The 288,358-nt window shown below is 38.0% G+C and overlaps 1 protein-coding gene across 1 annotated transcript; it reads left to right on the top strand.

Moving 5' to 3' along the window:
- Positions 1-139,771: 139,771 nt before the first annotated feature.
- LOC149176428 (DNA polymerase epsilon catalytic subunit A-like) lies at positions 139,772-264,868 on the top strand. Its single transcript, XM_089419910.1, is given in 49 exon segments — positions 139,772-140,377; positions 142,899-142,964; positions 143,101-143,160; positions 143,544-143,639; positions 151,247-151,407; positions 152,014-152,108; positions 152,516-152,733; positions 153,768-153,854; positions 153,940-154,074; positions 156,405-156,527; positions 156,994-157,077; positions 157,277-157,441; positions 158,095-158,271; positions 163,671-163,784; positions 164,296-164,400; positions 167,482-167,600; positions 167,815-167,956; positions 168,053-168,147; positions 168,233-168,338; positions 168,533-168,612; positions 168,744-168,920; positions 186,488-186,572; positions 186,691-186,771; positions 186,867-187,010; positions 187,814-187,909; positions 188,105-188,305; positions 199,043-199,097; positions 199,193-199,288; positions 199,341-199,839; positions 207,828-207,975; positions 208,077-208,274; positions 208,508-208,582; positions 214,158-214,348; positions 222,201-222,393; positions 222,494-222,558; positions 232,424-232,556; positions 232,701-232,802; positions 232,901-232,984; positions 233,232-233,306; positions 234,794-234,853; positions 234,965-235,227; positions 235,377-235,425; positions 235,596-235,756; positions 235,917-235,983; positions 236,317-236,448; positions 261,807-261,977; positions 262,099-262,320; positions 263,573-263,679; positions 264,387-264,868. Coding segments are annotated over 49 exon segments (6,783 nt in total). The 5' UTR covers positions 139,772-140,113; the 3' UTR covers positions 264,748-264,868.
- The last annotated feature ends 23,490 nt before the right edge of the window (positions 264,869-288,358 follow it).

Here is a 288,358-nt window from a genome sequence, read left to right as displayed (position 1 = left end):
TATATATATAATTTAACCATTTTTTGTTAAATTTTTCCTATAAAAATTGTGATTTTGACATGTCATTTCTAGCAAAAAATTATCAAAATGTGTAAGTTTTTAGTTATATTTATGTTGAAAATGGTTATTTTTATGTCAATTGTTAAAAATTATTGTTTTTGAGAGACAATTATTTCATGTGCATTGAAAAATTAATTAACGATGTATAAATATGTAAAATATCGACTTTCTTCTTCAAATATGCAAAACAATAAAAACCTCACTACAAAAAAAAGTAAAATAAAAACAAGAAAATATAAAAAAGAAGACCACTTCAAAAATTGTGAAATTAAGAAAATAATTATTTACATTTCATACATTAGAAAATTTAAAGTCAAAAAATAGGTCTTTTAAAAAAAGGGTCTGATGCAGAATCACCACTTTTTTAAATCAGCATGCAAATCACTAACATTCTAAAACGTAATGTACATAAAAAAAAAAAAAAGTGCCAAAAACTATGCTAAAAAAAATATATGTGTATTCTGCATCGCCCCTTTTCAAAATCGGGTCACTTTTTTGCTATCTCTACGAAACGGGTAATTGTATCAGTTCTTGTTTCAAAGTTTACATTGTTCCTTGGGGAGTTGACTTCCACAGCCTAACCCAAGACCCTAACCTAAGCTAATGTGTGTTTTTATAAAACAAAGAGAACTGATTTATTTTATTAAGTTGCTTTTAAAGGAACTTTATTAGTGTCTTCGGAAGAGTGTTGACGTATGAAGTTCGTGAGACCTAACTCAAACCATGTAGAAAGAATGCTCTTCAATTAAATTTTGATGAAAAAGAGTTTCTATAGGACAAAGTGCTAACGTCTTTTCCAAAACAAACAACCCTAATGCAGCTTCTAATATATCTCAACACATGCAAGCATTCACAACTCATCATTAAAATCATCGAAACAAACCAAAATAACAAAACAAAACAAAAAACTTTTCTTTTCAAGTAATGCAATTAAGCTACTCTTTTAAAAGAAAATTGCATGTAAATGGCTAAAAAGATCAGAGTTTAGACAAAATGGACCTCAAAACCAGCAAACAAGCAAAAGCCAAAATAATGAAATCCACAAGCAGGGTGGAAAACAGGGTTTTCAGGGCACTAATGTGGGTTTCTAGGTTGTACAGTGTGTTAACAGTTAGGGTAACACTCTGTACAAAAAAGGAACCTGCGTTAGCGCGCACCGGAAGGCACTAGTAGGGTGCGTTACTCTGGTTTTTCTCACAAAAAGAAATGTTAAGGCCACAACAGAGACTCAGAATAATAATTATAGCATATAGACACACAAATGATAGGAATTCAAAGGTGACAAGACCAAAAGGAGGCAGAGGTTCAAGATCTAGGAGGTAGAATCAAAACGATCCCCAACGGAGTCGCCAATTCTGCTATAGGGATTTCTACTTGGTTAAACAAATAAGAAAAACCTCTCAGGTTTCCTGGACCTAAGGCAGATGAATCAAGGGATATACTCTTTGCAGTAGATCCCTTGATTCATCTGCCTTAGGTTCCGAGAAACCTGAGAGGGTTCTCTTATTTGTTTAACCGAGCATAAATCCCTATAGTAGGGGATGCTCCCACTTGTTCTCAAATTTGAGAGTGCCTTAAAATGGATGAACATGGATTGAAATTTGATTTTACTAATTAATATTTGCTCAGGTTATTCACAAAGGTATCCATTGCAACCTGGTTTGGTGGGAAGCTCTACCAAAAATTGTTTTGAAGGTTTTTCAGAAGGTAATAAAATCCTTTTTAAAGAAGCTCCTATGGATTTTTCTTTATATTTATTTTCTAGTGCTTACGATAAGCAATCAAGGCATTCAAACCTTGAGAAATTTGTCAACTAAATCCCAGTCAAGTCCATTATTAAGGTTTGGGTTAGGGAGGTCAGGGAGAGATATAAATAAATAACCATAACTTGAAGAAAAAAAGTTTTTCTTTATTTCATTTAAATAAGAAATCGACTATGTTGACATTATCTCTTGAGGCCCTTGGATTTATATAACACTTTAGTAGTTATGTCTATGTGCACTACAAACTCTTTAATTGAGCATGATGTGTAATTCCAGTGTCCATCTAGGTGGAGTTTCTAGGCCTACAAATGTTGTTTAAGATGTTTGAGGGCCATATTTCAGTATAGTACATGTAATTTTATATCCATGAGCCAACTTGCATTTTTAACCCTAGGCCCCCAAAGAAGAGATTATCTCAAGTTTATTCTATCAAAATGCTTGAAAGAAATTGTTTGTATCTAGATTAACATTAAAGTGTGAAAAGTAATTTGTGAGGTATATTAACCTTTGAAACAACTACTTTGGATTCCAAAGTCCTACCAATGGTTAAATTTGATTCACATCCCACTTAAGAAAACCTTTGTCCTCAACCTCAATCCTGGCATGATCTACACCTCCATTTTTGAATTCTTTGATGGATTTAGATGTTGAGGAAGTTTTGAAGTTCTTGAAGGTCCATGTGCTTAAAGATTGGGTACACACCACTTTTGGTATGTTTAATGGATGAAGGAATGAAATATTTGATAAAATAATAGAGAAGCTCAACAAGATGATTACCAAGATGAAGGGAAAGTACCTGCTTATGGACTATTTGTTGAATTTTTCCAGAAAGTTGCAAAACATGAAGCAAAAGGAAATGATGGTACATAAATACATTGAAGAAGTGTATAGGTTGTTCATAAGATTTGAACATAGTGGTGGGGCTGATTAGATTATTGTTAGGTATATCAATGGAATTTGATGGTTGCTAAAATAAACTCACTCATATATCATTTGAGCAACAAAAGAATAGAAATGTTTAATTTTATTAGGGTTTGATGGTTTGTTGTCGTTCACCTTTATTACCAATAGTTTTTTTCTTAACTTTATCTTCTAAAAACTTAGTTTTCATGTGATGGCCCTAAGGGGTTGCTGGAAAACTTAGTTTTCATGTGATGGTTGTAAGGGGCTGCTCCCACTTGTTCTTAGACTTGAGAGTGCCTTAAAATGGATGAACATGGGTTGAAAGTTGATTTTACTAACTCAACATTTGCTCAAGTTATGCACAAAGGTAGCCATTGCAACCTGGTTTGGTGGGAAGCTCTACCAAAAATTGTTTTGAAGGTTTTTCAGAAGGGAATGAAATCCTTTCTAAAGAAGTTCCTATGGAATTTTTTTTATATTTATATTCTAGTGCTTATGATAAACACACAAGGCATTCAAACCTTGAGAAAATTGTCAACTAAATCCCAGTCAAGTCCATTATTAAGGTTTGGTTAGGGAGGCCAGGGATAGATATAGATAAATACCCATAACTTGAAAAAAAAAAAGTTATATTTATTTCATTTAAAGAAGAAACTGACTATGTTGACATTATCTCTTGAGGCCCTTGGATTTATATAACAACTTAGTAGTTATGTCTATGTGCACTATATACTCTTTAATTGAGCATGATGTGTAACTCATGTGTCCATCTAGGTGGATATTTTAGGCTTACAAATGTTGTTCTAGATGTTTAAGGGCCATATTTCAATATAGTACATGTAATTTTACATCCATGAGCCAACTTGATTTTTTAATCCCAGGCCCCCAAAGAAGAGATTATCTCAAGTTTATTCCATCAAAATGCTTGAAAGAAATTGTTTGTATCTATATTAACATTAAAGTGTGAAAAGTAACTTGTGAGGTATATTAACCTTTGAAACAACTACTTTGATTCCAAAGTCCTACCAATGGTTAAATTTGATTCACATCCCACTTAATAAAACCTTTGTCCTCAACCTCAACCTCAATCCTGGCATGATCTACACCTTTATTTTTTAATTCTTAGATGGATTTAGATGTTGAGGAATTTTTTATGTTCCTGAAGGTCCATATGTTTATAGATTGGGTACACATTACTTTTGGTATGTCTAATGGATGAAGGAATGCAATATTTGATAAAATAATAGAGAATCTCAACAAGATGATTATCAAGATGAAGGGTAAGTAATTGTTTGTGGACTATTTGTGATGCCAAATACCCTTGTTGCCACAGAAAGAAATTATCCCTTGTGATGCAATATTTGATAAAATGATAGAGAAGCTCAACAAAATGATTACCAAGATGAAGGGTAAGTACCTGTCTGTGGACTATTTGTGATACAAAATACCCTTGTTGCCACATAAATTAGCCCTTATGATGCAATATTTGATAAAATAATAGAGAAGCTCAGCAAAATGATTACCAAGATGAAGGGTAAGTACCTTCATGTGGACTATTTGTGATGCCAAATACCCTTGCTTCCCAAACAGATGCCAAATAACCTTGTTGCCCAAATAGATGTCAAATACCCTTGTTTCCCAAACAAATGCTAAATACCCTTGCTGCCACAGAAATTAGCCCTTGTGATGCAAACTAGGAGTGCCAAGGCATCTCATCAAACAATGATAGAAGCAAACAGAGAGTATAAAATAATGTGTTGGTACAATAGAAATACTAGAAATTGTAAGGCTCTGAAAGTCTTAGTATTGAGTATTGAGTTGTAGAGAGAGTGGGAGGGGGGGGGATGACAAACCCTGTTGGGACTCACATCCATGGATAAGTTAGTGGGTGAGGCAAGCTCACCATCGGAGCCCTTAAGCACTATGAAAGGGTCAATGAATTGGCAGACGATGTTCTCTGGGGAGTGACCAGGACTAAGGGGCACATTTGTATGATCAAGGGGAGAGTAGGAATAAGAATGAGGAAACAAGGGATCCCAACTCTCCTAACATCAAAGGTTGATGGGAGAAATCTCCTGATAGAAACTTGGCTACTCCACTGAACTTGTTGGGTAGTATCTGGGAGGGGGACTCGAATCTAGAGCCACTTAGCTCTGGTCCATCTGCTGGTATGGTTCTTCTATATTTTACAATTTACAAAAAACATTATTTTATATTTTACTCTTCAATTTGGTATTTGGCGTTGACATTTAAGAATGAATGTATAGGGGATCAAGGAGAAATTGTACGATTTAACGTAAAGCAATATTATGACCAAGAGAAATGCAGATGGATGTTAAGGAAAACAGTGTGAAGGAAGCAAACCAAAATAGTAGAGAGCATTGTGCAAGAATGGAAGCAAAATGGTGTTAATTTGTTAAACAAAAAGAGTCAAACAAGAGAACATTTTGAGCAGAAGAAAATGAGTCAAACATATTAACAACATATAGATGCAATAGGCAATGGAATAGGATGGAAGTTGGCATAAGATCAAGCAACTTGGCCCCTACAAGATATAAAGGAGAAATATATTTTGCTTAAGATCAAACAACTTTGCCCCTACAAGATATAAATAAGAAATATAATTTGCCTATTTTGAAACTTTTGATACAAGAATATGACAATAGGTGCAACTATTTACAGATGAATTCTGACCTTTAAAAAAATGAATATATACAAGTTTTGCATTTTAGTACTTGCCTATCATAATGACAAGTTATTTGAATTTCTAATGTTTTAACATAAGCAAAAAAATGTCCAAAATTCCACCCTGTCAAGCTCAAGTTTCAACTTTATGGAAAAATACATAACATCTAATTTTAACAAGTCAAGCAGATCGCAGGCATGACCCAATAATCATTAGAATATAATCATCTACTCACAACTTTCCTTCCACAATCTTTGAAGCCCAATTAGAACTATTTATCAAATTTGTGAATTTAACATATATGCATGTTATGACCTCTACTCTTATTACTAGCAATCCATCTTAAGTCCAGATCTATCAAGCACCAAAAGGGATCAAATCTCTTGAGGTGTAAAAAAATTATTATTTAAGATGGAACTGGGCCAAGATGAAGAGAAGGGTAACAATATTTCTATGTAAATATAATATTTACAATATTTTATTTTTCTATAATCTGAATCTATCATTTTCTCTGTATAACAGTTTTATATTAATTGTACATATCAAAACTCTCTTTCATTCATATATATTATTAATTTACACTATTTGTTTATATTATTTTTGAAGCTGACATGTAAGTGTTACCCACCTGCTTGACAACATCTCTATCATAATGGGTTGTATACATTAGCCTTGTCATTTATCCAATTCAAGTTTATAATCATCACACAATATGCAAAATTTGTTCAAAAGAAAGCTAAATGAGAGTATAAGGTAATGTGTCAGTACAATAGAATTACTAAAAACCTAAGTTTCAGGAAACGCCTAGATGGCCATCTCCTAGTATCAGAAAGGCCTAGAAACGCTACCAGCCATACCAAATAATGTTTCCAAGGTAAGATAAAGAAGAACGTCAATTTTACTTAAATTTCTAACATCACCATTAATTGTTTCATGATATTTCAGAATGATTCCAACCTCATTGGACTTCACATGAAGAAAGAAGAATGTCATATCTCATTCAAAATTCAGAAGAATTAGTAATTTTCATGATTTTAGAGTTCGTAGTATTGCAACATTTCCACTAGATTCAATCATGAATGATGATATGGGATTGGCATTAGTTAAGACCACCAAGCTATGATTTTTTGCTTCATGTAATCACCTACAATAATTAACATAGACATGGATTTCCTTCTAAAATGTCATTTATGTGTATCACACATATTTTCTTATGAGATAATGTGTGTGTGTCTCATTTTTAATTTATTGCAAGATAATGTGACACACACACACACACACACTTTGTTTCCAAAACATACCCATTTCTTATGAGATAATGCGTTATTTAATGTGTGTGTGTCTCATTCTTATTTTCTTGCAAGAAATGTGATACACATACACACACAGTGTCTTCCCCACGTACCCATTTCATTTTCGGGGGGAGGGGGTGTCATGTGCCACATTTCCATGTGTACCCATTTCTAAAACTTGTACATGTTTTCCATGTTTCATGCAACTTAGCTTGAAATTGTAAGGATCTGAAAGTATCAACATTGAGCATTAGAGAGAGACAGACAGACAGAATGTCAATGCCTGCTAGAGCTTGCAGCCAAGGATGAGTAAGGGTGCCAAGAATAAATCTCACCATCAGAGTCCTCAAACACTTCGAGAGGACCAATGCATTTGAAGATGATTTCCTTTAGGGAGTGGATTATAATAAAAAAACTTAGTTCTATGATACCAGGGAGGGTGGTCACAAGAACGAGAGAATTCATTGCTCCTAACATCAGAGACTGAAGGGAGAAATCACTTGGTAGAAACCACGCTTACTCCATTGGACCTACTAGGTGGTATTTGGGAGGGGGGAGCCCAACTCTTGAAGAACATGGCACTAGTCTATCTATTGGTATGTTTCTTCTGTATTCACCATTTACAAAAAGCATTCTTCTATATTTTAACCTTTTCAATTTTTGTATTTGGTATAAACATTTGATTCTGGAACAGATCAGGGAGCAATTGTCTTATGAAAGCAATATTGTGAGCATGATAAAATGCCAATGGATGCAACTAGGCAGAGTGGGAAGCAAAACAATGCCAAAGAGGTAAAACAATACATGACATTGAGCAAGATTGGAAGAAAAATGGAGTTAACTGTTTGAAAAAAAACATCAAGCAGGGAAGCATCTTGAGCATAAGAAAATGAGTCAGAGTAACAACATAAAGATACAATAAGGTTGAGGAGTAACAACATAAAGATGCAATAAGAAAATGAGTGAGAGTAACAACATAAATATGCAATAAGGTCAAGCAACTTTACCCCTACAAAAGATTGAGGAGAAATATAATTTTCTCATTGTGCAATTTTGGATGCAAGAATATGATAGTAGGTGCAACTATTTACGTATAATTTCTAACCTTTAAAAAAATGAATTTATGCAAATTTTTGCATTTTTGTATTTGCCTATCATTATGACAAGGAATTTCTAATCTTTTAACATAAGAAAATAAGTCCAAACTTCCACACTGTCAAACTCAAATTCCAACATTATCAAACAATGCATAACATAAAATGTCAACAAGACAAGTAGATAATAGGTGCACCTATTTACATATAATTTTTTACCTTTAAAAAAATGAATTTATGCAACATTTTGCATTTTTGTAGCTGCCTACATTATAGCAAGGAATTTCTAATCTTTTAACATAAGCTATTAAGTCCAGACTTCCACCCTGTCAAACTCAAATTCCAAAATTACAGAAAAATACATAACATAAAATGTCCACAAGACAAGCAGATAGTAGGCAAGGCCTGACGATTAGTCATAACAAGTCAAACTAGCACGAAGTGCACATTGTTTTGAAGATGGAGCTGCATCGCCTGTCTGAAAAGGGTTAGGGTTTTGCAATCGATCAGCGACACGACTGCACCCTACCTGCGCCATACCTACCTTAGTTGTCGCCATGTGGTTCTACCGGCTATCTACACCGCGGCAATTCTCGTAACCCGTCCAAGCTATCCGTAATAGTGTTGTAACCTCGTCCTCTGCCCTGCTTGCTGCATACCTGCCAATTTCCGACATCCCATTGCGGTGACGGTTACGATAGTCCTAGAGGCAGCTGGCGGAGAACTTCTTGGAACAGGCATGGAGCTAGACCTAGTAGATTATTCGGAGGACCCGTTGGAGGACGTTAACATCTGGAAAACTCCTCGCTCTGCCACGGATGACCTCCTTCCCTTCTGCTGCGATCTAACGGCTACCATCGCTGGTCTACCCTCGATCTCGGGACCCTCCTGCTCCACCGTGACCTTCTCCGAGCCTCCTCCAGTATGGCCAGTACCACCCTCACTGCCGCAGTCACCTTCCACTGTTAACTTTGCGTCTGCCTACTTCCACCCTAATCGTGTGGCTGCAAACTCAGAAACCCCCCTTCCCTCCCAACCTGACGGCTCTCCAAGCTACCCCCTGAGACACCTAAATCGGGCTCAGGGAAACCCACAAGCCGAAGTATCTGCGGCTCCTACATCTGGTAGTTACTCCGCTGTACCCCCGCTTTCGGAACCTACCCCTATGGCTGACCACTTCAGCTCTGATAACCCTCCTACAAACCCTAATCAGCCAGGGGATCGATCAGATGCCCCTGAAGAAGCTGCTAGGCCTATCAAGAAGCGAAAGTGCTTCAAAGCCAAAGACGAAGACGTAATTCTCAGGCTTGGGGAGGATATACAGTGGGGCGACACCATGGATACGGCGGACCGTGTGCTGGTGGGAAGAATTTGCGGCCGAAGCTACACAGCGGCTAGACTCAAGCTGTGGACCTCTGAGGTATGGGGGCAGCACCTAGCCGACCTTCCCTTTGTTCAAACTTTTGTTAGGGGTTGGTTCGCTCTGCGCTTTGCCAGAGCCGAGCACACAAATTGGGTCTTGTCTTCCTTCTGGCATTTTGAACACGCTCCAGTCCTTCTCCGCCGATGGAACCCTCTATTTGATCCGGAAAAAGAGCAGATAGGAGTAGGGCCTATTTGGGTTCGGCTCCCTGGATTACCCCTCCAATTTTGGTCGGAGGATATTTTTCGGCATCGGCAACACACTTGGAACCTATCTAGAGCATGATAGATCTTATCTAGCTACCGGCATGATGGCGTATGCCAGGATTCTGGTTCATCTGGACACTAGGGGGGGCCTCCAGGAGCATATCACTCTACAATGGAGAACCTTCTCCCGGCAGCAAATTACATTACGAAGGAGTCTCGTTCCGCTGCAGGCGATGCCACAAGGTGGGACACCTGTTCAAGGACTGCCCTTTGAATAGGAAGGCGAGTGAGGGAGCAAAGGGGAAGGTAATTCTGCAGAAAAGCTCACAAGCACAGGGTAGCCCCCCCTTGGCTGAAGAAGCAGCAAACTTGGCACAATCAGATGCAGAACAGGCACCTTCAAAGGAGACCAGGAAGAAGCGGGGAAAAGCACCCTTTGGTCCACCCTCTCCTCCTCTGACCAGAGCAAGGGTGGCTGTTGAGGCTGCATTCTCCACGGGTATGTTGAATTCAACTTCCTCCTCTGCTTATTCTACTGCTTCATCATCATTGCATTGATACAAATTCTGTTTGGCCCCCTTTTCCACACCTATAACCCTCCCTTATCTCTGGAGTGCCCTATTAAACCCTCCTCCCCCATCATCTCCTGTACCCCACCATCTTTTCCCGGGGACCCTCAATCCATCCCCCACATGTGTGCTCCCACCCCTCCACCAAGCCCTCCATCCAACAGATACCCCCTCCGCTCTCAGATTCGATCACAGGCTCCTGATACCCTGGGTATTGGCCTGATTACCTCTCCCCCTCCTCTCAAGCAGCCTCAAGGCAGACCCTCCTCCTTATCAAAAGCTAAGCAACAAGTCGGGGAAGAGATTGCTACTGGCAGACAACAATCCATCGACTGGGTACTTAGAGCAGTGAATACCCTTGAGCATCCCCCTCCATGAAAATGCTATCCTTCAACTGTAGAGGGTTGGCTAGCCCTGACAAAAAATTAGCCATGAGAAGACTATTTTTATCTGAACCCTTTGATATCATTTTCCTACAAGAAACCCTAGGATAGGGTAGTGTCATTACCCACCTTCTTGAATCATGGCTACCTGGATGGACTTTTCACGCTCTAGATGCATCAGGGCGATCTGGGGGACTGGCTCTGGGAGTTAACAATCGTTCCATCAGAATCTGCAATATTTGGGGAAGCTCAGGTCACTTAGGAGCAGACATATACTCCTATGAACTCGATACTGAGATTAGGATTATCAACATCTATGGCCCCTGTCACAATAGGGAAGAATTCTGGAACAGGTTGTTAAAATCTCACATCCTTCAAAAGGACAAGCTCATTTTGGGGGGGGACTTAAATTTCTCCATTGGTTTTGCGGAATCATGGGGGCACAATGCACAAAGAGATAACCTCTCGGATTTCTTTGAGAACAGACTAGAGGAACATAATCTTATTGATATCCCCTCCTCCAAAATCCTACCTACTTGGAGAAACAACAGATCAGGAGAGGACAGTCTCTCCAGAAGACTAGATCGATTCCTCATCAAGGAGCACCTGTTAAACATGGGCCAAGGATTTAGACAATGGGTTGGCTCAGGGGGATTATCGGATCATAGGCCGATCTATCTGGAAATAAGAGGGGGTATGCACAAACCAAAAGCTCCCTTCAAATTCAACTCTGCATGGCTAAGAGACGCAGAATATATCCGACTAGTCACCGAATTCTGGAAGGCTCACCCCCCTGTGGCAGAAAGGACAATCTCAGAAGGTTTTGCAAAAAACCTGAGAGAACTCTCTGCATGGCTATGAGACGTAGAATATATCCGACTAGTCACCAAATTCTAGAAGGCTCACCCCCCTGCGACAGAAAGGACAATCTCAAAAGGTTTTGCAAAAAACCTGAGAGAACTAAAGAATCTCTCTAAAATATGGGCACACAAAAAGAGAACCCTGGAAGACCTTATCCTTAAGACGACTGAAGAGGCAATAGAGGCTTATGAGAATGAACATGGTGGGATATTCTCTTCCCCCGAACACAAAGATCATATAACCTCCCTTCTGGCTAAGAGGAGTCAGATTCTCAAAGGATAGGGAGGAAAGCTGGCGACTGAGAAGTAGAGCCATTTGGCTTAAGGAAGGGGATGATAATACCAAGTTCTACCACAAATTCGCGAATGGGCACAAAGCGATAAATACTATTTGGCAGCTAGCAGATGAACAAGGAGAAACAGTGAATACCTTCCCCCGATTAGCAGCTTTGGCCACAGCTCACTTCAGGAACATATACAAGGCCCCTCCAAATGCTACCCTTGCTGAAATCATGAGAACATCTCAGTTATTTCCAAGGTTTGTTGACCAGGAGGATGCTTTGGAATTGGCAAAGGAAGTCACCCTGGGAGAACTGGAAGCCACCCTAAAATGGTTTAAGCGAGACAAAAGCCCAAGCCCGGATGGTTGGAATGTGGAATTCTACCTGGCTTTCTTTGAAATTCTGGGAGGGGACCTCCTACAAGTTATTGAAGAATGCAGAACCTGTGGAAGAATGTATGAGGCCTTCAACTCAACCTTCATCGCTCTCATACCCAAATCTGACAACCCTATCTCTTTCAATGACTTCCGGCCCATTTCCTTGTGTAACTGTATCTACAAGATCATAGCCAATCGCCTCCGGCCGATCCTGTCTAACCACATCTCAGCTGAACAATTTGCCTTCCTTCAGAATAGACAGATCCATGAAGCGGTCGGAACCACTCAAGAAATCCTACATTCTATACAGACCCAGAAGCTCAAAGGTATGGTCCTGAAAGTAGATCTTTCGAAAGCCTTTGACAGAGTAAATTGGCTATACATTAGAATGATATTAACACACTTAGGATTTCCATATGAATTCATAAGATGGATTATGTGTTGCATTACTAATGTATCATTCAGTGTTCTTATAAATGGGGCGACCTCTCCTTTCTTTCACTCTGAAAGAGGCCTCAGGCAGGGATGCCCACTATCCCCATTACTTTTCTTACTCATCATGGAAGGTCTCAGCCGTATCTTAAAGGAGGAACACCGACGGGGTAGGCTAAGTGGGATCCGGATCACAGAAGGATGCACATTGACGCACTTGCTCTTTGTAGACGATGTGCTGCTCTTCCTTAATGGGAGTATTGGTGACTTGACTTCTCTTCTTAACTCTTTATCTATCTTCCTAGCAACCACAGGCATGATGGTGAACGATGCAAAGTCCACTATAACAGCTATAGGGTGCTCTCCATATGAGATGCAGTATGCCCTGCGAAGATTTCCCTATACCCTATAGCATCTGGAGGAGGGCCTCAAATACTTGGGTTATAGATTAAAGCCCCTTGGATATAAGAACGGTGATTGGATCTGGCTTATCACAACAATGGAAAAGCGGCTTAACATTTGGTACCACAAATATTTATCGAGAGTGGGAAGGCTGATACTCATCAAATCAGTTCTGGAAGCAACCCCAGTATATTGGATGTCGTTAGCTTGGATACCTAGGGGAATCCTTGCCAGAATCAAAAACCTATGTTTCATATTCTTGTGGAAAGGGAAGCAGCCGGGAATGATTTTTGCTTGGACCAATTGGGAATCCCTAGCTCTCAATCAAAAGCCTTGGCACTTTCTCTACATCCCTGGCGGCCAAACTAGGGTGGCAGCTAATCACAACACATAGTTTGTGGACAAAGGTGGCTATCTCTAATTACATAGCTCCTCTAAACCGCATGGATTGGCTACGACAACCTCAATGGATTCATGCTGGAAAATAAAACATATGGAAAGCAGTTCTATAAGCAATGCCCCTTATCAGGGATGGTCTCACATGGAGAGTACAGTCGGGAGCGGTCATCAGAATAGGGATTGATCCCTGGATTGGATGTGGAAACGCACACAGGCTCCCTGAGGAGCTTAGAACACACCTCACTGTCAGAGGGATCACACATCTTAGCCATATAGCGGACAATGATTGCTCTACATTTTCGCAACAAGCCTGGAAATTTGGGAGGGTATTGCAGATCCCTCAACCATGGCAACAACATTGGAAAGAATACACGGAGGCCCTTACTGAATCTCACATCAGGATACAGGAAGGGGAGGATGAGTTAGTCTGGGCACAAGCTAAGCATGGGAAATATTCACCAAAAGCAGGTTATATAGCCCTAATGGACCCAAAGAAACCTCCATTGTGCGAACCTTGGTGGAGCAGCATATGGAAATTAAAAGCACCACCCAGAACGAGACTCCTCATGTGGACCATACTGAGACACAAGATCCCCACAGGAGAAAATCTTAGCAAAAGATCCTTTCATGGACCCTTCTGGTGCGGCCTATGCAAAGCAGACAATGAAACTATGGACCATCTTTTCCTTATGTGCCCATATGGATTTCTATTCACTCTCATATACCCTCGCTTCCACAATGGCAGGGCATGTCAGTTCGGGAAGCCTGGGAAGCTTGGTGGACTACCGTCCCCTCGGTGAAAGCCAGGAATCTTCCCATTCTTACTTGTTGGGCCATTTGGATTGCCCGTAATAGATATATCTTTCAGAACTCCCTCCCCTACTGGCCGACCATCACTGCCCGAATACTAGCTGACTACCATCTCATTCCGGAGGAGGAATCTAGCTCCACTCCCAGGCATATCATTCCAGAAAGCATAAACCATGCACATCCCTGGGCATATTTTGACGGCTCAACGCAAGACACAGGATGTGGGGGAGGTGCTATACTACATCTTTCAGCATCACATTATTACAAAATACAAATGGGATTGGGCAGAGGGACTAACAATTTTGTTGAGCTTATCACAGCAAAATACACCATACAATTTGCACTGGAAAAACAATGCAGAAACTTACAACTTTTTGGAGATTCAAAAACTGTATGCAATTGGATAAATAAAAATTCAAATTGTTATGAATATTCTCTGATACAGGGAGCGGAACCCAGTTGTTGATTTTCTATCCAAGGAAGCAGTGCACAGGCCTATAGGAAGGTGGAGCATACTGGAGCAGAAGGATGGAACTTTCCATCAGTACTATCATCAACCTTTTATAGACATATCAGTTTAACTAGCTCAGAAGGAGCTTGAAATATTTTTTTTTATATATAATATTATATATATGCACAATGAAAACAGACTTATATATGACAATATATTTCTTGATACTCTCTGCGTAGAGTAAGTACTTATTTATATTGCAATCTCAGTAACGGAGCAGTGTCTCCCTGCGTGGAGTACACCTCTAATTTTGATTACTCAAACTAGATGGGCTTTTAGCCTCACGTACGGTATATGCATTTGCATCTACAAAATGTAATTTTCTTTCTTAATGAAAATTATGACTTTTTCCAAGGGAAAAAAAAGTAGGCAAGGCCTAACAAAGTCATTAGCAATATAATCAGTTATTCACAACTTCCTTCCACAATCTTCTAAGGCTCGTTGGAGATACTTATGGATTTTTGAATTTAATACATAAAAGCATGTTAGGGCCTCTATTCTTATTACCAACATATATCCATATTAAGTCCAGATCTGTCAATCACCGAGAGAGTTCAAATCTCGAAGTGTAAATTTTTTTATCCTTTAAAATGGATATAAGTTTAAGATGAAGAGAAGGGTAACAATACTTAAATGTATATATAATACTTATAGTAATTTTGTATAATATGGATCTCTCCTTTTCTTTCTTTATATAGAAGTTTTTATATTAAATGTGCATATCAATCTATCTTATATATAAGACATACTACTATTATTTTAATTCCTACTATTTGTTACTACTTTTTTTAAGTCAACATGTAAACATTTCCCAGATACATGACACCATCTCTAACATATTTTGTTGTAAAGCAATGTAAACATTACCCAAGTACATGATTTGTAAAGCACTTTTCTACTCTCAGTGCAATAAACTCTTTTAGTTATTTATCTAGTTCCAGTTTATAATCATTACATGATATGCAAAGTTTGTTCAAAAGAAAACATTCCCCAACTTGATAATTGAACACATGTGAATACCAAACCTTTCTGCATTTATATTGTTCGTTACTTCAGTTTCTTTGCTTTCTAAATCATTTTTGTTGCTAAAGATCATGATTTTAAAAAGGTGCATGTGCTTTAGTCCTTTATTATATATCTTAGTATTGCATATCATTCAATTTCCATTGCATATCAATGTTTTTATTATCCCTTTCTACAATATTCCAAGTCTTTTGTATAATTTCATGCACATTTGACCAAGATTCAAACCTCTAAGTTCATGAAAAATCCCAAACTTAAGTTAAAATTTCATTAAAACTTAAAACTACTACCATGTTGTTTCTCTCTTATAAGGCATTAACCGCACCAAAATATTTGGTGATCCAAAAGTTGGTTATGGAGTGAAAAGTCCCTCCATTCCCTTTCCCCCTCTACCTTCTGGGTCTAAAACAATTGAGATAAGTTCCACCATGTTGCATCAATCAGAAGGAATGTCAAGGCCATGTAATAACATCCTCTCCCTCCAACACAAACATCCCTAGTGGTATTAGTGGTGTTCCTTGTAAACCCTCTTTGTCTTGTGGTTGTTATCTATGTGATGTATTACAATCTACTACTAAATTGACATATCCCCGTGGTAAGATTTTATTCCACATTAATACTAGCTCTATTCTTACCATATGTGTGTTTGAATAATCCCACATGGATAACTAGTGTAAGACAAAGGAGGCTTATGATGCATCACCCAGAACAAAAGCCTTGCTAATGTAGAAGTTGGCTTGGGTGCAAGTCCCCATGTTGATGTCATAGCACCCTCCCTCACTCTAGTACTAACAATGCTATTGATAATGATGCCATGCCTTGTGGCTCTTGTATATGTGATCTATTACAAAATTACAAGCTTTCACTAAAGTGGCATTCCCTTTGGTGGGATTTTGTTCCACATTACTATTACTCTACCCCTTCCATATGCATGGATATGGGGTTTGTTTGTTGTGTATAAACCCCTACATGAATAACCTTGGTGAGACAAAACATGGTTTGGGAGCCTTGTGCACCAAAAACTTTTTCAATATGGAAGCTAGATTTAAGGTGCAAGTCTTTAGGTTTAATGTAATTGAAAGCATCTTTGCGCCTACTAACTTTTATTTATTTACTTTGCATATTTGTGCTACTACATTTTCCAGTCACTCATGGCCCCCACCATTTCCTAATTTGTTACATTATCATTTTCCTTGCCTGTTGTTCATCACTTAGCAGCATAATCCAATTTGTTGCCTTCTCTTAATCACTTGTTGCTTCAAGTTCTCCTTAAAATCAACCAAATTAAAACGGCCCCAAAAAATAATTCTAACCCACGACCAATATAGCTAGTTCAAGTCAAAAAAGTAGAACCATCAACTTTAGAATAACATAACTAATATGGGTGAAACAGAGAATAACCACCTTCGTTTGTACTCACATGCACCATCAAAGCTTTAGTGCGTGTCCATGAGCTTTTGCGAACAATTTAAAAGGCCGATAAACTTAACATTCATTGAAATGCAGCAGACGATGCTACAAACAAAATAAAACAAAATTTCAATTATGCCTCTTTTAAAAAATAGCAGAAGACATTTCCAACTTCTGTAGAATCTCTCAAAACAAAACACCATTTTTGCAGCCTCTGGAAAAATATTTCACATGAGACTTATAAAAATCTCCAAGCAACAAGAAGAAATATTAATTGGGCACATGGAAATGGGATGAAAATTTCTATCAAGTTGCAATTGGGAAGCATCAAAAGAAACTTGACAAGATATTATCCATGATATGCATATAAATATAATTTTTATACAACAATATTTCTATTTTGGCACCTGTGGATGTACTCAACCATACAAGGGAAATAAAGAGAAAATGACCACCTAGCTGGTTGTAAATTCTTCAGTGACCAAAAGGTGAATACAAGATCCTTCCTTTGAGCACATGAGAAAACCATCCAGAGAGATAACAAAGATTGAAAGAACTCCACTTGGATGAATTCTTCAATGCCTAAAAAATAAGCGTTCAAATCAATAAGGATTTCTTACCCTCCTTGCAAAATAGTATGTACAAAAACCCATTACAGTTGGTGAGATCTTAGTGCCCTTTCTTTGAGTGCAAAGGCATCTCATCAAACAATTATAGAAGCAAAAAGAGAGTATAATCATTGACCAACCTTCATAAATAGACGTGCAGGTAAGGATCCACCAAATGGGTTCTACAACAAAGTCAAAATTTTAGCTTTTCTCATTGCGAAGATCTTGAAAAAGCAGGACAATCTGGTAGTCTGGATCGAGAGGAGATGTATCTGATTGAATTTGTTATCTCCAACCAACCAATCAATAATTTGACCCTAAATTTATCTTTCTCGCCATAAATTCGATAGCATGGGCATATTAAGTCACTTTTGGCTATATATGGAAATGAATTTGCTTGAATCGTTGATCTTGTTGCAAGAAACTCGGTTATCTGGGAAAACTCCAACTAGAAAGGGTTCATTGACTGTCATTAGCTAGGTAAACTCCAAATGGAAAGGGATTGCATCAAATTCACTAGCTAGGTAAACTCCAAATGGAAAGGGTTAGGGTTCATCGACTGAAACTACTATTGGTGACATGTAGGTTGTGTTGTTCCCACCCTTTTCCACCCTTTCCCATTGATGGTGATGTGAAAGTTGCATGGTTCCCACCCTTTCTCGCAGCTGGTAACGTGCAGTTTGTTGTTCTTTTCCTCTCGCTTGGCCAAACAATTACATAAACAAGACCTTAAATTATATATATTACTATATCATATATTAAAACCCTTTAGGCCCCCATTATAACCCCAATATATTATTTTGTAATTTTTCCATTTTTAATGCCCCAATATGAACGCACGTGATATAATATTGGTTTACCAATGAAGCCCCAATGTGAAATATGAATAATTGGGGTCAAGAAAGTGGTAGCTTGCAGATCAGGGGTTGTAGCTCCTTCTAGTAGTGGTTGTGTTGAGATGTCGAAAATCGTTGCCACAACATTAGGGATAACCACCCGGTCCAGACCTTAAGCAACTCCTTTTCCATTTGGGATAGTGGCTCCAACTAGTTCAATTAGGTCCAATTACCTTCTCCCAACCACTATCAACTTTAAGTATACCTCTAATTGCTAATAGCTAGGGCCATCGGATCAATTCTTTGAGCTGATCAGGCAAGAAGAATGATCCATAAGTTTTTTTTGTGGAACAACCTAACCAATCTAAAGTTTTGCCTCAAAAGAGGACTTCTAGAAATGTGGAATTAATCTAAATGCAAACTAATTCTAAAATGTAAGAAAAACGAACTAAATCCTAATCATATCTCAATTAGGAAGATATAGATCTAACCCAACCAAGAGAAAGATATTTAAATGATTTGGGATTTAAATATGTTTGGCCTGTAATGAATATCAAGCTAACGAAATAGTTCAATTAACTCACATTATGAATACCAAAACATATTCTATTCAGAGACCTCTTAATTGAAATTATTAACCGTTAACATTTAGGAAGTAGTTCACAAAATGATATTGATTATTAAATCAATAATTTGAATAATTAAACAAGAATATGAGGAAATAATTCTAAGCATATCATTATTTGTTGAATCGATAATAAAAGACAGATTTTTGAGTAAATAGTTACTCAGAAATCAGAATTCAACACATAAGAGCAGAGATAAATAATATCATATGATTGAGACAAATTACTCATACCAACAATAGTGAACAATTATGAATAAAATGACACATTCCTACCATTATAAAATGAAACTATTATTTTAAAAAATAGTATTAAAAATACCAATTTATTAAATGCATTTCTCTAGCTCTGGTCTCCAACAGCCTCTTACAATGCCTGAAATTCTGCTTTTAAAACTAGAGTTGCAATAGTACGAACTTTGCCCATCAAAACATAATTCAGAGTGCAAAAGAAAAATTCTCAATAATCTTTTAGATCTGGTTTTATCCTCTAACCTACAACTCTAAATCCTTTATACAACATTGCCTTCAAGAATTCGTGAATTGCAAAGAAGAGTACAAATACCATGTAATAAGCAATCTAAAAAGATAAATTCGCTATTTATTTATGAACAAAACAGAGGCACAAAGATAGAAATATTAGATGCACGTTGTTCAGTTCATAAAAGAATTAGTATTAGTTTAGTATTTCTCACAAAGATGATTTCAGGAGTACAAGAATGCAACTTCTCAAAATTCTTTATGAAAATTCCTAAAACAATGTTCCAGTCGTTCTATTGAGAAAAATGTGAAAGTACAATAGTGCAATCTTTCGTAAGCCTTTCTTCATAAAATTCTGGACCCTTATTTCATACAACGAGTAAGCTTAAATAGCAGAAAACAACTGAATCTATTGTGGAGAGCGTTGAGGGCAATTAAACAGATCCCTTCAACAACGCTTAAAGGAAAACAGTTTTTTGGTAGCAATGTTTTGAATGTGATTTGTTGTCTTCATCAGCTTTGTTTGTTCCATCGGATTCTCTGGATGTTTGTCTGTCTGTTTGAACTGAACTGTCGCTTATCAGCACAGTTGTCCTCCTATGTCATGAACCTGAACATGGAAAATTGGAATCAATAAGTTGAAAATAAATGTGACTGATAAGCAAGTTTTATGTGACTAATAAGCGAGTTTTATCTTAAACATATCATGTTTTGCAAGAAATCATGATAACAATGTAGAGCATAATAAATACGAACACAACCATCATGGAGAGGAATGCGAAGTGAGGTATGTGACAAGACAAGTGGACTTTATGGTTTTATCGCAAATCGCAATCGCTTTTAGACCAAGGGTAGAAATCAGAAGAATCGTAGTCGCTTTTTAGGTTGGGAGTTGAATTATTGTCATATTTCAAGCAAGGAGAATCCCTATTGAAATAGACGAAAATCCGAATAAGACCAAATCGCAATCAGAATGGGCAGAGGAGGAATGGCTTCAGTTTCGTGGTTTTTGCGATAGCCGCGGATGCAAGGATTTATGAAATGGAATTTATAATCCTCGTCAAGTCTCGGGTTGATCGCATTTTACAATAATGGAGCGGTACAACACCAACAGTCTTGAAAGATTTGCGATCTGCAGGATGACGTCACTATGACGTGGCATCTGACATGGAGAATGACGACAAGGATGACGTGGTAGATGGCTTGGGCCTGATCACATATCGCAATCGCATTTGGCAGGAGTCTTTGGAACAGGCGGCATGGCTAATAGAACTGTGATAGCCGCGGATGCAAGATTTTTTATGAATTGACATGTAATTATTATCGGGTCCGGGGCTTATCACAAATCACAATCAGCGATGCGGAATGATTGAGACTGTGATTATTGCAACTCCGTGGACGTGGGGATTTATGAGTTGGAGTGAATAATATCGTTGGGTCTGGGTATCGCAATCGCAATCAGCATGAGGTAGGACTTAAGCCTTTGAAACTCTTTGCAATAGTCACAGACGCGAGGTCTTTTAGAAATGCAGTTAATAATCCCATTGGGTCAGATCTAATCACAATCGCAATAGGCAGGAGGCAGGACTCTTTGGTAATTGCGATAGCTCTGGATGCGGGGGATTTATGGAATGGATTTTATAATCTCGTCGGGTCTGGGCTTAATCGCATATCGCAATCGGCATAAGGCATGAGTATGGACTTAAGATTTTTTGAACCTTTTGTGATAGCAGCAGACGCGGGGAATTTATGAATTGCAATGGATAATCTCGTCGGGTCCGAGTATCGCATATCGCAAAAGAGATAGGTAGCGGAACTTGGGAAATGGTTCTTGTGATTGCACGAACGCGGGATTTTAATGAAGTGAAGTTGATATTCTCGTCGGGTCCGATATCATATCGCAATCGCAAATGGAATTAGCAGAGGGATCTTGCCTTAGAACTTTTTTTATTTGCGATGCGGGGAAGTCTTAGCGTTTAGAAACTTTGTGATGCGGGATTTGGATGAGGCGGAGTTTATGAAGAATTTAAGCTTTGGGAATTAAAACTCTGATTATTTTGTTTTTTAATTAAATAACCCACAATGTTTAATACTTAAGGTTTTTTGAAGCCTAAGTATAGTTTTGGTCTTGGGGGCTATTAAAATTTGTTTTTTTGGATAATCAAGGTTTAATACTTGGGTTTTAATTAAAAAACCTAAGTATTAAACTTTGGTTATAGTTATTTATTAACAATTTTTATGTTGATTTTATAAAATTAAAAGGTCCCTATTTTAATATAATAAATTTCATAGGAAATTTATAATACATTAAAATGGGGGTTGTTGAATAGTACAACAATTGGCGATTCACTGGAAGAACCAATTATCTCTGATAAATGAAATTTTCCAAAAATTCAGTAAAAATAATTTAAGAAGTGAAAACTATTTTTCGAAACATTTAGATAAATAAAATTACTCTGACTATAAAACTCATTAAATTGCAATTTCTTTTAAAAACCTTTTGTGAATGAAAAACTCCTATTTACTTGTATCAGTCATTAATCAGTTGTGAAAATAAAGTAGGGGGCCTTTTACGACTTAGCTTATAATGTACTCGTTCATCACAGGTAGAGCCACTGCTACCAGCAACCGTTCATAGCCCCGACAGGGTTACCTTTTAACCAACAACAATCCAGTATCCCATCCATTTAATAGTGCAATAATTAGAGGTAAATTTTATTTTCCTTTTCTTTTCTTTTTTTGAAGCTAAAAAAAGATTGTCCTAGTTTGGTGGCTAGATAATGACAATTCCATTCACCAGTAACAATCAAACTGAACAAGTTGGCTCGTGATGAGACCCCTTGTCTTACAATTAAAAATCATAAGCCATTACCCTGATTTGGTGTTTAGTGTGGTAATGTCAGTTTAATTGGTTCCCTATGAACATGGTAAGCAGGCTCGTGATGAGACCTCTTATCTTTTTAGATTTTTTATATTTTAGAATTACACTCTAAAAATTTCCTTTTTAATGGATGGGGAGGATCGTTGACTCCTTAAGAGTTTTGGATGACAAATCCAAGTTGAAAGTGTTTTAGTCGTAAGACGGTCTTTACTTTTTAAGGATAACCCTTTTTTACTAAAACTAGAGTAAAATGATATAATTTTTTAGGGTTTTTAAAGATTTTACAACTTAATGAAAAAAAAAAAATCAAAGTTAATAATTTTTATCTAATTTTCAATTTTCATAACCAGTTCCTGAAAAATTCCTACTTTCAAATTGAAAAATCATAAAATGGTTTTCAAGAGATGTTGATGAAAGGCCAAGAGTATGTCATTTAACATTATTATCTAAAAAAGTAAATGTGATATGATAACTGAATTCTCAAGATATAACCATTCACAAGTATGATGATAAAATCACTCAAAACCAAATCTAAAAAGAAAACTTTACAAAATAATTTATGCAAATTTCTTAACAAAAGAGGAAAAAGATTCGTTCTCCACATTTCACTAGTTTCAATCCCACTTCTTCACCCCTGTGAGCATCACCCGATGCAATGAGTGCTAAGTGAACTATTCAAAAATCATGAGAAATTAGTCACTTTACGACTACCTCTCATGGAAATGGTCATACTTTGAATGACTTACTTAACGCAGTTGAATCCCAAAAATGATATCTAATATAATGCACTGCGAAAATCCCCCATACTTAAATTCAAAAAGAGTCAAGGGATCTCTACCTGAATGGTTCATGAGGCACAATACTTGCTAAGGTTTTGCAAATGGGGTAGCAAGCTAAGTGGGCTTGATTGTGGGGAAAAACTCCACAGTTAAGCGCGCTTGAGCCAGAGGAGTTCTGGGATGGGTGACCTCCTGGGAAGTCCTGGTTACCGGGTGCAAGCCCCGGAAGTGATGATTGATGCTATGTGATTCGTTCTCCACATTTCACTAGTTTCAATCCCACTTCTTCACCCCTGTGAGCATCACCCGATGCAATGAGTGCTAAGTGAACTATTCAAAAATCATGAGAAATTAGTCACTTTACGACTACCTCTCATGAAAATGGTCATACTTTGAATGACTTACTTAACGCAGTTGAATCCCAAAAATGATATCTAATATAATGCACTGCGAAAATCCCCCATACTTAAATTCAAAAAGAGTCAAAGGATCTCTACCTGAATGGTTCATGAGGCACAATACTTGCTAAGGTTTTGCAAATGGGGTAGCAAGCTAAGTGGGCTTGATTGTGGGGAAAAACTCCACAGTTAAGCGCGCTTGAGCCAGAGGAGTTCTGGGATGGGTGACCTCCTGGGAAGTCCTGGTTACCGGGTGCAAGCCCCGGAAGTGATGATTGATGCTATGTGATTCGTTCTCCACATTTCACTAGTTTCAATCCCACTTCTTCACCCCTGTGAGCATCACCCGATGCAATGAGTGCTAAGTGAACTATTCAAAAATCATGAGAAATTAGTCACTTTACGACTACCTCTCATGGAAATGGTCATACTTTGAATGACTTACTTAACGCAGTTGAATCCCAAAAATGATATCTAATATAATGCACTGCGAAAATCCCCCATACTTAAATTCAAAAAGAGTCAAGGGATCTCTACCTGAATGGTTCATGAGGCACAATACTTGCTAAGGTTTTGCAAATGGGGTAGCAAGCTAAGTGGGCTTGATTGTGGGGAAAAACTCCACAGTTAAGCGCGCTTGAGCCAGAGGAGTTCTGGGATGGGTGACCTCCTGGGAAGTCCTGGTTACCGGGTGCAAGCCCCGGAAGTGATGATTGATGCTATGTGATTCGTTCTCCACATTTCACTAGTTTCAATCCCACTTCTTCACCCATGTGAGCATCACCCGATGCAATGAGTGCTAAGTGAACTATTCAAAAATCATGAGAAATTAGTCACTTTACGACTACCTCTCATGGAAATGGTCATACTTTGAATGACTTACTTAACGCAGTTGAATCCCAAAAATGATATCTAAAACATTCCTTCTTATGTCAAAATCTAGATAAATCGAATTTGCAAAGTTAAAAACATTTAGTAATAATTCAGTTTGAATGAGGAAATTTGCTATTTATTTATTTTTTTAAAAGCGGAACTTTGAAAGAAAAAAAACGTTTTAACCATTTTCTAATCAGAGTAATTCTTTTGAAAAAAGATTAAGGTTTAGAACTTTCCCATTTTGGTTGATTCGATGACAATTGTTACTGCTTCTTTGAGCTCACAACTTGATCTGGTGAATGTGTGAAAATTCTTGTGAAGAGATAAAAAATAGAGTGACATATCAGCAGAAAATAAGAAAACAAAACTAAATCTAAAAAGTAAAGAAATGAATGAAAGTGAGTATATGAGACTTACCATTGATGAAATTCATTTAATCTTATTGGAAAGATATGACTTTCTCCAATGCAAGGCAATTAACTCAAAATCATTATTTATTAAATCTTATCTAAACTAATCTACTCCTAATTCTAACTTAATGAAGGAAACATGACTATGTATAATCATACTTCCAATGTAACCATTCTCTCGTTTTATTACCTACTTGTATGTACAAGTCAAACATTAGTAAAAATATGATAAGAATAACCAAAATAAAACAAAATTTATTATTTACATCTAATTTGAAATTATGTACAAAAATAAATTTATTTAAAACTAACCTGTTATTGAACCATCTCTTTTGGAAAGCATTCTCTAAGCAAATATCTATGGGATCATCAAAGAATGGATGAATATTTGTTAGAGAATGACAACTTTCCAAAAGAGATGATGGCAAAGCATGTTGTGAAGGAAGAACACTCTCAAGATTTAAATTTGACTAATGATAAAATGATTGGAATGAATTTCTGAATGTCGAATTAAACTAGAAACGAAATAATTTTTTATATTCAGGATTATGAAAAACCAAATCATCATTTTCACTTAATAAATCTTGATGATATTCAATATTGAGATATTTAACATGCTTGCAAAAAGAAAATAAAATAAAATAAAATGATGGAAAAACAATTAAATTGTTATGAAAGCTAAAATTACAAAATAATTTTACAAGGCAATTCTGGAACCTATCGTGGATTTCAGTCAATGAATTGTCACTAAAAGGACATTCCATGAAAAAAATTAAAATGTGAATTTATAAAAGAGAATCAGAATGAAACACATTAGAAACTCACAAAATTAACTCATCAAAATTCTCAAAACTAAGTTTGAATTCACGAGACAAAATTAAAGCATGTAAATCTTCACGAAATAAATTAATTTTCAAAATTGGCGCAGTTTGTACAAGATGTGATTCTTTGTCATTATCATCATGATAATCGTCATAAATTACCTTCTTCTTATGAAAATAAAATGACTGATATGAAATAACAAAATCAGAAAATACAAAAGAAGAATATTTTGCAATTAAAGGATTATCATTCAAATGATTGCTAGATGTAGAATTTTTAGAACAAGAACTAGGAAAATTATCAACTGAAATATTAGCGTGATCATCATTAACTACACTCTGATTTGAAAAGACATCAGGATAAAAAAAAATAATGCATTCTAGAATATAATGACAGATGAAATGAATCGTTTATAGAACTTGCGGTATTATAATTTAAGTTTAAGGAAAAAAAATTCAATTGAATTTACATATTCTGGATATTCTAAATTTGCCTTCAAAGAAGATAAACTGATGTGTTCATTTTTCAAGTCTTGTAGATTGGATTTTATTGGACCTACTCACTGATGACATGCATTATTAAAATTTGTTTCAATTGCATCTTCAAAAAGAAAATGAGTATTGAAATTTTTTAAAGAAGAACGTTGTGATTCAATTACAGTTTCAGGTTCGGGTTCCATAAAACCGTTTAGTGATTCAAGACTAGTTAATTAATTAGATGTGTCTTGTTCTTCATTACTTGATTCATTATTTTCAGTATGGGAAGAAACAAGACAAGTGAAACGTTCAATTAAATCTTTAGTTGAAAGAAAATCATCTAAATGAAATCTATAACAAAATAACCAAAATCTATTATAAAAATCATCTAAATATTCATTGTCATACATGTAAAGATTATCCAATTCTAAACACAAACTATTGTAACTGTAATTTTGATGTGCTTTGAGAAATGCCTCACAAAAATGTTTTCATGAATGAATCGAATTCTCGGGAAGCACCAAGAACCATTTGTGGATACTTCCTCTGAATGTGAGAGTGAAAAGCCTCCATATCTCATTATCAACGATTATTTTAAAAAATTTACATCTATTGACAAAACCAGCAATATGATTTAATGCAGAAATATTACTCTCACCATCGAACTTTAACTGTGACAAGGATTGTATCTACTTATTGGGTATGCCTCATGTAGGCTTAGGTGAACTGAATGCATGACCACGTGTAGGAATGCATATGGGAGCCATCATTAGTAAAAAAATGATATAACAAAATTTAAACAAATAACTAATTCAAGGACCTCCTTCTAGCACCAAAAATGTTGAGGTCTCGGAAATCGTTGCCACAACATTGGGGATAACCACCCGGTCCGGACCTTAAAACAACTCCTTTTCCGTTTGAGATAGTGGCTCTAACTGGTTCAATTAGCTCTAGTTACCTTCTCCAAACTACTATCAGCTTTAAATATATCTCTAATTGCTAATAGATAGGGCCATTAGATCAATTCTTTGAGTGGATCACGCAAGAAGAATGATCCTTAAGTTGTTTTTCTGGAACAACCAAACCAATCTAAAGTTTTACCTCAAAAGAGGACTTCTAGAAATGTAGAATTAATCTAAATGCAAACTAATTCTAAAATGCAAGAAAAAGGAACTAAATCCTAATCCTATCTCAATTATACAAATATAGATCTAACCCAACCAAGAGTAAGATATTTAAATGATTTGAGATTTAAATATGTTTGGTTTATAATGAATATCAAGCTAACGAAATAGTTCAATTAACTCACATTATGAATACCAAAACATATTCTATTCAGAGACCTCTTAATTGAAATAATTAACCGATAACATTTATGATATTGATTGTTAAATCAATAATTCGAATAATTAAACAAGAATATGAGGAAATCATTCTCATCATATCATTATTTGTTTAATCAATATTAAAAGGCAGATTTCTGAGTAAATAGTTACTCGGATATCAAAATTCAACATATAAGAGCAGAGATAAATAATAAATATGATTGAGACAAATTATTCATACAAACAATAGTGCACAAATATGAATAAAATGACACATTCCTGCCATTATAAAATGAAACTAGTATTTAAAATAATATTATTAAAAATACCAATTTATTAAATGCATTTCTCTGGCTCTCATCTCCATTAGTCTTTTACAATGCTTAAACTTCTGCTTTTAAAAATAGAGTTGTAATAGTACAAACTCTACCCATCAAAACATAATTCACAGTGCAAAAAAAAAATCCTCAACAATCCTTCAGATCTGAGTTTTCTCCTCTAACCTACAACTCTAAATCCTTTATACAATAATGCCTTCAAGAATTTGTGAATTGCAGAGAAGAGTAGAAATACCATGTAATAAGAAATTTGAAAAGATAAATTCACTATTTATTTATGAACAAAACAGAGGCACAAAGATAGAAATACCAGATGCACGTTGTTCGACACATAAAATAAATAGCAGCAGTTTAGTATTTCTCACAAAGATGATTCCAGGAGTACAGTAATGCAACTTCTCAAAATTCTTTATGAAAATTCCTAAAACAATGTTCGAGTTGTTCTATTGAGAAAAGTGTGAAAGTACAATAGTGAAAGCTTTCGTAAGCCTTTCTTCATAAAGTTTTGGACCCTTATTTCATACAACAAGTAAGCTTAAATAGCAGAAAACAACTAAATCTATTGTGCAGAATGTTGACGGCATTTAAACAGATCCTTTCAACAACGCTTAAAGGATGTTTGTCTGTCTGTTTGAACTGAACTATCACTTATCATCACAATTGTCCTTCTATGTCATGAACCTAAACATGGAAAACAGGAATTGATAAGTTGAAAATAAATGTGACTGATAAGCGAGTTTTATTTTAAACAAATCATGTTTTGTAGGAAATCAGGATAACAACATAGAGCGTAATAAATTCGAACACAACCATCATGGAGAGGAATGTGAAGTGAGGTCTATGACAAGACAAGTGGACTTTACGGTTTTATCGTAAATCACAATCGCTTTTAAACCGGGGTAGAACTCAGAATAATCGCAGTCGCTTTTTAGGTCGAGAGTTGAATTATCGTCATATTTCAAGCAAGGAGAATCCCTATTAAAATAGACGAAAATCCGAATAAGACCAAATCACAATTGGAATGGGCAGAGGAGGAATGGCTTAAGTTCTGTGGCTTTTGCGATAGCCGCGGATGCGGGGATTTATGAAATAGAATTTATAATCCTCGTCAGGTTCGGGGTTGATCGCATTTCGCAATAATGGAGCGGTACAACACCAACAATCTTGACAGATTTGCGATTTGCGATCTGCGGGGTGATGTCATGGTGACATCACTTTGACGTGGCATCTGACATGGAGAATGATGTCACGGATGATGACAGGGATGACGTGGCAGATGGCTTGGGCCTAATCACATATCACAATCACATTTGACAGGAGTCTTTCGAACAAGCGACATGGCTAATAGAACTACGATAGCCGCGAACGCGAGATTTTTTATGAATTGACATGTAATTCTTATCGGGTCCGGGGCTTATCGCAAATCGCAATCGGCGGTGTGGAAGGATTGAGACTGTGATTCATGTCATTGCATAGACGCGGGGATTTATGAGTTGGAGTGAATAATCTCATCAGGTTCAGGTATCGCAATTGCAATCAGCATGAGGCGGGACTAAAGCCTTTGAAACTCTTTGCGATAATCACAGACGCAGGGTCTTTTAGAAATGCAGTTAATAATATCGTCGGGCCAGGTCTAATCGCAATCGCAATAGGTAAGAGGCAGGACCCTTTGGTAACTGCGATAGCTCTAGACGTAGGGGATTTATGGAATGGATTTTATAATCCTGTCGGGTCTGGGCTTAATTGCATATCGCAATCGGGATAATGTAGGAGTATGGACTTAAGATTTTTGGAACCTTTTGCGATAGTCGCAGACGCGGGGAATTTATGAGTTGCAGTGTATAATCACATCGGGTCCAAGTATCGCATATCACAGAAGAGATAGGCAGTGCGACTCGGGCAATGGTTCTTGCGATTATGTGGACGCGGGATTTTAATGAAGTGAAGTTGATTTTCTCGTCGGGTTTGATATCATATCACAATCGCAAATGGAATTAACGAAGGGGTCTTACCTTAGAACTTTGTTTATTTTTGATGCGGGGAATTATTAGCCTTTAGAAAATTTGAGATGCAGGTTTTGGATGAGTCGGAGTTTATGAAGAATTTAAGCTTTGGGAATTAAAACTCCGATTATTTTATTTTTTAATTAAATAACCCACAATGTTTAATACTTCAAGTTTTTTGAAGCCTAAGTGTAGTTTTGGTTTTGGGGGCTATTAAATATATATATATATATATATATATATATATATATATATAGATAATCAAGGTTTAATACTTGGGTTTTAATTAAAAAGCCTAAATATTAAACTTTGGTTATAGTTCTTTATTAACAATTTTTATGTTGATTTTATAAAATTAAAGGGTCCCTATTTTAATATTATAAATTTCATAGGAAATTTATAATACATTAAAATGGGGGTTGTTGAACAGTACAACAATTGGCGATTCATTGGAAGAACCAATTATCTCTAATAAATGAAATTTTCCAAAAATTCAGTAAAAATAATAAAAAAGTGAAAACTACTTTTTGAAACATTTAGATAAATAAAATTACTCTGACTATAAAACTCATTAAATTGCAATTTCTTTTAAAAACCTTTTGTGAATGAAAAACTCCTATTTACTTGTATCAGTCATTAATCAGTTGTAAAAATAAAGTAGGGGGCCTTTTACGACTTAGCTTATAATGTACTCGTTCGTCACAGTTAGAGCCAATGTTACCAGCAAGTGTTCATAGCCCCGACAGGGTTACTTTTTAACCAACAACAATCCAGTATCCCATCCATTTAATAGTGCAATAATTAGAGGTAAATTTTATTTTTCTTTTCTTTTCCTTTTTTGATGCTAAAAAGCCATTGTCCTAGTTTGGTGGCCAGATAATGACAATGTCATTCATCGGTAACGATGGAACTAAACAAGTTGGCTCGTGATGAGATCCCTTGTCTTACAATTAAAAATCGTAAGCCATTACCCTGATTTGGTGTTCAGTGTGGTAATGTCAATTTAATTGGTTCCCTATGAACATGGTAAGCAGGCTCGTGATGAGACCTCTTATCTTTTTAGATTTTTTAGTTTTTAGAATTACACTCGAAAAAAATCCTTTTTAATGGATGGGTAGGATCGTTGACTCCTTAAGAGTTTTGGATGACAAATCCGAGTTGAAAGTGTTTTAGTCGTAAGACAGTCTTTACTTTTTAAGGATATCCTTTTTGACTGAAACTAGAGTAAAAGGATATAGTTTTTTAGGCTTTTTAAAGATTTTACAACTTAATGGAAAAAATTTCAGAGTTAATAATTTTTATATAATTTTCAATTTTCAATTTTCATAACCACTTCCTGAAAAATTCCTACTTTCAATTTGAAAAATCATAAAATGGTTTTCAAGAGATGTTAATGAAAGGCCAAGAGTATGTCATTTAACATTATTATCTAAAAAAGTAAATGTGATATGATAACTAAATTCTCAAGATATAACCATTCACAAGTATGATGATAAAATCGCTCAAAACCAAATCTAAAAGGAAAACTTTACAAAATTATTCATGCAAATTTTTTAACAAAAGAGGAAAAAGAAAATGAAGAAAACATTCCTTCTTTTGTCAAAATCTAGATAAATCGAATTTTCAAAGTTAAAAGCATTTAGTAATAATTCAGTTTGAATGAGGAAATTTACTATTTATTTATCTTTTTTAAAACTAGAACTTTGAAAAAAAAAAGTGTTTTAACCATTTTCTAATCAGAATAATGCTTTTGAAAAAAGGTTAAGGTTTAGAACTTCCCCATTTTGGTTGATTCGATGAAAATTGTTAGTGCTTCTTTGAGCTCACAATTTGATCTGTTGAAGGTGTGAAAATGCTTGTGAAGAGCTGCAAAAGAGAGTTACATATTAGCATAAAATAAGAAAACAAAACTAAATCTAAAAAGTAAAGAAATGAATGAAAGTGGGTATATGAAACTTACCATTGAATAATTTCATTTAATCTTACTGAAAAGAGATGACTTTCTCAAATCCAAGGCAATTAACTCAAAATCATTATTTATTACATCTTATCTAAATTAATATATTCCTAATTCTAACTTGATGAAGGAAACATGACTATGTATAATCATACTTCCAATGTAACCATTCTCTCACTTTATTACCTACCTGTATGTACAAGTCAAACGTTAGTAAAAATATGATAAGAATAACCAAAATAAAACAAAATTTATTATTTACATCTAATTTGAAATTATGTACAAAAATAAATTTATTTAAAACTAACCTGTTATTAAACCATCTCTTTTGGAAAGCATTCTCTAAGCAAATATCTATGGGATCATCAAAGAATGGATGAATATTTGTTAGAGAATGAAAACTTTCCAAAGGAGATGATGGCAAAGCATGTTGTGAAGGAAGAACACTCTCAAGATTTAAATTTCACTGATGATAAAATGATTGGAATGAATTTTTGAATGTCGAATTAAATTGGAAACGAAATAATTTTTTATATTCAGGATTATGAGAAACCAATTCATCATTTTCACTTAATAAATCTCGATGATATTCAATATTGAGAGATTTAACATGCTTGCAAAAAGAAAATAAAATAAAATAAAAGGATGGAAAAACAATTAAATTGTTATGAAAGCTAAAATTACAAAATAATTTTACAAGGCAATTCTGGAACCTATCGTGGATTTCAGTCAATGAATTGCCACTAAAAGGACATTCCCTGAAAAATTTAAAAATGTGAATTTCTAAAAGAGAATCAGAATGAAATACATTAGAAACTCGCAAAATTAACTCATCAAAATTCTCAAAACTAAGTTTGTGTTCAGGAGACAAAATTAAAGCATGTGAATCTTCACGAAATAAATTAATTTTCAAAATTGGCGCAGTTTGTACAAGATGTGATTCTTTGTCATTATCATCATGATAATCATCATAAATTACCTTCTTCTTATGAAAATCAAATGACTGATCTGAAATAATAGAATCAGAAAATACAAAAGAAGAAGATTTTGCAATTAAAGGATTATCATCCAAATGATTGCTAAATGTAGAATTTTCAGAACAAGAACTAAGAAAATTATCAACTGAAATATTAGTGTGATCATCATTACCTATACTCTGATTTGAAAAGACATCGGGATAAAGAAAATAATGGATTCTAGAATATAATGACGGCTGAAATGAAACATTTATAGAACTTGCCATATTGTAATCTAGGTTTAAGGAAATTCTTTCAATTGCATTTACATATTCTGAATTTTCTAAAGTTGCCTTCAAAGAAGATAAACTGATGTGTTCATTTTTCAAGTCTTGTAGATTAGATTTTATTGGACCTACTGATTGATCACATGCATTATTAAAATTTGTTTCAATTGCATCTTCAAAAAGAAAATGAGAATTGAAATTTTCTAAAGAAGAACATTGTGATTCAATTACAGTTTCAGGTTCGAGTTCCATAAAACCGTTTAGTGATTCAAGACTAGTTAATGAATTAGATGTGTCTTGTTCTTCATTAATTGATTCATTATTTTCAGTATGGGAAGAAACAAGAGAAGTGAAACGTTCAATTAAATCTTCAGTTGAAGGAAAATCATCTAAATGAAATCTATAACAAAATGACCAAAATCTATTATAAAAATCATCTAAAGATTCATTATCATACATGTAAAGATTATTTAATTCTAAACACAAACTATTGTAACTGTAATTTTGATGTGCTTTGAGAAATACCTGGCAAAAATGTTTCCATGAATGAATCGACTTCTCGGGAAGCACCAAGAACCATTTGTGGATCCGTCCTCTGAATGTGAGAGTGAAAAGCCTGCAGATCTCATTATCAATGATTATATTAAAAGATTTACATCTATTAACAAAACCAGCAATATGATTTAATGCATAAATATTACTCTCACCATCGAACTTTAACTGTGACAAGGACTCGATCTGCTTCTTGGGCATGCCTCGTGTAGGCTTAGGTGAACTGAATGCATGACCAAGTGTAGGAATGCATATGGGAGCCATGATTAGTTAAAAATGATATAACAAAATTTAAACAAATAACTAATTCAAGGCCCTCCTTCTAGCACCAAAAATGTTGAGGTCTCGAAAATCGTTGCCACAACATTGGGGATAACCACCTGGTTCGGACCTTAAAACAACTCCTTTTCCGTTTGGGATAGTGGCTCCAACTAGTTCAATTAGGTCCAGTTACCTTCTCCCAACCGCTATCAGATTTAAATATATCTCTAATTGTTAATAGCTAGGGCCATCAGATCAATTCTTTGAGTTGATCAGGCAAGAAGAATGATCCTTAAGTTGTTTTTGTGGAACAACCAAATCAATCTAAAGTTTTTCCTCAAAAGAGGACTTCTAGAAATGTAGAATTAATCTAAATGCAAGAAAAATGAACTAAATCCTAATCTTATCTCAATTAGGAAAATATAGATCTAACCCAACTGAGAGCAAGATATTTAAATGATTTGGGATTTAAATATGTTTGGCTTATAATGAATATCAAGCTAACGAATTAGTTAAGTTAACTGACATTATGAATACCAAAACATATTATATTCAGAGACCTCTTAATTGAAATAATTAACCGATAACATTTAGGAAGTAGTTCGCAAAATGATATTGATTGTTAAATCATTAATTAGAATAATTAAACAAGAATATGAGGAAATCATTCTCATCTTATCATTATTTGTTAAATCGACATTAAAAGACAGATTTCTGAGTAAATAGTTGCTTGTTATTAGAATTCAACAGATAAGAGCAGAGATAAATAATAACATATGATTGAGACAAATTAGTCATACCGACAATAATGCACAAATATGAATAAAATGACACATTCCTACCATTATAAAATGAAACTAGTATTTAAAACAATAGTATTAAAAATACCAATTTATTAAATGCATTTCTCTGGCTCTAGTCTCCAACAGTCTTTTACAATGCTTGAACTTCTGCTTTTAAAACTAGAGTTGTAATAGTACGAACTCTGCCCATCAAAACATAATTCAGAGTGCAAAAGAAAAATCCTCAATAATCCTTCAGATCTGAGTTTTCTCCTCTAACCTACAACTCTAAATCCTTTATACAATAGTGCCTTCAAGAATTCGTGAATTGCAAAGAAGAGTAGAAATACCATGTAATAAGCAATTTGAAAAGATAAATTCACTATTTATTTATGAACAAAACAGAGGCACAAAGATAGAAATACCAGATGCACGTTGTTCAGCTCATAAAAGAAATAGCAGCAGTTTAGTCTTTCTCACAAAGATGATTCCAGGAGTATAGTAGTGCAACTTCTAAAATTTCTTTCTGAAAATTTCTAAAACAATGTTCCAATCATTCTATCGAGAAAAGTGTGAAAGTACAATAGTGTGAGCTTTCGTAAGCCTTTCTTCATAAAATTTTGGACCCTTATTTCATACAACGAGTAAGCTTAAATAGAAGAAAACAATTGAATCTATTGTGTAGAGCGTTGAGGGCATTTAAACAGATCCCTTCAACAACGCTTAAAGGAAAACGGTTTTTTGATAGCAATGTTCTGAATGTGATTTTTTGTCTTCATCAACTTTGTTTGTTCCATCGGATTCTCTGGATGTTTGTCTATTTGTTTTAACTGAACTGTCATTTATCAGCACAGTTGTCCTCCTATGTCATGAACCTGAACATGGAAAACAGGAATCGATAAGTTGAAAATAAATGTGACTGATAAACAAGTTTTATTTGAAACAAATCACGTTTTGCAAGAAATCAGGATAAAAACATAGAGCGTAATAAATCCGAACACAACCATCATGGAGAGGAATGCGAAGTGAGGTCTGTGACAAGACAAGTGGACTTTACGGTTTTATCGCAAATCGCAATCACTTTTAGACTGGGGGTAGAACTCAGAATAATCGCAGTCGCTTTTTAGGTCAGGAGTTGAATTATCGTCATATTTCAAGCAAGGAGAATACCTATTGAAATAGACAAAAATCCGAATAAGACCAAATCGCAATCGGAATGGGCAGAGGAGGAATGGCTTAAGTTCTGTGGATTTTGTGATAGCCACGAACGTGGGGATTTATGAAATTGGATTTATAATCCTCATCGAGTCTGGGGTTGATCACATTTCACAATAACGGAACGATACAACACCAACAGTCTTGAAAGATTTGTGATTTGCGATCTGTGGGATGACGTAAGGGATGAAGTCACTATGACATGGCATATGATGTGGAGAATGACGTCGCGGATGATAATAGGGATGACGTGGTAGATGGCTTGGGCTTGATTGCATATCACACTCACATTTGTCAGGAATCTTTGGAACAGTCAGCATGGCTAATAGAACTGCAATAGTTGCATACACGAGATTTTTTTATGAATTGACATGTAATTCTTATCGGGTCTCGGGCTTATCGCAAATCGCAATCGGCGATGTAGAAGGATTGAGACTGTGATTCTTGCGATTGCGCGGACGCGGGGATTTATGAGTTGGAGTGAATAATCTCGTCGGGTCTGGGTATCGCAATCGCAATCAGCATGAGGCAGGACTTAAGCCTTTGAAACTCTTTGTGATAGTCACGGACGCGGGGTCTTTTAGAAATATAGTTAATAATCTCGTCGGGTCCATTCTAATCGCAATAGGCAGGAGGCAGGACTCTTTGGTAATTACGATAGCTCTAGACGTGGGGGATTTATGGAATGGATTTTATAATCTCGTTGGGTTCGAGCTTAATCGCATATCGCAAATGGGATAAGGCAGGAGTATGGACTTAAGCTTTTTGGAACCTTTTGCAATAGCCATAGATGCAGGGAATTATTGCAATGGATAATCTCGTCAGGTCCGGGTATCACATATCGCAAAAGAGATAGGTAGCGGGACTTGGGCAATGGTTCTTGCAATTGTGCGGACGCGGGATTTTAATGAAGTGAAGTTGATTTTCCCGTCGGGTCCGATATCATATCGCAATCACAAATGGAATTAGCGGAGGGGTCTTGCCTTAGAACTTTGTTTATTTGCGATGCGGGGAAGTCTTAGCCTTTAGAAACTTTGCGATGCGGGATTTGGATGAGTCAGAGTTTATGAAGAATTTAAGCTTTGGGAATTAAAACTCTGATTATTATTTTTTTAATTAAATAATCCATAATGTTTAATACTTAAGGTTTTTTGAAGTATAACTATAGTTTTGGTCTTGGGGGCTATTAAAATTTGTTTTTTTTGGATAATCAAGGTTTAATACATGGGTTTTAATTAAAAAGCCTAAGTATTAAAATTTGGTTATAGTTATTTATTAACAGTTTTTATGTTGATTTTATAAAATTAAAGGGTCCTCATTTTAATATAATAAATTTCATAGGAAATTTATAATACATTAAAATGGGGGTTGTTGAACAGTACAACAAGAAGCTGTTATCTGACTGATTTGAAGGACCAATGAACCCTGCAGTGATATGTTGTGATAACACAAGTGGTATTCGTTTGTCTAAGGACCCAGTGTTTCATACGAGAGTTAGTGCAAAATGGTCCGGTACAACTACAGTATATCTCCATTGATAAGCAAGTAGTTGACATATTGACAAAATCACTTCCAAACAAGAAGCTTGTATACTTAAGGGACAAGTTGGGTTTGGTGGATTTGTCCTCTCGGATTGAGAGGGAGGTATAAACACAAGCATTCTTGTTTTCATTTGGGAAGAAAGAATGGAGGGTTGGGTAACCATCTAGCATTCAATACTCTTTGAGAATATGGTAGGGCATTCAAGACATGAGTAGTCGTTGACCGGTATTCTTTGAGGATTAGCTACCCAAGATAAGAATAGTCCAACGAGAGGTCATACTCTGGGAACACCTAGGTGGGGTATGTACCTTGGAGAGACAATGATGTTGGTGTCTACACATCATTGGTCTCCCAGCATTGTGCTCTGATCTTGTGGAGAGAAAGGGTTGTTAGTCAAGGCCTTGCTATATAACAATGTTGGTCATTATGATGCTAGACAGATGGGTTACTAATCTGACTCTTCTTATGAGATCTCTTTAGATTGAGAATGACCATGTACCTTTGATGAATACCTCCCTAGTTAAGAGGAAGTGTTGAAAAATGTGTAACTAGGTTTGGTCTTCATTAGTATGAAATGTATTCTTGTATATATAAAATGAAAAAGAAATTATTAGTATTATTGGAGCATGGGTTTCATGCTCAAGTTCTTTTATTTTATAGGTCAAGCACACATTGAGTGCTTCTAGGGTTTGTCCTAGGTATAAGAGTCATTGTCATATATGGAAGACCCTATGGGCACATTGTAAATTGTAAAAGAAAAATTATTTTGTCTTGAAAATGTCAAAATATCTCCAAGATCAAGTCGGCCTACATAAGCTGTCAAGTCGGCCTAAGTGAAGAGACATGTCCACCCTTGAAGGAAGCCTATATATAAGAGGAAATCATCCTCCATTTGGATCATTCATTCACTCATCTCTCATATAAAGAAGCGATCAACAAAAGTACGAAGAAGAAGTTGAAGTGTTCTTGGGTCTCTCTACTTTCTTCTGGGAAAGCAAAGTTAGGGTTTCTGCACTTGGGAAGTCTAGAGTTTGATTTTGGAAGCACTGAAAGAGAAATAAGGCAAGTGAAGGTCTCTTAGAGTTTCCTACTAGCCCTAAAACTCAAATCAAGGAAAGTGAGGTCAAGGGAAGAGTAGCAAGAGGGAGATCGAAGTCTCCTAGTGAAGCAACAACAATTGCAGCAGTTGATGGGGAAAAATTTTGGATTTACTGGGGAGGTCGAAGATATTGTAGCAGGAGGTCAAGGAAGACTTGATCTTGGAGGGTACTTGTCTGAGTCTAGGTCATGGTATTCGTCAATTGAAATATATAAAGGATAAGAAGATATTTTATGGGTTTTCCCCTCAAGAGGAGGGGTTTTGGCCTCGATTAGGAGCCTACATAATGTGTCATTATTCTTACTGCTTTGGTAGTTGTTTGATGTATTGCATATTGGACTAATAAAGATCAAAGCTAATAAGTAAAAAGCTAACACAAGAAGTTATCAAGTTAAGAGAATTAACATATACGTTGCCCAGATTGTCCCTGTTAATCAATCTTGGTCTCCCATAATTGTATGGTTTTTAGTTGCCTTTCAGTGACATTTCTTAGATTTGATGACATGTTATTTACTTTTCAAACATTGTTGTTGTCCATAATATTGTTAAATACGTTGGTTTTGAGCATAGTTTAGCAAAAAGTTTCCAAAATTTTATAGATTGTGTTTTACAATGTAATGATTCATTGTTTGATCAATTTCCCCTCAAGGCCATCTACAAGTTCATTATTGGGTCTTGGCTTAAGGAAATAGGAGTCACTAAGTGGCATTGTCCAAGCACCTAAATCTTGAAAAATGATTTCTTTTAGTCACACTATATTTCCTTTGTGTGTAAATTCTTTCAATATTCCAAAACACCGTAGAATTTTGTCTCTATGTATTGAGAATTTAATAACAAAATATTTTTGTATAACAATCGAAATGAGCTAATGTTGAATATTTTTTATAATTGATATGATTGCATTGTAATATATGATGAAATAGACTATACATAAATATACCCACTAGTGAGATGATATCACCAAGATTGTATGAGACTTGGTTAAACTTGGACACCTCTTGGGATGGCTTATTTTCCCACATGTGGCTCTCACCCTCAACCCCTCCCCATAAGGTTTGAAACTAAGACGTGACAGGGATCAAACCCCATAAAATCTAACTAGTGGACACCTCATGGATAGAAATCTTGTTATGTTAATAGCATGCTATATAAAGGGATCTTAATGAACATTAAAGATGTATAATATATAATAACCAAAATTAATAAAATGTGATGTTCAAAGTATATTGGTTTTTCTATTCATAAAATTTGTGCGTAGATGTATTTTTTACTACCTTTGTATTCTCAACATTTGGTATCAAAGTCATGATGTTAAAGATATCTTTATACATTGTATTGAAATCATTCAAAAATTCATGGGATAAGGAGTATTCATATTTCTCTTTTTATGTGATAAAATTTTATTTTAAATCTAGTAGGAATTATGTTGACTTTGACCTTTTATGTTGATCATTTTGGCCATTTGATAACCCAAATCATTGCATAATTAAAACAACGATGACGACGACAAAATGTGATGTTCCTTCTATTGGTTTTTCTATTAATAAAAATTGTGCAAAGATGTATTTTTTACCACCTTTGTATTCTCAACATTTGGTATCAAAGTCATGATGTTAAAGATATCTTTAGGCATTGTATTGAAATCATTCAAAAAGTCATGGGATAAGGGGTATTGATATTTCTCTTTTTATGTGAAAATAATTTCTTTTAAATCTATGTTGAGAGTCAAAGTTTTACATAAATTTTGATAATTTTACTTGTGAAACTTTGAGCTTTAAAAATTTTGGCCATTTGATAAAATCGTTACATAATTAAAAAAACAACAACAACAACAAAACCTTCACTCATGATTTTTTTTTACCACTATAACACCAAGAGTATATCTAATATTCAAAGATGTCCCTCCATATGATTTGAAACCAAGTGGAGGGGACAACATCCCAATGTGCCAACCAATGCCCAAGATGTCCCCCCATAGGATTTGATACCAAGTGGAGGAGATAACATCCATTCATGCCAACCACTAGATCGTCTCACAAGGAAAAGAAAAACTATCTCACCAAAACCAAAAAGAGAAAAGAAAAAGGAACAAAAACAAAACTATCCTTACCGAAAATGGCCCCTATTTCTATTGGAGAAACCTATTGAATATTGAGAAAATCCAAACTGAGAGCTGGCTAGCTGTGAGAGCTAAAGCTTTATGTAATTCTGAGGTATTTCCACCTTGTGTGATAATACAGATAGTGGGGTTTTTAGCTGAGGCTTTCCCCTGAGTATTTTTTGTGTTTCATGTGTATTGATTCTTCTTCAGCTCGATCTTTAAGCTTCCACAAGTTTGATAGTAGAAGTAGATTATAGTATTTTGCGTTGGTATATTGCATTATCGAGTTAATCAACAGTCATATTTTCTACATAGATCTCATAGGTAGATTTGTAGAGAATTTGCAGGAAATTCTACTCTAGAAATTTATCTATAGATCAGCTAGCTCTGATACCAAGTAGAATTTCCTGCAAATTCACTACAAATCTAACTTTGAGATCTATGTAGAAAATATTACTGTAGATTAACCCGATAATGCAATATACCAAAGCAAAATACTATAATCTACTTCTACTATCAAATTTGAAGAAGCTTAAAGATCGAGCTGAATCAGAGCTGAACACATATAACCATAAGAAGAAGAATCAATACACATAAAACACAGAAAATACTCAAGGGAAAGCCTCAGCTAAAAACCCCACTATCTGTATTATCATACAAGGTGGAAATATCTCAAAAGTACACAAAGCTTTAGCTCTCAAAGCTAGCCAGCTCTCAGTACAATCCTCTTGGATGCTCACAGGTAATCAAAGCTTCTCACAAGCCTTTTCCTCGGCCCTCCAAGCCCCTATTTCCTTGCGTAGTTACCTCTGGGATGATCACCTTCACCCAATGTAACACTGCTCTAACACACTGTCAGAACTGCGCAATCCTCAAGGAACCTTTTCTTGACTGCATGGATGACTTTCCTTTATAGGAAAACACATGCAATTGATAGTAACCTGTCCGTGACATTTAGCTCAACTGGGTCTTTCTCATAATAGACATGCATGAGTTTCTGATGAGGGAATCTTCAGTTATCTGGAGTACACTGGTTGAGTGCATGCATGCATCAACTGACTGATAACTCACAATTAGTTCCTCAAATAGTTTGGAACTAATTTAACTGGACTTAACTTAGTAAACTGAGCTAACTAATTACAACTCAAATATAACTCAATCTTATCTCCTTAATTAAGGCTTATCTCCTTAATTTAAGGGATAATTGTTGCATGACTTTAGAAATACTTCTAACTTGAACTTCTCCAACTAATTAATCCATAATGAATTAATTAATTATTTCCAAGCAGCTGGTGAGACTAAATTCGATTTTAATTCAAGGAAAAATTAAAATTGGAATATTTTGGATTCTATTTTTATTATTTCTTGTTGTTATTTTCAACACTCCCTCTCAATAAGAAAGGAATTCAACTCGATCTCGATCCTGAACCTTTGGAATGCTTTGCATGCAACACTTCTCTCTAGTGTTTTTGCTCCAGCAATCTCTAGAAACAAAAAAAACATCCAACCTGAATCAGTATGATGCATCTGTCATCAAAGTCTCTAACTGCTATTGCCTCTGTCAACTGAAAACTTTGCGCTTATGTTGAATCCGCCTTTCTGCATTGTTGTCAATCCTTCTCTGCGCTCTTCAATATCTGACTGCTCTAGCCTCTGTCACTTTGATCTCTGACTGCATCAATCCCACTGATTTCTCCTACTACTATGTACTTTGGGCTCCCGTATCAAGGTACGATCCATGAGATAAAACCTCTCAATGGACCCTACCCAATTTCAGTCTTCTTGGGACTATCACTTCACATCAACCCACCTCACACCTGGAGGTATGGCTGCATGTGATCCCTCTACCCACTTGGCTCGAAATTTCCCCCTACTGGAGGTCTCTGCATGAGTGGATGCCTCCACTCGGTCTCCTCTCAGCATCTCCAATTGTGGCTCCTCCACAATTGTCTGAGACTTCTTCTGGTGTTGTATGTTGAGAGGTAATTTACTCTCCCTCTCAACTACCAAGTCTCTAACATTTGCCTTGCTCCTCAAGGCTTTGCATGCATCTTGAATCTCAAGAGCATATAGGTTCTTGAATCGTGAACCGATCTGTTTCACCTGTCTCTTGGTGATGTGTCTAAGGAACACCTTTCCCTTACTAAAAACAACATCGTAGCCTTTGTCCTCCAACATCGCGAGCGATACCAAATTCTTCTTCAATCCAGGCACATACTTCACATCCGTTAAGGTGATAAGAGCTCCATGCTCCCTCTAAAAAGTAATTGTGCCCACTCCTGAAACACTAAACCTTTCGTCATCACCCATATCTATGCGCACCTTGAGGTCTTTCTCCTCCAAGGCACTGAATAAACTTTTATCGCCGATCATTTGAAATGAGGTTCCACTGTCAAGATACCAAACACAACCCATCATCGATGACACCATGCATGCGATGAGGGTAAAGTCCATCTTGAACTGAGAAGTTAATGCCTCACCTTCAGATCCTTCCGAGGATCCCTTCTTGTACTTCTTCGATGGGAAATTAGTCGCATAATGACCCATTTCGTGAAAATTAAAGCATCTCACTTTAGACTTGTCAACCTTCTTCCCTCCATGAGAAGAATTCGATTTGGAATGAGAATCCTTCTCCTTCCCTTTCCTTGCCTTACTTGTTAAGGCCAAATTTTCTTAATCATCCTTGGATGAAGAACCATCTTGTGTGCTCCTCCTGATCTCCTCCTGCATGAGATCCGACCATAGTCGTTCCCAATCCGGCAGTTTCTCCCTTCCATTCACAGAGTCCTGGTAGCTATTCCAGCTCTTTGGAAAGCCAAGGAGAGCGAGGCTCGCCATATCATCATTAGTAGTAGTTCTTCCCACAATGCTAAGCTCATCTTTGCAAGTGGTGAGCTTGTTCAGATATGTGGAAATAGTATCGCAGTTCTCCATCTTGATTCTTTGAAGCTTATCCTTGAGCGCCAATTTCCTCTGGTCGCTACTGTTCTGGTAGAGTTCCTTCAATGCCTTCCACATTGAATATGGAGTATCCTTCCCATGGAGACTCGAGACAATATGGTCTCGAACTCCCTCAAGGATGATCTATCTCGCCCTCGCCACACACTTCTTCCACTCAGCCAACTCTTGTGCATTAGGTGAAGCTGGCTTTTGGATTTATTGATCAATGAAATCCTTCAAGTCGTTGTCTTCTAATACAGCCTCCATGCGATCTTTCCATGCTATGTAATTCGAGCTGTCATCCAAGGCATACTCGAGTCTCAAGCCATAGAACACCATTGACCAACCTAAAGTATGAGATGAATTCGGTTTGCACCTACAACCCCGAACTTCAAACTTTGAATTCTCTTCTCAGTATATTGTTCACAACTATGATAACCTTTGCTCCGATACCATGTAGAAATTTCTCTATAGATCAGCTAGCTCTGATACCATTTAGAATTTCCTACAAATTCTCTACAAATCTACCTCTGAGATCTATGTAGAAAATCTGGCTGTAGATTAACCCGATAATGCAATATACCAAAGCAAAATACTATAATCTACTTCTACTATCAAACTTGCAAAAGCTTAAAGATCGAGCTGAATCAGAACTGAACACATATAACCATAAGAAGAAGAATCAATGCACATGAAACACAGAAAATACTAAGGGGGAAGCCTCAGCTAAAAACCCCACTATCTGTATTATCATACACGGTGGAAATATCTCAGAATTACACAAAGATTTAGCTCTCACAGCTAGCCAGCTCTCAGTACAATCCTCTTGGATGCTCACAAGCAATCAAAGATTCTCACAAGCCTTCTCCTCAGCCCTCCAAGCCCCTATTTCCTTGCGCACATACCTCTGGGATGATCACCTTCACCCAGTGTAACATTGATCTAACACACTGTCAGAACTGCGCAATCCTCAAGGAACCTTTTCTTGACTGCATGGATGACTTTCCTTTATAGGAAAACACATGCAACTGATAGTAACCTGTCCTTGACATTTAGCTCAACTGGGTCTTTCTCATAATAGACATGCATGATTTTATGATGAGGGAATCTTCAGTTATCTGGAGTACACTGGTTGAGTGCATGCATGCATCAACTGACTGATAACTCACAATTAGTTCCTCAAACAGTTTGGAACTAATTTAACTAGACTTAACTCAGTAAACTGATCTAACTAATTACAACTCAAATATAACTCAATCTTATCTCCTTAATTAAGGCTTATCTCCTTAATTTAAGGGATAATTGTTGCATGACTTTAGAAAGACTTCTAACTTGAATTTCTCCAAATAATTAATCCATAATGAATTAATTAATTATTTCCAAGCAGCTGGTGAGACTAAATTCAATTTTAATTCAACGACAAATTAAAATTGGAGTATTCTGGATTCTATTTTTATCATTTCTTGTTGTTATTTTCAACATTGTAAGCATTGACTCTCGTGTGTAAAGTTTCAATGCAAGGTATTAAAGGCCTTAAGCACCATGCATTGTCTTACTACTTTAACATTTTATTTATTGGATGAGAATAAAGTGATTTCCATTGATATAGGATGAAAAGTAAAAATAAATAAACCAATAATTCCCTTGTTACATGGTGCATAATATTTTCCATTTTGATATCAATTTTCCCATAATAACATGAAAAAATGAATTAGCACAAATGTAAAGGATATATCTAAAAAAAAATTAAGTAAAGAAATAGTTGAAGCATAATAGCTCGACTCTATTGTCTGAATATGTGGTAGAAGAATGGAGATCCCATGGATTTTGTGTTGAAGAATGAAGCCCATCCTAGGTAGTTGTTGGTTGGGTTTGAGAGACCATAACAGCGTCTTACAGAGTTAACAGTGGCCAATAAGAGTCGTCGTCTACATTCTAATTGATATTTAATTAAAGTTCTCCCTTGTTAAGTCACAACTTACAGTCAAGTAGAAGATTGAGAAGAAGCAGCCAAATCACATTTAAAAGTCTTCAATTGGGGCAAACTGCATCAGAATGTGAATTCGTGGAGAGAATAGGGTTAATCGTATACACTATAAAATATCGCAGGCAGGCGGCATGTCTAATGTGAATCAATCTGATTAAGTCATATGACAGTGTTGATAGGGAATTCCTTAGGCTGATTTTACACAAAATTGGCTTTGCTCATAGGCATATAAATTGGATTATGGCATGCATAACCTCTGTGAATTTGTCTATCCTCATCAATGGCCTTATGACAGAGTTCTTCAAGGTCACAAGGGGTCTGTGTTAGGGTTTTGCATTATCATTGTTACTGTTTATTTTGGTTATTGACAGATTGAGTAGAGGGATCGACGTTGCAAGGGCGTAGGGATTGATTGTTGGTTGTAGGGTTTCTCGATATTCTAGAATTTCACACCTCATGTTCATAGATAATCTACTCTTCATTGGGGAAGCTAATATAGCTAAATGGAGGTCATTTCACCAAGTACTTTCAAATTTTGGGGCAACGTCAAGGCTGATCGTGAACAAAGAGAAATCTAAATTGATCACTAACCAGTTGGATGCAGAGGTATCGCCAAAGATTCCCAGTCTATTTGAGGTGAAAGTGAGCTCAATGGCCAAAGGTTTTAGGTATTTGGGTTTTCTTTTGAAGCCAGATAAATATGAATGTCGGTACTGGGAATGACTCATAAAAAATATTGATAAGTTGACCTTGTGCGAAAATAAGTGGCTCACGCTGGGGGGGCTGGTTATGATTAATGTTGTTTTACAGGGCATATCCATCTACTGGATGCACCTTTCCAAATTACCTAAATCAGTTATTAAAATGATAGATGTTATTGTACAGTGATGTGTGGTTTGACGGTAAGTCACTTGGGCTATGCCCGGGCAGACCGAAGTTCAAATCTCATTGAGTACATTTAGCAGCCTGCTGTGGTGGCGGCTAGAGGGGCGGATTCCCCTTTCCCGTTGAGTCTGCTCTTGCCAAAATCATAGGAACTTAGTATAACTGATTTGCAGGTGATTGGTTATGCTCTTGGTGTTATAGTGGCAGCGTTCAGGTTTGATCCTGGGTCTCTCCTAGATTAGGCTACACAGTTACCGATTCACCATGTGGTATAAAAAAAAAAAAAAATGATAGATGTTATTATTGCCAATTTCCTTTGGGAAGGAGCTGGAAAGTCTAAAAATTCACTTGGTGCATCTTGAATTAATTTCCAAATGTGAGGTAGTTGGAGGTTGGGGCATTAGAAATACATAATGTTTTAATCTATCTCTTCTTGTTAAAAACCTTTGGAGAGCGTTCAAAGGTGATGGTTTATGGTAACAGGTTGTAAGAGAAAAATATATTAACAACCTAAATATCGAGGCTTGGGTCAACTTAGCAGCTCCATAAAAGAGAGAGGCCTCACACATCTAGAGAAGCATGATGAAGGCTAAGCATTGACTTTGTGGCAACTTGTGGTGGGAGGTTGGCAAGGGAGACAAGATTGCCATAGGGCTTGATGCAATCAAAGGTATGGAGGGTGTTCATATGCTCTTGGCGCCCATTATACATTTTCTTAATCTTTCGGGCCACCATTTTCTAAACCAGATAAGTTGTTTACGACATTCAATGCTTGCTCCTCAAATTTGGTTGAATGATGAAAATCTTGGGATTCTGGTGGCCTTTGAGACTGAATGAGAGGGGTATAGATATCAGCTTTCTCACACAGGCATTATGCTATCAGAGAAAGAGGACATTTTGGCTTGGGGAGGATGTACATCAGAAGGGCACATTTTAGTTAAATAAATATACACATATATCACATAAGGGCATTGGACTCCTCTCTATGTTTCATGACTGGCACAATTGTGGTGATGGGAGGCTCCCCTGAAACTAAAATGTTTCATATGGTTGGTGATACACAACCAGATACTCACATGGGAGAACCTCATTAAAAGGGGTTTTCAGGGGCCAGTTAGATGCCCCATGTGCGGAAGGGAAAATGAAGAAATTGTTCACCTCTTCCTCACTTGTCCAATTGTTGTATCAATCTGGCGAGAGGTTTAATGTTGCCCAAAATACACATAGATGTGGACAGATCCTATATTGGTGCATGTCTCTCAAAGTGGTTTGATGGACAAAAAGAGTTCAAGGTGCTCCCTTTATATATATATATATATATATATAATGGGGAATATGTCAGAGTAGGAACACTATCATCTTTGATCAATTTGTCCCTGAAGTGAGGTCCATTAGTCTAAATATAGTGCCATACTTCCTGGAGATTGGTCATTGGAGACCAAAGCCACATAGGAGGACATGTATTTTCAAGGAAATTAGGATGTCATCACCGATGAGCTACTTTGATGGAGCATCATCAGAAGGGATATGCAGGTGTGGGGCTCAAATTGTATTGAATTCTATCTAATCCTATTAGTTTTGATAGTTTGGGTGAGATGGTTGTAACAACAGAGAAGAATTGGTATCTCTCTAGGGTGGGTTGCCACGCACTAGTTTGTTGGTTATCGAGGAGCTTGTGGTTGTAGGCGACTCCAAATTGGTCATTAAGTGGGCTCAGGGTCATACTACTTTCGGTCTGCCTTCCCTACATCACTGGAAGCAACTAATTGGAGACTTGTCCACGTCCATTAAGCGCATCAACTTCTCCCACATACAAAGAGAGAAAATTAGTGGCAGATCACCTTTCTAAAAGTGGTCGATCTGCTATGTCGGGCGAATATTTCTACAAATCGTTCTTCACTCATTCTCTTTGTAACTAAAGAGCTTCAAGTTCTAAAGGTCTACGCCATTTTTCTTTTCTATGTGTGGCATCAGCGACTATATCAAGCTTTTCGTCAAATTTTTGGTAGGAGGTTGTTCATGGTTCTTTTTTGTTTTTTTAGCATAGGTCTATTCTTGTATACGTAAAAATATATGAGATGCTTTTGGCAACTAGTCTCGTCATATAGGAATTTGAGTAGTGAAGCCCACAAGTTATTTTTAGGATTCCCAGCAAGGCAGTCTCTGTGATGCCCCTTCTCTTGTATTACTGATTTTTCTCTCCCCAGCAGACTATTGTTACACACAAGAATCAAGGAACATGAAATTGTTGAAAATGTAACTACTTTTGTTTTCTTAATGAAAGTTTGTTGGTTTTTTCTCGTGAAAAAAATAAATTGTATTTGAATTTGCCACGTGGATGGCAGTGATCACGGCATAAAATTGTTGCACACGTTGAAAATTTATCCTTGTACTGAAATCATGAAGACAATAAGGTTGTGATCACATTGTCGATCGTTGTGATCATGTTGCCAATCTGTGTGAATTTGAATGATTAGATCTAGAATAAATGTTGTAGACAATTATAGCAGCAAGTAAAACCACATTTCGATCATTTTACTTTTAGTTATTTAAAATATTTTTTAGTATTTTTATCTGTTGCAATTATTCATTAAAAAAAACTTAATTATTCATTTAAAAAATAGAGCAATGAAAACTTATAATATGATAAAAAATATAAATCTTTTAACTATTATTTTTTCTTCTAACAAAGAAGACTCACCATATCACTAAGAAATAATGTCTTATAGGATAAGAACAATTTTATAAATACTTATTCATTTCTAACACATAGCCATTCTGAACCAAAAAAAATAAAAAAAAAATGATAGCTAAAGTAGTGTGAGACCAAAAGTATCTTTATCTTAGTTATAGATTCCACAAATATCTTGGAATTAGATGGATGGATAGTAGAGAGGTTAATTGTTTGACCTTGCTATTGTTTGTGGGATTCTCGGATATTCTCAAAATTTGCAATTGAGATGGTGGCTTGGGGCTTCATGATCCTGAAACCCTCAGCAGAGTTTCGGGAGCTAAACTTTGGTGGAGGTGGATCAAGGAATCAGCAACTCCCTAGGCTAAGCTTTGGAAACAAAAATATGCCAAGAATTGGCAGGAGAAAGATCACATTCGAATGTCAGGGCATATTAAGGGCTCCCACATTTGGAAACTTGCTTGGGAAAATAAAGGCATTGTTCAGCAACATAGCTTCTGGGAGATTCGAGCTGGGAACCTAGCACGATTTTGGGAGGATAACTGGCAACAGGAACCCAACTTGTACAAGGAGGAATTAGCAGCTCTCAAAAATGACACAGACAACAAAGGTCTACTTATGGTAAATGACTTCTGGGACCAGGTAAGGAACAATGGAAAATGGAGGATTTGGAAGGATCTAGGCCACAGTGAGGAGAGCCCTCTGAAGGCCCAGGCAGACTCTCTTGCTCAGGATCTAGAGCATAGGAGGATTCTGGTATCCTCCTTGCCTGATCAACTAAGATGGGGAAAGAACATCGAAGGAAACTTTAACCTCAAAGAAGCTAAACAGGTAGTAACAGGATTTAACTACCTAAACCCTGATCAAGTTTGGAAGAATCTTTGGCAAAGCCCCCACTAGATGAAAATAAAGTTATTTATTTGGCTAGTTCATCAAAGGAAAATTTTAACTTGGGAGAACCTCCTGAAAAAAGGCTTCACTAGACCTTCCAAATGTTACCTTTGTGGCTCACAAGAGGAGACGATGGATCACCTTCTCAACCTCTGCCTTTCACCTCTACCGTGTGGGAATGGGTGGCCTCAATCTTTAGGCACACTGATAGGGATAGGCTCAGCATCTCCAACACTTTGAAGAATTGGAGGAAAAACTTCTCAGGGAATGAAATCATTAATAAAGCCTGGACTCTGGTTCCAGGATTTGTCATCTGGAATGTTTGGAAAGAACGCAATAATCAGATCTTCAAGAACAAAGCAAGCAAGCCCCAACATATAATTGACCAAATTTTAAGGCAGCTCAAAGACACAGTCAGCAGCTTGTTAAGGAAACTTTCTAAGGACCCTCCCCTACCCCAAGATGAATGTATTCTACTGCATTTGGATCTCCAGTCTATAGGCCCATGGGGCATAATCAAAGGTGTGCACCAAACAAATGCAGATATAAATATTTGGAAGCCTCCTCCACATGGCTTCTTAAAGGTCAACATAGATGGAGCATCTAAGGGCAATCCAGGGTTAGTTGGTTTTGGGGGTGTTATAAGAGATGAACAGGGTCAAATAAAGGAGATCTTTCATGGCCACTTGGGGAAGGCCACTAATAACATGGCGGAACTCATGGCCTTAGAGCAATGCTTGGAAATCTTGGTGGATTCAAATTCACACAATGTCATCATTGAAGCAGATTCGAAATTGATTATTAGAGCGACCAAGAAAATTTGCAATGGTACATCATCGGATAAAGTGTCGAAACACTGGAGGCTATCGCAGGTCTTTCATCATATCTACACTCACCTGCAAACCCTAAGAACTGTAAGCTTTGTCCATGTGAAAAGAAAAGCTAACATGTTAGCTGATCGTTTGGTGAACAAAGGAGTGATTAATAAGGAAAGGGACACTCGACACGTTTGGGAGTTGTTACCACCAGGCAAACTGTTAGAGGATTGTCTCTGTCAGGCTGCCAAAGATAGGGATCGATGGATTGACAGGATGGATCGAGGAGGCTCAGGAGACAGGTGGGAGGATAGGGAAGCCTAAACTATTTGCCTGTTGTGTGGCAGCAGTCTGCAATTTGTATTGGCGTGAGGACCGATTCTGGAAATTTTGCAGGTTTGATCGGCCATCGATCACTGTAAGGATCGATGGTGATCCTTTGATTAACGAAATTTTGTTATATATGAGTGTTTGTGTGTTAAACGGAGTATGGCAGAGAAAATGGGGTTTAAGCGTAAATCCATTGTTAAGAAGAAGATCAATGGCATAGGCAAAAAGGAACGAGAACCATCCAATGGGATAGATCAATGGCCTTCGCATGGCGGAAGCGCACGAAAGTTAATTCGCGAGGGAAGTGGTTTCTTGAACCATAAGTGGTATTTCGGGCGGGGTCTAAGTGGTAACCGGTTTTTCAAGGAAGGCCTCCGATTCCACTCATCAAGCAACACGTAGCAGCAAGGAGGAGAGAGGAAACCGCTTTTTCGAGCGGTTAATCCTCGTGCTACTTGTCCGCCCGAAATCATTGTGGACCATTGGATCCACAAAGTGTAGATCAACGGTGGAGGTTACGTCGTGCAAGTTGTCTAATCGGCAATCGGAGGAAGGAGAAGGAGTTGGATTGCGTTTCATTGATTTGCGATTAGGCGATAAGCCAATAGCTGTTGGATCGTTGAATGAGATGGACGGCAGAGATCAAGCCGATCGGAGATCGGTGTTTGAAGAGTGCAGTGGGAAGGCGTTGGACCAGAAGTTTGGACCCGCCGATATTTATGGTTGCGGATGTAAAATGTTTGAAGTCCGACCTTCAGTGTTGCGGGTCAGGTTTCTGTGTTTTTCTTGTGTAATCCTTATTTTCCGATAGAGTGAATGGTTCAGAGTTTTAAGGGCTTAAAGCCATTAACGCTTGCGATAGGTTTTGTGGGCCATAACCCACAGGCCTTGGGATCGAGTTTTGGTAAACGAAAGGTTTTTTGGTTTACCTTGTAACATATGTAATGTACTAGTTCGGTTAATAAAAGGCTCCATTCTTACTTGACCAAAAAAAAAGTTCAACAGACAGACCAAAGAAGGTTGTACAATCATTATAGAATACATATGAAGGCAACACATGGAAGAGGAGGTATCCTTTTAAATTTTTCTCCCACATTGAAAATTGATCTACTATTTCTACATTTATATCTCAATGTGAGTCTACAATTTTGGAGATATTTGTTTTGTGAGGTATTATGTTAAAAATATGTAATTTTTTTAATCAAAACATAGTTAGTATAATATTTATATAAAATCTTGTGTAAGAATAAATGGTGAAAAATATAGAAATGTGTAAAATAAGTTTACTATTTGACAAAATGTCTTAACTTTTACATATGTTTTATTTAATTTTGTCATGTATTGAAAATACTAATTTAAATTCTTTTATAGGTACTCCTTTTACAATAATATCTAAAAAACACATAATTTGAAAATATATCAAACATATTATTGATTTGTACTACCTTGAGTGGTTGGACCTTCATAAAGAGGAGGGTTTAGCTCCTTAATCTCCATTTGCTCCTTATTTTGTTAGACAATTTCTTCTTCAACTTGCTAAAGTGTTGAGAGTGTGTTGTAACGGCTACAACCACCCTTAAAAATTTTGCCTTAGCTTCATTTTGGAGCCTCCCTACCAACCTTTCACAGCAGCATGTCTTTCCTTGTCAAGTACACAAGCTTCAGTGATTTTCTTGCAGAATGACAGCCTGTCTGTGAGAGCTTGTTGTGTCCCCCTCAAAGGTTGTTTCTCCGGACTTGGTCCAGTTGGAGGCTAAGCATATCCCTCAAGAAATTGCACAATTCTGGAGGCGAAACAACCTTTCCTCCAAAAATTGCGCAATTTTGTCTAGCAGCCTGCTGGGCTCCAGAATTGTGCAAATCTGCTTGTCACTGTTCACTGAGAAAATTGTGAAATTCCTCCCAACAAGGCTGCTCGGCGCAAAAATTGCGCAATTCCGGGTAGCAGTCAGCTACTCTACCCAGAAATTGCGCAATCCCTATGGGCAGCAAGCCCAGCTCCCTCCCAGAAATGAGAATTTTTTCCCCTCAGCTGATCAGACAGTTGCATGTGCAGTTAGGTTGATCGGTTCCCTCCAGGATTGAGCAAAAATGATTTGCATGCATGGGTTGCTTCTCCCAAGGCAACATGCATAGAAATCCCTTGATTCAGGGGTTTATTTTTAGCAGCTAGAGGTTACATGCAAGGATAATTTCAGAAACCTCCCGCGAAGTCTCGCTTTTCTTTGATGTGTGGCAAGCACGTCACAACATCGATTTTATCAAAACTCATCAACCGGACGGTGCAGAGCTCATTCCTCACATCGAACTTGCAGCTCTGACATCCCACATTGTATCTAAGAGTCGTCGGTGCATTCATCTCAGTTGTTTTGGGGTAAGCCCGCCTTTCATGTCTTTTGTTCTGTTTCTGTCTCTTTTTGTGTTTCACTTTGTGTGAGGGATATCTGCTTGATTTTAGTGAGCGCTTGTTGTCATTTTGATGTATGTTAGCTTGTAGAAGCATCGTTTCAGTTTCCGCTCACATCTCACTGCTGTCGCATGCATGACACTGTTTTGCACGAATGGTCGTCGTCATGACAACTCGCTTCACACACATGCATGCTTTCCTGTTTCCTGAATCCTGCACTTGTTGTTTGCATGTATGATCATTCACTCTTGTTTGCACTCATATCACCATGCATTTAGACTTCTCATGTTTTCAATTGCTTGTTGATTGGTCTACGCTGCCTTGGCCCGAACCGTGCCCTACTTGGATAGCACTGCACATTTCCGGAAGTGAAGGCTCTGCCTTCCATCCAAAAATTGCACAAGTTGGCCCACCACTGACCTCCAGGCTTGCATTGTGCAATTCTTAGAGGCAGTGTACCACTGGCCCCAGAAACTCTGCAATGCAGTTTGCTAGTTGCATGTCACTGCTGACTGAAATTGTGCATTGCACAATTTCAGTCCTCAGCAGACCAGGCTGGACTATGCATTTCGCAGTTCCAGCAGTCAAATAGCCTCCTAACAACCTGGACTGTGCCTTGCGCAGTTTTGGCAGTCAGTCTCCTGACTTCCCGGCAGAAATTGCGCAACCTACACGATCAATCACACAGGTATGTTGCAAGTTAGTCCTCAAGTTTGTTTTGGTTTTCGACTAACAGATTGCTTTCCATGAGTGTTGTTATGTCTCCAGGCATCATAGGTGTTCGTCTGTCTCTCAGCAGCACAAGTACAATGGACTTCAGGAGAGCCGAGTCAAATACATTGTTAAGAGCGCAATTGGGGATGCAGTTAGCCAAGTTTTTATGAACTTGCTTATCCACGAAGACATCAAGTTGTTCATGGAAAAGGATATCAAGATCAATGGAAACGACATCACAGCGAGCAGCAGCAACAGAAGTGTTACACAGTAATTTGTCACTCTCCTGTCGCTCCCCGTTCCTGATCCCGGAGAACCCTAGTAGTGACTACTGTGTTATACTTTCACCATGAAAGCTATGCTCTTTCATCCCTTGAAGTTTGAAGAAAGTAGTTCCCACTCCCTTTAGAACATCTTAAAACCTAGTTTTTAAGATCAGCGCTCTTTCCCAGTGTGTCTCACCTGCGCCGATGGCAGAGTTTTACACAATTACCCTCGCCGATTGGCGCTATTGTTAGACCAATACCCGCGTCGATCTACTTCTGGACTGTTTTTATAAAAGGTAACAGAGTTTCACGTCTAGAAACTTCTAGTGGCGATGTGTTGGATGTTCGCTTGGTTGGTTAAAGGCCGAGAACTCCATATAAGGTTCTTTCCCCCTTAAAAGTGGACCTTCCCAAGGAGATAAGACCTTCTTCCCCCTTGAGTGGATCTCATTGTTATCCTCCTCTCCCTATATAAACCACTTCCTCTTACCCTTTTTGGTTACAATACAACACATAGTGAAAGTGGTGGAGAGATAGAACCAATTGTTATGAAATCTTTAGCTTTCGATAGAAGAAGATTAGTGTTAGACGAAAAAAGACTAGTCTTTGGTAGCTAAAGCATGAGAAGCGAGAGTTAGAGCTTGGAAGCCATTTCATGTCAAGCGAGAGGAGGGAAAGAGTGTTGAAAAGGCATGTAGCGGGACTTGGATACCGCAAAGGAGATCTCCAACGTCAAGGATTCAGTTGTATTTCTCTTTGAAGTTTATTTTAATACAACTAATGGTTTATTTCCTATATCGGGTGTAATATTACATTTGATAGGTTATAACTCCTTGACCTTTTAAGTAGATTGGATTCGATTTTATGCTATCACGTTTGTTGTTGTTTCTTGCATGTTTGTTTCGGATACTTGAATGAAAGGAACGAAAGGAAGCTAGAGCAAGGGAGTGAGATCACCATCAAGTGGATTAGCGTTATAAGAGGTATGCCCTCTTATTTGATTCTAATCTAAGGAAATTTACATTAGATTGTCTTGTTTGTGGCTAGACCCACTCTCTTGGGCTAGAGGGATCGTCTCTGTCTGCAGAGAGGATATTCCTACACCATAAATTGGCGACTCCACTAGGGAAATACATCTCCTTTTCATCACTCTGTTTTTTCTACTTGTGTGCCTAGTTTGTTTATTTATGGTCTTCTGGATCTATATTGACCTGTTTGAAGGCATACAGACACTAGCCCACCCTCTAATGTGTTAAGTCTGGCCCTGTGTGAAGTTATTTTTTTATTTTTTCTTTGAATCCCTCGATCAGCACTAGTTTCATCCAAACAGTTGCGTCGATCCCTGATCAACACTAGTTTCAACCAAACAGTCGCGCTGATCAACGCCAGTTTTAGCTTGACAATCACGCTGGACCCCTTTTCAGCGCTAGTTTCTGTTACACAGCATTTTGTCACTGTCCCTGTACTCCCCGTCCATGATCTTGGAGGACCTCTACAGTGAACCCTACATGCTTTCCCATCATGAAGAAACTCCCAGTATATCCCTCTTCATGAGCAAAATAATTCCCCTTTACATCATTTCCCAAGAATCTTCCTTTTACCCCAGTTTACAAGACCAGCGCTACTGACCAGTTTCCTCCTCGTGCCGATTTGCAGAGATTAAAACTAGCACTAGCACCGTACGGAGCGACTAAGCCCTTTTCCAGTCGCGTTGATCCTCTTTTGGCAAGTTTTTTAAATATGGAGTCGAAGCTTCCAGGTCTAGAAGCTTCGTAACGAAAGTCTGGTAGATGGTTGGGCTGGATGGAGCCGAAGAAGTCAATTTGGGCTCCTTTCCCCTATTAGGATGGAACAAACTCAAGAGATAAGACCTTCTCCCATGATGAGAGGAACCATCTCCCATCCATCCAAGCTATATAAACTTCTCTTTTCCCAAACTAAACTAGTTTTTCGAGTGAGTTTGAATGATCAGCAAGATATCTATAGCTTGTAGCTTTCTAGTTTATGTTTGAGGGAGAATAATGTGTTTGGTTTGGTTTGAAACTAAAGGGAAGAGACCTTAAAACTTCCATTGTTGGGGCTATCCATGAGATGCTAGCAAAAGTGTGGGAACCCGGATACATCGGAGGAGACCAGCAACGTCAAGGCATTGGTTGTAATCTCTTTCTGATTTATATGAATACAACTATTGATTGATTTCCTACATGAAATGTTATTTTACATCTTTATGGCTTAGTGTTCCTTGACTTGTTAAGTAGGTTGATACAATATTGTATGCTATCATGTTTGTTGTTGTTGTTTGTTTGCTTGTTTCAAGTATTCGAATGAAGGAAATGAAAGATAGTTGGAGTGAGGAAGCAAGATCACCACCAAGAGGAATAGCGTTCTAAGAGATAGGCCCTCTTAATGGATTCTAGCTTAAGGAGATTTTCCATAGATTGTTTGTTTATGGCTAGACCCGCTCTCTCAAGCTAGAGGAATTGTTTGTGTCCGCACTGAGCATTTACCTGCACCACAAATTGGCGACTTCACTGGGGACCAAATCCTTCTATTTGATTGATTGTCATTTTATGGTTTTGTGTGAACTTTTCTAGTATCACCATTTCCCTTTAGTGTTCTCTGCTTTGCCTGTTCACTGCTCTGAGCCTGAAATTTACAGTGGCAAGTCTGGTTCTAGCCTTTGGAAATTTTTATTTTTTTCCTTGAATCCTCAGTCAGCGCATTTATTTTTCTGGCAGTCGCGCCGACCCCTTTCTGGCGCTTGTCGTCAGTGAGGTATTCACACCGATTCCTGTAGGTGAAGATCAGGGTTTCCCCTAGATCATAGCCAGTGTGTCTTGCCCTTCTGATTTATGTCTCTCAACTAGTTTTGACTATGTTCTCCCTCACTGGAAATCTCTTTTAGCTTGGCTTATATGCTTGTTTGATTTGCATTTTCTTCACTTGGTTTCTTGAGTTCTTTGATGGTTTATAACCGTGGGGTATCTAGGTCGTCATCCATTCACCTGTTTCTGTGCTCAGCAACTCAAGTCGATAGTCAAGGGTGCTCCTTGCATTTCGTTAGTTAGTCCTTTTGTCACTTTGATTTCCATTTAACAAGTTTGGAAAGTTTCGTTTGTTGTTTGAGCGTCTCTTTTCTAGCATAGATCACATTTCTCATCTTGTTTTTGGTTGAGTCTCTACATCATTAGTTTGAAAGGAATTCTCTTTTGTGATTTTCATTTGATTGTGATTAATTGTATTGGAAATGTTTCATTGAAGTGTGAAGTGTTTGTAAAAGATTAATTCTGTCACTTCATTGAAAAATACATAATTCTAGTTTGATGAATCAATATGTTACATTAGTTAGCATCATTGGACACTAGAGTTCCATCGTTATTTTCATTGGAAAAGAAATGAATTCTCTTTACTAGTGAAAGGACTACTTGAAGTGCGTTTGATAGGAAAGATAGGAATTGGAAAGAGTTTTTTCATCATTTTGTTTTCAAAAAGTGAAATAGTGAAAAGGTCATTTTGCTTTCGATTGCTTGTTTTGTTGCATTTGAGTGTGTTTTCTACTCTCATTAGTGTAAACAATTCATCGAATTGAAAGGGTCTTGTCTCATTTAGCTGCATATAGGTGTTTTTCGAGTCACATCGATAAGGCCTGAAAACCGAGACATAATTTCAAGATAAACTCTAAAATGTATTCAATTAACCTAAGGCACATTTGAAACCTACCGATCACATTTAGAAGGTCTACGTTGGAGACATGTTCTTGCATCTTTAAACCTAGCAGTTGTCGTTTGCTTCGGATCTAGACAGCGCTAGTATGGACTTGTGCTCCCCGTACCGTCATGTATATAAAAAGAGACCCCACTAGGTTGCAATCCTTTATCCATAGGAAGCTGATTTTATCACCTTGTAAATGTGATACACCGAACAAGGCATTCGAGGAGATTGCATGCCCATACTTCTCGGTTCGCTGGGAGGTATTCTGCAGTTCACGTTTCCCTGGTAATTCTTTTTGCCTAGATCATCGTGAGTACTCATTTTGATCTTTTTGACTCCTTAAATATAAAATATCACCTGAGCGGTTGTCCTTTCGAGCTTGTTTCAAACCGAAAGTGATAGAGTCACCTTTGCTTCTTTCTCGACTCTTAAAACATGAAAGAGCACCAGTTTGTTTTTGCGTCTTAAAAATTTGTTTCCCACGATCTTATAACATTCCTATTAGTATTTTTCTAGACCACATCATGAGTATACCTTTAAATACATTTTAAAGCCTTGGAATCAATCTCTCTTCTGGTTATTTGAGACAAAATCATCGTGGTTGAACCAACTGGTTCGCCTAGTTCCTCTTCCTCTCCTCGATCTAAAAGATTGTCTGAGGACCCTTTTCCTGAATTGCCGCAGTCACTTGAGGACCAAGATGTTGAACTTGGAATTATTCTGAGTATTCTACCTTTGTCATCTCTTCCTCCCCCTTCAGATACTGGGTCACTTTCTGACATTAGCCCGGAATCTCCAGATAATCCTATCCAGACTCCCAAGAGTCCACCGACTTCTGAAGGTCAGCTTGGACTGGTTGTTTATCCTTCGAATACTTTATTCGATCCTGTTGTGATATCACCTCAGTGTTCGTATAGTCCGTACAATCAGTCGTATATTCCTTTGGAATTATCCCCTTGAACATCTTCGGTCGTCCGTCGTTGCCTATGTTCACCCATGGAATCATAAAGCGAGATCCCAATCTCCTCTCCGGGTCACTCGAAGGTTTCCACTCCATGAACAATCGAGGAGTAGGAATATTCTTTCCCTCCTAAAGGTTTCCCTTACACGGGAAGCATTCCAACTTGTGTTCATCTTGAGTTACCGCGTAGTTACGTGAATTTAGCTCAGTTGGTTTCAGGCACGCCTACTGCCTTATCACTATATCACAACCCTATTGGGGCACTGGTGTTATGTCTACCCCATGTTCGTTCATTCAAAACTCAACCTCCCAGCAGATGGTGCATTCTGCAGTTACTTCAGTCCCGGTGCAACCCACCATTCCAAATCCTCTTGTTTTGTCAGTCCAAGTAACCCGTCTAGTTCAATTGACGATCTTGAGTCATGTCTCTGTCAATTCTTTAATCCCTCCAGTGAGTAGACAAGTTGTGCCACCGCCTCGGGGGAAAAGTTTGAATTTTTCTATGGTGTTTGGTACAACCAATGTGAGTGGCTCACAAGCTCGCATGGTTGGAATGATCCAGCCCTCTTCAAGCTCGCATGGTTGGAATGATCCAGCCCTCTTCGGGTGCCATTTTAAACCCTGTTGGTCCTGCTGGATCGAGTAATGTCCAGTACCAACAACCGAACCCTATTTCTTTGTCTAGGTCAAGTAACATCCAGTACCAGCAGCCTAATATGGCTCAGGTTCAGTACCAACCTCCTTATGTTTCATATGGTTCCCAAGTGATGGTTAATCCACCCTACATCCCTCAGCCTGGACCTTATGTCTAGCCTGGTCCGTCCACCATCTCTGGTGGGTATGGCCAAATACAGTTCGAGAACTTTCAAGGTGTCATTCTAGGAACTGTTCAAATGCCTTTGCAGCAGCAAGGACAACTTCTACAGCAGCAAGGGAAACCTTCGTTGCATCAAGGGCCATCCATGCAGCAGCAAGGCCAGATGATGCCGCAGCAAGGACAACTGCAACAACCACAGGGGAAACCATTGCAGCAAACTATGCAGTCGCGAGTGCAGTATGCTCCGCAACCCTCCCAGCCTATGCCTTCGCAAGGTCATCCCTTGCAGCAGTAAGGTCAACCTGGGCAGTAGCAACCCTTATACTCATATCAACAAGGTCAACCTTTGCAAGGGAAAGTTCAAGGTCAAGTCCTGTAGCACCAAGCACAAAATCCTTATGTCCAAGGGCAATAGATTCAGCCTCCTTTTGTCCAAGGACAGCAAGTCCAAAATCCTTATGTCCAAGGACCGCAAGTCCAAAATCCTTATGTCCAAGGACCGCAAGTGAAGAATCCTTACGTCCAAGGGCAGCAGGTCCAAAACCCTTTCATCCAGGGGCAGCAGGTCCAAAACCCTTATGCTCAGGGACATCAGGTGCAAAATTCATATGTCCAAGGCCAGTAGGCTCAACATCCTTTTAACTCGTATGTTGCTTATCAGCAGCCAATGGCTGGACAGTTTCAAGGCTTTCCAGGTCATAATCCTCCCTACGGGCAAGGTAACTTACAACGAGGGAAAAATCAAATGACATATGGACAAAATCCTCCACTATGGGGACAAAATCCTTACCAGCAAGGATGGGCCCCGCCAGTTGGGCCCCCTTATCGACCTCAAATGCCTTTCAATACCCAATTGTCATTCTTGGCTACATTGGAATTTTCAGATGTGTCTAGACTCATGAATGACCTGATTCTTCATTCGCCATACTAGCCTCCAGTTCCATCCAAGATCCCGAGCGATTGTCTGAAGTTTGAAGGAAAAGTGAAAGAGGATCCACAAGCCCACGTGACGACCTATCACCTTTGGTGCTCCTCGAATTCATACGTTGATGATTTCATTCGTCTTCGACTTTTCCAATGAACTCTTATAGGTTCTACAACCAAATGGTATATCGAGCTACCTCGAAATACCTATCATGACTTTAACACTCTCGCCATGGCCTTTCTCACACATTTCCAGCTGCCGGTTCACTATGAAACTAGCACCCATCTAGTAAAGTCGCTCAAGCAAGACACTGTGACCCAGATCTCCGATCACATCCATGAATGGAGACGTAGCCACCGTCTAATTAAGTTTGAGATTGATGATGATTTTTCTACCGAGTGGTTCACCAAATCATTCGTCAACAAAATTGTTGAGGACATTGCTATGGGTGGATGCGTCACTGAGGAACAAGCCATCGCGCGTGCCGACTATCTAGACCTCGTTTGTTCACAATCTGGCACGTGATATGATGTGCTACCCGATGCGCCCAGACCATCATCTGATCTGACGACATCTAAGTCTCCAGCTACCCCTCCTGTTGATGGAGTAATTGGTTCAATGACTCAAACCCCTGCAAAATCTTCTTCCAAACAGAAGTCAGTCTCCAACACTGCTCCCAATGATTCCTCTCGCAATTCATCCAGCCCTGGTAAAACCTTGGAGGTTCACGCTATCCAGTCTACTGTAGCGGATAAATCCTCTAAAGGTAAGAAGAAAGGCAAAGGCAAGGGTAAAGCTGATGCCCCGAAATAGGGTCCTCCTAAGTCATTTGCTGGTGATGCTTCTCAACGAAAGCCTAAATATCCATGCATCATCTGTGAGGAGGATCATTGTACTAAGGATTATCCCAGACAGTCTGAAGTTAGTCGTTTGCTCAAAGGGACCCCAGTTGTTCTGAAAGAGCCCTTTCCGTCCCAACAGACCCAAATGGTAGACCAGCCTCAGGCATCGGCTTCCACAGGTTCACAAGTGTTCATGATGAGTACACTGATTAACGTGGCTACCAGGTCAAAATATTATCAAACTCCTACCCCGACATCAGGGAAAGAGAAAGAAGGTACCCCTTCTTCTTCTGCCCCTTCCAGTTTCGGTCCTCTCCATATAGAGCGACCTAATCCTGATTTCGCCATTCGAACACCTTCTCGAGGTGTGATATGAAAGTCCTCGTACAATCCCAATGCTCGAGTTGCTCAAAATTATAACATTATTGAAGATTTGGCTCAAGCGCCATCAGTTATGTGTACTCTCGAGGTCCTTCAAAGTTGTCCTTCTCAGCGGAAATTGTTACAGTCAACTATTGGGGGTACTGATCCAACTGACTCTAATCTCATTTGTTTTGACCTGGAAAACCACATTCCGAATTTACCTCATTAGATTTCCTTTCTCATTCATGAGATCATAAATGAGAAAACCATTCATAGGACTGTCATCGATGAAGGTGCTTCTAGCTGCATCATGTTTGTCGCTTGTTGGAAGGCAATTGGTTCTCCTACTCTGAACCAGTCCCCTAACACTTTGGAAGCTTTTGACGGACGCTATTCACAACCATTCAATGTACTTCCCAACCTTGACATTACTTTGGAGGGCAAGACAGTATATTTCGAAGTAGAGATCGTTGACGCCAATCTTAACTACAATATTCTACTCGGACATAGTTGGACACATGCCCTGCATGTTGTAGCCTCCTCCATTTTCCGTGTGATTTGTTTTACCCATCAAGGGAAGATAGTCATAGTCGACCAGATGTCCTTCTTTGCCTCTTCCTCCTCGGATATCAATGTTATGTATGTCAAGCACATCGATGCTTCTTGTGACAGTGCGGGGGAAGGTCTCTTTAAAGATCCTGCCTTGATGCGTATTTTTCCATTCCCACCTCCTCATGTTGCCTTTGTCAACATGATTTCGATCAAGTCTGATCCTTGGGTCATTCCTTCACCGAATCTTGTGGATACGCGAGGCGAAGTTATGTCGTTAGGTCCCGCCGAAATTAATTACGTGGAAATTGTTTCGGCTTCGCCTTCGGTATCCTCTGATCATCCTATTTCAAGAACATCTCTCGATGCGTATTCTCAATCCCTGTGGCTTGGTTCTTCAGAATCTCCTGATCCCTTAGCCGAGACTTTTATTTCTGACGAGAGTATCATGGAAGTAATGTCTCTGGAGGAAGTACCTTGGAATGACACTCATCATCGTTCCTTGTTCTTGCTTGGCCTGGCGGTCATGTCTACTTGTCTCGAGGAGTTCTCTTCTCAATTCCCGTCCCTACCACTTCAGACACTGATCATGACTCATGAAGTTTGGTCGAAAGGGAACATGGGTAACATTACCCAAATGATGCCAATTGATATTTATGTCAAGCCTGGTGTCATTGAAAATGTCCATATCGGGGTAACTTGTTCTCCAAAAGAGATCAAGCTCTATACTCGTCTATTCCAAGAGTTCCGGGATGTTTTTGCATGGTCATATGAAGAAATGCTCAGCATTGACCCAAGTATAGTTGTGCACGAGATTCCAACTTATCCTCATGCGAATCCCATTCACCAACGGCTTCATCCAGTGCACCCTAGAAAAGCGGCCACCATCAAGGGTGAAGTTGAAAAACTTCTTAAAGATGGATTTATTTATCCAATCCCTCTCACAGATTAGGTGTTGAATATCATACCGGTGACTATTTTCATTTGCGTAGATTACCGTGATCTCAATCGTGCCTGTCCTAAAGATAATTACCCCACTCCCTTCATTGACCAGATCATTGATCAATGTGTTGGGAGTGAATTCTTTTCTTTTATTTACAGTTTTTCTGGTTTCAACTAGATAAACATTGCGTCAGCTGATCAAGATAAGAAAACCTTTATCTGTCAGTGGGGGACCTTCACGTATAAAAAGCTCCCTTTTGGCCTTAAGAATGTTGGGGATACATTTCAGAGAGTCATGTCTTATGCATTCCATGACATTTGAAACATCGTTCAACTTTACTTGGATGATCTCCCAGCTCATTCTCATAACCACCATGATCACCCTCATCATCTCCGGTAAATTTTTCTTCGCTGTAGACACTACAACATTCGGCTGAATCCGCATAAATGTGTCTTTTGCATCAAATCTGGATGACTCCTCGGCTTTATTGTTTCAAAATAAGGCATTTGCCTTGATCCTCTCAAATTTGAGGCCATAGTTAATTTACCCCCTCCATCTTCATTGCATCAACTGCAAAGTCTGCAAGGAAAAGAAAATTTCCTCTATTGTTTCGTACCGAACTATGCTGAGCTAGCTTCAGGGTTCACCTGGTTGCTCAAACAAGGAACCCCATTTGTTTGGGATGCGGCTACCCAAAAGTCTTTCGATGACCTAAAGGTTGTCCTCATCAATGCTCCTTTGCTGCACCCCCCGAACTATCATTACGATTATTTCCTTTATCTAGCTGCAGCCTCTTGTACCATCGCTATGGTGCTGGTATAGGATGATGCTGAAGGAAATGAACATGTTATATATTACCTCAGTCGCAACCTCCTCGACACCGAATCGCGTTATGCTCATGTCAAGAAGTTGGATTTGGCTGTCGTACAAGCTGTTCAACGCTTTTGGCATTACATTCTACTCCACACTACCATTGTGATTTCGGAATGCAACCCCATGACCTACATCCTAACTCGTCAGTTGCTGGGGGGCAAGTATTCGAAGTGGATTGTCATCCTCCAAGAATTCGATTTGGTGTTCACTACTGCCAAATCTAAGAAATCACTAGTCTTCGTTGAGTTGATTTGCTCCCTTCCCTCTGCTTCTCTTCCTACTGGTGCCGACGAGCAGCTCCCAGACGAGACTCTTTTCTTAATTAGCACTCTCGACCCCTGGTACGGTGATATCATCGTGTATCTCCAGACATCCAATTTCCGGTCTGCGTTGACCAAAGATGATCATCGACGCATTCAACATCAATCTCAACCTTACCATATCATTGGAGATACTTTATACCACATCGGTGTTGATTCAATTCTTCGTCGTTGTCTCACTCTCGAGGAGGCTGAAAGAGTCTTGAATGACTGCCATTCTGGGGCATGTGACGGTCACCTGTCTGGATATGCTACTGCTCAAAAAATCCTTCACGCTGGTCATTTTTGGCCCTCCATCTTCAAGGAATGCATCCTTGTTGTTCACAAGTGCCGTGAATTCCAAATTTATCAGCGTAAGATGTTCGCCCCACCTGCTCACCTACACCCTGTTATTATGGTTGGTCCTTTTGCCAAATGGGGAATCGACTATATGACCTGTAACCCTCGTTCGGCCGGGGGCATGGGTATAGTATCGTTGTTGTGGATTATTTCACCAGATGGGCTGAAGTGATGCCTACATACTCTGCAGACGGTAAAACGGTGACGCAATTTCTATTCAATCATGTTATTTCCAAGTTTGGAGTGCCTCAGGCCATTGTCACCGACCATGGCTCCCATTTTCGAGATTACATGATGGTTGAGCTAACTTCTACGTTGGGCTTGCGCCACGATGGCTCAACCCTGTATTACCCTCAAGCCAACGGCCAAGTTGAAGTTGTGAACAAAGTCTTGGTTACAATGCTTCAACGCACCATTGGGATGCACAAGTCAAATTCGCATCTCATGCTCTTTTAAGCTCTGTGGGCTTACCGAAACTCAACCAAGGACGCAACTGGATTCACACCATTCCAGCTAGTCTACAGTCTAGAAGCAACTTTACCGATTGAGTGTGAAATTCCATCCCTCAAGCTGGTTGTCGAACTTCTCCCCGAGACCTCACCTTAGGAAGAGCGCCTCTTGTACATAGAACGACTGGATGAGACTCACCGTCTCGCGGATTTGATCATCAAAGCACTGAAAAAGCAGGTCAAGTCCCATTTTGATCAATCTGTCTCTTCTTGATATTTTTCTGAGGGCGATTTGGTTCTTCTATATGATTAGGCTAATGATAAGCTGGGGGCAGGCAAGTTCGAACCTATGTGGCACGGGCCCTACATTGTTAAACATGTGTTACAGAAACGGGCCTATGAGCTTATTGACTATGAGGGAAATCCCTTAGACAGGCCTCATAATGGGTTTTAACTCAAAAAGTACTATGCTTAGATCATCTTGCATGGCTACTTTTGTCCAATAGTGTGTTATTCATTTTTGTACAATGTGGTTTGGTGTGTTGTTTTGCAAGCAGCTTTCTTGCTTATTATGTTTCTACCTGCTTTGTAGAGATTAGTGTCTCCTCACATCGGTTTCGCTGATGGTGCTTATCGTAGTACCCGGAATCTATCATCTGTGGCATGGGCCATTTATGACCCCCATGGTGAGTTGATTGATCTTCAAGGTATTTGTCTAGGTCGAACAACTAATAACATTGTTGAGTATAGCACAGTTATTGAATTGTTGTCAGAAGCTATCGCTCTTGGCATTCGAGAATTGGTTGTCAACCTTGATTCACAGCTTGTTGTTCTTCAAGTCAATGGGCAATATTTCGTCAGAAACCCTCAGATATTGAGAATGTATCTGCGTATACGTCTAATGGAGAGAAATTTTGATTACATCATCACCCATCCTGGCATAATCTGGGATACTGTGGGTCAATCCCTCAAGGTTCTGCGCGATATCCTCCTCATTATCGCTTCCTTCCTGATAAGGAGCGACATCGAACTGCCGAGCAACGCACCTAGAAATCAAGGACATCTCGGCAAGACGCTCTAGTCCAACATCTACATTTGTAAGATCGAAATGTCATGAACACATATATCTAAAAATAATAATAATGTTTGTTTTTACCTCCATCATCATAATCCTCCCCCTCTGGGAGCGGCATATCCGGATCACTGCAGAAGTCGGTACCGTTGTAGGGCCAATCCTCTACTACGATCAGCTGTCGTCATAGCCACGAGAAGAAGGCGGGCTTATAAGACATCTGTTGGCCCCCGGTAATCCTGGGCATCAATGCACTCTAACGGACCATCCGTGGGTCTCGTGGCAATGTCGGTTCCACCTCAGCCAACTGGTAATGAAACAGCGGAACCCGCTCCAGGAAGAAGGTCACTAAAACAGACCTATAGCAGAACTGCTTCAGGTTTCCCACCTTGGCTTTTAATAGTTGGAACTTCATGTTTACCTTCATGGCTTCCGCCCAATTGAAGATAGTTGGCACCGTACAGTCAATATCATACTGAAACTTCGACTTGTTGGTCTCATGCTGCGCTTGAGCCCTAGCCACTCTATTTATGGTCAACAGTAACACTCTCAGCACAAGATCCCGAACAGTCATGATCTCGATCTTGCCACTTTTTGATTTGAGTGCTTCTGGGTAGTGTTCTGCAAGTAGCATGGTCATGCTTGCCCCAATAGGCCTTGAACCATATAGATTGACTGGATCCCCTCATTAGGACAGTCCTATGACGAAATAAATGTCTGAAGTTTCCAACTCTAGTTCTTGGTCACGAATCATGAAAACTTCCCGATTCACATCCCAGAGACTGATCAGATACCGTAACAATTTGAGTTGAGCCTGTAGACCTAGTGTGAGGAAGAATTTGAGGAGCCCATAGTTCCTCAGAGCGTTCAAGCAATTTGGGTCTGCCATTGCTTGAATGTCAATTTCCTCATGCTCACGTTCCTTCCAATCCACCATTTTTCACGATTTTTTCCCTACAAAAACCATATAATCAAGTCAATAAACATCTTTGGCCAGAAAAATTTGGATTAAATCGAACGAATTAGGAAAAAACTTGAAAATAAATTGTTCACGGCGCCAGTGCGACTGTTTTAAAAACAGTAGCGCCGATGGCGCGCTCAATAGTCTTAATAACCCCTGATCAACGCAATTTCATACCCGGAAATCGCGCCGACCGAGGGCGAATTTTTTTGTCAAAATCTCCTCAAAAAATCCAAAAAACGGTTAAAAACAGGTAAAATAAGCATGAAAATGGAGCTTAATGTCTTGGCTCTTACCTGCAACTGACGGATCGACGAATAGCCTACCGGATCTCTCACAATCTGCTCCTGAAAAACTAGGGCACAAGTGGGTAAAAAGCTCTTCACACAGAGGTAAAATGGTAAAAGGTACAAAATAATTACTTTTTCCTCTTTTTATTCATTTTTTGTGAAATATTAGGCTTTTTTAAAAGTATTTTTGACCTATTTTGCCTCAGAAACTGGATAATGCATTTACCTTTTATGCAGCGACAGGTGACGGATTATTGACGATGGTATTGGAGTCACGTTTCAGCTCTTTTCTCGACTCATAAAACTCAAATGAAAAGATCGTCAAGTATTTTTCCCTTTTTGACTCGTAAAAGATAATAAAAATGGGGGGGGGTCTGCTTCAATCTCTTTTCTGACTCTTTAAACACGAAAAGATTGCTAAGCTCTTGTCATTTTGAACTCGTTAAAGGTTGCGAAACGTCGTTCACCTAGTATACGTTTACCCCTTTTTCGGGTTGGGATGAAATATTTATGAAAATGGTACTCCTTGACTGAAATGGTCAAGCAGTTCTCTCCAGTATCGTTTTCTACCTTTTCGGGATCGAGAGACACAAATGTACAGAAAGGGACCATGTGGAGTTTTATTTTCTGTGTCTTTTTCAAACTCTCTAAACATGAAAAAGATACCGAGTTTCCCCTTTGTCAGACTCGTTACAACATTCAATGACATTGGATTCGTCACCTTGACGGACATGAGCTTCTCCTTCCTAGGGATCATTAAACTTACTAGGTAAAATTCGTCCGAAGGATGAAGTTACAGCGCAAGCACATGCTATCCCCTTCAAGCTTGCGATAAAAAATAATTGGGGTACCTGCCAAAAATGGTGGGGGGAAATTGGAAATTCTATCAGTCGTGTCGCCAACTCACTCTTGAACATGAAACTTTCTACTTTGTGTCGGGTTGGGATATCCTCCTTTTGATCATTGACCTTCCTGGGTTGGGCCGTTTATTTTTACCTTCCATTTGATCTCTGCCACGTCATCATGACCACCGATCCTATGGATCCAAAAGCTGCCAAACTCTAAAGTCATATCGCCAATATGTTCAAGAGTTAGTCCTTCTGTAGTTACACTTACTCCTGATCCTCTATATCATCTGAAATAATTTGCATCCCTTTGTCTCATGTCGATGATGTGGGATACATCATGGCCCTCCTTCAACACAGTCGCTTCCTGTCAACTTCAACTCATTATCTAGGAAGCTGGGAGAGAGACTCCCTTCCAATACCTTAGAGCTGGCATGCCCTAATGGCAAGTTCTTCAGACTCGATGACAAGCTCACATCATTGGCTTTCGATCGGGTGATTTCATGGGTGTTCGACATCAGTTCTTTTATTCACATTCCGTGGACTATGCTGCTAGTACCTTGAGTGCCATTATCATTATTGGTGGTCTCTTTCACGCTTGGTAACGTTTCACATCATTGACCAGTAATCAAGCGATTTTCTAGCATGTTCGACTTCAACACATTCATTCACATGTTATGATTTGTACTTTGATCGGGTCGTTTGGAACGCAAGACCTTGGGCTCAGATTACACTAGTCTAGGTTGCGGGGTGATGTGACATGATCATGTTGATATACATATCTCTCTCAAATGGATGGCTGCATCCATACCATGATTCATGTATCATTTGTGATAGTTTTAAGTGATGTATATGTATCTATGCTTGATTGTAGGTTTTCTGACGATGAACTCTAGTTCCCCGCATCCACTTGTAAATCATTTCACCCCACTCTATTTCGGCCTTCGTGCTTTAGGGAGCATCTGTTACACAACATTTTGTCACTGTCCTTGTACTCCCCATCCATGATCCTGGAGGACCTCTATAGTGAACCCTACAGGCTTTCCCATCATGAAGAAACTCCCAGTATATCCCTCTTCATGAGCAGAATAATTCCTCTTTGCATCATTTCCCAAGAATCTTCCTTTTACCCCAGTTTACAAGTCTAGCGCTATTGACCAATTTCCTCCTCGCGTCGATTTGCAGATATTAAAGCTAGCACTAGCGTCGTACAGAGCGGATGAGCCCTTTTCTAATCGCGTCGATCCTCTTTTGGAAAGTTTTTTAAATATGGAGTCGAAGCTTCTAGCTCTACAAGCTTCGTAACGGAAGTCTGGTAGATGGTTGGGCTGCTTGGAGCCAAAGAATTCAATTTGGGCTCCTTTCCCCTATTAGGATGGAACAAACTCAAGAGATAATACCTTCTCCCATGATGAGAGGAATCATCTCCCATCCATTCAAACTATATAAACCTCTCTTTTCCCAAGTTAAACTAGTTTTTGGAGTGAGTTTGAATGATCAACAAGATATCTATAGCTTGAAGCTTCCTAGTGTATGTTTGAGGGAGAATAGTGTGTTTGGTTTGGTTTGAAACTAAAGGGAAGAGGCCTTAAAACTTCCATTGTTGGGGCTATCCATGAGATGCTAGCAGAAGTGTGGGAACCCGGATACGTCGGAGGAGACCAGCAACGCCAAAGCATTGGTTGTAATCTCTTTCTGATTTATATGAATACACCTATTGATTGATTTCCTACATTAAGTGTTATTTTACATCTTTATGGCTTAATGTTCCTTGACCTGTTAAGTAGTATGAATACAATATTGTATGTTATCACGTTTGTTGTTGTTGTTCTTTGTTTGCTTGTTTCAGGTATTCGAAGGAAGGAAATGAAAGATAGCTGGAGTGAGGAAGCAGGATCACCACCAAGCGGAATAGTGTTCTAAGAGGTAGGCCCTCTTAATTGATTCTAGATTAAGGAGATTTCCATAGATTTTTTGTGGCTAGACCCCCTCTCTCAGGCTAGAGGATTTGTTTGTGTCCGCACTGAGAATTTACCTACACCACAGTTTCAGCCAAAAAGTCGTGTCGGTTTCTGAGTTAAGATAAATCAGAGTTTCTCCAATTCCAGTGCCTGTGTGTCTTGACCCTCGGACTCTCTTCTTCTGTCGAGAAGTGACTAGGATGCTTTGTTTGATGGGTTTGATTGATTGATTGGCTTGAAGTTTCATTGCTTGATTTTTTGAGTTTTTTGGATGGTTTCTATGACCCTAAGGCATCTAGGTCAATTACCGTTCATTTGTTCGTTTACTCATTATGTCAAGTTTCTGATTTGTTGCTTTGTTTAATCCATCTTTCAGTCGCAACATCTTCATTGCTTCATTTTCAATTGAATGAGTGTTACAGGAAAATTTGGGCACATCAACCCCGACTTCCAGATCCATATTATTAGGGTCCATCAACCCCTAATTCAGTTGTTTTCATTCCCTAATGAAGCTAACCTACATCATGCTTGCCTCCCAATAGTTTCATGACACCATTCATCCAAAAAATGCCCCTAAGGAGATCAGCGTAGGTGGCCTTCTATCTGGCTGTAATGCATTGCAGGAACTGCACTGTCTAGGTGCTATGCATCGCACCTAGCCTTTGTTCTACCCGCATTGAGAGAGATCCATCAAATTTTTGAAATGAATCCATTGGATTCCTCATCCAATGGATGCTTCTGGAAGTTTCTAGAAGGATAGAGCTCGCTTTTGGATGAGGAAGGAGATGAATGAACATTAATCCATTATCCCTTCTTCCATGGAACCACTTCCCAATTATGGCAAAGCATTCATGAGGGCCATTAATGGCTTAACCTCCTCCATTCAGCTATAAAAGGACCAAGCATTCAAAGGCTGGTCTAGGTTGGAACTTCTTGAGCTAAGGAAATGTTGTTTAAATGAGATTAGTAGAGAGAGTAATGTTATCATGTCAAATTATTGTTTCATGAGGAGAGAAGGGTTTGAAGCTGGAAGGATGACATTGAATCGGACATTCATCTACATGGGTTGTAATATTTCCTTCTATTAATAAAGAGTTCTATGCTTTTTCCCATTCATGTGTTATATGATGTATATTACACTTTCGATTCTATAACATGTTTAGTTAACAGATCGATATGTATGCTTTGATGGTTTTCTGTCTCGGCTTGTGTGTAGGTATCTTTCAAGCGAGTTAAGTACGGAAGGGAGTGGCGAAAGTGGTCAAAGGGAAGAGGGATCGAGCGAGAGATATAGGTTGGTTCCTTTGCTCCTCTTTCTTTTATCTGTTAGCTGTAGCAAAAGCAATGGAATTACTTTAACTATTGTTCTAGACTTGCTACTAGGTCTAGGGGTTAGTCGTTTGAAGAAGCACTAAATTTTCCCATAACAAAATGGCGACTCCACTGGGCATACATCACTGTTACAGGAAAATTTGGGCACATCAACCCCGACTTCCAGATCCGTATTATTAGGGTCCATCAACCCCTAATTCAGTTGTTTTCATTCCCTAATGAAGTTAACCTACATCATGCTTGCCTCCCAAGAGTTTCATGACACCATTCATCCAAAAAATGCCCCTAAGGAGATCAGCGCAGGTGGCCTTCTATCTGGCTGCAATGCATTGCAGGAACTGCATTGTCTGGGTGCTATGCATTGCACCTAGCCTTTGTTCTACCTGCGCTGAGCGAGATCCATCGAATTTTTGAAATGAATCCATTGGATTCCTCATCCAATGGATGCTTCTGGAGGTTTCTACAAGGATAGAGCTCGCTTTTGGATGAGGAAGGAGATGAATGAACCTTAATCCATTATCCCTTCCTCCATGGAACCACTTCCCAATTATGGCAAAGCATTCATGAGGGCCATTAATGGCTTAACCTCCTCCATTCAGATATAAAAGGACCAAGCATTCAAAGGTTGGTCTAGGTTGGAACTTCTTGAGCTAAGGAAATTTTGTTTGAATGAGATTAGTAGAGAGAGTAATGTTATCATGTCAAATTGTTGTTTCATGAGGAGAGAAGGGTTTGAAGCTGGAAGGATGACACTGAATTGGACATGCATCTACATGGGTTGTAATCTTTCCTTCTATTAATAAAGAGTTCTATGCTTTTTCCCATTCATGTGTTATATGATGTATATTGTACTTTCGATTCTATAATATGTTTAGTTAACAGATCGATATGTATGCTTTGATGGTTTTCTGTCTCGGCTTGTGTGCAGGTACCTTTCAAGCGAGTTAAGTACGGAAGGGAGTGGTGAAAGCGGTCAAAGGGAAGAGGGATCGAGTGAGAGATATAGGTTGGTTCTTTTGCTCCTCTTTCTTTTATCTATTAGCTATAGGAAAATCAATGGAATTACTTTAACTGTTGTTCTAGACTTGCTACTAGGTCTAGGGGTTAGTCGTTTGAAGAAACACTAAATTTGCCCATAAAAAAATGGCGACTCCGTTGGGGAGCGATCCTATCCCTTATAGTAGCTTATCAATCTCTTAAAACACTTTGACAAACTTTACCCTTTGCTATTCATCGAATTCAAGTTCAATTCACTGAAAATTGAGTCAGTTTTGAGTATAAAATTGTCATTCTGTAATCAGCGCACCTTTGTAACTGATACAGTGCACTGCATTGCACCCTCTGCATTGAGACAGTGAGATGCATCGCACTGTCCCTCACTCTGGCCTGCGTTGATCCCTTTAGGATCAGTTTTCCCATCTAGGAGCTGAAACCTTTAGTCAATTTTCAGTTGTTTGAATTGCCTGTTGGATATAGATGAGGTCTTGTCTCTGAAAATAGTCTTTGTTTCCTTGTTTCGACCCGATTTAGACTGGATTTTTGAATGTTTTTTTATGTATTTGTTTTATCATTTACATTCCATAGTCGAAAAGTAGTTTCAATCGATTGTTTTGCAAAAACGAAGTGTCGTAAAGTCTTCCTTCATAAATAATCGATTGGTCTATTTGTGCATCTGATTCATATTTTCATTTAAAGTGTCGAAAATCTTTGTTTCCTTAAAGTTGAAAGTGTCGTTTAGTCTTCCTTTCCATTTAAGAGAAATTGTCATAAATTTTGAATCGTTTGTGCATTAGTTTTTCTTAATGCATAATTCACATTAAGAAGAACTGAAAAGAAAAGAAATACATGTAATTGCATTTTAGAGTTTGAGTTTGTGTGCTTAAAAGGAATGGTTTAGGGAATTGCATTAGTTTGTGCTCTTTGTTGTTTGATCCAAAAAGTACTTGTTTGCTCTATCCCTTATAGCTAGGATTTTCATTGTTGAAAATAAATCAAAAGAGTGCTTCTCATTCTAGTTGCATTCTTAGGATTTTCGGAAAACATCTCGTGGTGAAACCCAAAGGCAAATTTTAAGTAATATCAACCTAAAATTTACATCAATTAACCTAATAACGCATTGGAATTTAATGCAAACATCTAGATGTGTCTAGGCTAGAGACGTGTTCCGGCGTCTTAAAACCTAGTGGTTGTCGTTTTCATTGAGGTTGGGTGATTCCTCCTCTCTGATTCGGTAAGTACTAGCACAGACTTGTCCTCCCTATACCGTCGAGTATATAATGGGAGACCCCAATAGGTTGAAATCCTTTATCCCTAGGAAGCCGAGTCTGCCACCTTACCAATCACAATGCACCGAACACTGCATTCGGGAAGACTGACTGTCGTACGGTAAATCCCTGGTAATTTTTCTTTCATTTACCACCAAGGTGTATATTATAGTTTTGTGATTAGTTTGGTAAACCCTCTTGCTTAGTATCTCCAAAGCAGTCACTTTTGCTCCTTTTCGACTCCTTAAAAGAAAAGGTTCATCTGAGCGCTTGTCCTTTCAAGCTCATTAAACATTGAAAGTGACTAGAGTCATCTTTTGTTTTTTCTTGAATCTTTAAAAATAAAAAAGCAAAGTTATGTTCTAGTGTCGTAAAATTTAATTGACCGCAAATAACATCCTTTTTCCTTAGTTGAGTTTAGGTTGATAAGAACAATCAACAATTTTGGAGGAAGATCAACCTCCACTTCGTCGTTCGAGGAGAGTTACGAGAAAACTGCCCTTGCCACCGGAAGCGACACCAATCCGGTCAAGGCGAACTCGTCAAACTGAGTCTGGTACTTCAAGAGTTTCTGGTACTTCATCTGAATTACCAGAGCCACCTATCACGGCTAGTACTGAGCCTCAAGTTACTCCAACTATTTCTGGTACATCTGTTACACAAGAAGAAGTTACTCAACTACCTGAGGCCACTATAACGGAAACAAGACTGAAGTTGATCCACAACTTGAAGTTAATCAACCAGAAATTACTTCAAAACTTGAACCTGTTCAATTGGAATTTGATCCAGAACCCATAGCAGTTGAAACCAAAGACATTTCTGAACCTGAAGTTGTTCATGAACCTTCCCTTGAAACTGAAGTTCTTTTACCAGAACATCTGGACTTTGACCTTGAACATTCCGAAGTTGTTACTGAAATACCTCAATCATCTGTAGTTCCTGAAACTCCATCTTTAACACCAGAAGTCTTTTTTGGACCTGACGGTGAAATCCTTCCACCTGGATTAATTGTTGTAGAGGAAGAAGCTGAAGAAGATTCTACCCCCGGGACTCCACATCATTTTGGACTTGGTTTATATCTTTATTCTGAGTCTCTTCCTCGTTTTGTTGCTGCCTCTGAAATCCCACTTGATTCATTAGGTCAACTTTTGGGTCAGTTAACCATGGCAGAACAACCGCAAACATCCCAGACTGCTTCATCTGATGCAGCTATGGCAGAATCCTTTGCTGCTACTTCTTCAATGTTTACTACCACACTTAAGTCACATTTATATGGACAGCCGTCCGTCCTGGCTGGTTACCAGTCTATGTCTGGAATCCACTCAGGGGTTTCTTCTTTGCCATGGTCATCACCCATGTCGTCATCAGGAATTTTACCTAGTTCTTATCAAGGACAACAGTTTGATCCTGCTTACCAGTATCAAACTAGGCAATACAGTGAACAAAGGCCCATATATCCTCTTAACACTGGATTGCCACCATATGGTCAGCAATATGCCTATTCACAGCATCCTCCCTATCAAGGAGGAAAACCCTATGGTTATGTCCCGCCGTATCCAGGTCAACCTGAAATGAGAGTCTGTCAGTGGCAGCCAACTATGCCACCACAACCAAGGCTTGTGTATCCAACACAACCTATGCGAATTGAGCTGATTATATCAACCCAACCTGTTGTAACTATGGAACCACAGATGCAAGCTCAACCTGTTGTATCTCAACTTGTGCAAGTTAGTTCTGCTGCCTCGCAACCTCAAGTTTCAAGTCAGCAAACCCAAACTTCTCAGGTGGATGCAACAACCGCTTGTTTCTGGGGTACAATTACCTTAGGTTAGTGTGCCATTATCTGGAGTGACTCAAGTTGCTACAGGTTTAGTTTATTCTCAGCCTGGTCAAACTGGCGTTGGGGGGCAATATCAAACTTCACAACCGATACCCCAACAACCTTGGCAGCCGCAGTATCCACAACCTCCTTTTCAGAATGTCCAACCTCAGTATGGGCCTGCTTTCCAAGCTCAGCCTAGGCAAGGACAATATCAAGCGTATCAGGGTCCTGTGTATCAAGCCCAACCCGGTTACGGACAAATGCAAGGTCAACCTGGTTTTAATCCATATACCGGATATGTCCCACCGCCTTATCAAGGATATCCGCCTTATGCGGGTATGCAAAGGCCTATGGCACAGGCAATTCCATCTTATCCCGGATATGCTCAACCTAATCTGAATCGGCAGTTGCCATTTGTGGCAACCCTAGAATTACCGGATTTAAACCAACTCACCAATGATCCAATTTTGTATTCACCATTGTGGCCAGTAATTCCTCATAAGTTGCCTTCCGATATTCCAAAGTTTAGTGGAAATCCTGGAGAAGACCCGTCAAATCACGTTATGACTTATCATTTATGGTGTTCTTCGAACTCCTTGAATGATGATTCGGTAAGACTCTATCTTTTCCAAAGAACGCTCATTGGTTCGACTGCTAAGTGGTATATTGAATTTCCGAGAGCTTCTTTTAATAATTTCACCCATTTAGCCACTACCTTTTTGACCCACTTCCAGTTACCCATCAGATATGAAACTGGAACGGAACTTTTGACCAACTTTAAACAAACGACTTCTACTCACATATCAGATCATATTCATGAGTGGCGTCGTCGTCGTCACATGGTTAAAACCTATGTTCCTGATCAGCTTTTAGTTGAGTGGTTCATTAAGTCCTTATTGCCATCTATCACTGAGGATGTGGCTAAAGGTGGAGTTGTTACAGAAGAGCAAGTGATTGCTCGTGCCCAATATTTGGATTTAATTTACACACAATCCGGCATGCTCTATGACAAAATTCCACATGCACCGCGCCTAAATCAATCCATTCCACCTCCATCATCGAATAGGGACTCTCATGCCGGAGACGGTGTGATCGGTTCCTTGAGCACGCAAACGGCGAGTAGACCATCTGGTCAATCACTTGCCACGAATCAAACTGTAAATGCACCTGAGGTTCTTGCTTCCGAGATTAATGCTATGTCATCTGACAAAGGTAAGAATCAAAAGCAACCAGGAAGCAAGAAAAAAGGGAAAAATAAAAAGAAAAATGAAAACCCTCCTCAAGAGAAATCATTTGATTCCTCTACTTCGGGAAAGAAACCTCATTATCCATGTCTGATATGTGATAACGAGAATTTTACAAGGGATTTTCCTCACCGCTCGGAAGTTTCTAAACTATTAAAAGCTTCTACCGCATCTGCAGTGTTGACAGATCCGTTTTCGAACCCGGATACCAATATGGTTGCAACTGAAAATGCTTCCACATCCCAGGTATTAATGTTATCCATCGCAAAACCTAAAGATGAAGTTTTGGTTCAGACACGTAGTAAATATTATGGTAATCTGCCATCGTCGTCAAATAATCAGGCCACTGATCAACCTGGTTCTTCGACTTTGACCGCATCGGAAAATATTCCACTACCCATTGCACCAGAATTAACAATAAAGCCACCTAAGGGAGTTGTGCATAAATCAACGTTTAACCCTCGAGCTCGAGCTGCTCAAAATTATAACATAGTAGAAGATCTTGCTTAGTCTCCTTCTGCTATGTCGACGCTTGAGGTATTACAAAATTGCCCCTCCTAGAAACAGGCTTTACTGTCGGCAATAGGTGGAATAGATCCAGCGGATTCTAATCTTGTGGTTTTTAATCACTCAGGATATACACCACAGTTACCAGCTCAATTAGCCTTTCTAATTCAGGTTAAAGCTCTCAACAAAAATATTCATTGAACCATCGTAGATGAGGGAGCTTCTACCTGTATTATGTCAATGAGCTGCTAGAAAACACTGGGGTCACCTACGTTGTCAAGATCACCAACCACATTGAAGGCTTTTGATGGAAGAACTTATACTTCATGTGGGATTTTGAATAGCTTACAAGTAGAGCTGGGGGCAAAACAGTAACTGTTGAGATTAAGGTGGTTGACAGGCCCCTTGATTACAACATTTTACTTGGATGACCAAGGGTTTATGCTATGGTTGTTGTTGTTTCCACGTACTTTCGTACGATTACATTTCCTCATAAAGGTGGAACAACAGTTATCGACCAAACCTAATTTTTTGCTTCTAGTTCTCAAGTTATGGGAAGCATTTCGTTTATTAACGGACCCCCGCTTTCACTTCAATCTGTTGGTGTAAGTATTTTTAAAGATCCCTCCTTAATGGGTACTTTCACACTTCCTCCACCATCTGAAACATTGGAAGTTGCGAGAGTCGAGACATGTAATATGTTATCCTCTACTTCATATGATTTAAAGAGGGTCACCAATAGTGTTGAAGATGAGAGTTTTACTGAGGTTATGCCGCTACGTCCCATCGAACTCTTATAACAATCAATTTTTCTTGCTTGTGCGACATTTCCAGATCCATAATTGCCAATTGTATGGGTAGATCGTTCACTTGAATACGGTACTTCTTCCAATCCTTTTGCTTATATATATTCTACAGATGAGGAAATCATCCAATCCATGATGATAGGTGAAGAACCTTGGGAAGATTATCATCATCTTTCCCTTCCTTTAGATTCGAGGGAGGATTATTCAGATGAGCTAGTACACCCTTTGATTGTAGATTTCTTTTCCAATTATGTTAGAATAGATTCGGTAGATTCTGAGCGTAATTTGTCTAACATAGAAGAAACCATTTCTATAGACATTTCGACCAAGCCTAACGTTGTAGAAAACATTCATGTCGGCAAATCTTGTTCTCCTTTGGAACTCAATATTTACCGTGCTCTGTTTCGTGAATTTAGAGATGTATTTGCATGGTCTTACGAGGAAATTCCAGGCATTGATTCAAGCATTGTTGAACATCAAATCAAAATGTACCCTGATGTCAAACCAGTACGACAGCGGCTTCGACCTATACATCCAAAGAAAGCTACTGCCATTAAGACAGAGGTTGAAAAAATTTTGAGTGTTGGATTCATTTACCCTGTACCTCTTACTGATTGGGTATCAAACATTGTTCCCGTGATGAAAAAACAAGGGACAATCCAAGTGTGTGTTGATTACCAGGATGTAAATAAAGCATGTCCAAAAGACAATTATCCTACACCCTTCATCGACCAGATTATTGATGAATGTGCCGGATGTGAAATCTTTTCATTCATGGATGGATTTTCCGGCTACAATCAAATCAATATCCGCCCAGAGGATCAGTCAAAAACTGCATTTATTTGTCCCTGGGGCACATTCGCGTATAGAAAGTTACCTTTTGGTTTGAAGAATGCAGGGGCTACATTTCAGAGGGCAATGAATTATGCCTTCCATGACATTAAGAACATTGTACAACCATATCTTGATGATTTGCCTGCTCATTCACGAAAGCGGACTGATCACCCGCAGCATCTTAGAGCAATATTCTTACGGTGCCGACACTACAAAATAAGACTCAATCCACACAAGTGTGTGTTTTGTGTTGGCTCTGGTCAATTGCTTGGATTTGTGGTCTCAAAAGACGGAATTCGACTCGATCCAACTAAGGTTCAGGCAATACTTGACTTGCCTCCACCTTCGAATTTATTAGAGTTACAGAAACTTCAAGGGAAGGCAAACTTTCTGAGGAGGTTCATTCCAAACTATGCTGAAATGGCTAAAGGTTTTACACGTCTGTTGAAGAAAGAGGTACCCTTCCATTGGGATCAGGTTGCGCAAGCTTCCTTTAGTGATCTTAAAGATTCCTTGATTAGAGCATCATTAATGTACACCCCAAACTATCAACAAGACTATTACCTGTATCTCGCCGCTGTAGATACAACCATCGGAATGGTTTTAGTCCAAGAAGTAGATGGAATAGAACATCCTATATATTATTTGAGTCATAATCTCAATGATACAGAAAGAAAATATTCATATGTCGAAAAGTTAGTTTTGGCGGTTGTTCAAGCTGTGCAGAGGTTTCGTCACTATATTCTCCTACGTAAAACTACAATTATCTCCGATTGCAACCCTATGACATACATTTTGTCACGTCAATTGCTGGGGGGCAAGTATTCAAAGTGGATAGTTATATTGCAGGAATTTGATTTGGAATTCGTTAAGTCTAAGTCAAAGAAATCTCTTGTATTTGTCGAATTACTTTGTGACCTTCCCTCATCCTCCAACGATTTAACATCAGAAACATCAATCGTGGATGAGTCTCTGTTTCTCATTTCGTCAAGTGATTCATGGTATGGAGATATACTGATCTATCTCCAGACCCAAGCTTTCCGACCCGATACCTCTCGCTCTAAATAGTGACATATTAAATACCAAGCCAAAAATTATCTGATCATTGGTGACACGCTTTATCGACGTGGTATTGATACGATTTTACGTAGGTGCCTCAATCATGAGGAGGCCGAGAAAGCTTTGAATGATTGTCATTCAGGTGCTTGTGGTGGACATCTGTCCAGATATGCAACAGCACAGAGAATTCTTCGTGTTGGATACTTTTGGCCAACAATATTCAAAGATTGCATACTTGCTGTCAAAAGTTGTCATGCATGTTAAATATTCGATCGGAAAACTAGATTACCACCTGCACCTTTGCATCCAGTAGTTGTTGTTGGACCATTCGCAAAATGGGGCATAGATTTCATGACATGTAACCCCACCTCGACCGGGGGGCATGGGTATATTATAGTCACCGTTGACTATTTTACCAAATGGGCCGAGGCGATGCCTACATTAAACAACAGCGGCGAAACGGCTACATTATTTTTCTTCAACCACGTGGTTGCTAGGTTTGGTGTACCACAGGCCATAGTTACAGATCATGGGTCGCATTTTCGCAATCACATGATGGTTGAGTTAGCTGCCAAATTAGGATTGTCACATGATAGTTCTACTCCATATTATCTGCAAGCTAATGGACAAGTTGAGGCTATCAACAAGGTCCTTAAGCGCATGTTACAACGAATGATTGGAGTTCACAAAAGAAATTGGCATTTAATCCTATACTCAACCTTGTGGGCATATCGAACCTCGGTGAGAAATGCTACCGGATTCACACCCTTTCAGTTGGTGTATGGTTTGGAAGTAGTCTTGCCGATTCAATGTGAAATTTCGTCACTCAAACTCGCAATTGACCTGCTACCTGACACTTCTGAGGAAGAAGCACGTTTCTTGGAATTAATCCATCTGGATGAAACCCGTCGTGATGTCGCATTGGCTAACGAAGCACACAAGAAATGGGTAAAGGCGCAATATGATCAAAATGTCAAGCCTCGAGTCTTCTCAGAAGGTGACCTGGTCTTGCTTTACGATCAGGAGTTGGATAAAATTGGTGCAGGAAAATTTGAACCACTTTGGATGGGCCCTTATATTGTTAAGTGCATTTTGACGAAAGGTGCCTATGAGTTAGTAGATTATGACGGAATTCCATTGTCTAAGCCCAGAAATGGGTTGTATTTAAAACGTTACTATGCTTAATTGAGTATGGTAAAACTCATGTAAATATGCTTGGATTGCATGTGTGAGTGTGTTTCTTTTAGGGTTTTTATTTGGTTAAGTAATCCACTTTGCATTTATTGCAGATGTTGAACTTTTCAGAACCATTTGTTGGTTACGCCGATGGTGCTAGTCGTAGTACGCAGAACCTATCTTCTGCAGCATGGGCCATTTTCGCTCTAAGCAGCGAGTTAATGAGTTTTAGAGGGATTTGTATTGGTCGGTCAACAAACAATATCGTTGAGTATAGCGCATTGATTGAACTTCTCTCTGATGCCATTTCACTTGGAATTCGTTGAATTATCATTAGGCTGGACTCACAGCTCATTGTGCTACAAGTTACTAGCATTATATTGTCTGAAACCCAGCAATTCATCGTATGTTCCTTAGAGTTCATATTTTGGAAAGGTATTTCGAATTTATTCAATATCAGCATATTTCCAGAAGTCTAAACACATTAACCGACTCTTTATCAAATTATGTGTTAAATAGACATTTGCAACATATGTAAAGTAAATATTTTCAATTAGCATCATCAGTTGAATAGAATTTCATCACTCAACCATAATAAAACCCTAAAAGATAATTGTAAAAGAAATTTACAAACATTTTGTGTCCAAGAACAAAGTTGGTCATCTGACCCAAAAGTTAAATGTATGCAAAAATGATCTTAGTAAGCTAGTGGCGCTCATGATAGCAAGTCACTTCCTGTGCTATCATGTGCAAAAGTCTCATCCAACGACCCGACACACCGATGGTGTGGCGTTGCAATTGCATAGGTAGCTCCTCGATCTAGATATCTGGAATACCCAAGGTTAAACCCTCTATGTGATTTTGCAATTCAGCCAGAGTCTCGACCAAGTCCAAGTCTCGGAGAATCGCTCTCCCTACAGATCTCTGTGCTGGTCCGGCTACATCTCGTGGGTCTCCCACAGGTCGAACAGGTCCGATATCTGTGTACATAAAAAATTGATTTTGTTTAGTCTTGGAGTTAATCAAAAACACAAAAAATGCAAAAACTTTAAAAATTAAAAACACTTGGTCAAACAATTTACCAATAGCACCCCACATTGCTCCAGCTGGTAGTGGTAAATCTGGATCACCACAGAAATCCATTCCTGAATATGGATATTCTGCGAAAGTCATCTCTTGTTGATTGAACCATTCAAAGAATGTAGAGGTAAAAACAATCGTAGAGTAGGCACCATGCCTAGCCATTAGATCTGTCCACCTCCGCAACTGTGGGTCTCTTGGTCCAGATACACCCAGTGAAATGAGTTGTGGCTGCAAGAGAGGTATTCTCTCCAAGGCAAAAGAGATCACGATTGATCCATAGCCGAAATTTTTGATCTTTCCTTTTTTCACCTTGGTCAGTTGCTCTTTCACAGATGAAAGGACAGCCCCGCACCAGTTGAATACTTTTGGCTCTAAACATTCTAAGGCATACTGCATGTATGACTTGGTGGCCAAATGAACCGTGGAACTACCAGCCAATTTGGCAATGGTAAAAAGGATCGTCCTTAGCAGTAAATCACTAACATCCTTGATAAGTATCTTTCTGTCTCTGCTAGGCTGGGCACCTTGCCTACAGAACTGTCGCACATAATCTTTCACTTGTCTACCTCCATGGGCAAGACCTGTTAGTGAAATGGGGGCACCTCACCTCGACAGTCCAGTTAAGAAGTATATATCATCGACGGTAAAAGGGATTTCTTTGTCCCGAATGTGAAAAGTGTGATCGGTTGGATCCCATGATTGAATAAGAAACCGTAGAAGATCCATCTGTTGTCGCATGTTGGATAGCTTAAAATACTTGAGTAATCCACAATTTCTTAGGGCCTTGATTGTTCCCTGATTACTCAAGGCTATTCTATCTTGTTCTTCATGCTCTCGTTCTCTCCATATGAGTACCATTTCAAATTCCTGAATTGGAAAAAGAAACCCTAGGGACCTCAAAACCCTAAAATGTTCTTGACTAAAACAGGAGATAAATGAAATGAAAGAGAACCAAGTTAGTTCCTACCTGGTCCAAACAGAACAAGGAATGATCCCTTCAATCCTCCGCAATCAACTGGTGAACTTCGAGAAAGACTACTCCAGAGTTCAAAAGGTAAAAACGAGATGGTGGAAATGAATGGTAAGAACCAGTTTTTATTTCTTGCACATTAATCGAGTAAACAATTGGTTTTTTATTTATTTAATCCATGAACATGTATTGTTTAATCTTTTGATGGAACCTTGAGCAGGATTAAAAGCTGGAAAGCAGTTATAATGTGTTTACGTGTAAATTGAACATCTTTGACCACAAAGCAAACTTTTATCACTTTTTCGAGCTTTGTTAAAAATAAAAAAGGAACCCCCTTAGAGTCCTCTTTAAGCTCTTTTCAGACTCTCTAAACATGAAAATATTGTCAATCACTTATCATTTCTAGCTCGTTAATGGATTAGAATCGATATCTACTTAGTATAGTTTTACCCCTTCTTTGGGCTGAGATAGATTAACTACGAAAAAGGTACTCGTTGGTCAAACATGATCAATAGGTTCTCTCTTGTATTGTTTTATGCTTTTTTGAGCTTGAGAGATAAATGTACGAAAAAGAACTTTTGGAGTTTCCTTTTCGTCCTTTTTCAAACTCTCTAAACATGAAAAGGACCGAGTTATCTTTGTCGTTAAACTCGTTAAAAACATTAAATAGTGACAAACTTGTCCATCTAGACAAGACCGAGTTTCACCTTCGCTAGACTCATTAAAACATCAAATAGCGATGGATTCACCCGAAGGGTGGAATTATACAACAAGCATATGTTATCCTCCTCAAGCTTGATTAAAAATAAAGAGGTATTGGTCAGAAATGACTGGGGAAAATGGGAAAAAGCTGGGAACACTTTATGATAGCAGGTCGCTCTTGAACATGACACTTTCACCTCATCACCATGACTATGTGGGTTGGGTCATTTAGCTTGATGGTTATCACACCGTTGGTCTATCATACCATCCATCACTTTGTTTTGGGTCAATGCTATCAATTCACTTCAATGTCGCCGATATTTTCAAGAGAAGTCATTCACTTCAAAACTTCATCCTTTTAGTACAATAAACCTTCATTTTCATGCCCGCCATTCCTGAACCTTGTGTCATCAATCGATGTTTCATCTCCAAAAATCATTTACCTCGTTTCGTGTCGTTGATGTGGGATACATCAAGGCCCTCCTGCAACGAGTCGCTTCTTGTCGACATCAGCACATCATCCAAGAAGTTGACTTAGAAACACCCCTTCAGTACCTTGAGGCTTGCATACATCAATGGCAGGTTTCTCGCTTCCGGCGATAGGTTGACATCAATGGCCTTTGACCAAAAGACTTCGTTTGGTGTTCAACTTCAAATCATTTATTCACACCATGTGAAATCTACTGCAGTACCTTGAGGGTCATTATCATTATCGGTGATTCCTCTCGCATTTGTTAACGGATTACATCATTAGCTGGTAATTAGACGATGTCTCTCCATGTTCAACTTCAAATCATCTATTCACATGGTTAGACTTGTACTTGAGTGAAAGATTGGACGAGATTGAAGACCCCGGATCTAGTTTCATCCATCCGAGCTGCAATATATTTTCAGGAGTACTATATCAAATGTATAATGGCCTTATATTCATGGTCATCCATTCATGGGTCTACATCTGTAGACAACTATATTTGTACATGTAATGAAAGTTTATAAAGTTGAGCATGGGTATGCCTTCCCTCAGCTAATTATGAGAAAAAATCAAAGTATCATGATATTTGTATTGTAACTGATGCAGGTCACCTTCCGTTTCAAAACCTTCTCTCCAAGTGGTAAAGCATCTCACTCGACATGTTTATTTTCGACTTCATGCTTTAGGGGGCAATTGTTACAGGAAAATTTGGGCACATCAACCTCGACTTCCAAATTCGTATTATTAAGGTCCATCAACCCCTAATTCAGCTGTTTTCATTCCCTAATGAAGCTAACCTACATCATGCTTGCCTCCCAAGAGTTTCATGACACCATTCATCCAAAAAATGCCCCTAAGGAGATCAGCGCAAGTGACCTTCTATCTGGCTGTAATGCATTGCAGGAATTGCACTGTCTGGGTGTTATGCATCGCACCTAACCTTTTTTCTACCTGCGCTAAGCGAGATCCATCGAATTTTTGAAATGAATCCATTGGATTCCTCATCCAATGGATGCTTCTGGAGGTTTCTAGAAGGATAGAGCTCGCTTTTGGATGAGGAAGGAGATGAATGAACCTTAATCCATTATCCCTTCCTCCATGGAACCACTTCCCAATTATGGCAAAGCATTCATGAGGGCCATTAATGGCTTAACCTCCTCCATTCAGCTATAAAAGGACCAAGCATTCAAAGGTTGGTCTAGGTTGGAACTTCTTGAGCTAAGGAAATGTTGTTTGAATGAGATTAGTAGAGAGAGTAATGTTATCATGTCAAATTGTTGTTTCATGAGGAGAGAAGGGTTTGAAGCTGGAAGGATGACACTGAATCGGACATGCATCTACATGGGTTGTAATCTTTCCTTCTATTAATAAAGAGTTCTATGCTTTTTCCCATTCATGTGTTATATGATGTATATTGTACTTTCGATTCTATAATATGTTTAGTTAATAGATCGATATGTATGCTTTGATGGTTTTTTGTCTCGGCTTGTGTGCAGGTACCTTTCAAGCAAGTTAAGTACGGAAGGAGTGGCAAAAGCGGTCAAAGGGAAGAGGGATCGAGCGAGAGATACAGGTTGGTTCCTTTGCTCCTCTTTCTTTTATCTGTTAGCTATAGGAAAAGCAATGGAATTACTTTAACTGTTGTTCTAGACTTGCTACTAAGTCTAGGGGTTAGTCGTTTGAAGAAACACTAAATTTTCCCATAACAATGAGTGAAAGAGTCTCGTTTGTTCTCTTATTTCAAGTCTCTCTTTTCTCATTCCAAGCATAGATTACATTGCTTGGTTTGTCGATTGAAGCATTTATGTGTTTGGTTTGTTTGATTCAACGAAGAAGTTGCTTTTAGTTTCATTTATCAAGCTTTGGATTTGATTGATACTTGTTTGTTCGAAATTGTGAAAATTTTCATTAAAGTGATTTATGTGAAAAATTCATTTTGCATTTTATGAAAAGAAGAATATCATTCTAGTTTACTTAAGCGAAAATATTGCATTAGTAGCGTTATTGAGAAGCTAGAATTGCATCATTATAGGCATGAGAAACGAAATAAACTTTTTTTTGTTAAAGGAAGATTAGTAAAAGATTTCATTCTTTGGTTGTTGCATTGATTGTGTGTTCTCTATCCCTCAATTAATGTAAACTTTCATCGAAGACAAAGATTTCTTTTCTCATATAGCTGCATATAGAAGTTTTCAGATGACAGCTGCAGGGCCTTGAAACTGAAACCTAATTCAAGATAAAACGTTAAAATTTATTGAATTAACCTAAGGAAGCATTGAAGCTTAATGCTCACATTTGGTGTTCTAGGCTAGAGACGTGTTCCAGCGTCTTTAAACCTAGTCATTGTCGTTTGCAACGATCTTGCATTAGATAGCACTAGCACGGACTTGTGCTCCCCGCACCGTCATGTATATAAAGGGAGACCCCTATAGGATGCAATCCTTTATCCATAGGAAGTCAAGTCTACCGCCTTGTAAACATGATACATCGAACACAACATTCGGGGAGATTGCCTACTCGTACTTTTCGGTTTGCCGGGAGGTATTCTGTAGTTCACGGTTACCTGGTAATCCTTTATGCCTAGAGTACCCTGAGTAGTCATTTTTTATCTTTACTAACTCTTTAAATTTGAAAAGATAATCGAGCACTTGTCCTTTCAAGCTCGTTAACTCTAAAAGCGACTAGAGTCACCTTTCGTCCTTTTCTTGACTCTTAAAACATCAAAAGGCAAAGTTTTGTTTCAGTGTCTTAAAATTAACTGCCTGCGAAATATTCCTAGATAAAGTTATCTTCCTTAGTGATTCTTTAGGGTTGATTCCAATGGCAACATTTACGGAGTTTACCAGTCAAGGAGTCCCCTCCAATGGGAGTCCTGGTCCTTTTCCTTCTTTTGGAAATGCTGGCGCTCCTTATATGGAAACGTTGTCCCTTCTTGGGTTAACTATTGGTTTACTTGTCTGGTTATTTTCGACCTCGGTGGTCCTGAGTGTCCCAACTTCTGTCTAGCCATCTCCTTCACCTGAACAACACCATGTTGATTCTAAGGTTGACCTCTCACCTTCTTCACCTATTTCTTCACCCTCCTCTTCTACTTCGCCTGGTGAAAGTTTGAAATCCAATAACATGGAGGCTAAGAAGAAGAAGAAGAAGACAAAGAAGAAGAAGTCAGATAAGCGAGAGGAAAACCATGCAGCTATTGCTCTAAATGCACTTCCTGTCGACAAGCCTTCTGATCCTTTGCGGAAGGTAAAATTCCCTTGTAGGCTATGTAAGGGTGACCATCTCCTTCGAGATTGTCCTGGTATTCCCAAAGTCTTAGAAGTATGGTCTCAAAATTTGTATCGACCATCCCCATCGACCTATGGGGATCATGTCAATGCTACACCCTCGGCTAGCGATGATAAGAAGAAGGGAAAAAATAAATTCCCCTGTAGGTTATGTGAAGGAGAACATATTCTTCACCTTTGTCCTCTTATGGATAAAGCTTCCAAAGTTTTGGAAAACCTTACAGCGCCTCGACCCCAACTTCCTCTTGGTTATCAGAGGCTTTCTTCTAACCCTCTCTTAGTTTGTAAAGAGATTGACTTTGATTCATCTCTTCCCCATCCACCTCTTCCTAAGCATGACTCTCTTAGTCTGTTCTCGACCAACAATTGGACGAAAAGAATGTCAAGTTGGCTCTGCCTTCAATTGTTCACTCTATTCCCGAAGAGAGTAGTGATCATATTGCTCATGTTCTTCTCGTCTCCTCATATTCTCATGAATCGAAGAGTGGCCCTCTCATCCCAATTGTTCAGGAGAGTCCTTCTCCTATTCCTGTAAAGCATGGGGGAAATCCTATGATACCCCCACCAAGTAGTTTTGTTGTTTCTTTTGATTGGAGTCAATTGATTGCATTCTGCCTCCCATCTTATGTGCCTTTCCAGATTACAGTACAAGCCTATAATATGGTAGTACATGGAACTCTATTATATGAAGGCTCGTATGTTAACATCATGTCTTCTACTACTTGGCAAGCTTTGGGATCCCCACATCTTGTGCCTGTCACCCAAAATATGTTGGCTTTCAACAGAGGAGCCAGTCAACCTTTAGGGATCCTTCCTAAGTTCCCTATTACTTTGGGAGGAAAGACCGTCTATATAGACATAATGGTAGTCCAAGGTCCCTTAGGCTTCGATCTTCTCCTTAGACGCGACTATGTTTATGTCATGGGAGCTCTTGTTTCTTCTCTCTTTCGTGTGGTTTTTTTTCCACACGAAGGGAGAATAGTGACCATTGATCAATTATCGTTCGTCGGTCACCAGATGGATCCAAACCTACCGTCATCGCCTATTGGTTCTCGTTTGCAAGCAGTACCCTCCCCGCCATAGGTCAATTATGTGGCTACCTGTTCCATCTCCACATCTGCTGATGATCATGCAAATGGCATGGTAAATTATGTATTGGGGGAATTGGAACCTGATTTGTCATTTGTACCAGTTGACATGTGTTCCTCCCGGAGCGTAGTTCTCCTGTCCAGTGAGGACCTCTTGGGGGCCATGTTCTCGTATGGTCCATGATAAGCTGTTACGAGGATAGTTCTTTTTCTGTGTCAACCTCATTAAAAAATGAAACAGCCTGCGAAGATAGTTTGTTCCTGTATCAACCTCATTAAAAAATGAAACAAATTTTGAGGATAATTTGTTCCTGTATCAACCTCATTAAAAAATGAAACATATGTCATGAGGATAGTTCCCGGTCTTCTGTCAACATCGTTAAAAAATGAAACGAAGTGTCGCATCATGGTTCTTGGTGTTGTGTCAAGCTCCTTAAAAATGAAACAAGGAGTCTTGAGGATAATTCTTTTACTATGTCAACCTCGTTAAAAAATGAAACAACTCCCTTTTCCAAATCGAGTATTTGATTAAGATCTCGTCAAATTCCAGTCGATTCTTTCCTAGATCTCGAAAGTGAAACTTCATTCCATCCACCTTTTCGCAACCCGATGTCTACTTCGGTGAATGAGATGAAGTTTGGGGGGCATCTGCCTCGGCTCTCATCATGTTGGGGGCATGCCATTTTTTTCATCCAAGCATAGTTTTTCATTTCAAGCTTGTGTAAACATGAAACTGAATCCAAGCATAGTTTTTTGTTTCAAGCTTGTGTAAACATGAAACCGAATTGAAGCATAGCTCCTCATGGTCCAGGCTTGTATAAAAATGAACCCATCTCCATTTTAACCCTCGTGATTACTGTTTTTATCAGTCTCTCTCGTCAGATAAGCCTTGGTTTTTCTCCATTCGATCGTCGCCATCTCTTTGGTCGATCATTCGCTTTCACTTGGTTGTTTTACCCCTTCTTGAGGAATTGCAGCGATGAGTGGTTTTACTAGCCAGCCTCTTGACCTCTTAGTTTTTGAGAAGTTCCACCATAACTGGAACCAGTTGCTACCCTTTATACCATTCATTCCTCCAGGACAAGTCACCTTTAAGCTCTTTTCTGACTCGTAAAAAATGAAAATATTGCCAAGTATTTTTCCATTTTAGACTCATTAAAGCAAATAAAAGCAGGGAGTCATCTTTGAGCTCTTTTCTGACTCTCAAAATATGAAAATATTGTCGAGATCTTGTCGTTTTGAACTCGTTAAAGGTTGCAAAATGTTGTTTACCCAGTATACATTTACCCCTTTTTTAGATTGGGATAAAACTATTTACGAAAAATGTGTATCTTAGTCAAATATGACTAGGAGGTTCTTTTGAGTATTGTTTTCTACCTTTTCAGGTTCAAGAGACAACTTTATGAAAAGGGACCCTTGGAGTTTTATTTTTCGTGTCTTTTTCAAACTCTCTAAACATGAAAAAAGATTTTGAGTTTCACCTTTTTCGGACTCGTTAAAAGATTAAACGACATAAGACTTGAAAGTATGACGAAATCGAGCTTATCCTTCCTAGGGCTCGTTAAAATTTACTAGGTAGGATCCATCCGAAGGATGGGCTTATATTACAAGCATATGTTATCCCCTTCAAGCTTGTGTTTCAAAAATAACTGGGGCACTCGCCAGAAATGGTGGGGGAAAATTAGAAGTATTCATCAGTTATATTCTTCACTTGAGGCAGCATGTCACTCTTGAACATTTACACTCATTTGTTGTTCGTGTCGTGTTTTGGGACATCCTCACTCTATCACTTTCCTTCATGGGTTTTGGTTATCCATTTTAACCCGTCATCTGATCTCTTCCATGTCACCATCACCTTTGATCCTATCATGTAAAATGTTGCCAAACTTCGGAGTCGTGTCATCCACATGCTCAAGAGAAGTCTTCTGGCCTGTACATTATCTGATCATCTGTCACATTCTTGGATTACTCTCATTCATTATGTTTCCCGTTTCGTGCTGATGATGAAGGATCCATTATGACCTTCCTTTAACGGATCGCTTCCTGTCGACTTCAGCTCATTATCCAAGAATTTGAACAAGAAACTCCTTTCCAGTACCTTAGAGCTTGCATGCCTCAATGGAAAATTCTTCGCACTCGACGACAGGATCTCATCAATGGCCCTTGATCGAGTGATTTCCAAGGTGTTCGAATTTAGTTCCTTATTCACACTTCGTGAATTGTACTGATAGTACCTTGAGAGCCATTGACATTATGGGTGGTTTCTCTCGCTCTTATGAAGGTTCACATCATTGGCTAGTAATCAGGTGATTTTCTAGCATGTTCGACTTCAACATGTCTATTCACATGTTAGAATTTGTGCTTTGATCAAGTCGTGTTGGAGCGCAAGACCCTGGGCTTAGATCACAAAAGTCCGGGTTGCGAGGAGTGACGAGTCATTCATGATTATATACATGATTCTTTAGACGGATGGCTGCGACCATGTCGTGGGTATCATTTTGATCTTGCTCAGTCGAATGGTTGCAACCATATTGTGGGTCTATTCATTTTGATCCTCTCTATGCGGATGGCTACACCCATGTCATGGATCTATTTCATATGATCCCTTCAGTCGGACGGCTACGTCCATGCCGAGGATCCATGCACATGATCCTTTTCTTGATAGATAATTGCGCCTATACCATGGATTCATGTATTGTTATATGCCTCTCATGTTTATCAGACATGACTACCAGATTTCAGATATGGACATGTATGTTTGAGTTGCAGGTCTTCCGATGTTGGTATTCCAAGTCCTCGCTCCGTCTTAAATCATTTCAGCCATCGCTCTCAACTCTGACTTCATGCTTTAGGGGGCATATGTTACAGAGTAATTTGTCACTCTCCTGTCACTCCCCGTTCCTGATCCCGAAGAACCCTAGTAGTGACTATTATGTTATACTTTCACCATGAAACCTATGCTCTTGCATCCCTTGAAGTTTGAAGAAAGGAGGTCCCACTCCCTTCAAACATTTCCAGAGAATCCTTCTTAAAACCCAATTTTTTAGATCAAAACTCTTTCCCAGTGTCTCACTTGCACCAATGGCATAGTTTTACACTGTGACTCGCGCCAATTGGCACTACTATTAGCCCAATACTCGCGCCGGTCTACTTCTGGAATGTTTTTATTAAAGGGAATCGAGTTTCACGTCTAGAAACTTTTAGTGGCGATGTGTTGGATGTTCATTTGTTTGGATAAGGGCCAAGAACTCCATATAAGGTTCTTTTCCCCTTAAAAGTGGACCTTCCCAAGGAGATAAGACCTTATTCCCCCTTGAGTGGATATAATTCTTATCCTCCTCTCCATATATAAACCACTTCCTCTTACCCTTTTTGGTTACAATACAACACATAGTGAAAGTGGTGGAGAGATAGAACCAGCTGCAAAATTCTGAAATATTTAGCTTTTGATAGAATAAGATTAGCCTTAGATGACAAAAGACTAGTCTTTGGTGGCTAAAGCATCAGGAGAGAGAGTTAGATCTTGGAAGCCATTTCATCTCAAGCTAGAGGAGGAAAAGAGTGTTGAAAAGGCGTGTAGCGGGACTTGGATATCGCAAAGGAGATCTCCAATGTCAACGCTTCGGTTGTATTTCTCTTTCAAGTTTATTTTAATACAACTAATGGTTTATTTCCTATATTGGGTGTAATATTACATTTGATAGCTTAGTTCTCCTAGACCTTTTAAGTAGATTGGATTCGATTTTATGCTATCATGTTTGTTGTTGTTTCTTGTATGTTTGTTTCAGGTACTTGAACGAAAGGAACGAAAAGAAGCTGGAGCAAGGGAGCAACCATCAAGTGGATTAGCATTATAAGAGGTAGGCCCTCTTATTCAATTCTAACCTAAGGAAATTTACATTAGATTGTCTTGTTTGTGGCTAGACCCACTCTCTTTGGCTAGAGGGATCGTCTCTGTCCGCAGAGAGGATATTCCTACACCATAATAAGGCGGAACACCTGCACCTGAAGAATGCAAGAGGAAGGTTGTTGACAGCATAGAGGCATAGCAAAGTTGCAAGTTCAAAGCAGATCCACCCATGAAGAAAGTAGCTTTGGAGATTGAGGCTATGAGGTGACAACGCGACATGAAGATTGCGCGGAGGCAGAGAACGAAACAGAGAAGGAGTTGCATGTGATGAAGCAGCAACTCAAGGAAGAACATGAGCTGCATAGACGAGAGAACGAGTTGTAGCAGGAACAGGTACAACAGGGGGCGCAACATGCACGGATGGATGAAACTACGCCCGTACAAGTTATGGATCCATCCCAACAGCTGGCACGGAGCACAGAAGGTGAGAAATGTTGTTGATTGCATGCAAGGGAATTAAGCAGCATGCATGTCATTGTGCGGACGAATGCGATCCCACCCATTTGGAACACTCACCAAGGCGAAGACAAGAAGCAATTCCAATTGGAGCTAACGGATGCCATCACGGACGACCAAGCTTGGCATCAGTTCGCCACCATCGACCATCACAAGGATGTCAAAGAGTTTGTCTCACCATAATGGTCCAAGTGTTAGTGATGTCTTGCATGGCTTTCTCAATCCATTTTGTCTCACATGGGTACATGTGCATATTGTATGTAACGTCTTGTCAAGTGCAAGTTTAAGTGTCGATAGTTGGATGTAACAGTCATAGAGTAGATGAAGAGTCATGAGGGTAGATGAACTGTCACAAAGGGTAATGTCAAGGGTCACCCAACCCTCTGCTATAAATAGAACTCCATAACTAATTGTAAAGGCTTTTGGTCAACCAAGCTTCGATAGGAGTATCTTAGAGAAAGCTTGGACAGTATTGTAACGTGCTTTCACTTCTCCATTGTGCAGAGCTAGTATATCTCTTTGGAGGAGCAGGTGGTTGTAGCTATAATGTTCTACTATTGGAACTAGTGGTTGGACATGGATGTATTGTATGACTGGAACTTACACTTCTTAATATAACAGAGCCAACACGTTTCATGCATATGTTGTATTGTATTCTAGCTATCTTGTTTACTATAAATGATATATGTATTTGTTTGCTTACGCATGCATGTATGGACTATTATTTATAAGTATGTATGAATATTTTTGAAATGTGTTGTTGGTTTAACCATCACTTTGGATTGCTTGCTAACTTGCTTTCCATATTGTGATGCATCTTCACTCGTGTGTTCCCTTTCAAGCCGCGTACTATTATAGGTTTCCAAGGGGTGCACTCATCCCACTCTCCGTGTGTTAGAACCTCTCATGCACCTTCCTTGACTTATTGCAGTTATCACACCCTTGCTACCAATAGGGACATCTTACTTGCCTCTGTGCAAAATTGCGGTCAAGGCATTACCGTACGACCCATTGCTAGGACTCCTACACCAAACGGTCTGAGGTCTAATTGGGACTTCTTACCGGGGAGATCCCCTGACATGTTGGTGGGTCCAACACCGTTAACATTTATGGCACTAGAAGGAGGGCCAGATGAAAAGATGTGTCCTCTCATCTTATTTTGAACCTTTTCATATCTATCATAGAGTCTTGCACTCTCCACCATCCACGATGTTTTTCGCATGCTGAATCTATTACCATCACAAGGGAGTCTTTTTATCTCTTGTCTACATACACGTATGATGGTGAAGGTGAAGTGGCCTGGCCTGAGTTCTTACATGACTTCCTTACCTTGCTTCACGAGGATGATGGATGTAATGACAAATAGGCTTGTTTGTTGCTTGCATACACACTTCGCGAATCTCCACATCTGTGGTTGTGCAGCCTATCAGCTGACAGCATGCACTCACTTGAGAACTTCTATGATCTCATTGAAGACACTTTCTATCATTTTGATCCATAACATCTTGAACACAAACTGTTAGAATAATAGAAAGCTCCGCATGAATCACCTATGGATTTTTGGTAGCACTTCCGTGATTTGCAGTTTGTTGAACCGTCACGACCTCCTGACATCGCTCCTTCCAATTTTCACGTAGACTTGGTTGTGAGTCCCATACCTCGTCACATATATTTTGTACCTCAACATTCATCTTCGTATTCTGATCATCCTCCAGATGACATTGTCTTGTGTTCTTTCATTTCAGACTCTACACTTGGTTTGAACGAGGAACGATCTATTGACGGAGTTGGTGTTGCACAACCAACATGCGCTGGTATTCATGAATAGCATGAAGGGGAGCTTGAACATCCATCGGCAGCAAGGGATCATCCAAGCATGTCCTTACCTTCTCCGATTTTTCCTAACATTCCTGATTTTTCATGTGCATCTCCATCCACGGATGCACCCATTGTTGATCATTCGCAGGACACACAAAATATCAATCCATCATCTGACAACGGATAAGTCCAATCATTCATTGAAAATCCACTTGATCTTTCATCTGCTTTTCCTAGAAATACAGAGGGTGAACATCCTTCTTTGCATCTACCCCTCTGTGTGATTCATCAAATCACGAGGATGCTAACCAACATCCTGAGTTTTCTGATCTTGGCTGTCGTGATCTCTTTACCTCATCATCTGATCATGATGTTGATTCACTCGTTGTTAATCCGTCTAAGCCACTAGTCTACGATGATCTATTTGTCGACGAAGTCGAAACCCCCCAAACTGTCGAGGCACTTTAGCCCGAGCTAATGGTTATGTCAGGCCCTCGCTGTCCTGAGGTTGGTCTCACTTCTGATCAGGAAATTGTTCAAACACCTGAGGCTCCTTATCACTCATATTTATGCACTGAAGAACAATCCAACACTCAATTTCACTTCCTCCACTCGAACTACACGATCCCATCTCTCATGCATTGGAGGAATCTTATATTGCAAGCACACATGCACGACGCAATTTGTCTTTGTTTCTTTCGTTTTCTTGCATGTCACGGTCAAGGGAATGCGTACACTCAACACCTGCATGTTGTGTATCACAGCAACATGGCAAGCCCACAGAGTGCATGCATGCGCTTTCACTCATTTTTGTTTTGTGGACGCTTGTAAGCTCGGAGTGTCTCTGTTTTCATTATTGTATCTTTCACATCTGCTGGTTCGCACAGTTGTGTTGTTCGCAAACCTTGCCTTCACCGACATGGGTCAACCAATGCGCCGATGGCTGCATTGGAAGTATCACTTCACATGAGATGACCCATGCACTATTAGCTTAGGAGTAGGAGTAGTATTTGCTTTCAGTTTGTTTGTTTGAATGCTTGTTTGCTTTCTTTCTTTGCATGTTTGTTTGTTTTCTTGCTTGTTTTCTTACTCACTTTGCTTTCATTTATGCTTCTGCTTTGCTTTGTTGTTTGTTTTATTTTTTTGTTCATAGGTTAGTTTCGCATGAAACCGTGCGTGACTCTTGGAACAAGCTGGGTAAAGTACAAGAGGACTTGTACAGCTATCGACATTTGGTTATCTGTTTTCTGCTCTCTTATGTAAGAACTTGTTGTCTTCAATCCATGATACATCAATGGAAAATATGTACTGTTCGAAGTGAACCTTGGTGAAAACACAACGCTTGCGCGCTAACTAGTGTCGCCTACTCTAGTCAGTTGTTTTTAGGTTAACCCTTGGCAGCTCAGTCAAGTAGAGTAAGGTGAGGGGAAAAACCTTAACAAGCATGTCAAAGGTGTATAATAAACTACTTCTCTGAAGGAACAACCTCTTCTGCTCTCAATAAGTCGGGATCCCTCTTCCGCCTCTGAAATGAATAAGTGTTATGCACAATTATGAAAATGAAAAAAAAATGAAAGATGAAAAATGAATAAGGCGAAAGAAGAGAAAGGCTTCCTGTGCAAAGAGGTGACACAAGTAACTCCACCGGGGTACTGACCAGGCTCGCTAGCAGCGGAGCAATGCTTGTGTTCCTTTGTGACTCTGTCGGGGTACTGTCCATGCCTGCTGACAGTGGAGCAATACCAGAGATGAAACTAAGACTCGGACGACTATACTGCTTGTGCACCAATATACCCCTCAACCCAATTAAAACAACTGTGTTGACTTGGTTTGGAATGTGTGTCAATTGACCAAGAGCTTGGCAGATGCTACATCTTACAATCAAGCAAGTGTGGAAACCAAGAAGAACTGAAAACTAAACAATACTTCCGAAGGTGTTAGACTTGATTTTCACGAACAACGTCCATTCGGAGAGATGGAGTTCTACTAGTGTGTCACCAAGTGTTGTAGTGGATACAACCACCCTCCAAAATTTTGTGTTAGCTTCGTTTTGGAGCCTCCCTACCAACCTTTCACAGCAGCATGTCTTGCCTTGTCAAGTACACAAGCTTCTGGGATTTTCTTGCAAAATGACAGCCTATCCGTGAGAGCTTGTTGCATCCCCCTCACAGGTTGTTTCTCCGGACTTGGTCCAGTTGCAGGCTGAGCAACTCCCTCAAGAAATTGCACAATTTTGGAGGCGAACTAGCCTTCCCTCCAGAAATTGTGCAAATATACCTGTCGCTATTCACTGAGAAAATTGTGCAATTCCTCCTAGCAGGGCTGCTCAGCCCATAAATTGTGCAATTCTAGGCAGCAGTCATCTACTCTACCCAGATATTGTGCAATCCCTCTGGGCAACCAGCCCAGCTCCCTCCCATAAATGCGCATTTTTTCACCTCAGCTGAGCAGACTGTTGCATGTGTAGTTGGGTTGACCGGTTCCCTCCAGGACCAAGAAAAACTGATTTGCGTGCATGGGCTACTTCTCCCAAGGCAGCATGCATATGCATCCCTTGATTCAGGGGCCTATTTTTAGCAGCTGGAGATTACATGCAAGGATCATTTTAGAAACCTCCCACCAAGTGTTGTTTTTCCTAGATGTGTGGCATGCATGTCACAACATCGATTTTATCAAAACTCATCAACCGGACATTGTAGAACTCATTCCTCACATCAACCTTGCCACTCTGACATCCCACATTACATCTAGGAGTCATCGTCACATTCAGCTCAGTTGTTTTGGGGTAAGCCCGCTTTTCATGTCTTGCGTTGCATTTCTGTTGCTTTTTGTGTTTCGCTTTGTGTGAGGGTTGTCTGCTTGATTTCAGTGAGCACTTGTTGTCGTTTTGATGCATGTTAGCTTGTAGAAGCACTGTTTCAGTTTTCACTCGCATATCATTGTTGACACTGTTTTGCATGAATGGTCGTCGTCGCAGCGTCTCGCTTCACACACATGCATGCTTTCCTGTTACTTGAATCCTGCACTTGATGTTTGCATGTATGATCATTCACTCTTGTTTGCACTCATCTCACCATGCATTCAGACATCTCATGTTTTCAGTCGCCTGTCAGATGGTCTGGGATGCCTTGGCCCAAACCATGCCCTGCCCGGATAGCACTGTGCATTCCAGAAATGAAGGCTCTGCCTTCCCTCCAGAAATTGCGCAAGTCTGGCCCAGCACTGACCTCCAGGCTTGCATTGCGCAATTCTTGGAGGCCGTGTCCCGCTGGCCCCAGAAACTGCGCAATGCAGTTTACTGGTTGCATGTCACTACTGATTGAAATTGCACATTGCGCAGTTTCAGTCCTTAGCAGGCCATGCTGGACTATGCATTGCACAGTTCCAGCAGTTAGTCAGCTTCCTAACAGCCCGGACTGTGCCTTACACAGTTTTGGAAGTCAGTCTCCCGAACTCCCAGCAGAAATTTCGCAACTTTCACGATCAATCATGCAGGTATGTTGAAAGTCATTCCTCAAGTTTGTTTTGGGTTTCAAATGACAAATTTCTTGCCATGAGTGTTTCTATGTCTCTAGGCATCACATGTGTTTGTATGTCTCTCAACAACACAAGTACAATGGCCTTCAGGAGAGCAGAGTCAAAGACATTTTTAAGAGCGCAACTGGGGATGCAGTCAGCCAAGTGCCTATGTACTGGCTTATCCATAAAGACATCAAGTTGTTCATGGACAAGGATATCAAGATCAATGGCAATGACATCACAACGAGTAGCACCATCAACAGTAGTAGAAGGCAACACACCTGCACGCGACGAATGCAAGAGGAAGGTTGTTGACAGCATAGAGGCAGAGCAAAGCTGCAAGTTCAAAGTAGATCCACTCATGATGAAAGCAGCTTTGGAGATTGAGGCTATGAGGTGACGGCGCGACATGAAGATCGCGAAGAGGTAGAGAACAGAACAAAGAAGGAGTTGCATGTGTTGAAGTAGAAACTCAAGGAAGAACAAGATCTGCATAGACGAGAGAATGAGTTGTAACAGGAACAGGTATAGCAGGGGGCGCAACATGCACAGACGGATGAAACTGCGCCCGTACAAGTTATGGATCCATCCCAACAGCTGGCACGGAGCAAACAAGGTGAGTAGTGTTGTTGATCGCATGCAAGGGAATTCAGCAGCATGCATGTCATTGTGCACATGCATGTGATCCCACCCATTTGGCACACTCACCAAGGCGAAGACAAGAAGCAAGTCCAACTGGAGCTAAACATGTATTTTGACAAGTTGATGTGCACGGCCACTAGCACATGCTTGGAGATCAGCGCAAACACTATGCATCAACATGTTGCCGGTCCGGTCGCACCCAGGACGACCATGTGCATGTTATCAGATGAGTTGGACGGAGGATCCATATCAGTGTACTCGGATGCAACGAAGGCAAGAGTTCACTTCAGCAAGATGTCACCATTGAGCGAACGGACACCATCACGGACGACCAAGCTTGGCATCAGTTCGCCACCATCGACCATAACAAGGATGTCAAAGAGTTGGTCTCACCATAACAGTCTGAGTGTTAGTGATGTCTTGCATGGCTTTCTCAAGCCATTGTGTCTTGACTGGGTACATGTGTAGATTGTATGTAACGTCTTGTCAAGTGTAAGTTCAAGTGTCGATAGTTGGATGTAACAATCATAGAGTAGATGAAGTGTCATGAGGGTAGATGAACTGTCACAAAGGGGAATGTCAAGGGTCACCCCACCCTTTGCTATAAATAGAACCTCATAACTCATTGTAAAGGATTTTGGTCAGCCAAGCTTCGATAGGATTATCTTAGAGAAAGCTTGGACGGTATTGTAACACGCCTTGGCTTCTCCACTGTGCAGAGCTAGTATATCTCTTTAGAGGAGCAGGCGGTTGTGGCTGTAACGTTCTGCTATCAAAACTAGTGGTTGGACATGGATGTATTGTATGACTAGAACTTACACTTCTTAATATAACAGAACCAACATGTTTCATGCATATGTTGTATTATATTCCAACTATCTTGTTTACTCTAAATGAAATATGTATTTGTTTGCTTACGCATGCATGTATGGACTATTCGGTATAAGTATGTATGAATCTTTCTTAAATGTGTTGTTGGTTTAACCATCCCTTTGGATTGCTTGCTAACTTGCTTTCCAGCTTGTGATGCATCTTCGCTCGTGTGTTCCCTTCCAAGCCATGTACTATTATAGGTTTCCAAGGGGCGCACTCATCCCACTCTCTGTGTGTTAGAACCTCTCATGCACCTTCCCTGACTTACTGCAACTGTCACACCCTTGCTACCAACAGGGACATCTTACTTGCCTCTGTGCGAAATCGCGGTCAAGGCATTACCGTACGACCCACTGCTGGGACTCCTACACCAAACGGTTTGAGGTCTAATTGGGACTTCTTACCGAGGAGATCCCTTGACATGTTGGCGGGTCCAGCACCGTCAATAGAGTGCCTTGAAACCAATTTACTAGAGATTAAATACAATCTATCCATACATTATACTAAAGAAAGAGCATGGAGAATATTGCATTCTACCTCAAAGGAGTCAGTTTGTTGGTATTGCATATGCAAGAGGCTCATCACATTTGCATTTTAAGCGACATTGTCTTGTTATAGGTTTGTCAACTTACTAGCAGTGGTCGACAAAGCTCTACTATCTATAACATTTGTCTCTTCATACCTTCAAAGGCCCTGACAGACTTCCTTGACATCCGCTCTACCCATCTCTACCCTATTGATGGCCCTCAGTATTACAACAACATTGTTACGACTCCCAAGGATCTCGACTTTAATTGTCAACCCATGGTTCATAAAAACTTAGGAGGGGTCGACACTATGTTTGCAACATGCAATGTGTTATTTTTTTGTTGTTATTATGCAAATGAAAGCAACTAAAGATAAACTGAGCTACACAAATATCGTCATGTTATCTATGCTACTAGAAATACTCAATAATTGTAGGAAAGAAAGAACAACAAGTAAATATATTATATTTGCAGGAAAAGGAGGTAAACCAATTCAATCATGCTGAAACAAAAACATAACTACTCTATTGTACCTTTGAAACAAACTTGCAGCTGAAAGAAGCATTGAAACATCAAACCCTAGTTTACAAAAAAAACAAAAAAAAAAAAGTAAAAAAGAAGAAGTGGTTTTGCTATAACAACTAGGTCAAAGATTCTAAGAGATATTTGGGCTTCCAATATCCATCCTCAGGGTCTTGGGGATGTTGTAACGCGTCAAGGAAGGCTAGCCATGCTTTGGATGCAAACCTATATGAGCTTTTGATGCAAATTGTGAGTTGTTATAGGAGTCCCTATTTTGTTACAAGAGACAATCCATTGAGCATAAAAATGTACTTTAGATGTGATTTGAAGGAAGGATAAGTCAGGGGGAAGGCTAAAGGATGGTTAAGAGGTCCTCTCCAAGTCCTTATGCCTATGATAAACAACTTTATTCAGCAAAAGAGCAATTCTACAGATTCTGGTAGCTTATGTAATAACAAAATATAGAAATGCATGAACACCAAGTAAAGAACATAAATATAAATGAGCTAACGCATGTAGAAGAATGATATCTACAAGAAATAATTATCGCTAAATTTACTAACACAAGATGCAAAAAAAAAAAAAACATGTAAGAAAACTAATTCATTAACCTTGCAGAAGACAATGTTCATAAATTAAATTACAAAAATAACTAACTGAACTGATGCATTAAAAATAAAAGTACAAAGAGGGGTCTTGAGCACCTGAGGTGGGCCGTAACCCAATGAGGCTCTGATCCCTGAAGAGAGAACAATCTAGGACCCAAAAATGCTTTTCATTTATCAAAAAATGTGCTCATATGTAAAAGACTACGAGAATGGAATTTTAGGAAAAAACCTTCACTTAACTACTGTTGATTTATACCTCTAAAATTCTACTCCTAATGGGCTACTTGAGCCCTTTATTTATACGAAGTGGATGAGGGGCATCCTCCTTTGAGAGAGGATTCTTTTCCTTCTAAATTACCTATAAAATAGGATCTTTCTCCCTAAGCAACCTTGCACCTAAAGGGAAGAGTAATAATTGCTTTAAGCCAGCCGAGTTTGATCATCCTACAGGAGGGGACAAGTCCCATAATTCACTCTTGATTGGATTCCCTTGTGATTTGAACAAAATATCCTTAATATCTTGCACAATACACACATTAGGCACACAAAGTATGGTAAACATCTCTAGCCTTCCTAATAACTTATTAAAGCTAAGAAATATGTTTTTAAGTGTAGAAGAAGAGGTTTGATGTGCCTAGGGAAGGTGAGATGGGCCTTATGTTGTACTTAATTGGGAGGCCCATCATACCCCATACTGAAACTGTTGCTCATCCTCTAAGAAACCTACTCATCTTCTTTTCCCTACTTCTCCTCATTTACTTCCTTGATGACCTACCTAATGTCCCATGCAGTGGTAGATGCAGTTTCCCCTTCGAGATGAAAGCCTGCATTTTCCTCAATTTCTTTCCATTCCCTTGTTTCTTCCTACTGAATTTGATATTCTTGTAAGCCTAATAGCAATGGAGGATTGAATTTGAGTCCAATCCATTGGAATACGAGTCTGTGGATGATTATTTTGTATAAGGGATTTTTGGCCAATGCAACCCTCAACCTATCAAGTGAATGGTATTCCCTAACCCTCATATTATAGGGAAATGTTTGTCATCTCCTCTGGTGGGCATGTAAACTCTCTTCACCCAATAGTCTAAATGTACCATCAAAGTGAAGGATGGCCTCTTTATGCCTTTACTTGTAAATTTTTGCAACCTTGGGATCTTCTGTTATAAGTTCATGATTGGAAGCAAGGAGATGTGGGGATGAGTGTTCTGGCTTGATCCATAGTGGTTCTTCTGTTTCTTTGGCTAATCACCTCTTTATTTCTATGGACCTAATCTCTTCATGCCCTAGCCATAAGGCTAAAGCCAATAGTTGTACACCACCCAAATAATAATTAGGGTCATATATGTTCATTCCATGCAACACCAAATTGTGCATGTAGAATTTTGCAATCTTAGCCTTGCCTTCTATGCTGCTTTGGGGGCAAAATTCAATAAATTATCTAACATCTTGCAAAGGGAAAGAACCCTTTTGTGCCAACATCTTAATATGAAATTGGCACCATTGTTCCTTTAGAAATATGGAGTAAGTTTTGGATGATTGGCTACACCTTAATGCTTCCATGAAAATGTGTGCCATGATGATGCCTAGGTTGGTTCCAAGAGTTGCAGCCTGAGCTTCTTTCTCTTACAATAGTCTTTGGGTTTGTGTTAACTAGGCCTTTTATTTCTTGTTCTCCTTCTTTAGATGATCTCTTCTGTTGGCCTCATCAAATCTAAGGATTTCCATCTCCTGCCTCATCTTTTTCACTTCTTCCTTCATCATTCCAACATCAACAACACCTTTAAACTCTACAATATGCTTTCATCTATGAGTTCTAGCTTCTTCCTTTTCAACTTCAAGGAACAATAGAGGTGTTGAGTGAATAGGGAGTACTTTTCCTATCTCAATCCAAGAATAGAAGAAAGAGGATCATGTTAGAGCTTCATGTGGCCCTTCTATTTGTCCTTGTAACCCTGTAGGTTGCTCTTGTAGCCTTGTTACGTGTTCATGTGGCATTGTTGTGTGTTCGTGTAACACAACAATTTTTTCATGTGGCACTGTAATATGAGTGCATGGCCCATCTGGTTGCAATTGTAACTCCTTCCCCTTAGTTGGTTGTACCATTGATGTCATTGGCGTCTTCCCTTCTTCCTCTTGAGGTCCTTTTTCTTAGGATTAGGGGATTCTTCTATGGTGATTGGAGTGGGCGATGGGGGCTTAGGATTGTTACTAAACCTTATTCTAGTGCTCATCCTTATTTTGAAATAAATAGGAGGTTATTTTGGTTTTCTTGCCTTGGGTTTATTGGGGTGATGAGGGTTTCCAAAGTAACAATTATTTATTTCTCTTCTTCTTCCAAACATTATTCCTGTCCCTTATGTATCATGTGGTCTATTGTTTCCTCCTCCTTTTTTTTCTTAGCTGCTCTTCTTGGTGTCTCAATGTCCTTATGAGGCTCTTGATATTCTTCCTATGGTGTTGGTACTTCAACATGGACCTCTAATTCTGCTCAATGAAGCTTAGACGACTCTATTGCAACTATTTATGTCTCTATTCTTTTCTCTAATAACTCAGTTTTTACCTTTGCCTCTACCTCTATCTTTTCTTGTGTTTCTACCTCTGTCTTTTCCTATGATTCTACCTCTTCTAACTGTTTTTGGGGTTTTGTTTGGGGTTTCGTTTGGGATTTTAGAAATGATTATCTATCCATATCAATGAAGTATGCCCAGGAGATGGGATTCTGCAAGTGCTCTAAGGAATCTATGGCTATCAACCTAATCAGGTCATGGTGAGCCAAATAATTATGATTTCCCCCTTTCACCCTTGTGCTCATTTCCTTCATGGATTTAAGGAGACAATGTGGGATGTTAAGTTGTTCATGGACATGTAAGTCAACCCATAATCTAAGTTGGTATAGGAGCCTAAACTGGTAGGCATAGATAATGCTCAATCTCCCCTCACAAGAAATGTACTTAAGGATGTGATATGCCACCTCATCCCATGGATGTGGTAGGATTTCTCTGATTACCCTGTTCTAGCCTTCCTATGGATGTTCATCTAGGAGGGAAAATTCGCTCTTAGAATAGACTGCATCACACATTTCTTCTTTACTCAATTTGATTCCCTTGGGAAGAGTAGTGACTCTGCTAATGATATATTCATCCAGATATATGATCATACCTTTGACTACAGTAACCATTTCATCTCCCTTAGGATGTTGGAGGTTTAAGGAAAAGTCCAGAGAAATGCCATCATCATAACCTCTCAACCTTTTAAAGAACCCTAACCAATTGCAATTTTCCAAGATGTCTCTAACTTCAGGGTTTTGATGAATCTTGGAGGTGTATGTTGATTCTTTCCTATTAAAACTTCCTCCTATGGTTTGACATAATTATTCACATAATGGAGAAAGAAAAATTGGTATAATGGAGCATTGGTCCTCTGTTGCTACAAGAGTCAAGGTTTCCTATGGCAGTAGGGAATCTTGTAACAGAGGAGAGATGCACAATTTTATTCTTAAATGGTAGGAAAGGAGAAGACTATTAACTAATTATTTCATGAAACTTCATCGCCATGTATCACCTTGTGTTATAGAAAACAATTAGACCACCCAACTACTTCACTGTTTGAATTCAGACAATGCAATATATAAATTTTTCGTGGATAACTCAGATAATCTGAATTGATTCTACAATATGTGAGTGGGGAGAAATTTTGACTTATGTTTCTTCTGAATATCCCTTTGAATTTTAAGTCATTCGAGGCTTTGGAGGCCATTCTCAGCAAAAAAATGTCTTCCTATAATAATTTGTATGTCTCTTGTAGCAAACTATCTGTTTCCTGTAGAAATACTTGTAGGTTCCTGTAGCAAAAAATTTCGGAAGCTTGGAAGTGGTGTTGATCTCTTGTAGTGATGGTGGGTCCTTGTTGGGATTTTAAATGGTATTGCATGCAAGATAATCTCAAAGTGCTTTGAATTGAGTGGCCTTTGTTGAGACTGATGCAAGGGTATGGGCTTAGCGTGCAACACTGAGCTGGCCCGCACCTACCCCTTCATACCACACGTCCTCTATCATGACTAAACGATAATGGCTCACTTTCTCAAGTCTTTTTCATCTTTTGTCTTGTTCTTCTCCCACTTGTGTGGGTGACTTCACAAAAAAAGTGAAGTCTTCTACTATATATGGCTGAAACCTCCTGCTAACTAAGTTTGGTTATAAAGTCCTCTTCCTAATACACTTTCAAAGTTTCCTCAAGCTCATAATAATTTCGAAGGGTGAGGTTTGAGAGATTCATACATGGGCCTTACCTTTAATGTTGTTGACTTTGAGGTTATTTTTTATGGCCTTGTTGGAGATTTATCTATTGCTTTATGTTGCCTTTGATGATCATGTTGGAGATATTGGTGCTTATGTTGTCGTTGTGGGTGACTTTGATGCTACTGCTAGAGACTTTGATGCTTTTGTTGCTACTATTGGTGGATAAGAGACCTTGTAGCAACCTACAAGAGATCCCGTAGCTACTCAGGGCGGTTTTTCTTACCTTGGAGCACTCTTTCTGACAATCTTGTTTATCTCCATTGAAGATAAATGAGGGGGAAATTGGCCATTAACTAAGAAGTTAGTTATACCAACAAACCATGGAGATAAGAGTGAGATGGAAAAAAGGTGCTCATTTGGGAGTTGGCCATCCACCATCTCTTGATCCTCTGCAAATAAAGTTAGCCTTGAAAGAAAATCTGCAATAATATTTTCTTTCCCTAGTTTGTTAACAATAATTATACAAATTGTTGTAGCAACAGTAACCATCTACAACACCCTCCTCCCACATTTACCCAAGTAACTAACCAACTGGGGTAAACAAGTTACTATGATATGATTCGACCTCTTAAGTCACATTAAGGAAGTGGAACCAACGGAACCACACCATACAGACCTTCAACATCAGCAATAGGACCCCTAGGAACCATCCCAACCTTTCTGCTAAGTAGCCCCTGGGTCCCACTGAGTTTTTAGACCACTTAACCTTTGGACGCTCCCATGTTATGGGCATGCCAACGTCAAGAGAGGTATGGATTCTCCCACAATCCTGCATGCATGCGTCCAGGGACTATTTCCAGCAAACATGTGCCAGAGTTGGGGAATTTATGGCACTTTTCAAGCCTAGAATTCCGGCCACTGCCCAGAACTTGTTGAACTTCTGGAATCCATTAAACACATGATGACAACACTAATAAACCAAAAACTAACTCCATAAGTAGGCATGACCATCCCCAACTGGGACTGAAATTCTGTCAAACACTTGGCATCAATGCAATCTAGAGGTCTAAATGACATATCTAAGCATAGGGGTCTCATACTTATCTAAGATTCACTATGAGGCATTGTTTCCTTATCACTTTAGTTGCAGTTTCATCCATTAGGCCATATATACATTGTTCATTCATATACAAGTAAAAACATGATGGGATCCATACATAACCATTGTCATAATACATATTCATAATCAGAATAATAACAACAAAATTACCAAGGAAACAACAACCATATAATCCACATATAAACCAATATAATACTCATGAGATAATAAGGAGAAATAACCTCATAGTAATGATGCAAAAGCAAACCCGATATTGGACTACCATGTTCCACCTGACCGTAGACATGGCTGAGCCAAATCTCTCTTCAGCCAGTCACCCCCGTGCCATATTCCAAGCATGAATGTGGGATCTCATAAAACACATCAATCAAAACCATCCAGGGCTTCCAAAGGCCAAACCACCTCAACCCATCAAATAGTGATTCCACCTCACAGTCGAACATCACAAAGCCATCACCAGATTGGTCTCTACCTAAGCTATCCAGGGTTCCATAGCATTTGTTCCAACCTGGCTTCCAGGACTAGTAACTCAACCCATGGCTGTTGTTGGGCTCCAGAGCGTTTGTCCAACCAAGGCTCTAGGACAAGTAACTCAACCCACAGCTTATACAGGGCTCTAGAGTGTTTGTCCAAACAAGGCTCCAGGATTAGTAACTCAACCCACCAAGGGCTCCATAGCGTTTGTCCAACCAAGGCTTCAGGATAATAACTCAACCCAAGCTATTACAGGGCTCCAGAGCATTTGTCCAACCAAGGCTCTAGGACTAATAACTCAACCCAAGTCGTTACAAGGCTTCCAGAGCGTTTGTCCAACGAAGGCTCCAAGAACTAATAACTCAACCCAATCTAAAGGAAACGTGAGAACCAACCAAAACAAAACAAAGAAATAAACCCACAATCACCATGGCTATCCAAGAAATGGACAGGCTAGGTGAATCCACTGTCAATCTAGGCAATCCTCCATGCCAGTAACAAATCATGACCAATAAACCACATGCATATGCCATGCATGCCAAAACTAGTGAGGAAAACATACATGCAACTCGGTACCTGCAAGAAAAAACCACTGTAGTTGATGATCCCGATGTCCTCTTGCGCTTTCCTACTCTTCCTTTGCCTTCTTGCTCCAAAACTCCAAGTATGCCACACTCTCCAAGAGTGCTCCAAGAAACTATAAGTGTCCAAGAATGAGAGAGAGTAGAGAGAGAGCTCCAAAATTGCATTGACCAATCCTACCCACTGATCCTCATAAGCCTTTTTATTAATGAGGCCTCTACTTTCTTCATTTTCCATTATTTTCCTTCATTTTCGTCCTCACATGCAACTTGTGACCTTCCACCTCCCTTTTCTCCTAATTTCCTTTATTTTCATAAATAAAATGCCAATTAATGCCTCATGCCTTTCCAAATCCTTTGCCATTGCCTTTGCCAATTTCCTTAGCCATAATAATTGAAATGAACACCCACTAGGATGTTTTTACCACCATTCAACTTGGAATATGTGTCCCATCACCATGGTCTTATATATTTTTACATGGATTTTTAACCAGGGATGTTACACCATCTAATAATTCGAGCATTTACAGAAGGTTTATTCACCAAATACTCAATTGTTGCATGGTTAGTATGTATAAAAACCTGATAGCTAGTAATGTAGTGTCTAAATTTATTCAAAGAATGTATGATAACAAAAAGTTATTTTTCAATGACTATGTAATTAAGCTCAACTATGGACAAGTTCTTGCCAATGAAATAAATGGCATAAGACAATTTACCTTCAAGTTGCCCTAACTATTTTGTCTGATGTATATGTGTGGATATGGAAGGGTAAGGTCCAATTTGGAACTCTAAGGACTAGTGCAGTCATTAATTTCTCTTTGATTTCTTCAAATGCCTTTTGATGTAGGTTTGTCCAACAAAATTCTAATTTTTTTGCTAGCAAAGAAAACAAAGGTGAAGTAATCTTGCTGATATCCTTGATGAAACTTCTATAGTACCTAGCAAGTCTTAAAAAAATCCTAACATATTTCTGCTTTTTGAGGAATAGGAACCTTTCTAATGATGGACGTTTTATTAGGGTCTACCTGAATTCCTTTTGTAGAGAGAAAATGCCCTAAAATTATTCCCTCATTCATCAAAAATAGGCACTTTTTCAGGGCTTAAGGAGAGATTCATCACTCGACACCCCTACAAAACTTTGCATAGGTTGGAAAGGGATTATTGGAAATCATTCCCATAGTGTGTAAAATGATTCGTATAGATTTCCATTATGTCATGTACAAGATCAGAGAAAATGCTCAATACATCGCTTTGGAAGGTAGCAGGGGCATTACACAAACCAAATGGAAGAACCCCATAGACAAAGGTTCCCCATGGACATATGAAAATGGTTTTTATTTTAGTGTTCAAGATTAATATGAATCTAATTATACTCGCTGAATCCATCCAATAATGAAAATAACATTTTCCCTACAAGAACATCCAAAACTTGGGCAATAAAGGGCAAGGGAAAATGGTCCTTCTTGGTGGCTTTGTCGAGTTCCCTGACCATTTTCCATTATTCTTTTGGACAATAACTAAGGGAGATACCCATTCATGATCTGAGATTGGATAGATGAATCATGAATCTAACAATTTATGCAATTCTTCTTTTATAATATCATTTAGTGTAGGGTTCATTCGCCTTTGGGCCCGATGAAGAGGTTTGTGGTCTTCTTTGATGTATATATGATGGGTACATGTTTGGTCAATTTAGTGTGTTCTAAATTGCTGATTAAAATGTCAATCCGGGATTCGTAAACTGACGAAGTGAAGTGTACTATATGTACAAGATAACCATTTTCTTAGTCTTTTGTCGTGTTTGAGTTTTTTTTAGTTTGTTTTTGGATTTATCTTTTATGGATTCCCTAGTGTGTGATGGCGAAAATGAAAGTTAAGTATGGATGGTAATGGTGATTTCTACAGTGATTTTCCAAACTTAAAAGTGTTCAAAAAGAAAGCTCTAAAATAACTGTAATGAAATCAATTCTTAAGAGGAAGTAAATGTATCAAACAGCGAACTAATGACAATGGCCTAGTATCCTTACTGCTATATGAAAAAGAAAGTAAAAACTGAACTTAAAGCAACTCAAAGACTGAAAGCAAAGCAACTAATTCACACTACTTCAACTCTTCTGATCCTTTACCCTTCAGCTCAATCTACCTTATGGGAAGCAATCATGAACAAGTTAAGCAATATGATATCTAAATTGCAGGAAATTAAATTGCATAAAGGAAACTAATCACACTACTTCAACTCTTCTGATCCTTTACCCTTCAGCTCAATCTACCTTATGGGAAGCAATCATGAACAAGTTAAGCAATATGATATCTAAATTGCAAGAAAGCAAACTAAATCACACTACAATAAGTAATATTTTGATTCCTTACTAATAGAGTCACCTGGCTATAGAAAGAACCATAAACAAATGAGTAGTATGATGTCTAAGTAGCAGAAAAATAAATAAGCAAAACACAATTTGAAAAATGACAGTGCTGGAATTAAACTTCAGAAAATGAAAATTAGCAGGAAGGACAAGATGATCTCATATGTCAGTAGTTGTCAAAAAGATGAAAATTTGCCCGGGTTTCCTAAGAAAACCTGTAGAAAAGCAATGATCAGCTGACAGCTATAAGAAAACATAAATGAAAATGTAAACAACAGTGAATTAAAAACATCAAAACAACATGTTATATACAAGCTAATAATTATGAAAGCAGAAACATAATAAAATCAAATGATAACTATACAAAGCTTTAGTGCGCAGGGGCCCTCTGCCACCTCAGCCAGTCAACGAACAGTCACAAAAACGAGCTCAGGAAAGTAGTCTTCTCATGTATTAAAGCAACAGCAAAACACGTAAAACAGAGTGCAGTGGGGTGATAATAACAACAGTTCAAAAATTACATCTCAAAAGCTTCTACACAGCGTTTATCAACGCGTTATTTATAATGAAAAAGTGTTGTAACTAACTCCTAAATCCTATGTTGTTAACTACGTTGCCAGAGACACGTAGATCTCCTCAGCCCGAGATCTAGCGTAATGGTCATCATGTCCATTAAATCCTCGGAGTGGTAGCTGCTGGATTCAGGTTACGGGGTTGATCTCCAGGTGTGCCAATATCTCCGTGAGCTGAGGACTGTGCCACGTAAACCTTCACGTGATCAAAACAAAGACGTGCCACCGCTAAATTCCTTGGTTGGCTTTGCCTTTGACCCTTGTTGATCGTGACCTTTTATGGATGATTTGGCTGATCTGAAGGGACACGTTCCATGTACACGTCACCTGTAGCTTGCCCATGTGGCTCGTTTCTTCATAGGACACCTGTAGCATAGCCTTTAACAAAATGGCTGCGGAAACCTGTGCTGGCTGCGGAAACTGACAAGTTTCCGCAGCTGCCTGAACAAAAATCTAAACCAAACAATAGTCATAAGCATAGTTAGAAAACCATGTCAGAAGCTCTTTTTAGACTATAATGCAATGATTTAACAGCTTGGTGGATGAAGTAAGTGGAAAAAGAAGGCTGAGAGGGTGTATAGGAAGGTGCAGGTTTGAGGCTCAACAGTACATACAAAAGGATGGACTCCATTCATTCCCTTGTAATCCCGTGTAAAGGCATCAATATTTTGCCTCAAAATAGTGAGCAGTTTATCCTATTAATCAATTGAAAGAAAGGGACTGATATTTAGAGTTTTGGAACAGTTGATCTCTATAGTTTTTTGATGATTTTGGTCTGAACCATAAGTTATCATATTTTCCCCTGAATTATGTTATGAACAAACAAGCTTTCTTGTAGATTAATCTTTTAAGCCATAAATATTCATGGCAGTGGGGTATTTATTTTGCATAATTTTGTAATCAGATTACCTTGACATAACTATTTGCTACCAACAATGGTTTCTAATGTATAGATAGGGTAGGGTGATGATAGATAAAGGTCTTCTTCTTCTTCCTCTTCTACACAAACAAGAAAATCATGCTCAATGAGAGGCTGAGCAAGGGGATATAATACAAGTTGTTTTTTAGATTGTCCATTTGTGATTGTCATATTTCCAGCCCTACAACTGATGCAAGAATCACGAGTGGCCAACTAAGGTCTTCCTAAGATAAGAGGGTGTTCATTAAATTTGTTTTTGGACCGAAGAACAAGGAGACCTATGGATATTCCCAAGAATAAATGGAAACCATGACATCTTCAATGATGCCTTCTAGTGCTATTGTGGATCTATCAACAAGTTGTAACACTGTGGTGGTTTTCCTTAGGGATCCTTGGAGATTGAACTTAAGCGTAGTCTCATTGGTCATGACATTTATTGCAGCTTCCAAGTCAATGGGAGTGTTGGGGACTAAAATATCATTGATGTGAACATCTACTATCAAGATTCTAGATCTAAATACTTTGGGATGATGACCTTCCCAAGCATAAGATCAGCTAGCTTCCTTATGACATCGATAATAGGGTCATATCTTTTCCTCCTTCCTAGCCTTCTAAGACATTCCTCTTTGATAAATTTGTTGTATATAAGAGAATATTTAATGGCCTGCAGGAGGAGAATCTTGACACACAAAATTTTCAACCCCCCCAGAAGTTCAACTTCTTCTGGGATGTGTGCTTCATGAGTGGTCAACCTTTCAGGATAGGGAGGTTTTTTGGATTGAAGTGTAGGATCTTCCTTCTCTCCTTATAGTTTTTTTGTTGGAGAAGGTGGGTGAGAATTTGGAAGAACCTTCCCAAACTTGAGGCTAATTTCTTAAATTTATACAACATAGGTTGGATATAAAGTTTCTCCATTGTAGATTGGTTGAGCCTGCTTGTTGTTAGGATTCAAGTTCAGTTGAGTAGGCATATGAGGATGTTTTGGAGGATTGCTTTGGGGTACTTGAGGCTAAGGAGGAGGCATCAAGGCAGGTGGTTGGGTTGCTTGAGGCCTCCATCCTGGAGATGGATTACCCCTTTGAGGAGGTTGGTGTTGATATGGTTGAAAATGAGGAATGACATTTTAGGGAGGACAAGGCCATGGAGTGGACATAGAACAAGGTGAAGTGCTAGGTGGATATGAAGGTTGAAAATGTGCATTATAATTTGTATTGAAAGAGGAGGGGTAGTTCATACCTTGTTGATATGGTCTAGGGCCTTGTGGCCTCTTTTGGTTTACAAAGCAGAGTTTCTCCATGCTCCTTGGTACACAACTTTCAAACTTGGCAAAAATTAAATTTGTTAGTTGAGTGTTTCTCTTCACACATGAAACATATCTTTATGACATCTAAGGGACATTCATTCATGAGATGCCTTTTAGTGAATTTACGACAAAATATAGCTAATGCCCTCTCTGTTTCTACTTTTTTTTTAATGATCTGTAGTGTATCCATCTGCATAGCAAAGGTATGTGAGATCTCAATTTTTAAATCCTATAGCATACCTCTTATCTCATTCTTATTAATTGAAGTGGAGGAGGAGGGACTTACCAAACCCTTGTTTGTTCTACTTCTTTTTTCTAACAACTGTAGGGTGATTTTTTAATATTGTTTTGATGTCTTAATAGTTGAGATGATAAATATCTCTGTTGGCCAACATATTGAGCATCTCCACTAGTTGTTCTTTGACTCCCTGGAGTCAAACTAATTTCAAGGAATATGTGTAAAGGGTGAAATTGTGTGCTCTCCTGTAACTTAGCTGTAATATTTCCTTGAATTCTTGTAGGGACTCATCTACTCCTTGATTTATTTGGAATATTTCATCCCGTGTGTCTCTTTCTCTGTAATAATCCTTATATTTGGTTTTGAAGGCTTGTTGCAATTTTCCCCATGAAGTGATGTTTCCCCCTTCTCAGATCATAAACCAATGAAGGGTTGCGTACTTGAGGCTAGAGGAAAAAGTTTTAGCTTCTACTCATTTGTGGTGTAATCATATGTCCTGCAAACTACAACAAACTCAAACATAAAACTGTCAGGGTGTTCAGTAGCCAATCCATGGAAGTGTGCGAGAATTGATGGCCTGATATTTTTCATTTTGGCCTCTCCATTTGTTTCCCTAATAGGAAAAACTTTGGGCTACTTGTTTCTAGCCACGGTATTAGTGGGTGATGAGGGTATTTCTTCTTTTATAAACTCCTCAGTAATCCTCGTTTTCTCACCTGAAATGGCCTTTATATCCTCTGTGGATAAAGTAGGAGGCTCGCAGTCAACAAAAAGAGGTTTCCTTCTTGTGGAAGTGGGGTTTTCTGACAAAAAAAATCTCATATTATCCCTGGTTCTATGAGGCATATAGAAAGAAATATATTTTTTTCTATTTTTGTGATTTTTTAAAATGAGAATGCTAATTCATTGATGTTTTATAGTTTTGAAACAAATAATGCCTAATGCGATTCTTTTTGTATTTTTACAGAAAATAAAAGAAGAAGATCAACTAGGGAAGAAAACAATTCATACTTTGACACCTCCCTAGCAAGAGTGCCAAAAATTCATGGCCCTCAATATTACAGCAAGAATGCCACAACTCCTAAGGGTCTCAACTTTAATTATCAACTCGAGGTTCTTACAAACTTAAGAGGGGTCAAAACTATGTGTGCAACATGTAACATGTTCTTATTTTGTTGATCTTATGGAAGTGAAAGCAAGTGAAGAGAAACTGAGTTACACAGAGACCATTCTATTGTCTATGCTATAGGAAATACTCAATAATTGCAGAAAAGAAAGAACAACAAGCAAATCTATTATATTTGGAGGAAAAGGAGGAAAACCAATTCAATAATGCTAAAAAAAAACATATCTACTCTATTGTGCATTGGAAACAAGGCTTGCATCATGGCCCTTAATATTACAGCAAAAATGCCGCAACTTCCAAGGGTCCCGACTTTAATTATCAACCGAGGTTCTTACAAACTTAAGAGGTGTCGAAACTATGTGTACAACGTGTAACATGTTCTTCTTTTGTTGATCTTATGAAAGTGAAATCAACTTAAGAGAAATTAAGTTACACAAAGACCATTCTACTGTCTATGCTACAAGAAATACTCAAATAATCGCAGGGAAAAAAAAAAAACAAAAAACAAGAAAAAACAAAAAACAAAAAACAAAAACAAATCTATTACTTGGAGGAAAAGGAGGCAAACCAATTCAATAATGCTAAAAAAAACATATCTACTCCAATGTGCATTGGAAACAAGGCTTGCATTTGAATGAAAGCATTGAAACATCAAACCTTAATTTATAAAAAAGGCAATTTTGCTACAACAACTGGTTCAAAGATTATATAAGGTCTCTGGGCTTCAAAATTCCATCCTTAGGGTCTTGGGGACATTGTAACGTGTCAAGGAAGGCTAACAGTGCTTTGGATGCAAATCTAGATGAGCTTTTGATGCAAATTGTGGGTTGCTACAAGAGTCCTTGTTTTGCTATAGGAGACAATCCAGTGAGAATAAAAATATACTTTAGATGCAGTTAGAAGGAAGGGTAAGCCGAGGGTGTTGATAAATCAGAAGGCTTATCAATTGTCGATGATTTCTCATTATATGATAATTACTTGTGTGTTTGTTTGCATTATTATTAGTGTGTCTTTCTTCTTTCATCAAGCCATTACCACAATACAAGAACGTGAAGATAACAACAAACAACAGAGCACAAGGACGTAGGCTCCAAGCCAGTGAAAAATCCCTCCAAGGGGAAAACCCAAAAAAGATCTCTTCTTATAAAATCATATCAAAGTGAGATATCCAAGACCCAAGGCCAAAAACCAATTTCTCCACAAGCACTAAGTCAACCCTCTATTTTGTCCATAAGAGAATCTTCAGAAACTCAGAAAGTATGTCTTCATTTTGGTACAGGAATATAGTTCCATCACTACTTTATTAGGCTTCAGAAATTCACATCATCTTCCACAAGAACTTTCCATCTTTATAAAATCATTCCACAAGAGAAAATCACATCTATAGATCTCTTACCACAGAAGAACAACAAAATCTTGTCCAAATGGAGGAGCATGGTGGCCAATATATAGTGGTTTATGTGTCCGAAAAGTTGTGTCCTTTGGGCAGGTCAACTTGATTATCTGGAGGGTTGACTTGGTCTTGGGGACAATTTGTCTATTTTCACAAAATAAAATATATCTTTTCGTTTACAAATAGTCCAAATGGGACTTTGACTCATGCTAATTTTTCTTTTGACTTGACAAATCTTAGAAGCATGGAGAACATGCTTGACCTAAATGACCAATTAACTTGAGTATGAAACCCATGCTTATAAAATATATTTGTTTTCTTCGTTTGATCTTTTACATGAAATATACAATAACATAATTACAATAGCAATTATGAAGATTGAACCTAGTTACATTTTATAACACTCCCTCTTAACTAGGGAGGTATACATAATTATGTAACAAGTACAATGATACTCTCAAACTAAAATATTCTCATAAGAAGACTCAGATAAGCCATCTTTAGTCATTTACATCATAATCGACATTGTCAACACAGCAAGGCCTTGAATAACAAGCTATAACTCTCCACAAAATTAAAGCACAATGTTGGGAGGCTTTATGTCATACACCACACTACCTCTCAAGGCACATACTCGATCTGAATGTTCACCAGGTAAGTCATTTTAGGACTATTATTATCTTGGATTCCCAATCCTCAAAGGATATCGGTCCTCTTCGACCACTCTTATCTTGGATCCCCTGTCCAATCCTCAAAGGGTGTCTATCCATGCGACTGCTTCTATCTTCAATTCCTAGTCCTTAATAAGTATCGGTCTCAAATGCTTATTCGATCCTCCATTCTCCCTGCCAGAACCTTCACTAGACGTATGGTTGTTAATCCTGGCCTAGTGCATGGCACATTGTAGAAGAGAATATAGTGTCCATCATCATTCCCTCTCTAGGGAGGAGATCCTTACTCCCTCTCGACCAGGGAGCTAATCCTTGCTCCCTCTCAACTATGGAGACAAAACCACAAGTCCAAGCTTGTCTCATACTTCACAAATACATCAATTACTTCTTCTTCTGTGGAGATCTTCAATAGTAGTTGCAGGGCTCCTCCTTTCCTTTGCATCGTCATATCATACTTGAGTTTCAATTTTCTTGGATGTGAAACATTCTATCATACTTCTTGACAGGGTTTCTTTGCCTCCTAACAACTTTTTATCATATCAAATTGCAAGTTTCCTGAATCTCAGCAATCTTCATGCAACATTGTCATTAATTTATTCATCAATCATCTTCAAGGAGCTAAAAACGTTCTCACAACCGCTAGCACATGCAAATTTCATAATAGAGTTATGCATCATATTTATCAAAAAGTCACATCAACTTTCCAAATGTCAATTATGCTTTGAAGCTCTTCCAAGTCATCAAGAGTGTTTCTCACTCAATCCATGTGCTTTTAAATCAAATTAGGTAGTTGTTGGTATAACATCATCAAGCAATCTCTCCTTCTAGCCTCTTCACATGCTTTTGCAATATGTCCAACCAGGGAGCCAAGTCATATATTTGTGGATCATCAATATCATATTTGCCAAATTATAATATCCCTTACTCAAAGCGTCATGTCAAATCTTGCTACTTTCTCCCTATGAAGTCAACATTTATTTACATGTTCTATTTTCATTTTGTAATAAGTTATCGCTTCATGTTTTAAATCATCAATGTGTTTCTAGAATGAACTCATCGGCTGGAAGCTACAATATCATATCCATTAGGGTCCTTACAACTCCCTCTTTCCATCATGCTCATCATTATCAAGGAGTCATCACCAAACATGAGTCTTGATTTCCTTTGTTCTTCCATCCTTCTCATCTCGCTTCCATAATTTTGACAACCTTCATTATGTGCCTGCAATTCTCACCAACAAGTACAAAAAAGACAAAAGCATGATATAAATCCTATCAATTTAGGGTTTCATGATTTCTCAAAGGTGTACATCTAGGGTTCTAATTACAAACCCTGTATATTATTTGACATAACCCTTAGTAGGGTTTTTACTTTTAAGCGGAAACATCCAGTCGTAGGGTTTTGTCTTCAAGCCCTAAATTCAATTATTGCTAGCATTTTAATGCATGCACTAGATTATTCTTTTAAAAATATGGTTCAAAGATCATTTATCCCTACAGACGCTAGATGTCATTTTCCAAGCTCTAGGGTTTCCTTAGATGGAACAATTAGATAGGGTTAGGGTTTTCACTTATAGGGTTAGTTCAATCTAGGGTTCAAAAACCCAAAAAAAAAGGAGTTGTCAAGACTTCACAATTTTGCAAGTCCTACAAACCCTAGATTCTCAAGATCTTAAACAACATGCAAATGATCAATTGGAAAACCCTAGAGACCCTTTATATCTATATCTATACAAACTCTTTCAAATGATCATTATCATAATCTTGACACGTAACATGAAATGTACATAAAAATTGTACATACCTCTGCCACTTTACCTTATGTCTTATTTGCAAAGGTCTAGTTTTCTTCAAGTCCAATAATCCTTTAGCAAATGTATATCATAGGTGCTTCAGTTCATCATTCTCCAAGCTAGGGTATGATCAGGCAGAGATATTTTTGTAGAGTCCTTTATTTCACAATTTTCCTTAAAGATGACACAAATCTTTGTGCTTGCAACTGTGATCTAATCCTAAAGAGATATTCCTTTCAGGTCAGCCTCATTGATAATTGCTTCTTATAGTTGATATACATACTTTACCAACCATCATAAAAATCGTTGTGAGGGTTACTGCTACATAAATAAGTAAATAAATAAAATCTCTGCCATAGTCATTCCTCCAAGTCATAGTTAGTCATTGTAGATCATAGAACACAACGACGATACCACATAATATACGATGCCACGACTTATAGACTGTGAGTCACAATCCTCTGTCATGCGAGCTTCAATTAAATATACCAAGATTCCCTGTTAGGCTAAAGATAAAGCCATTTTCTAAGTCGATGTCAAGCAGAGTTGTATTTTGATTAGGCCCATGTCTTAATGTTATATAGATCATGAATTTACTGTCCATATTATATTATCATGTTATCACTTGCCAACCTATGTATCTGTTCTATGTCATTGTCTCTCAAAACATATCGAGTTACAGGTGCAAGATCGAGCCTTAATAAATGTGACCTACAACAAAGCAGTGTTATTGTAGTGTGTTACTGTGACGTGATGTTAATGCCACAAAACGATGTCATTGTAAATCCAAAAAGCAATGCTACAAAGTATGATGTGCCACAGAGAACCAATGTCGATGCCATAGAGAACCTAGGTCGATGTCATAGAGTATAAGATGCTTCGTTAGATTTATTACGCTGCCAGAGTGTCGTTGTAATTTATAGCAATCATAAGAGCAATGGCGACCAATATAGATAAGAGCCACTTTAAAATGTGATCCATTGATCGCCAATGAATATAATGTATGTGATAGCAAAATGCGAGATACGAAGAACATAGCAGACCACAGATAAATACAGGAATAATATATACGAACCATAGACATATAGAAATGTGAGCCACAAAGTGCGAATTACAAAAAATATAAATAAGAGCAATGGTGATTATCAAATGCGAGCCAAAGATCATGAAACAAGGCATAGTTTAGAATACAACCGATAGAGAACATCGAGCCTCAGATATGCGGGTCACTGTAATGTAATAAAAGCGAGCCATATAAAAAGAATAGAACCAAGGCACCATAATGAGCTATATCACATACATGTCACAGAAGTATGCTACAGGATAGAGGGAGATTTCATATCGCAAGATTACACCTTTTTCTTGCATCAATATAGATAACAATCTATTAATTGAGGTAAGATATGATATGCCCAAAATTCAATAAAAACCACAAAGAGAGAAATCCAATTGCCAACATAATACTATTGTTTTAAATAAATTGATTTTTTTAATACTATTGTTTTTAATACTAGTTTCATTTTAAAATGACAGGAATGTGTCATTTTATTCATATTTGTGCACTATTGTCGGTATGAGTAATTTGTCTCAATCATATGTTATTATTTATCACTGCTCTTATGTGTTGAATTCTGATTTCTCAGTAACTATTTACTCAGAAACCTGTCTTTTAATATCGATTTAACAAATAATGATATGCTGAGAATTATTTCCTCATATTCTTGTTTAATTATTCGAATTATTGAATTAACAATCAATACCAGTTTGTGAACTACTTCCTAAACGTTATCGGTTAATTATTTCAATTAAGAGGTCTCTGAATATAATATGTTTTAGTGTTCATAATGTCACTTAATTGAACTATTTCGTTAGCTTGATATTCATTATAAGCCAAACATATTTAAATCCCAAATCATTTAAATATCTTGCTCTCGGTTGGGTTAGATCTATACCTGCCTAATTGAGACATGATTAGGATTTAGTTCATTTTTCTTGCATTTTAGAATTAGTTTGCATTTAGATTAATTCTACATTTCTATAAGTCCTCTTTTGAGGCAAAACTTTAGATTGGTTTGGTTGTTTCACAAAAACAACTTAAGGATAATTCTTCTTGCCTGATCAACTCAAAGAATTGATCTGATGGCTCTAGTTATTAGCAATTAGAGATATATTTAACGCTGATAGCGGTTGGGAGAAGGTAACTAGACCTAATTGAACAAGTTGGAGCCACTATCCCAAATGGAAAAGGAGTTGTTTTAAGGCCGGACCGGGTGGTTATCCCTAATGTTGTGGCAACGATTTTCGAGACCTCAACACTTCCTTAACCAAACTGCTTCTCGGCTAACTTCACATACTGCAACATATTCTGCTTCAGCACTACTCAAGGCAACGATGTTTTGTTTTCTGCTCATCCATGAGACCATAAATGATCCTAGACTAAAACATCCTCCTGTAATGCTTCTTCCATCTTGTTCACTGCCTCCCGAGTCAGAATCTGTATAACCAATCAATGGAACATTATTCCTTCTATCATATTTTAGACAGTAGTTGATAGTTCCCTGCATATATCTTAGGATATGTTTTGCTGCTATCCAGTGATCATGCTTCAGCTCCACTTGGAATTGACTAAGTATATTTACTGCAAAACATATGTCCGAATGAGTATTCACCAAGTACATTAATGAGCCAATCAATTGTCTATATCTGGAAGGATCCACAAGGCTTGATTCAAAACTCCTTAGTCTTTTCAAGTTTGTGATCATTGGAGTGGTCATCTCTTTACAATCCATCATGTTGAACTTCTTCATAATCTCAATCACATACTTTCCTTGACCTAAATAGACTTCATTAGGTTCCTGCTAGACTTCTAGTCCCAGATAGTAATGCATCAACCCCAGATCCTTCATGTCAAATTCTGCCGCCAATTGCTTCTTACATTCTTCAATTCGACCTTCTACACCTGTTAAGAGAAGATCATCTACATATAGAAGAATGATTACAGGTTCATTGTTTACAACCTTAATATAGAGGTTTGAGTCAGCATAACTTTTTGTGAAGCCTAGTCTTTGTAGATATGCATCCATTCTTGCATACCATGCCCTTGGTGCTTGCTTGAGCCCATATAATGCTTTCTTTAATCTACAAACATATGCCTTTCTATGTTTGATTTCGAATCCCAAGGGTTGTTCTATGTAGAATTCTTCATCTATTATGCCATTCATAAACGCAGTCTTGACATCGATTTGGTGGATGTTCCATCCCATCGATGCTACCAGAGAGACTAATGATCGAATTGTTGTGTACCTTGCTATTGGAGAAAAATTTTCTTCATAGTCGATGCCTTTAAGTTGAGATAACCCTCTTGCCACAGATCTTTCTTTATACTTTTCTATGCTTCCATCCGCTGCATGCTTGATCTTATAGATCCACTTGGAAGTAACTACAGATTTGTCTTCAGACCTTGGTACGATCTCCCATACTCCATTCTTCATTATAGATTGATATTCTTCATTCATGGCATCTTTCCATTCTTGATGTTCTATAGCCTCTTCGAAAGTGGATGGTTATGTTTCTATTAATTTTGTCATGTATGCAACAAATTTAGAGTGTCTCTTGGGTCTTTTACTTTCTCTAAATGATCCTTGAGTTGCTCCATGACCTTCTACATCAATTAGTGTAGACTTCAACCAATTAGGTATTTTCCTTATTTCTTGAGTGACCACAAGTTGAATAGGTTCACTAGGTCCTTCTTCATCATGGTGGGATCCTTCTTCCTTGTCAACTTCTTCCTCAAACATAGGAAGTTCTTCATCATCAGAATCTATAGAAAGTTCTTTTGATTTCTTGAATGCTATGCTTTCATCAAATATGACATCATGACTAACTTCAATGTGATGTCCATCCTTCATATAGATTCTACAGGCTTTCGACGAGTTACTATACCCAACAAATATACCTTTCACACTGGAAGGATCCAACTTCTTTCTTTTGTCTTTTGGTATGTGAATGTACATAGGACATCCAAATATTTGGAGATGATCGACGAATGGATTCTTTCCAGTGAACACCTCTTCTAGAGTTTTGTTGTTTAGAGATATGTGAGGATATCGATTTTGTATGTAGATTGTTGTCTCAGTTGCCTCACCCCATAGAAACTTCTGTAGATCTTGATCATGTATCATTGCTTTTACACTTTCTTCAATGGACCAGTTCTTTCTTTCTGCAACTCCATTTTGTTCGGGATTGTATGGAACTATCATCTCCCTCTTAATCCCAGATTCCTTACAGAATGTTATGACCTTCTTTGATGTATATTCTCCTCCATTATCAGATCTTAGTATTTTGATCCTTCTTTCTGTAAAGTTCTCTACTTCAGCTTTGAATTCTAGTGAATACTTCATCCTTAGTTTTCATTAAGTAAATCCAGGTATTTCTTGAGTGATCATCTATGAATGTGACATAATAGAGATGTCCTCCAAGTGATTTTGGAGCCATAGGGCCACATACATAAGAGTGAATGAGATCCAAGATTTCTTTTGACCGTGAAGCACTACTTCCAAATGGTTTCTTGGTATTTTTTCCTAATGCACATCCTTTGCAGACACCTTCATGATCCTCCTTTAGACTTGGTATTCCATCTACTATAGAATTTAGGGTTGGAAGAATTTTGAAATGTAGATGACCAAACCTTCTATGCCAAAGTTCACATGGACTAATCTCAGTGTGAATTAGGGCATGATTTACAAGAGATATTAATTTGTAGAGCCTTCCTTCTCGGGTACCAATTACTTTAGATTTTTCTATGCTTGAGTCTTTTGCCCAAACAACTACTTTTCCATCAATGAATGCTAGTCTATCTCCTTTATCTTCTAAGCTTGAAATAGAAAGTAGATTTTTGTGCAAACCTGGAACAAATAATATATTGTTGAGGTGAATGTTGCTTCCATATTCTAGCTTTATGGATGATGATCCAATGCCTTTCACATGATAACTCTTGTTATCTCCAAGTTCCACAGAGTATGTGGATTTTCCTTTTGATAAGGTCTTCAATTGGTGAGAGTGACCAGTCATGTGCCTTGATGCACCGTTATCAATTACCCAGATGTCTTTTCCTTGAAATGTTCCAGAGAGAGCAGAAAAGAGTCCTTCGTCTTTTTCTATGATTGATTCCTTCTTTGAAGAGAATATGAGACTCCATACCTCTTTGATGCTTTTCTTGAGATGTCTTGCAATCCTTTTGATGACCTTCTTCATTGTAGAGTAGATCTTCATGATGCCCTTAGATAACCAAAGCTCTGATACCATGTTGAGAATTCAGTAGGACAATGTATATGTTAATTCTCTTAACCTGATAACTGCTTGTGTTAGCTTTTTTACTTATTAGCTTTGATCTTTGTTAGTTCAATATGAAATACATCAAACAACTACCAAAACATTAAGAACAATGCCATAATACGCAGGCTCCAAGTCAGGGCCAAAACCCCTCCTCTTGAGGGGAAAACCTGTAAAATCTCTTCTTATCCTTTAGATCTTTCAATTGACGAATACCATGACCTAGACTCAAACAAGTACCCTCCAAGATCAAGTCTTCCTTGACCTCCTGCTACAATATCTTCGACCTCCCTAGTAAATCTGAAATTCTGCCCTAGCAACTGTTGCAATTGTTGTTGCTTCACTAGGAGACTTCGATCTCCCTCTTGCTGCTCTTCCCTTGACCTCGCTTGCCTTGATTTGAGTCTTAGGGCTAGTAGGAAACCCTAAGAGACCTTCGCTTTCCTTCTTGCTCTTCCTGCTTCCAAAATCGAACTTCTAGACTTCCCCAGTGCAGAAACCCTAACTTCACATTCCTAGAAGAAAGTAGAGAGACCCAAGAACACTTCGACTTCTTCTTCGTACTTCCTTCTTCGTCCTTCTACTGCTTCCTTCTTTGTATGAGAGATGAGTGAATGAATGATCCAAATGGAGGACAGGTTCCTCTTATATATAGGCTTTCTTTAAGGGTGGACATGTCTCTTCACTTAGGCCGACTTGACAACTCATGTAGGTCGACTTGATCTTGGAGGTATTTTGACATTTTCAAGACAAAATAAATTTTCTTTTACAATTTACAATGTGCCCATAGGGTCTTCCATACATGACAATGACTCTTATACCTAGGACAAACCCTAGAAGCACTGAATGGGTGCTTGACCTATAAAATAAAAGAACTTAAGCATGAAACCCATGCTCCAATAATAATAATAATTTCTTTTTCATTTTATATATACAAGAATACATTTCATACTAATGAAGATCGAACCTAGTTACACATTTTTCAACACCTGCAAAGGACAAAGACAAACCCATTTTAACTTTATTGTTTTAATAGGTGCAAGTTGAACATCTCAAGATATAATAGAAAGGGAGAGAACAACAAAATAATTTTATCACATCTAAGAGAATCTAAGCACATTTTATAACTCACTAAGGAGGAGATGTTTAATACCCATCTCTAAAACACAACCACGATTTTAAGTCATTTTTATATATTATTTAATCTTTTATCACAAAATCATAAATTAGCATCAACGGAATGTTTAAAATTCATTTAAGTAAAAAAAAATAAAAGACTAATTAACACATAAGCAAACAATGATTTTGTTATGGAGTAGTCTTTAAGTGTAACTTTTTGGAGTTTCTAATAGATTTCTGGCCAGAATATGGCGAAAAAATATATGGTCAAATCTTGATTTATGTTGTTTAAACTAGTTTTTTAACTGCATATTGTAAGACAACACAAATTGGAAACCAAATTAACTGTATATTAAATGATCTCAAAGAATGATGTACATAATGTACATATAAATACAACAAGAAAGTCGTTGATTCAGTTTCGGGGTTTTCTTGGACTCTAACAACTGATCACCATAACACACACTAACCCAATCTTAATCTCGAGGATTAGGTGTCTAACATTCCCCCCTTAATCCGAAGGGATGTATCAAAGTCCAAGAATGAGAGCTAAAAATGCAAAAATGCATCTCAGCCAAGAGATGAATGTCTCTCATAAATGGTTTTCAAAGGATGACCACAAACCAAGGATGATGGTTTTTAAGAGAAAACCACAAATGATACCAAAATATGGGAGAACTCAAGGTCTCAACCAACACCAACTCTGGAACCTTCATAACAATTCTTAGAACAACCAAAAATGTGGTTTTAAGGTGACCACTAACTCTGGAACTATCAATGTAGTTCCTCGAACAATTCTGAATCTGTGAATGCTCGTACACAAACAACTCATTCATAAAAAAATGAAGTCTCTTTGGCTACAACTCTGACTCTAACTATACAAGTTGTGGCTCAGGCTCACTTGTAGATCTCTAACTCAGGCTCACTTGACAAATCTCCGAACCTATAGCAAACCATCAATTTCCCCTTGTCAGATACAAGGTGAGAAGATGAAGTACTCTTTATCACTGCAAGGTTGGTCAATACTCTCGAACATATCCTGTGGTATGACCTGTAAAACTTCTTAGTTGTTTTGGACCAATCCCAAGAAGCAACCCATCCAAAATTTAGTTTCTCTCTTGCAGTAATCTTCTTTTTGGAACATTTGTTTGAATGGTGATTGCACTTTCCACAATGCTCACATAGGTGAAGATCAAAACACCCATCTTTCACATGTCCAACTTTGTCACAATGTTGGCATCAATCAATTTGTTTTGGAACAACACCATCCAAAAATCCAACACTACGAAATTGTATAGGTTTAGAAGAATTAGGAATATGAAAAGATACATCTAAGACATCCTTGTTATATCCCAAACTAGTTCTCTGTTTGTTGTGTACAATTTCTTCCCACGGTCTTCTAAAGGTTTCGGGAACTGTAGGTTTCACAACTGTATGCAAACTACTCTTGCATACCCTTGCCTGAACATGTCTTTCTGTTGCATCCAAATTTTCTCATGAAGTGGCTTCATTACTCTTCGACTTCTGTTTGGAATTAGGATCGTCTCATTGTACTTGAGACTCAATCTGGATAAATTCAACTGTCTCCAATGCATCATGTAAACGAACTCTAATATCAATAAGACTTACTTTGTTGACATTTACAGTTTTATAAGCAGTGGAACTAATGAAATTGTTTAATATATCTAATACATTTTTAATTTGAGCCATTTTAGTCAACCTCGGGTGTCGGTTTCAACCGAAAATGAAACCGTTTACAATAGATTCAACAATTAAAATATGAATAATGCATATGCAGGTTTTCCTTATGCTAGCAGATCCTCTACATTCGGTAGTGTTCTCAAGATGATCTTTAGATAGTGCAGACAATTAAACTCCATGATGATAGATAGAAAAATGCAATACTATGTAATCAATTCAAATTTACAATTTTTCTATGTTTTGCTCTCCAAACATGACAGTTATACCCTTCTCATTCTCACAATTGTGCTTGATTTAAGGTCTTTTCACTTCTCAAAACTTTCGGTTTCTAATCCATAGGCATTGGAACACTGTAATTGGCACAACTTAAACCACTTGTAGGGGCTAGAAAATTATTATGCGTCGTCTATAATTCTTGCATCTCGATGCAGTTCCTAGTGGAAAGATTCAAAAAACACAAACAACATAACTAAAAATAACAAATTCACCAGAAACGAAAAAAAGTGGCCCTCCAACTGTAATATGCCGTATAATCTAAACACTGCGCCTCAAGAAACTTTCCTTTGCACACTTACAAGGGCGAATCACCACCGAATTTATCAGTGAAGAAAGTATAGAAATTTGCTCGGAGGAAAATGTTTAAACTGTCAAAAAATCAGAAACTCTGAAACTGAGCGTATTGCAAATGATGTTCCTTCAATTGCGAAACTAAATTTTCCTTAACAATCTGATGGTTTTGTAGAAATTTTGAATAATATGACACTTATTCACAGAGATTATCCCGATTATACACTATTGCGGAATACATGCATAATACATAACCTCCTCTACGTTGATCATCAATTTAGCAGCATCAAAAACAATGAAACATCAATCGCATGCACACATTAACACAGTATGTAACCCGGGGAAAGCTTACAGCTGAAAACCCCACACTATCTGTATATTAATGATTGAGAACATGTAACAATACATAGTACAATACTCCTCTCAAGTATCCAGCACTATCTCCACCTGTTACACACAAAACTAGCTCAGATCCGAACAAGTCACAGGTTCAAATCTCCTCCGTTGCTTTGCCTGCCTCTATTGCACACAATACCAAGTGAGAATCACTCACCCTGAAAATCACGTGAGCACAGACTATAATCCTTGGTATTGGCCCACATTGCGTAGTCTTCATTGGCATAACTCAATCCCATTGATTGTGCAAGATCTCATGCACAACTATAGTCACAACTGATAGCAATCTCAACCTCTAACACCTGTCTCCACTGAACTGTACATGCACTGAGTTAATTGATGTATTCTTCAGTTGCTTTATGAGTTAATAATTAGTGAATTAATTAAATCAATTAATTCACATCACTCATCACTAGTCTATTTGCAGTTAGACTAATTACAACTAGTTTAACAAAGTCAAACTGAACACAACTCCATCAACTCCACAACCAACTCCACCAAACTCAACTGCTTGAGTTCTAACTGAAGTCCTGCATGCAATAGCTCAACTGACCCACAAAGAAAGCGTATTTCCTTCTGACAGCTGCATGTGCCACATCTGTAGCTCAAACTGAAGTGCTCCAAGAGAATAAGATAAAGTTTATAGTCTAAATATTATTATGAGACAATAATATTTGACTTTTCTATTTTTAGCCTGGCAGTCTAAAAATAGACTTTGATCACACCGCTGTGAACCAGAAATAGAAGTCCATATATTTTTCCCAACATGACCAATCATCCATAAACAGCATCCTGCAACTCATAGACCATGATCCATATGTCTAAAAATAGACTTTGCGCCATAATTTGCCTGCGGGCCCACTTAGTGAAGGCGACTCCTTTCCACTAAGCTCCATCATCTTGTTGCATTCTCAACACTCCCTCTCAACAAGATATGGATTATCAGCAACCCCTATCCTGCCTCGGTGGTATTCGAATTTGCTCCTGGTGAGCGCCTTCGTCAAGATATCAGCATCCTGATCCTCCGTTGGAATGTATGAAAGTAACATGATTCTCCGCTGCACACAATCTCTGATATGATGGTACCTGATGTCAATGTGCTTAGATCTATCATGAAATACAAGATTAGCCGAGAGTTTAATGCAACTCTGGTTATCACAGTAAATCACAGTAGGCTCCAAGTGAGAACCGAACAAACCGACCAGGATCTTCCTCATCCATATAGCCTCGCATGCAGCCAAACTTGCTGCCATATACTCAGCCTCTGTTGAACTGAGTGCCACGGATCTCTGCTTCCTGCTGTACCAAGAAACTGCTGTCGACCCGATATTGAAGACCCCTCCTGATGTGCTCTTTCTGTCCATTGGGCTCCCTGCCCAATCTGCATCCGTGAAGCCACATAGATTCACCTCATCCTCCTGTCTGTACCACAATCCATATCCCGATGTGCCTCTCAAATAACGCAATACATGCTTGCCTGCCTTCCAGAAGAGCTTGGTTGGCTTAACCATAGCTTGTGAAAGCTGGTTAACAGCATAACATATATCGGGTCGTGTATTGACCAGATACATAAGCGACCCCACCAACTGTCGATAAACAGTGGCATCCACTTCTTCTGCTGAAGTGGCATCCTCCTTCCTCCAACCTCCAGGAAGAGGAGTATCAACAGGCTTGCAGCCATGCATGTTGAACTTCTCCAGTATCTCCCGAGCATACTTACCCTGAGAAACAAATAGTCCATCACTGCGCTGCCAAATTTCCAATCCCAGGAAATAATGAAGGAGGCCCAAGTCCTTCATTTCAAACTCCTTAGCAAGATCATCCTTGCATGAAAGTATCAACAACTTATCACCCGTTAGGATCAAATCATCTACATAAAGTACAATGATAAGCAACTTACCCTCCACCACAATCTGGTATAGGTTAGGATCCGCCTCACTCTTGGAGAATCCAAGTCCGGTGAAATAACTGTCTATCCGTGTGTACCAAGCACGTGGTGCTTGTTTCAACCCATACAACGCTCTCTTGAGCCTGCACACATGCGACTCGCTGCTGAAGATCTCGAAACCTTCGGGCTGCTCTATGTACACCTCCTCCTCAATGACTCCGTTGAGGAACGCAATCTTCACATCCATCTAATGAATGTGCCACCTCATCTGCGCTGAGAGAGCAAGAATCGTCCGTATGGAAGAATACCTTGCGATAGGTGCAAAGGTCTCCTCATAATCGATCCCCTCTATCTGTGAAAAGCCTCGGGCAACAAATCTTGCCTTGTACTTCTCCACACTCCCGTCAGCTGCCTGCTTAACTTTGTAGATCCATCTCGAACCCACCACTGACTTCCCTTCCGGTCTAGGAACAATCTCCCATGCATTGTTTCTGACAATCGAATCATACTCTTCCACCATGGCATCTACCCATGCAGGATCCTCCACAGCTTCCTCGAAAGAGGATGGCTCAGTCACAACACATTTGCTCACAATAGCCATGTATCCAGTGTACCGATCAGGTGACTGTCTCTGCCTGCGTTGGGCTGTAGGTGGTCCTACAACTTTCTCTGCATCTTGAGCCAGTCGCTCAGCTTCTGTCAAGCGCTTTCGCCCTCTGATGGTTGGCACTGCATGAGTGGTCTCTTCCACTCCATGAACTTCGTCCTGTGGCTGATCCACGTCCTGAAGCTCATCCTTAGGAACTAATAGCTCCTTATCTGCATGCAAGTGTAGCTCCCTCTCAAGCGAACACTTCATGGCTTTCTCCTCCTGAAATTTTATATGCCGTCGCACAACAGTCTTGCCACTGTCTGGCAAATACACACGATAGTTGTGGGGCGTATCAGTGTACCCCACAAATATCCCAACCTCTGCGGCTGGCTCCAACTTCTTCCTGGCATCCTTCGTCACATGCATGTAAACGTTAGCACCAAAAATCCTCAAATGAGAAAGATCAGGCTTCTTACCAGAATAAGCCTCCTCGGGTGTACTCATGCCAAGTATCCTGTGAGGACAACGGTTCTGCACATATACTGTTGTATTGCATGCTTCCGCCCACAAGTGAAGGGGTAGGCCCTAATCATGCAACATTGCCCGTGCAACACCCACGATCGTTCTGTTCTTCCGCTCAGCAACCCTGTTCTGCTGTGGGTTATGGGGAGTTATGAGCTCTCTTCGAATCCCTTCTACTTTACAGAAATCCTTGAACTCATCAGAGATGTATTCACCACCATTATCGCTCCTAAGAGCCTTCACCTTCTTCCCCGACTCCTTCTCGACCAGTGCTTTGAACTCACAGAACTTTGAGTATGTCTCGCTCTTCTTCTGCATGAAGAAGATCCAACACTTTCTAGAGAAATCATCAACAAAAATCACATAATACCTGTGTTTTGCTATCGAAGCTACTGAGAAAGGTCCACACACGTCTGTGTGAATTCTCTCAAGGATCGTCGTGGCGTGACTATCCTTCTCGTGAAAGGTGGCTTTCACAAACTTTCCCAAGGTACACCCCTTGCACTGATCTGACTGCGCAAGAGTGCCTTTAGGAAGCCTTGTAGTGATCTGCTGCAGTATCTTCAAGGCTCCATGGTGAAGGTGACCCAATCTCCTATGCCACAGCTCGCCATCATCCCGGCTCACCAATCCTTCTACCTTGCATGCCATTGCTGCGCAACCATCTACATGCAACTGATAAAGGTTCCTCACTTGAACCCCTATCTTCTGGGTTTCTCCAGTTGTCTTGCTGCGCAGGAAAGCCTTTCCCTCGCTGAAAACAACATCATATCCCTTGTCTTCTAACATCGCCACAGAGATAAGATTCTTCTTCAATCCTGGAACATGCATCACTTCCTTCAATACGAAGGGTTTACCAGACTCCCTCTCAAAGGAAATGGTACCGATACCGGTCGCACTGTATCTACCATCATCGCCCATCTCGATGTGCACTCCAAGATCTTTCTCCTCCAGATCAGAAAACAAATCTCGATCTCCTGTCATGTGAAAAGACGCACCACTGTCTAAGAACCACACCGATCTCATCACACTTGAAACCAAGCATGCGATCAATGAAAAATCAAGTTCAAACTGCGAGGTTAGAGCCTCTCCTGCTGCAGATCCAGCAGCTTGCTTGTTCTTCTTCTTCTGCGGACAATTAGTGGCATAGTGTCTGTGTTGGTGACAGTGAAAGCACTTCACCTTGGACATGTCCTGCTTCTTGCCTTTCGCACCAGACTGAGAAGCTTTCTTGCTCTTCCCCTTCTTTGCTTTGGCAGCCAAAGCGCAATTTTCTTCATCAATTCCCTTTGATGAAGATCCGTCCCTGGTATTCCGCCTGATCTCCTCCTGCACAAGATCTGACCAAAGTCTCTCCCATCCTGGCAGTTTCTCCCGACCATTGACAGAGTCCTGATAGGAATGCCAACTCTTCGGAAGACCAAGTAGAGCCAAGCTCACCAAGTCCTCATCATCGACAGTCACCCCCACACTTCCCAGCTCATCTCTGCACTGAGTGAACTTCGTGAGATACTTGGGCATACTGTCTCCCTTCTCACATTTGATGTTTCTGAGTTTATCCTTGAGCGCCATTCCACCAGCTCAAAACTCAACCGCTTCTGATCTAAAATTCGTGAGAACAAAGTATTTCTTGTACAGAGATCGACTGTATGGGCATTCACCGGATATCTCACCTTCCAAAAGAAGGATGAATCCAGAAGCTACTTAGCCCGATTACAGACTCTGCTTGAAGAAATAAAATGTAAACACTTTCTGAATAATAGATCTGATGATCAATCCTCTTTGATATCCTGTAGAACTTTTTCTACAAATCAACCAGCTCTGATACCATGTAGAAATTTTGAATAATATGACACTTATTCACAGAGATTATCCCGATTATACACTATTGCAGAATACATGCATAATACATAACCTCCTCTACGTTGATCATCAATTTAGCATCATCAAAAACAATGAAACATCAATCGCATGCACACATTAACACAATATGTAACCCGGGGAAAGCTTACAGTTGAAAACCCCACACTATCTGTATATTAATGATTGAGAACATGTAACAATACATAGTACAATACTCCTCTCAAGTATCCAGCACTATCTCCACCTGTTACACACAAAACTAGCTCAGATCCGAACAAGTCACAGGTTCAAATCTCCTCCGCTGCTTTGCCTGCCTCTATTTCACACAATACCAAGTGAGAATCACTCACCTTGAAAATCACGTGAGCACAGGCTATAATCCTCGGTATTGGCCCACATTGCACAGTCTTCATTGGCATAACTCAATCCCATTGATTGTGCAAGATCTCATGCACAACTATAGTCACAACTGATAGCAATCTCAACCTCTAACACCTGTCTCCACTGAACTGTACATGCACTGAGTTAACTGATGTATTCTTCAGTTGCTTTATGAGTAAATAATTAGTGAATTAATTAAATCAATTAATTCACATCACTCATCACTAGTCTATTTGCAGTTAGACTAATTACAACTAGTTTAACAAAGTCAAACTGAACACAACTCCATCAACTCCACAACCAACTCCACCAAACTCAACTGCTTGAGTTCTAATTGAAGTCCTGCATGCAATAGCTCAACTGACCCACAAAGAAAGCGTATTTCCTTCTGACAGCTGCATGTGCCACATCTGTAGCTCAAACTGAAGTGCTCCAAGAGAATAAGATAAAGTTTATAGTCTAAATATTATTATGAGACAATAATATTTGACTTTTCTATTTTTAGCCTGACAGTCTAAAAATAGACTTTGATCACATCGCTGTGAACCAAAAATAGAAGTCCATCTATTTTTCCGAACATGACCAATCATCCATAAACATCATCCTGCAACTCATAGACCATGATCCATATGTCTAAAAATAGACATAGTCTAAAAATAGACTTTGCGCCATAATTTGCCTGTGGGCCCACTTAGTGAAGGCGACTCCTTTCCACTAAGCTCCATCATCTTGTTGCATTCTCAACAGGTTTCTCCTGTGTTATTCCTTATTTCTATTGAAGCTTCTCGATAATATCAATACAATCAACAATATGGATATGTAGACAATTAGTAGAGACAATCGTTGTGTGAAATGAATGGGTGGATACAAAGATTAACTTAGGTTGTGTTGTAGATAAAGGGTATCATTTACGAGTAGCAAAAAAGCATGGAATTTTATGCAAACTCCGTGAATTTTCATTTAGGGTATCCTCAACCATTATGTGCGTGCATTGTCAACACAATAATCGTTGTTTTATCCTCTGATGACATGATGAAAATAAGTCGAATTGTTATCTACTTCGTGTTGATGCAGAACCTTTGGAAATAATGATTGTAGCATCAATTGAATTTGGATGGGCATAATAGGGTTCAGCATAAACTGAGAATTACGTCCTCAATCTGAGAAAGTGGCAAATGGCTATGTTTTCTCATCACCGTTTATGAGGAAAACAACTGTAAATGGTTTCTACTATTACATCTCTGCAATAAATTCCAATTACATATGCAAGTTGAGCAGTGTTTGTAGAATTAAATATGCAAATAGATTTTCAAACCTGAAGTGTGACGTGAAGATCCGTTGTTCTGACAACTTCACCAATGCTCCATTCCACCAACATCAGATTCAAACCCTCTCTTTCATAAAAAATCACTCTCTAAGAAGGTCATACAACTGGGAAGTCACAAAACTAGTGACTCAAGTTATTTATAAGAGCAGATAAACCTCTGCCCTGATATGATTAACACGCGCTCTGATACCACTGTAAGATAACACAAATTGGAAACTAAATTAACTGTATATTAAATAATCTCAAAGAATGATGTACATAGTGTACATATAAATACAACAAGAAAACCGTTGATTTAGTTTCCAGGTTTTCTTAGACTCTAACAACTGATCACCATAACACACACTAACCCAACCTTAATCCCGATGATTAGGTGTCTAATACATATATGGATTCAATGCCCTCAAAAACTCCTGGAGCACTTCGATTGTGAATAGTTCACCCATCAAACTTGTGACTTCAATGAATCCCTACCTATTATAGACAAATTAGTTCAAAAAAAAACTAGAAAACTTTTCAAAAAATCACACTTAAAAACTAATTTTTTGTTATAAGAAGAAATTTCGGCGTAAATCACATGTAGAAAATCTTTGTCGACGCGTTTCGAACCAGCTAGTGTGGTTCATCGTCAGGATAAGTTGAGGAGTCAGATCATGGTTGCATATTAAATAGGGAGAGCAGATCCTCCAAACGGCTAGGTTGACTAGGTTGACCAACAACGACTATAAAGAAAAACGGCTAGATAATATTATAATGTTAAAAAGTTAAAAGGTGATAAAAATAATATTATAAATATAGTAATTAAATTATAATATATTATATATTCGAATGTAATACTATATTATTTTAGTCAAAAGGTAATAAAAACTAATATTATAATTCTAGTAATTTTTTTTTTAATATATTATATATCCCAAAGTGATTCCATTTTATATTATTCATATATTATTCTTTGGTTATTAATTTATTTAATTCCAAGAATGTTATTCTATTTTATTTTATTATATATTATTCTATGGTTGTTAAATTAACTTAATTAATCACTAGGGAAAGGTAAAGGGGGTTTTCTAATAGGATAGATTTAGAGGAAATAATAAACTATTAATGAATATTGGTTAAATTTCTGTTTATTTATTTATTTATAAATATAAATATTTATTTATTATTCTGTGGTTGTTAAATTAACTTATTTAATTAAGTATTTATATCACTAGGGATGAGTAAAAGGGGGGTTTTTAATAAAATTGATTTAATGGAAATAATAAACTATTAAAGAATATTAGTTAAGTTTTTATTTATTTATATCTTTTAGGAAAAAATAAATAGAAAGAGCGACACATTTAAAAAAAGAAGAAGGTCAAGAATAGGATTAATGAGTCAAAAGGAGAAACCCTAGGAGGAAGGAAAAGACAAGGCTCCAAGGAGAAGGATTCAGGAAATATAGGGGAAACATCGAAAGCTCGAAAAGGTTAAAAAGGGGGGGGGGGGGAAGGAAAAGCAAGACTAGGAAGAAAGGGCAAGGATCCAACAACTATTGATCTTCCAGCCGTCATCTCTATTGAGATTGTTAGGCCTTCTTTCAATTTCAATAACTTCCCTGAATTTACGGTGATGGAACTGCACAACCTTGGCAATAACCTTGGCCTCCTCTATACAAACCTGATGCTTGGTCTTTTCCGCATGCTCTGCTAACGTTGAAGACTTGGTTCTCCCATGTCTTAGGTCAGCTGCATGTTCGTTGATCCTTTGATGGATGGAGCGCCCTGTTTCCCTGATATAGGGGGTCCCACAAGAACAAGGGATCAAGTAGACACCCTTCATGTCTTTAGGGTCAACGGGATCTTTCACCGATCGGAGGGATTTACGAATGGTGTTGAGGGGCCTAAAGGTTGAGGGAATATCATACTTCTTAAGGATCCGAGCAATCTTGTTCGTGGTTCCCTGGATATAGGGAAGATGGACACTTTTGTTATTAGAAATAATTTTTAGAAAATTTTTAAACACTTCCTTCCATTCCAAAATTGCTAAAAATAATAAGAAAGAAAAAAAACCAAAATAAAAAATAAAAAATATATAATGAGTACACTTAACATATAGATAAATGATTACCAAATAAATAAATTAAAATTCAATATATTTTCATTTCAATTTATTTATATATAAAAAAAACTTAATAAAATAAAAAAGAATTTTACATTTAAAGAAAACAAAAAAAACCTTTCCAAAAACACCACCACCGATAACCACACCACGGTTAGTGATATTTGACTAGCAATTGCCCCTAAAGATGCAAAGATACACCAAAGATATGGAAGATTTGGGAATATCATCTAGCCAAGATTTTGGAAGATTGTTCTTTGATCTTATGCATACAACATCCTAAATGAATTATCTCCAAAATATGTGAATTGTGCGTGCAATTGTCACAAAGAGATGCCAATAAGATTGCTAAATTGAAAAAGTTGTACATTGGTTTGCATAATCAAACAAATAATAATTGATGTATTAAATTTAAGTTTTTTAGTGTTTATTTATATATAGATAGGGATTTGTAAAGCCAATATGTTTTGTGATGCCCACCAACAACAATTTTTTTAAGAAATATCTATGCATCTAGAGGCCATGCAAAAACCTTCAAGAAACCAAATTAACATCTTTTTCTTAAACCTCTAGGCTAGTGATTGAATGCTAGCTCCACATTTCTGTCACTATCCCTCTTCAAAACATACCTTATGTGATATATGTTGCATTGGTCCAAAACATAAAAAGCAATATGAACATTAGAAATGCCTACAAAGCGTACACATTAAGGTGCAACTGTGAATGAATGCAATGGGTTGTTTTGATGTTCAAAGATACATGAGAAAGCATACATAATAGAGATTGCATTTTCTTATGATTTGCCTCTTCTTAGTCTATGCAAGAATGATTTTGAGGGAGTCCCTAAAAATCAAAAGAAACACAGACAAAAAGTGTGAGAGATTTAATAATCACTTCCTCAGCCATAGATGTGATAAACTCTATTACTAGATTCACCACACTAGGGTGGAAAAACCATTTCTGATCCAAACCAACAACATGGAATTGCCAAATGGCACAAGAAATCACACTAGAAACTGCACCATTTCCCCAAAAACTGCAAGCGAGAAAAATAAGTAGAAATATACTTCACAATTGAAAGTCAAACAATAAGTAGAAATAGACCCCACAGATTGAAATCCTTCAAACTATGGGTTCAAGGATAGCTTGTAAGTTTTCACTATTATGTTTATTTGAAGAAAATTGTAAGTATCAACTTTTGGACTTTTCGTAGCGTGGAAATCTTTACTTGAAGATTTTCAAATTCATGGCATAGCTCAAATAAATTGACTGCTACTAGTTACATGGAAAACTATAGTCAATTATGAATTGACTCAGATGATGACAAGGCAACAACACTCTCTACAAAGACCATTTTAGGGGAATCACCACATTGAGCCAAGTCACGATACACAAACCTATTCATGTCCTCACAATCACACATTTGTTCTAGTCGATTTCCAATACTTACATGATTAGCATGGCTTTTAGCCTTATGCTTTGGTGTTGATGTTTCATTAGAAGCATTATATACATGCCCTAAATGGTCGTGGTTAAAATGTGCAGTAGAAGATTTTTGGGGTATCACACTCCCAGTCCTTAAATTTGTGACAATTGCTACAATTTCATGCACAATTCACATATTTTGGTGATAATTCATTCATGATGTTGTATGCATAACCACAAGACAAACTTGCTACTTCAAGCACAATGATAAAAGACAAATTTTCCCAAATCTTGGCAAGATGATCAACAAACCTAGAGATGTAGTGAGAGAGTGATAATGTTGATGAGAAAAAAGAGATGGAGTCGATGGTTTGAAGTTTAGTGAAGGAGCCAGCATGTGATGAGAGCCCTAGTGGTGTGATAACACCCTAAGGTTTTTTATCAAAGGTAGGTGTGTTTTTCTAGGAAGTTGTAAGACCTGTTGTTGAGGCAAACATGTCATGTATGAGAACGAATTGTTGTAAAGCCTTAATACTTTGATCAAGCATACATTAACTGCAATGGTGTATGGTCATCAACTTGTGGAATAGACCACTTGTATAGGTACTAGGGTGGCAGGTGTACTGGTATCCTAGCTTGAGGGGGCTAAAGCGATATCTCATGTCAGATGGTTAATGAATGATAAAGACCAAGTTAATCTCCTCGAGTCAATTTTAAGGTTGGGATTCTAGTGTGGTTTAGGTAAACAAGAGGCTTTCAAGCTCTAGGTTTATGAAAACCCATGGTTTTAACTATGGTATTAATCTCTAATGTAACCTATTTAATCCCTGATTTATAATTATTTATAATTTTTGAGAGGGATCAAATCTCTTGAATTGTAAAATCTTTTTTCAAGCTTTTCACTTTAGAAAAAGCTAATGGATCAGGAAGACTAGAAAAAGATATATATAAATTGGATGATAATATTAAGAACCCCATACCTTGCACTAACCAAAAATTGTAAGAGACTGTTAATATGGTCATGTGTCAACTAGATATTTTTAGAGTTTTTAATTAAAACTAATGAAATATGTACATTAATTTATTTATTTTTTTAATTACAAAAGACATTACTTCTTTATTTAGAGAATATATTATTTTTATTTTAATATGGACTAATTAAAACTAATGAAATATGTATATTAATTTTTTAATTATAAGAGACATTTTTCTTTATTTAAAAAATATATTATTTTTATTTTAATATAGACATAATAATTGGAAGTTGAGCATAATATAATGTAATATATTGTACTCTAAGCTAATATAAACTTCTTCTAAGGAACTCGCCCCCATTTTTAAAAAATAATTGAAAGTTGAGCATAATATGATCTATGCATCTCTCAAATATGCATCTCTACATAATAATCAAAACAAAATATATTTCCAGATTCTTGCAAAAGATAAAAATGATTAATTCTATTACTTTATTCAGAATATTTAATGTTTAATCTTAAGTTTTATTTAATTTGGTTGTTAATTTTTTTTTTATTTAATTCAACCAAGTTCTGTCACTCTTATTATCTGTTTGCTTCATATCAACGCAAGCGTTTAGTCTTCTTTTTTTATTATTAAGCTCTGCTCGATTTCCCTGTGACGATAGAGAGTCGGAAAAAATGCCGCTGACTCTTCTCTTCTATCGATCTACAGTCGGAAAAAATGCCGCTGACTCTTCTCTTCTATCGATCTACAGCCGGTAGCCTGTGGGATCCATGGGACCACGCTGTCGGAAATAGCCGTTTGCCGCATCAGCAAAATCCTTCTTTCCCGCCTAAGCGTTTCCCGCCATTCCATTCCACTGTCTTCGCACACATCCATATGATAAAACGGACCTCAGTGCTTCTTCCCACTCTTTTGTCAACACCTATTGTGTTGAGCATCGTCTGTGATATCTCTGTTTTTCGATGGAGTTCCAGATCGTTCGAGGTTCGATTCCCTCGGCGACTAATCGGACCAAAGAAAACATGAGCACTCATAACTCCAAGTTTAATGATGGTGGAAGAGGCAGAGGACGCGGCAGGGGAGGGGGTCGCGGTCGTGGTCGCGGAGGTGCAACAAATAATAATAAGATGAGGCGCACTGCAGAGGAGGATCTGGAAGGCAAGCTAGGGTTTGAGCTCTTCACTGAGGGTGAACCCCGCTTAGGATGGCTCCTCACCATGACATCTGTAAGTTGCCTCGCTTCTATTTTTTTTTTCTTGCACTGGCATCTGTAAGTTCCCTCGCTTCTACTACTTTTTCTTGCACATCAGCTGTTGTATTGAACTCATTAGACAAGTGGTCAGGTTCATGTGCCTGAACTCTGAAACTAGATTGGAACTCTTCGCGTTTTTGGCCTGAGCTTGCATTATGCATACATACATAACGACTTCGATTCGTAGCATAACTTGATGCTCGAAATTCCCATTTGGATTCAACGGCAACCGCTCACAGAGAATCCTGCTCGTTCATTTAAGACTAAATTGTCGCTAATCCAAAAGCAGCACCTTACGATGCCCATGACCACGACTTCGATTCGTAGCATAACTTGATGCTCGAAATTCCCATTTGGATTCAACGGCAACCGCTCACAGAGAATCCTGCTAGTTCATTTAAGACTAAATTGTCGCTAATCCAAAAGCAGCACCTTACGATGCCCATGACCAATCGGATTCTGACGTACCAGAGGAGATTGCTATGATCGCCACTGTATCCGTATCGAAGAGATGCGACAAAGTATTCGAATCATTGTGCAATGTCCTAATCGAATGCCTAGTGGCATGATGAAAGCCGATGATCAGATCAAGGCACTAATCTGTCATTTTCATACTTTATAAAGCTACTGAAATTTCACTAATTCCAGATTATACAGACAGATTGAAATTCTTTCACTCAACCGTATATATGGAGACAATTACACAATGAAAACTTCCTTTCATTTACAAAACCTGCACATACATATACTCAGAAACATTTGTTCTGGTGTATCTTCTCTATGGCCTGATTTATCATGCATTTGGCCATTCTTTTTTCCTTTCTAACTAACACTCGCTCCCTACTCACACTCTCTCACTTTAATGCCGGTAGGCTACACTATTTAAATACAATTTTTGAAACAAACATAGTTCGCTCAGATCCTAAAATCAGTCTATGATCTTTCTCTAAATCTCTCATGCCTCAAAAGGTAGATTCGCTTGATAAAAGTATTATCTATTCAATCTTATCTCTATGAAGATCACATTCTTTTATCCAAGCTTATCTTCTAGATTACGACTTATCCTCTCTAGAGAAATAGATTCATTAATTTAGAAAATACAATTATTTTCATTTAGGAATTAGAATTCCTCCACAAATGTCAAAACCCCTTTGTCTTTAAAAGCTTGATAGCTTTGGAAGATAGGATGCTCCTGCATCATTTCTGGTCATTTTGACAACTCTCATAACTATGGTTAGGAGTTTTCCCTAATGTGATCTTTTGATCATTGAAAACCATTTGACAAGGCTCTTAAGTTTTGAAGTAGATAAAACTGGCTGTTTCGGAATCTTCCTAGAGAAATAGATTCATTAATTTAGAAAATACAATTATTTTCATTTAGGAATTAGAATTCCTTCAGAAATGTCAAAACCCCTTTGTCTTTAAAAGCTTGATAGCTTTGGAAGATAGGATGCTCCTGCATCATTGCTGGTCATTTTGACAGCTCTCATAACTACGGTTAGGAGTTTTCCTTAATGTGAGCCTTTGATCATTGAAAACCATTTGACACTGCTCTTAAGTTTTGAAGTAGATAAAACTAGCTGTTTCGAAATCTTCCTAGAGAAATAGATTCATTAATTTAGAATTCCTCCACAAATGTCAAGACTCCTTTGTCTTTAAAAGCTCGATAGCTTTGGAAGATAGGATGCTTCTGCATCATTGCTGGTCATTTTGACAACTCTCATAACTATGGTTAGGAGTTTTCCCTAATGTGAGCTTTTGATCATTGAAAACCATTTGACACGGCCCTTAAGTTTTGAAGTAGATAGAACTGGCTGTTTCGAAATCTTCCTTGTCATTGCACTTTGAAAAGGGGGCAGGTGAAAAATCTAAGATAATAGTCTCTTTGTCTCAGAGTGTAAGGGCTTATTTGTTCATTTTCATCCTAGAACAAATTGGCAGCCATGAGAGGCCAACCCAGTAGGTGAAAGGGGAGTGCTGCTATAATAGCCCCTACCAGGGTTCGATTTCTCAAAAAGGTGTCAGCATGCTCTCGCAAGGTGGCTGTGATGCAGCCATCATGGTTGTTAAGTATGGTGAAGGTCACATGCTAAATAAGGAACAAAAGTATAATAAGGAACTATCTTCACTGCTAGAACAAAATGCCAAAGTTATCAAGAATACAAACCCCCTTTTACCTTGCATTTTCATCATACTTTCATCATGCTTTTTCAACATACTCTACAAAAATTATTTGAATATTCTCCATCTGACTTAATCTCCAATTGGTCGGCCTTTATGCAAAAAATTCTTCAGTTGACATTACAAAACGTGCTCATTTTCACCCCTTAACCCGAAGTGTATATCTACTATATGAAAGCAATGCTGTCTTTTACTTTGAATTGCCGTCGTTTGTAATTAAAATGGTTTCCTATCTCCACAATTTTGCCTTTCCTCTAGTCACATCAGACAACATGCTGTTCGATTTCTCATTTTCTGGTTTACTGCTTCTGCAGTCATCATTTGAGGATCAAGATGACAACAAAACATTCAGCTGCGTTGATCTCTACTTTGTATCTCAGGTGAAGTTCTTTTTATTTTTATTTTAAAGTAATTGATCTTCATATCTGATTTAGTAGCAGTATTGTAATACATTTCTATACTCTTGACATTGTTTGGATTCACTCTGTGATTTGATTGTGCTCTTTTGGATGGCAGGATGGATCTACATTCAAAACTAAGTACAAGTTTGCTCCATATTTCTATGTTGCTACAAAGGTTAGTAATACACGTTCAGCATGGACATGATTTGTCAGTTATTAGTTAATTGATTCAGTGTGATGGCATCATGGAAATCACACTTTTGAAGAGCATGTTGAGAGCTAAGTATGTCTTGTGTCTCTAGTCTTCTTTCCTCCATAGTTTCAGCGTTAGAAGAAAACAATCTAAACATTTTTTTTTGTTTTGGATATTCTTAAAAAACTAATCTATCTGTTTTCCGTTAACCATTGAGCTAATTACTTCGTTAGTCACAGTTGTGTACAGCTATATAAAGATTTAGCCACCTGTTGATGGCAGTTGGTTTAACACTTAAGTCCGTGTGTAAAAGACTTGGTTTATTTCCATTCTAAGCAGGCATTTTCACATACATCGATTTACAGGAAAAAATGCAGTTGGACGTAGAGGCATATTTACGTCGTCGCTACGAGGGTCACATTTCTGACATAGAAATTGTGGAGAAAGAAGATCTTGATTTGGTGGGTAGCCATGGTCTTTATGCTCATCTTCTTTTACGTTAGTCTTTATCATTCGTGGAGTATGCTTTGAAGTATGACATGATTCTACCATTACATTGCAGAATTTCTCATGCTTTGTCATTTCATACATACTAACTTGAGGTAGATGGTTAACATATCAGTGTTACGTTTTATAAACTTGATTTGTATATGGGATATGAGTACTCTTTTAGTTCATCATTTAGATAACAAAATTTAAGGCATGCCTAAGTTGATATTGAGTATATTACTAAATGAGTTTGAATTCTTTTGAATGCAAGTTATTATGATAATTTTTTGCGTATAGAATTTATGTTAGATTATTGTATTTTAAATCTTCCATGGTTAGCCTTGATTAGATTAGGCAATTGAGTGTCATTTAATGGTGCTTGAGGATATTAAAGAACTCGGTGACTTGAATTTAATCAGTCAATGATAGATGTTATATAGCATGTTTCATTGTTTACATAAATGGTTTGGCATGATAACATTGGAGATAGATTCTTTGAATGCTTGGTCAGTCGTATTAGGGTGCTTTTAGTCTTGTAGCACACTCACGTCTTCATTTTACTCACCATGATTTTAGTGTCAAATGGTCCCTGGAAATAACGCATACAGGGGGCGATTTGTTAGATGTTTGGATTTGGTAATCCGTTGTATGGATTGACTTTTATTTAGTCCATGACTATTGCAATAGTATTGTGTTTACTCTATCTATTTCTCATGGTGTGAAGCTCCTATGATGTTTACTATCTAGTTCTGATGTCTATTCCATAGAGGACAATAGTGATGAGGACGATAGTGATATTAGAGATCTAACTTTAGCCTTATGGGGTTGTGTATACCATCAAATTTTGGAGGACGTTTTGGCATTTAGATTGAGATTGAGAGTAAATTGTTTATATACCTTTTTTTCACTAAATAATGTTTTATGAGGAAATCCAAGGGATACATCCTTATATTCATGAATCAATGTTACATTTATCATTATTGGAAATTTATAGTCAAGGGTTTGATAAATTGTTAGTTTGGGTAAACTATTAGAAATTATTGGGAAACTTTAAAAATAGAAATATGATCATTTTTTTCCCAAATTTTTAAATTTCAAAGGCAACTTCAATATCAAACAAACACATTGCTACGTAAATATGAAAATAAAATTATAAAACTAATATATAAGATGCCAACTGGTACATTAGACATCAATATTGAAATATGATACCTGTCTCGAGTCATAAGTTTTGACCGGATAATCCAAAATTACATCAAAACAAAAATAATTACATCTTGTGAGATGAATCATGGCAATGAAAACAACAAATTTCTCCTTGTTTGCTTGATGGAAAATGGTCACAGTATGTTGGACAATGTTATAAGCACTAGATTGGTCGACCCCAAAAAACTTGATCTGGACTAGAACTGAAAAAATTGGACCAAGGGACCAGTCAACCAAAAAACACAAATATTCAAATTTTGAAAAGAACATATAGATTCATGTGTATCCATATGAATCCAAACCATTATACACAAATATGCAAAGTTTCTCATGTATATAGCAAGTAAGGGTGTGTATAACCTAAATAACACCTGGTGCGATCCGTATATAAACAAAAAATTGAACAAATAGGCTTTGTTACCCACCAAAATGGGTAGCCATATAGGAGAAATTATTTCTCCCACTCTTATACATCTAGTTGGCCAACCAACAACCCTTGATAGCCACCACTCGCTGATGACGTGCCATTATAGATTTTTGCCACCTGTATCAGTCATATGATTCTCACCATTTGGAAAGAGCACATCAATGAAAGTGGGCTTCTGATCAAAAGGCATTTTATTTATTTTGCAATTGGGTGCTTCTACTTGTTTGTATTTGGGGCATTTGATATGGATTATGGGGTAACGTGGAAGGAGGGGTTTTGACCGTGATCTTGTTCCCTCACCTTAAATGGGGGGTTAATCTTCAACCCTAGTCTAGTGGCACCTCCCCTAATAGCCCAATGGGTACAAGAGGGGCACTATTTGAGAAATCTTGATTGAGAGAATGTAGTTCCACCTATCCCTATTCCATATCTACCATTTTCCATTATACATTACAAGCCCTTATCTCACATCCACTCTTAGGGTTCAATTGACCTTTGGTTCTTTGGGATTTGGTACCCATACATCCACATACCTGGGTAAGGCTCGAAAATTTGCCCTAGGAGGTTGATGCAACTAAAAGAAAAGGAAAGAGCATGTAATGGCCACAAAACAAAATCAAAATGCAAAATATGGTTGAGACTTACAAATTAACACGTTGGCAAAGGCCTAACATGAGCTCTACCTCACTCATTATGGCCATCACCCAGTTTTTGGGCCAATTTTGCCCCATTACATCAATAAAAAGGAACCCTTGCATGTTCCAACCCCGATGGGCAATGAAATGACCCATTCTTAAGGGGTAATACAACTTCTCTACATCATTCAAAGCAATCTCTAACCCTTGAGCTAAGAGCATTAATACAAGGAAAAATCAAGCAAAAGTAAAAGGCACACGAAAGGGGTGGAAAGCAAAGGCTGAGTTGGTAACTCATGCATCCACAATTGCTCCCTCCTCACATCTATACACTTAGGATGTGGATCCACACCATGCTGGTCCCTTTGACCATGGCACTTGGTCATGAAGTCTTCTCCCCTCTGTACCATCATTATTATTCACTGACACTTATTAATTGAAGGGTGGACTGAGGAAATGTTACTTCCTCTTAGGGGTTGGAAACACTTAATAGGGTTGTCCTTTAGCTACTCCTACCTAGAGAAGAAACACCATTGCAAGTTCAAGACCTTGATTTTGATAGGGAAGCCTTATTTGAAGTATTAAATAACCCTTTACATTCAAGCTTAGTTTACTTAGATGCAAAAATGATTATTGTCCTTGATGACTGGTTGCTTTCACTAGACTTTATGTTGTGATTGTCAGGTGGTTCAGCAACCCAGGCCTTGGGCACCTTACCCACAGGTACCCAAGCCATTTGAGAAGCATATTGGCACCCGCAGGTGAAGCGTTGAGAGCCTTAGGTCTTTGAGGAGTAGCAACACATCATACCACCCTTGGTTACCTCCTGCACTTAGAGAGTTTTGCCACTTTGCACTACATTGTGATGATTCTTCAAGATGATACACCTGGACCAACATACCCCCAGGCTGGCCTTAGCACCTGCCACCATATGAGGGATGGCAATGGATTTAGGGCCCATATGAGGATGGTCTCACCTTCTAAGACATGGGAAGCCTAGTAACACTTGGAAATCCTTCAATGTTGGAGTAGAGATGGGCATTTTGAGTAGTTGGAGATCTATGAGATCATCTTTGGTGCCCCAAATTGGATTTTGGGGGTCCATTGAGGAATATTGACAGAGATCTGAGGGCCAACCCTCAGAGGATGACTTTTAGGGGCGTCTACACCAAACTTGGCATTCAAAAGCCTCAACACTTGCCACTTGGAGCTCATTTAGTGGATGATGTCAACCTTATGAGGCCTCGTAGCTCACACGTGTGGGCTGTCATTTGATTTATTGTTTAAGCTAGTTGGGTTGGCTTGTAACCCAAGGATCTATTGTGATTTTACTTGTCTTTTAGGGGATTTATTGTAAAATTAGAACTTGTCTTCCTCATATAAATAGAGGAGAGGACCTTTTCATTTGTCATCATCATCACTTGTAAACTCGACCTCTCTACTTGAGAATTTCGACTTCTTGTTCCTATTGGAGAGATGAGATCTATGGAGCAAAATTTGTTTTGGAGCTATATTCTTGTCTTCATAGAAGTTGCCTTGGATCAATGATTGGATTGTACATGCATATTGTCTTGTAAGTGCTTTCTTATTGAACATGTTTGATTTCATTTCTAATGTATGGAATAAATTGGTGATCTAGGTTATATATTGTGCCCTAAATTCGTTGAAAATCAATTTTATTGAAACTAGGTCATACTACTGCATTCATTACTCAGAGTATGATATGTAAATGCCAATCTCCTGGGTGACCTCATGTTAGCTCTCCCAAGTGAATTTTGACCCCCCATAGAGGTAATAGATAGGGTTTTGACACTAGGGCATTAAAATATCCTTACTCCTTTGCAAGTTTTAGGCAATCTAAAGAATCCATATACTCCATCAACCCTAGAACAAGGCCTTGCCACCCATTTCTTGGTGATCAAGTCAATATTATCCATAAACTTTTACTCTCTCCATCTTACCTAACTTGGCCCTCATGACAAAGGAGTTCAACAATCAATGCCACCAACATTGTGGTATGTAAAGGGCTTGGTGCTCTTGATTAAATGTCATTTCCATATCCTCATACATAATGGAATTGGAAACGTTGCAATCTCGCTAACCTTGAAATCTTGAAAATTGTGAAGTCTACTAATTTTTGAATGGGATCTAAAATTCTACTTTCTCCACATGAAATCTTATGAGGTTGGAACTTGGAACCAAACATCCTAAAAATTTAAGTAAAAGGATAAATATGAATCATACTTTTACTTTAAGAATTTAATATTACTATTAATTATTAGGATACTAGAGCATTTATCTCATGAGATGAATCACGGGAAATGAAAACAATAGATTTTCCCTCATCTGCTTAATGGAAAATAGTTGATTGCGTCGAGATTTTCCCTCATTTGCTTAATGGAAAATAGTCGATTGCGTCGAGAGGTGCTCTCCAGGAGTCCAGCCTAGTATGGAAGAGATGTTGTCGTGTCTTGTCATGTCTTGTTCTGTAAACATTTTGACTTGGTCAAATTACGCAAAAATAAAGATAAAATAAAATAGAAAAATAATTACTATAATTATTAATTAAAACATTTAGACTCCGTGAAATTACATAAAAATAAATAAATAAATAAATAAATTAAAATAAATTAAAATAAATAATTATAATTATAGTTAATTATAATCAATAATTAAACTAGACTAGATCCATCTTAATTCTCGATCTACCAAGCCTCTTTTTGAGTGAAAAGAGAATTGATCCTTCTCGACGCTTGGTAGATCTAGAGTTAAGATGGTTCTAGGCTGGTAATATCCTCAAAGCTCAATCCCCTAACTCACTTTTGTAAAATGTTTGGTAAATAACTAAGAATTTGGTTATAAGGTGATATTGATGTTGACATAGCGATAATTTCCAAATTATTGTGATAATTACTAAAATTATCACTATAATGCCAAATTATCATGATAAATTTTAAACCTCAAATTATTGCAATATATACAAGTGATAATATCACCACTTTGGATTTTAGTGATAATATCATGATAAGTGTAAAATTGTCATGGATGGCATCTCTAGTAAACTTGTTAGCATAGATTAGTGTGCCTCGCGCAAGGGGGTTCGAACTGGGTGCCTATTGGATATTGATATCAAGTACTCGGTATGGATTAGTAAAATTGGGCACATTGATTTGAGGTATTGGCCAATACTATCCATATATGTGTGTATCGATAAATACATTTTTCTCATGTTTCATGAATGGTACCTAAGATAATGCTATTGGCAAACAACATGTATGCCTAATCCCAAGGGACCTAGATGAATGTGACCTCATGATCTCCTTTTTTTCAGAGGAACCTCGTGATCTCCTTAGCAATATGGCTTCAACATGACAAGTCAAAACCTTGAGTTAACTATTAGGACTCTATATAAATATACATTTCATAAAAAATAAATGTAAATTTAAAATAAAACTTCCATACTTAAACTATAATAGTTAAACTTCAAGAATAAACAAGGCAGTGATTACACTTCCTTTGGGTCAAACAAAGGTAGGTATCTTCATTCTCTATTGTATAAGGAGGGAAGAAGATAGAAAGAAGACTATTCATTCTCTATCTACAAATACTTTTCTCACAATTGCATGAAGCGGCATGCCACCCTTGCATTACTAAATGTTGTTCTCTCTTTTGCCTGTTTTACATCATACCACCTCGGGTTTAATTCATAAGCTGCTATGCTTAGTGGTGTGTTGAGGTGTTTCCACCACTGGAGCCTCTCTTCCATCTGTTGATAATGCTCTTCATTCCTTTTGTTTGTAACCTTTTTTACTCACATTTGTTTTATATACTTATCATAAACAAGGTGAATTTGTGTTTGTAAAGTGGACGACATCAACTGTAGGGTCAACAACATCAACAATAAATTTTATCTCAAAGCAAAACTCGTCATCCAAAATTAGTCTCATAACTTCCCTGCCGGCTATAGAATTTGATTGACTCCAGTTAGCTCATATGTTGCCGTTAGCTATGGTAGTTATTGCTTCATGCACCTTAAGCAAAGTCAACTATAAAAGAAAAATGTGTATCTGCAAGTTATAAGAGCTCTATCCTAGTGCACAACCTGCATATTGACTGGAGTTGTTGGTGGTTGATTATGAACATGGATGTTTTGATCTTGGTGATATAATTTTTTACCCGATCAAAGCTCAAGAACATTCTTCATGGCACGAACTCAAAACTTCCAATATATATGCTTGGACTTATTTTGTAACAGCAAACTTAGAGCTTTATATGTGGGAGCTGCATCTGTAATGGCTTGCATGTAATTAGATGGGCTAGCATCTTTCACAGCTTCACAAAGAACCTCCGGCTAAAATATAATTTTTTCCTCTGAAATTTACAATGTATATGGACCGCAAGATCTATGGCCATGAAAGATGAGAAACAATTGTGTTCAATAAGGGTTTGTTTAAATATTCTATCCATCCATCCAACCATAAAATGGAGCATTCCTTTGATCACTCACATCAGATTTGGCTTGAGAGTGTCAACCTCTGCTTTCTCCTTACCAAGGAGACTAGCGTGGCGATTTTCATGTACTATGGGTATGCAACCTCAAGGTCCCTTATCTATAGCATACACCATCTCAGTGAACGAAGAGGATGCTGCCTTAAACAATATTTCATGTGCATAAAAATGTGCAATTGCAAGGTCTAATTTTCCCTGTATTGTCAAACGAGGTTGAATTTGAGGAAGTAGCTTGCCTTTTTTTGGAATACTAGGAGTCTGTTTTTAAAGAAAACTTTGAATTGGTAGTAGAAGAAGCTTCTCCAATAGCACCAACAGTAGCAGCAGAAGAATCATTTCCTTCAACAACACATTTGTTTATACATCACTCTCTTCATGCCGACACTATAACCAGGGAGCTCTAAAATCTCTTTGGCTAAGCTGCTGCATTATGAGGGGTACATCTATGCTGTCAAAGTCACCCAGGACTTGCACCTGGCGTCATCTGCACTCACTAGCACTGACGAGGGTTTGAATCCAGGTTTCCATGTTAATACAAGCCCAATCACCTGTCTGCTTGCTGCTAGACCATGCTCCTGTGGGCTTGGTGCCATTATTGCTATCAAAAGCTAAAAATATATGCTAATAAGATAGTAATCTTTAATCATGCCTAAAAATAACTGACTACAAGCGTAATGTTCAAACTATTACGTGTCATTCACTCTAATCCCTTATTTTGCTGTAACAAGTTGGTGCTTATGTATTTCAAGTCTATTTGTATAAAATAATTTGTAAACTAATGGTTGGTATCTTGTTATTGCAGAAAAATCATCTATCAGGCATGTGTAGAACATATCTTAAGGTCAGCTTTGATACTGTTCAGGACCTAACACATGTCAAAAGTGACCTTCTTCCTGTTGTTGAAAGGAACCAGGCTAAACTTGAAGCAAGTGAGGCCTTTGAATCATTTTTTTCTGGGAGGAGGTAATTTATTGTTAGGGGAACATTTGTTTTTGTAAATTATGGGAATTGTTCTTACTTTAAGGATGACATTTTATAGTGTCTGTTACTTCGAAATATGTTTAGTTCTTCTGAACAGATTGATGTTATAAATTTTCAGTCTGCATATGAACTAACATAGATCCATCTTAACCCAATATCTATTAAGTGTTTACAAAGATAAAAGCCTGGGTTAAGATGGATCTAAATCACCATTTATGCTTATGATTTAATCACTCATTATTTATGGTAATATATATTAACCCTCCCTGACAAACTGAGCGACATACACACAAAGGCACATACAAAGGCATGGACACTCAAAGTACTAGTCATTTATCCTGCCTCGTTTGTAGAATTTACCTCTTGGAGCTATTATCCATCAAACTGTTTATGGGAATAAGTAATTCTTCAACAGTCCTTGCTAAACATAGATGATAAATTTCAAAGCTATATATGCAAGTTGCAACTGTGGGAAAGAGATTAACGTATATGCTTATCCATCTCGTTTTGATTTGACCTTTGCTATTTTCACATGACTGATCTGAGCTTTTTTATGCCTCATACTTATTTGGTGCTTATTATATGCAGTGATAACAAGCAAAGGATACAAGATTATCTGGACTGCATAATTGGAATGCGGGAGTATGATGTGCCTTATCATGTTCGCTTTGCTATTGATAATGGTGAGATGCTTTGGGATTATGTTTTTGTTAATAAAATCTAGAGTTTCTTGATGGGTTGCAGATATATTGCTATTCTTTTGGCCGTAAAAGCTTTTTGGCAAGCTTAGTGGAATTCATTTGTATGCCTAAACTTTGTCGCGTACACTACACTGATTCAGTATTGGTTGTTTAATGATACATTGCAAATCTGATACTATTTTAATGATAAGCAAGAGGTTTATGGAAAAAATGCAATTTCAATTCAGTCAAGCATAGTAGCATACTGTTATGTTTTTAATATGCTTTTGAACAAAGAATGGCTTGTCTCTACATCATAACTCCTCATTCAACAGCCTTTGCAGCAAGAGCTTTTATATAACCATAAAACTATACAATTCATTCTTTACTAATTTGGAATTATCCTGCAGATGCAAGATGTGGACAATGGTACACTGTTAAAGTGGACTCTTCAAAAGTTACCTTGGAAAAGAGGGCAGATCTACTTCAACGAGCTGAAGTTTGCGTGTGTGCTTTCGATATAGAGACAACCAAGCTTCCTTTGAAATTCCCTGATGCTGAGTATGACATGATAATGATGATATCATACATGGTGGATGGTCAAGGCTACCTTATTATAAATCGAGAGGTACAAACACTTTGTCATTGTTTTATACTTATTTGTCCTAGTCTTTGCTTTGAGCATTCTTTCATCTATCTTAAACTGGTCAGAGAGGGAGAGTGGTGTTAATTGGAAACAGAGAATTATACTGTTCTAGTAAATGGAGAAATAGGTAATGTCTTGGGCAAAACCAAAAGTTGGTTTATTGTAGGGAAACTAGTATTCATGGAAAAACTGAATGATGTGATTTTAGGATGGAAATGTATGCAAGTTCCTGTACGAGAGGGTGAGATTTCAGGGGATGGAGGCTAGCTTTTGCACAAGGAAGTCCTAGGTTTCCATTGCAAATGTTCTGAAGCTTCTCGCCCTTTTTGAATCATATTAACAATATTCTTTGAAGCTTTGGAAATGATTTTTAGTATTTACTCTCAATTCAGCTGCATCAAGTAATAAATATCTGGGAGTAGGTGATAAATGATAATGTCTCTTCCAGTTGGACTATGCCGCAAGTGTACATACATTGACAGACTCAATTAATCTTTTGGAAACTAGAACATTTTTAGATGATACTTTGATTTTTCCTTCTGTAAGTTACTGAGTCATGCATGTAAAAGTCTATATAGCTCTGAAACAGTCTTTTCTTGCTTTTTAATTATGTTTTATAGAGGTCGTAGATTGTACTGCTTTTAAATCCATGATTAATCTGTCTGCACTGAAGTCAGTTTGTATTGAAACTCTCGTTCATCAAGCTCCTTCTCTAACCTTTTTATAATAAAATTTTTAATCAACCTATAATATGCCCTGGATTTTGATGGAAAAGGCTCTGATTATGTAAAAATTGATTCCTCCAAAATAAATGGGTTCTTTTGCCAATACAGGAGGAATGAAACAATTAAACAGGTGATCTATATTTTCCTTTAGTGCATGCCACTAAACCAAGCCGATTTTTGTTTGTAAATGACATATATATTTTTATTGTTTGCAGATTGATTCTCCATTGATTGTCATGGACTTCACTGCTCTTCCTTTGTTTTTCAACTCCTTTTGGTTTGTTTCCTCAGTGTGTAGGGGGAGACATTGAAGACTTGGAGTATACTCCAAAGCCAGAATTTGAAGGAAATTTCAAAGTAGCGAATATGCCAAATGAGGTAGATCTGGCATTTACTTTTTGTGTCTAAGATTATCATTCTGAAAACAAGTATTGATCTCTTGGAAGTTTGCTATGTTTTCTAGAAAGAGCTCCTTAGGCGGTGGTTCAATCACATGCAAGAATTAAAGCCTGGTGTTTATGTGACGTATAATGGAGATTTCTTTGATTGGCCTTTCGTGGAGCAACGGGCTATGCATCATGGGATGAAAATGAGTGATGTATGTTATTTTCCTTATCTAAATTACTGGCATCTTATGCTTGCTGATTGTTGCTGGATTTTCTTTCATTTGCTATGCTTAATTGCGACAGAAGTTTATTATTCATAATTCAATGTATTATGACGAATTTATTGATCCACAGAGTGGACATTTGAGGGTCCCAATGCATACTGTATTTGTTCTGGTCTTAGACGCTTTTAAAATTTTTGCTCTACCTCTTAAAATTCCTGCATTGTTCTGCAACGAAGGATAGGTTTTCAACTATCATAAATTAAATTTGAAACCTCTATTCTCTAACCACTCCACTTAGGAAGAACAGTCTGTCCTTACCTTGTTTGTTTTGCATTTGCAAGAGTAAAGATAAAGAGATGTGTGCATCATCACCTATGATTTAAGGTAACATACTCTGTTGTTGCTTCGTCTCTTTGCTATATGAAATCTTTATGTATTTATAGGAGTTATTCTTGTTCTATATCCCTTCCTTAGAGAAAAGTTAGACTATTTTAAAATTATTGAATGCCTCTTGGTCAGCAACCTTCCTTCTGATCTTATTCATCTTAGCCACTTTTCTTTGGTCCCTTGTTTAGAGATTCTCGGGGATGTAAGGCACTTTTTGCATAAGATCTCTTTCTTCCACAGGAATAAACTTATGCAAATACTTATACAATCAGCACTGTGCATATGGATTCGATCCACATAGTGGACATTTCAGGGTTCCAATGCATATGGTATTTGTTCTGGTCTTTGACGCTTTTAGAAATTTTGCTCTACCTCTTAAAATTCCCGCATTGTTCTGCAACCAAGGATATGTTTTCAACTATCATAAATTAAATTTGAACCCTCTATTCTCCAACCACTCCACTTGGGAAGAACAGTCTGTGCTTACCTTGTTTGTTTTGCATTTGCAAGAGTAAAGATGAAGAGATGTATGCATCGTTAGCAGTGATTTAAGGTAACATACTCTGTTGTTGCTTCGTCTCTTTGATATATGAAATGTTTATGTATTTATAGGACTTAATCTTATTCTATATCCCTTCCTTAGAGCAAAGCTAGACTATTCTGAAAGTATTGAATGCCTCTTCATCCTCGCCACTTTTTTTTTTGGTCACTTCTGTTTAGAGATTCTTGGGGTTCTGTGTTCTCTGTCATCAGTTATTATGATTGGGGATGTAAGGCACTTTTTGCACAAGATCTCTTTCTTCCATAGGAAGAAACTTATACAATCAGCACTGTGCATATGGAGGATAAATACATAACTCTCTAGACCTGTTTCATCTGAGTCCTTGCAGAAAAAGGCAGCCTTTAGAACTTTAGTCTCCTCAAAATGGTGGTCAGAGACTTAGACAGTGTACAGGGACTGCTTGTCATCAAACCTAGCCCAAATGTATGCTAATCCAGAGGCAGAACATGGGAGTTCTGTGGGATACAGTTTTTTAAGAGGTCTACCTTGAATGGCAGTAGAGAGAGGTATCCAGTTAAATATGTAGAGTTGAAGGCATAGATCCTTTTAGAGATAAGACCAGATACCACCATATCTCAACTTCTTCCTGGCCACAAGTGATTCCACTTTTGTAACATTCATCACTATGTTATCAGTGAATTAAATGTCATAGATGGTGGCTAAACTGTGTGCTAGTCGTTACCTCACTTTCGGTCATTTTATCCTAGCTATGTGGAGTAACTACTAGACCACGCATAGCTAGTGTTTACAGAGTGCATTTCAAAAGTAGACCGCCTTTTGTCATAATAATATAACTTAGTCAGCTTTGCTCTCCCTTCTCTCTCTCCCTTTTATTTGTTTTCTAAATTCTGATAACAATTGGATACATTTTTCTCAGGAGATGCATCAATCACTCCTCTGGATGTATTATGTACCTTACATCCTGAGTGAGATGCATCAATCACTGTTTCATTTGATGTATTGTAGACATTACATGCCAAGCTGTCTTTCAGTCCCATTGAACATTATTTGGTCACTGGAGGACCTTAGCATGTTTTCAATTTCAACATCTTGCATAGCTTAAACTGGAAAATTCATTTTGGCTCTGGCAATTACCATCACGAATTTTGGAGTTTTTTTATTTTTATTTTATTTTATCCGTTCTATACTCTTTCCTGGCACAATAGGAGAACTCATTACATGTGCTAAGTTGAGATATTTTTGTTGGCTTTCAGGGGTTTCCTTTTCTTGATTTATTCAAATTGTTGAAGATGTGTTTGAGATGGGTTTTCATGGGATTTATTTTCTATTGTCTGTTAATTGTATTTCTGTTTCTGACTACTAAAGGTTTCTGCTGTTTCTCTTCTACTAATACTGTTCCCAATTGCAGGAAATTGGTTTTCGTTGTGATCAAGTTCAAGGAGAATGCCGTGCTAAATTTGCATGCCATTTGGATTGCTTTGCTTGGGTTAAGCGTGACAGTTATCTACCACAGGGCAGCCAAGGTCTCAAGGTCTTAAACTAAGCCGCTAGAGCTCTATTATTTTAAGATCAAGTGCATTTTACAAAACTAATTTGATACTGTATAAGCAGCAAAAATCAAACAAATGGATCACATGAATTGTCTTAATTGTTTGTCATTGTTAGTTCAGTGAAGTGATTTCTTTCATGTTAAGTTTCTCTATTGGCTTTTATTTCTATGTGGTCTCTTCTATCAATTTTTTCAATAGTATGTGAAGAAATAGAATAGCATTTTTTTTCTCCAATGTGGTTCATATTGGAACTCTGAGGACCTTTTGTTGCTTGAGTGTGCTGATCCAAACTCAGCAGAAACTAGGTCTTTGGCCAGATGTATAATAAAGAATTGAACTGCCTGATTTTGTGTTTGATTTTGAACATCTCCATGCCTTCTGAATCCTTGCTGTGTACAACTTATATCTTTGATTATAAATTCCCAGTGCTCTTGATTTCAACTGCAGGCTGTCACAAAAGCTAAGTTAGGTTATGATCCATTGGAGGTGAATCCAGAAGATATGGTCCGCTTTGCAATGGAAAAACCCCAGGTTTGTCATATGACGCACATGAAGTATTATCGTCTTCATTTTAACATTGTTAATCCTTCAACAATAGCTAAGAGATAATTTCATCATCGTACAACTTATATGTTTTACTTAACTTGTTCAAATATTGTATGGCTTTATTTTTGTTTTATAATCCTTCTTTTGGTTTATCAAATGTCTTCCTGATGACTGTTTTGTGCAGATAATGGCATCTTATTCAGTTTCTGATGCTGTTGCAACATATTACCTTTACATGACATATGTACATCCTTTTATCTTCTCCCTTGCAACAATAATTCCTATGCCTCCTGATGAAGTTTTGCGCAAAGGAAGTGGAACTTTATGTGAAATGTTGCTTATGGTTCAGGTGAGTTGATTTTTTTTGGATAGCTATTCTTTTTTTATAAAATTTTCGTGAGAAGTTTGTAACAGGTTTATGTTTTGCAAGCAATCTTTTGTTGAAAGTACCTTTTACAAGGGCTCATAAAATTACCATGTTCCAGTTCTCACATCATGATAAAGCGTTAGTGCAAACAGCATATAAAATATAGAAGTCACAGTTTGTAGTTTTGAAAATTAAATGCTCCAGTTGCTAGGAAACATTTTTAACATTGTTTGTTTCCTAATTGGTTTCCTGCTGTTCTGTTCTCCGGGCCATCATCCTTGCTGATGTCTGCTTGCCTCTGAAAGAAAATAAAATGTTCCATTTGGAATTTTGTGGCTGGGCTTTTACTTTTTGGAAAGGAAAACAAGCATAGTTGTTATAGCTATTTTGTCCAGTCTTTTTTTAATATTGTGCTGAATGCTTTCCTCAACTATCATAATGTTGGGTTTTGTTTTTTCCATTATTGGAGAATAATAAGATTATCTTGCTAATGACTATCTTTTTTTTGTTGAATAAGTTTTCTGAAAGAATTTACTCTCTTGAAATGATCTCATGTCCATATATCTTTTAGAGATCATGAGATGTAACTTTACCATTGTCATCTTAGGTATTGACTCCTGAAACATTTTTTGCAGGCATTCAAGGGAAATATCATTTGTCCTAACAAGCACCAGGCTGAACCAGAAAGGTTTTCCAAGGGGCACCTTCTTGAGAGCGAGACATACATTGGAGGCCACGTTGAATGTCTTGAATCTGGTGTCTTTCGTTCGGATCTTCCCACAAAATTTCGTCTTGATCCCTTAGCATATCAGGTGCTGTAAATTTTTTTTGTAGAGGTTTAGTAGTAGTGTAAAGGCAATTTGACAAAACATTATTGATCCATTTGAGGAAACAAATAGTCAATGAACAAATAGTATTAATGATTTAATGTTTTAAACATTGAGGGAGAATGGATTAGTTCCAAGTTCCAACCCAAATACCTTAGACAACCATCTTGAATTGATGGATGGAGTATTGATGCTAGAAGAATGTGAATGCTTGTTTGGGGCAACATTGGGTAAATTTTGGGTTGGCTGGGGCAAAAGCCCAAATTGGGGGTTGCACTTGCAACCCCTCACATTTGAGGAATCCCATGGGGAAATCTATAAATAAAGGAGAGTTGGAGTCATTTATCATCATCAATTTGGGTTGAAATATCTCTGATTTTCTTGAGCCTGAGGCTTTGAGGGTTTTAAGACCCATTTTTTTTATTAGCTTTGGTGGAGGTGATCCCACCCTACCTAGACACCATTTTTCTCTGTTTTGGTACAACCTATCCACTTGAAGCAACATAACACTATATTGGTTGGTAAGAGAGAAGTCTCTATAGAACAAAGGACTATTTATGAAATTCGACCTGAACCTAACATCCAAGTTTTCCTGAGGCACAACGAGTGTGGTATTTGGCCTTAGACCACGTGGCCGCAGGACTGCAGACCAGGGCTGCAGTCTAGGGCTGCAGGCCGAAATAAAATTTCTGTGTGGCAGTAGACACATTAAAGGATGTATTTCTGGACTGTTAAGGGCAACAAGGGGCTTAGACCCCTATGGAAGTGAGTTTACCAGATACTTAGCCAGCAAGACCTTTAGTAGGACTGAAATTTAAGGGTAACTTAATGATTAGTGAAAGAACTATTGTGAATAATCTCTCTGATTTGATTTCAGCACTCTTAAATATCACTGTTTCAGTACTATTGAATAACACTGTTACAATTGAGAATTGCTATGGGTGTATAGGCTTGATAGTTGGCCCTAATTATAGTCATTGGCATAATATTGGCTGAATGTTCCTTGGCAGTTTGTCCTCATTTACTGTGAATTGTTGAAGAATCATAGTACTGTTAGAGATATTGTTGGGAATCTTTATGTTATTCAGTGCTATCTACTGTTAATTTGATGAATAAATGTGCACCACTATTGTATAATTTTTTTTGGAAAAACCCTAGACATGTAGAACCCTAAGGGCAAAAACTACCCGAGGATATTTCGATAAGTAAATTTATTAATGCTCAACTGATAATCACAAAAGTACATCAATGGGTCTGAAGAAGAGTATAATTAGTATGAATACAATGTGGGAGTGCAAGCACATCCCCTAAAAAGTGCTAAAAATAACATATATAGAGAGAAATCAATGGTAGTGCTGTTGCGACACATATATAAGAGATTGTGGTATAATACAAAATACTCAATAGTTTGCGGCATGATACAGAATAGTAATGTCCCACTAAAAAGGAATGAGTGAGTGAGATGGTAGGGTTTGGCAATGGAGCTAGAGATGTCAGGGGCCCTTGAGTCTAATGGCTAATGGTGAGGGAGGCGAATTGAGTACTAGGTTCGCTGTCGAAGTCCCTTGGGGCCAACAATGGATCTTACCATTATGATCCTTGGGGAGATGTATGAGCGAGGGATATTCCTAGAATTCAAGGTCAAAAGGAAGAAACTTTGAATAGGTCTTTGGCCGCTCCTATGGGATTGGGAGGTAGTTGAATGTGTGAGGAGTGCCTTGCTCTAGAATTGTCTAGAGCTTATCCATTTGGTGCTTTTTGAGAACCTGTGAATTGATGTATGGTTTGGCATTGTCGAACTAGTCTCAATGGTATTTGTCGATCTCCCTGAGTGGAAGCCTGAGAAGAGACTTTGAGATCTCATCCTTCTATTGTTTGGAGCATTATGAACTTTTGCCTGTCACTTGTGTCCCTGGTTTAACGAATCCACATGAAAGTACGAGGTGATTTTCATAGTCACCCCAGGGTAAGGCATGGTTTGTAGGTGCTAAGATATGTGGCCTAAAATCTCCCCAATGAAGAGTGCTAAGCATCATTGGTCCTGGTACATGAAGAAGGTAGAGAGGGAGCCTCCCAAATCATTGATATAGACAATGATAGTGTCCTCCGATCTCATAGTATAGGGGGCACCTAAAAATGATGTGTGTCTCCGTCTCTAGCTCTTGTTGGTGACACAATTGGTAGATCCTATCCTATCCTGGTATATGGTGGCCCGTCTCTATCCAGAGTCTATGAGAACCAACATGAAATTGTCCCAGTAGGATATTAAGTGAATGCATCCAGTGTCGACGTGTGTAAGGGGGTCGAACTATGATGCCATCCTGCAGCTCCAAAAAGTGCAGTGAGTGATGAAATAATGTAGTCACAAGACAACCTATCAATTAAGGATGAGAAAATGAATGAGGATGGTTTGTATGAATGAAAGATGAATGATGCTATTATTGATAAGGATGACGTGGTCTAAGAGATGACCTCATTAATGGAGACAACTTGGTCAAAGCGATGACCTCATCATGGGGATAACTTGGTCAAAGAGGAAAACCTTATTAATAAGGATGACTTTGTCAAAGAGGAGGAATACATGTGGGGTTGCTTGTCCAAGGAGGATGGTGTCATCAATGTGTTATGAGGGGGAGGAAATTAAAGAATGAGTTTACAACATTGACAATTGGCCTAGAGACATCACTAGAGATGCCAATCTAGTTGTTGCCTTAGCAGGACAATCTAATATAGAGGAGCGAGTAGATGTTAGCTCCAAGTTATCCCATTGAGATAGGTCTATTTTGTATTTTAGTGACTTAGACATTTGATTTCAAGAGTCATTATGATCTAGTTAGTCTATCGATCATGTCTTTATTGGGAGTGAGTGAAGTCATGAGGCCATCAATATGAAGATGTCAGCGGAAAATCCTCCTTAGAAAGTTTTTAATGCGTATAAGAGAACCCTTGTTTTCAAATTGAATTGTCATCATAATTGGTGGCCTTGTTCTGTTTGTACTTCAAGTTTGCACCTCCATCTGTGTTGATCACATATAAATAAAGTACATTGACTCTTTAAGTTGAATAAGAGAACGGTAATATGTTTTGTCTTCTTATAATGGATGTTGTTCTATTTTTATACTTGTTTAAATTATACACACACATATTCATTCTTACTTTTCTCTATTTCATCGTAATTGCTCTAAATTCATAACTTTGCCTGATTTTGTATTCAACAATTGCTGTGCATACACATCTATCATCAAAATGAATCTAATGAGAAGACAACTCCAATAAATACCAAAATCTGGTTGATTGTATTGCTAATATGCTAAGAGATACAAATGAGAGAGCAATAATGATGCAAAATCCGAACAAAATCCCAACTGAAGACTTAAGTCACTAATAAATTCATTGGGCCCTCATTATATAAAAGTGACAGTTTTAAAAATATAATCTTAATCCAATATCATGAGCATAAGTATACAACATTCCCTCCCCTTGAAAAATATCTTTGTTCTCAAAGTTGGAAAATCAAGCAATATAGGTCAATAATGAAGAACTGTTGGAAATGCTGAAAAAATGCAGAGTAGCCCCATTAAAAGTGCAAAGTAGTATATAATAGCCCCAAAAAAGCAAAAACATGCTTCTAGATTTTGTTGCAGCATCAGTTTGCCTAAATTTTCAAGCTGAACCCATCTCTTGGCCTCTAGAGTGGATTTTGAAGAATGCATACAAAGAAAAGAGGGGTTGTCTCCATATAGTACGAGGAAGCTATGAAGCCAATGTGGCCCTTTAAAATGTTTGAGTCCATTGTCTTGACTTAATTGGAGAGGGATTTCTCCTGGTGGTTTGTAGAGTAGGCTCTTATGGCAATAAGCCATCGAACATCTAAAACATCTCTACTCTTCCCACGTCTATGACATAGCAATCATCCTTGAGGATATACTCTTTCACAGGAAGTTTCAACTTGTGCACCTTCACGCTGAACAAGTTTATGGCTTGAGAATTGAGATGTTGGTGGGAAAGCATTTAGAAGTATCTAAATTGGGAGCTAAATAGTTAACATGTTTCCATCAAGAATGTTTAGTGTACTATCAAGATCAACCATAACAAGGACCCTTTGTTTTCTTATATGGGGATAGGACTTGAAGGTATCCAGTCTACACTAGTTAGTCATTACGAGATGGGAGATTGCAGGTTCTATTGTTACTAATGGTGCAAGGGATTCGTCTTGTGGACCAGAGACAATTATTTGGTTCTTTAGGAAGATTTTCCTTTGCAGGTTTATAGTCAAAGTCAGATTGGTGTAGGTTTTTAGCCATAAAAATCTTTTGAGTATTGTTGGCATGACCCTTGAACTAGGTTTGAGTCGTTTGACAGCATCTACTATAGAGCTTTGATGATGGGGGATTAAGGCTTTGGATGAAATAATAGCTAGGGCTTTGATTTGTGGCATTTCAAACTTTCCTTGGCCCTCCTATCATATGTATAACCCCTTAATAGCTTCAACATTATTCTAAGCTCTTCAAGCTATAGTAATAGCTTTTGTGAAAGAGTTAGGTTCAAAGATTTTTGTCTGACTTAATTTGTATGTTCAAAGGCCTAGCTCAACGCCTCTCTAGTTTGTTTACAAATTTCTTCTAACATAGGCAGTTTTGATTTTGACAAATTTGTGACTATCTCATTCCCTTATTTCAAAAGACCATAATAAGCTTTCCATTCTCATTGGTGTAATTATCAGATATTGTGCTAAAAGAGGGTCCCCAATTACAGTTTACCAAATTTTAAGCTAATGTTGGTTGCTAGTTACTAGATCAATGCAATTAGCTCAACTCATAATTCGTTGCATAACCCACATTGATGGCATGCATAAGGACTATATGCTTCTATTGTGATATCTGGACTTTATTAACTTGCTTTGGTTTCCTTTTGTTGCCCAACTAATGTTTAGATTGAACCATCCTTTAGGGGCATCATACATTATGAGGACCTTATTAAATTTTGGTCAGACATAATTTGCCTTTCAACACTGTATCCTCTTATATAGTTAGGTTCATTATATTGCTGGAATTTTTATCAGGGATGGTTGTTCTCTTCGTAAGTTGAATATCTTGCTTTTGGTGTTGGCTTTGTGATTTTGAAGAGTAAGTGGTCTCTGCATACCCTTGTAAAGATGTTATGAAAGGAATTTGTTTTGTGCACTCTAAGGTCTTTCTTTTTGTGGATGTTAGTGAAACTTTCATGTAATATTTTTTTGGACATATTGTACTTAAATCTCCAGGTTTACATTAAGAGATGCTTTGACAGGCTTTATTTTTCTTAATAGGTTTGTGGTTCAAAAGCAATATTCAATTACCTGATAAGCACGGATACATTGTTTTATTATGCCTTTGTTTATGCAGCAATTAATTGACAATCTAGATCGAGATCTTCAGTATGCTATCAAAGTGGAGGGGAAGATGGATTTGGATTCTGTAATTAACTACGAGGAAGTTAAAAATGACATAAAGAGACAGGTATGCTCTCTCTAGATGCATGCATTTCAATTGTCTTTAACTCACAAAGGAGTTTGCGACTTCTGAAATTCTACTCTCCACATCATTGAATGCAAGTTCCTCCATGATCTACATTTTTAGATTTTGTTTAGTTTAACCAAGTGTATCTGATTGTACATTGCATGCAAGTCTTACGGCTTAAATTGATGTGGAGTCATATTTATTTGGTGATTGTTACATAATCTCATTTGGTCTCATTGCTAAAAATATGGATCTTATTTCCTATGAAATTGCTTGTAGATGCGGCAAGCTTTTTGCAGGGATGATCTACTATAAAGACTGCATGAAACTTAACTAGCCAAGCCAAGTCCTTTATTACAATATCTAGAAAATAAAAATTTGCCTCAAACACACTTTAAAATCTATAGGTCATTATCTTAGATAACAGCTAATAATATGGGAATTAATCAGTGGGAACGATCATATTTTTTCACATTTATCTTTATTTTAATTTATAGTTTATAATTTGCAGTTGGAGTCTCTGCGGGATGTTCCGAACCGTGATGAGTGTCCTCTTATATATCATTTAGATGTTGCAGCGATGTATCCTAACATTATCCTTACCAATCGACTTCAGGTATTGATCTTCTTTCAATCCTTATGGTTTCTCTTAAAAAATTTGTGTGTGCAATGAGGACTATTACTGTTGAAGGTTGCCATTATCTCAATTATTCATGAAGTAAATATATGACCAAAGTTACTTAAACTTATTGGTAGGATCTGGTTGAATCACTTATGATTTGCTTCGGATTTTGAATGGTATACTATGTGAAACAACAATTCATTTATTTCTCATCTATTGTTTTAAATTTTAATCAAACATGCAGCATTATCTATCTGAATAAATTCTATCTGAACAAAATATAGTCATAAAAAGATTTTGGAACTTAGTTACAGAGCTGGTTAAATTATTATGTTAGATGATTTTTCTTCCAACATTATATAATAAGACTGTTTAATTATAGATATGGATAAGCTCATTTTCAATTTTTTGCAAGTCACATGAAGTCCAACCAGTCATGAATTTGATCCATGCAAGGTAAAAATGTTTTACCATTCATGAATTTGATTCATGCAAGCAAAAATGTTTAGTGATGTTTTGGATCCATGTTATGAAGCATTTTGATTCTTTTTGGTGGAAGGAGAGGTACATTGAATAATTGATTATTAATCTGTGAGGAAAGGTGTTATTATCGGAATTGAGCAGTTTCACACAATTCACAAACCACACTATGCTACCTGTTGGTATTGAGCTTCTTCAAGGTGTGTATATACACTTGTGTAATATATTTGACTTCTGTTTGTCCATTTTGAGTTCACCAGTCTTAGCATCCTCTTCTTTTTCTTTGGCTCACTTTTATTTGTTTGCTTTGTTTGGTTAAGCATACCTTTTGACTTTCTTGACAATTGTTGCTTTAGTTGGTATAATATATATATATTTTTTGGTTTGTTTGAATGAATGTATTTATAATCGAACTATTTCAAGGGCTTGATGCTACGCATTTAGATTGCTACTCACTGGGTGACATATTGCTAATTTTAGTTAACAATAGCATGCTCTGTGCTTAGCACAATTACTTTAATGTTCCTTAAGCAGCCCAATAGCAAATTCCAATTTAGATTTTCAGTAGCTATTACATTAACCATTAATCACATTCACAGTAAAAGTAGATAGAACATGAAACAAAATGTAGAAGACAAGACAAGACAAGAGGACACCAGATTTGGTGGATGCCAAGGAAAAAACCCAAGGTGGGGAAAACCCTTTGATCAATTCTTCTTATTATTATATCAAAAGTTCAGCAGAGAGAGAGAGAGAGAGCACAAAAATCAAATTGACTTGCCCAATTTAAAGTCAAAACAGTCCTGTCAATTTCTGCAGTCAACTACAGTCAAACTTCAGCCCTAACCAGAAAGTCAATGCTGGTCAAATCAGTAATAAATCATCCTCAAAACAGCTTGGTCTTCCCCAGTCAAACTTGGCCTGATAAGGAGGTCAAAGTCAACCAAAAACAGCTCGGTCAAACTCAGTCAAAGGAAAAAGAAAACTGCTGTAATTTTCTGTGGTCAAACTGCAGTCAACCCTGAAGTCAGTGCTGGTCAAACTGCCCAGATTCCCTCAATTTCTGTGCCCAGAAATGCGGCCTAAAGAGACAAAAGATCCTCCAAAAATTGCAGTCAAAGCTGGTCAACAAACCCTTGGTCAATTCTAGTCAAACTTCGTCTGTTGCCTGTAATTTTCGGTCCTGCAACTCAGCCCAGAAAACTCGTCCTTGCCACACGTGTGAGAGAGAGGAGCTGCCCAATAGCTGTACAAACCAATGAGACAAGGAGAGAGAAGAATGTGTGAGTGATGATGATGCCAAATGAGGTGTGAGGTCACTTGTATTTATACAATTCGCTGTGGGTGAAGAGACACATCCATTGGGCTTCTTGAGCCTACATGTTGATGTGGCCGACCTGAACAATTTGCACATGTGTGGGCATAAATTCAAAATCACACTTCCACTTGTCCAAATGAGATGATCTTTATATCAATTTTGGTCCTCTTGAAAAGAGGAATTTAATGCAATTATCATCTCCATCAAATGAGCTGTCCCAAGGTGGAATTTGGCCCTAGTTGCCAATTTGAACACATATCTTCATTGACATCAAAAAAATGACCTTTGGTGGTTCAATTTAAAAATCTATTCTAGTTGGAATTAGATAGTCTCATTGGAAAATTTATTCTAGCTCTGGTTTACCCACAACTGGTTGGATATCTTGTATCTCTCTTGATCCTACAACCTGCTTTTGTCACTAATGGGCATGAATAAAAAATATTACAGAAATATTAGAAAGCATAAACTTACACCTGAAAACTCAGAAAAGTCTGCAACCTAGAAAACTTGGAAAACATAAGAGATATCGGGAGAAATTGGAAATATATGCAATGCTGTTTTTAAGCATTGCTGTTATAATAAATCAAAATTTATGTCAGCCAGCAATAGGAGTTCTGTATTTATTAATTAATTTGGTGGAAATATTATAATACATGACCTGGAAGGAGTTAAATCTTAAATATTTTAGTCCTCTGTAGTTGCACCGCAGTGGTGTGTTTTCTGATTTTATCTTCCAAATGTTAGGTTCACAACGTAGCTTCATTTCTTTCAGTACGATTCTTGCATTAATAGTCCCTCATTTTCCATTATTTTGTAGAGTTAGAATTTACTTTTTTGTAGCTGTCATCGTGTTTAGCTTTGAAGGCAATAATATAATATGTTTCTGCACGACTTTAATTGTATCCCAAATTCTATTCAAAATAAAATAATATATTTACAATCTTGCTCATCTGTACCCTCTTTATTTGTAATTTATTGTTTGTTCTTGTGCTCCCTATTACAAAGATATGACTGAGCTATAACAGTAACTCCATACTCAGTCAACCATAGAGAGAAGACATTGGAATCAGGATGTATTTTAAACATGTGGGTTTGCTGAATAGAAAAGTGTAAATTTAGGATAGTAATTTATGAGTGGTAGAAGTCCCTTCTGCTCTCGAAGCTATATTCTCTTTGCTTTGTAAGGGTTGAACCTTTCTTTGAAATGCCGTCTCAATAATGGATTAAGGTTTTGATAGTTTGATACTAAATTTGCACATATTTTTGTTTGTGTCCAGCCCCCTTCAATAGTCACAGATGATGTTTGTGCAGCATGTGATTTCAATCGTCCTGGTAAAACATGCCTTAGACAACTTGAATGGGTTTGGCGAGGAGAATCCTACATGGCTACTAGAAGGTTGGCTGGCAATTTCCTATTTTCTGCAATGTATAAAGGCATTTTAAGCCCAATTTCAAGAGTTTTGAGTTAATTTTCTGTATAGTATAGTGGATCTTCTCTATGATCTATAGAGAGGGGGTATACTAGTAAGTTTTCTTTCATGTTCGTATGGCCTGTATCTAGTGGATAATGTTTTTTTTAATATAGTAGTAACACCATACTATGATGACAGTGAATACTATCACTTGAAAAACCAAATTGAATCAGAGCAAATTCCCACTCCAGAAGGTCAACTGCCACGCTTTTTCCGTGATCTCCCTAAGGAAGAGCAGCAAACAAAACTTAAAGATCGCTTGAAGAAGTACTGCCAAAAGGTAAAGTCTGGTGTTGTATTCTGTTTTAGTTACTAGATAGTGATAATTATTATAATGTGATAGCTTTAACAAGTGTTTTAAACTTTTTCTTGGCAGGTTTATAAACGGGTCCTTGAAAAGCCAGTCACTGAACGACGAGTTGCAGGAATATGCATGCGTGAAAACCCTTTCTATTCTGACACTGTGCGCAGGTTTGGCCCACTGCATTCATATTATTTCTGCCTTAAATGGCTTGCATTTTGATTGACGGCTAATTATTTTATTTCCTTTTGGCAGTTTTCGTGACAGAAGATACGAGTATAAAGGTCTCAATAAGGTCTGGAAAGGCAAGTTGGCAGAAGCAAAGGGCAGTGGAAACCCAATAAAGGTTCAAGAAGCGCAGGTATTCTCTTCTGTTCTGGTTGATGCTTTAACATGTCTAGTCATGAGAGGGTTAGTAACTAGTATGTACTACCTAACGTAATTTTGGGTCTTCAATATAGCAAAGTATTATTATGGGCTTTTTGAAAGGCTTTTGGGGATTCACTTGTCCTCACCAATATAGCTTGAGAGTGATCCTGTTATGTGTGCTTCCAGGATATGGTGGTGGTTTATGATTCTCTCCAACTGGCACACAAGTGTATCCTTAATTCCTTTTATGGCTATGTGATGCGCAAGTATGTTTTCTCATGACTTCATAGTTTGAGTACTTGCTATGTGATATAGTTGCACACAGATAATTCCTTTCTCCAGTGTTGGGAAATTAATCTTGCTGTGTAATCAATTCAAATACATGTTCTGTATACAGGGGGGCTAGATGGTATTCAATGGAAATGGCTGGAGTAGTTACGTATACTGGAGCTAAGATAATTCAAAATGCCCGCTTGCTTGTAGAGAAAATTGGAAAGCCTTTAGAGCTGGATACAGATGGTATTTGGTGTGCATTGCCAGGGTCTTTTCCTGAAAACTTCAGCTTTAAAACCATGTAAGAGTCAACTCTTTAAAAAGCCTTGCTTTTTCCTGAAATTATTTTCTTTAACCAACGCTGTTTTCTTAACATATGTCAATTCTGGGATTTATGATTCAGGATAAATGAGGTGGAAGCTTTTCCTCAATTGCTTTCCCCAGCATTCAAATGTGGAACCTATATTTAAATTAATGAATCTGAGATATGATGCTTAAATTTCAACAAATGTCACAATCATACTGAATGATGCCATCAAACATGTTAATATATTAGGATTTGATCGTTTGCAAATCAGAATTACTTATTGCAAGTTGCAACAATATTGTTACTTGTGCCTTGCTTTGCCAGAAAGTTGAGTGACTGTATTATTCTGTTTTGGTTCAATATGTAAGATGGTGCATTGCTTGCTACTGTTCTACTTGCCTTGTCTACCTTTGTAAGCTCTGCATGAAAACTTATTGTTATTTAGTCAGATAAGTACATCTATCCTTTCTGATGTGGTGGATTTCTTAGGCTCAAATTTTTTGGAGCATCCAGGATTTTTTCTTGAGTAAGACTTGGTTTGAGAAGTTTTTTAAGAAGTTCAAACTGTTCCTGCTCTATATCAAATTCGAATAATTGTCCAAAGTTAGATGAAGAAACAAGGAAGACAGACAAGGAGTGTACTAGTAAACCCAAAATTTGCTATATTGGGGGTCTTACAAATAACATGTTTCGAAACATTTTAGAGTTGAGAATTAAAAATAATGTTTTTTTTTTGGGAATATACATCTTCTATTTACAGATTTTTTTTTTACAAAAATCAGTACAGAGAAGTGGAAGGGTTTGTGCAATGGACATCATAACCTCTTTCTCAAAGCTACTGAAATTGAAATGATATTAGAATACACTGTTGGATACAAAGATTACTTACCCTTGCTCAATGGGGTGCCCTTAGCCAAGAGCTGATTCTGTACTTCATCCCTCCACATAGAACAAAGGGTAGGCAGAGTTCTTCCCTCATGATAAAAACAGACTTACTTTTGAGTTTCCAGAGGATGAATAAGGTTGGGATCCATAGTCAGTGCTATATCCCAAAAAACACATTACAGACCAGAGAGGCTATCTCCAACCAAGGTAGAATGCCAGTGAATCTTGCCTTGAAATAACATTGAATGCTGATCCTCAATATAATTTCAGCAACATTTGGCAAACTGACACACCTAGAAAATGTGCTTCACTTTCTCTGGTTGATGGCAAGGAAGACAAACGCCATTAGAAAGTCTACTCTGGGCCAACTTGTCATTTGGATGGAATCCCTTGATAGACCACTAACCATGCAAAAACCTTCAGCTTATAAGAAAACTGAACTACACAAACATTTATAAGTTCACACACCCATCTATCCTTTGGATCCTTTGACAACCAACATGTATTAAGGACTAGGGATAACAAGTGCCTTTGATGAAACATTGAATACAGTGTTTAGCAGTCATACTAAAGAAGCGATTGACCAAAGTGCCAACACCAATCCCTCCAAAATGGCCCAAACATTCCAATATTCATTTTAAATAGCTTAGACTCCATAATAAAGCCTCTCAACTTTGTAGTTGAGAGCTGTTCAGGTGCAAGGGGATCATACTCGTGTAAGAGAATGCCACTCCTTGGAGTGAGGCAGTGTGCCACAAATCGCCCAATAAGAAAATTTTGTTCTCCCCTAACTTGCGACATTGATAGTGAGGCAGCTCGACAACACAAAACCCTAAACCTGCCAACTCTAGTGGGATGACAGGGCAAACCTCCTCTACTGCCTTGCCAGTGCCAACAACAAACTAGACCTACAACAACCTTCCAGTCTGACCAAATGCTCTTGAATATGAGTGAATCCAACACGATTTTCTCATCCTTGTGAGGGTTGCATGGGTTTCAATGGATGTGGCTCTTGCATGGTTGGAATCCTTTTTCTTTGCTTCAGGTGTTGTGGTTAGTGCTCACAAAACAAATTTTTGATTGATTGGGATAAATAGTGTGTTTTCATTAGATAGAAAATTGAACTTGACCAAGTGTCATTTGTGAGAGTTAGATATAATGATAAATGTATATACTATAAACAAGTTGCTAATTAAGTTAATACACATAATTGTTTACAATCTTTTTTTTTTTTTTGACCTTGGGCCTCAACATTTTAGAGCCGTTTTTCATTTTTGTTTCACTTGGCCCATGCTGTTTTCCTTCTTTTCATGTCTTTTGTATCTTTCTTGTTTGAATAACATTTTAGTAGCTAGTGGTGCTTTAGAGACTCATAGTTTTGTGGCCACCAATTGTACGCTCTAGTTCCAGACCTATTCCTTGGTCTTCTGTGGACAGAATATTCAAAACTGACCGGGTCAAATCAGTAACCGGTCAAACTGGCCAGTTCATTAGCTGGCATGGTTGAACCAGTGATTAAACCTGGTTAGATGTCTTGGAGGGCTAGGGTTTTCTTCAAACCGGCCATATACCGTCTAGTTTATGATGAAACCGACTGATTTTTCCATAAATCGACAAGTTCATTACCAGCTTGGTCGCGAACCTTGTGGGACATGTTTTTTGGCAATTGTGAGTGGTTTTGAGGCAAACTAGGGGCTATTCCCCTCCAAAAACAACATCTCCAAGCCTTTAAAAGCACGCCTGCCCTCTCATCTGCCTCACACATCTCAACCCTAGCAATGCTGGAAATCAATGATAATGTTTAATTCTTAAAGTAAAAGTGACATTTTCTTTCTCTTTCATTTTCATCTTTTTATTTAAATTTTTAACATTACCATGAAATGACTCAGGATGTTTGAAAGTGGTTTCGACCTCATTGGATTTCATATGGAGAAACTAGAATTTTAGATCTCACTCAAAATCCAACAGACTTAATGGTTTTCAGGATTTCAAGATTTGGGGGATTGCAATGCTTCCATTTGATTCTGTCATGCGTGAGGGTATGAGAATGGCATTTGATCAAGAGCGTGATGCCCTTTAGGTACCTTGATGTTGGTGGCATTGATTGTTGAACTTCGTTGTTGTTGGTCGTATTGATTGTTGAACTCCTCTACCATGACCTTAACAAAATGTACCCTTCACTCAAGAGAAAATAATTGGTTAGGCATGCTAAGCTTTTTCTACCATATTATAAGGTTGAGGAGATGAACCCTTTACTCAAATCAAAATCATTGGTTAGGCATGTTAAACTTTTACAATTTCTACCATATACGTCCTAAGGCTCTCTGATGAAGGGGCTTTGAACCCTGGACCTGCAACTACATCAATCATAGCTTGCCAATAAGGACTTCTGGCACAGTGGAAAGGTATGTTAGAATAGTACCAAAAGTTAACAATGGCTTTCCTTGCCTGACTATGGATATTTTTTTTCCAACCAATGGCATCCAAGGTAGGTTGGGAACCGGGTTTTGTGCGGGGAGCCAAAAAGGTGTTTATGTTTCCACCTCTAGTGTTGAATGCATGAGGATTCATTTGGCCTTGAGTTTGACTTGGACTTGGAGGCATGTGTGGGAAACTTGGGAACAACATTGAGGATTCAATAGAGGGAGATATCAAGGGGGTAGTGGAAGAAAAACCGTCAACTCCAGGAGTTTCTATTTCTTTTGTTTTTTGCTTTGCTTTCTTGGCATTATGCTCACTCAACATATCAATGGCCGAGGTTGCTTGGTGTTTGACAAAGACCTATATCATGGTCGGGTATTTGAGCAAGGTGGTACTTGAATCTATAAATGCTTCCACTACATTTCACTTTGCAAAATTTACAAAGGAGCTTGGGGTCTCCAGGATTCTTGTCACAATAAGCCCAAGCAAAGTCATTCTTGCTCGGCATTGTTGTTGTTTTGGACTTGTTTTTAAATTGTGGATTCTATTAAGATTTGTAGGTGTGCCTTCTGTTTAATTTGGCTCCTGTAAAAGACAATAAAAAATTAAAATTAAAAATGCCATATATGTTTGAACTTTGAAGTTTGAAATTTGTATTATGTACCTAATCTAACTAGTTAATTAAGGCAGGAATCATGCTAAATAACTGGAGGCGGCATATAGATTACGACAAGCTGGGCAACATATAGATTATTGTAAAAAACATTGGCAGTTTTAAACTGAATAGTCATGCAAAAATGCATTTTTTCATAAATGGTTATCTCAAACTATGGTAACTATAGGAGTAGATGTAGATGCACCGTGCACTAGCTCCAAAATTCTTCACTGTAAACTAAAATAAAATGTTCCATGTGCACTTATGCAGCTGAAAATTCCATCATAAACTAAGAAATATTATACATATATTATTTCCTACAAATTCTATTGTACTAAATAGTAAAAATGAACACACTCATTTCCTAGAAAAGGAAATGCCAAATCTTACTCATCAATAACAATTCCATATTTAACTTGTTTGGACTTTGGAGACATGAACATTCAAACAACTTTCATTTATGATTTCCCGTAAGCATTGAGAGGACAAAACTTGTTGAGGTTGCCCATTTTTTTGGCAAACTTCCATTTTTAGAGGTATTTAAGTTAGAACAATTGCCTAACTTTTTTGATTCCCTGATAGCAAGAGAGATTTAAAAGTTGGAACACGTCTAGAAGATCGGCTCATGGGTTGTGCTAGAGGGTTCGTTTTTGTGGTTTTCTCAGACCCCTCAATGGTCGACATAGCTCTTCAAGAAAAACACACCGTGTGGGAAACTTGGGAACAACATTGAGGATTCAACAGAGGGAGATGACAAGGGGGTAGTGGAAGAAAAATTGTCAACTCCAGGAGTTCCTATTTCCTTTTTTTTTGCTTTGCTTTCTTGGCATTATGCTGACTCAACATATCAATGGCCAAGGTTGCTTGGTGTTTGACATTTTCGTCAACGTCTCTGTAGAGACCTATATCATGGCTGGGTATCTGTGCAAGGTGGTACTTGAATCTATAAATGCTTCCACTACATTTCGTTTTACAAAATTTACAAAGGAGCTTGGGGTCTCCAGGAATCTTGTCACAATAAGCGCAAGCAAAGTCCTTCTCCCTCGGCATTGTTGTTGTTTTGGACTTTTGTTTAAATTGTGGCTCTTATTAAGATTTGTAGGTGCGCCTTTTGTTTAATTTGGCTCCAGTGAAAGACAATAAAAAATTAAAATTAAAAATGCCATATATGTTTGAACTTTGAAGTTTGAAATTTGTATTATGTACCTAATCTAACTAGTTAATTAAGGCAAGAATCATGCTAAATAACTGGAGGCAACATATAGATTATGGCAAGCTGGGCAGCATGTAGATTGTTGTAAAAAAAAATGGCAGTTTTAAACAAAATAGTCATGCAAAAATGCATTTTTTCATAAATGGTTATCTCAAACTATGGTAACTATAGGAGTAGATGCACCGTGCACTAGCTCCAAAATTCTTCACTGTAAAATAAAACAAAATGTTCCATGGTGCACTTATGTAGCTGGAAATTCCATCATAAACTAAGAAATATTATACATATATTATTTCCTACAAATTGTCAAATTCTATTGTACTAAATAGTAAAAATGAACACCCTCATTTCCTAGAAAAGGAAATGCCAAATCTTACTCATCATTAACAATTCCAGATTTAACTTGTTTGGACTTTGGAGACATGAACATTCAAACAACTTTCGTTTATGATTTCCCATAAGCATTGAGAGGACAAAACTTGTTGAGGTTGCCCATTTTTTTGGCAAACTTCCATTTTCAGAGGTATTTAAGTTAGAACAATTGCCTAACTGTTTTGATTCCCTGATAGCAAGAGAGATTTAAAAGTTGGAACACGTCTAGAAGATCGGCTCATAGGTTGTGCTAGAGGGTTCGGTTTTGTGGTTTTCTCAGACCCCTCGATGGTTGACATAGCGCTTCAAGAAAAGCACACCATTGATGACAGAGCAAGGACACTGATTTATCAATCAAAATTGGCTTTTGTGATGGTTGTGGGAGTATGGAGCACAGAAGGTGGGAACTCAAATTATAATGGATTTTGATTATTTCAATATCAATAAACAACAGGTGCCAAAGCATGTTTACTTCAAAGAGAAAAGTCTTGGTCGCTATTCCTTACCAGTCGCTCGTCATTTGTTTGTCACGTCTCGCCATCTTTGTGAAATCTGCTTATCGTGGAAAACTGAAAATGAAATTAGGAAGCGGCTTAACATTTTAGAATGCGGTTGCTGTGAACCCTACCTTGAAATCTTAACTTGATAATCGCCAAAAAATAGGGAAACTCACCAGAAGTTGATTCAATCACCGACTCGTGAGTCAAACTCGTATTGACCACGAGTCAAACTCGGTCAACGCAAGTTTGACTTGCAGAGTTTTGACTCGAGACTTTTGGAGGTCGAGCAGATTCATACTCGCGAGTAATCACAGTCACTCGACAATTCCTATTACATTGATTCATACCCATGTGGAAGAGGTTTGAGTTCCATTCCTCTTGTTGATGTTTCTACATCACAAGTCTATTATGCAAGCTATTGAGTATCTTATGGTCACATTACATTCATTATCCCCTGGGGTACTTCCTTAAGTACCCTATTCTATCCTCCTTAGGTACATCATAGTTTTAGAGTTGTTTTTCACTCATGCTTCACTTGGTCCATGCTCTTTTCTTTATTTTGGTGTCTTTTGTATCTTTCTTGCTTGGATAACAGTTTAGCAGTTAGTGATGTTGTAGAGATTCGTGGTTTTGTGGCCACCAATTATACTCTCTCGTTCCATTCACCTATTCCTTGGTCTTATGTGGATATTAATAAAATTTCATATCTTATCTTATATTAGATGCTTCGAAATATAGGATCCACATAAAGAGCAGAATGCTTGGAGACCTAATTTCAAATAAATAACAAAACTAATGATAGTTGGTATCTTGCTAAAGACTCTGGTTTGGTCTTTTGGGTAAGGATCCATATCCATGTGGAAGAGGTTTGAGTTCCATTCCTCTTGTTCATGTTTCTACATTGCAACAAGTCTATTATGCAAGCTATTGGAGTTATGACAAAATGTTGAAGATCCTATTGTGATATTTTGGTTAAGTATTGATGGACCATGTTATCACTTGTCGCCTACACTTACCTACAGGTTAGTGATAAAAGCCTTCAACCCCGCAAGGTGTGGTTGGTGGCAGGGAACTCAGAAAAGGGTTTGTCACATTAAATCCCTTCTCTCTCCATTTAAGCTATCTCCTAGGTTAGCTATTGGGGAAGAGGGGGGGGTTGGTCCCTAAATGGAAAACTAAGTTAAAAGAAATGTGAGGTTCTAGGAGAGATGTTAAAGTGAAAGTGGATTACTTTTAAGAATTATGAGCAAAATATGATATGAGTAATAAAAATCATTAACATAATAAAACCACAAAACCAACGCCTTAACATAAATTGCTCAATAGAAATGTAAAATGCTTTTGCTCAAAACAAAAGTAGTATGCTTCCAATAATGAAAGCAAAGCAATCTTGAAATGGAAACAAAAGATGTTAGCACAAAATGCAAAGCACACAAAACAAATTGATGAATCAAAGCATGTGAAGTTATTTTACTAAAATACTCACAATTAGTGATATAAATATAAACAAGATGATAGAAAGACTTGAAGGTTAAACCAACATGCAATTAGCCTTGCAACATGAAATAAGAGTATTTCAAAATGAAATGAGACTCATCAACCATTCATGAACATGATGATCATTAAACATGAAATGGAGCTTGTTAAAGTAAACAATGTTCCAAGTACAAGAAAATTAATTTGTTGCAAAGGAGATTACAATACTTGCATGAACGGAAATGCTTTTTGAAAATAGGAAATGACGTTGCATGTGAGACTCTAAACCATCAAGAAAGCAAAAATTTGAAACTTTCAAGTAAGGTAAATGTGATAAAAAAATGTTCTTGGTTTATTTTATTAGTTAGTTCTAAAGCAAAATTGCAATTGAACTCTTATATCCTCATGCCGCATCTTCGCCCAATGATATGGATCTCACAGTGAGGAGTCAATAGAGGAGTAGAGGGTCCATAAGATGTCTACTTCAACCAACTTATGTTGGAGGTAAAATTTTAATGAGGCTTGGGGCCCTCTTATACTAGAATGCCTAGATGAGAGTGCAAATTGTATTAATTCCCCAATTAAAATATACTTACATGCAAATGTTTCATCAATGGAAAATGAGATAGCTTGTAAAACTTTGAGAATTTAGCATGTAAATGAACTCATGTGTGCTTGCATGGAAAATAAACAAATGAAGTAGATTGTATTAAAACTACGATTGTTCCAATTAAATTGCTTCAAAAGTTACCAATGTGTATAATAAAAAAAATGAAGCATGTACTTGAAGGAATAATCAAAACTTGCCACAATTCTGAATATTTGCACATAAGATAAAATTTAATCAAAATTTACAAGTTGAAACTTATGCATGTGAGAGATTTAAATTTAGGAAAAATTGCATGTGGATTGGAATGAGCTAATTGTTAAGCATAAAGTGTTTAGAAGTTAAGAAAACTAGAAGCAAAAAATCTGTCAAACCATAAGAATTCCCTCTTCAAATGAGGAAGGGAGATGCCATGGGAAAAATCCTAAGCTCCCTCAAAACATAAATTTTTATTTTATTAGTTCTTGAGATGGGTTAAAATGCCTCTAAAGGGTTGCCCACAATATGAGAGAGATTTTTACAAAGTGCAGAAATTTAACAAGGCTAGACTTTCTCTCAAGAATATACAACAACAAGGTCAAAAGATCCTTCAAAAGATAGTTATAAAGCTCAATAAAGCCCACGACCTAAATGAACTCGCAGCTTCCCTCGAAATGCTCACGGCCTCCTTTGAAAAAACCGATCCTTGAAAGGAGTGAGGGGGTCCTGCATGCACACAAGTAGTTTTGTAATGTCTCTCCTCAAAGCTCTTTGTTGTCCAATGCTTCAAGCTTATGGGCTGCAAGATGAAAACCAAGAATTAGTTGAAAATAAATCAAAACAAACAAACTAGAATACAAATTTAATGTAAAAAAATACTAGTTCAAGTATTGAGAATAAACCCCCATACTTGCCTAGTTTTGATGATAGCTCTTGAATAACAAATATGACTTTGAAAAAAACTAGAATCAAATAATTATTTAAATGATGATCAAGTAATTATAGAGTAAAGAAACTCCCTTTTGCTTCGTTGGATGGAAGACTTTGGAGTGGACGATGACAAAGTCTTGGATTGCTATGGCTCCAGGAGTTGGTTGATTTCGTGAAGATTTCCCCCACTTCCGAATGGATTGCTGCACACAATGAAAATATTTCCTACACACTTGAAAGAGAAATTAGTTTATACATGGATTAGAGCAATATAATAAACATGATAACCCAACATTCCTTCGAAAATGACTTAGAAAGCTTATTCCTAGAATATTATTCTAAATCAATGGGTGTGCAAGATAGCTTGTACACACCAATCCAAATAAGATGGAAAAATATAATCTAATACCCATTCAATATGCAAAAGGAAATGAACATAAAAGCAATAGCATGAAAAAAGTCACAGCGCCAAGAGAACATAAGCTATGTATTTCCAAAGTTTTGATTATATTAAAAATATGCAAGTACAAACAGACAGAGTCTCCTCAAGTCTAATAACTCATAACATGATACAACATGAGACACAAAGGCTCATTTAAATAGAACTATGGGAGCCAATCCCAATGAAAGATCAAATGACAAGTGTAGTAATGGTGACTGCCCCATGTGTTTCCAAACTGCTGGTTGTTGATTTGGGGTAGCATCGGATGTGTTCTAGCCACGAAATTTGGTGGAGAGGCTAAGACACATGAATTCTCCAATACCCAGAAAGAGTTTGGGCAGATTCTAAACAGTTTGGGATATATTAAAATAATTAATATTTTTAATGGAGTCCCTATGTCTAAACTTAGGAAAAATAAAATATTAATGTGAATTAATATAAAATTGTGTTAGAATGGTTCAAAAGTCATGGATCAAGCCAGATTTAATCTTAGTCGTTGATTAGGGATTTAATCTCGGTCGTTGATTTGTCAACGAGAAAAGTATAAGAGGAGGCTTGAGGGTCACTTGGAGAACACACTAAGAGATCAAGATTTCAACTTTTTAGGGCTGTGTTTGCTGAGAAAGTTGAGAGAGTGATTAGGAGTTGCAACTGAGGGGCAGTGAATACTGATGCAGAGGGCAGAAGCGGGAATTGTTGGTGACTGTCGGAACAACAGAGAAAGCTGACGTAGAGGGCAGAAGTTGAAATAGCCGGGAAAGTTGACGCAGAGGGCAGAAGCCGGAACAACCGGGAAAGTTGACGTAGAGGGCAAAAGCCGGAACAACTGGAACAGCCGGGAAAGCTGACGCAGAGGGCAGAAGTTGGAACTGCTGGGAACAGTTGGGAACTGCCGGGAAAGCTGACGCAAAGGACAGAAGCTGGAATTGTCGAGATTTTTCTCTGTTGGGTGAGCCGGATTTGGCACCCAGATTGTATTCTGAAACTGCTTAATAAATCAAACCCTTAGATAGTTGCACCGGTTTTCCGGCATTGGGGTTTTCTGGGGACATTAGTCAAAAAACAATGGTGTCACTTGTGTGCTTGTTTCTATTTCCTTCAGTTGATGATCTGTAATGTGTTGAGCATGTACTTGTATTTATTTCCAATATTTACATGGTAAATAACTTGTTAATTAACATAACAAGTAGGTAGGAATAAATCAATAAAGTGCATGAAGGGTTTCTAACGTGTCAGACTTAGAAATTCCAACATGGTATTGGAGCGTGGTTGTAGATCACAGGAGAATTGAGGACATCAGCCGAGTAGAGCAGCAGCAACAGAAAACAGTTGTCCCAAGTGACAAAAGTTGTTCCTAGCAAAGTAGCAGCAAGGAAGGGGTGATGCAGTGCCTGCGTCATCAAGACTAAGCCAAGAAGAGGTAGCGCAGAGGCTGAGGGAGGCAAAGGCAGGCTCATGCAGAGGCCAGGAGGGCTGACGCAGTTGGCTGAGGAGGTTGATTTGCTGGGGCTGGGATTGCGCAGAGCCTAGGAGCTCTAACCTTTAGTTTGCTAGGGTTTAGGAGGCTGTGGGTAAGTTGCAGAGTGGAGTTGGTGGGGTACTGCAGTCAGAACAACACCTAACTGGGCAAGGCCAAGGTAGAGGGAGTTGTTGCCGAGGCGGATTTCTAGCCAAGGAATCCAGATCAGTGTTGCAGTTTCACAGACGATTGGAGAGGGGCATTTCGACATTGGTAGAAGGATTTCTAGGAGGGAAGTCGAGCCTTAGAGGGAGTCACATCGAGAACTTCCAGGAGGGAAGTTGAAGAGCAACAGAATGGCACTACACGGAGTAAGAGACCAGGACAGACTGGACGGAGCCTCAAACTTTGTAGTATGGAAGGACATAATCTTATCCGTACTTGACAAAAATCGTGACAAGCGCTTCGCCTTAAAGACGATAGCAGTCCCAATTGACCCAGCTGACAATGACAGGTATGAAGAAGTAATGGCGAGAGCCAAGAGTATCATTTTTGATGGGGTCAAGGATCATATAGTACCACATATTGCTGAGAAGAATACGGCACGGGAGATGTGGGAGGCCTTGACCAAGTTGTATCAGCATACTTCCTTGCAGAGGAAGATGCTCCTAGAAAATCAGCTGCTTTCATACCAGATACAAAAGGGAGAACGGATTGACACCTTCCTCGGTCGATTGAAGGAGATTCGAGATCAATGACTTCCATAGGGGCCACACCAGATCCAGCGTTGATGGTGAGAACAACCTTGAATGCAATCTCAGAAGACTGGGAGGTGTTTGTCTAGAGCATACTGGGCAGGGCGACCCTTCCAGATTGGGAGGAAATGTGGGCGGCTCTTCGCTAAGAAGAGATCAGGAGGGTGACCAAGACAGGAAGCAGCAACAAGGGGATCATAATCAAGGAGGAGGAGGTGGATGTTGCCCTAGCATCTGAGGGTAAGCAAGAAAAGCAGAAGAAGAAGGACCTCTCCAAGGTCATGCTTCCACTGTGGGGAGTTGGGTCATTATGCGACCCAGTGTCCGAGGAAGAAGAGCAAGGGAGAGGCTTTCGAGACTAAGGCAGCGTTAGCAAAGGGCAAAGAAGGAAGTGGAGACAGACGATGACTGTGCCATGAGTGCACACACACCACTTGAGTGAAAGTGGGGAGACATCGAGCTGTAGTTAGGAGGACTACAAAAGATGAGGGGCAGGATCCTCGAGGTACCCAACCTCTTGGATTATACCTGGCTACGAGAGCCCCGAAGAGGAGTAGCAGGACTGGCGGATGTCAGTAGAGACGGATGCGAATGGAGCGACAGAGGGAGCTATAGTGCATGATTCCTAGGACAGTGCGAGGCTAGCAGGTTGCAACAGTGCGAGAGGCACGGGAGTGTTGCACCAGTGCATGATGGCATAGGGAGGTGTGCAATGGTGCGAGATGCACAAAGTTGTTGCAGCAGCGTAGAGGTCAGAGAGGGAGCACTTGTCAGTGACATAGGGAGCTTCAACATCAGGAGTGTTTCTAGCTTGACAGTGATGTCAGAGTTGGGAGATCAATTACATACTTCTCAGTAATTGAGTTGCAGTGCAACAGTTAGCAGTGGGGGTACTATGGGTAGCACGATGCAACATGATGAGAGGGGATGCAGTGCAGACGCAACAGTGGCAGTGGCAGGGCCATGGGCAACAACATGGATGTAGAGGGAGCTGTCGTACAGATGCAACAGTGGCAGTGGCAGAGCCATGGGTGGCTGTACAAGATGCAGCAGTACAGATGATGGGTAGCAGGCCTAGCATCAGGGACTAATGCAGGATGATCAGAGTAATACTCAGTAAGGAGTATTGCTAGAACACAGTCCTCACTAAGAGGGAGTGTTGATTTGGGGTAGCATCGGATGTGCTCCAGGCACGAAATTTGGTGGAGAGACTAAGGCACATGAGATTTCCAATACCCAGAAAGGGTTTGGGCAGATTTTAAACAGTTTGGGAGATATTAAAATAATTAATATTTTCAATGGAGTCCCTAAGTTAAACTTAGGGAAAATAAAATATTAATGTGAATTAATATAAAACAGTGTTAGAATGATCCAAAAGTCATGGATCAAGCCAGATCTAATTTTAGCTGTTGATTAGGGACTTAATCTCGGCCGTTGATTTGTCAACGAGAAAAGTATAAGAGGAGGCTTGAGGGTCACTTGGAGAACACACCAAGAGATCAAGATTTCGACTTTCTGGCGCTGGGTTTGCTGAGAAAGTTGAGAGAGTGATCAGGAGTTGCAGCTAAGGGGCAGTGAATACTGACGCAGAGGGCAGAAGCTAGAATTGCTGGGAACAACTGGAACTGTTGGGAAAGCTAACGCAAAGGGCAGAAGCCAAAACTGCCAGGAACAACTGGAATTGCTGGAACAGCGGGGAAAGCTGACGCAGAGTGTTATAGATCTAACCCAGAAATATATGATAAAAGAAATAAACCCAAGAAATAACAAGATCTGATTATAGATGAAAATGTTTCTCTTTATTAATATCAAAACCTTTAGGGTAGGGCAACACCATACATTCACTCCTTAAGGAAGGAGAACACTCCACAAGCCATATGCTTGTTCATACAATATTCCTTGACACCTCTCAATGTGGAGTCTCTAGTCTCTATATACGCCTTATACACACAATACCATCGGTCATTACCATGGTTCCCTCAATACCATCTATCTAATACCATGGGCCCATTACATTATTACTAACTACTTGTGGTCCTTTACATGATACTGGTTAACCACCTTATTTATTACTGTGGCCCATCCCATTATTACATTATTCCCTTAGGCACCTCCCTTTGTACCCCATATTATCCCCCCTAGGTATATAACATAGAGGGCAGAAGCCAGAACTGCTGTGAACAACCGGAATTGTTGGGAATTGCCAGAACAGTTGGAACTATCAGGAACAGTTGGAACTGCCGGGAACAGCCGGAACTGCCGGGAACAACCGGAATTGCCGGAACAGCCAGGAAAGCTGACGCAGAGGGCAGAAGTCGAAGTTGCCAAGATTTTTCTCTGTTGGGTGAGCTGTGTTTGGCACCCAGATTGTATTCTGAAATTGGTTAATAAATCAAACCTTCAAATAACTGCATTGGTGTTCCCGCATTGGGTTTTTTCGAGGACATTAGTCCAAAAACAACGGTGTCACTTGTGTGCTTGTTTCTATTTCCTTTAGTTGATGATCTGTAATGTGTTGAGCATGTACTTGTGTTTATTTCCAGTATTTACATGGTAAATAACTTGTTAATTAACAGAACAAGTAGGTAGGAATAAATCAGTAAAGTGCATGAAGGGTTTCTAACTTGCCAGACTTAGAAATTCCAACACTGGTGTGAATTCCTTGCTGGCTGGTACGTACTTCACTTGAGGATCAACGTGCTAGTTCAACTGCTGGTCAAGTGTAGACTTAACTGAAGAGTGTGGTAGACAAACTCCCTAAAAAATATGTGTTGGCTGCCACCACAAAGAACATATATCCTTTTCCCGTGCACAAATCTCTTGAGGCTGCCATGTGTAATCGAGTGGGTAAGAAGGGGAGACACTCCCAATGAATCTTCAACAAAGAACTATGCTTTGCCACCACTAACAAACTGTTGTTCATACTCTTTGTAGACTGCTGTGTGACTGCGTGAAAGCTGACCAGTCTGATTTTTTTTAATTGGCTAGCACTGTTTAGTGGGGGACAAAGTCTGACAAATGCTGGTTGAGTGGAGTTTTTAGTGGACAACATATAATATGAATCTCAAATGTCTCCCACGCACCTTTAACAAATCCTTTCCAAATCTGCATATATACCGTTGACCACTGCGTTAAAAATTTGACTGGGCCAGCGTGTAATCGGATTTGGCATATGCGTATTTGCTTTTGGTTGAGTTATGCATATACAATGAAGTGAGGTGGGGTCCACTCCCCATTCACTCACTTTTCCTTTGCACTTAATTTCCAACGTATGATTGCACTTTTTTTCTAATGTATTGAATTGAGACTTTAGCCATACGTGACATTTCATAAACTTTACATGATGCCTTTGACCCCCTTTTGACCACTTTTTGATTTGCTTTGACTTTGAGTTGTGGTTCATGTCGTGGGCCCCACATGGATGCCACACCATCTTTGACCTTAATCTGAATTTTCCTTGTCAAAATTTGACTTATTTTGACTTCGGAAAAATTTCTAAATTTTTCCAATTATTCAATTTTTGAATTTTTTCCTCATTTTTGCCATTGACATTAGAAAAATTGGCTTTTGAGGGATGATAAGTCGTTTTTTGACACTCGAAGTGGGTCCTAGGATAACGCTGGGCTTTTGAGGATGAATTTCGAGTAGTCACACGTTCTAGACATTTCCGAAGATCACTTATTTATATCATTACATAGAAATTAATTAAAAAATCCCGTTTTGCGGGAAATTTTTAATTATTAAAAAATCCTACTTAGACCTAGTCAAATTCCCTGAAATTTCAGAGATGACTCTGCGTTACTATGCATCATTCTACGTCAGCCTGCGTGATGACTGCGTCCCCAGTGGTGTTGTATGCCTGCTCTTCCCTTTGTGCTATCTCTCGATAGCTCTGCGTCACCTCCTCCTCAGTCATTGACTCATGCTGATGCCCTCCTCTTCCTCCACCTTGCAACTCTCCCTTTGAAATCGATCTCCTTCTCTTTGAGAATCGATTTCCCTTGGGGTACTGGGTATCTGCCTAGTGTGTCTTCAAATAACTCTCAAGTCTTCTCTTATACTTTTCCTGTTGATAAATCAATGGCTGAGATTAAGTCTCTAATCAACGGCTAAGATTAAAACAGACTTGATCCTCGTCTCTTAGAAGCTTTTCACCCATATCTTTATTAATACCCATTAATATTTTTATTTTCCCAAGTTTAGACTTAGGAACCCATTAAAAATATTAATTATTTTAATAACTCCTCATCTTGGTGGAATTTCTCCAAACGATTTATGGGTCTTGGAGATCTCATATGTTCTAGCCCCTCCACAAAATTTTGGAGCTAGAGCACATCCGATGCCATCCAAAATCAACAGATTGATCATGTTGATCAATGATATGTAGTAGGCCAAAAGTTTTTTTGGATTGTAGAGGCCATTTAGAGCCTCATTGATTATGTATTTTGTTTCTGATATGTACTGCACTCAGTGACATTTTGATATATTCACCCTTGTATGGTATATACATGAGTAGATTTTGCATATTTTGTCTCTAATGTTATAGATATTTATAGTATATTTTTCATTAAAATTTAATATTTATGTATCTTTTGTAAGCCAAATCATAAAATTCAAACTGGTCTGATTTTGGGCTGAGTTTGGGTCAGTCCTAGTTGACCCTTGTTCAATTTTGAAGCCGAGTCCAAGTTTTAAAACATTGGTGGTGAGTAACACAAATAATTATTTATGATGATGCTGATGTATTCCATGGTTAGGGTTTCACTAGATTCATTTCATGCTTGCCCAAATTAGATCTTGTGGACTGTCTCCGGATATGGGGGAGTTTACACATGGATGACTAAATTTACAAGCTCAAAGAAGTAATGCGAAACCATCTGACATGGATATAATATGTGTTGTGCTCTTGTGTCGGATTTTTCTCTTATCAAATTGACATTGAGGATCATAAATAATTCCCTACTAGAAGCAGGTGGACAAGGGTAATTACTATCAACCAGGAACAAGAAACAATCAGCCTTGCACGCATGTAGGAATGATTCATTGCATTGGACAATGGCTAACTCAACTTGGAAGATTTTGTCATGCAAGATCCATGGGAAATAAAGAAATTGCTAGTCATGTCCTGTAGGCTGTAGATGATCCCTGTATGAATTAACAAGAAAACATCAGGCCATCAATCCAGAGGTGAGCCTTTAGTTGATGATATTTATTAAGTAGCTTTGGAATCCCAGCAAAAGAATTAGGAATAATAGCGATGCAAGATGAAACAGGTCACACTTGATATAAGTTGGACTACTTTGACTCTGGTAATACCCTACCTTCATCAGCTGTTTCTCCTCGGGATTCTTTTCTTAATTGATTAACTGGACCGTGATTGTTAGTGTCCTTACTATGATTGATTATGCGTTAGGCATCACCATTGCCACATGAGCTTGTCATTGTCTGCTTTTGCTCCCCTGCAGACAATAAATTATTTCCTTTTTATATCTTTCTATTTTAGATGATGTAAGCAATAGTTTGTTTTAAAGAAAGGTGTCATTGAGTTCTTGGAGTAAGTCTAGATTAGTTATCATTTCCATTATCTTCATTTCTATATGTTTTTATTCCATGGGAAACCTCACAGGATCCCCCTCCTCCTCCTCGGAATATCTGGTAGGAGGGTAGTTCAACTGCCAGCTATGGCCTTGTTGGTGGCAACATGCCTTGGTTGGATGGTTCAAGCAATTGAGCTGATCCTTTGGAGTCTGGAGTCTGGACTATGTGTGTGTTTGTGTATACATATAGATGTAGATATAGATAGATAGATAGATATATCTATTGTTGGAAGAATGTCTAATAGAAACATCATATTGTGTACTTTCTAGGAATTCAAAGAAGCTCACAATATCCTATCCATGTGTTATGTTGAATGTTGATGTTGCAAGGAACAATACAAATGACCAGTATCAGGTAAAGCTGCCTCAACTATGATATTATTATGAGGGAGCTCATGTCTTGTATTGTTTTTCCCTTTTTATGATGTGCTTATTTTTCTTCATACAAATTGACTACCACTTTGTGGATTCAGACCTTGGATGATCCTGTCCAACGGACATACAACACAAGGAGTGAGTGTTCTATTGAGTTTGAAGTAGATGGACCATACAAGGTAATAGTTTGATACTAGATATAGTTACTCTAGTGTCCTAGTCTTTGTAAGCTGATTATTTCTAATTATTAATCCACTTTGTTGATGGAAAGCAGGCGATGATTCTGCCAGCCTCGAAGGAAGAAGGTGTTTTAATTAAGAAGCGTTATGCTGTTTTCAATGATGATGGAACACTAGCTGAGCTTAAAGGTTTTGAAATAAAGCGGCGAGGTGAATTGAAGCTTATCAAAGTTTTCCAGGTATCTATACCATTATTCTAATTGCAGCAAGGAAACCAAGAAAAAGGATGTGCTTTCTCAGCTTTATGAATACTTTATTGTCTTTTGAATTGAAATCTATTTTGGGAAAATGGTCTGTACATTTCCTGTAATGTGTTCAGATCATGTGTTCTTAATGCATTCCTTTACGTGTGCCTTGAATTCCTGTCTCTTGTGAAAGCCATTCATTTTGGTTGATAATCTTTTGAGCCATATTGGAAACATAAATTAAGTTTTGTTGCTATGGTCCATTGATCCTCTGGCTTGATGATATATAGCACGTCAAAGAGAATTACCACGAGGAAAGCACAAGTACTTTCTTGCCCAAAATTTTCATATTCCCTGATACCATGTATTTCTGCCATAGATGATGACTAGTCTAGCTTTCTGCTAGTCTTTGCCCCATTTTATCTGATCCCAGTTATGTAGACTGTGTAGGCCTTTATCGGGTACCACACCCCACATGGCTCTGCTTTATGAGTACAGCTCCAAAGTAGACAACCTTTTTTTGCCTCTTTTGCTGTTGTGATAATAGTTTTAGTTGACTTCTCCCACTTTTCTCATTTTTTTGACGATAATTAAATATGTTTCTCTCGTGACCTTATATGCTGATTTTTTCTGTCTCATTGACCATTTTTGGTCACTTGAGTCATTACTAAAATTTCAGTCTCATTTAATCACTATAGAGTCTAGACTATTATTGAACATTCAACAGACATTTAATTTGCATAGGCAAGCTTATCTTGCCCTTGTGCTGATGGTTTCTTTGCTTGCGAATTGACCAGGCTGAAGTGTTTGATAAATTTCTTGATGGGACGACATTAGAGGAATGCTACTCAGCAGTAGCCTCTGTGGCAAATCGTTGGCTAGATCTTTTGGATGTAAGATAATTTTAGAGTGTTGGAATCATGTTTCATCCGAAGTTAATAAATTCCGAAAATAAAGTTCTAAAATTTGTCACTTAAATATAGAATTACAGTTATATATTCCTATCTCAAAACAAATTGTTTGCTAAATTAGATTGCAATTTCAACTTCTAGCATCTGATTGGATATATTTTTCCACTGTTTGTCTAGAATCATGGGATTGATGTGGCTGATAGTGAATTATTGGATTATATATCGGAGTCGAGCACCATGAGCAAGTCACTTTTGGATTATGGTGCACAGAAGTCATGTGCAGTCACAACAGCAAGACGGCTTGCTGATTTTCTTGGAGATGCAATGGTTAAAGACAAAGGGCTTATGTGCCAATATATTGTTGCACGTGATCCTCAGGTTTTCTCGATTTCACCTTTTGTTAAGATGAAAGTTTGAATAATTAGAGAAGTTCTATTCCAAGTTCTTTGTTATGTTTTTCAATGGATATGCTGTGTGCACTCATCACTAGGTATGTGTAGCATGGGAGGTTTTTCAGTGTCTAACCCTGCGTTACATTTCCTTTATGTTATTTTCAACATTTTCTAGGGGTTGCACTTGCACTCCCACATTACAATTTCATACTGATTGTACTCATCTTGAGTCCCATTGACCTACTTTTGTCGTTATTTGTTGGGCTTAATAAAATTTTCTCTTATATTATTCAAATCCTGCCATCTGAGGCTATTATCTATATTTTTTTTCCAAAGGAAAACCTCAGTGAAATGCAAGGGATGCTTTTCCACATTTGTTGATGGTAAATCAGTTAGTGTAGACTGTTGCGTCTCACCCAAGGGGATTTAAACTGGGCACCTGCTGACATGGAACGAGCCAAATGCCCAGCAACATTGCTGACAACCATTTGAACTAAATCCATGGGCTAGGCTATTATCTATCTGTCAATATATATATATTCTAAAAATTTACCATGGCTTTACTGTATTATCATAACTTACATGTTTCATTGGCTTTGAACTTGGGTCTCCACAATGAAAGCACTTATACTTTACCATTTGACCACGGCCCTCTTGATGACTTCATAAATCTGTTTTAACATGTTACTCTATTAATACTTGTAAATTATGCTGGAAAAAGGGTAGCAGGACCCTGATATCAAGGATTATACTGGAAAGTCATTTATCCCAAATCTTCCTGGTATAGGAAAATATATCTTTATACTGAAAGTCATTTATCCTGAACTGTCCTTGTATAGGAAACATCAGCATATGATTTGGCAAAGATTTCTTTTCGCAGTCATATTCTTTTGGTTTTCTAACCAGATGAATACTAGAAAAAAAATCAATGTTGGCCAACATGTAGCAAGCTTTGGAAAATATAATGAAACATGGAATAGTACTTGGGATATCCAGCTTTTGGCCCGCCAATGAATTAGGAAAGCGTGGAATTTGTTCTTGGCAAAGCTCCATATATTTGTGTTTGCTTCCTGTTCAATCTATTTATCTTAAAAAAATGTATATTAACAACTTTATTGAACAGTGCCAAGCTTCCATGTGTTACTCTCATTTGAAATACCTTACGAAAATATGAACAGTAAACAGGAGTGCTCCGTGCAGACACAAATATATGGTTTCCAAGAAAATATTCTAACAATTTTCTAATTCATTAGTTATTTGACTTTAGGCACAACAGATTCCTCTTTATGGAATTATACAAAGCTTATTATTATCTTAATCTTTGGGTTTGTCTAAAGTGGCCCATATTAGAAGGTAGGAACTCCACTTTATTCTCTGGAAGCAATATCTGTGAAAGAGATTAAAGTTAAAAGCATGCCTCTGCTTACGCCCATGGGGTGTATAATAGACGGTGACAGGGTGTTCTGTTAAGGCACTCCGTGGTTAAAAGGTCACCGGTTCGAATTTCTGTGGGTGAAAATCTAGCCATGTTAAGCGCTGGTGTGGCCTAGACTGGTGGTGATCCTCGGGTGATTTTGACGGCTTAGATGCCCCTGGGTCGCGGCAACTCAAGCAACATGTTAGGCGTGCCAGTGATCTCAGGACTCACATTACCTAACAAACAATAAAAGCATGCTTCTGCTTACAAAGTTGCATCATGTTTTAGAAGATGGTGATTTTATTTTGGGCTCCCACTACTTGATCTATTTTCAATTTTGCAATGTGCCTTTTTATGAGTCAAACATTGATCTAGTGCCTGACAAGGAGCAAATGATAAATCCTTATTTGCTATAATATAAATTGCAGGGAAATGAAATTGGTACTAGAGACAGATGATGTGATACTATAAGCAAGTGATATTCTAATATGGCTGGATCTGAATGACACTGATGTTAAATATTTGACTTCCCCACTTGTATTTTGTATTAGGTGTAAATTGATATTTGTAATCCTTATTTTGGTGATGATAACCTAGGCAACAATGCAAGATGAAATATGCTCAGATTGCTCTGATCCTGCATTTTAATGGATTTCTTGTTTCATTCAACATTCATAGTTGATGCGATGGAAATGAATGACATCCAACACAAGTTTCATAGCAGGGGCTTAAAAGTGAGATTGGTTATGAGCCAATTGAGAATCAGAACAATACCTGGTGGAACTTTCTAGAATAGCCCATTGACATCATTAATGGATAATGGAGCTGTAGGATTACCTATAGCAAAGAAGTATCTTTTCTACCTTCTTTAGGTACCAGAACTAGTGATGCTTAACCCTCTCCCTCTACGTTCTTTAGGTACCAGGACCAATGATGCTTAGCCCTCTTCATCAGGGATATTTTCAGCCATAGATCCCAGTTCCTGAACACCATGCTCTGCCCTAAGATGACCAAGACTGTCACCTCATACTTTCATGGGTATCTATTAGATCAATACCACAAGTGACGGGCAAAATTTCTGGGTGCACCGCACAATAGAAGGGTCAAATCTTGGGTCTAATCGATGGGTATAATCGAGACCAATTTGGCGATGTCAAACTGTACATCAATTCACATGTCCTTAGAGCACTTGAAGGATAAAGTTAAACTCTAGACAAATCTAGAGCAAGTTGTTGCCGACCTGTCCAATTACCTCCCTACCCCATAAAAGCGGCCAAGGATCTATTCATAGTTTCTTTCTTTCGACCTCAGATGCTAGGAGTATCCCTTGCTCCTACATCCCCTCCCAGGATCATATAGTTAGATGCATTGCTAGTTCCAGGGGACTTCAACAGCGAGCCAGTTCTCGATTTGCCTCCCTTGCCATCGGTCATCAGAATCAAGAGCCCTTAACATCTTTAGTTGCATTGCTAGATCTCCCCATCTCACGCTCATTCTTTTTTGGTAGGCTATTGTATCATGACATAGTCATTATAGGCATGCTGCGACAACACTACCACTTCTTTATTTCTTTGGTTAGCTGAAGTAGCATGTGTGAAAATTTCTAAATAGAAGTCCAACTGTAATGATTAATATTATTTCTTTTACTTATTAACTCAGAAATAAGTTATTCAAAGTGTTTCTACAACAAATATCGAAATAAATTATGCTGTAGCCTTCACAATTAAAACACTGTGGAAAGTGAGTGCAAAGAAAAATACTAGCACAAGTACAATCACGATGACACAATTATTTTTGGACAATTGTCCCCAGAAAAACCCAATGTGGGAAAACCGGTGCGACAGATGAGGGTTTCTTTATTAATCTTCAGCAAAAATCTCATGTACAAGATACAACCAACATAATAGAGGAGGAATCTCTGTGAGAAACTTTACAGATACTTCTCAACGAGTTTTTGATCCAGGAGAGGACCTGTTGCCCCCTCTGTGTCTCATCGCGTCAGCTTCTGCGCTGCCCCTCCTTTGCGTCACAGCCTCTGCGCTGACCCTTCTTTGCCTCATGGCCTCTGCGTTGCCCCTCCTCTGCGTCACAGCCTCCGCGTTGCCCCTCCTCTGCTCCTGCACTCCCGACTGATGCTGATACCCTCTCTCTCCTTCTCACTTGAAACTCTCCCTTTGATTTGATTTTCTCTTGCCGAACTTCGACCATTGAGAAAATTGATCTTACTTGGGTAACTAAGTATCCGCCTTTGATGCGATTTCCAAATACTCATCGATGTCCTTCTCATAATCCTCCAGTTGAAAATCAATGACCCAAATTAGATTCTAATCAATGGCTCAGATCATTTGGACTTGATCTTCGTCTTCTTCTAGAAGTTACACCCACAATTTAGATTAATACCCATTAATTATTTTAATAACGCTGTCTTTGGATGGAATTTCCCAAAACGATTTTTGGGTATTGTGGAATACATGTGTCTAAGCTTCCCTGCAAAATTTGAGACTTAGAGTACATCCGATGCTACCAGAAATCAACAGTATGCAGGTGCCTATATTTCATGTATTCATTTAAAGTCACCCAAGTATCCTGATATCTTAATATAATTTGGTTATTTAATGAGCAAGTGCCTAGGTCACCACCCTCGCCATCGGTCATTAGAATTAGGAACCCTTGACATATTTAGCTCCATTTCTAGATCTCCCCATTTCAATCATTCTGTTTTGGCAGGCTATCGATTATTTTATATCATGACACAATGTTTATGGGCATGCCGTGGTAGCATTGTCGCTTCTTTCTTTCTTTCTTTATGTTATTCCTTTAGTTATGTCATTTTCAACATTTTCTAGGGTCTGTGCTTGCACTCCCACATTGTATTCATACTGATTATATTGTGGTCATTTGATGGACATTAATAAAATTATCCTTATCCTTATAGTTGTTTGGTTAGCTTATATTTCATGTACTCATTTAAAGTTACTCAAGTATCATGATATGCTAATATAATTTGGTTGTTTAATCAACAAGTCTCTTTGCATTGATTGTTTTCATTTATCAAGTTATTTTTACGTGACTCTTCTCTAAAATATAATTTGTATCAATCAAGTTTGTTACTAATTTAAAAGCAAAATTGTACTTTAATTTTATACCAAACATTGAAAATCCCCTTATGCAAGGACCACCATTTGTTTGTGGAGCACCAACATAGTGGTCGACATCATTTTTGGGCAGCTTTATTGGAACCATGTATGTACCTTGTGAGTATTTTGACATAGGAAAGAAAACTTGGATGTTATTCGTAATGTGTAAGAATATAATTGTGTTGATGCTTAAAGATATTATTTCTCTTTTTTTCTTGACTTTCAAGGGAGTTAGTGCATTGTTTCCTTAATATCAATTTGTTGGGATCTTGTCAGTTTCCTTGATGCTTTCTATGTTACAAATACTTTGAGGAGGGGGGGTGGAATCAGTGTTTCATCCAATTATTAATTTTGCCAGCTAATTTTTTTTTACAATTTGAAACATAAATTTAGCCATGATACAATAATTAAAAATAAAAAATCACTTGTATAATTTTAGCTCAAATTACAATGATGAGGACACCAATCTTTTTGTACAAGCCCAGGTACCAACCTGGCAATAGAATGAGGACACCAATCCTCTTTAGTAAGCCTAGGCTCCAACTTGGTAATAGAATGAGGACACCAATCCTCTTGAGCAAGCTTAGGCTCCAACCTAGTAATAGAATGAGGACACCAATCCTCTTGAGCAAGCCTAGGCTCCAACTTGGTAATAGAATGAGGACATGAATCCTCTTTAGGCACCAACCTGTCCAAACTGCTCCAAAGAAGGATTCAAAAATAGGCTCCAAACTAGGTTCCAAAACCAATCCAAACCAAGTTCCAAAACTAGGCTGAGACTAAGGTAAACCGAGAGTCTGAAGTAGGTCATTAACAAGCCAAGACAAGGCCGAGACTAAAGCAGAACACAAGTCTGAATTCAAGGCCAAACTGAGGCAATTGCAGGTCTGAGTTCAGGGTGGAATTGAGGAAAAACACATGTCTGAGTTTAAGGCCGAAATAGTGGCAACCACAGATCCGAATTTAGGGCCAAAACAGAGGCTGCAATAGGTCTGAGTTATGTCTCACAGATGCTCTTCAAGATTTGCTCCAAAGACTATAGAAAATGGCTTTAAAAGTGCCTTAACCAAAAGAAAAGAAACCTTTCAAACTTGCTTCTCAACTCCTTGCTTCTTGCTGTCGTGCTTCATGAGATATGAACCTCTTTAAGTGCTACTTCCTTAGATCCCAATTGCTCTTCTCTTCAACCGAGTTCCTTGGTTGAATGAGTGAGGAGACTGCCTATTTATAGGCCTATTTGACCCCCAAAGAGGCTGACTTGACCAATAGGGCTAACCTATTCCTTAAGAGGGTCGACTTCACTAGGCCCCAAATTCCACCTTTTGTCTTCAAAAAGTTCGTATCTCCTCAACGGAGAGGAGTTAGAGGGTGAGCCATATCTTGTTGGAAACATCTCGAGACGTTCTTTAATCCTGTATGATTATTTCCTTAAGCTGGATAACCTTTGACATCAATAACAACCATTTTCTCAACATTTTAATGCTTACAATTCAAAAGAAATAGAATGGATGGAATGTCACCTGTTACCACAAAATCTCGCAGGCCTTGGAGAGGGAAACCCTACAAGACAAAAGCTAGATAAAGTGCTAACATTGAGGTGGAGGCCCAATGTCACCTTAGCCAAAACCCCTGTTCTTTACAAACTTTCATTGATGGGAGAAATCTTGGCAGGAATGAGATCACTTAAAATAGATATGCTAGGTATAAGGCACAAAGTGATCTAGCTAGAGCTAATTCAAGAGAGAGACTCCAATGATTCAAGGCTTCAAAGAAGCAAAATGCTCTTAAAGAAAAGCCCTAGAAAAGAAGACACAAGACTTAGGGTTTTAAGATTTTTTGATGGTGCTAGGTATTCACAAGGTTATGGCATAAGCAAAAGGATTTCTTACAATGATATTCAACTAAGCCAAGGCTCATGAAACCTAAGTTATCAGAAACTCCTAGCACAAACTCCAGAAATGCCATTTGCCGTATCAGGGATTCGGGTACGAAACGTGTTCGAAACGACCTTGAAACATTTGCAAACCGTTTCAAGTTTTCCGGAAATGTCGAATCTGGTTTCGGTGCCGTTTCAGGAAATTTAAACGATTTTGGATATGTTTCCGGAAATCCGAATACAGATTCGAGAAAATCGCGATCTATATCTGGATTTCTAGAAACGAATCCACCCAAAAACACCCACACAAACAAGATGGTTACCAGTGTGTGGGTGTATCAAACATGGTGGAAGAAAAAGAAAAGAATCTAGTTCAGTTGTTTCTTCTCAATGAACAAGTAGGTTTCTATCTTTTCCCAAAATAATTAATTCCTGCTAGAATATAAATGAATAGGTTTCTCTTTCTTTTTCCAAAATAATTAATCCTAGCTAGAATATAAATGAGTAATCAATTCAGAATTGGTAGATTCAATTATGATGATTGATTGTTTGTAAGAGCCTTTATGATTTTCCTCCTCCTTAGACAAACGATACATATTACAAAAGTTGTTACGCAATAATATAAATGAATAATCAATCCAGAATTGGTAGATTAGATTACGATGATTGATAATTTGTAAGAACCTTCGTAGTTACCCTCCTCCTTAGACATATGTTACATATCACAAAAGCTTTTACACAATAAGTTTTCATATCAAATTTGTTTTGATATGAGATGTATCTCGTCAGAGTTAGAATTTGCCTAAATTGCCAATGCAGAACGCATAAATTAGGCATCTACGTTAGGTTTGCAAGTAATTAGGGTTTGAAGTGCCCATCAAATTTATAACTTTTTTTTCACTCATGGATCTGCTAGAGCTAGATGTTGCCCACCAAAAGTGGGTACCCATAGGAGAACTTTTCTCTTGTTCATCTTCTTCCAGCCGACAACCAACAACCATTGATAGTGACCTTGTAGCCGATGTGATGCGCCACTTTATCTCTGTTCCCTACATTAGTTGTATGTTTCCTCGCCCATTAGTCAAGAGCATATGTTAGAAGGTGGGCAATCTGACCCAAAAGATATGTTTTTCGCTGTGCAATCGAGTGCTTACACTTGTTCTTCATTTGGGCATGGATTATTGGGTGATTTGGAAGAAGGAAGGGTTTTGATCGTGATTTTGACCCCTCACCTTAAATGGGGGGTTAATCTTCAATCATAGTCCCATGGTATCTCCCCTATTGGGCTATGGATTTAGGACGGACACTACTTGGGAAACCCCGATTTTGGTAAGCGTGGTACTGTTTTCCCATCCCACAATTTTCACTCCTCTTTGCACATTACAAGCCCTCTTTCACCATTTTCCTTCTTTGGGTCCACATAACCACCATGTCCACAATGCACTGGCACACCCCCTCCCCTTGTCCACCTGTTTGGGTTGGACCTGGAAATGTTGCTCCAGAGGTTGATGCAGTTAAAAGAAAGTTAAAAACATATCATGGCCACAAGCAAGAAAAAAAGTAGAAAAGAAAATCATGAAATGCAAAAGATGGTTGGGACATTAATAATATTACGTGGGCAAAAGCCAAGCATGAGCTTTACCCCTTATCACTATGACCATCACCCTGGTTCCTAGGGCCCATGAGTGCCCCTCAATCATCAAAAGAACCCATGCAAGTCCCAACCCCCGGTGGGCGATGCACTGCACCACCTTAATGGGGTAATAATTGCGTTACATCATTCATAGCATGCTCTGATTCCCTGGAGGTTCGAGCAGTAATACAAAGAAGAATCAAGAAAAAACAAAGGCTGGGGTAACTCATGTGACCACGATTGCTCCTTCCTCACATCTGTACACCCAATATGTGGTCTTCCTCATTATTGTTACCCTTGTACCCATGGCATTTGGACCCAGAGAAGGAAAATGGTGAAATAGGGCTTGTAATGTGCGAAGGGTAGTGAAAAATTGTGGGATGGGAAAATGGTACCATGCTTACCAAAATCAGGGTTTCCCAAGTAATGCCCTTCCTAAAGCCATAGGCCAATAGGGGAGATCCCATGGGACTACGATTGAAGATTAACCCCCTATTTAAGGTGAGGGAACAAAATTACGGTCAAAGCCCTTCCTTCTTCCAAGTCACCCAATAATCCATGCCCAAGATGCCCAAATGAAGAACAAGCGTAAGCACCTGATTGCACAATGAAAACATATCTTTTGGGTTAGATTGCCCGCCTTCTAACATATGCTCTTGATACCATGCTTACCAAAATCGGGGTTTCCCAAGTAGTGCCCTTCCTAAAGCCACATGCCAATAGGGGAGATCCCATGGGACTACGATTGAAGATTAACTCCCCCATTTAAGGTGAGGGAACAAAATTATGGTCAAAGCCCTTCCTTCTTCCAAGGCACCCAATAATCCATGCCCAAGATGCCCAAATGAGGAACAAGCATAAGCACCCGATTGCACAATGAAAAACATATCTTTTGGGTTAGATTGCCCACCTTCTAACATATGCTCTTGATAAATGGGCAAAGAAACATACAACTGATGCAGGGAGCAGAGATAAAGTGGCACATCACATCGGCTACAAGGTGGCTGCTGGCTGGGAGAAGATGAACAGGAGAAAGGTTCTCCGAGGGGTACCCACTTTTGGTGGGCAACATCATCCATCTCAGGGACATTTCTTGCCACATCACATAGGCCACAAGGTGGCTGCTGGCTGGAAGAAGATGAATGGGAGAAAGGTTCTCCTAGGGGTACCCACTTTTGGTGGGCAACATCACCCTACGTGAACCAAAGGAAAACTAACACTGTAATCCAGTGACCCATCAATTTACACCAACCCTTAAAAAATCAGAACAAGCTTGTATGCAGCCTTAACAACGACTATGTTTGAATTTTAAAGCCTTGGAGTGTAGTATTTTCAATTGGGTAGGAACTCACAGTGGATATTAGTGAGGATTTGGGGTGGGCAGCTTGAAACCAAGACATGTTGTAGCTTCAAGTATAGAGACTTGAAAATTATTCATTTGAAAGATGGATTTTCTTAGGATCTTGGCATTTTGAAGTTCTTTCTTTGGAAATCAAGCCTTTTTTTCTTCTACATCCCTACCTTCCACATTGTTAGTGCAGAAACTTTAAAATGGAGGACAAAGTCAAACATCCCAGTTCAGAATGCGGCCATCAAAGGAAATCCTGAAGTCATTTTGATACAAACAAAATACCATTGATGGAAAGATACTTACATAAAAGAAGTATGCAAGTATAAGAGAAGATAGTCGGAAGTTGGAACGATATACATATGGTACACTCTTAATGTTATTATATATTTGTGGAGTTGCGAAATTATTGTAAAGTGATCAACTTTGAATATGTCTCCTAGAGCTACAATAAATATTTAGGCAGGTGATCAAGTGTGGCCAAATGTGACCCCCAATCTGACATAACTAATGGTCCAAGGATAGATTCAACACAGTGGTATTCCTTTTTTTGGCATAATAATACCATTGTATTTATGAATGAAGCTTACGACATTTTATGATGTTGACTGGCATTAAAACATCAACATTCAACACTGACACTCGAGCACATTGTATCTATCATCTTTTAATTGCCAAATGATTGAGAGCCAGATTGCAAAATGGGTGAGTCGAAAATCAGTAAAGCAGATGCTTTATATAATGGTTCTGGTATGCTTCAAGAAAGTGGCAATAAAACCTACATATCCTACAGGTCAGTCTTACTAAATACTGGTTTTCCATCTTTTATTGTTAAGTATTTGTGTTAACTCCCACATAAACAATCTTTTGGCATCAGCTTTGATGTCATTCTAAAATTTTCCAGTGCATTGCTTTATTTGACTTGTATTTTCATGAGATTACTTGGTGGATATGTGATTATTAATTGCAACTTTTTTTCTGTAATTAGGGTATGGTTCACGACACCTATATGTTGTGTACTAAAATCTTCTCAGACCAGATTCATAGTTGATATTTTGAATTTTGAAATGTTCTCAGTGATGTTCTTAACTAATCTTCGATGAAATGCACACACATTGTGTATCTTGTTTGTGTTGGCGATTCTCACGCACTTCATGTATCTTGTCTGTATTTGGCATTTCTTTTGTGATAATAATAAATATGAAGTTTGCATAGGATACATATTTACAAACTTAAATTAAAGATTATTAGTAAAGTGAATCAACTTTAAATCAGATTGCCTCTAATGCTTGTCTATACTTGTGTCATGCAGGGTGCTCCTGTGAGTGATCGTGCCATTCCTGTTGCAATCTTTGAAACAGAACCCGGTATTCTTTTAGACATGAGATTAATTCAGAGTCCTTTTCATCCTTAGCTGAAAAAATGATCCTTATGATATTGTGATATTTTTGTTTGGTTGCAGAGATAATGAAGTCATACATGAGGAAATGGTGTAAAATATCGGCTGAAGTGGCTATTAGGTCGATTGTTGACTGGTCATATTACCGTTCCTGCTGCCATGCAGAAGGTTGTGTATTTTAAAAAATACATTTTTTTTTCTAGTGTACAACTTTCAAGATGCAGGTCACTAATCCTCTTACCATAATATGTTGAGCAGGTCACTAATCCTGTTCCAAGGGTAGCACATCCTGATTGGCTGCATAAAAAGGTCCGGGAAAAGAATGACAAATACCGTCAAAGAAACATTCATGATATGTTTAAGTCAAAAACTAAAGATTCTGATCAGCAGTTGAATTCTCCTGTGGCCAATGATTTTATGGATAGTGAGATGGTTGGAGATTTAGAAGATGTGGTTGCCAACAAAGAGAATATACCTCATTTGGGGCCTAGGCCTATAGTTCGTAACTATGAAAGCAACAAAGAACTATCTGGGAAGAAGATTTATAGTAAACAGACTGACAAAAGTCAGAAGCAGCATCAAATGTTATCTTCTGTAAATAAAAATGATCATCGTGATCAATGCATTGATAAGAATGTTGATTACCAAGGCTGGCTTAACCAGAAGAAGCGTAAGTGGAAAGAAACACGTGAGAGACGGAAGAAGCTTAGGTATATCGGTAACTTGATTTGCTTTCTGCTATTGTTTGTTTTGATTTTCCTGACTAGATATTGTACAGTCTCTCTAAATAAGTTTTTATTAAGTTAACCTCATTTTCAATTTGCCATTCTAGCATTACAAAAAATCTAATGTTGTTTTAGAAGCTATTTTTGCATTAACATCAGGAAAAAAAACACAACATATGTTAAACCCAAGGGTTGCAAAAAGTACTCTGGAAAGTCATCCCATATATGGGACTGCCAATCACATTGTGGTTCCTCGCTTAATCACATTTCCTGGTATGTTTACTTCTTCCTGGAATGGAAGCAGCTGCTACTATCAGGCTGTGCTGATGTAATTGCAAAGCTTTGGTCAAGATCAGTAAAATCAGATATTAATGTATAAATCTGGCATTTTGGAAAAGTGTTTAGTATGATAGATTGAGGTCAAAGGATCTCCAAATTAAAGAAAATATGATTAGAGCTATTGCGCCATCTCAAGGTTGATTTAGGCTCAAAGTACAAACTAATTTCCCAGCTAGAGATAATATAAGTTGAGATAATTTAATTAATGTCCAACAAATGACCATGAAGTAGGTCAATGGCCATCTCAAGGTTGACTTAGGCTCAAAGTACAAACTAATTTCCCAGCTAGAGATAATATAAGTTGAGATAATTTAATTAATGTCCAACAAATGACCATGAAGTAGGTCAATGGGACTAGAGAATACAATATGTAGTCCATAGACTATGGGACTTTCTAGAAAATAATCCAAGATGCGAAAAGCTACAATAAAAGGAGAGATAAATTTGACAATAAATGAAAGAGTAGCATGATCTAGATAAAGCAGAAGAGAGAAAACTGAAGAGGTGAAAAGCCCTAGCTCAACATCAATTCATAACAGGAAAAAAAATTAGAAGTAGAAGCTGAAGAAGGAGAAGAGCTATCCATCTGTGTGTATGTTTTATTTAGCTCAAAATAGATCATGAATGATGGATGCATCATAAACGTCAGCGTTATCAGCCATAATAGGATTTCTCCCTTTTGATTTTATGTTGGTTAGCTTTGGTTCTTGGAATAGTGAGCAATGCGAACTTGGTCAATAAGAGGTGATAGTAGTAAGATATGGAGATTGGTAAACTTGAGCATCAGTTTGACCACATTGATTTCTGTTTGAGTATGCTGAATGATATATGGAATTACATCTTCTTAAAACTTGGAAGTGTTTATAAATAGATTGATTTTTACAATAAACAAAATTAAAACAAATATGTCTTGAATAAATTAGGAAGTTTGTTGCTAAATGTGGATTACAGAGCTGGGAACTTCTTTTGTAAAAATTTCTGTTTTCCCACCCCGCTTTTCAGTTTCTCCTTATTTCTCCCATGTAGTTAAATGCCCATTCCCATAACCATACATTTAACAGACTGAAAAAAATAAATATTGCTGAAAACACAAATTCTGGAAATTTTTCAGAATGCTAGAAATTGCAGAATTAAAAATCAGCAATTAAAAACAGCCATTAAAACACATTAAAACACTGATATTTTTGGTCAACTTGACCCTGGAAAAACCCCCTACAACTCTTGGGGAAAACCAGTTTGAGAGCTCTTCTTTATTTCTGAAAATTGTCTTTTTACAGTGAGAATTATTCAGCAAAAAATCAGCAAGCAAATTTACAACTTATCTCCTTTCCTGTGCCTCACAGCAATCTGGAAATTACAGCAAACAGGACAGCAATAAATGCTGTACGACCTCCGTTTTGTGTGCAGAAAAATCAGCAAACTGCTCCTCGATTTTTGTGCAAAAATCTGCCTTTCACTATGTGCTGAATCAGCTGTACAAATCTGCTCAACTGCTGCCTTGGAATGTGTGCCAAGCTGCTGTCTCCTTCTCCTCCCTGCTCAGAAATCTCTCTTGCTCTCTTGCTCTCCTTCTCCCAATCTGCTCATGAAAGAATGAATGACCTTTTCCTCTTTTTCCTCCTTTAATATAACTCCAAGTGACTTTTGGGTGATCCAAGTGACTTTTGGGTGATCTCTAAATCCAATGGCTGAAATAGATTTAGATCAATGGTTGAGATTAAATGCTCATTTAAATCTCACTTTCTATTTTTTAATTCACCCCACTTTAATAAAGACCCACTTAGTCATTTATTTCCAAAGTCATTTTTCCTTTCTAATTTTTCATTGACTTTATAAAAGTCACTTTAAAATTAGACTTAATAACTTTATCACTTAAAGTCACTTTTAAATTAGATTTAACTTTATAAAATTATAAAGTCACTTTAGGAGAAAAATTAAATTCTTTTGGACACTTTTCCCTAGGCCAAAGATCAAAGCCTAAGGGAACCATCTGTCCTCCGGTACCAAATTTCAACACTCCCTCTTACCGAGGAAGGTGTTCCTCACCACACCCATCTTGTCTCTGAAGTAGACATGCTTGCCCCGTGGTAAGGCTTTGGTAAGGATATCTGCAACCTGCTCATCAGTGGAAATATACTCAAGCTTCACAGCTCCCTTCTGAACATAGTCTCTGATGAAATGATATCTGATCCCGATATGCTTTGACCTGTCATGAAATACTGGATTCTCCGTGAGTTTAATGCAACTCTGATTATCACAGTAAATCACTGAAGGTCTCAACGGCTGACCAAATAAGCCAAACAACATCTTGCGAAGCCAGATGGCCTCACAACTAGCTAGACTGGCTGCCATATACTCTGCTTCCGCTGAACTCAGTGCTACTGACTGCTGCTTTCGGCTGAACCATGACACTACTGCTGAACCCAACCCAAAACAACACCCTGAAGTGCTCTTCCTATCAGAAGCACAACCTGCCCAATCAGAATCAGTGTATCCTGCCAATCTCACTCCATCTCCCTGCCTGTAGTCCAGACCATAATCCACTGTCCCCTGCAAGTACCGCAAAATGTGTTTTGCAGCCACCCAGTGAACCTTCCTAGGCTCACACATAAACTGACTCATCGTGTTGACTGCAAAACAGATATCTGGTCTAGTGTTGACCAAATACGTCAAGGAACCAATCAGCTGCCTGTACAATGTGGGATCCACCAACTCGGAATCCGAAGCATGAAGCTTCTTCCAGTTGGTGATCATCGGTGTCGACATGGGTCTACAATCCTCCATGTGGAATCTGCTAAGGATGTCCACAATATACTTCCCCTGCCCCAGGAAGAAATGCCCCTCCTCCTGCCACACCTCCAAACCCAAAAAGTAATGCATCAAGCCGATGTCCTTCATCTCAAACTCCGCCGCAAGATCTCTCTTGCAGTGCTCTATGAGTCTCTCTGCATCTGTAATGATCAAGTCATCCACATACAGCACCAGAATGAGAGGCTCCTCACCAATCACAATAAAGTAAAGGTTCGGATCTGCCTCACTCTTTGTGAAACCCATCCCCTGCAAGTATGCATCTATCCTGGAGTACCAAGCTCTGGGAGCTTGCTTCAGGCCATAAAGGGCCTTCTTCAATCTGCACACATGGGACTCCTTCCCATGCACCTCAAAGCCCTGTGGCTGCTCAATGTACACCTCCTCCTGTATGAAGCCATTGAGAAATGCGGTCTTCACATCCATCTGGTGGATCTTCCAACCCATCTCTGCTGCTATCGATATAATGGAGCGGATCGAAGTATATCGAGCCACGGGAGCGAAGGTCTCCTCATAATTAACTCCCTCTACCTGGGAGAACCCTCTAGCCACAAACCTCGCTTTGAATTTCTCAATGCTGCCATCTGCAGCATGCTTTACCTTGTAAAGCCATCTGGAAGTAACCACGGATTTGCCCTCAGGCCTCGGCACCACCTCCCAAACATCATTCTTCATGACAGAAGAATACTCCTCCTGCATGGCCTCTCTCCAGACCTGCTGGCTAGCTGCCTCCTCATAGCTAGAAGGCTCAGAGTCAAGGATGCTGGTAACCATCGCCATATAACTACAAAACCTCTCAGGTGGTCTACTCTCTCTGACCGGCCTCTTCGGCTCAGCAACAGATGTGGCATCTCTCAAGGTGTCCTGAAGCCACTTGGGCTTCCTCTTCCCTGAGCGCACTTCTTCCACCGGAGAATGAAACTCCTCCTCCTCATCATCATCAGTAGCCTGAACTCCTGACTGTCTGTCTGCTGTCCTCCTGCCTGCACCTGAACCTGTAGAAGCTGAGGTACCGTGTGAACTGTCCATCAGTGGACTCCGTAGTGAACTGCTCTGCATGCTGCCCGGAGCACCACCCCTCTGGCTCGATGAGCCACTGCTCACTGACGGACCTGACATCCTCATAGATGTACCTCCGGATCCTCCTGATCCCTGCCCACTGGATCCCTGCGACTGACTCAACTGCTGCTGAGGGTCTGGCTGATCCAGATACTCTAACTCCCGTGACCTCCTAAAGGCCCTGTCCTCCTCGAACTTCACATCCCGTCTGACAACAACTCTCCTCTGTGCAGGAATGTAAATCCGAAAGGCCTTTGAGGTCTCACTGTAGCCCACAAAGATACCCTTCTCTGCGGTGGGCTCTAGTTTGGTCCTCTCCTCCTTGGGTATATAGGAGTATGTAATGCATCCAAAGATATGAAGATGACCAAGATCAGGTTTCTTCCCAGAGAAAGCCTCCTCCGGAGTCATGTGCCCCAAGGCACGATGCAGACTCCTGTTCTGCAAGTAAACAGCTGTGTTGCAGGCCTCTGCCCACAAGAACAATGGCAACCCCTGATCATGTATCATGGCTTTGGCAGCCTCTATGATGGATCTGTTCTTCCTCTCCGCAACCCCGTTCTGCTGGGGGTTGTAAGGAACAGTGAACTCCCTCCTAATGCCTGCCTCCGCACAATAGTCAACAAACTCTCCAAGGGTGTACTCTCCTCCATTGTCCGACCTCAAGGACTTGATCTTTCGGCCTGTTTGTGTCTCCACAAGAGCTCTGAACTCCTGAAACCGCTTGAAGACCTCACTCTTGGTCTTCAAGAAATAAATCCAGGTCCTCCTGGAGTGATCATCAATGAATAAAACATAGTACTCATACCCACTCAAGGAAACATGAGACATCCGACCGCTCACATCGGAATGAATCAAATCAAGTATCCCCGTCGCTCTGCTGTCACTGCTGGGAAAAGGGGATTTGGCAAATTTGCCCATCGCACAACCTCTGCAAGTATCAAAGTGATCAGTACTGAAATCTGGCACACCTGTAGTGATCTCCCGCAATGTCCTCAAGGCTCCATGATACATATGTCCCATCCTGCGGTGCCAAATCTCACACAGCTCAGAACTGCTAGCTCTGCTGTCGGTACTACTGCTCAATGCCAAAAGGGGCTGAAATGCAAACTTGTACACCTTTGCATGGCGTACACCTATCACTCTAGCTGAATCAGCTGGAGCGCCCCTGGGATACATCAACACCTGTCCTCCCCTGAACAGTACCTCATATCCTCTGTCCTCCAAAGCTGAGACGGATATGAGGTTCTTCCTCATCCCTGGCACATAAAGAACCTCTGACACTTTCAAGGGAGGTTTGGACTCCCTCTGAAATGTCACTGTCCCCACCCCGACTGCTCTAACAACTCTGTCATCACCGAGTACTACCTCAATATCAATACCACTCTCTGAAAGCTCTGAGAAGTACTCACGGACTCCTGTCATGTGACGTGAAGCCCCACTGTCCACATACCAGATACCTGTAGATGCTCCGCTAATCGAGGGAAAAGCATGCTCCCTCTGAACCTGTGTGGCAGGTGATCCTGCACTAGAGGACTCACATGTAGTGAACGCAAACTCTCGGTCAAAACGACCAGCAAAGTCCTCAATCTCTGCTGAAGCTGCCACGTCCTGGTTCTTCCCCTTCTTCTTCTTCTTCTCAGGACACACAACTGCATAGTGTCCCATCTTTTGACAATTCCAACACTTCACCTTGGAATAGTCCTTCTGTGTGTTCCCCTGTTTACCTTTACCTTTGCCTTTGCCCCCACCACTGCTTGTGGAAGCCTGCTTCTTCCCTTTGCCTTTCTTGCCTCCTGCCACCAGTGCTACATCCTCATCCTGCTCAACTGGCTTGGCTGCCCCAAGCTGACCTTTCCTGATCTCTGTCTGAATACAATCATCCCAAAACCTCTCCCATGTGGGAAGGGTCTCACGTGCACAAACCCCATCAGCAAAGTTCAACCATGAACGGGGGAGGCCATTCACTGCAATACGCACCAACTCAGTGGATGGAGTGGCCTCTCCAATCGCTGCCAACTCATCTCTCACATTGGTAATTTTTGTGAGATATCCAGCTGCACTATCATTCCCCATCTTAATGTTCTTTAGCTTCTCCTTCAGGACCATCTTCCGGTTCTCATTGGTACTCTGGTAGAGATTGGACAATGCTGTCCACATCTCATGGGCATTGCTCTTTCCTCTTACATGAGGAATGCAATGGTCTTTGATTCCGTCTAGAATCAACCTCTTACCCTTATTGTTCTTCTTTTTATACTCAGCCAACTGAGTAACATCAGTGGGCACAACAACAGGGTTCTGTGCGGTATGCACCATGATATCCCAGAGTTCTGCCTCCTCAAAGATACTCTGCATTCTCTCCTTCCAAACGCTGTAATTTATATGCCCATCCAGCCTATCCTCCACCCTCAATCCCAATGACATCCTGCTGTCCTAAAACTGAAAAATAGCACTGCTGTAGTAAAGATAAAACTGCTGTTTATGAAAAAATCAGCTCGCTGGAATTTTCTGAGTGAAAAATCAGCCACTGTAATTTTTCCTTTTGCTGTCCCAAACTGTCCTTCAGCACTCAAGCTCTGATACCATGTAAAAATTTCTGTTTTCCCACCCCGGTTTTCAGTTTCTCCTTATTTCTCCCATGTAGTTAAATGCCCATTCTCATAACCATACATTTAACAGACTGAAAAAAATAAATATTGCTGAAAACACAAATTCTGGAAATTTTTCAGAATGCTGGAAATTGCAGAATTAAAAATCAGCAATTAAAAACAGCCATTAAAACACATTAAAACACTGATATTTTTGGTCAACTTGACCCTGGAAAAACCCCCTACAACTCTTGGGGAAAACCAGTTTGAGAGCTCTTCTTTATTTCTGAAAATTGTCTTTTTACAGTGAGAATTATTCAGCAAAAAATCAGCAAGCAAATTTACAACTTATCTCATTTCCCGTGCCTCACAGCAATCTGGAAATTACAGCAAACAGGACAACAATAAACGCTGTACAACCTCCGTTTTGTGTGCAGAAAAATCAGCAAACTGCTCCTCGATTTTTGTGCAAAAATCTGCCTTTCACTATGTGCTGAATCAGCTGTACAAATCTGCTCAACTGCTGCCTTGGAATGTGTGCCAAGCTGCTGTCTCCTTCTCCTCCCTGCTCAGAAATCTCTCTTGCTCTCTTGCTCTCCTTCTCCCAATCTGCTCATGAAAGAATGAATGACCTTTTCCTCCTTTAATATAACTCCAAGTGACTTTTGGGTGATCCAAGTGATTTTTGGGTGATCTCTAAATCCAATGGCTGAAATAGATTTAGATCAATGGTTGAGATTAAATGCTCATTTAAATCTCACTTTCTATTTTTTAATTCACCCCACTTTAATAAAGACCCACTTAGTCATTTATTTCCAAAGTCACTTTTCCTTTCTAATTTTTCATTGACTTTATAAAAGTCACTTTAAAATTAGACTTAATAACTTTATCACTTAAAGTCACTTTTAAATTAGATTTAACTTTATAAAATTATAAAGTCACTTGAGGAGAAAAATTAAATTCTTTTAGACACTTTTCCCTAGGCCAAAGATCAAAGCCTAAGGGAACCACCTGTCCTCCGGTACCAAATTTCAACATCTTTTATATACTTAAAAGTGTGGACATACCATAGAGAGTGTGATTTGAAGTGTCTTTACACATTTTTGAATTTTGGTATACTTTATCTGCTAGGGTATAATGTTGTTCATTTTTCATTAGGTTTTCTTTTTGAATGTGTAGGTTAGATGATTCTTTGATGGACACATATCAATCAGGAGTATGTGACAAACTTCCCACTGAGAGGGTTGATAGAACAGAAAAGCCAAAGGGTGGTGTTAGTGCATTCTTTAGGAGCCGTGAAGTTGCACTAGTTCATTTGCATTGGCAGGTAATGAAATTTCCCCTTATCTGCGTTTATTTTATCATTGGAAAATCTGTTGTATTATATAAGAGTTTGTATTGAAACTTTGGCATTATATATTGGAGCAGATCTTGCAGCTAGTTCCGAGTCAAAATCCTGGAGAGTTCTTTGCTTGGGCCATGGCCGGAGGGAATTTGTTTAAGGTTCCTATTAAAGTTCCTCGGGTTTTCTATATTAACACCAAAGCACCTATTACTGAAGAATTTCCTGGAAAGCGTGTCATTCGGATTTTTCCCCATCAGCGGCCAACCTATAACCTGATTGAGGTATGCGGTGGATGCATTTAGGATCATGTAAAACATGCTACTCTGGTTTATCGGCAGCTATCTACAATACACTGATTTTAATACCTTGAGTTGCAATGCTACTGGAATATACCTTTATACATTTGTTTTGCTTTAGGTATGTGGTTGCCTGAATTGTTGGATGAAAGAGACAAGTTTATATGCCGGCATTTCTATTCATGTTTTTCTCCTTGTTTTGAAATTTCCCTTTGTAGGTGGTTGTTGATGAGGAACAATTCAAGGTTGCAGGAAGAAAGCTGGCTGCTCACCTGGCAGATCCTGAAGTAGAGGTTAGATTAACTCTTTGGTGTAACTTGAGAAATTTTAGTAGACAATATGTTGCATCTTGTTCAATGTTAGCTTTGGTTGAACTGACTTTTTCTAAATTGGAATCTAACTGTGGTTTAAAAGCACAAACAAGAGATATCCAAATTTCTCTCTATAATTTTGTCATATCCGACAATTGTAAAGGTAATATTGTCAATATAAGAGGAGTTGACAAACCACAAAGATGAGAGAATGTACAGAAGAGCTCTAAGGATGTTGTACTAGCAGGATTCTGAATGTAATGTTGGGAGATAAAGATGTAATTCTCATGTTACCTGCTGATAATGCTACTCGACAGAGTGCTAGTGCCTGACCCAATGTTCCACTAAGTTTCTGGTATGTATGTAAGTGTATCTGGTGCATCTGTAGACCTCACAGCCCCAAAAATAAAATTTCACGGGATGACAAAGTGTGTCGGGATGTGTATCTTGTGCATTTGTAGATCTCGCCACCCCGAAAATAAAATTTCAGGGGATGACAGGGTGTGTTGAGGGTAAGACATAGGAGCCGTTGCCCCAAATATATAAATATTAAAATCATACCAATTAAAGTTATAAACTTTTTAAAAAGGTCATGAATAATTCATAGATGAATGGTGATACATACCAATGACCATTCATGATTCCCCTAAAATTCTAAAATGTAACACTAAAAACTAAAATGATAAGTAATTAACTTATTTAATAAAAATAAGCAGGTATGTCATTTGAAATGGAAAATGTCAAACATAGTATATAGTCCATAGTGGGAAATGCCCAAAATATGTGCTCAATGAAATGAATTGCACAAATTCACTGTGCCAGGTTTTCCCGAAAGATGATTGTAATGTCCCAGTACTTAATCTACTAGTACTCTAAAGGATTTTTAATTGCAAAATCCTAGTTCCAGGAAACAACGACATGTATCCATGCGAATTCAATTAAGGGACAACACCAATAGTTGAATAAACACAGAAAATGAGTTGCAAATCCACCATGTTTATTAAATAATAACTCAGAGGAATTTTACAAAATAACGAGATGAAGCCGAGTGAGAACATTCAGAAAAATACACCCAACATTGCTTGCGATAGTTTGATCTTTCCACACAGAGAATTTATGGTTTCCTTTATCATGCATTCTGGCCCAACAATTTTACTTCTTGCTGATGTGGTGTAGAACCCAGAGTAATACGTGTTTATCTCCTTACTCAGCAATCGGCCCACAAGTATGAAGATCCATCCAAGGGATTTGACTTAGCGATCTATTAAATATGGGATGCGACCCCAACTTTGCCTTGCTCGATTTGCGACCTTCTCACTTATTGACGTTGACCCTTTTATTTTATTTGCTCCGCGCATAGATGAAACTCAACTTAGTTGATGGGATGACACTCATTCCTGAGTTTGGGCATGTGGATTCGGCGGCCCTTGAGACAACGATTTACCCAGTTCGATTCGGTAATATGGAATCAGCTCTCAGTCCCTAGCCATTTGGAACTCGACCCTGAACCTTGCCTCACGTTCCAACAATTTCTTTGGCTTCAATCAGTTTGGCAGCATGACCTCAATGAATTAATTCAACCCCTTGGTGATTTGTCTCTCGGTCCACATAACTCTGTTTTGATAAGAATTCGATCAACAATATCAAATTGATTCACCCAATCGACTTGCCTCGGTCCAACAATCTTGAGAGATTTTCCCTATCTATCTTTGACCTCTAATAAATAATGCCCTCCCAAGACAAGATTTTTGTTGCAAGTCAACTACTTGTCACTCGGCTTGAGAGACAAGGACTCGACGTATACTGATTCCTACGCAAACCTTGTCACTTAATAGCCAGTGCATCAGCCTCTCTTGAGGCAGAGACTATTCAACCCCCTTATGGACAGTCAACCCTTACCCAATAAATTCATTTCTTAAGTAATAGCAGATCGATCTCCAAAATTGCACGTTGAGTTGAAGAAACTTGGCCTTTTCAAATTGATGAACTTAACCCCTGCCAATGTGAATCAATTCAACCTCAAAAAAGATAGGATATTGCAATTCTGAATAAGTGTCCGTGACCATTGGATCGGCCTGCAATACCAAAGTTGGTTAGGGAGTGTCTTTCAACTCGACACCAAACAAAGTTACAAACTACAACTAGGGTATGTCATTTCCCTACGTTTTCAATTTTCTTTCCATCAACTACCATCACTTTCATGTTGGGCAATGGGATATGTGAAAATGTTGATCCTTTTCGCCATATTTAAGTCCAAAAAGTTATGGGTGCTATCGGTATCTATTAGAACCATTACATTGTTCTTTTTGATATGTCCTTTTAACTTTAATGTCTGGGGTTGAGATATACCTGTCATGGCCGATAATGATACTTGCAAATATTCTCGTTATCTGATTCTAGAGAAAAGTGTGGAGAATCTTCAACTTCTTCTACGTCTGATTCTTCATTGTCTGAATCATTGGTTGCTTCACATGTATATAGGTTCTTGGTCTCTTTTCCCTTAGCACATTTATGTTTAGGATCCCATTTTTCACCACAACGTTTGCACTTACCTTCTTTCATTCTTTGCATTTCCAAATTAGTTTTTTCTCCTTCACGAAGATGTGGTGGAACATATTTTGTATTATTCGTGTTAGCAATTTGGGGAAATCTTTGTTTCGAATATACTCTTTCAACTTTTGGCCACTGCATCCTTTTGAGCTTCTTTTCTGCAACTTTTGCTTTCTGTTTTGCTTCTTCTATAGAAGTGATGTCATGAAGCTCAAGCTTAGCCTAGAGATGTGGTTTAAGTCCCGTGATGTATGATTGAATGAGACGAGTCTCTGATAATCCAGGTACTCTTGTAGCTAGAGTTTCCCATTCTTTAGTGTATTCCTCCACATCTCCTTTTTAATGCAGCTTGGTGAGTGTTGAGAAGAACTCTTCTTCTTTAATATCTTGGAACCTCTTAAAGAATGCATTTTTGAATTTATTCCAACTAATAGCAAGTATCGTCTTCTTCCACCACATATACCAATTATATGCTTCACATTCCATTTGCATGGATGCATGCCTAATCTTTTTATCATCATTGTCAATACTGTAAATCTCAAAATATTCTTCTGCTTATTGAACCACGCAACACTATATTTCTCGTTACCGTCAAATTTGGAGAGCTCAAGTTTTGCTCTTTGTTGATATGTAGCAATTGGTGGGGTGAAGAAGGGGTATTAATTCAAGAGATGCATATTTTGAAAATTTGTGTTACTATTTTGTTGATTGGGCATGGAAGATGCTTTTGGAGACTCAGGGTTTTGGATGTTGAGTAGCTTCTTTATTCTGGGGTATTTGATTAGGAGTAATTTTCAACTTTTCACAAATACAGTTCAACATCGCCATTGTTTGATTATGAGCTATTGATGCTGCATTATGATTTCGATCCATCTTATTTGAAAAGATTGCATGATCTTTTTAAAATTCGTTATGATTCTGCTCGAGCTGACTCTCTATTCTCTTCATTGTATCCTGGAGCTCCTTTATTTCATTAGAATGTCTGGTAACTTTATTCATAAGATCTATCAATTTTTTACTAAAATCAGCCATCAACATTGATTAAGACAATTCTTGGGTATGTGATGGTGTATATATATCTAGCTTAACCTTTTTTCTTAAGTTAACCCTATTTTTTTTAAGAAATATAATTGTTTTAAATCACTTTATTTATAATTAAATATTAATTAACATATATAACTATTAAATATTAATTAATCATATAATTATAAATTATATAATAAATTAGTATTACAACTTTATGGTAATTAATATAACTATGAATTGTTAAATCCACTGAACCTATCGAAAGAGACAACACGATGGTCGCAGTGACGTCGGGTGGAACGTGCCAATTGGGGAGGTACGAGGTGGTCGGTTGAGCGAGGAACAGAGGCAACGAATTGATAATGGTGGTCGGTTGAGGCAGAATGAATGGTGTTGGATGACACAACAATGGACAATCAAGGGGGATGTATGGACAGTGAAAACGAGCAGCGTAGGTGGATTGAGAACGGGGAAGGTGCAACACAGTCAGACAAGAGTGAAAGCAAGTGAACGGGGATGTTCGACGAGTAAGAAAAACAGCAGAACATTCGGTTGACCAGTGATGGAGACGGTGGACACATGCAGGGGAAGACGACGACGAAAACAAGAAAAACGGCGGGGTCACAAAAGAGCGACGGGTGTACAGGTTAGCAACAACAGAACAACAAGGGGCAACAACCTAAATGTGAATGTAGGACGACGGTCGTTGGCTCTGATACCAAATGTAGCGGACTTGCTCAGTAATAGACAAAAATACACATGTTTTTATTAATAATTGAATGACAATTACAATGAAAGACAGCACTGGCTTTAAATATAGCCTAAGAGCCATTACATGAGGGGGATCATGCCCCTTAGTCTAAAATGAAGTTAATTTAAGTTAGTAAAATAATTTTATACATAACACCCGACACCCTTTCTCATGCACTGGGATCCAATCACGGCTGAAACAAAAATCCTCTAAACAATCAGGAAGATAATCAGGCTCCACACCCAACATCTTGAGCAAACAAGTGTGTCAATTTGTGTGTTGTGTTTTTACCTTTCATGTTTATTCCATTGCTTATAAGTTGTTAAGAAACTATGTATCTTGGTGAAAGTAAATTTGGTTTTAGTATTTAGTTGCTTTGTTTTCAGTTATTCATCTAAGTATAGTTTCAAGGAAATTTAACAGTAAGAAGGCATTGTCACTAGAAGAGGTATTATTTATATTGTCATTAATTTTCCCCATTTCTATGTTGGTTTCCACATGGCTCAACTGAAAATATCAAAGAGTAACTGTATATATGTCGAATGGTTGTTGAATATTGTTTGCATCTTTTATGCTGTACCTGAGTATGCGGTACCTATTATAGCACTTTTACTATATAATTGCAATATACTTTGGTTGACTCTTTACTGGACTTTACACTTCCTTCCATTGGAATCCTGTATTATTTTAGTTCTTTTGATCACATTACTGTTTCTAGAACTTGTCAATTTATTTGATCTCACTCTTTACACTTCCATAAAAGATTCCAACTTCCAGGCTAGCCTTATGCCATTCTTTAATTCTCTTTAGTATGAGATTCTTAAGGGTTCTATGAATGCTTCACATCATGAAACTGTTCATCTATATTTTGCAAAGTGGACTGACATTTGTGAGCCTTTTGCAAATACTTATATTGTGTTAGAAAAATCTATTTTACATTAAAATATACATTAGAAAATGATTGACATTTTAGATATGCAACAATGTATGATATTTATAAATAACATTTTTAAGAATATAATTACAGTTGTTGTCTTCTTTGTTTCTTTTGTTCATTAATGTGTTGTAACATTAAAAATACTTGTTGAAATTGTAACCATTTATATAAAAAATTTGCTGAGACATGCCACGGATTGGCTTAGTTTGGAATATATAGCATGGCTGTCAGTAAGATATTTTTAGAGTCTGTTTTTGTGGGCTTCTAATGCTTTCTTTTCTGATTTTGATTAGGGAGTGTATGAGACAAAGATGCCTTTAGATTATTATGCAGTGCTGCAACTTGGTTGTGTTTGCAAAGTGGATATCAATGCTAGAAATCATAATCTCAAAGATGGCTGGAATTTAAGTGAATTACACATGAAGACTACCACAGAATGTCCTTATATGCAGGATCCGGTTTCTTTCTTTTATCTATATCACAGGTATTTAAATTTAATCTCATTGATTTTTGAACTTTTCTAATAATTGTTGCTGTTCTCATAAGTCCCCAAATAAATGAAGTTTCTTTTGTTGAAAAATACATTTCATATTACATGGAGAAAAAATTACATAGCAGCTGAAAAAGGGAAAACCAAAAATAAAACTGGAAGAGTATATAGAATATGGAATCATATACTCTTCCTGAACAACTAGGGTAGCAATAAAATTAGAATAAACTACAGAACTGAATGCTTTGGCATTTAATAAGGTGTAACCTTTGGAAGACAGTTGCACACATACCTCTTTTCACCAATAGTGACAAAACGAATTGACAGAACTGACCTCATCAGAAAAAAACATACTTGCAGTGTAGCTACCAGATTGTAAACAGAGCTGAAATCTGAATACAGTACCAAACTCCTAAGAGGTGGGACAAAACCAGAGACCCCAAGTCCCCAAGAAGAGCTGCATGCCAATAAAGCTTTCTGTGAAGCAGAGGAGAGTGACGGTCCTACACCACTCTGCAGCATCATCGAGAAAAGCTACAGTCCCGTAAAAGATGCTTCAAGGTTTCTGATTGTACAAAAAGTGCATAACTCATTACCAAAGGGGCCATAAATATGCATACATGAATTTAGACTAAACTAATAGTGGGGAGCTTTAAAATTCCCCTATAATTGGATTTGCAATGTTCGATGTTGGGTCAGTCACTGAGATTTCAAGTTTATCATGTGAATATTTTACGTTTGTGTAGTATTTAAGATATGAGATTTTCATTTATTTGAGTAAATCTTTCTGTTTTTGTTTTAGTTTTGGAAATTACTGATTATTTGTTTATTTAGTTTCAAACATTTTTTTTCCTCCTCTCCCGATCTTATTTATGTGCTGTCTTCCCCTTCTATTTGTAACATTTGCTCTATCTTTTTTTTTGCTTCCTTGATGTGTGAAGTGTTCACCCAAAACATCGGGAATAAAAATACATCATGTTTTTTAACCAAAAAACATCAATGACAATAAAATATTCCTGTCAGTATTTTTATTCATAAGGTCAAAAACTAGCTTTAAGTGAAGTGTTCATGTGATGGGCATAACTTCGAGCATTTTTTCCCTGAAACTGGTAAAATTCAAACACTGATACATGCTCGGGATAATCTTTTATGCAATTTAAGCTACATTTAAATATTTTCTGTCAAAAGCAATAATTTTGGTTGGGCATAGTTTTGTCATTGCAACTAAAAAAACATTTATGAACTACAAGGTTTGAAGTTTCTGAGGGATCCTTGCTTTCTTATCCAACTTTGGTATTAAAGCACAAATTATTACAATGAATGAGTTGGCTGAGCTGTTTTACACAATTGGCTCTTTGTCTGAAACTTACCTTTTGAGGTCCAGTGAGTCATGCTAGCATGTTCAAGATAACATGGATGCCAATATAGTTAGAATGTAAGGATGACCTATTTATGCATGTCCTGTCCATCTGCTTCATTTTCCATGGACCAGTCGTATTTCTCACGACCGACTTTTTTTCATTTTAAATGTGTAATGCTTCAGCAAGGGTTCTATTTTTTCCTAATCTGGGATTGAACACTTACGTATATCCATAAATGCAACATACATTCACACCAATCTAGACATACATGCAACATATAACAGTTACAAGTTTCTGAAATGGATACATGCTGGAAATGTGACCCCTCAAAAATTTGAAAATGGGGAACATCATTTTACATTATGATGTCTTATTTTATAATTACCACATTATATTGGAACTTTAAAAGAAAGCATTATGAATGAATGAGCAAGAATATTTAAATGACAAACATAAATGACAAGCAATGTTCCACCATCTCTTATATTGGGATCATCATTGGTATCACATTCTACCTCCTCGTCTAGCATTTGCCTCTACCTCAACACTCTAGCAACATCATTCAATGCCATCCAATTTTGATGAACTGCCTAATCCAAGCCTTAGAACATGGTAGGACAATCTTAACATGCCTAATCAGTGATTTTGGCTTAAGTGAAGAGTACATTTTTGCTATGACCTGTTACCCATCACCAATGGGTGACCCCTATAGAAGAAACTTTTCTCTTAGATTTGTCTTCAGCCTGCAACCAACAGTCCCTTGCAGCCACCTAAGCCAACCATTTGTTAGAAAATCAGAAAGGCAGAAAGATTTTCTTATATAGATAATTACTTGTGATTCTTTTATCTTTATGTTCTTCTTTTATCTTTTAGTTCATCAAGCAATTACCAAAAACAATAGCACAAAGACACCAGATATATGCAGACAACCAGGGCAATGTTGGAAAATGTAACTAGGTTTGGTCTTCATTTATTTTATTTAAGTCATCTTGTAATGTACTTGTCAAAAGAATAAATAAAAGAATTTTTATTATTATTATTGTGACATATTAAAGCATGGGTTTCATGCTTGGGTCAACATGTTTTAGGGCAAAGTCCCCATTGAGAACTTCTAGGATTTATTCTGAGTCAATAGAGTCATTGGACTTTTAAATAAACCCTTCTTGGGCTTTTGAATCATGAAAAAAGCTTAAGTATTGAGTCAAATATTATTTATGTATCCTCCACACCAAGTTGGCCTAGAAGAAGATCAAGTCGGCCTAAGGAGTCAGGACACTTATTCGACCCACAAGAAGCCTATAAATACAGACTAGTCGAAGTCATTTGGGGCATCACTCTCTCACAAGATGTTCAATATCTCTTATAGCTAGGAAAAGTGTGAACTCTGTTGTCGGGAAGCCGAAGTGAGTGTGAGTTTGGGGAAGTCTAAGGATTCTGGTGCCTCTCTCTCTCTGTTTCGTGTACTGGATTGGGAGATCGAAGTCTTCCAAGTTTCTATGTTGTCGGAAGCTGTTGTCTAGTCAAAGTTGCTGGAAAGGGGTTGAAATTCTGGGAGGCTGACTTGGTGTGGAGGGAAGGTTTGGTCTTGGTCTAGGGCAATGTTGCACGAAGCGGGAGCGAAGCGGAAGCGTTTTTTGGAAGCGGGGACGCCGAAGCGTCATTTTCCAAAAATCTAGGAAGCGAAGCGTCCGCGGAAGCGTCTGCTATATATATATATATATTTTATATTTTTTTGCATTTATACTCAAAACAAACATCCCAAATACCAAATTAATTGTAGAAGACATGAAAACATGCATATTTTTGCATAAATCACGATAGATATAACATCCATTGTACATTAATGATCTAGAATCTAGATTCTTCTCCTCTTGTCTAGCCTTTGCCTCTACCTCGATTGTCTAGGGATATTAGTCAACATTGCCCAATTTTGATCAAACTACCTAATTCAAGACTTAAAATATGGTAGAAAAAGCTTAACATGTTTGATCGATGATTTTGACTTGATTGAAAGGTAATTTTTTGCTAAGGGCGTGCCGCGTGACAAAGGAGTTCAACAATTAACACCACCAACACCAGGGTACATATAGGGCTTGGTGCTCTTGATTAAATGCTAATCGCATACTTTCATACTTGATATAATCTAATGAAATGCCACAATCCCATTGATCCTGAATACCTGAAAACTGTTAAGTCTGTTGAATTTTGAATAGGATATGAAATTCTATTTTCTCCATATGAAGTCCAATGAGGCTGGAACCACTCTCAAACATTCTGAGTCATTTCATGGTAATGTTAAAAATTTAAGTAAAAGGATGAAAATGAAAAATAAAGGAGAATGTCACTTTAAGAATTTAACATTACCATGAGGGAGCATCTGCTATATTTATATTTTTTTTTGCTTTCATTTGTCACCCTAACCCAAGGTGGACCCACCCCCAACAAGCAAACTCACCTAAAATTTAAAAAAAAATTGAAAAAAAAAAACGATTTTCTAAATGCTTTTCCGGAAGCTTTTCTGGAAGCGTACGGAAGCGTCTGGGAAGCGTCTGGGAAGCGCCTGGGAAGCGTCTGGGAAGCGTCTGGGAAGCGCCGCACGAAGCGCGCTTCGGCGCTTCGGAAGCGCCAACGCTTCCAAATTTCCAGGAAGCGTTTAAAAATTTCGGAAGCGCTTCCGGCCAAGCTTCCTAGGCGCTTCCGTACGGGACGCGCTTCGGGGCTTGGAACCGGGGGGGGGGGGCGCTTCGTGCAACACTGGTCTAGGGTGAAGAGTTTTAAAGAATACTATTGAAAGGAAGAATTTCTTGACATAGTGCCTACATCTGATGTCTATTGTTTTATGTGTTGCTTCTTTGGTAATTGCTTGATGAACTAAAAGAAAGAAGATATAAAGAATTGTAATAATAAGAAACATAACAAGTAATTATCAAGAATAAGAAAATCTTTCTGCCTTTCTGATTTTCTAATAGGGAAAACCCCTATTTAGGGGAAAACCCAGTAAAAAACTCTTCCTTAATAACTTCTTTGAGATAATCCAAGACTCTTGACCTAGACCCAGACTTCCTCCACACCAAGTCAACCCTTTTTTTGTTTTTGCAGATGATAACCCTTCAATAGCAACTTCTACCTAACAACAACTTGCAGTAGTAGCTTCGACCTAGCAACTAGCTGTAGTAGCAGCAACAACAACTTCGACTTGACAAAAGAGACTTCAATATCCTAGAGGAATCCACACGAGAGAGAGAGAGATAGCCCAAAATTTCGATTTTCTTCTTTTCTTCCTCTGTCTCCAATTTCACACTCCTTTTGACTTCCTTCCTTACTTCGCACTTTTCCAGTTCTTTGATCTGGATATCGTACTTGTTTTAGAGAAAGTGAATTGCCCCAAATGAAGTCGAACTGCTCCAATATATAGTCTTCGGTGAGGTCGAATTACCCAGTTTGAGGCGGACTTGGTGTGGAGGTGACACATAGCTTATTTGACTCGATATTAATCCTTTTTACATGATTCAAAAGCCCAGGAAGGGTCTCTTTAAATGGACAATGACTCTAATGACTCAGAATAATCCTAGAAGTCTTCAATGGGGACTTTGACCTAAAACATGATTACCCAAGCATGAAACCCATGCTTTAATAGTCATAACAATAAATACATTCATTCTTTTGATAAATACATTTCATTGTGACTCAAATACATTTATGAAGACCGAACCTAGTTACATTTTTCAACACTCCCTCTTAACTAGGGAGGTATTCATAACAAGTACAAGGAAGATCTCAAAACATATGAATTATGAAGAGTTTATGCACCGCAATGCCACGGACTAGATTCCTGACCAGGGAAATCTATCCAAGGTCTTCCAACAGTTTAGGCACTCACGGTGCCACGGACTAGATTCCTGACTAGGGCAATCTATCCGGGTGGGGCTAAGATGGACTAAAGCTTTCAGCCTCTGTAGGTACCATCAGACTTACTTGCTAACCATCAACCCAGGGATCCAGGTGCCCTTCCTACTCCATTTGCACTATTTCGGCCATTTTGGGATGGCTTATCATCCACTTTAGTAGCTATTTGGTGGGCTTGTCACCAAAGACATATTATTTTACACATTAAAATATTATTAGGGGCTTAATTAGGCTAAACCGAACTTGAGGAGCCTCATATAAATAAGAAAGGCCTCATTTTGTATTGGATCATCATCACATTCTTGGATTAGCTCTTCTTGAGAAATTCACATTTCTTCTTGGATGACTATTGGAGACTCTTTCATGCATTTCAATATCTTTGGAGGCTAGTTCAATTTTCTTCTTGGAGCCATTGTCTTGATCTTGGATTGGATATATCTCTTGTTATCTTGTAAGTGAATTTTATTGAAGATTTTTTCATAAATAATGTCTAATGTGTGGGAATTGTGCAACTAGTTCTTTCTTTAATGCCCTAATTGCTGAATATCATTGTTAAAGATCGCTAGATTGCAAATTTGTGCATGTTACTCATTGATAACAAGTTGAAGAATGTTCCTAGTGGATTGAAGTTTCTTCTCTTCCATGAAAGCCCATTGATCTTGCGTGGGTAATTGCTGAAAGATTAGTGTTGGGGCATCACTTTTCAACCTCCCTGAGAAATGAATTATTCCAAATTTCGAATCATAAAGACTCCATAGCCCAAGGGGAAGGCACTAGTCTAAGAAATTTTGGTGGTCACCCTTCCTTTCATCATTTTTCTTCCTTCTAAAAATTTCGGCCAGTCACTTAGACAACCTTGCTTGGCATCATGCAAATTTATTTGGAGGGATAATATTGTAGTTCCTCTTGGACCAATTATTACATTGGTGTCTCTCCTACAAATCCTCAAGGTTTCATCGGAATTCAACGGTTCATTTGTGAGAAAAACCAAGCCCTAGCACGGACATTGAAAGTTGATCTTGGACGTCATAATGAAAGTTTTTCTTAAGGGTTATCCTTCATCAAGCTAGATCATTCTTAACCTTTCCTTGTCCTAACTTGGCCTAGTGTCCTCTCAGGAGGCCTCCCTCTCATGATAAATTAGGAAACCCTAGGTTTCATGTGGACCCAACCTAGGTCTCTCGGTTTTAGCAACACATTTCCTAGAAGCAATTGTGTATTTTAAAGAGCTTATTGAGAGGTCCTATATCATTTTGGAGATCTTGACTCTAGGTATACCTAACCTAGTTATAACATCATAAATCCTCTAGATCTTGATTCTTACGACTTTAGGTCTTTCTTAGAGAGCCATTAAGCTTCATTGAAGCAAGCGGGTCTCATATTGAGCCTCTCCTTTAAATGGGCTTTGGAAATCACTATAGACCTCATGATTGATCCTATCATCCTAGTTGATTTCTTCCATACTGGGACTCCCCCCGTCGGTGAAAATCCGAGAAAAGAAGGGGACATAGGTTGTGGTGATAGTGGGCCGTTGTCCCAGATTATTGTTGTGTCCTCTAGCCTCTGACTATTTACTAGGCCTGCTAGTTTGTGCAACAACAAGACCATGATAGAGGAGTTTAACAATCTGACCCATCAACATCAGAGTACATAAAGTTATTGGTGCTCTCGATTAAATGCCAATGCCATACCCTCATACATGATAGAATCCAATGAAAATGCTGCATTCCTGCTAATCTTGAAATCCTGAAAATTGTCAAGTCCACTGAATTTTGAATGGGATATGGAATTCTACTTTCTCCATATGATGTCCGATGAGATTGAAATCACTCTCAAACTTCCTGAAACAATTAATGATAATGTTAAAAATCTAAGTAAAAAATGACATTTCCCTTATCTTTACTTCATAAAAGAAATGTCAGCTTGAAAGATAAAAGAAATATCAACTTTTACTTAATAATTGCCATTAATTGCCAGCATTTCTGGTCAAATCCAGTCAAAAGCCAAGTAAAAAATTCAGCTAAACTGTTTTGGACATGCGTTGTATGCTGGTGTGGCTTGGAAAATGTTTCTGGCTGTACGAAATGTGTCTCCCACACATGGCGTGCATTGGTACAGCCAGAAACATGTTTTAGGGCTTTACCACATGTGTTTCAGTACTGAGATGCACATGTTATGGCCCAGACCTACACGTTTCCTGCAACTTTAGTATAAGAGCTAGTCATTAGTAAGTTTATATTTGAGTTATTGTCATGGAAATGTTTAGTAGTTCATTACTGTTCACTCACACGGATTCTTCATTTGGCATGTATGTTTGCCTTTCTTCTGTTGTCTTTCAATAAGGAATCCACTATATTCATTAATGAAATTCACTATTTTAAATTGGTTGAAGAACATACTATTACGATTTTCAATATTTTACAATTCTAATGGAATTTTGTGCACATTTGTACTTGTATGCATAACTATGCACTTGGTAATTTGAGCCATCTGATGAAAAGATTAGCGATTTACAATAGTATTTTAAGATTAACTGATTATAGAAGTGACACACATTGTGGAATTTGTGTTGCTTGCAGTGCATCTGAAGGAAGAGGCCTATTCGCTCTTCACATCCCTGCTTCAAACATGGTGTCAGTAATTGTTGTCAACCCTTTCCAGAACAGGGAGCTCTCCTCTGGCCAGATTGAAAAGCAGTTTCGCGAAGGTTTACGGTGCAGTGGAACATCAAATATGGATACACACTCTGATTCTATTCCTACTGTCTTCAAGGTGCACATTTTAATTGCTTTGATTTTGAGTAGGTTAATGCCTCATGAGCTCGAGGAGTTTTGGAATTCTATGGGATAACACATCTACATTTTTTGTTTAGGTGGACTATGTCAGTTCTATTGCAGATGCGGGAAAGCTACTGCAGAGAACACTAAATGATTACAGGTGCCATGCATGCTTTACAATTTTAGAAGTGCATTTCAGTGGATTGGGAAAAATGCAACTATTTTTAGCTTTACATGATTTTGTGACCACTTTCTCATTTGCTTCTGTATCGCTTTCTTGTTAATTATGAAATGTTTTATTATACCATGCATTGTTAGTGAATTATAATGATGGCTTCAGTTATTCATTTTTTTAGTTTTAGATTAGATTATTGAAGATGCCCCTATCACTCTGAACTCAGATGTAGTCTTAAGTATTGTAGCGTGATCATTTTTAGTCATGAATGGACTTTGAAATGATACCATTCTTTTCTAAAATGCTTTTCCTTCAATATTTTCAATACATGTTACAAAAAGAACATGTCCTAGCCTTGTCACTCCATGAAATATATCCAGTAAGGCCTTTGAGGTCGTTATGTGACTATTCCATTGCTTGGTTTCAACTTTGTTGGTAGTCCTAAATTGTTTTCTATGCTAGACGTTCTATGATCTTTGTTTTCTATTCTTTGAACAATTTTTATAGTCCATTATCTGCCTTTACTACTGGTGTTATTTGCTTTGTAATTGTTCCTCCTCCTATCAGTTGTCTTGTCTAAGTCAGTTGATGCCATTGATAGTAGTTCAGTGGATCTCAGAAAGGCATAGACAATATATACCCATTGAAGTGGAGAGAATAGACAGTTTCATATTAATGATGCAGTAAGTATACATTACAAAGCTAGCTGGATGATGAGATTTAGTCTAGTGAACATGTGTGAACTTGCATTATAATTGTACTTCATCAATATTTTACTTTAGCTCTTTTTAAAATTTTACCTTTTGGGTGATCTCATCAAAATTGATCACTTATCTACTTTCTTATATTTTTTGGATACTTGGACACTCTCCCACAGTGTTGTACTCCTATATATAAATAATACAAATGAGTATACAACTTGCGTGTAGTGTCGAGATTATAATTGTATAGTTGTCTTCTTTCTTATTCACTTGTGTAAGAGCTCCTTTAATTATTGTGCACATATTGGTTAGTATTAAAACCTCCATATCAAGGCTTTTGAAGAACTTTACATTCCAACTTCCTTTGGGATTTTCCTTTTGCTTGAGATTCTCCTTTGAGCTTTCCAATTGGTTTGAGCAATTTACAAGTGTATTGATATCACTAATTCTTTCCCTCAGGTCATTGATACACAGCCAACTTGTTATTTTGCCCTAATGTCTCTTTCCATTTCTGCAATGCTGTACTTTATTCTGCAAAAAGTTGTAAAATCTTTTGCAGGTTCAGTTTTTCACATATAATACTGGTTATCAAAACATGTGAAATTGCTCCAGAAATGAGTGAAATGATCAAACGTTTCCAATTTTTTCAAGTGGGCGCCATTCCACAACTATAACTGATGATTCACTACTTTTTTTGTTTCAAATCAGATGGAACAAAGAATTTGGACAGCCAGAGGGAACAGTATGATGCATAATTCAACACCTACACATTGCACAAGGATGGAAATGACTAGAAATTCATGTCCATTTCTTCAATATTTCCACCTTATACTTTTTTGAATGACCAACTGTTAAGCAGGTTGCCCTTAACAAGTTTATGATGATGTGCCTTGTTTGACAATTCAAGGATGACAACATTGGGGCACTCCTCTTCTTGATATCAATGATTTATTGAATTGTACGTGATGTATTTGTGAATTCCAAGGGGTTGCCTTTAGGAATATCCAACACTCCATTTATTTGGTCCTTGGTTTTGCCTTGACTAACTACCTTGCATACTACACCTCACTTATTGAGAGTATCATGATAGTGGGGGAAAGGCAACTTTTGGAGGACGCTAAGATCATGGGTATATCCTCATGTGGCTCCCTTGCCTTGGTGGTACCTAAGAAGGAGCAACTTGAGTCTTGGATTTGCACAAATTATTGGCCCCACAACAAGGTCACTATTAAGAATTGCTACTTGTTTCCCCATGTTGATCATCTTGATCAACTCAAGAGGGGTGAGTAGTACCACTAAGTTGGATCTTGCTTCAGGGTATCATCAAGCTTGGAGAGAACCTCTGTTAGAGTTGTTAAGGTTAACAAGGGTTAGGTGGTTAAATTGCCTTAACCACATAGGAGTAGCATAAATGTTTAAAGTGGGACATGATGTGTGTGTTAGAGTTTTGTTGTTGCATCATCAATAGTAAAGATTTTCATTATTGTATTTCTCCACCATTATGTGTGTGAGTGTATGTTCATTAAGTTCTAATAACCTACAAATGTTTGGAGGACAACTCTCAAGATCAAGTTTGGTCTTTTTGAAAGGTTGGTTATGCCTTTTGGCCACATTGACGCCCTTGCCACTTTCATGAGGATCATCAACATCTATGTTTTGGCCAAATCTATGTATGTTTATGTTGGTTTGCTTAGATGGCATTTTGGTGTTTAATAGAACTTGGTTAGATCATTTGTAGCATATTAGCATAATTTTGAACTTCCTTTGCCAACACATGTTACATGCTAAAATGACGAAGGCATTCTTTGCATACACCTTTGACCAATATATGAGTTTTGTGATTGATTAGATCGAAGTTCATAGAGATCTTGTTAATGTTCAAGTTTTGAAGGACTGGTCTACTAACTTTAACACCATAGATCTCAAGAGTTTCTTGCGAGGCATGGATTTAAACAATAAATTCGTTCATCATTACACCCGCATTACTTGCTCGTTGAATTAGGCCAACAATCCAAAGACTCTTCATTGGTTTCCTGAAGCAAAATGTCCTTTCTAGAAGTTGAAGGATACTCTTTGCTTATGCCTCCTTTATGTTGTAAATATGTTGTAGTGTTTTAAGTTTAGGATAGATGCTTCCCAAATGCCATACGTTTTGTTTTTAAGTAGGGGGACATTCAATGGCATACAATTTAAAGACAAACTCAAGCAATAGTGATACCACCTCCACAGGTAAGGCAATTCTCTTTCTAGACTATATCTTAGTTTCCTTTTTCCCTCCAACTCTTTATCACCTTGCAAATTCTCCTTATGTTTTAAAGTAATATTTTTTATCTGATTATTATTATTCAAAATGATTTTATCATTCATCCCCAAATGTTCAAGTCAGGGATATGCATTATTATGCATCTCTACTTAAGTTAGAGGCGGTGGTTTCGGCTAGAGTTAAAAGGAATTTTAGGAAACACTTTTCCTTCTATTTGTTTATTTTCTTCGTATATATATGTACCTAGTCATGACCATTCTTCCAATTGGGGAAAGTTTGCTTCAATAAAGAGGATAGGATAGGGAGTATTTTCTTTCATATTGGGATTGCAGTTTATAAACTACTTTTTGATCTATTATATCTTCCTCCGTGGCCCTATGGAGATATTTCAACCCCAACCCTCACATCCATATAAAATAATGAGAGTGACAAGAGTCTAAAAGTGGAGTTTCCTTTTATCCCATATCCAAAGATTTGTTGACTTACAATTATTTTCAAGCCCATAATGGATGGTTTCTTGTGCAAGTTGAAACCACTGTGTCCTAGTTGGTCCAAGAAACCTCCTTCTCAAGGAGGTCAACTCTTCATTATATGGAGACGATTTGAACTACAAAATACCTTGTTGCATTTACATAGGTACTTTGTTTGGCTTTCCATGTAGAAACATATAGAAGACTATGCCTAGAGGTGTTCACATTGTAGTAAAATAAACCTTTCTAATAGGAAGTGCATTTCCATACATTTCATTAAATATAGTTTTCCTAGCACTCAACATAAGCATGATTGTATCTTTGTAATAGTTTATAGATTCTTTAAGATGAAAATTTGCATAGCCTACAATAAAACTATTGGTGCCCCTAATGTTGTAGAATACATGTTTGGAGTTGCTTAGGTTGATTGTCACATCAAATCTTGATTTAGGAGTTTTTAGTCATGTTTGGAATTTTCTTGGAAGCTTTTAGATTGTTAGTTGCAGTTTCTACTATGTTTCATCCACAAATTGATGGCCAAATTGAGGTAATCGATTAAACTTTAGTTCATATTCTCCATATCTTCCACCAACAAAAGAAACAACGCTCGTCGTTTGAGGTTGTTTTTGTTTTTATCCTCTTGCTTCTTATGAGATTCTAATAACTCTCCCAAGCCCCTATACATCTCACCAATGGAAGGAGCAAAACAAAACTTCTTCTTTTGTGCAGAACTTGGTCAAGATTCATAAAAGAGTTCACAATATTCTTAATAAACACATATAAAGTACGAGTCATTGCATGAACAACATTCAATTGCTCCACATTTTTAGGTTGTGGTAGAGCTTAGCTTCACTTGGATTGGTAGTGCTTCAAAAATTAGTAACTTCATGAGCTCAAGACCATTCAATGTGGTCTTTCACCATCACTTTACAAATGGTTCCCAATGCTTTGAAACTGGTCCTACTATCTCAACTTGGCATTTGTGATGTAGTAAAATTGAACCAACGTACATTGTCTAAGCCGCATCACTTAAAGGAATCGATTCCCGTCACACTTTTGGAGGCTACAATTCTAGTTTTTCAATCTCCTATTCCTAAAGATACCATTCTTGAAGTTAGCATTGGATCCACTAGGCAACTTCAAATCGCTATTGACGTTGTGGGTCAAAAAATCACTTTGCTATTGCTATTGACCTAGTGGGTCAAAAGTCACTTTGCTCACTTGGGCTAAGTGTTTGCCTTCATTAAATTTTGAGCAACAATTTCTCCATCTTTAGAAATCAAGAATGATTTTCTCTAAAAGGGAGGAATTGATAAGACTTAGTTTAGACTCTACTAAACATGTGTACATATATTTTAGCTGTACTTTATCATTTTTGTGTTTCAATACACTTTTGAACTTTAATCTTTTGTTCTTTAGGGTGACATGGTCCCAATACCTACTTTATTGTATTTTATTTGAGACATCGTCAGATATGATCACCCTCCCACATTTTTATATGCCTATATATCAAGCCATGCTCCCTAAGCTGTAGACACTCCATTGATGGCATCATTAGTGAGTGGATTCGCATCTTCACAGTGATTAATGCATTAGCATATGTTTCTTCTCCCTCATCTGCCTCTACATTTATTCAAAATATTGAGCAATGTTTTCTGTTTTTGTTATGTACTTGCATTTTTTACTTGTTCATGTCTTTATTCTCTTTAATTTTCAAGAGTAGCTTTAGCATTCCCACAAATACGATGTCATTGCCTATATTTTGAGCCCCATTGACCATCTATTATGGTCACCAATGGACATTAACAAAATTAGCTTATCTTATGATGACCACCAGTGACCTACTTTTGTGGTCATTCACTAGATGTTAATATAATATCATATATTATATTATCTTGTATTTTCTCATATTGGCATATTTGTCTCTTTGCTTATTAAGTTACATTTATTGAATCGGTGAATTTATCATTGAGTATCCATAATATAAGTTATCAATGGTATTGAAAATTATCGAAAAATATTGGGAAACCGAAAAAATACAAAATTAATATATATATATTTTTTTTTTCAATTTTTTGAACGTTTGAAGCAACAACAACATCAAACAAACACATTGATACATAAATATGAAAATAAAATTGATGTATAAGATGTATTAGATGTGAAGTGGCACATCATACGTTGATACTAAAATATGATATTTTTCTTGAGTTACAAGTCCTAACAGACATTGATGCTAAAATATCATATCTATCTTGAATCATAAGTCTTGATTCAATGATATAGAATCACATCAAAGAAAAAATAAATGTATCTCTTGAGATGGACCTTGGTAATGAAAACAATGGATTTCCCCTTGTTTGCTTGTTGGAAAATGGTCATAACATCCTCAGATCTCAATCAAAAAACTCACTATTGCAAAATGAGGGTAAAAACACCAAGAATCCAATTATAAGGTGATATTGATGTAGATAGAGCTATAATTTTCTCATTATCACAATAATTACTTAAATTATCATGATATTATGGCCACTCAAATTTTTTCACAATGTATCATAATAACGACAATAAATAGCCGATAAGTGTAACGGTGTAACCAATGTGTCAAATATCACAAAAATTCATGATAACATCGCCACAGTGCGATTTTTTTTTTCAAGCATCGATTTTATTGGTCGGAAAAATAGCTGATTTTTAAGTCTGAAAAATTGGGATAAAATTATAAAAATCACGATAAAATCCGGGTAAAATCGTGATAGAATTGTAAAAGTTGAGTCAATACAAAAAATTACTTGAAGTCACTTTTTTGATTTTATTTTTCTAAATTTTGCCGATGCTTTCTGATTTTTAATGATATTTTTCCTTTTTATGATTTTTTCATTTTATAGACCCTTTGCTAAATTTTCCCCGATGTCGATTTCAGAGACATCGAGTGTAACACTATTAACTTGTATGGAGTTTCTTTTTTTAATGCATGTTACCCACCAAAAAGTTGGTAGTCCATGGGAGATAACTTTTCTCTTCTTTGGATAGCTAACCAACCAATAACCCTATATAATCAACACATAACATTATGCCATGGTTCTCCACTTCTTGCTCCGGTCATGATTTCTCTCCCATCTGGCATTCCATTTTGAAGGAAGGTGGGTCATCCATCAACACGTACTTCAACCATTTTTGCAATCATGTGCTTTCCCTTAATGTTGTGGGCATACTAATATGGATCACAGGGCAAAACCGGATAATTGACTGATCTCGACTGTATTCTTGTTCCCTTGCTTCACGTGGGAGGTTAGTCTTTGACTCTTGTCTAGTTGGGCTTCCTATGAGGCCTTAGGGTTTATGAAGGGCACTACTTGGGAAGCGCTGATTGATGTAGCATGCCTAAAGTAATTCATATTTACCGCTTTCCAAGTTTCTATCTTTCCCTCTTATCCATCTCCATTCTTTGGGTTGGTGGTCATAGGTCATTGGGATTGGCACCCTTCATCCACATCCTTGAGTCTAGGCTTGGAAACTTGGCCTTGGAGGTTGATGTAGCTAAAAGAAAGATAAAAGCATAGAAAATTACAATGAAAGAAAAATGTAAAATGCGAAAGATGGTTGCGACATTATTTAGTTTCCAGGCAAAAGCCTAGCATGGGCTCTACTCCCCTCATTAGCGATCACCCAGTGCCTCAAGCATTTAATGTTTTATCTAAAGAAAGGAACTCTTGTATGTCCCAACCAAGGTATTGATCTATTCTTTGGGACTCTAGTTTGCTTATTCTCTCTGTGTATGCTTGACTGTGGCATTGTGTTTGTATAACATCACAGTTATGAAAAATGTGCTGTAAGTTTATGCTAATGGCGTTGATACTTTTGTTTCTGAATTTTGGGTCATGACAAACAACTACTTATGAAAGATGCCAAAAGTCATTATGCAGCTTCATTGTCAGATTTTATTGCAGCATTGTTTACATTTTCAAGATTATGTTGATGGTTGTACGTAATTGTATATATTCGACTTTTGGTATTTTTGTACGATCTGAATAGTATTGGTGGTAATTTTCCACAAAAATATACTTCACAAAACTAATTAGAGGTAGGTTGTTTTTGTATAACATATACATACTACTCTCCTATTTACATCATTTTCTAGATACAACTATTTATAACACCCTTGGTCCATTATGATGGTCATGATGCTACTCGAGTGTGCTCGGTTGCATTGGCCTAAAATGAGTGGTAGGCCTACCAAGGCATTCTTCAAAGCCAAACAAAGGTTGGTGAGTCCATTTCTGCTTTAAAGGCAACTGGTGATCATATGACTTCCCAAGAGGAATTAAACATGAGTTTGTGGAACACTAGAGGATGGTGTTCCAATCTCAAAGGATGCTGAACGTACACTAAGAAGCTACCAAAAATACCTTGACAGTGTGTCTTGCAATCTCTTAGATAAGCAATGGCGGCATATGAAGCAACTTGTCTTTAGATGAGGTAAGTGCAACCATTGCATGAAATGGCCAATGAAAAGTCTTGTGACTTGGAAGGCTTTCCCTATGGATTCTGCAAAGCCACTTGGGATTTTGTTAGATCGGGCCTTCCCCAAGTTTACAGTGAATCTCTATACAATCAGTCTTTGGGGGCATGAATTAACCATGGGCTCATCTAGTTAATAACCAAGGTATTGATCTATGGTTTATCATGAACTGCAGCCAATTAGTTTGCTCAATACCTCCTTCAAAATCAACCAACATTGTGGGCCTATGTCCAAAGCATGTAGTTCCCAAGATTATTTGCCAAAACAAGATTGAATTTGAGAAATCCAGTGTTGAAGGGCCCATAATCTTGTCTATTTGTAAAACCTTAGGGTTTGGGCCATCTTCTCTCACTTGTTGAAACCCTCTTTGTGGATGCCTTAGCCTATCATCCATTCATTCTAAATCAGAGAAAAATGACTTATTCACTTGCATTTGACAAGGGTTCTCCTTGGCCCCAATCCTTTATGTCTTGGCTACTAATACATTGAGAGATTTGATCATTTTAGAGTCAATTTGGGGCACCTTTGAGGAATTTCCTCGAGCCTGAGCAGGGCCAGAGGGTGGCCAGTTAGTTAGTGGGCATTTTTCCATTAACGCATTCATTACTATTTTAGAAAACTAACAGTGCTGGAAGCATATCTTTGTTCTTCCTCAGGGCTGAGTATCCAATGGGCAACACTAGATCCTACGTGCAGTGCCAACAGTTAGTACTCTCAATGCTGGACTTAGATTGAGGCAGGGCAAATTTTCAAACTCCTTGGTTTCAGTTTTGATTTGCAGGCATCCACTAAGGAATTCTAGGAAGTGGTGGTGCAGCAGATGGAGAAAAAGTTAGATATGTGGATCAGCAAACCCGTGGTGTTCACTGTTGGCAGCCAATTTCCAAATCTGCACCAAAGTGCTGGCGGCTTCCGATGTATACTATTCTTCTTGTTGGGCCCTGTCCAAGCCAGCCTATGGTTTCCTTGAAAACTTCCTTTGCAACTTCTTGTGGGCTACCGTGATAAAAGTCTAGGCTTCCACTGGGCCAGTTGGGAGTTGTATTGTACCCCATGAGGATTCAGGGGAATGGGTATCATCAGAGCCAGGGTTCAAACCAAGGCGCTATGCATGACATAGAGGATTCATGCTGTCGAAGGAAAAGAGGCCTGGAAAGTGGTTCTTGAGCACTGCACTAGGGAAGGTGTGCTTAATGTTTATGGCTATATATTGGTCATATGTCACTAATGTTTATGTCATCCAGCATTAGATAATATGGTCAAGTATGCCAAAAGTTCACGTATTAATATTTAATGTTAGAGCTCATTGTTTGCTCCTAACAACAAATACATAATGAAGAATGAAAGTAATGGTGTCAAACTCTTTCTGTTAGATAATATAGAGATGGAATAGAGATTTTTAATGACCTTGTAGATTTCAAATTTATGTTATGTGCTTGGTAATAGCGTCTTTTTTATTCTGTAAGTTACGTCTCTGGTGTCCACTGTATGAGCAAGAATAAACAGTATTGCTACACAGTACCAATGCAGAAGTTATTTGGCTGAAAAATATTTAGTAGTGACTATAAGATGCCGTTACAGTTTTCTTAAGCTATTTGATTCCAATCTGAGTGGCTTTTGTGGATTGCAATCATTGGAAATTTTAATCACAATTGAATGACACAAATCAAACTAGGTATGGTTTTTGAGGACTACCTTCCAAATTCGTGTGTTAAGAAAAGGTTAGACCAGAGTGGAATGATTCCTTGCAACTGTTTGTCTACATTTCTTTTATGTTGCGGCAGCTTATTTGCACAGTTGTGAACTTATTGATTTCAAGAGAGAATGGGGACTAAATGGATCTTGAAATTTAGAATCATGCCTGATGCGAAATATTTTTCTTTGGATGAACCAGGGATCAGCATCGTGGTCCGACACTTAGTGTCATTGAATGCCCTAATACGGAACAATTAAATGCAGTTATTCCTGTCCTGTTGGATTTTCCTTGCATCAAAGTTCCTTGCAATGCTCGTGATAGTCAATACCAGGTTCATTTCCTGTTATCAATAACTAGAATTACTATATCGTTGACAACATTGCAAAGTTCCTTCAGTTTCCTTGGTGATCCACAAGAGTGACCTACTTCATTCTTTTGCCTGATATTTTTTTTTCTTTTCATTGTCTTGCTACAGGCTCTTGGATGGCAGAGTATGGCAGCAAAGACGGGGATGCAACGTTGTGCTGCATCATCCCAGTGGTTGAATGAAAGAATTGCTCTTTCTCGATATGCACATGTAGTGAAATCTATTTCAAACTGTTATTTTTATGACAGAACTAAGAAACTTTCCTAAAAAGGACACGGGTCTGATTTGTTACAATCACATTGATGCAGGTACCCATAGGTAACTTTGACCTTGATTGGCTTCTATTTACTGCAGACATCTTTTATTCCAGAGCCCTACATGATCGCCAACAAGTGAGTTGTCCTGTAATGATAATGCATAATTGAGTAAATATCCACTAATGGTAATTTTTGTATAAGAGTTTTATTTTGAAATGAGTTCTAAAGATACAATGCATTTTAGATTTTGCCCCAGAGTGCTTGTGTGCTTTGTCATAAAGTCATCTCTATACACAGAATGAACAAAAGGGCACATTTTATGGTTTTGATGGTGAATTTTTTTTATCTATCTCTGGCTTATGTTTGTTTTTTGTGGAATTAGGTGCTTTGGATATCAGACGATGGAATTCCAGATCTGGGAGGTATTCCAGAAGAGGAACCAAGCTTTTTAGATGAAGTAAGAAAAGGGAATAGGGTGAACTCAGCCATTGAAATGATATCTTTGTTTTTTATTATTTTATATTTTTTTCCCTTTTTAAATTAAATTTGCTATAGGTGCTTTATTTCAAAGATTTTTAGGAACTGGAAATGTTGTTCTAGACAAAACTAAAAGTCATGGCTTATTGTCATGCTTACATATCGATTGGCCTTTTTGTAGTGTGCTTTAACATGCTCTCAATATTCCTAGCCAAGAATGTCATCCTATCCCATATCTTGGTATTATTCTTTTGTTCCAACTTGATCTGTAAGATTTTGGAACACCATACTTTAGCATACTGCTGAAAATTGTATTCTTGTGGAGGAGTCTAATCATATGATCGTTTGATTTAACACTTCCTTTCAAAATCATTTAGGTTTGGGTTCCTGGATGCATGGCAGATCTGCACAGTATATGTCATCTACAAATCCCATTTAAACACCATTTACTTTTGGTGTTAAAATTAAAAATGGCTTGATTTCTTCAATCTTGCTTCCCATTCGCCCACCTTGTGTAGTTCACGAGTCAATGGTTTCACTTCTTAGTTTTCAAGATCTATATAAAATGCTAGCCCGAGTTAGGTGAGTTGAATTGCTGCTCAAGCGGAACGACCTTTATCTGTTCGAAGACATTTATAATTCTAGCATTTGTTATTGAATATCAAGATTCCTTCCTTCTTAAAGAGTTCTTTCAAATTGTTACTTTTACAGTTATGAGTTAAGTTATTTTAATTTAGAAGAATAGAAGAATGGAATGTGAAGTTTACACCGCAGTATAAATTACATAAGTTGAATATCAGATATCTAAATAGTGTCTTTTGGTTCTTTTAACTTTCAATAGCTGATTTTGAATTTTAACAAATTCCACGAACTCCCTGTTTTAGTGTGCATGTTGTCATCCTCATGTTTAACTTAATCTTTGGCCATGGCATGGTTGATGCCAAACCATCACAAGTTTGTTATTAAGTTCCATGAACTGATTTTAGCTCCTAATGGTTGCCTTGAGATAATTCAAGCATTTATTATTGAAAATCAATATTTCATCCTATTTAGGGAGTTCTTTCAAATTGTTACTTTTATGAATACAAGTTGTTTTAATTTAGAAGAATGGAAAGTGAAGTTTACACTATTGTGTAAATCAATTAAAGTTAAATATCAGATATCTAAATTAGTGTATTGTGCCTTCTGGTTCTTTTAACTTTCACCAGCTAATTTTGAATTTTATCAAATTCTACCATCTCCCTGTTTTGGTCATTCAGTTCCATGAACTGATTTTAGCTCCAAGTAGTTGCCTTACGATAAAGTGAGTTAGTTAGTACCTTTGTTTATACTGTCTCATTTCATTGTATTCTAAGATAAATTCTATATTAACTTGGAATATGATATGTTATGCAGACCTCTTTTCTATTTGTAGACTAACTTGGTTGGAATTGCATTATGACACTCTTGTGGATTTGTATGGTACAGGTGCAACAACCTGTTCTTGTTTTCCCAGGAGCATATAGGACAGTTTCTATAGAGTTGAAGGTTTGCCCGCCTTTCCATCTGGGCATGTTGTTCTTTCGTTCTCTATTAGTTTAACTGTGCACATCATCTTTGCATATGATGTCATGAACTTAACCTTTTTTGATTGTACAGATTCATCATCTTGCAGTAAATGCAATATTGAAGAGCAACCAGGTGAATGAAATGGAAGGAGGAACATTATTAGGATTTGAGCTAGATGGCAAAGGAGGGGGACAGTTTGGCAGTGAATCAACAAGCTGGGATGAAGCAACTTCTTGTGCACCTGCCTTTCGTATTTTGAAGCAAATGGTTCAAGGATGTGTAGCTGATGCAGTTTCCTCTGGAAACATTTTCGCAGATGCTTTGCTGCAACATATATATCGCTGGCTTTGCAGGTGCTTCTTGATCAGATGCACTATTATGCTGTTGCTACATTGTACTGTTTGGCTATTATAAATATTCTGTGCCATTTTCCCACTAACCAAAGCAATCTCTGGCATCCCCTATAGACAACTGACTTCTTGTCCTATATTCTCTTCCTCAGTCCACAGTCAAAGCTACATGATCCAGCTCTTCATCGAGTTCTACAAAAGGTCTGAATTTTCCTGAAGTTCATTATAGACTTGACTTTTTAATACTGAAAAGTGGACTTTTTCTTGTAAAATGAGATTTCAAGAGATAAAAAAAGGGGGAGAAAAGAGAGGCAATTTTGAATCATGGATGGATTTTTAACTAATTATACTAGTAAACTTCATTTTGACAGGTTATGCAAAAAGTATTTGCTCTACTAATAGCAGAATTCCGCAAACTTGGGGCAACCATCATCTATGCAGATTTCTCCAGAATCATTATTGATACCGGAAAAGTGAATGTAATAACAGCTCAAGGTTACTGTGAATACCTTCTGAAAACCCTTCAAAGCAGGTACTTTTCCAACTTGGAATGTTTAGTATATGTAAATATATGTAGATAATATGCCATGTCTCTAACTGGTTTCCCTTTTTTAGAGGGAGGTATATTTTTTCTTACAACATACCACATGTGTTTCTCTGAAGAAAGGAAAATGGCTCTGACTTCTGTGCAGGGAACTTTTTGAATGGATTGAGCTAGAGCCTCAGCATTTTTGGCACTCTCTTTTATTCATGGACCAGGTGGACATGACAATCTATTGATCTCAAGTCAAACACCACATGCATCTCTAATAAATATGCTTTCCATATTTTAGTGCTTGTTTAACTCTTTGATTCATCTGTTTCTATAATATAAAACAAAGAATCTGCAGCAACTCATTCGGCGTGTATGTCTTGAGGCAGATTAGTTTGTTGATCGCATATATTTAATGAAACAAACTAATGTTCTGTTATTTATGATCCATTTATAGCTTAATATTTAAATATTAATTTATTTATTCTTTTGAAATTAAAACGCAAATTCTCATCAGGAAGAAAAGCTTAACCTGGATTAATTTGTGTTTTGTAATTCAGTATAACTATGGAGGAATTCAGGCAAAGTCTGTTGCTGGAACAGAGTCAATTAATTCAGTTTTAGAGGCTGATACTCAACCAGACATAGTATCAAGCTGGAATATTGCAGAGTATCTACCCAAGGCTATCCAGGTAATCCGGCTGAGGTCATTTTAAAGGCATTTGTTAGCATTTACCTGTTCTCCCAAAATAAGTATACAAGATTAACTAGTTTTGGAAAATTGGATTTCTGCACTGACTGATCGCTATCTTTTGATTCCATTAATGACAGTCAATCTGAAGAATCTAATTCCTAAACTAAAATTGAAGCAAGTGCCTTAGAATAACCAAGCAAGATACCATTTTCATGGAGTTTGTTGGATCAACAAATTGAAGATTATAGAATGCAATTTTTGCTTTTCCTAAGAATTAATTTGATCCAAAAATGGATTCTTTTGAAAAGGTTTTCTCTTTGCTCATCTGTCAGAAAGTTATCACCTTTTATGAACAAGGCTGACAACTTTGCCCTTAAAAGTCGTTATAAGAGAATAAGAGGGATGATAACCTGATCATGTGGCAAACATATAAAGCAAGAAAACATAAGCATTTTCTGAAGACTACCTAATATCTAAACTCATTGTCTCTTGATCCTGTTGATTCTTTAGTCCGTCGAACACATCGGCCAATATAGCAAAAAACTTAATTCCATACTTTTTTTTCTACTGCGTCTATTTTCAAAGGAAGACTGCAGTTTCTATTAAATTTTGGAGCAGCGATAGATAAAAGAAAGAGCTCAGCCCATGAAGGTTTTCAAAACTAACTTATCTTGTTCCTTTACAGTATCACACATATGACACAGAACTTTCAAAAGTCAGATCTTATCTAATATTTTTTATTTTTATATACTCTTGACAAACTGTTGTATATTTCTTCTAATAGTTTGAAGTTATAGGATCATATCTCAATTAATTGAATTTCATGCAAGTTTTGTTTTCCTTATTTCATTAAGATTGTTTACACTACATCTATTCAACTCAGATTTTATATTTTATCTTCAGAATAAAGATTTCTCAGATACTGATGTGCCAACTGTTATACTAAATAGGCATTCGTTCTTAACAGTTTCATTATATTTAGTATTGTCTCCTGAGGACTTGTTCCCTATAGTGAAAGCAGATTGTGCCTATAAGGTCTGAAGCACTTCCTTGAAATTAATGTAAAATATTCTAACAGAACTCACAAAATTGATATTAAACACCAAAAATAATAATTATAGTCCTTTGCCAGCACTCTCTAAAGGTCAGCCACTTTAATCGTTAATGTCAAATTTCAATCTAAAACCGAAGACAAAATGCATCTGATAAATTAGATCAAAATACAAAATTGTCTCTTGAAAGGTCAGAATGTACTAACGTAGCCCACTACTACTAATTCACTGCCCCAACGATGGCTCAAGATAAGAAATATTTTAGTATGCCCCATGTGCCTAATGCTGGATAATATTTTATTCTATTCAAGTCAATTTCTAAACTAAAAGCACTGTCTCCAAACAAGGGCCAAGTTCAAGGATAGTATGCCAGAAGTCAGATTTTTACTGTTTCTTGATTGATCATCACAAAAATCTTATAATTTGTTGATTGTCACAGAAATATTATAATTTGTCATGGTCAACTTTTGCTTGCTGATGTTCATTTTTATGATCGGTCATTGAATATCTGATTGATCCTTTATTTTTTAAATTTAATATTGTTTTTTTTCTTCTAATTTTTTGAGAATATATGGCTTACAACTTACAAGTTATATTATACAGAAAATAAATATTTACCTATGTTGCACTGGTTGTGGGGATCGCGGGGTATTCGGGGGGGGGGGGACAAGTTTCTGCGACGGCTAGAGTGCACCCTCAAATTTTTAGGGGACGGTATGTTGGGGACGACAAGTGCGACAACTAATTTTCATATTTTTTTTGTTTGTTTGTCAAGTTGTCTGTGATCCTCTAGGCTTGACTTGTGGCCTAAGGAGCCTCGACCCATGGGCATCTAATCCGTCAAAGTCACCCAAGGATCGCACCTGGCCTGGGCTACACCAACTGATCCGAATTGGATCCTAAAGAACTCTCTTAAGTTTTCATAACTCTGTAAAATTCATGCCAAAGTTTCAAAGTCTTACAAAGGTCGAGCTTATCAGAAATATCCTCGAACAGTTGTAATTTGTGAATAGTGCCAAGCAACGAGGACCCTCGGCCAAGCGCGCCAACTGTTGGCCCATGGTAACGCGTGCTGCCACAAAATAGCAAAACGGGAAGCCTTTTTGAGAAACGGGGGAGGTTTCTGATATGTGACAAGTCGCTAATCGCATATCGTCGGGCAAACCCCTCAGAGAAGAAAAAGCCCCGAGCGATCGAAACCGAAAAGTCAAAAACCGTATGGAATTCGCCGATTCCGTTAGAGGCGGGTCCCACACGAAAATCGGCAGGATATCAGAAGGGTTTCGAGCGGTAAGCGGTTTCAACTGAGTCCCGCTTGATGCCACACACTGGGTGCCACGCGTCCGACGAAAGAGAGAGAAAACCGCTCACATCGGACAGGTAATCATCGTGCAACTTACTCGCCCGATATGGATGGAGACCGTAGGATCTGGAGGCTCTAGATCGACGGTGGACGTGCAATCCGACGGATGACCGGATTCAACGGGGTGAACAGGCCGAGTTGTATAAAGGTTTGAAGTCCGACATGAACGATGAGTTGGCAAAGGAATCATGTTCACGGGAAATCTGGGAGTTAAACGAAAATAACGACCGTTCAAACATTTCCAAGAGAACTGACACTCAGTTCGTTATGAAACAGGTGGCCACCTCCCTATGAAGCGTTACACAGTGATGATGACGCAGAACAGGGGAATTCAAACGGACAGAGGTAGAAGAACTAGAACGCCGGGAAGCGGAAACGAACAGTCAGAAAGCATATTGGCTTTAAAGCCACAAACTGACAGAGACAAAGTAAGCAGCTAGAAAGGAGAAAAGCCAGTAAGAAAGCTAAGAGCAGAGAACAGAGAAAGTAAGTCGAGCTGACCTGCAGAGCAAAGGCAGCATCGAGACAGAGCCAGAGAGAAGGCTTGAGAGGTTCAAGCGAACTCCTCGGCATAGGCCTGTCATGTATGAGTCTCAGTTTGGGCTCATACTACTGTGACCATCAGTGGTCGAGTTTCAGTAAGGAGAGTCTGTGTACTCTAGTCCTACTGATTTATATCTGTTAAGTGAGACTCAAATTGAGCTCACTGTTGTAAAAACTCTGCTTTAGAAAACATAATAGAGAGGCCACCACTGAAGGCTGGACCAGGAGACGTAGCCCAGGAGCATTGGGTGAACTTCTTATTAAACCTGTATTTACATGTTTTACTGTTGTGTTTTCTCTAACTGCTTTAGTGTTTATGTATTTCGCAATCTTATCGATCCGTTGCATAAAGTAATATAGGCACATCCATGCACATGAGTCTGTAATACCTTTAATTCTTTATCCTGGATAAATTCCAGATCACCAGCCCTAAGATGACTGAATTTTTAGCATGTCTCCTCCCCTTAGCACAGGGCACAACCACCGCCTGTGAGGTTTGATCTTGGGTCGCCTTGCTAACAAGGCCCATCCTCAACCAGTTGTGCTAGTAAGACTTGACAACTAATTTTCATATTTATTAAAAAATAAAAATTGAAATAGAATTTAGTAATTTAGCATTGGGTCGCCTTGCTAACGAGGCCCATCCTCAACCAGTTGTGCTAGTAAGACTTGACAACTAATTTTCATATTTATTAAAAAATAAAAATTGAAATAGAATTTAGTAATTCAACATAAACATGAATGATAAATTAAAATATAAAAATTAGAACTATGACTAATTTTGAAATTCAAATTACAAAATAAAATACTAAAGTCTAATACTATCTAATCATCATTGCGCATCACAAAAACAAATCTCATCATCATTGCCCATTTTTAAGAACTTAAGAAGTGTTAGTAGTCTGCTACAACCTACAATCTATTACTATCTACATAATCATTCTATGATGCATGATGAATCATTACAAAATTTAAATAGCAACTAAACTTTAAAGACTAAAAGGAAAATTTAATAAAATTGTAAACATGAACAAGTCATTAAAATAAAGTCATAAATCCCAAATAAAGATTCTAGAAATTAGGAACCTTGCAGGACCTATCATCAGTGTAATGTATATCATAATCATTCAAAATCACTATTATTTACAAAGCACAAAGAGTATTACCATCCCATCTATTTACCTTATAACATTAAGCGTTAAAGATGAGTTAGCCATTGTAATGATTATTTCAGGAGTAACAAATGTTATGTACAAAAGTAATAATGCCATAAAGTGAAAAAATTATATATCATAAATGATGTTTATGTTAATGTATTCAGGCAATTAGTTGATTAGTTCCTAAAATGAATAATGGAACTTGCGACGCATATAGACAACACCACTAGTAATTTAGTAGCACATTGATATATCATCTTATCTGTAGGGCATGAATTTCACCCACAATACGACAATCAAAATTTAACCTAAAATTTACCAAATTAATTGCAAATACTTACTTGGAACTCCCGTTTGAAGTCGATTCCGGTTGTCGTTGCTCCTAATCTACTTCTGCTACCAAACCGACCATTTCCTCCCAGCCTATCTGGGATCAACCTATCTGGTTCCTAGATCCAGAAGACTTTGAAATTCAAATCTTTTGGCCCCCGTGCCCAAAACCCTAAGAAAAATGCTCAAATCTTGATTTCACAGTTAATTTCACTTCTTTCGTTATGGCTCTTCCTCTCTTTTAGTCCCCTCTGCTTCACCAGAAAATTTCCCCTTTCTTGTGCCCTTGTTCCAGATTCAGAATTTTCCCTCGCCCTCTAATTTTTCTCTCTGAAAGTCCTCTGTCAATCCTATTATATTCATGAGGTGCCTTCCTCCTCCTGTAATCTCTACACTGCCCTCCATTACTTCATTGCCATGTCATTAAACTATTCCCAAATTCTCAAGCGGTGACCACCTTCTAACACAGTATGTTCATGGTTTGGGTTGCCGCCTTCATTTTTACGACATGTCTTTTATTCCTCTCATTTATATTCCCCGTTTTTCTTATTTATAGTGTATTCCTTTGATTGTATCCCAATACATTTTAGTTCCTTTTGTTAATATAATATATATATATATATATATACTTTTTTATTTTTTTGGTAGGTAAGCACCCATGGGGGATATGAACCAGTGACCTATCACAAGGAGTGCCTTAACAGTGCACACATTCACCGTCAATCCAAAGCCCCATGGGCTTACTATATACTTTCTTTTAGTTTGCATAGTATATATTATATATATAATTCCCTTTTTATTTTGTATATATAATATATATTATATTTGATTTATGTTACTAATAAGAACAATTAAGTAACAACTTATAAGTATTAATTCTATAAAAAACAATCATATTTACTATTTTTTTAGAGTGTTATGTTTAGGGGAAGATCTACCTTCTTAATGGTTTAGGTATTTAATCTAGTATTTTTAATAATTATTTTGTTTATCCTTTATTTAGACATCCTTTATAATCACTTAGTAAGTATACTAATGCAATGCATGCATATGTAGCTATCATATGCATGCTAATATTCTTATTCTGCCCATAATTCGGGGTAGGTCGTTACATTATCTCTCATCTAGTCTCTGTTGCTTGTCTCTTGCATATATTTAATATGGTATTAAAGTCACGGTGATTGTGGCATAGGGAAATTTCAAAGATTCATGACAAGAAAAGGTTTGTCACAGACATGGAGAAAGAGACAAGTTCAAATTGAAGGCAAATTAATTGATGGAGTATAGTGACTGTAAATTTTAAAAATGAATAAGTCATTAAAATTTAATTGCAAATCCCAAATTAAGAGTCTTAGACTTCACCTTGTCGCTTGAGTTCTCTTAGCTCTGTTTACCTTTGCCACCGTGAATGGAGTTCTTTGTTCAACGTTTACCTTTGCCCACCATCTCAGACTTCGCTCGACTCTTACTTGCAACCCTCGCAACCAGTATTTAGCTGCAACCTTCGCTCGAGCTTAGTGTTTACCTGCAACCTTCGCAATCTGTGTTTACCTTTGTCGTCGTGTCTCTGTAATAGTTTTTACCTTCGCCGCCACTGTGTAGTGTAGTGTGTAGTATGTGGTAGGTTTAATTTAGTGTGAATGCGATAGGTTTATTTTAGTCGATAGGTTTAGGTTGCGATAGGGTTTAGGTTTCAAAATTTTTATTTTTTATTTTTTTTTGAATTTAAAGTTTAGAAGTTAGGTTTTCAAATTTATTTATTTTAATTTAAATTATTTTAAAGTTTAGTGTGCATGATATTGGGGGACGTTGTAAAGTCCCTCGATTTTTTGAGGGACAACTTAGATGTCCAAAAGTTCCTTATGGAGTCCTTGGTCAAATGGGGAAGTTTCTGACGAGTTCCGAAGGACTCGGATCATCGAGACGAAGGAAATGCCATGAATTTTGGTGGGGACGGGTCCTCGTGCAACATAGATATTTACAAACAAGAAGAATTACCTTAAAGCAATCAGTGCTGCAATAAGGTCAAGTATTTGCTGATTTTCTTAAGTATTTTGATCTTCTATACTGATAATTACTTTCCAACTGCGTTACATGGGTTTGCGAACCCGGGGTGGGGTTCTTGAACCTGTCTCGGGTTCTTGTCCCCAAGTACTGGGTTTCGGTACGAGTTCTTCTAAAACACACAAAAGAATCCGGTTCTTCGAGTAAGCACTGGGTTCTTCGCAACCAAAATTTGGGTTCTTTTGTCTAACTGGTTGTGTCGAATCCTGACAATGGGTGCGTGGAACCCCAAAATTAGGAACGCTAGGATCAATTTAGTTTATTGATTTTGTTGTAATTCTTTTCAAGCTCGGCCTTTTTACTTCTCTTTTTGCAGTTTCGACCTAGAGATGGCCACTGTAGATTCATTATGTAGGCCAAATGTCATTACTATTGTAGCTATGTTAAGGTCATTACTATTGTAGGTATGTAGTTGGAGAGCATGCTGACTGGAGATCGAAGTGATGCTGATGACATGGCTTGAGGAAGCCATTGTTCACTATTTTGAAATTTTCTAGTTCATGTTTGGAGATGCCTTAGGGCAAATTTTGAATGTAGTATGACAATGGACCTATATCATGATTCTTATTAATATGTTAACTCTAATTTGCACTTGATATCAAACTAGAAATTTTGAAATTTCAATGTGAATGTTGAATGATGTGCATGTTTAAATCTTTAAAGTTTAAATCATAAATATTTTATTTTTCTTGTTTAAAGTTATATAATATACAAATTCATATATATTATAATTTATATATATCATAGTTTTAAAAATTGGCACTGGTCAAATCGACACTAGTCAGATCTCAATGAACTGGTCTTTAAAAAAATACATGAAATACTTAATTTTTAATGAAAAACTATTTTTAAGATTTAAAGCCATGATTCCAAACCAATAGAGATAAAATATGCAAAGTTTGCTCATCTATATACTAAGTAAAGGTGAATATATCAAATTGGCACCGAGTGCAATACATATCAGCAACATAATACATAATCAATGAGGCTCTAAATGGCCTCTAGAGTCCAAAAACAATGTTATAAGCTATGGGGTTACTAGCCTACTCCAAGTCTAGTTATCAGTGATCAATTTGATCACTCCTCATCATGATCAAACTCATCACCACTGCTAGACAATCTAGTTGAGTGTTTGAGGACTCTTAAAACTCCTCTGCAACCTTAGCAGTAGTGGTAGTAGTAGCAACAAAAATAGATATCAAAACTACAAATCGCTGATCAACATGATCACTCATCAAACTCATCATTGATTCAACGCTGCTAAAAATGGGATCATCAGCAAGAGATATAGAAACATCGTCTCGCTCAAAGTCTTCAGACTTGGATTGCTCAACCTTATAATATGATAGAAATTGAAGTTTAACATGCCTAACTAGTGATTTTGGTTTGAGTGAGGGGTTCATCTCCTCAGCCTTATAATGTGGTAGAAAAAGCTCAACATCCCTAACCAATTATTTTCCTTTGAGTGAAGGGTACATTATTGCTAAGGCCATGGTAGAGGAGATCAACGATCAATACCACCAACATCAACAAAGTTAAAAAATCAATGCCACCAACATCAAGGTCCTTAAAGGGCTTTATGCTCTTGATCAAACGCCAATCTCATACCCTCATGCATGATAGATTCAAATGGAAACATTGCAAACCCCCAAACCATGAAATCCTGAAAACCATTAAGTCTGCTAAATTTTGAGTGAACTCTAAAATTCTAGTTTCTCCATATGATATCCAATGAGGTCGAAAACACTCTCAAACATCCTGAGTCATTTCATGGTAATAGTAAAATTTTAATTAAAGGATGAAAATGAAAAATAAAGGAAATGTCACTTTAACTTTAAGAATTTAACATTACCATTTGACATTGATTTCTAGTGTTTCTAGGGTTGATATGTGAGGCAAATGGGAGGAGACTTATGCTTTTCTTAGACAGGTTGTTGTTGGGAGGAAACAACATCAAAACTCAAAAAATTGCATTATGTGGGGTTCGTAGCTGCCCTGGTAATAAACCAACCGGTTTATGAAGGAATTGGATAGTTTATGGGAAAATCGGTCAGTTCCTCAATAAACCGGCTGGTTTGGGCCGGTTTTTGTGGGTTTTTGGCGAAATAGGCCCATAAACCGAGTTCCTTTTTTTTTTTTTTTTTGTAACCTTTTTGTACCCCGGTTTGACCCGGTCGCCCAATGAATCGGCTGGTTTGACTAGTTTTTGGTTCAAGCCGATTGATTTTTAAACTATGATATATATATATACCCTCGACAAACCCGTGCACCCTTTTTCAAAAAGTGACGTACCCATCCATGTCCCCAAACCCACGTTTCTTGGCAACATAGATTTCCAATGATTTCTTTAGCCAAGTTCACTTTTATCACATACATCATTAAGTAATTACACATAGAAAATCTCAACAATAATGCAATAATGATAGTAGGATGATAAAGAGATAGCCAAGCACAAAAGAGACACAAATTTTACCCCAGGAAAACCCAAACTTTGGAAAAGACCAACAATATTTTCTTAGGAGAAATTGTTCAATTAAGCAAAAGTACAATATGATTTTCCACTCAACTTGGTCAAATAGACCAAAGAAACCACACAGGCCAAACCTGGTCAAACAGGCCAAAAGTTTAGTCTGCCTGCTGTTGCCTCGGAATTCGATCAACCTCAGTTAATTGGGCTGAAATTTGGCCTCTTGTAGCTGCCTCAGAATTCAGTCAAACTTAGTTGACAGGGTTGAAATTCAATCTCTTGTAGCTGCCTAAATTTGGTCAAACTCACTCAACAAGGACGAAATTCGGCCCCTTGCAGCAACTTCAGAATTTAGTCAAATCAGTCAACATGGCCGGAATTTAGCCTCCTGCAACTACCTTAGAATTAGGTCAACCTAGCCCAAAATGCTTCTGTCAATGCTGGTTAACACAGGTCAAACTAGGCTTCTTAAAAAACTCTTCTTCCTAAGAAATCCTCCTCCTTAACTCACACGTGTGAATAGAAGAATAGTTTATTTGTTTATTTGAATTGATGTCCAAATAAGGAGCTCAAGTAGGTATAAATAATGATCATGAGGTGCCCAAGGGGCATGTCTCCTTATGTTGGGTTGACCTATACTTTAGGGCCAACTCAGGGTTACAGGGTAGTGCACTCGCGCAAAAAAAATTGTTCCTTGGCTTTCTTCACAATTTTTTTTTCGCAAAGATGTTCCAAATGCATTTTTTTTTTCAAAGAAACAAGAGTTTTTGAGTGGGGCAACCTAATATTCAAGCCTATGCAATTCATGGTAATGTTGAATTCTTAAAGTAAAAGTGACATTTTCGTTTTCATCTTTTTACTTAAATTTTTAACATTACGATGGAATGACTCAGGATGTTTGAAAGTGGTTCTGACCTCATTGGATTTCATCTAGAGAAAGTAGAATTTTAGATCTCACTCAAAATCTAGTAGACTTATCATTTTTTTTCTTCAGGATTTCAGGATTGGGGGGATTGCAATGTTTCCATTGGATTTTGTCATGTACTAGGGTATGGAACTTGTATTTAGTCAACCACACCAAACCCTCTATGTACCTTGATGTTAGTGACATTAGTTGTTGAACTCCTCTATCATGACGGTAATAAAAATGTACCCACCACTCAAACAAAATCTTGACTGGACATGCTACATTTTTTTCTATCTTATGTTAGTGCTTAGAGGGTGATATTAATGAAAAAGATACCAAGATAGGCAATGATTTTGATGATATGTAGGTATTTGTTGTAGCATGATTTTTTTGGATGCTAGAGGTTGTCTAGAGCCTATTTGTTGTGATGTCTTCTCGATTCAAATATGGATTGCACTCGATGCTCTTTTGGTTATGTGCACCTTACATGTTATATAAATGAGAACTTGTAATTTGTGGACCTGTGGTTAATGAAGATTATAACTACTAGATGAATGATGTTATATGGTTTAATCCATGTTTTTGTGTTTTTTTATCACTAATTCATCGTTCGACATGCTTTTGTCTACATATATGCATCAAAATATATATTATATTAAATTCGCTCCCAAAATTGCGCTAGACCCAGGAGCTTTTGAAAATGTCTCTCCCCGCTCTCGCTTCTCGCTTTCGCTTCCAAGCAGCCATGGGCCAACTTGACCTTTTGGAGGTAAATTAAATTCAGAAATTCATATTTTAGATTTCTTTCATTTGAATACCGACCACAGCGACCAAAAATCAACACTCCCTCTTAGCTAGGGAGGTATTTATCTTTGACTTTCTCAAATGTCCTCTTTGTCGAACAATTTCTCCATCCAAAGAAAAGATTGAATGAGCTTGCTTTGTTGATGTATCCATAAACCTCTTGTTCTAAGCTATAACCATGTAGAAAGCATCCTGCATCAGCATCATGCAAAGGATCTAGTTATCTACTAGTCAAATTCCCTTTTCAAATGGATCTAGTCACCCACTAACCAAACCTTTGGCGATATGGTCAAAATCTTTTGACTGTGGTCAAGGAAGACTAGTCCTACGTCACCAGCTCAACAAGTCGTCACTTGAAGCAAGATCAATCACTTTGACCAAAAAAATGGTGAAACCCTGGGCCAATTACCATTCTTGCATGCCAATTGGATGGTAAAACACTTGCATGATGCTAAAAGCACTTGCTCTACCCACTAGCCAAGTACCTCTTGGCAATATGGCCAGAATCTTTTAACAGGGGAGCAATTCGGGCCCTTATGCTCTCTGGGCTGTTCTCCCTAGCCACATGAAAGGGTGAATGTTTGCCCTTGATACAACAACATCAACACTCCCTCTAACTGAGGGAAACATTCTCAACCACTCGAAGCTTGTCCCTGAAGTAAACAAACTTCATATTGGGACAAAAGGCTTTGTGAGAATGTCAACAACCTGCTATTCCGTAGTAATGTACTGGAGCCATACTGCTCCCTTCTGTACCAAGTCTCGGTATTTGATCTCAATGTGCTTTGACCTGTCATCATAGTCGTCTCCAGCACTTAGTCAAACAATCGTGCAAGTAGCTTTCGAAGCCACACTGCTTCATAACTCACCAAACTAATTGCAATATACTTAGCCTTTGTAGTGTTGAGTGTGACAAATGTCTGCTTCGTGCTCATCCAGGATATCATAGTGTAACCCAAGCTAAAGTAACATCCTGATGTGCTCTTCTTGTCTTCTGCACTCTCTGCTCAATTTGAATCCGTATATCCCTACACTGTACTTCATCTTTTTAGACGTATCTTAATCCAAATTTAATTGTACCATGCTGGTACCTCATTACATGTTGTTTCACATGTCTTAGCTCAACCACGAAATGATCGGCTTCCTTCACTAGATCCATCATTACAACTGCTTCCCTGTCACCTGGACTGAGTGCTCCCTATGAAATAGAAACAGATCCGGCTGTGGCAATTGTAGTTGATCCCTCTACTATTACTGATTCTTGAAGCATATCCGTTGTTTGACATGCTCCACTCATAGAAGGACATTTTTCTCTTAGAGACCTCCTGTCTTTGAGCATCTAGTCTGACAATCATGAAAGATCTCGATAGTATACCTCCCTTGACCAAGGAAGTAGTGCATCAAATCTAGATCCTTCATCTCAAACTTAGAGATCAACTCCCTTTGACATTAGAGTAGGGCTTGACTGCTCCCTCTATCATGGAAGCAAATCCTCTTGCAACTGTTGCTCCCTTTGTCACGTGGTCCTGCTCTCGTCAAAAAACAAGTCATATAGTAACTAGATCAACCAAGATTCATCTGATATCCTTGCTCAAGGTCTGTACAAACCTTTCTTCAGTCTGCAGACATGAGACTCCTTCTCATGTACCTCAAGGCCCTTGAGGTTGTTTTATGAACACTTTTTCCTCAATCACTCTATTGAGGAAAGCAGTCTTTACATCCATCTGATGTAACCTTCAATCCATGACAAAAGCCATTGAAATAATAATTCTATCAAAAGTGTACCTGGCAACTGGAGCAAATGTCTCCTCATAGTCCTCTACCTCTTTTTGGGAGAACCGTGATGAATCTCTCTTTGTACTTCTCTATGTTGCATGCTTGATCTTGTCGATTCTCTTGGAAGTCATCACTGGCTTCCCCTCAGGTTTTGGCATAATTTCCTCCATCATGGCATCCTTCAAACTTGATGGCCTGCCCGCTCCCATTGAACTAGGAAATCTCCTGGTCATCAGTACAATTTCTTTCTCTTGAACACAAATCACTCTAGTTGAGTTTATGCTCGATCTTGGGAGAATCCTTTTGCCACAAACTTGCTTCACCTTTCCTGATGCTTCCATTTGAGACAAAGCCTTGGTAGCCTTCACGATGTACTTGTAAACCTCATTAGGAGGCCATGGAAGAAAAATTATAACAAAGCAAAAAAAGATACAAAGACAAGAGGCTAGCCAATAATAAAGTAATAATAATCAAGGAAGAAATATATGAAATACTTATCTTTTGATCTGAGGATTGTAGGGAAATGTGAACTCCCTCTTGATCCCTGTTTTCTACAATCTCATCAAGCTAGAAATTCTCATCCTTGTCCTCATCATCAGCTACTCATGCATGTTGCTTTTCTTTCCTTCCTTCCTTGCATGAATTGTATGAGCTAGGGTTTCTTCCATCCACACCAAAGATTCAATTGCAAGCTAATGACATCTTCACGCTAACAAGAAGATTAACCAAGTACAAACTCTTTTGGTATTCAACATTCCAAGTCATGCTCTAGGGTTTTATCTCGCAAACCCTAGACTTTCTTATCCAAGACTTTAATAACCCTAAGTCTTTCAAATGATATACTCTTATTTTTCAATATAAACCCTTATGAGCAGTTCTGACCTGTATGGACTTGGAATCAACAAGTTTCTCCACCGTTGACATCAGTACTAAAGTAAAATTACAACTAGCCTATATATATATATATATAGTCATCATGAAAATGAAAGCTATCCCAAGTATACTGCACAAGATCTTTGACTTTCTATTTTGTTGAGGGCTTTCTATGTGAAATGGCATGAGTTGCCATCAATGCTACTTTAATAGGTTCCAAAGGAATTGTTACATACACAAGAATAATGGACAACCAAATAGGATAAATGTGAATACATTTCTATTAACAAAGATGTACATTAAGATTACATTCTTGTGACCCTTGGTCTTCATATACCAAATGGTCTCTTGGACTTCGGTGACTGTTTACATTCCACACCAACCCTTAGCGGATTAAGTGTCCAACATTCCCCCCTTAATCCTAAGGGGTACATACGAGTCCAAGAAGAGAGCTCTAATACAAGAATGCATGACAACAATAAGTTGAATGTGCTGTCTGAGATGATGACATAAGGTGGGAGAACTCGAGGTCTCAACTGGTGTTGGTTTAAGGATTACCCACCAACATTGGAATGCTTAGTGCAGTTTCCGAAACTCTTCCAAATCTGGCAAGAAGCTGAAGTCTTCTGCTAGAGGAAGTTCTCCTTATTGCTTTGAAGAGGGAGACCTTCAACATGGAAAAGGGGAGGTCTACAACCTGCGGTGGTTTAAGGAAGGTCACCAACCAAAGGAACACTTAGTGCGATTCTCGGAACTCTTCCAAATCTGACAAGAAGCTGAAGTCTTCTGCTAGAGGAAGTGCTCCTTAATGCTATGAAGAGGGAGACCTTCAACCTGGAAAAGGGAGGTCTGCAACCTGGGGTGGTTTAAGGAAGGCCACCAACCAAAGGAACGCTTAGTGGCTTCTCTATCTCTAGCTACAAATTTGAATGTGGGTATGGCTGTCTCTGGCTACAACTTTGAATGTGGGTATGGATGTATTTGGCTATAGGCTCAGGCAGTAGGTTCAAGCTGTGGCTCAAGCTCGCTTGATGCGTATTTGAAACTTGTAGATGACCATCAATTCCCTCCTGTCAGATACAAGGTGAGAAGATGAAAACTCAACTGCAAGACTTTTTAATACTCTAGAAGAGATTCTGACATATGACTGAAATATCTTCTTGGATGTTGAAGCCCATTGCCAAGAAGCGATCCATCCAAGGTGAATCTTTGTTCTTGCAGGAGACTTGTTTTTGAATTATTTGTTTGAATGATGAACGGTTTTATGACAATGCTCACATGGATGAAGATCAAAACAATGATTTTTCACATGGCCAACTCTGTCACAATGTTGGCATTTCACAATTTGCTGTTGTGGAGGAAGAGTAGGAACAAGTGAAGATGGATTGTCATTAAGAAATCCAACACTCTGAAATTAGATTGGCTTGGAAATTTGGAATACTTCGGAATATGAAAGGACACATCCTTGTCATATCCAAGACCAATTCAATTTCTGTTGTGATAATCTCTTCCCAAGGTCTGATGATGGGTTGGGAAGTGGAACTTGAACTTTTGCATCTTTCGACAAAACAACTCTTGAAATTGGCATTGTGATCTAAATGAACCTCATGTTTAATTTCATGCTGCTGATAGGAGTCTGTCTCAATCTTAAAGAGAGGATTGTTATAAACAAGATACCTTTTCTGCTTTAATTCATCTTGCTGTAGTTGTGATTCAAGCTGCAAGAAATCAATATTCTTCTGTGCGTATTGCAGACAAGTTCTAATATCAAACAAAGTATCCTTGTTGATTTTAACTGTGTTGTCCGCAACAGATAGGATTAGAGTGTTTAGTAACTGTAATAAACCTTGAATTTTCACCATTATTCAAACAACTTAAGTCAACAAAGACCTAAAAATGTACTAGTAAAAGCAGAGAGTTAGCAATGCAATATTCTTCAAAATTATCTGTTCCCAATGATAAGATGGAAATCCATTGAAGAGAAGGATAATCCCATTACTGGTTGAAGACTCCTCTCAAATTCAAAGAGAAGGAAACAATGTTACCAACAATACCATTCTTCAGTGCATTTCATGTCTTCCTCCAGGCTTTGAAAATAAGAGGAATTGATACTCTAACCACTTTTTCCACAATGGCTATATCCAAGCTACACGTTATCCAACATATTTATGTATGCAAAGAATACAAACCCATAATCCACCAGGTGGCATACCAACATTTTCAACCACACTAACATTCACAACTTCATGCGCAGTCAAGAAGTTCACGGTGTTCAACAACAACGCCAAAGTTTAATGCACCAACTCAACATATAACAAGAACGGTCTTCAACGCACAACATTCATTGCATTCATTTTTCTTTACTCAACCCAATAGGGAAAAGTGCATAAACCAAATCAATACAAAAATTTCCGACATATAAAAATTTCACACAATTAACTCGATTTTACTTATCAATGTTGCCAACCCATAGTGAGGAGCCAACAATTGCTTGCATATGACATACCACATAACATTGCAGGAGTGCACTCATATAAGATACCACAAATCAAGAATTACCCACAATAGTACAACCAACCCATCAATATGTATGAACATTATAATAAAATCGACAGGAAGTTCATCAACGCCCACTACCAGACCTGTCAACGCTGCTCCAATGCTCATACATAACACGACTTTCAAAACAACATATGTGAAATTATAAAATAACACTGGCATTCAATACATTATACCATGCAATATATCAAACCAACACAGGTTCATAATTCATATATGTCAAAACATGTCATTGAAAACTTCAACGAACACCAGCATGGTCTTCAAGAAAAGAACTCAACGTATACCACAAACCACTTGCATACCAACTCAGCCCTTTAATTCAACGCAAGAGTAATTGCACCATAAAACCATCCATACACGTCATAGTCCAACTCTTCAACACATTTACAGGCTTCAAAGACCATTCGTAGGTTTTATCAGAGTGCACCACAACATACGACATTCAAAATTGTTCAACGTTCAAAGCCTTCACGACTTGTAGAGAACAAAAAAATACCAACACATTGCTATATTCGCACTAGATCAACCTCATCGCATTGCATCAACCTTCAATTCAACTTTCAATGCACAATTCAACACTCAATTTGACCATCTCATCAATGCATCATCTCTCTTCAACACTGAGAAACGTAACGAGCCTCTTAAATTGCCAGATAATTTTAATTGAATCCAGGTCGGAAGCCAACACTTCAACACATTTACAACCTTCAAGACCATTTGGAGGTTCCAACAGAGCGCACAACAATGTACAACATTCAGAATTGTTCAACGCACAAAGCCTTCATGATTTGTAGTGAACAAAAAACATACCAACACATTGCTATATTCGCACCAGATCAACCTCATCGCATTCCATCGGCCTTCAGTTCAACTTTTAATGCACAATTCAACGCTCAATTTGACCATGTCATCATCACATCATCTCCCTTCAACGTTGAGAAAGGTAACAAGTCTCTTAAATTGCCAGATAATTTTAATTGAATTCGGGTGGGAGGCCAAATATGTCGGTGAAATGTGGCTACCTGCAAATTCCCAGAGAAGATAATTGAAAGGAAAAAGCGTCTCCAGGTCAGTTAGACATGTTTCTAAAATGTTTGGTTCACCTACAGGCAAGAGCAGAGGTAGGAGTTGAATCTGCTGGCGAACAGAGATGGCAGGGAGCATTTTTGAATTGATTTTCAGAGCTGTATACAACATAGGCCAACGCTAGTCTGATAGCAGGGCAGAAACGCATAAACGCACAATGAGGAAGAAGACTGCGCAATTAGTGGTTGAGAAACCCACGGAGAAGGCCAAACATCATGCCTTTGATACCATGTTAGACACACAAGAATAATGGACAACCAAATAGGATAAACGTGAATACATTTCTATTAACAAAGATGTACATTAATATTACATTCTTGTGACCCTTGGTCTTCTTATACCAAGTGTTCTCAAGAGAACTCTGGTGACTGTTCACATTGCACACCAACGCTTACCAGATTAGGTGTCCAACAGGAACTAATCCTTGACTCTACATACAATCGTTTATCTACAAGGTCATCAGCTAGAAGCCCATGAATTAGTCAAGGTAATCAATCAATACTGTTGATGTTTCAAATCCTTGCTTAGCGCCATCTCCTCCAAGATCCAATAACAAGTTAAAAAATTCATCATTCCAAAACAATGCTTATACAACCTTGGACTAAAACTGCAACAAAATGAGGAACCTTTGTTCAAATTGAATCAACTCAGAAGGGCAATTAATCCACACTTGCTTGAACACAATTTGTGACCACATAGTCATGCATGATGAATCAAATAATTTTTGTCATCACATAAGTATTACTTTAGTGAGATTTGCTTTACTCCAGGATTGAGTAAGCTTTACAATAGATGACTCTAATGGCAGCGTTGCTAGACATGCAATAGGTCATTTGAAAGAGATTCACATCATGCCTTTATCATATCAGGACATGTCACAAGTTATCCAATTCGGCCCTAGGTCTAAGGTCAGAAAAGGCTAACCTCGGTTCACTCCTGCGGTCCAATTAGGACTGTCCTACGATCTTGAATAACAATAAAGAAATTAGCCTCAGATTAGGCCCCAGAACACCGAATCTATGTTTCAGGAATGACTTTGGATTATCAAAAATTTGGCCTCCTGCCTAAAGCCCTTGGTCCTTCATCAATCTAGCCTTGTCCTCGGATTTGTCCATCCTCTTTGGCTACTTGGTTCAACACACCTTTCTGTGGCCAGGTCATATCCTAACCAACCCTTCCTCAGGTCTTACTAGGCCTCTTACTTTGGGTCCTTGTATGTGGCCTTATCTTGGCTGACCTCCACAAGGTTTCAGTCCCTCTTTCTAGGGCACAAACAAAACAATCTTCCCCTGAGCTTAATCAACTCAACTTCTTTCTTCAGACAAAATTGAAACCATTTTTAACTTGTCCTCTCTTGTTGGTTTGAGGTTTGAAACTTTGATCTTGGGCTACAGAACTTAGTCTAGGACTTCTCTTCTAATGGTTGTTCTTTCACGTAAGCTCTAATACCATGTTGATTTTCTTAAGTATTTTGATCTTCTATACTGATAATTACTTTCCAATGATTTCTTTAGCCAAGTTCACTTATATTGCATACATCATTAAGTAACTATACATAGAAAATATTAACAGTAATGCAATAATGATAGTAGGATCATAAAGAGACAACCAAGCAAAAAAGAGACACAAATTTTACCCTTGGAAAACCCAAACTCAGGAAAAATCCAACAATCTCTTCTTAGGAGAAAATTTTCAATTCAGCAAAAGTACATTTTGATTTTCCAGTCAAACAAACCAAAGAAACCACATAGGTCAAACTTAGTCAAACAGACCAAAAATTAGGCCTTTCTGCTGCTGCCTCAAAATTCGGTCAACATCAGTTAACAAGGCCAAAATTCAGCCTCTTGCAGCTGCCTCAGAATTCAGTCAAACTCAGTCAACAGGGCTGAAATTCAGCCACCAGCTGCCTCAGAATTCGGCAAACTTAGTCAACAGGGTCGAAATTTGGCCTCTTGTAATTGCTTCAGAATTCAGTCAACCTAGCCCGGAAATACTTTGGTCAATGTTGGTCAACGCAGGTCAAACTAGGCTGCTTCAAAAACTCTTCTTCCTTGGAAATCCTCCTCCTTAACTCGCACGTGTGAACAGAAGAATAGTTGATTTGTTGATCTGAATTGATGTGCAAATAAGGAGGTTGAGTAGGTATAAATAGTGATCATGAGGTGCCCAAGGGGCATGTCTCCTTATGCTGGGCCAACCTGACCTTTTGGGGGCAAATTAAATTAAAAAATTCAGATTTTAAATTTCTTCCTTTTGAATACTGACCACAACTACCAAAAATCAACAATATTGGCACATACATTCTTAGCATCATGATTGAGCAGATAAGACAAGATATTATATTAATGTTCGACAAATGACCACAAAAGTAGGTCAATGGGACTAAAGAGTACAAATATGAATAAAATGTGGGACTGCAAGCACAACTCCTAGAAATGCTGAAAATACTATAAAGAAAGAAACCTACATAAGCATAACATCAGAACATATGTATAAAACCGTGACAAAGGTACAATGCTACAAAACACTAAGTGAGTATGGACAACTCAAAAACCTGTCAAGAAAGAGAGAGTGAGAGAGGGAGATTGGATGATGAGGCAGATGATGTCAAGGTCTCCTGAGTTCGATGGCCAAGGGAGAAGGGTGTGAACAAGGCACTGGCTTGTTGATGGATTCCTTTGGAACCATTGGGGGGTCTAGCTGTATGATTTAGAGGGGAGGGGAATGTATGGGCGAGGGATATTCCTAGCATCAGAGGTTGAAAGAAGGAAACTCCGAAGGGATCTTTGGCTGCTCCTTTGAGTCTAGGAGGTAGTATAATGGGCAGGAGGTGCTTTGCTCTAAATACATTTGAAGCTGATCTCTCTAATGCTTGAGAACGTGTGGCCTGATGTACATGTCAATGTTGATAAAAACACTGATTTTTCATTGATGTCTCGAAAAATTGTGATTTTTTCAACCAGCCGATTTTTTGGCCTGAAAAAATTGCAATTTTTTCAGACTTTTGCCAATTTTTCCTGATTTTGAAAAAAATGAATATTTTGTATTTTTTAATATGTGACGTAGTTTGCCGGTTTTTTAGCTGATGTTTCCAAGATGTTTTCTGGACCCTTTTTGTTTTTTTGCCGATGTCTATTTTTCAACATTGGTACAAATCAATACCCTCGAGCCGGTCTCAATAATATTGGTTGGCCTCCTGGATGGGGAGGATGAGGACAAACTTGGGTCTCACCATTCTATTGTCTAGTGCACTATAGAACTGCCTGCCGTTTTTTGCTTCAATTTGAAAGATCAACAGGGTAGTATGAGGTGATTAGTTTGGTCATCCCAGGGCTGGGCATGGCGTGCAGGAGATGAGATCTCTGGTGTGCAAAAAACACTTATTTTTTATTTGAACGCTTACCTCATTTAAAGGCAACTTTTGGAAATCAGAGGTTGTACTTACAATTCATTCAAACACATACTTATGCCATAGTCTAACTCTTCTATGTTTTGGCCCTTTTTCAGGCATATTTTCCAGTCAATTTTGCTCGATATCTGCAGAGATTTGTTAGAATCACAGGTTTGAGCTATGTAGTCTGCACAATCCAAGTGCCCTGGGGTTATTTTACAGTGTTGAATCCATTTATGCATTCAAAAACACAATTTACCAGAGATCAAAATCTGGCCCAACATTGTATCACCAGATTACGATTGAAAAAACCAAAATATAGAAGAGCTAGACAATGCTGATAATTTCAGTGCAATGAGAAAATTCAAAGGACATAACTGAAGTTTGGATATATATGGCAAGGATGAACACAATGGCTAAGAAGGTGTTGACTGTAGTCCCCAAGCAATGCTGTCTGTCGATGAATATTACCTTGTAGTAAATAAGATAATTTTTGTTGCATTGTTTTCCAACACTGGTGGGAGAGAGCATCAGAAAAAGCGGTGCTTGATGGCCTTTGGTTTGTCACAATGAATGAATTTTTCATATATGTCCTCTAACGGAAAGTCTTGATTTTGTAGGCAATCGTTGGTATAACACCAACCATGAGACCCTGTAGGATAATACATTGCTCAATTAGGTAACATGTTAGAACTCACCATCAGTAGAACATCAACTTGAATCAGAGCAAAGTTTTAAAATCAGTCTGATTCAACTTGGACACAGTCAATTTGGCTGATTTGACTGGCCACCATACCAACTCGGCCAAGCACTCAGTTTTGGGGGCTGGTTTGGTATTGAACCAGCTGAGTCAAAACATGATTTGGCTGAGTAGCTACTAGACACCATCGTGGTGGACTCGGCATGGAAAATGTGATTTTTAATTAAAAAATTCAAAATCTTAATTCCTAAACCCTACCAAAAACTTTTAAAGAGATAACCCCCTGGGCATTTGCCTCACACCTCTCTCATTGAGCATCTGAAGTTTTGGAGCAGTGTGGAAGAGAAGTGATTTGCCCCAGCCATGTAACTGTATGTTAACAGTTGAATGATAAATCTGTCCCTATGTTTTCCTCTCATTAAATTTGAGATCTGTAATCTGTCTTTAAAGTTTTGTACTTTCAGCCTTCTACTAGTTTGAACTATGATCGTCACATTTTAAGCATTTAAGAGAGGGTTTGCTGCTTGGAATGTTGCATATTTGACTATGCAGATTGTTGACGAGGAGATTTATTGCAAATATTGCAAGAAATAAAAGGCGGAGGGGGGGCGGGTGGTGTGGGTGCGGGAATTTGTTGGTTGAAAGAACAGTTGGCTAGTATAAGAGGCTAAGTTGGTTGAAAGACCTTCTGCCGGGGGGGTGCGGGAATTTGTAGGTTGAAAGAACAATTGGATAGTATAAGAGGCTAAGTTGGTTGAAGGACCTTTTGTCGACAAGGGGGGGTGGGTGGGTGGGTGTGGGAATTTGTTGGTTGAAAGAACAATTGGCTAGTATAAGAGGCTAAGTTGCCCCATGCATGGACCCAATAGAGGAAATTGGACAGATTAGATTGGAATTGAAAAATTTGAAGAAGACTAGGCTAGTCAAAAAGAGATGGTTGTAGCATGTTTTTCAGACTCTAAAGTAGAGGCCATTTGGAGCCTCATTGATTATGTAGTTTGTTGCTGAAGGCTGAAGCTTGATGTGTATTGCACTCGGTGCCATTTTGAAGTTTTTTGATATATTCACCCTTACATGGTATATGCATGAGCAGACTTTGCATATTTTGTCTTTGATGATTTGGAATCTTTAAACTATATATTTCTTATGTAGACTAGGATATTGAAATCAGATTGGTCTGAGTTAATCCAAGTTCAAGTCTGAATCTGAGTTTTAAAACATTCCATCCAAGACAGGGGCAAGTGGAGATCTTTTATGTTCATTTTTCTCACACCAGATCTGATTTAGTTCACTTCAACAAATTATTAAAACCCCAAAAAATATTTATTTCAATTTTTGTTTGAATTTGCTGAAAAATAAATACACTGGTATATTAACTTAAAAATGCAGCAGAAATAAATTGAAGAGATCAATCACACCTCAACAACAAATTTACACCCAACACAATCTTTTTTAATTAAGTTTCATGGGAAAATTTTGGTTAGACCCACAAAGAATACATAGAAAAATTACAATTGTTGGGCACTTGGAAAATCGGCCTCAAAGAATTTGGGCTCTGGAAATTGAGCCACTTGAAGCAAATCGGCCTTTTGGAGAATAAACTTGTCTTACCAGCAAGTCGACCTTCCTTTTTCCGTGTTTCATATGACCCTTGCGCGCTGGAGAAATCGGCCTCTTTGGATAATTCAAACTCCTCCATAATTTGGCAATCTTCTTCAACAACTCAGCCTCCCTCTTTCTTGAAGTTGGCCTCCCTCTTTCCTCAAGTGACATGACATGCAATAAATCATCAAATTTCTCTCGCAGCTGAATTATTTTTCAGCCATTGGCTAGTATAAGAGGCTAAGTTGCCATTGGCTAGTATAATTTAATTTTTTATTTTATTTTCAATAAAATAAAAAATTAAATTATTGATTCTATGCCTAAGGTCTAAACTTAGGCATAGAATCAATAATTTAATTTTTTATTTTATTGGCCACTTTTTAAAAGTTAAGAGGTCAACGAAAGATTATACGGTGACCGTTGATCTCAAGTATGGAGGTGCAATCTCATCCTTCCATTACTTTGGAGATTAGTTCAGAAAATTATAAAAGAGGGAAAGGGGTTGTTGGAGAGATAAGTTTTGATTTGGTACAAGAGCAGGGCATTCAACAATGACAGGGGATCGAAGTGGCAACAAAGTTTGGATCAGCAAAGAGGCTATCTTTCAAAGGTAGCAAATAGACTTGTGGAGGCCGAGGTACCAGGCCGTTCAGGTTGATTTTATTGAGCAGAGATTTGGCCAATTTGATAGGCTGATTTGGGCAATTCGTGGGGGCTGAAGAAGGCTGAATTGTGGACTGATTGGCTGGGCCATATAGGCTGATTTGCATCAGAGTGTACAACTATTCTTTCGCTGGGTCGAAGGACTGAAATTTCTGAGTTATTTGCTGCTATAAAATTCCTGAAAATGGTTGCTGTAATCAATTTTTTGAATCTGAATAAAGAGAACAAGTTTGTTGGTTTTCCCCCATTAGTTTTTCCAGGGTAAAAACTGTGTCAATTTTTTTAATGTGCTTGGTTTCTGTTTTATTTCTGCTGTGCATGACGGAGTTAAGAACCCAGAGTACTTTTTGTTATAAATTTTCAGATTTGAAGAAATTACTTTTATTTCTGTTCTGAGAAATTTTATCGAACAGTAAATCTGATCTGGTGTCAAGAAATTTAATAGGCTTATTATATATTTTTACTGGGCCAAAATCCCTGACCCTAATCTCTTAAGTGATAAATGACTAAAATTAAATCCTAAGGCTCACTTGAGATCAATGGTTAATATTATATCTAAGCCATTTAAATAATTTTATTATTTATCCTTAGAACTTTGGCCTAATAGTCCAAAATAATTAATTAAATTAATTATTGTACTTTTCCTAAGTTAACTTTAAAAAAGAAATCATAATATGACTTACTCCAACAAGCGAGCACCTAAAGAGTCCATCAAATATTTTCTACATGCTAAGACACCAAGCTTATGTAGAAGTCCTTTTAAAGCTACAAAAGCTTCACCATTTTATGCATGCGAAGGTACAATCTTCTGCTGTTATGAACAAATGGGCTAATCACAGCCTACGGTAGTCTCTCCAAATAGGCCCTTGTAAAGCACTGTTCATCAAATATTTTCTACATGCTAAGACACCAAGCCTATGTAGAAGGCCTTTTAAAGCTACAAAAACTTCACCATTTTATGCATGCGAAGGTACAATCTTCTGCTGTTATGAACAAATGGGCTAATCACAGCCTACGGTAGTCTCTCCAAATAGGCCCTTGTAAAGCACTGTTCATTTTTTTGGGGAAAATGCGGCATATAAGTACATGGAACAAATGATTACAGCACATGAAAAACTTAGGCACAAGGAAAATCCTGCCCTTGAAAAGTCAAAAAGGTAAGACGAGCTTGTATACCAGAGAGAGGGACTCAACATTACAATATAGAGCATTGAGTTTCATTCTCATAAGTAAAGCCAACTCCTGCTTAATGTTTCTTGAATCCCAAAACGAAAAGGGGAGGGGTACTGAACAGTGATTTTATATTGATGTTTCATAAAAAACCAATAGCAATCAACCATTTCCACAAAGATTCGCAACTCGATCACCAGTATGAACTTGTCAAGTGGTGCTGAACCTGGAAGCTGAGGCCACTAGACAGAAGTTCTCAACAGGGATGTCTGGAAAGAAAAATTCTTCTTGGCCCTCAGCCAAACTTAAGATAGAAGATCTCTAGGGTTGGATGGACCCTCTTTTGTATTTCATAAAGCCATTTGGGATACTGTAGGGGATGATCTGTTTATGATCACTGAAGAGATCCTTGGAAAAAGAATTCGAAGATTTTGAATCAGGGGTTAATTAAGCTTACACAACGAGCTATACTACTGGTGGGTGGAGGCTCATCACATTTCTAAATGTTGCCTACAAAATCATTACAAAAGCTTTGGCCATAAGAATAGTCAGAACTGAATAGGCTGGCTTTTTTCACGGGAGATTTATTTAGACATAGTAGTCACCCTCTTGGGAGTATGGTATGGGCTAGAGACTACTCTGTTTTTGGACTGTCTTTAACGATACATACATTTCCCTTGGTTTCCTTATTAGGAATTTGCCCTTTCACTTTATTTATTGATTTATGAATTTGTTTTTCCTTGTTTTTCCTCAACATGCAAATATAAAACTAGAGACAAATAATTGCACTTACGATTTCACATTATATAGAACAAGATCTAAGGACATCTTGCCTTTTGGGTACAGGATTATTTTGTCGTCATAGTGTCTGAATTTATATATAGCCCTTGGAAACACTCACAAGAGCAGGCTGCATTGCGTGCTGCTGCAAGGGAGGGGAGTCTCTGCACACCTTCAGTTACAGTTGCAGCAGCAGCGGATCTTGAATTGGAGGAAGTCTCATTCCTGAAGGAGCAGGTAACTAGCTAAAATATATCTCTAACTTCTTGGCGTTTATTTTATTTAATTATAAATATAAATAGAGGGGTACTGAAGTTTGTGTCGAATCATCATGACTTTTTCTGAATTTATCTTGCAGATTGCTTCATACTTTACAGATAAGCTTCTGAGGGTTGTCCGTGATATACTGCGTCATATTACTGCTAAAGGAAGAAAAGAGGATGCTTCTGCAGAGGCTGTTTCCCATGAATTCCCAAAACTAGCTGGTTCTCACTTACCAATGGGTGATGGTGCTTTGGAATTCATTAAGCATGTTTGTGCCGTTCTTGCTCTTGATCAACGTGTTCAACATGATGTTTTGGTAATAGTCTTGACCATAATATCTTTGATTTCATTTATTTATTATTTGCAAGGATGTGATCCAACTTATACTTTGTATGGCCTCAATTGTATAGTTAACTTTGAATTGTTTAAGTTTTAAATCTTTACAACTAGCATGTTTAGTTTGAATTATGTGTACAAATCTTGAGAGAAAAATATGAAAGTTGTTTATGGCTTAGTTTCAATTTTTTTTAAAGCTTTAAAGCCTGTATCAAGACTTTTGTCAATTTCTGGAAAAACAACGGAAGTATTATTTCAATTTCAAGCAATGCACATGGTAGGATATTGTTACATAGGTTAAAAAAAAACTTTTGTCTGCTATGAGAATAAATGAAATGCGAGTGTAATTTGTTACATTGGGTAGTTGTACAGATTTAAAAATTCAGTTGGTTATACAAGAGAAGAATGCATCATGCTAAGAAGTTGATAAAGAACAAGTTCACCATATAGATAGTTGTTCTAGACCTGTCTGGGTTGCATTCCCCTGAATTATGGGTGCCCATACATAAATAAGTTCAATATAGTGTGATGCTTATTCTGTAATTTCATCTTTTTTAAAGAAAATCTGAAAATGCCTCTTTTATTTAATTACTGAACAATAAAATCAGATCAAGAAGTATACAGCATTGGTCCAAGCTGTGATATGCAGACTACCCTATTGCATATAAAAGGAGTGCCAGCATATCTGCCTGTCCCCAATTTCAAGAGACTCTACATCCTTTCTATGCAACTTCTTATTTTATTTTTGACACATCAATTAATCAATTTAAAATAGCAACTGTTGGCATAAATCATTGCAGTTTAATTTTGTTAGTAAATTTTATCTATTCAATTTGAATAATCCCTAACTATCAGTTAAATGTTTCTAGCACTGTGGAATGTATGCCTCTTTATTTTCACCTGGTAATAAGGTAAAATTGGAAGTTTTCAAGCATCCTAATATGCTTTCCTTTTCGTAATGTCCACGTTATTCACCTACTAGCATGACTGTGCAAAGTTTCTAGCAACGGTCGTTTTGTTTATTAGCTGTTTTCTACATCCTTTAAGTCCGACTTGGGGTCTGAATTTAAATTGTTATATTAAATTTCTATGATCATATGTAGTTATGTTAGCATGGATGTAGATAAGTAAGAAGGTTATTTTTATCTGTAGAATTAAGTGCTGAAATGTTTGAACACATTTTCAGGTATGCATTGCAGTTGTTAGATACTCAACTCTTGCTTTTGCTGCAGGTAATGCGAAAAAACCTTTTAAAGTTGGTCCATGTAAAAGAGTTTTCTCCAGAGGCAGAATTTCATGATCCATGCCTATCATTCACTCTTCCTAATGTGATTTGCAGGTAAAGAAACAAAACATGCCCAGGATTTTTTATTTATTTATTTTTGAAGCAAGTACATTTATATTGTGGAAGGGTTTTTTTTTCGACAAGATGTTTCATATTAACATTGTGTGACAAGTCTGACGATTCTGGGAATATTACAATGCACCATAGTTGGCTTGCAACACTAGAAAGATCCCTTTGGCTAAGGAACCATGCATTGGGATATTTATTCCACCGAAGCCGCCTAGGACTTTCATGTGGCACCAACTGCTGGAGATGGGCAGCTTGCATGGGCAAGGCGGCTTTCAAAGGATGAAGCATGTCCTTGAGAAGATTTGAATGTTGTTGGAAGTTGTGAAACACTCCTGCTTTCCCATCAAACCAAGCTTTGGTTGACGTAAACAAAATTTTGATTCAGATTTTACTCGTGTTTTTCTTATGTTGGAAAGTCAAATATTGGAAACGACCTAGAAAACTTGAGAAAAATAAAGCAAAGGAGCCATCCGTTTTTAACGTCAGAGAAGCCTATTATGGTCGTGGTCTTTTGCATATAAGTGTACTGGTTCTCTAAGTAAAGCATAATATTAATTTCAACTGATCACAACTCCCATTTTTTGAGCACGCAATAAATGTTAGGGGATTATTTATCTATTTTTTTTGGAAAAACCGGATTTAAACTGAATTGAAATATTACTGATAAAAGCTGGTCGCTGTTTTGGTTCCAGTTATTGCAATGACTGCAGGGACTTGGATCTATGCCGTGACGCTGCATTGCTAGAGCATGATTGGCGATGTTCTGTGCCACAGTGTGGTCAGCCATACAACAAAGAGTGGATTGAAAACGCACTACTCCAAATTGTACGCCAAAGGGAGCGCTTGTACCACGTACAAGACCTTGTATGTTCAAAGTGTCGCCAAGTGAAGTCATCCCATCTTACTGAGCAATGCAGTTGTGCGGGTTCATTCCTTTGTAAAGATGATCCCAGGGGTTTCCTTGGCAAAATGCGGGTCTTCCTCAACATTGCAGTTTATCACCAATTCCAACTTCTTAGAGAGTGCATTTCATGGGTGTTAGAGATCAACTAGATCCGTTGTCGTTCTCAATACATGTTGTAAAATATGAATATATAAATGCTGTTGTTCAATAACGGGCAAATGGTATCATTGACGTGCAATAGCATTTAAACTCAGCATATGAATGTGTTTATTGAGTTTTTTGGTTTGGATGGGATTGATCAAAATCAACTGTCTGCATAATTTTTTTTTGTAAAAAATATTTCAAGATCCTTTGAAATAGTTGTATTCCACTATTGTTTCATACATGTAATCACATAATACGTCCCACATAGGACTCTACAAAGAAAATTATAACATTCACATTGATGCAAGCAACAGCACTACCGTCGTGACAGAGAGAATATTTAAAACGCCGTACAAATCGAGGATTCTCGATATACTAAGAACAGAACAAATGAAATGAGGTCCTAGAAAACACTAAAGAGAACAAGCCAATGGTGATTATCTTTCAGTTTTTGCACTTGAAAATAAAGGGGAGAAATGCTGATAAAATAGAAGAAACAATGCATCTTCATCCTTCTGTCTCCTAGAAATTCCATTGCATCAGCAAGTCACTGGTCTTTATAATACACGTCAAATGCTCAAGTCAGGCAGATTGATGGAATTAAGAAAGGAACGGGCTCATAAATTGCCATTCCTATAAACCTGGAAATTGTGAAAATGGCTAGTTTCCTTCGGCGTGAGTTGTAAATAAGACCATATGGATAACAATTCTTAATAAACTTGAAGATATGTTGAAATAATGTTATCAAGATCCGAACTAGATTGGAACAGGGATTGCTAAAATCTCACTCTGTAGCCCTGCATATCTTATAAAGTACACATCAAATCCAAATAATTAAACATTAAATATCCAAAGTTTCCTATTATAAAGATAAATACAGCAAAATGTCATTTAAATAAATTGATATCTATAATTAATGAGAGAAAATAAACAACTATGGATGAATGCGGAACATGTCATTTAAATACTATGATATCTATAATTAAATCAGTAGAGAGAAAATACACAAATATGGAGGCTCTAAGAAAATCTGGAATCCACATTCAAATAATTATTTATTAAAATGAATACATACTTTGCAGTATGTCTGGCTCATTAGTTTCACTTCCCTGAGCTCAGGAATCTGAAGTTTGATTCACTTGGTGTATGGCTTCAGCAGCGGTTGCTATTTTATGTATTAAATGTGAGCACCAGTGAACAACATAAAGGTTTCAACGAGTAGATACCATTGTGCAGCTTATTACATTTTTATGTTTCAAATTTGCACTGCCACAATTCTTACCTTGAGGGGCTTTGGAGGAAGGGATAGAGAGCCTTGTTTTAAAAATAAGCTGAAACGTTGGAAACATTGAAGAATGCTAAAAGTTGAAAACCAATCCCATTTGTATATTTTCAACGTGTTTACGTTTTTTAATTGGTTTAATTTGATTTGATTTTTGATTTTTTAAAGTTTGGTTGATTCAAGGCCAGCAAAAGTTATCATAGTTCCATTGTCAATCTGTAGTGACCCGTCATTATTGGCTGATATTTGTGAATGTAGGTTAATCCATTGCTATTACTCAAAGAAAACTGCATTATCTGAAATAATTTGATAGTAATCTATAAAGAGGCAGAATTTTACTCGTGCTAAATACTTTTGGGTTTTAGGCAATTAAACCGGTTTTCCTTGTGTCTACAGAAAACAAGTTCTTAACCAATTTCCTTGGGCTTTCAAGACCTGTTTTCCTTGGGCTTTTTAATTGCTACTCTAAACCAAAAAGTGGGTTTCAGCCTGGAAACCCTTGTCATCATGGAGGCAATTCCCAGTGGGGTCATGAATTTTTTACATATAGTCTTAGTCCCATATATCAAACCATATTACTGTCCCAAATGCAATGAAGTTCTTTGTCACAGTTTTGCACTCCGACCTTTGACAACTTCACCCTCTAACATCATTGTAACCGTTCATGATTCCTCTTCTGTCACAATTTTCACTTTGTGACGTTCTCTATCCAATTAGGCTATCCATCTAGTTATGTAACATATGCTGAATTCAATGAAGGTCAAGCAAAACTAGAGCAACAAACTGTCCTTCAACTGGTGTAGTGTTCTTACAAGTTGGAGAATCTCTTGTTTCAAGAATTCAAGATGTACGTAATAGTGTAAGATGGAGAAGAATACCTTAAATGCTCTTAGTGCAGTTTAATCTTCAATTTTTTTTTGAAAATTTGGCTTTCTTTTGCTGAAAGGCCTTGACAAAGGCGCCTCTGTCAGGATACCTGACCTTTGTGGGGAAAACATCATAAGATATAAGAATTATGAGCCCACCCAACTCGCACATCCAATTCACCTCGTTGAGACACCAGTAGGATTTGATATAGTTCTTTGAGAATATGGGTATGAGTATCACCCTGTTCAATTGCCTTTACTATCGTTGAGCTGATCTTGTCACCCCTCTTCTGGATCTCGATGTCCAGAAAGGCATTAACATACGCATTCTTGAGTGAAGCGTAGAGATGATCTACAAATGTCTTTCTAATGTCCTACCCTTAAAAACTCAGAAAACCATGGTACTTCCTCCTAGCAAGGGACACAATCCGTTGCGAGGGATTGTATCTTGTGAAAGACATGATGATGATAATCAAGATATCAATTTTCTCAACATCTATGATCAAAGACCTATACCTACAAAGACCGTTGATCATGTGATTGATTTTATGTTTGTTGCAACTCTTGTTGATGAGCCTTGATTTGATTTCCCTTACAGTCTGCTACTACATGGCCGAGGCTAAGGAAAGAAAAACACTTAACATCTTTCAAAGGAGCAAAGGGCCTCCTTTGGAACCTTGTAGATTTGCTCAACTCATCTCTAGGAGCAAATTATCTTCTTGCAAAGGACATCTTCTTTGACTCATTTCTTTGCTTTTAAGACTGTTGTTTGTTCTTGTTTTCTTCTTTATTAATCATGCTGCCAACCCCTTCTCCTATAGGTCTTTTTGGAGTTGCTTTATTTTCCTCTGTGACTGCATTTGAGTTACCATTCTTTTCAGACTTATTCTTCATGGACACAACCTTCTCATTTATATTTTTATACAATTTCTTCTTTTTATCTAACTCGCTTCTAGCTGAAACAATTTCAGCCTCTAATCCTTCACACTGTAGATCTCTCTCCTTCACTCGGTTTCTCATCACCTCTTCAATTTTTCTAGCTTCTTCCCACTATGTCCTCAAGCTAATAATTTCTTCCTTGTACTCATGATTTCTTTCATCACATATATGCAACAATTCTTTTGGTATTGTTTTCAATTGCAAGTATTTCAAGCTCAACCAAGACTGAGTCAAGTTTAGCTTGGTTTCCATCTGTCTTTTCCTCATGATAATTAGGTACATTCACACTAGCAGAACAAGACTCATTTGATTAAACATTTTCTCTCTGAGAGGATTTTTTCTTCTCCTTTTCCACAATGTTGCTATTGGTTTCTCTTTCATGCATGACCTGCAACTTATCCCATATTTCTTTTGTAGATTTTTGATCTATAACCATCTGAAGATCCATATTGTGAAGATTGTTATAAATTGCACATTGTGCCCGAGTATTCCATAGTTGTTCTTGTATAGGGGGTACCTTTCATACATCAGGTCCATATGCAATCAATTATGCTTTTACCTTCTCTCTCCATTCATGAAATTTTGTTGTACTAAGAATAGGTACACTTTGATAGTCGATGACTCAACCACATTTACCTTCCAGTTGTTAGGTTGATACAAAAGGAACCAACTTTGATACCTATTGTTGGAAACTTGACTAAATTGAGAAGGGGGTGAATATGTTTAGTACATTCATGGACATCAAATTTTTGTTTACTTTTCCTTCAAATATTTATCTGAATTTATTAACTGACAATTAGTACATCATACGAACAACAATTTTAACATATAACCAACATTTAACATGTAAATCACAACACAAAAATCAACACATAAAAGAAATCACATGTCGAAACTAGATATAGGGGGAAACCCATAAAGAGAAAAAACCACGAATTTGTTATTGTTGTGATGCAAAGGCAAGCTCCTATTTCCTTTATTACATCAGCGTTTGGAGGCTCCAACCTCTGCTCTTTTGAAAGCTACAACTTGATGGGAAGCTCCTATTCCCACTTACATAAATTGTCTACATGTTATAACCTATAGGAGGCTCCTACCTCGATTATGTTCTGCATGCTGCTACTTGCTTGGAAGCTCCTACTTCTACATTAACAAGTTTCAACATGTTCTTTTTCATGCTACAACTAGGAAGGAGACTCCAATCCATTCATACATGAAAGAAACAATGTGTTGTTTTACTTGGTCTTTAGTTCTACATACCTCCATCTTTGTCTCTACCTCTTTTCCTTCTCAAAATTTCTCTTCTACCTTTGTTTCTTTGTGCTAGGTAATGTTCAAGAAAGTGTAACTAGCTTCAGTCTTCATAATGACATGATCTTTGTAAATGATGTAATAAAAGAAGTGTCACTAGGTCAAAAGACTTCTTCTTGATGTCTTTAGAATTTATTAATATGTCAAAGAGTCTAGTCATGTATGAAGAAGCTCTTCACGAGCTTATGTAAAGTGTATTCAAGCTAAAGCAACCCTCCAAGACCAAGAACAATCCTCCAAAAGAAAGCACAATAAGTCTGTAAGTAAAACAATAAGGAGATCTTCACATCGGCTCCAAAAATTTAATTAAATAACTAAATGGCAGTGACATTGGCTCAACGAAAGGACATGTTGATTCACTTGACAAGTCGGCTCAAATATGTGGCACAAACCACTATAAATACCCATCTAGGGTTAGCGCAAAGAGAACAAGAAGAACTCGCAATTTCTCTCTGAAATTTCGTATGGGTATAGGAGAAAATCGCACTACAGGAAGGCAAGTGTTCTGGGTCTCAGATGAAGGAGGATCATCATACCATTCAGATGGGTATGGGAGCAGAAATATGCACTACAGGAAGGCCTACCTCTACACCTTGGATGACACAATAAGACAAGCAAGCACCTAGGATGGGTACAGGGATCTGATCCGCAATCTCAGTAATAAGTATATATACAGTGATGTGAAATTTTGGTGATAACATTGACTGTTACAATCTCAACATACCTGTGAATGAAGACACACAATCTCAGTGGATATCACAGTGTTTGGATCTGCCTCCTAGTAATTTCGATATATATCTCAATGATCTCTCAACAACACTGCTATAGTCTTGGCATACTAAAGAAGATCCAAGAGATATCTCTGTAGTGGTCTTGGTATAATGAGAAGGAGACTCAATGAAAGTAACAAGGGTTACAACATAATGAGAAGCAGTGAAAAGAATTATTGTCTCGACATAATAAGAAAAGGGTGACAAGGATCATCACAGTTTTGAAATACACTCTCGACATGATCACAAACAGTGTGATGATGAGCTCAACTAGAGTGCAATGATGGAGGTATGATGAATAAGTCATTATGGTGATTGTCACAGTGAAGATCTCAATAGACCTCATTGACATAATGAAGAAGCAGCAGTGAAGATCTCAATAAGTGATGGCTTCAATGGTGCAACAATGATGAAGATCTCAGTAGTTACAGAGAAGAGGATTGATGTCTTGGTCTTGGAGTGGCGGAATAAGTCAGGGGTCATGGTCTTGGCGTTCGTCAATTGGAATCTCTATAAGAAGAATTTTGTGCGGGTTTTCCTCTCCAAGAGGGAGAGGTTTTGGCCCTGACAGAAAGCCAAATATTTTGTGTTCTTGTCTCTTTTGTTTTTGATAGAAGTTTGATGAAGTAAACACACACACTAATAATGAAAAGAAGATCAAGCTAAGATAAATTTTATAAACACTTAACAAATTGTTATCATGTTAAGAAGAATCACCTTAATTCTAAATGCCCTAAATTCTTCAACATGGTATTAGAGCGAGGTTCAGAAGTCAAAGAGAGGGCAAAAAAGGGACATGCAAAGATCAAGTTTCAAGCAAAGCATCTAAGCAAGCTGAAAATCTACATCTTGATCAAACCCTAGATCAAAGGATTCAAAGAACCAGCCTACAACAACAATATATAGGAACAAGGGTTGCTATCTATTTGATCAAAGAGATAATCTACACCAACAAGATCTTTTGTCTCCATAGTCATCACTAAAAGTCCACCAAGACTCTCATCAAGATGTCCATAAAGCAATCAAAGACTACATCATCTCGAAGAAGGTTGAAGTCCAAAATGACAGTCTACAACAACAAGGGTTTGGAGATATGCAGTCAAAAGATGAAACCCTTAAATCTCAAGATACATACCAACAACATTGATGCCTCCCACAGTCTCGATAAATGACACTATCTCAGTCTTGAAATCTTGGATTCTCAGAAATTAATTAAGGGCAGAAATAGGAGCTTGAGTGGACAATACTCGATATAGAAGCTATACTATTTGATGGACAAACAACCTCAATACGATGTTGCATACTATAAGGTTCCATAAGTACAATTATATCAACAGTTTGTATACCAAGATAGCTCGAAGGGAAAGAAGGCAATCTTCCTATCAAGGATCTCATCGTTGGAAACATCAATACATTTGCCTCATCAACGGTCATCATGATTAGGGTGAAGATCTCATCTTCACATATCAAGTAAGGATATTTTCATTCTATAATCAAGTTTGGTTAAATGACTTCATGATTGCAAGGAGATCTATATGGTAGATGGGTTATCTAAGGTCCTCACATATAATAAGAAGGATTCATTGAATCCTTATGAAGAAGAGAAGTCAGTGAACAGGTCTGCTTTGAGTTCATGAAGGTCCTCTCATCTCTATGTAGCAAGAAAGGAGACATATAAGAAATACATGAAATGCTAGAAGAGGTACTCTCTGAAATGCAGTGAAGAAGGTATTAAAGAATGAAGAAATATCTTCATAAAATCTCAATTGTTAGATCTGGGAAAAATGATGAAAGGATAATCATCATTGATATTGATATTGATAAGCAAGGTAACAATTGTCCATGAACAAAAAGGCTTCTTCAATCAACAGTTTGTGGTCTCTATGCTAGATAGAGAAAGACAAGTTGGAAGGACTCAAATATGTGCAGAAAAGAAAAGGTAAGTTGACAGGATAGAATAGTACTATGGAAGAAGAGCTCATATCGCTGGAAGGGTGGAGGAAGCTGAAGAAAAGGACCAAGGAAAGAGGGAGTAACAGACCTCTACCATAAGTGAGATGGTGTCCCTCATAAAAGGATCCTATCATAGGCTTCAAAATCCCTTGCAAATATGACCATGATAATAAGATGCATTGTGGCATCATGGAAGCATTGGAAACAAGAGCTCGTAATATCACCATGGGAATCATGAAGGACAAAAATCCATGGCAGTCGAACATGAAAGACATAGCTCTTGGGAATCTCATTGGACATTAAAGGAAAGGAAGAAGTCATCCAGGTCAAAGGAAACATTTGCCAGATGGGGATATGCAAGATCCTGAAGGTTCTTTGATAGAAACCTCAAATGGAGGATCCCCTAGTCTGGGAAGGCAACAAGTGTTTCATCAGGAAATCCAACTTATGGAATTCATGAAATGAAGAACTGATGTCATGAGAAATGAAACAGTTCAGGAGATTGAAGATATTTTCAATCAAGGAAGTTGCTGGAAGAAGCCTAGATAACCTAGAGGTATGTATGCTTGTATTTGTATTTAATATTGTAATGTCATGACATATGGTTGTAGGTAACATGGATCAAGCATGATCGAGAGAAAAAGGATCTCCTCCTATGAAAGGATGCAGAAAGACATAAGTCACACTAGATGAAATCAACATAATATGTCCTCATATGAAGTATGAGGTGGTTGACTACAATTAAAGAACTCTGATTGAAAGCTCCTAAGAATGGAATATGTGAGCATGGAAGAGATCGTGAAATATGCAACCATGATGAAGGCAATCAACATCCATAGGATTAGGAAGATTTGACTAGGAACCTTATACAAACTGTTGATATATCTTTGGGAGATATGTCAACAATGTATGTAGGGTGTTGATACCTAAAAGAAGATGTCACTGGAATAGTCCATCACCAAAAAGGTAATATGTGATTTGTTTTTGGTTTTTGACCTCTTGGATAAAGTCTGGGTATGTGCGCAGGGCCAAGGTAAGGAGAGTTGTGAAAGATGTCATAACTATGTACCTTGTGATCTAGAGCAATAATCGTTGAAGGAAAAATGAAGATAGATGACCCTATGAAGGAAGCCTCAGATGTAAATCCAAGGAGGATACTTTTCGGGAAAGAAGGAATGACATGATGAAGGAAAGTGATGGATGGTTGAACCCTACATATGAAGAAATTGATGACATCAAAGTCTTGGATCGTCAATCAATTAGAAGACCCTATAAAGTATTGATGATAGAGTCCTTGGGTAAGAGGGAGCTCTGGGAGGTTCCTGTGAGTAAAGGAACTCGAGTAAGTTTCTAAGTGAAGAGAAACTTGGAACTCATCCCTGGTTAAGAGGGAGAGCTAGACACGACATTCTTGTCTTCAGGTTGGAAGAAATAATGGAGGATTGTGTAATCATCTGGCATCTGACACTCTTTGAGGATGTGGTAGGGCATCCAAGACAAGAGTGGGAAAGAGGACCAATATTATTGAGGGTTGGGAACCCAAGATGAGAATGGTCCTAGTAAGGCATACTCGGAGAACACCTGGGTGGGTATGACCCTAAAAGAGACAATGTTGATGCATGTCTATCATTCATTGGTCTCACCAACATTGTGTGCTCTAATCTAAGTGAGAGATAGAGCTGTTAGTCAAGGCCTTGCTATATGAAAACAATGTTGGTTGAAATGATGCTATAACAGATGGATTGCAAATCTGATTCTTCTTATGAGAAATTCTTCAAATTGAGAATGACCAAGTACCATTATGAATACCTCCCTAGTTAAGAGGGAGTGTTGAAGAAAGTGTAACTAGGTTCGGTCTTCATAATGACATGATCTTTGTAAATGATGTAATAAAAGAGAATAAATTATTTTGTATGCCTTGCTGCATGGGTTTCATGAGCAAGAAGTGTCACTAGGTCAAAAGACTTCTTCTTGATGTCTTTAGGATTTATTAATATGTCAAAGAGTCAAGTCATGTATGAAGAAGCTCTTCATAAGATTATGTAAAATGTATTCAAGGTAAAGCAACCCTCCAAGACCAAGAACAATCCTCCAAAAGCAAGCACAAGAAGTGTGCAAGTAAAACAATAAGGACATCTTCACGTTGGCTCCAAAAATTTAATTAAATAACTAAATGGCAGTCACGTCGGCTCAACGAAAGGACATGTCGGTTCACTTGACAAGTCGGCTCAAATATGTGGCACAAACCACTATAAATACCCGTCTAGGGTCAATGCAAAAAGAACAAGAAGAACTCACAATTCCTCTCTGACATTTCGTATGGGTATAGGAGAAAATTTGCACTATAGGAAGGCAAGTGTTCTGGGTCTTAGATGAAGGAGGATCACCATACCATTTAGATGGTTATGGGAGCAAAAATCCGTACTACAGGAAGGCATACCTTTACACCTCGGATGACACAATAAGACAAGAAAGAACCTCAGATGGGTATAGGGATCTGATCCGCAGTCTTAGTAATAAGTATAAATACAGTGATGTGAAATTTCGGTGATAACGGTGACTGTTACAATCTCGACATACCTGTGAATGAAGACATAGAGTCTCGGTGGATATCGCAGTGTTCGGATCTGCCTCCTGGTAATTTCGATATATATCTCAGTGATCTCGCAATAGAGCTGCTATAGTCTTGGCATATTAAAGAAGATCCAAGTGATATCTCTATAGTGGTCTTGGTATAATGCGAAGGAGACTCAATGAAAGTAACAAGGGTTACAACATAATGAGAAGCAGTGAAAAGAATTACTGTCTCGACATAATAAGAAAAGGGTGATAAGGATCATCACAATTTTGAAATACACTCTCGACGTGATCACAATCAATGTGATGATGAGCTCAGCTAGAGTACAATGATGGAGGTATGATGAATAAGTCATTATGGCGATTATCACATTGAAGATCTCAATAGACCTCATTGACATAATGAAGAAGCAACAATGAATATCTCAATAAGTGATGGCTTCAATGGTGCAACAATGATGAAGATCTCAGCAGTGACAGAGAAGAGGATTGATGTCTGGGTCTCGGAGTGGCAGAATAAGTCAAGGGTCATGGTCTTAGCATTCATCAATTGGAATCTCTATAAGAAGAATTTTGTGCGAGTTTTCCTCTCCAAGAGGGAGAGGTTTTGGCCCTGGCAGAAAGCCAAATATTTTGTGTTCTTGTCTCTTTTGTTTTTGATAGCAGTTTGATGAAGTAAACACACACACTAATAATGAAAAGAAGATCAAGCTAAGATAAATTGTATAAACACTTCACAAATTGTTATCATGTTAAGAAGAATCAACTTAATTCTAAACGCTCTAGATTCTTCAACAGGTAACTCACAAATGAGGACTCACAACAACTCAACTCTCCCGCATACTCTCTAACACTTCAGTCTCCCAAAATACATTTTATAAACAAACTTTGCTATCTATTAGTATTCCACACAAGAATATGAAGTGAACAATCTTGCCTCTTTGCATTCCAAGGTGATATCTTCGTTTCCAAACTCTTTCAATTTTTGAATATTAAAAACACATAAAATCAATTTTGAAATATTCAATTAATATGCATTAATATAAGCCACTTTAATGATTGCCACAACCAAACCATTAACTTGCATCCTCTTGCATCACAACATTTTTGTGTACCTCTACAATATACTTCTATCAACTGACCTCTGCAACATAGCTCTATCAACTCACATTTGCAACATAACCAACTCAATATCACAACAAAAGAGTAGGACAACATACCTCTAACAAATTTCACATGATCAGAAACTTTACATAGGGACAACAATACAAGATTCAATCAACATCTTTACATAGGGACAACAATATAAGCATACCTCTTAAAAACAATTTACCTTTGCAAGCACATACCTCTCACAAACAACATACTTAATTGCTTCAACCCTTTGCCATCAATCACAAATTTTCCAATAGTTATATGTTGCACTCAACTCAAAGTAATTGGAACAATTTTGCAAATAATTTGTTTTGAAAAACAAATTAATATTGATAAAAATCTCAAACATGGTCACTGTTGCTTCAAAATCTAGTAGGTCTTCAGAGAGGCCTCATAAGGAAAGAGCTAGATCACGATGCCACAATGAGGTAGATTTCCATTGTCACCTCAACAATCCTCCTCTTGCACTTTAGTGGAATTTCACCACACGAGATGCTTCCCAGTTCTAAGTCAATTGGCTCAAGGTGATATATGTGAAAGGCTAAGAAAAATGCTTCTTAATGGACAAAGGAACAATTCTCTATGTATATGAACAACATACCATAAAAAATCCTTAAAAAGATACTTAATACAAAGGGTTTGAAGGTGTTGTTCAACAAATGAGTACTTAGGGATGCAAGCATGAAGAGAAGGTCAACTTAATGATACAATCAACAAAAGGAGATGGCAAACATTCAAAATAAGCCCCAAATTGAAGCCTTAATTTAGAGTAGGTTTTACAATGCACACATTTCTGAGGGTTGATGATGTCAACACTATTAGGGAAATTTCCACCTTAAAAAGAGCTATATTTTGAGTTTAAAGGATCAATGAAGGTGAGATCATGCTACAAAAGCATCAACTCCTTCTTCAAGAAGTCCTAGTTGAATTTGACGCTATACCTTAGCCCTAGCAACTTGCTTTAAGGGGTTATGAAGATAAAAAGGAAGAAAAGGTAAAAGATTTTATGAATTTTGACCACCACAAGGATTCACAGTGCCTTTACCTACTACGGTGATGGAGTCTTTAGGGAAAAGTTTAAGAGATATCAAATTTATGCTTGTTGTAAGGGGGGAAACTCTAGTTTCACTTGTAAACCCTAGATATGTTTATATGACGGGAGAAATTAAATAGAAGAAATATCTCTAGGAGGTCTTGTATGGAATTTAAGGAAAATAAAATTGCAATGATCAACCAATATTTTCCAATACAAAACCCTTAGCATACATCATTACATGAAAAACAATTAAAAAGTTACAATAACACTTGCAAGTTTTCTAAGAAATTTCCTTCTTTCAATCCTAAAAAGACATCTCGAATACATAAACTAGTCTCCAGTAGCAATAGCTACGAAATATCACATTTCCACAAGTAGTGAGTAGCAAAAAAGCTTAAGTTGAGCTCCCTAAAGGAGGTCGAAATCCACAAGTGATGATGAACAAATAGAATGGAGTGATCCTCTTTTTGTTTTCGTAAATCAATTTGTATTACCTTTGAACATCAAATTACATCATTCTTTTCATAAGCACACTACACAGGGATACATTTTCTTCCTTCCTAGAATTAAATCCCATGATCGTTCATGGGTTTTCCCTATTGAAAATTGTAGCCAGGTTCAATCTTTATAATGACCTAATTGTAATCATGACATTGTATATTATTTATAAAGAAAGAAAAAGAAATTATATTTTTTTGAGTACGGGTTTCATACTCAAGTTTGAGTCAAAAGCATGTTCTTCGGACTTTTAGGTTTTCTAGGTCTTTCTAGGATAAATAGCAATATTGGTCATGTGTCGTAGTCCCATTTGGACTCATTGTAAAAAGGAAAGATATTTATTTTATCAAGAAAAAGCCATTTTGTGTCCCAGGACCAAGTTGGCCCAAGAGAAAATCAAGTTTTCCCAAGGGAGGGCTATTCGACCCCTCAAGGAGGTTATAAATACGAGGAGATTGACCTCATTTGAGAAACTCGTCCAAGTCAAGTTTGATATGAAATAACAAAGGAGAAGAAGAGCTAGAAGGACAAGAAAAGGAAGGAATAATCAAAGTTTCTCAGGTTAAATCTCTCTCTCTCTCTCTCTCCTCCCCACGTGCATGAAGTTAGGGTTTCTGTGAAGTTGCAGTTCCAGGAGGCTAAAATTGCAGGGTTGAAATTTTGAGGAGCATTTGCAGGGCCGAAAGTCTAGGACAAAGTTGCAATAGGTCGAATTTTTGAAGCTTCCTTGGAGAAGATCTTGTTAGGGGCTGACTTGGTGCTTGGTAGGGTTGTTGGATTTGGTATTTAGGCCTTGGAGGTATCTTTGTAAAAATATTGTATAGAAGAAGAGAAGCATTTTTTTGGGTTTTCCCCTTGGATGGGTTTTTCCCTAGCTTGGAGCCTATATCTTGTGTGCTTTGTCTTGCTGTGATATTCATTATTTTTGTAATTACTTGATGAAAAATATATAATAAAGTAGTAAAAGGCCAACACCTATCACAAGTAATTATCAAGTTAAGGAAAATCATCTATATACATAAGTCTCTTGATTTTCCAACATGGTATCAGAGATAAGGTACAAGAAGGAGACTAAAGATCACATCTTAGTTGGCGTTAGCGACGAGGGTTTCAAGTTTCTTAGGAATCTCACTACATCTATCAAGGGTTTCGTATTGAAGATCATATACAAGATGTTGAAGGACGTTTATTCTTCACTTTATCTAGGACTTTCAAGGATTAAAATGTATGGGTTATTGACAATGTTGCCTCTAGACATATGACAGGAGAATGCATCCAACTTCAAATCCTATTTAAAAGAAACTCCTCTCACTCAATCAAATTTGGAGATAAGAATAGTTATCCAGTGAAAGGCATTGGATCTACTTCATTGGAGCTTGAGCGTGGTGGAAGCATTCACTTCAACAATATATTATATGTTCTAGGTTTGAAGAAAAAATTACTTTCTATTTCTTTTCTAGAGGATAAGGGTGATAGAGTTGATTTTGTTGATGACAAGGTTTTGGTTTGGGGTAAGGGCTCTAGTATTGTTGATCCTAGGGTGATTGGGATTCGTGAGGGGACATTATATAAACTTTTTACACCTCTATCTCATGTCCTAGTCCACTTGCATGTGAGTCCTTCCGAACTATGACATAGAAGGTATGGACACCTTCATTATAAGACTTTTCCATCTCTAAGTCAAATGGTGAATGACATCCCCGAATTGAAGGAAGAACATGAAGGGACTTGTAAGGGATGTGCTATAGGAAATAACGTGAAGAAAGCATTTGAAAGAATTGATACCAGATCTAAGGAAGTTTTATATCTCATACATTCAGATGTATGTGGACCTATGGAAGTTAAGTCTCTTGGTGGACATCAATATTATGTAACCTTCATTGATAATTTATCAAGGAAGAATTGGTTATAACTTCTCAAGAACAAGGACGAGGTATTCAAAAAGTTTCAGGAGTTCAAGAATGAAGTGGAGAACCTAACCAAGATAAAGATCAAGACTTTGAGGTCAAACAATGGTGGAAAATGCACCTCCAAATAACTGATAGTTTTCTGCAAGGAAGTAGGGGTCAAAAGGGAGCTTATCGTTCCTTATAATCGTGAAAAAAATGGCGTGGCTGAAAGGAAGAATATAACTATTGAAGATTGTGTCAGGGCCATGCTACATGATCAAGATCTCCTACAATTTCTATGGGGAGAGGCATGTATGATAGTTGTTTACTTGCAAAACCAAAGTCCTAACAAGATTCTCAACAACATGACTCTGAAAGAAGCATTTATGGGAAAGAAGCCAAGTGAAGATCATCTTCAAATATTTGGGTGTCTGGTGTATATTCATATACCCAAGGACAAGAGAAAGAAGTTGGATCCTACTAGTCTAAAGGGAATCTTTGTTGGGTATATTGCTTCATCAAAGGCATATAAAATTTATATTAAGGAGGATCGTAAAATTAAAGTAAGTAGGGATGTCAACTTTGATGAAAGTATATCTTACAATAAATCAAATGGTTTTTTGGTTAACTTTGATGAAGAAAATATACATATGTTTGAGGATATCTCAAGGGACAATGATGGTCAAGATAAAAAATATACTCAAGAATATATTGAAGGTCCTAGCGAGCCTATACAACAAATGTCTGTTCTAGAAAATTGAAAGAGGTCTGCTTGGTTGAGAACTACTCTACAAGAAGCAGAAGGACATACAACATCAGGGACCTTTAAGGAAAGTAAAAGACCAAAAATGTATTTTGGGTATGATCCAGGTTCGAGTGTGAAGAAGGACCTTTCCAAGACCTTTTACTTTCGTGATGTGTTAAAATTGCTTTTTAAAAGAACATTAACAAATACAGCTACAGACTGTAAAGAAGAGGAACATAACAATCATCAGCACATGAAAACAAAAGCCATTGATAACGGAGTTCGTCCAGGAGGGACTACGTCTTTGGGCCCCGGTGTCAAGATGGTGTAGGCCGCTGCATTATGTGTTGTCAATAAAGATGATGTACACAGAGATGATGTCTCGATCATACAAGGAAGAATGCCCTCACACAGGAGTGGCTCTAAGAGATGTTCCACAGCTAGAACTCCCAATCAAAAGCCTCCTATCAGTATGACACAAAAACAAACATGGTGCGCATCCGCCAACATGGCACAAAAGGGATGTCAAAGAAAACACATGCATGACGACAACAAGAGTATCCCAACAACATACAACAAGGGATCTCAAAGCATAACATAAAGAGTTATGACAGAAAAGTACATCACATAGAAAGCTTCTGCATCAAATCAAGCAAGGAATCATGACAACATGTAATAAACAAGATCCTGCATCAACATCAATCATGGATCTGTACAACATAATGCAGAAAGAAGAAGTACATGAACACATCATATACCTCACCGCCAGGGGCCATCTGAAGCAAAGACTATCAAAGTGCTGAAGCTTGCTGAAACATCAATCTCATAGCATCGATCACAAGAAGAAGATTGTTCGCACATGAAGATGGACATCTGCACTTAGAAAAGTGACTAAAAGAAGAGATGAGAGAAAGACAAATCTGAATACACCATCAGATTTATGGCGTTGAGTAGTGTTGAAATGACTGTCCAAAATCCGAATTCTGAAAAGTTGAAAATTCGGAGCTCAAGGAATCTTTTAGATTCCCTCGGATTCCTCAGAGATTCTGTTTCAGGGATGAGCTGAAAATCCGCTGCTCAGATGTCAAATATGATTTCACCATTAGGATCCCTGCGGAAAACCATGAAAAACAAATATAAACTTGACCATATTCTAACAAAGTGAAATTTTACCTCCGTGGGAAAATTTCATGGCTTATGGTTCGGGGCCCTGTTTTCGCTGAAATCATGGTTCCGCGTGCATTATGGAATTGACTAGAATATGCAGAACTCAGATTGAAGAACATATAGCGCCATCGTGTTCGTGGTGACGAGAGGTGTAAAATCCATATAAAATTTGTCAATTTCTGAGAAGTTGAAAATTTTGCCCCCTGCAAAATTCATGGTCCCTGCATTAAAAAATTATTAAAATGCCTCGAAAAGCGTGCCTGCCTTTTGTCTCGAAATTTGTGCAATCCTTCTCCTCTCACGCTGGAAAAAACTAAGTTCTTAAATAATATTCCTGGTAAAGTTACCAAGAAGTTGATTTGGGTGGATTGGTAAAAGCATTAAAATAGTGTGGAAGAGGTTAGGAGGTTAAATCTTGCCCCTCCATATTTATCTTTTTACAGTTTTATAACCCAACCAATATGTCAAATCTTGCCCCTCCACAAATTTTTTTTACAGTTTTATAACCCAACCACTATACACCATACATATATATATATATATTTTTTTTACCAAAAAAAACTTTAACCCTTCCACCATCCTCGATCCGCGTGAAGGCTTTTAGATGCGAGCACGTGGGTTTTGGCATGTAGAAGTTTGTTATTATGTTATACCCAAAACCCTTTTAATATATCCTGCTCAGAAAAACACACGTGGCTTGACTTTTTTTTTTTTTTAATCCCATGTTGGTTTGGTTCTAACAATATTTCATATATGGTATACTGTTTCTTAATATGGTTATAAATATATATATGGTTTTGTATTTTAATATAACCATAATATACAACCAATTTTATATTAACCTTTTACTTTTTGACTTTTAGTTAATATAAAATGATTTGTTATGATTTGTGTTTGCATTGTTTTTATATAGGTATTTTAATAACTATATTAAACCATTTTTGTTATATGGTTTTTTTAATCCAAAAATGATTTTTGTTGCTTGTGTAGGTTTAGGAGGTCAATGACGGGCTGCCATGTGTCAGTGGCTGATGGGCTGCCATGTGGGTCCCACGTGCTGATGGGGATGCCATGTGGCACAGTGTGAGCCCCACTTTTTCCCTTGTCATGTCAAACTTTGAAGAGCTCTATCTTTTGCATACGAGCTCGGTTTGACGAACCGTTCGCACCACCACGATCAGGAAGACGAGATCTACGCTCTGGTCCTGGGTCGAAGTCATTCCGATGACTTTGATTTTTGAGCATCCCTCAGTCCTCCTTGTCCTGTGTGTGTTCCTAAAGATCCACTTGGATCAATCCTCCCCACTGAGGAGCTTTTGGTCCTCCAAAAGCATGAAAAATAATCTGCATCTTTCTATGTACCCTGTCTGCATCACAAGCGTCCTAAAAAGGTCTCACTTCCATCTCCTTCACCTTTGTTCTTCGAAGCCTTAAGCGACGAGCCGACACCTGCTACGTCTGCAACCGGTAGTACATGGTTTTGCAAATTACATGCTTTGAATGACATGACCAAGCTAAATACCCAAATGTCCCATACTTGCCATGATTTTATAACACATACTTGGTGTTCAAGTTTACAACAAGATGGACGTAATACCCCAGCTATGACAACAAGGCCAATCCATCATGGTTGCTTCAAAAAGTGATGGAAAACACATCATCACTGCAACACATGATTTACATTCATAAGGCCAAACATTATTGTTTTGACAAGTGATGGAAACATAACATCACTTTCAGAGTTTTAACAAGCAACTCAAAATACGACTCAAAACATAACTAGACATCATTGTTGCTGACCAAGTGATGAAAAACACATCATCACTTTTACAGTTTAAAATGCAACAAATGATTTACAAAATCATGACCATGAAACGACAACATGTCTAGAAACCATTTCTCACTGATCAATGTGAATGGGTCACCTCCCTGAGGTGGTTTTACTTGTCGAACAACTACTCTTCCTGCTTCACACACCGACGCTTTGTCTTTAAGGTGCTGCTCTTGATGGAGCTTCCAGCAAGTGGTTCTCTGATGGCCATTTCTGTCACAATGACTGCAGTAGGTTTTCTTCCTCCATATCTGCTTAACCTGTTTCTTTTCATGCTGTTGAGAGGGTTTTTCACGCCTCATGAGTGCTACCATTCTTTTCCAACACTTGGAAAAGGTATGGTTAGGTAAACCACAAAAGGTACATGTTTTTCAATGCCTTGACCTTCGTTCATTATTAACAACATGATCATAATCAAAATGAACATTCGAAGATCAAAAGTGATTATACCTTCCTTTGTTGTTTCTGATGTCAGCATGGTGATGAGAGCTTGCCTCAGCTCTCTCCCTGCAATGGGAACTGCCCTGGGATGATGGGGATGCCTTCCCATCATTCTCTTTCCTCGACAATGTCTCAGACGAATCTGACACCTTTGAGCACTCTCCTTTAGTGTACCTCGAGCCTGCAAATCGATGTTCATGCACAACCTCCAAAGGTTGAGTGATGCCTTGGTTTTTAACACCAAGTTCTTTCTCCTCATGCCTTGTCTTTATAAGGAGCCTCATATTTGTCCCTGTAACTGGGATCTCCACATCTCCAACAGACATCATACTATGAGAAGATGAAATCGAAAGGAAATCAACATCTTTTACCTTCTCTTTCGATTTGGAAAGAACTGATGAGGGCTGCTCATCATCCGTTGTTGGTGGTTCACTTCAGCGCATTCCCCAACTTCTTTCCTGACATACCCAAGTCCTGCTTGTTGGGGTAATTCCTCTACTTTGATGGGGTTGACAATGCCTTGGCCATTAATGCCCAAGCCTTTTCCTTCATACCCCATTCTCTTCAACAGTTTGGAGCCAATCCCTGTGGTATGATTTTCAAACACAACGAAATCATCATCAGGAAATATACATGAAGATGGAGAACTACTTTTTACCTCACATGGGTCACGCTGCAGCTTTTCCAAGGCCTCGTCCTTTGCTTGCAGCTGTCGTAGCAAACTTTATTTTTCCTCTTTCTCTTCATGTAGGCGCATCTTCAATTCATTGTTCTCTGTTTGAAGATTATGTTTGTTTTGCTTCAGTTCTTCCATGGCCTCTTCTGTGGCTTGCAACTGAAGCTGCAATCGCTCCTTTTCCTCTGTCTCTTTATGTAGAGTTTCATACATGATTTCCACTCTCTTGGAAATGTTGACCATGGTCTCGTACATTGCTCTTTCATTCTCTGTCACTGCAGGTTCCATTGTTCACACTGCAATTCACATACACATAAAGACTGCTCTGATACCACTTGATCCAGGTCCGAGTGTGAAGAAGGACCTTTTACTTTCGTGATGTGTTAAAATTGCTTTTTAAAAGAACATTAACAAATACAGTTGCATACTGTAAAGAAGAGGAACATAACAATCATCAGCACATGAAAACAAAAGCCGTTGATAATGGAGTTCGTCTAGGAGGGACTACCTCTTTGGGCCCCGGTGTCAAGATGGTGTAGGGCGTTGCATTATGTGTTGTCAATAAAGATGATGTACACAGAGATGATGTCTCGATCATACAAGGAAGAATGCCCTCACGTAGGAGTGGCTTTAAGAGATGTTCCACAGCTAGAACTCCCAATCAAAAGCCTCCTATCAGTATGACACAAAAACAAGCATGGTGCGCATCCCCCCAACATGGCACAAAAGGGATGTCAAAGCAAACACATGCATGACGACAACAAGAGTATCCCAACAACATACAACAAGGGATCTCAAAGCATAACATAAAGAGTTATGACAGAAAGTACATCACATAGAAAGATTCCGCATCAAATCAAGCAAGGAATCATGACAACATGTAATAAACAAGATCCTGCATCAACATCAATCATGGATCTGTACAACATAATGCAGAAAGAAGAAGTACATGAACACATCATATACCTCACCACCAAGGGCCATCTGAAGCAAAGGTTGTCAAAGTGCTGAAGCTTGCTGAAACATCGATCTCACAGCATCGATCGCAAGAAGAACACTGTTCGCACATGAAGATGGACATCTGCACTAACACTTAGAAAAGTGACTGAAAGAAGAAATGAGAGAAAAACAAATCTGAATACACCATCAGATTTATGGCGTCGAGTAGTGATGAAACGACTATCCAAAATACGAATTCTGAGAAGTTGAAAATTCAGAGCTCAAGGAATCTTTTAGATTCCCTTGGGATTCCTCAAAGATTCTGTTTCAGGGATGAGCTGAAAATCCATTGCTCAGATGTCAAATCTGATTTCACCATTAGGATCCTTGCAGAAAACCATGAAAAACAAGTATAAACTTGACCATATTCTGACAAAGTGAAATTTTACCTCCGTGGGAAAATTTCATGGCTCATGGTTCTGCGCCCTGTGTTTACTGAAATCATGGTTCCGCGTGCACTCTGGAATTGACAGGAAGATACAGAACTCAGATTGAAAAACAGATAGTGTCATCGTGTTCGTGGTGACGAGAGGTGTAAAATCCATATAAAATTTGTCAATTTCTGAGAAGTTGAAAATTTTGCCCTCCTGCAAAATTCATGGTCCCTGCATTAAAAAATTATTAAAATGCCTCGAAAAGCGTGCTCGCAGCCTTTTGACTTGAAATCCGTGCCTACCTTTTGTCTCAAAATTTGTGCAGTCCTTCTCCTCTTAGCTCTGGCAAAAACTGAGTTCTTAAATAATATTCCTGATGGAGTTACCAAGAAGTTGGTTTGGGTGGATTGGTAAAAGCATTAAAATAGTGTGAAGGAGGTTAGGAGGTTAAATCTTGCCCCTCCACAAATATCTTTTTACAGTTTTATAACCCAACCAATATACACCATATATATATTTTTTTCACCCAAAAAAACTTTAACCCTCCCACCATCCTCGATCCGCGTGAAGGCTTTTAGATGCGAACAAGTGGGTTTTAGCATGTAGAAGTTTGTTATTATGTTATTACCCAAAACCCTTTTAATATATTGTGCTCAGAAAAAAACACGTGGCTTGACTTTTTTTTTGAATCCCACGTTGGTTTGGTTCTAACCATATTTCATATATGGTATAACATTGTTTGTTTTTTAATATGGTTATAAATATATATATGGTTTGTATTTTAATATAACCATAATATACAACCAATTTTATATTAACCTTTTTCTTTTTGACTTTTAGTTAATATAAAATGATTTGTTATGATTTGTGTTTGCATTGTTTTTATATAGTTATTTTAATAACTATATTAAACCATTTTTGTTATATGTTTTTTTTAACCCAAAAATGATTTTTGTTGCTTGTGTAGGTTTAGGAGGCCAATGACGGGTTGCCATGTGTCAGTGGCTGATGGGCTGCCATGTGGGTCTCACGTGCTGATGGGATGCCATGTGGCACACTGTGGGCCGCATTTTTTCCTTTGTCATGTCAAACTTTGAAGAGCTCTATCTTTTGCATACGAGCTCGGTTTGACGAACTGTTCGCATTGCCACGATCAGGAAGATGATATATACGCTCTGGTCCTGGGTTGAAGTCATTCCGATGACTTTGATTTTTGAGCATCCCGCAGTCCTCCTTGTCCTGTGTGTGTTCCTGAAGATCCACTTGGATCAATCCTCCCCACTAAGGAGCTTTTGGTCCTCCAAAAGCATGAAAAATAATCCGCATCTTTCTCTGTACCCTCTCTGCATCACAAGCGTCCTGAAAAGGTCTCGCTTCCATCTCCTTCACCTTTGTTCTTCGAAGCCTTAAGCGACGAGAGGACACCTGCTACGTCTACAACCGATAGTACATGGTTTTGCAAATTACATGCTTTGAATGACATGACCAAGCTAAAGACCCAAATGTCCCATACTTGCCACGATTTTATAACACATACTCGGTGGTCAAGTTTACAACAAGATGGACGTAATACCCCAGCTATGACAACAAGGCCAACCCATCATGGTTGCTTCAAAAAGTGATGGAAAACACGTCATCACTGCAACACATGATTTACATTCATAAGGCCAAACATTATTGTTTTGACAAGTGACGGAAACATAACATCACTTTTAGAGTTTTAACAAGCAACTCAAAATACGACTCAAAATATGACCAAACATCATTGTTGCTGACCAAGTGATGGAAAACACATCATCACTTTTACACTTTAAAATGCAACAAATGATTTACAAAAGCATGACCATGAAACGACAACATGTCTAGAAACCATTTCTCACTGATCAATGTGAATGGGTCACCTCCCTGAGGTGGTTTTGCTTGTCGAACAACTGCTCTTCCTGCTTCACGCACCGACGCTTTGTCTTTAAGGCGCTGCTCTTGTTGGGTAGACCTTGGTAGTATGACAGAGGAGCTATGCATGATGGAAAGAAGAACATATACAAATTTAGAAAAGATGGTGTCAATCATACATTGCTGCCAATAGAATAAGAGGATACATCAAGGAAACTTGATCCAAAGACCCTTTTGCTGAGTGGAAAGGAGTACTTGCAACAGATGGAAGAAGATGAGGTAAGTTTTGCGTTGGTTTGCAAACCAAAGGTAATAATTACTTCCACAAAAGTTTCTTATTTACCAATTGAAGTTCAAGAGATGCTGGACAGTTATTGTGATATCGTTGTAGATGATTTGCTTGATGAGTTACCACCCATTAGAAAAATCAGTCATCACATAGATTTGATTCCAGGAGCAAATCTACCTAATAAAGCAGCTTACAGGATGACTCTCGCAGAGAATGAAGAGATCAGGAAACAGGTTCAGGAACTGTTAGACAAGGGATTGGTTAGAGAGAGTTTGAGTCCTTGTACAGTGCCAACAGTGTTGAGCCCAAAGAAAGATGGAGGTTGGAGAATGTGCACTGATTCGAGAGCAATCAATAAGATAAAAATCAGGGACATATTTCCTTTACCTAGAATCGAAGATTTGATGGATTATTTGAGTGGAGCTAGATATTTTACAAATTTAGATTTAAAAAGTGGTTATCATCAAATCAGAATTAGAGAGGGAGATGAGTGGAAAACTGCTTTTAAGACCAATGAAGGATTGTATGAATGGATGGTAATGCCTTTTGGGTTATCAAATGCTCCTAGTACATTTATGAGACTTATGAATGAAGTTCTGAAGGAATTTATTGGTAAATTTGTAATAGTATATCTGGATGATATATTAATTTACAACAGATCTAAGGAGGAACATGTGAGACATCTGAATTATGTCTTACAGAGACTACAACAAGAAAAGTTATTGCTAAATTTAAAGAAATGTTCATTCATGAAGGAGGAGTTGGCGTATTTAGGCTTTGTTGTTTCTGTTGAGGGGTTAAAGATGGATCTAGAGAAGATCAAGGCTATCATGGAGTGGCCTTCACCAAAAAGTGTCTTTGAGGTAAGAAGTTTTCACGGTCTTGCTAGTTTTTACAGGAAATTCATAAGGAATTTTAGTAAGAT

Source organism: Pinus tabuliformis, chromosome 4_1 (genome assembly GCF_031772625.1).
Source record: "Pinus tabuliformis cultivar Carrire ecotype Pingquan chromosome 4_1, CPIR1, whole genome shotgun sequence".
NCBI lineage: Eukaryota > Viridiplantae > Streptophyta > Pinopsida > Pinales > Pinaceae > Pinus > Pinus tabuliformis.
This window is presented reverse-complemented; position numbering and strand designations above follow the sequence as displayed.